General features: G+C 44.1%; 2 protein-coding genes across 2 annotated transcripts; one reads left to right on the top strand and one right to left on the bottom strand.

The window, feature by feature from the left end:
- The first annotated feature begins 23,089 nt into the window (after positions 1-23,089).
- Positions 23,090-141,747, top strand: FCHO2 (FCH and mu domain containing endocytic adaptor 2). The gene is made up of 26 exons (XM_052775405.1): positions 23,090-23,189; positions 32,099-32,190; positions 47,324-47,398; positions 49,232-49,373; positions 49,464-49,616; positions 56,489-56,593; positions 62,512-62,610; positions 64,055-64,151; positions 76,429-76,473; positions 78,890-78,962; positions 98,751-98,775; positions 104,885-104,939; positions 107,948-108,126; positions 108,713-108,724; positions 109,152-109,176; positions 110,015-110,057; positions 110,709-110,794; positions 117,678-117,781; positions 119,796-119,925; positions 123,303-123,414; positions 124,020-124,175; positions 126,432-126,564; positions 133,576-133,775; positions 136,584-136,648; positions 139,095-139,259; positions 139,496-141,747. The coding sequence occupies exons 1-26, from the start codon at positions 23,160-23,162 to the stop codon at positions 139,516-139,518; spliced, it is 2,424 nt and encodes an 807-aa protein (XP_052631365.1). The 5' UTR covers positions 23,090-23,159; the 3' UTR covers positions 139,519-141,747.
- Positions 141,748-272,208: 130,461 nt separating this feature from the next.
- Positions 272,209-273,366, bottom strand: LOC128136054 (forkhead box protein D1-like). The gene is given in 3 exon segments (XM_052775145.1): positions 272,209-272,360; positions 272,363-272,568; positions 272,570-273,366. Coding segments are annotated over 3 exon segments (1,155 nt in total).
- Between the last annotated feature and the right edge of the window lie 14,992 nt (positions 273,367-288,358).

A 288,358-nucleotide genomic window follows, 5' to 3' on the forward strand; every position in this document is an offset into this window, starting at 1 on the left:
TGCAAAACATCCTGCAGTTATTTCAGATAGATGCTGATGTAGTTTGCATACATATTTGTGATATATTATGTATTTCCAATAACCTCATCTTGAGTAAATAAAGCTTGATCAGTAGCTGTGTATTTCACTCACCTATGCATTCGCCAGAATTACTTGCATCCATCAGTCTACTAAGTATTTTTCTCCAATAGAAACTTTTTTTTGTCTGCCGCTGATGCTTGCTCTTTGCACTTAATGGTTGGAGCAAGCCAGTTTTAGATAGTTAAAATGGGAAACTCTGAGGTGAGTACTCTTGTTGCTTGCCTTGTAGAGTATGTTCTGCTAAAATAATGATACTTACTTGAATGTATTTATGTGAGGGTGTGGTGTTACAGTATACTTTTTAAGTAAGCCAAATCCACATCTCAAAGAATTCAGTGCTTATAGTATAGTATCCCTTCTCTATAGGCTGGCTCTATTGTGCTACTTTTGCCTTAGGTATCTAATTCCTTACTTTGAGTGAGCAACAAAACTGAGAAGGCCTGGGTGATTTTTGTGGGGACAGTGATTAGAAAAAAAGATGGGTATAAGCAGGTTTATTTGGCTGTTGAAATCTCCAGTGTAATACTATCTTTTTTCATGGGAAGAGATAGGTAGCTATGTATCTCTGACTTACTAATACTAAACACTTCTAAAATTTTTAATTGGATGCAGTATATAAAATAGTTTAAAAAGAAAGATGACTGATCTTTCTGCTGACAACTTAGGTTGTATGAGTTTTGTTTGAAAGCTTTGAAACTGATGTTTCTGTATCTGCCACAATGTTGGAATGTTTCCTTCAAACATATCCTCCTGCAACCTCTCAAACTGTACTAAATTGAGTGACATTTCTTGAAGTCTGCCTATTTGCTAACAGAACTTCATTTTAAATAGAATATGGTTTTAATTTTTTATAAGCTGCTGAATTTTAAAGAGTTTTTGGGGCCACCAAATATTTTGGATCATGCAGAGAATATATATTGTACTGTAGTAATTTTGTATTTACATTTGTACGATGTGACATAATAGATGTGAATGTTAATCACTGCTTGACTATGTTAATAAAGTTGTTTAAATATAAATGTTGCATTCCAATTTTTAATGAAAGATGAAAATTTCATGTTCAGTTTGTGTTTTGCCTGACAGTAGGGCACTCTTGGTTCACACATGTAAGTTCTGGAGTCTCTTGAATAAGGAGGATTTTAATTTTATCTGAACAAAAATTATCTTTGGATAAATTAAGGTCAGTTCAGTTTAGATGTTTTATGCTGGTTGGGGGCAGATAAATTTAGACATAGGAGGTTTACCTGAACTGAAATTAATGTTTGTTGGGTGATACTGGTAACTGCTCTACTACTGAGAAATGTTACATTGACTGTATTTTTGTTTGAAACAGCTGATGCTTGCTAAGTCTGACCAAACGGGGGGGGGGGGGGGGGGGGGGTGGCGTGGTAGGTGGTGGATCATTTTCATTACTTGTGTTTATCAATAATCTGAATAAAAATAGGAGTAAACTAAAAATAAATGAAAATTATTCAAGACCTTGAACCAAATCTTGCAGTGGTCTTAGTCTGATTTTATCTAGCTTTTATGGGTTGATAATACAAACTGTTTAAAAGTCTGTTCTTCAACTTATATAACTTCCTGATACAGGAGTCTCTAAAATGGAAGTATGAAACTAACAGTAGTAGCTCTCTGGACAAAATCCACCCATGTCAATTTGAATGTTTTATGTTCACTTCCAATATTTAACAGTTGGTCAATAACATATAGACAATCTAGACAATTACATATGTCTAGCACAGGTGGCTTCTGTATTGTAATGATTAAATTCAATAAAATGCGTTGTCATGATATAACTACTAAGTAAATTCATAATAAAATTTATAGTAAAATGAATTGCTGCATATTTGGCTGAAAGTCTGCTTAACGAAGGACTTACTTAAATTTCTGCCTCTGGAAAGAGGAGAAGGCCATGGAATAGCTGTTGACAGCAGTGTAGGTGTGTAGAGACCAAGTTGATTAGAAGAGAGATCAGTTCCTGTTGGCTCTAAGACATGAGTACACCAGTGACGGGGGGGGTAGTTTTGTTTTTGTCTTCTTTCAAATAGCCCTCCCCACTCCCATTCTGTTGTGGGGTACTTGTGATAGAGCATGCTGCTGTCAGTGGGAGACTTGAACGAAACATCTGATTCTATTGACTCAGAGCCTGATCTTAAGCTATGGCTTCTAATTTTGAGTCTGAGGTTAATTACTACTTATATATACAAACAAGATGAGTAGAGTAAGTACTAGCATCTTAAATAAGTGAAATGAATGTTATGACTAAGTTTGTGGTGGGATTGCAACAGTGCAAAGGATTGTCCTTTCAACATGTCATGCTATTACTTTTTCTTAAAAAAAACCAAACCACAAACTTTTGCATCTCATTTAAAGATGTACTTGAATGAAAAATAAAGCATTTCAATAGGAATATTGTGTGCATAAAATAATTTCTTATGTATGTTAAATGCTTACAGGATAGACGTTGGTAGCTTTTGTTATCGCGGAATGACTCATAATGAAACATACTGTTTATATAAAGTATTAATATGTAAAATGCACTACTTTCAGAGGCATTTGTCCTTGTTTTGCATAAAACGAGCAATATATACCATTGAAACCTCCCAAAAGACACCCAAATATTAATCTGATTAATGGCAGGCTTAAAATGAAGCATTTTTCCAATAATCAGTCCACTTTTTAAGGAAAACAAATGCAATTATGCTGCACATTTATTAACACATATATGTATAAGTGATGGCATATAAGGAATTACTTTTGAATCATAGTTTTTCAGGGGGGTTCGTGACACTAATTCTTTTTTGCCAGACTTTCATTTGAATCATAAAAGTAAAAATTGAGGTATTTATTTTGTAGCTTCAGGTATAAATCACTTTTGTCAAATCTTAACTTATATTTAAAATATGAAAATAAAACTCTCAAAGTGTTACACTGACAGTCTTACCCATTTTTCCTTTTCTTATTGCCTCTCAGCGAAATGGATAGTCATAAGTTTCCTCTATTAAACATACAGGGGAACTCAGTCTCCCCCTGGGTTTACAGCATACAGGTTAATTTGGATGCATAACTACTGCAGTATTACTATCACAGCAATATTTTTTAATTGTTCATTATTTCTCTCTGTTCCCCCAGTGCTTAATACAAATGCCAAATAGTATTTTGTTTCTCTGATAAAGTACTGTACACAATGAGAAGCAGTGTAATTTGCCAGTCCTTTTACCTTGAAATGTTTGTCAAGGAATGCCCTACATGTAGGACATATTTAATTTGCAGTTTTCTCAAGTTATCTTTCAGATTTATATTCACGTTGACTTCTTCAGGGGATTCTGTGGCTTGCAAATATAGAAACTGAAGGGTTCCTTAGTTTGAAAACTCAAACAGTAAATGAGACCATTCAAAAAACTGAAAAAGAGCGATTTGATTTAAAACCAACAACAACAACAAAAAAAAACCCAAACCAACAAAACTGTTTTACAACTAAATTCTGAAGTAGTATTTTTCTTCCCAGAACTGCATCTTGACACAAGGCATCTTTCAGTGCCTTCCTTTAACTTGATCATATCTCAAAAGGAAATTTTGAGTCATCTTGCATATCAGTATTTTTTTCTCCTTAGCACAATAATGGTCATGGTCTTGCATATACATTTTTCATTCTGAAATGTACTTGCTCAAATAAACATTTTGGAGCTGTGTCCAAAATAACCCCAGGCCTGTAAATGTGTGCACCTTTTCCTTCAAGCATTGGAAATACTTTGGAAGAACAGATGAATTGCATGACAAAGTAAGAATTCAAGTATCCATTTTCTTTAATTCTTTACATACCTTAGCATAAGGGAGTAAGATAGTTGTGTCACTTTCTCCAGTACTCTGCCATGAGATGATGTAGCTAATTTTAGTTTTGCTTACACACAAAAACTGTTGTCTTTGGGCCAAAACCAGATGGAAGCTAACTGGAACCTTGGACCACAGCTCTCACTTGTTGCAAGCGTTCACTCAGCTGTGTGACTGTTTCTCAGTCCATAAAACAGCAGCGTTTAACAGAGGGTTGTTAGTCAAATAATTGTCCAATGGAGCAACTCAGAGCTTGCTTTGTCTAATTAAAAATCATAGGCATCTTGACTACTTTTATTTCTTAAAAAAAACCAAAAAACCAAAAAAACCAAACTCATCTTAATTTCAAAATTGGCAGAAATAACAGGATGTTACTCAATGTGTATGGAGACAGGAGGTCCTCTAAATCATTACTAATACAAGTCTGCACATCTTAGGCTTTTAAGATTTTTATCAAGGTGATAAGGATACTATGAAGTTCATGTCTGTCTTCCAGCTGCTCAAGCTGGTGGCTGCCCTTGGTAAGCACTAGTATGTATACCTATGGATGTTGTGTAGAATCAAAGCTTAGAATTATTTTCACATAGCATGACTTCTGCCCAAATGTGACCCATTTACTGCCTATCCTGTCTGTACTGCCATTCTGATTTTTAATGTGCAATCCTACTTCAGTACCTGTAAAAGCAAATTGTTTTACGTCTTTTGCAGCATTTCAAATGGCAGCTTCTTAGCTAAAAATTCTGTCCAGGCTAATATCTTTTTTCATTATTTCATTTACTATCTTTCATAAAACTCACTCCTGAGCCTTTGCATTTCCTCTTTGTTAGTATAGTAATAATTAAAAGCTCTATTTGGTTCAATTAAAAACACAAGCACTGTTTATTCTACTATGCTGTACTAAGAATACCTTCCTGAGATATCATGTAATCTTACTAGTGTAGTTTCAGGCCTTTCTACCACAAATTACTTTTTCTGTTTCTGTTGTATATTATAACCAGACTGGAGAAGATCTTTGCAATCTGGACACCACATCTTGCTTATGTAGTACGTACTATGGAGCACTTTGGTACTAAGTGAAGTTATACAATCAGAGCTTGCTCTTCTAAATGCTTCAGGTTTGTTTGCTTTTCATTTAATTCAAATCCTTTAAACACTTAAGTCTTTTTTTTCATTTAGGTTTTTTTTTTTATTGGTTGACTGCAAATAAGCTGCTTCAAGTTCATTGATTGACATATTTGAAGGTAAGTGCCTAAAACATGTACACAATGTCAAATATTGATACATCAACAATATAAATTCAGCTAGCCATTGAATGGGTTGTCACAGTCTGTTTGGATCTCTCAAATTTACAGGACAACATACTCTGTAAATTAAACTTTATTTTATGCGCTCATTAAGAAATATAACAAACACAACAAGCAAGGGCTCAATTCCCTTTGCCCAGACTAGTCTATCACGTGAATTCACTTATTCACCACTCAAGTCATGAGGTTTCATAACTTATAACCCATAACTCTTAACTCGTGCACCTATGAGCAAAATTAGTTCCCTAGCTGATGGTGAGAGTGCTCATCCTTCCTCCTCTGTCATGGTGCAGGCATCCCCTGTATCACACAGGGAAGCATGAACACTTCAGCAGTCCAGCCGCTGTTGGATCTGCTTCAAAAGCTTTTTGGGTTAAGCTGATGTTTTATACCCTCCAGCTCAGAAGTTTGCTCTATGCCATTTCCATGAGCTAGCAGATTCTGAGGAAACTGCCAAACACTCAATATGCAAAGATGATGGCTGCAGGAGACAGCCAGCTGCAGGTGATCATGGCTGCATAATGGCCCTTTAGCTCTTTCTGGCCACCTGTCCTGCCTACCTGGTGCCCTTGCTTTGACCTAATGGTGCTGCTCCCAGCATACATAAGGCCTTAGCATGAGCTGTGTTAGCCAAAATCTGAGCAGGAGTTGAGTGAACAGTCACATGGGTACTTATTATTACAGCATAATAATTTATCATGTTATTTCCCCATCTTACATAGAATATAGATGAGAACTTAGTATGGTATATCTGTAGTAATGCATCTCCTGAATATATTAGAAATCACAAAGGATTTTTCATGCAGGGCTGAAGTGTGACTAGAAAGAGTCAAAATGGAATTTACAACCACTAAACTATTGCAGTTTGTAGTTACTAATGTTAACTAATGCTTTCTAATCCTTCAATTTGATTTAAGGTTGATTTGATGAAACATGCTTTTGGCAGCAACAGAGCAGAAGAGTAATAAAGGTGGAGTATTGGTACCAAGTGACTCACTGAAACAATGCTGTTGGGTTCATAATTTAAGTAACTGAAGTAGTAAATGGCTGTATTTGGTTTGTGTGGCAAGGGTTTGGTAGTGGGAGGACTACAGGGGTGGCTTCTGTGAGAAGCTGCTAGAAGCTTCCCTTATGTCTGATAGAGCCAATGCCAGCTGGCTCCAAAACGGACCTGCTGCTGGCCAAGGCCGAGCCCATCAGGAATGGTGGTAGCTTGTCTGTGATAACATATTTAAGAAGGGGGGGGGGGGGGGGTAAAACTGCATAACTGCAGCTGAAGAGAGGGAGGAGTGAGAATATGTGAGCATCATGGATGGAGTGACGCACTTCACTCATAAGAGAGAAGTAGCAATATGTTTATTGATATAAAACAGCAATTTAACAAAGTTTGATAGTAAATGCAACAGTGGTTTAACAAAATTCAATGGCAAGGTTCACTTGATATTTACTGCATAGAGGACAGGGTCAGACAAAACTGTCAGGGAGACCCTCCCGTTGAGTCACGAGGTTCAGAATAGACCCCCTTGTGTTCTAAACTCCTCAGAGAGGAGTCTAGGTGTGGCTGGATCCAATCCTAGTCCCAGACTTGGTCACTGGTTTATGTCTAAAGGATTATATGTGCACAATCAATCCTTTATATCACTTAGTTAGGATTTCAAGGTTTAGCATCCTATTAATCACCAAGAATCTGTTGCAGCAAGGAATCTCTCAACCTCCTGGAGTAACCTTGAGAGGTGTCCCTACTCAAGGAGAGATCCTGGCATGCAGCCCACTGCTGTGCAGGAGAGCTCAATGGGCCCTGGACTGTCCACTATTTATGGAGTAAGATAATTGACTCAGTCATATTTGCATAGCGACTACAGGTGTTAGTTTCTTCCAAATTTGGCTTGAGTCAGATGTTGACCAGCACTGTGGTTACATGGGCACATTGTTCAAATTAGTCCTTGGGTATTGTGTTATCCATCTTCCCCGAATCCACTTTGAACTGGTTGCAACCATCATGACCAGACGCATCCATTACAATCCCCACTGGTGGTTATCGCTTGATCAGGATTATGGGAAATACAGGTCAGGTCGGGGGAGGGGGGAGCACACTGTCACAGTGAGAGAAACAACCCTGCAGACCCCAAGGTCAGTGAAGAAGGAGGGGGAGGAAGTGCTCCAGGTGCCACAGCAGAGATTCCCCTGCAGCCTGTGGTGAAGACCATGGTGAGGCAGGCTGTCTCCCTGCAGCCCATGGAGGTCCACGGTGGAGCAGATGTCCACCTGCAGCCTGTGGAGGACCCCACGCCAGAGCAGGTGGATGCCTAAAGGAGGCTGTGGCCCCGTGGGAAGCCCACGCTGGAGCAGGCTCCTGGCAGGACCTGCGGATCTGTGGAGAGAGGAGCCCATGGAGCAGGTTTTGCTGGCAGGACTTGTGACCCCTGCGGGGGACCCATGCTGGAGCAGGGGAAGAGTGTGAGGAGGAAGGAGCGGCAGACACAACATGTGATGAACTGACTGCAACCCCCATTCCCTGTCCACCTGTGTGGCTCAGGGGAGGAGGTAAAGAAAATCAGGAGTGAAGTTGAGCCTGGGAAGAAGGGAGAGGTGGGGGAAAGGTGTTTTTAGATTTGGTTTTATTTCTCATTATCCTGTTCTGGTGTTAATTAGCAATAAATTAAGTTAATTTCCCCAAGTCAAGTCTGTTTTGCCCGTGACGGTAATGGGCGAGTGATCTCCCTGTCCTTGTCTCGACCCACAAGCCTTTTGTTATATTTTTCTCTCCTCTGTCCTGTTGAGGAGGGGGAGCAATAGAGTGGCTTGGTGGGCACCTGGCAGCCAGCCAAGGTCAACCTACCACAATGTAATGCAATCAAGCTTGGTGACTAGACCAGTAGAAGTGCGCACTGAAGTATACAGTGAGCCAGATGATGCAGGAATACATCGTTCCAGGGATGTTGAAAACAATGCAGTTAAAAGTTGCTAGTAAATGCTTCAATAAAACACAGAAATCATTAGTAGCTTTGAAAGAACTTTGATGAGGTATTACATAAAACTGAAAAAAATTCAGCTGACTTCTTACTGTAATAAATGTGTGTCATAGTTAACCCCAGCCAGCAACTAAGCCCCACACAGCCACTCGCTCACTCCCCCTCAGTGGGATGGGAGAAGAGAATCAGAAGGGTAAAAAGTGAGAAAACTCGTGGGTTGAGATAAAGACAGTTTAATAGGGAAAGCAAAAGCTGCACACACAAGCAAAGCAAAACAAGGAATTCATTCACTGCTTCCCATCAGCAGGCAGGTGTTCAGCCATCTCCAGGAAAGCAGGGCTCCATCATATGTAACAGTTACTTGGGAAGACAATACCAGCACTCCAAGTGTCCCCCCTTCCTTCTTCTTCCCCCAGCTTTATATGCTGAGCATGACATCATATAGTCTTGTTACGGATGCACGACTAACCAAATCCAACAGGTGTTAAAACTCAGATTTATTCTTCAGCAAAAGTTAGTTAGAAGTCCAATAACATTCTATAAAATCACAGGCTCAATGATGTAAAGAGAATTAATACTACACAGCTGACTTAAGAATTCCCAAGATTTAAAGTGATGGCTCAAAACACGAGTATCACTCACCTAAAAGCTGAGGGCTCTCTCCCTCAAGGAGTTACCTCGGGCGGTGCCCTGGCCCGAGGGGGAGTCCCCGACTGCAGACCCGCTGCTCCAAGAAGGACTGCCAACGTGTCCTCCGGTGGGACCCCGTTTATACCCCTGTCGAATCTGACCTGTGGTCATTTAATTCTATTGGCTAGGAGGGTCACCTCGGTGTACCTGGCGCATCTCAATTGGCCAGGTCAAATTTCAACCTGCAGCCTCCAGGGTTTCCTTCCCCTTCTCCCTGCTGGCAGGATGGGGGGGCGGGATGTACTGCCACAATCCACCCCGTGACCACAGTCATGATTCGACTGGTTTCTTTGGAGTGGTGGTACAGTCACCTCTTGCCTCCAAAGTTAAAAGGGGGTGCAGTTTGGCGAGTTTGGCGCTCATTGTGGGTCATCGTTCCCTTCTGGTCTAGAACTAAAGTGGAATATCAAACACAGGAATATCCAGTGTGTGGACAGTTTAAAGGAGTATACTTAACCGTTAGTACAGGCTTCACTACTAAGCATTTGATAGAACTTATTGCAATATAGATTACAGTAATCATAACTACAAGCATTATTAAAGATTAGAGAAGGCTGGTTGCCCACCCCGTGAAAGAAAATCTGAACATATCAAAACTTTTCCCAACCAGTTGGTCCCTGGTGCAGAAGCAATTGCCTCCGAGTCTCTTGCCGTATTCTCTTGTTGATTTAGTCTTGAAGCCACGTTGACACATTTGGAGTGAACACAGCAGTTGTCCATTGACATGTTCAAAACTTTACATATACCCTTCTCTTTCTTTGGCATCTAATCCAATACAGCCCAATTTTTGATAGTCATTTTACCAATATGTTATAACCGATTGTTTGAGAGTCCCCGAATTGTTAGATGTAGCGTTGGCTAAGGTTGATAGCTGTAAACTCAGTTCTAGGGTGCTCTATTGATGTTCCTCGAGTACCATACACAGTTGCCCCCATGGAATTTCAAGGCATAGCGTAGTACCATTCCAACTCCACCCCGTGATCCCATGGGTTAGTTGGAGGATATAGTCACATCTGGTGTTTCATACTGAACTAGTATTTACTGCACTTGGTGACCAACTATAATTGTTACATTGCTCTCATGCGAGGTCAAGGACTCGTGATATATTAATGTCCATCATTTTGCCACGACATTATCATCCAGATCTTCACCATCCATGCCTGTCACCGTCATCACTGTCAGCAAAAGGACTGGAATGACTCGTTCCTTCATGGTCCTGTAAAAAAGCACAAACTAGGCCTCGGTCTTAAAACCGCGTCACAGGGTTAGAAGTCCGGGATTATCCACCAGGCACTGATGTGGTGAGTCTTTCCACTCCCATGAGATGGTCTCAGAAGACCAATGTAATCAACCTGCCACGTGCTCCAAAGAGCCTTGCCTTGTCTGATATGCTGGGCTGGAGCTTGGTTTGGGTGATTAGCTTTAAGCCTTATTCGGCATTGTGGGCAAGCTGCAAGAATTGCTTCACAGGTTTTCATAGACACTGGCCAACCCCGAGATTGGCATTCATAATAGAGATCTGCTTTCCCTGAGTGGCTTCGTTTGATATGCAACCATTTTGCTAGTCTATCCCAATCTTCCTTCTCACTGGTGACCATCCTGATTTGGGCCAGGTGGTCCACCTGCTGATTCCATTTTGCAGCTGGGGTTCCATCCCAAGCATGTCCCTTCACCCATCCCACCTTTAAAGGTCAGGATCTCCCTATTGCCAGGAGACATTGCCAGTCCTCTGTCCTCCGCACTTTCGCATGACCTACTTCCCACTTACTAGATTCCCACTGACATATCCACTCTGTAGCACCCTTAAAGGTTGCATAAGAGTCAGTATAGACGATGGTAGCACCAGTCTCTACGGCCAGTAATAAAGCCTGTAGTTCTCCTATTTGTGCACTACCTTCACCTTCTTCTTTGACTGTCTTCCCAGTACCAATCTCCAACGCCACTGCTTTATATTGCCATTCTGATCCCACTCGACAGGCAGATGCATCTGTGAACCACACTCCCCGCACATCTGAGCCTGCCAGCACATCAAATCCCAGTATATTTCCCTCATAGGGGCTTAAAGCCACCTCCACAGCTGTCATTCTTTTTTCCCCTGGTACCCAAAGTTGGGTTCGAGCTATGGGGCATTTTTCTGTCACCCCTGTTACTCCCCTAATGTTTATAGCCTTTCTTGATGGCCTAATTCCCAGCTCACTAGCTTGTTGCTCATTTAAAACACTAATTTGGGCTCCTGTATCAATTAAGAATTCCAAACTTATCCGTTTGGGGCCTACAGGAATGTGTATATAAGGCTCCTTATCAGCAGACCATTGGCAGGTATTCACCATGCGGACTGGGCGGCCTGAACCCCAAACCGCAGCTCCTAGTTTTTAGCCCTTCCAGTTCCTCTCGCAGTGCCGCGAAAGGGTCCCGTTTCTCTTCCCGAGGGGGCGGGGTTGCTGGCGCTTCCCTCTGGTCTCCAGCTTTCCCCTCCAGCAATCCCACCCCCGGATGCCGCCGGCGGACTGCCCGTGCAGCACGGCTCGGGCTGCCCCCAGTGCCGGTGCCTTCCGCCAGAGATCGTCCCTTCCGGGATCGTAGTTCCGACCCGACGGCCCCCGAGTTCGAGACCGCTCGGGGCGGGGTTTACAACCGGCTGGGCGGACCTTTCTGCTGCCCTCCGTTAACTCCGACAGTCCCTTTACCCGGATAGTAACAGATTCTCCTCTCTCCTTGGGGTCCACACCCCCAGCCCAGTAAGCTACTCGGGACGTTATCGACTGATCACCTGCCGGTCCAGCCCTCAGAAACAATCCCGGACCCCAGTAACCTCTCGCTTCATCATCACGCAACAGTATCCAATCCTCCCCCGTTAGAGAAACTCTCCACAAATACTCAGGTTCGGTTTCGCCCGGCTTGCGCAAAAACTTAGCTTGCAACTCGCCGAGTTCGGGTCCCAACCAAGGGGCCGTACAAACAGCGCTCCGGGGGTTCCCACCGTGCGGCCCCGTGTGCCCTTCTGTTTCAATAAGGGGCTGCACATCCCTTTCCTCCAAGTCCACTTTCAGACAATCTATTTCCCCTTGCCTTTTAGCAGAATCACTCTTTCGGTTCTGTGCTTGAATCAAGCAGGCGCCCAGGAGGGCACACACACTGCCTTTGCCGTCTCGACAAGTTCCGCGGCATTGTTCTACTCTCTCCACGACCGCTCCCGGGTCGGACCACTTCTCCTTCGCCCAGTCCAGACCTGGGGGAGAAGGGCTGCAGCCGTGCCTCCGTAAGAATTCCTCCATTAACACCATCCTGCCGACTACGCCAAAATGTTACGGATGCACGACTAACCAAATCCAACAGGTGTTAAAACTCAGATTTATTTTTCAGCAAAAGTTAGTTAGAGGTCCGATAACATTCTATAAAATCACAGGCTCAATGATGTAAAGAGAATTAATACTACACGGCTAACTTAAGAATTCCCAAGATTTAAAGTGATGGCTCAAAACGCGCGTATCGCTCACCTAAAAGCTGAGGGCTCTCTCCCTCGAGGAGTTACCTCGGGCGGTGCCCCGACCCAAGGGGGAGTCCCCGACTGCAGACCCGCTGCTCCGAGAAGGACTGCCAACGTGTCCTCCGGCGGGACCCCGTTTATACCCCTGTCGAATCTGACCTGTGGTCATTTAATTCTATTGGCTAGGAGGGTCACCTTGGTGTACCTGGCGCATCTCGATTGGCCAGTTCAAATTTCAACCCTGCAGCCTCCAGGGTTTCCTTCCCCTTCTCCCTGCCTGGAGAAGTTTTGTTTCCTGCTGGCAGGATGGGGGGGCGGGATGTACTGCCACAGGTCTGTAATATCCCTTTAGTCAGTTGGGCTCAGCTGTCCCAGCTGTGTCCCCTCCCAACTTCTTGTGCACCCCCAGCCTACTTGCTGGTGGGGTGGTGTGAGAAACAGAAAAGGCCTTGACTCTGTGTAAGCACTGCTCAGCAGTAATGAAAACATCCCTGCGTTATCGTCAACAGTTTCCAGCACAAATCCAAAACATAGCCTCATGCAAGCTACTGTGAAGAAAATTAACTCTATCCCAGCCAAAACCAGCACAATGTGCTTATCTATAACTGTGTGCACAACTATTTTTGTTTATCTTAAATTCAGAAAAGATGTTGAAAACATTCATCCTACCCAGAAGTGTACTGTAGGCTATTATCTCACCAGTGATCTCTCATCAGACCACAATTTCAGTTTATGTATATATTACAGAAAATGGCATAGCCTGTCTTAAGATCGTGTTGGAGAATTCTCAATACCCTTTGAATAAATTATTTCAAATTAGTTGTATTCACTGCTAACTTTATAATTTCTTACTCTAACCAGATTTTTTTTTTCTAACCTTTTCTAGCTTTAACTTCTGTCTATGGGAGGTCATTACACTTTTTGTATGAAAAACAGGCTGCAATAAATCTCTAGTCATGAAGGTAGTGTGTAGGTCTGTCACGGTCCACTCGGTGGACTCGTGATGGTTCGTTTGCTGCAATCTCGAAAGTGCAAAATTAAGGTGACCAACACCAAAGGGGATAGCAATAATCACACAGTAAAACTTTATTGTATTGCCTGTGAAGAGGCACGCGATAGTTAGAGATAGGAGAAAAGAGTAAAGTTAAGTTTAGAGAGAGGAGAAAGAGAAGTTATAGCTGCCACCGCTGATCTCAAGACGTCCTAACGGTCCCGGGTCCAGCTAATGCTGCGTCGTCGATCGTCGTGGTCCTTGGTGGGGAAGCTTCAAATTTCCGTTGTTCAGAAGTCATCTTTTATGCTTAGTAACACACCTTGCTCCACCTCTGCCTCAGGAGTCTCCGCCCTTCTCGAGCGAGGCTATTACGCAGGTACAGGGTCAGTGTCCGAGGCGTGGTAAGTCTTGGAGGTGTGTTTTGGTATTATAATGAAGCAAAGTTCGTCTAAAGTTCATGATTTCTTCATCGATGTTATGGTAACAATTGCAATCCATCCTTTTTGGACAGTAGCTGTGCGGTTATCTTTAACAGAGCCTTGTACCGCGCGTTCTGTTCTTGGGATCGGCCACTGCACTCCCAAACAGGCCATTGTCAGATAACGTACTGTTCATGTTCCTGATGACGATGTTGAGACAATGCTGATTTTCTGACCGACTCCTACAAGGTCATAAGTAAGTGAATTATTAAACTTCTGGTTAATGCTTGCAGGTATTCAGGTACAATTCTCTGGTTAGAACATACTCCTGATGTTGTCTAAATCCTACAACATAACCTGATAGTACTTATCAAAGTTAAATGACTCTTGAAAGGGATTTACTTAACAATTCACTCTGTCATCTTCTTTCCCCGTCTTCTGTTCACCACCACAGTGGTAAACAGCTCTGGCATTTTATATCTTCTTCTGGTGCTCATAATCTTTTGAAACCTATCTCAACTGGCAGTATAAATTCCTGTTTGCCTATCAAGATTCTTTGTGTAGTTCTTTTAACAAGGACAATAAAGAAAATGCATTTTTCAAGGCATAGCCTCAATCTGATTGTTACAGATGCACGACTAACCAAATCCAACAGGTGTTAAAACTCAGACTTATTCTTCAGCAAAAGTTAGTTAGAAGTCCGGTAACATTTTATAAAACCACAGGCTCAATGATGTAAAGAGAATTAATACTACACGGCTGACTTAAGAATTCCCAAGATTTAAAGTGATGGCTCAAAACGCGCGTATCGCTCACCTAAAAGCTGAGGGCTCTCTCCCTCGAGGAGTTACCTCGGGCGGTGCCCCGACCCAAGGGGGAGTCCCCGACTGCAGACCCGCTGCTCCGAGAAGGACTGCCAACGTGTCCTCCGGCGGGACCCCGTTTATACCCCTGTCGAATCTGACCTGTGGTCATTTAATTCTATTGGCTAGGAGGGTCACCTTGGTGTACCTGGTGCATCTCAATTGGCCAGTTCAAATTTCAACCCTGCAGCCTCCAGGGTTTCCTTCCCCTTCTCCCTGCCTGGAGAAGTTTCATTTCCTGCTAACGGGATAGGGGGGTGGGTGGGTGTACTACCACACTGATATATAAGATGGCTCCACCTCCATCTGCTTCTTTAGGTTCTCTTTAAAAATAAAGTGCAGTGTTAGATTATGTATTTTACCTGAATTGGTTTCTTACTCATTTTTTAACTTTTAAAGAGCTTTATATATCGACTGGCTCTTTGGCAGTTCATTATGACATTAAATAATGTAACAATTGCCAAATATAATCTAGATTATTTGGATTCTTTATTCTGTTTTTATGTTAAAATATTATTGCATTCAGTTGTAAGTTCATGTATCAAGGGTTTTAGTAATAATTGTACGCAGTTATGTTGTCCCACATGTGGGGTCATTTACCCGGTGTGCGAAATGCCAATATACACACAGAGCAGAGATATTTTATTCCAATTCATGTTTGCACAAAGATGGGGGCTAGGTGGTAATCCACAAAACTAGCACACCTCATGCCTAAACAGGCAAGCAATTTATACAGTTCAGTTATACATATTCAATTTCCAAAGTTCTTCCCCAAAACTATTACTGGTAGTCGCTTATCTAGCACAGTTTATATTGGGTTAAAGTTTCCCCGCTTCAAATTAAAGGTAGTGTTCTTTTATTCTACAGCACATGCTCAAGGAGAGTGGGGGGGGTAAGTCTTTTGGTCTTGAATTGAGTTGGTGGTCATGATCTCCCCCTGCTGCCTTTTCCTTTCCACTGGTTATTAAAGATTTTTGCTGACTTCATGCCTATTAGCAATTTTTCAACTTCTCCGCGCCTCCTGGGGTAGGATGTTCCCTTCTTATCAGTCTTGTAGTTCTCCTTCAGGGGCATGGTCGTTAGCAAGGCATGCCTTGTGTATGCAAAGGGTATCTTATTTCACAAGACCTTTGTGGTCTTCTTAAGTACATCACTGCTTAAGTACATCAGTTATCTTACCTAGAGCTCATAATCCATTTTCAAAGGGCTTCGACATAGGGCAAATTAACTTAATTACTGTAGGTAAAAATGCAATATACTGTGGTGACTGAATTAAGCGCTCAAGCTATCTGTACAAGATTCCCTTTATTTCACTAAAAGATCAAACTTATATATGTTTCAACAAAGATCTAGAAAGAACTAACGGCATACAGCCAGTACTACTAACACAGGAGGGCATATCTGGCCCAGCTGGGATGTTTGCCAGTCCTCAGAGAACAGTTGAAGATAAAAACATTCCATAGACATACTCGTGACTGTCTTCAGCCACATCTTCCCAGGCCTACACAAGGCCATCCTCCAACCTGACCTTGTGAAACTAGTTCTTCAAGGCTTGGCAAACATGCAGCACAACAAATTCTAACGGTCACTCTTGAAAACAAATGCCAGGTGTTCTGAGCTGCTCCCACAATATACAATCTTTATTTTTCATTTATATTAATGTCTGTAGTCTAGATGCACTGTATCTTTAGTATCATATTTGACAAGTTCTTTCATGTAGCAACTTAGTGTCTATAATGCTACATCTCAGATGATCTACACCCTTTAAAAGAACTGATTGTTGAAAATAAGTTAGTATTAACACTTATAAAACCAGAAGCTGAAAATATGGGAGGATGGGTAAATGGAGATGCAGAGAGCAAACTGTGCAATCAGGGATGCTTTTCTGAGAGGGGAATGTGAGAGACTGAAAGAGTTAATGTCTCAAACATTGTGGTGGGGCAAGTTCTGCATAACAACGAACCCTGCATAGCAAGGAACCCCAGGTGAAAAGAAGCAGATCAGCACAGGACAGGGAGGGCGTGCCGGGGGGGTGCACAGCCCCGTGTTCTGATGTGCTGTTCGGATAGGCTGAGCAGGGCAGCTCACCGTGTAAGGCCAAAGATGGCGTTTGCAGAGCAGTGGAAGTTACTCTCCAAACAACCCCCAAGCCCAAAGGCTCAAACTGCTCATGACACCTAATTAGCCTAATGAGTTCGAGTGCCCGCCTGAAGGAGGGGCAAAGAAATGATAAAAGGACACGAACTGAAGCCCCAGGGGCATGTGCATCCAGTGGAACTGGACCCCCTGCCTGACTGGACCAACGCTGGACCCAGGACCGGGGAAATCTTTCTCTCTTCCTTTCTCTCCTCTTCCTTTCTCTCTTCCTCTTTCCTTTTCCATAATCCCTACACCTCATCCCTTTAGACATAAACCATTGACCAAGTCTGGGACTAGGAGTGGATCCAGCCGCCCCTAGGTCCTTCTCTGAGAAGGAGTCTAGAAAGCAAGGGGGTCCACTCTGAGCCTCGTGACTCAATGGGAGGGCTCTCCTTATTCCCTGAATTGATGTATATGGTTACCACGGGTTACACGGTTAACTGAGGTAGTTCCATGCCAATTCCTGTTGAGAGAAACCCCGCCACCTACTGTTAACGCCTTCCAAGTTCAGTTTGCTTCTGCCATGAATAAAATGTTTAACTGATCGTTTGGTGTCGTTTCACCTTAATTTAGCCCGAGGGAATTCCGAATTCACCACGACTCCCTGGTCTGTCCAGCCCGGGTCGTGACAGGAAACTCTGAGCTAAATACCTCCTTTCATATATATGCAACCCACATTAATGCCAAATGGCATCATTTTTTCAAAATGAGGATTGTATTCATTAAATATAACTATTAACTAGTATAGCCAAGAAGTCTCTTTAGTTCTTCATACCCTTACTGTGAGGTATATTGTTGTGGTTCTTTAACCTTATACTCATGTAGATGGCAAAAATGGGAAAGCAATTCTTTAACCCTACTAAAAAATTAGTAATCCAGAAAACTACTTGGATGTTCTATGAAAGCTGTTGATAATATGTAATGGAAATGTTTATTTTATTACACTATGAAAACAAAAGAACAATTGTACTGGGTCAAACAATAAGTATACTGTCCTTGGCAACCACTAAAAGCCAATACCTCGGGAAAAGGATAAGATTAAAGTACTATAAATAATACTTTTGCAAAGTATTCCCACAGACCTCACTACATTGCAAATCAGGGACTTTCACAATAAGATGTATTGTCTTTGTATTTAGCCATAGAATCATAGAATGGTTTGGGTTGGAAGGGACCTTAAACATCATCTAATTCCAACCCCCCCTGCCAGGGGCAGGGACACTTTCCTCTAGATCAGGTTGCTCAAAGCCCCATCCAACCTGGCCTTGAACACTTCCAGGGATGGGGCATCCACAACCTCTCTGGGCAACCTGTTGCACTGTCTCACCACCCTCACAGTAAAGAATTAGTTCCTTGTGTCCAATCTAAATCTACCCTCTTTCAGTTTAAAACCATTACCCCTTCTCCTGTCACTACAGACCCTGGAAAAAAGTCTCTCTCCCCCTTTAAGTATTGAAAGGCTGCTATAAGGTCTCCCCGGAGCCTTCTCTTCTCCAGGCTGAACAACCCCAACTCTCTCAGCCTGTCCTCAGAGGAGAGGTGCTCCAGCCATCTGATCATTTTTGTGGCCCTCCTCTGGACCCGCTCCAACAGGTCCGTGTCTTTCTTACGCTGGGGGGCCCTAGAGCTGAATGCAGTACTCCAGGTGGCATCAACATACTTCTCATACTGAATCCAAACCATAACACTATACCAGCTACTAGAAAGAAAATTAACTCTATCCCAGCCGAAACCAGGATATTGGTAGATGTTTGTTTCCACATTATGGTTTGTTTATTGTTGCTTTTATTTCAGTCTTCTAGGGGTTTTTTTTTGTTTTGTTTTGTGTTGGGTATCTTTTGTTGTTGTTTGTTTGTTTTTTAAGATAAGTGGTACTACTACTGTGCACAGCATTCACAGTGCAGTTGCCCACATGCAGGTTTTATACACTGACTGAATTAGGTTCTCTGTTCCTTTCCTAATACATCTAACAATTTGTTTTAAGTATGACTAAGCATCAATCTCTGCTTTTAAGTACTGTATTTAGCTGGTCTCATAACCTCAAGATCTTATATGAGTGTCAGCTCAAAGTCTGTTACTTTGTAGAATGACCTTAATAAACTGGCTGGATACTGACCCAGCGCATAAAATCCCCTCCCAACTATCCCTCTGTATGCTTTTTTACACTGAATTTTAAATTCAAATGCAAGATGCTGAGCACTGATATCTGCTAATACCTGCTGCTGGGTATTATGGAATCAACCGCCGCAGGGGTGGAAACACAGCCCCACTATTTGCCATGGACTGATCCAGACTGCACTGGAAAAGGGTGAAGCTCTGGAACACCTGCAATATATCGATGACATCATCGTATGGGGGAACACAGCAGAAGTTTTTGAGAAAGGGAAGAAAATAATCCAAATCCTTTTGAAGGCTGGTTATGCCATAAAAGAAAGTAAGGTCAAGGGACCTGCCCAGGAGATCCAGTTTTTAGGAATAAAATGGCAAGATGGACGTCGTCAGATCCCCAATGGACGTGATCAACAAAATAGCAGCTATGTCCCCACCAACTAATAAAAAAGAAACACAGGCTTTCTTAGGTGTCGTGGGGTTTTGGAGAATGCATATTCCAAATTACAGTCTGATTGTAAGCCCTCTCTATCAAGTGACCCGGAAGAAGAATGATTTTAAATGGGGCCCTGAGCAACAACAAGCCTTTGAACAAATTAAACGGGAGATTGTTCATGCAGTAGCCCTTGGACCAGTCCGGGCAGGACAAGATGTTAAGAATGTGCTCTATTATCCTGCAGCCGGAGAGAATGGCCCTACCTGGAGCCTCTGGCAGAAAGCACCAGCGGAGACCCGAGGCCGACCCCTGGGGTTTTGGAGTCGGGGATACAGAGGATCCGAGGCTCGCTACACTCCAACTGAAAAAGAGATATTGGCAGCATATGAAGGAGTTTGAGCTGCCTCAGAAGTGGCTGGTACTGAAACACAGCTCCTCTTAGCACCCCGACTGCCAGTGCTGGGCTGGATGTTCAAAGGGAAGGTCTCCTCTACACATCACGCGACTGATGCCATGTGGAGTAAGTGGGTTGCACTGATCACACAACGGGCTCGCATAGGAAACCCCAGTCACCCAGGAATTGTGGAAGTGATCATGGACTGGCCAGAAGGCAAAGATTTTGGAATGTCTCCAGAGGAGGAGGTGAGATGGGCTGAAGAGGCCCCGCTGTATAATAAACTGCCAGAAAATGAGAGGCAATATGCCCTGTTCACTGATAGGTCCTGTCGCATTGTGGGAAAGCATCGGAGGTGGAAAGCTGCTGTATGGAGTCCTGTACGACAAGTCGCAGAAACTGCTGAAGGAGAAGGTGAATCGAGTCAGTTTGCAGAAGTGAAAGCCATCCAGCTAGTGTTAGACATTGCTGAAAGAGAAAAGTGGCCAGTGCTCTATCTCTATACTGACTCATGGATGGTGGCAAATGCCCTGTGGGGGTGGTTACAGCAATGGAAGAAGAGCAACTGGCAGCGCAGAGGCAAACCCATCTGGGCTCCCACATTGTGGCAGGATATTGCGTCCCGGCTAGAGAATCTGGTTGTAAAAGTACGTCATGTAGATGCTCATGTAGCCAAGAGTCAGGCCACTGAAGAACATCAAAACAACCAGCAGGTGGATCAGGCTGCCAAGATTGAAGTGGCTCAGGTGGACCTGGACTGGCAACATAAGGGTGAGCTATTTATGGCTCAGTGGGCCCATGATACCTCAGGCCTTCAGGAAGAGATGCAACATATAGATGGGCTTGCAATCGAGGGGTGGACTTGACCATGGATACTATTGCACAGGTTATCCATGAATGTGAAATGTGCTGCAATTAAGAAAGCCAAGCAGTTAAAGCCCCTGTAGCATGGAGGGCAATGGCTGAAATATAAATATGGGGAAGCCTGGCAGATTGACTATATCACACTCCCACAAACTCACCAAGGCAAGCGCCATGTGCTTACAATGGTGGAAGCAACCACCGGATGCCTGGAAACATATCATTGCCCTATGCCACTGCCCAGAACACTATCCTGGGCCTTGAAAAGCAGGTCTTGTGGTGACACAGCACCCCAGAAAGAATTGAGTCAGACAACGGGACTCATTTCCGAAACAACCTCATAGACACCTGGGCCAAAGAGCATGGCATTGAGTGGGTGTATCACATCCCCTATCATGCACCAGCCTCTGGGAAAATCAAACGATACAATGGACTGTTAAAGACTACATTGAGAGCAATGGGGGGTGGGACCTTCAAGCATTGGGATACACATTTAGCAAAAGCCACCTGGTTAGTCAACACCAGAGGATATGCCAATCAGGGTGGCCCTGCCCAGTCAGAATTTTTACGTACTGTAGAAGGGGATAAAGTCCCTGTAGTGCACATTAAAAATATGTTAGGGAAGACAGTCTGGGTTACTCCTGCCTCAGGCAAAGGCAAACCCATTCATGGGATTGCTTTTGCTCAAGGGCCTGGGTGCACTTGGTGGGTGATGTGAAAAGATGGGGAAGTCCGATGTGTGCCTCAAGGGGATTTGATTTTAGGTGAGAATAGCCAATGAATTAAACTGTATGATATTAGTTGCTATATAACCCTGCACTGTATTTTATCATGACTATAATTGTTATATACTATATCAATGGTATTACAGTAAGAATCAGTTCAAGCAAGAATGAACTGTGATAAAACTGAGCAAAGCGCAGTAGTGATGGAACCAGAACTGACTCCAGCATGCGACAATCCAACGGTGCACACCATCCTCCAGCTGCGTCCAATGTCACCTGCTCGCCACACCGCACTGAAGCCTGATCCTGCTCTACCGACTGAGAGGACTTCACACCATCCCTCCTGCCCAGAAAGACTGGTATGACAGATGGAGCTCAAAGTTGGGGACTAAATGAACTCAAGGAACATTTTACAGAGATGGCCCATAGACTACAGGAATGATATCTGTGTGTGTATGTATATATATATATATATCTCTCTCTCAAAGGACAGGAAAGGTGATAGTGATTGATTAGGATGTATGGGACCTGAGCATGACGTCAATGGTATAGAATAAGGGGTGGATACTGTCCTGGTTTCAGCTGGGATAGAGTTAATTTTCTTCCTAGTAGCTGGTATAGTGTTATGTTTTGGATCCAGTATGAGAAGAATGTTGATCACACACTGATGTTTTCAGTTGTTGCTAAGTAGTGTTTAGTCTAAAGTCAAGGATTTTTTCAGCTTCTCATGCCCAGCCAGCAAGAAGGCTGGAGGGGCACAAGAAGTTGGGAGGGGACACAGCCAGGGCAGCTGACCCAAAGTGGCCAACAGGTCATTCCATACCATGTGATGTCATGCCTAGTATATAAACTGGGGAGAGTTGGCCTGCAGGGGGGATCGCTGCTTGGGAACTAACTGGGCACCGGGCGATGGGTGGTGAGCAATTGCATTGTGCATTACTTGTTGTGTATATTCCAATCCTTTTATTATTACTATTGTCATTTTATTAGTGTTATCATTATTAGTTTCTTCCTTTCTGTTCTATTAAACTGTTCTTATGTCAACCCACGAGTTTTACTTTTTTTTTTCCAATTCTCTCCCCCATCCCACTGGTTGGGGGGGAAGTGAGTGAGCAGCTTCATGGTGCTTAGTTGCTGGCTGGGGTTAAACCATGACAGAAGTGTATTGTTTTTAGGAGCCTGTCACTGAAACTGTAAAATCCTGTGAGAGGAGGTACTGGAGAGGCTAAGTTACACTTTGTTAATAAAGCACCTAGTAGTGATCAAATGCCTTGAATCATAGAATCATAGAATTGTTTAGTTCAGAAAAGACCTTTAAGATCATCGAGTCCAACCGTAACCCAACACCACCATGCCCACATGAAGGATCTTATCCTATGTGGATGGAAAGATGCTTGGTTATGATGCCACTTCAAACAGCATGAATCTATTCTCCTGGGTATCAAATAATTCGTGTGCATTCCAGCCTTCAGTGTAGTCACTCCTTAGTGGTTACTGCATATTTTAGAGGGGATTTTACTCAAGATTTCTGAGTGTGCCTTCTGCAAGTGTATTCATATTTCTGTAGAGATCAGGGTTTCTTTACTTCTGAGAGCACTTCTCCGCTGCAGTGGAGCCGACGCTCTGGGCATGCGCGCGCTGCTCCTCCGCCCGGGGGGGGTGTGGGACGCGCCTGCGCAGGAGCCGCGGCCCCCGGCGGCAGCTGGGCACATGCGCGGGGCTGGAAGGAGGCGGTTGCATCGTAACGGGAAGTGTGGCGTCCTGCGGAGGTGCTCATTTCCTTTGTTGGCGCTCATTTTCTTCGTTGGCGTTTCGGAGGTTGACGCCGGGCTTGCTGAGGGCCGGGGCGGTGTGATGATGGCCTACTTCGTGGAGAGCTTCTGGGTAGGGAAGTGCCGCGGGTGGGACGGGCAGGGCGCGGCGCAGTGCAGTGCAGTGCAGTACAGTACAGTACAGCCGGCGTAATTTCCGCAGGAGCAGCCTCGATTCTTACGCCACCCTGGGGACTGGGCTTGGGCCCTGCCGCGGGGAGCGCGGCGGAGGGATGGTGGCCGCCGTCTTTACCGCTGCACTCTGTGTCTCTTGCGGCGGCCTCCTGCGCCTGCCGCGGCTCGCTTCGCCTCGGCCGGGCTGGGCCGTGGGGGAAGCGCCCTGTCTCGTGCAGTGCTCGGTGGTCCGTTAGGGAGAAACGATTGGGGAGTGGGTTTGCTGGGCCAAGGGATGTGTATATACGAGCGGGAGACCCTTTGCTAGGGGGTCTTACTCTTGCAGCCACTGTGGTGTGTAGATGGGGCTTCTACTGCAGTCTGATCTCTCTTCGTTAAGCCTCCCATACAATGCAGTTGTTTGGGGGAATGGTACTAACTGTAACAACCTGCAGTTGTATCACGCAAAAGCAAAATTGAGTCTCAGAACTTAATGCTTTTGTACTGACAACTCGTTTTTGTCTGCATAATAGAAGGTACAGCCTGAACAGTAGCTAGCTAGAGAAACAACAGACTTTCCAGTCGGTTTTAGAAATGATTTGTCAGTCATTTCTGTGCAGATATTTATATTTTTAATTGGGTAGTTATACATGGAGAAAAACTTAAAATCTGGATTTGGATTATTGAGCGTTGCATGAAATGAAACTTGTTTTCATTGTGACTGTAGCTGGTCTGAAACATTAAAGTAAGTGTTCTTGTAAGTTATTTCCATTATACGCAGCTAGGTTTTGTCACTTTGAGTACACTCATACTGATACAGTAGAATAAAAAGTATTCGTTATCATTGACTTACTGTTTTCTTAGCACTACTTAGGAAGTGTTGCATAAGCTTTGACATAAGTTTGATTTTTAAACTGACTGGTGCAGGCAATACTCTTGTTAATTGTGAGTCTATTAAACTGTTTCAGGTCAACCAAAATAAGCCACTTCTAAGCCAGTCAGTATATATTTGTTAATTGTTTTAAATTAATTTGATTCAACTGTTGGAAGTTCTATATATAGCTGAAACTGGTCTCTGTGTAATGCTGTGCATGGTAAGTCTGGAAGTTCTGGGATATAAAAATGTGTGTTTAAATTGGTTTTGATGAATTCTTTTTATTTTATCTTTTTAATCGCTGGTGTTACCTGTAGATTTTTGAGAAAGGAATCTTCCTCACAACCATTCTTTTCAAGTTCTTTTTGTAACATGTAAGGGCTGGCTGTGTCCAGGGTTAATTATCTTAGCTTTGTGAAGAGGCTTGCTCTAATAAGTGCAAGACGTTCTCATACACATTTATGTGATATGAGTGATAATGAGACTTGTCATGCTTCTGCCTGGACTTCCATTCACATGTTTACACAGTGCTACTCTTCTGCTTGGCATACAGTTGGATGCTCAGTTTCAAGAGAGCTGTCGTGCAGTGTTTGCTCAGTCTCCTCCATCTGCATGTACATTTAGCATGAGTAGGCAACTTCTCATCTTTTTGTTCAAAAAAATATTTTTAATTATCTAGATCTAGATAAAAATATCTGTTCTCCTTCATATGCATAGAGCTTCTCTGGAGCTGATCTTTATTTAATTTATTGAAGCTGAAAGAAGAAAATTGAAATTGCCAGGTTGCTTTTGTGTTCAAACTCCTCAAAACTTTCAGAACTGAAGAAGATATGTTGCCAGTGTAAACATCAGGTGACTACTTTTTTTGATTTTTTTTTTATGCTCTCAATTTTACGTAGCTCTTCAGACACTTGTTAATTGAAAATTACTGTTAGCTAGCTTTCAAAAATATAACACCATAATATTAATCAGAGGAATATTTTCATGTATACAGGGTACATTAAATAATTGCCTAGGTGGAAAGTATGAAACACGTGTTACTTAGTTGAAACTGCAACAAGCAGCAACAGTTTAAACAAAATGACAGTGACGTTTATCAGAGCATCTAAAATGAGTTTAAATTTACCTGGAGTTAGGTGAATGAAAAAAAGTCGACAATACAAATGGACAAACCATAATGACTAGTACATGTTTTTCTAAGTTTGTGGGTAAAGAGAAGATTGTTTTTGGTTAATATTTGGAACTTTCATTTTAGAATTGCAGGAATGTACACCCAGTTTCTATTGTTCTGTTGCACTAAAATTTGTAAATTAATTATTAAATAGGGTATCTTTTAAGCAGCATAAATCAAATCTTGTAGTTGTTGAAAAGTTGTACCTAGATTAAGCAAATACTTTATTTCACCTATATGAGGGAGTTGTGCTTTCCCCCCTACCCCCCAATTAATGGATCGTCTATAGTTATTATTTGGTATGTTAGTGTAACTCTGGAACAACTCTGGAATTTTCTTGATACACACAAAATTTTTCTACCAAAAGGATTTCTATGCCATTATGATTTATCTGTATGAGGATTCTTGCATGCATAATCTGCTGTCTAGGGGTGTGGGTTTTTTTCATTCTCCTATCTGACAGAATAGTACGGGTAGTACTTTTAAGTGTAAAACTAGCTGTAGGACAGTTTTTCTGGAGCTGGCCAAAACAAGAGGCAAAGGATACAAATTTTTCAATTCTCACCCCAGAAATTGAAGCAAGTGACTCTATTTCCCACGTTCATTCTTTTCTAGACTTTTCCTATTTAGTGATTTTCTAACAAGAGGGGTGGTTTTTTTGGTCACATTTCATTGATATATCATGTTTGCCGTAGGCAGTTGTAAGGTTTAACTAGGGTTCAGAAACTTAATTTAGAGATTATCCAGTTTTTATTTTATGACAATTTAAAGTAAATTAGGGACCTGAACTTTTGATGGTTGAGTACCACTTCTGAATGTTGCAGTTTGAATATTTGTCTGCCTGTTTCCTGGAGAATAAGTTGTGGGCTTGGCAGGCTATTTTAAAAAGAGGATTAAGCAAGTTATGACTTTAATGTATAATCAAAAGTATAGAATATATGGCTGCAGTGACTGTGAAATGGTGGAGTTCAAGATCCTTAGGGCAGCGAGGAGGGTGCACAGCAAGCTCACTACCCTGGACTTCAGGAGAGCAGACTTTGGCCTCTTCAGGGATCTGCTTGGTGGAGTACCATGGGATACAGCCCTAGAGGGAAGAGGGGCCCAAGAAAGCTGGTTAATATTCAAGGATCACCTCCTCCAAGCTCAGGAGCGATGCATCCCAACAAAGAGGAAGTCAGGCAGAAACGCCAGGAGGCCTGCATGAATGAACTAGGAGCTCCTGGACAAACTCAAACACAAAAAGGAAGCCTGCAGGGGGTGGAAGCAAGGACAGGTAGCCTGGGAGGAATACAGAGAAATTGTCTGAGCAGCCAGGGATCAGGTTAGGAAAGCTAAAGCCCTGATAAAATTAAATCTGGCCAGGGTCGTCAAGGGCAACAAGAAAAGCTTCTATAGGTACGTCGGTGATAAAAGGGAGACTAGGGAAAATGTGGGCCCTCTCCAGAAGGCAAAGGGAGACCTGGTTACCTGGGACATGGAGAAGGCTGAGGTACTCAATGACTTTTTTGCCTCAGTCTTCATTGTCAACTGCTCCAGCCACACCACCTGAGACGCAGAAGGCAAAGGCAGGGACTGGGAGAATGAAGAACCGCCCACCATAGGAGAAGATCAGGTTTGAGACCATCTAAGGAACCTAAAGGTGCACAAGTCCATGGGACCTGATGAGATGCATCCACAGGTCCTGAGGGAACTGGCAGATGAAGTGGCTGAGCCACTATCCATCATATTTGGGAAGTCGTGGCAGTCCAGGGAAGTTCCCACTGACTAGAAAAGGGGAAACATAACCCCCATTTTTAAAAAGGGGAAAAAAGGAAGACCTGGGGAACTACAGGCCAGTCAGTCTCACCTCTGTGCCTAGCAACATCATGGAGCGGATCATCCTGGAAACTATGCTAGGGCACATGGAAAATAAGAAGGTGATTGGTGACAGCCAACGTGGCTTCTCTAAGGGCAAATCGTGCCTGACGCATTTGGTGGCCTTCTACAACGCGGTTACAGCGTTGGTGGACAAGGGAAGAGCGACAGACGTCATCTACCTGGACTTGTGCAAAGCATTTGACGCTGTCCCCACATGACATCCTTGTCTCTGAAATGGAGAGACATGGATTTGATGGATGGACCACTCGGTGGATAAGGAATTGGCTCGATGGCCGCACTCAAAGAGTTGCGGTCAACAGCTTGATGTCTGGGTGGAGACCAGTGATGAGTGGCATTCCTCAGGGTTTGGTATTGGGACCGGCGCTGTTTAACATCTTTGTTGGCGACATGGGCAGCGGGATTGAGTGCACCCTCAGCAAGTTTGCTGATGACACCAAGCCGTGTGGTGCAGTTGACGTGCTGGAGGGAAGGGATGCCATCCAGAGGGACCTTGACAGGCTTGAGAGGTGGGCCTGTGCCAACCTCATGAAGTTCAACAAGGCCAAGTGCAAGGTCCTGCGCATGGGTTGGGGCAATCCCAACCACAAATACAGGCTGGGCAATGAGTGGATTGAGAGCAGCTCGGAGGAGAAGGACTTGGGGGTGTTGGTTGATGAGAAGCTCAACATGACCCGGCAATGTGTGCTTGCAGCCTAGAAAGCCAACAGTATCCTGGGCTGCATCAAAAGCAGTGTGACCAGCAGGTCGAGGGAGGTGATTCTCCCCCTCTACTCCACTCTCATGAGACCCCACCTGGAGTACTGCATTCAGCTCTGGGGCCCCCAACATAAGAAGGCCATGGACCTGTTGGAGCAGGTTCGGAGGAGGGCCATGAAGATGATGAGAGGGATGGAGCACCTCTCCTCTGAGGACAGGCTGAGAGAGTTGGGGTTATTCAGCCTGGAGAAGAGAAGGCTCTGGGGAGACCTTATAGCAGCCTTCCAGTACCTAAAGGGGGCCTACAAGAAAGCTGGAGAGGGACTTCTTACAAGGGCATGCAGTGATAGGACAAGGGGTAATGGCTTTAAACTGAAAGAGGGTAGATTTAGATTAGATAGTAGGAAAAAATTCTTTACTGTGAGAGTGGTGAGACACTGGAACAGGTTGCCCAGAGAGGTTGTGGCTGCCCCCTCCCTGAAAGTGTTCAAGGCCAGGTTGGATGGGGCTTTGAGCAACCTGATCTAGTGCAAGGTGTCCCTGCCCATGGCAGGGGGGGTTGGAACTAGATGATGTTTAAGGTCCCTTCCAACCCAAACCATTCTATAGTTTTTCTCAATCTGTTCCATTTCTTAAGTGTAATGTAGTGATATGGTCATGTTTAAAGGGTTGAATAGGCGTGAAGGATGCTTGTGCATGCTATACCACTGCTAATGCACGTTATAAAAGCATAGGTTGAAATGATGGTAATTTACTTATTGTCAAATGTTTCTTTACTTGATGAACTGGGGGGTCGTGGGGGTGGAAATCAAACTTTGAACTTCTTTCATTAACCTTCTGAAATTTGATCAAAATCAAAATGTGTTTGAGAACTCCATGTGCCTTTTATTGTCTCATCTGCTTTGTTTTTCTGCAGAAACAGTATTTGCAGCTGTCCTCTTCTTGCTTCTCATGGTAGCTCAACAAGTATTATGTATCTGACCAGTCATGGGAACTTTAGAATCACTTTAATAGTTGAGAAACACTTGCTTACATTGGGTCAAAAGAGGGTGCTATTATAGAGAGTATTAGCTTTTTACACTAATAAATGTTAATGTTGAACGGTTTTGGTCCAAAGTAGACAGAGCTTCCACTTATACAATTTGGTTAGAAACATAGGAAATAAATACTGCTACAGATTGCCCAGAAATTTCTGGCTATTTTACCAAACATAAGTTTTAAATTAAGAATCATATTTTATATGCAACACAAACTTATTCTTAAAATTTTTCAAAGTCTATGAAGTAGTTTAGTAAAACAGAGTTCCTGTAACCTGTTTCCTGTTATTTACAAGTCATGGAAATGCTGAATTCTGACTTCACAATTGATGACAGGGTTACTTTCATTTCCAGGAGAAAATTGTTGCAGTTAGTTCTTGGTGAAGGGATATGGAAGGGCTGTCTGCCCTATTTTTACATATGTTGTGGTTTAACCCCAGCTGGCAACTAAGCATCATACAGCTGCTCACTCACTCCACCCTCACCGCCCCTCCCCCAGTGGGATGGGGGAGATCATCAGAAGAGTAAAAGTGAGAAAACTCATGGGTTGAGATAAAGACAGTTTAATAGGGAAAGCAAAAGACGCGCACACAAGCAAAGCAAAACAAGAAATTCATTCACTACTTTCCATCAGCAGGCAGGTGTTCAACCATTGCCAGGAAAGCAGGGCTCAATCATGCGTAATGGTTACTCGGGAAGACAAATGCCATCACTCCAAACGTCTCCCTTCTTTTTCCCCCAGCTTTATATGCTGAGCATGACATCATATGGTCTGGAATATCCCTTTGGTCATTTGGGGTCAGCTGTCCTAGCTGCGTCCCCTCCCAACTTCTTGTGCACCCCCAGCCTACTTGCTGGTGGGGTGGTGTGAGAAGCAGAAAAGGCCTTGACTCTGTGTAAGCACTGCTCAGCAGTAATGAAAACATCCCTGTGTTATCAACACTGTTTTCAGCACAAATTCAAAGCATAGCCCCATACTAGCTACTATGAATAAAATTAACTCTATTCCAGCCAAAGTCAGCACACCATGACTCTTAATTTATTTTGTATGCAAAGTTTGTCAGTAATGCCTCATTGTAGACTTATGTAAGTGAAGTGTTTACTTCTATTTGAAGCCGTTTCCTCTTATGACTTGCTGTCAGGAGACATCTATACGATATCCACAGAAGAGCTCTCTTATGGCAGTGTAAAATGGGAAACCTCAACAAGAACACTAGCTTCTGAAGAGAGTTTTGATAGCTCTAGGGGAAAAAGGAAAAAACTACTAATCAACTCCAAAGTAATTAAATGGAGCCTGTGTGGAGAGGGCCTGCTTACATTTTGCATTTTCATACACAGTTTTACAGTTGTTTTCTGTTGAGTAATGATGGGATCATCCACAACAGATGGTGTTTTACCCCTGAAATGACATTCAGAATGGTCTTTCAAACTGATGTGGAAGTCTGTTGCATATAACCTGATATTATAAATGATAAAAGAGATTCCTCTTTCTGCAAGATCCAACTTCTAGAAGAATCTGCATCTAACTTCACTGTCTGTCAGTCATAGCAGTGGATGGTAATTGCTTCTGTATGGGAGTGGAAGGTCTCATCTCATTTCTGCTATCTGCTGCGTTTATTGTTACAAAAATTTCACAACTGGGTTGTGCTGACTGAGGAGATAGGCTAGGACACAAAGTATAGAATTACAAGAGTAATTCTTTATTCATGTGCATGAGGTATCCCATTCAAATTGGGGCACCCCGAACGCAGTTTTACAGAGGGTTCTTATACCTTTCTGGCATTCAGGTACAGCATGATTTGACCAATCGCTACTTAACACACACTACTGTTTTGCAAAGCAACTATAATTCTATGGCGTCATCATCCATCTGCTTCTTTCCTGATCTAGATGTCCCTGGAGTCGGTCTTGCTACAGTTACTTATCTCTGATGCCAGATAACGGCAGGGTTTCACAGAGGTGTCAGAGGGGCTGGGATGCTGGTGTGATCTGGGTAGTCCAGGGGTACCCTTTATTCTTCAGGGTGAGGGCTGTCATCCTCCTCCTTGCAATGAGCTGGGGTCCTTTAGTCATGCTGACTGAACCATGACTGTGCAGTATACAATGTAAACTATATATAATCTTAAGAAAGTTCATACAATTTCATACTATAAAGACTGATTGATCCAGATCACTGATCTTTATTTTTATTTGCTAGCTTTATTTTTCAGCTGTATAATTTCCCTGATCAGGTGTGCCTTATGGCTGTACAAACAAATTTTTCCAGAACAAAAAGGACAGAAGTGATCGGAGTGGTGTCTGACCAAATCCTCAGGCTTCTTTCACTGGAGATGTAGAGCTGCTATTGTGAAAAGTCCAGGATTCTGCTTCCCATGAACATGCGTGCGGTTTTCCTGAGGGCATGCTTCTGTGTCTTTAGTAGCAGCAGTGTTATGGATCTCAAGCTTTTGAAAGGCAGGAGGGGAATGGATAGTTTGACAGGCAAACTCTTATAGTAGCAGTGGTGTTATGCAGTGCCTTGCCTCACCTTTCTTTCATTTATTGTTGCTTTCTCCTGTTTGGGGGAAGTTTACCATGGTGCCAGAGGTGATAAGCTGGCCGAGTTAATCAGTTTTTAGGGTAGTGTCTCAGTTTTAATGGTGAGATATACCTTACTGATTGGAAAATGTTTTAAGTTTTAAAACTAAACCTAAGAATAGACAAAGGGAAGTTACCTGTGAGAAGGAAGAAGTTAGTGATTTTTACCAGTTTTACAAAAAACAGAGAAATATCCATGAAGTATGAAGAACTGGGGAGGTGGGATGTCTAGTGATCCCAAAGTGTGAATTTTAGTTCATGGGAAATAATGAAAGATATGAGGGAATGAAGAGGGAATGCAATATTAAGTATGTGTTTAATAAGATGGGAAGTGAAAGAATACAAGACCCGTACAAATCTAGAAAATAAATGGCTTTAAATATAGTCTAGAAATATGTAATAGAAGAGTTGTCATTCTAAGGATAGTAGTGGCTGCTGAGGTGATTTTAGTTTGTTTTATATATAAGGGATTGAAGGGAACTAATGGCAGTTGGTAAAAAGCTGAAGCATTAGAAATCATTCACTCGATGAAACTTGATCAGTTATTAAAATGCATAGGTTCTATATTTTGTTCTGTAATTGTTTTAGCATGTTGTGTTTCATAGTTCTACTTTCTTTTTATTATTAATATTTAGGGGGAAAGGAACAATGGCTTTGATGTCCTCTATCACAACATGAAACACGGACATTTGTCAACAAAAGACTTAGCAGACTTTATAAGAGAAAGGTAAGTGTTTATCCTTGCTAATCCTGGCTCTCTAATATACTGTTTGTGGTTTTCATTTAAGTTTATCATTGTGTTACAGTAACATGCAAAATATATAAAAATCAACAAGCATTTTAAAATATCTCTCATATCCTACAAGAACATTTAGGTTTATTCCATTTGCTTAGAACTGAATAGTGACTCTTAAGCATCAATTAATAACAAGCTTCTAATTTTTAGGTTTGAATTAAAAAACAAGTAAAAAGCTAGAAATGTCACATTGGCTGTCCAGCAGTTTATTTAAATTAATCCCAGTTTTTCATCATGTTTGGTAGAAAAGCAATAATTTAAGTAGTAAAAATTACCAGTCTTTCAAAGTTTTTGACCATAGATGTAGAATTAGGGTATTAGCAAGTTCTAGTATGATCATAAAAAATTATAATTTTAGATTAAGGTGTTGAGAAATGTCGTGGTTTAACCCTAGCCAGCAACTAAGCACCACACAGCTGCTCACTCACTCCCCCCCCACCCAGTGGGATGGGGGAGAAAATTGGGAAAAGAAGTAAAACTTGTGGGTTGAGATAAGAACGGTTTAATAGAATATAAAAAGAAGAAACTAATAATGATAACACTAATAAAGTGACAGCAGTAATGATAAAAGGATTGGAATGTACAAATGATGCACAGTGCAATTGCTCACCACCCGCCAATCGATGCCCAGTTAGTCCCTGAGCAGCGATCCCCCGCCCCCACTCCCCCCAGTTTATATACTAGATGTGAGGTCACATGGTATGGAATACCCCGTTGGCCACTTTGGGTCAGCTGCCCTGGCTGTCCCCCCTCCCAACTTCTTATGCCCCTCCAGCTTTCTCGCTGGCTGGACATCAGAAGCTGAAAAATCCTTGACTTTAGACTAAACACTACTTAGCAACAACTGAAAACATCAGTGTTATCAACATTCTTCTCATACTGAACTCAAAACATAGCACTGCACCAGCTACTAGGAAGACAATTAACTCTATCCCAGCTGAATTCAGGACAGAAACTAGGTTGGTTAAAGAAAAGGGAGTGATATGTATGGACAAGAAAATAACCCAGGTTCTTCTTTATGGGATGGAAGGGATAGAACTGAAATCTGCAAATGTGACAACTTCCTAAATGGATGTTCTTTATAGAAGACGACTGTTGCTGCTACATTGAACATAATTTCCATTCTGGATGAAATTAATGATATGTCTGCTTCAGAATATTGTCTTATTCAGTTACTGACACCAGATGATGCATAGAAAAAACTTGCAAGAGGCTAATTGAGGACCTCTTTCAGTGAAGGTTTCTTGCAGTAAAAGCTCTCCAAAAAAACCAGCCTTTGTTTTCTGGATTTTTTCATCAAAAATTCAGTTTTGGCCTGAAATAGACCTCAACAAAGAATTTTTTAAAAAATTTCCACAAAATGTAACCATCATGGATCTGGCAGGTACTCAGTGACACTGACGTTTGCATAGTTTCAAAGTGAGATGAAGTGACAAAAAACTTTCCACTAAGTGAAATGGGTTGTCCTGGGTTCAGCTGGGATAGAGTTAATTTTCACAGGAAGCTGGGAGGGGGCACAGCCAGGACAGCTGACCTGAACTAGCCAAGGAGCTATTCCATACCATGCGACATCATGCTCAGTATGTAACTGGGGAGTATTGCTGGGGGGAGGCTCTCTCCCGGTTTCGGAAGTGGTGGAGTGTTGGGTTCCGGGTGGTGAGCAGTTGCACTGTGCATCACTCCTTTTGTGTATTCTTTTATTAGTACCGTTGTTGTTGTTGTAACTTCTCTTTTTGTGTTGTCCCAGTAAATTGTCCTTATCTCAACCCACAAGGTTCCGTTTTGGTTTTTTTTGTTTTTTTTTTTTTTTCTTTTCTTTTCTCCTTTCTGATTCTCCTCCCCATCCCACCGGAGGGGGTGGGGAGGAATGAGCAAGTGCCTGCGTGGTGGTCCTTTGTTACCGGCTGAGCTGAAACCACGACAGTCCTTTTTAGCGCCCAACGTGGGGCACGAAGGGTTGAGATAACAACAGATCTGGCCAGAGCGTGGTAAAACAAATTTGTTATATGCATTTCTTATATTAGATAAATAGTTGCTAGTCACAATGTTGGTTCATTTGTTCACATGGTGGCGTTGTGTAAGTTCTTATATGCTCTATGTATTCCCTGTGGTTACGTTTATCACCTCTGGGAGAGGGATCAGGATTATCATTTTGCTACACTGGGCAGTGTTGACTTATGAAATGATTACATCACTGGTCATGAGGTTAAGCTGGTATCTGTATGCAGCAGTGATATCATTTCCATACTTTGGGTGCCTTCTATCAGAATTTATTGGTAATTACACTCAATCCATGGGGAAGTTAGGGAGGGATACTTCCCCCCGTCCGTTCGCCTCCCTTCTCTCCTTCCGACTAATTACAACAGCTTTTGAGAATTTTGAATATCCTTGGGATGCGCAAGCCAGTGTGCTGTTAGTGCTATGCCTCCTGAATATGTTTCAGGTCTTGTTTAGGGCTACAAAAAGGTTTTTTAAGAGTACCACCCAGAGATCTGCCCCAAGGCTGGATATTCATGGGTGGCATGGCATGTGGGAGGATATGGAGAGAACTTCTCACCTCCAGTGGCTTGGAACTTCACTCCTGAACAACTACAGAACCCTCATGAAGTGGTAGAATATTTGAAAGAAAAATGCTGTGGCTATTCCAAAGACGTACAACTTGCTGCACTGTGCTGGGCCCTGGCCAGTATCTACCAAACACTGCTTGATATTAGGCAGCACCCTCAGGGGGAAGAGAGGGAAAACAGGGCTACAGGCACCGTGGCTACACCTACCCTGGCGACAGGCACTGCAGCTGAACCAGAGAACCAACCTATGCCAGTATCAGTTGCCCCTGTACAGAAGAAGAAACACACAAAGAAATCAGTTTGCTTAGTGAGGGATGAAAGTGAACCAGGGTCATCACGAGAACAGGAGGAAGAGGCAGAACCTGAAATAATCACCTGATCTCTATCCCTGAGTGAGTTGTGCGACATGGGAAAAGATTTTGGCCACCACCCAGGTGAGCACATTGTTACCTGGCTGCTCCGATGCTGGGATAATGAGGCCAGTAGTGTGGAATTAGAGGGTAGGGAAGCCAAGCAGTTGGGATCTCTGTGTAGGGAAGGGGGCATTGACAAGGCGATTGGGAGAAAAACACAAGTCCTCAGCCTCTGGAGGCGACTTCTGTTAGGTGTAAAGGAAAGATACCCCTTCAAGGATGAAGTTACATGTCACCAAGGCAAGTGGACCACCATGGAGAGTGGTATCCAGTACCTGAGGGAATTAGCTGTGCTGGAGGTGATTTATAATGATCCAGAAAATGCGCAGTCACCCACAGATCCAGATGAAGTCCAATGCACGCAACCGATGTGGCGGAAGTTTCTACGAAGTGCACCACCAACCTATGCTAACTCATTGGCAGTAATGTCCTGGAAAGAAGGCAATGGACAAACGGTGGATGAATTGGCTGTCCAACTCCGGCAATATGAAGGAAGTCTCTCTTCCTCCCTATGGGCCTGTGTCTCGGCTGTAGAGGAATTGTCCCGAGAGTTCCAGCAATTCAAAGTGGATATGTCCTCCTCCCCACCTGTACAGGCCCGCATCGCAGCTATTGGGAGTAAGCACTCCTCTGCCCAAGAGAGAGGAGAGAGAAAATACACACGACGGGCTAACCTGTTGTTTTACCTGCGTGACCATGGAGAGGACATGAGGAAGTGGGATGGAGAACCTACCTCAGTCCTGGATGCACGGGTACAGGAGTTGCGAGAAAAAGCAACCAGAAAAGAGGATTCTTCTTGGAAAGCTGCTGCTCCAGTTTCCCGTGAGCAGTCTCCCAGACGCAGTAGATGGGCTGATCTCATTTCTGATCCTCTTGAAGGGACTTCTGATTCATGTGTGCAAAAAGTGAGTAACGGATACTCTAACCATGATTAGAGGGGCCCTGCCTCCAGCCAGGTGGAGGAAAGGGACAACCGAGTCTACTGGACGGTGTGGATTCGATGTCCTGGCACATCAGACCCACAGGAATATAAGGCTCTAGTGGACACTGGTGCACAATGTACCCTAATGCCATCAAGTTATAAAGGGGCAGAACCCATCTGTATCTCTGGTGTGACAGGGGGATCCCAAGAGCTAACTGTATTGGAGGCTGAAGTAAGCCTGACTGGGAATGAATGGCAGAAACATGCCATTGTGACTGGCCCAGAGGCCCCGTGCATCCTTGACATAAACTATCTCAGGAGGGGGTATTTTAAGGACCCGAAGGGGTATCGATGGGCCTTTGGTATAGCTGCCTTGGAGGTGGAGGGCACTGAACAGCTGTCTACCCTGCCTGGTCTCTCTCAAGACCCTTCGATTGTGGGGTTGCTGAAGGTTGAAGAACAACACGTGCCAACTGCTACCACAACAGTGCACCGGCGGCAATATCGCACCAACCGAGACTCTCTGATTCCCATCCATAAGCTGATTTGCCGATTGGAGACCCAAGGAGTGATCAGCAAGACTCACTCACCCTTTAATAGTCCCATATGGCCCGTGCGGAAATCTAATGGGGAGTGGAGACTAACAGTAGACTGTCATGGGCTGAATGAAGTCACACCACTGCTGAGTGCTGCTGTGCCAGATATGTTAGAACTTCAATACAAACTGGAATCAAAGGCAGCCAAGTGGTATGCCACAATTGACATTGCTAATGCATTTTTCTCCATTCCTTTGGCAGCGGAGTGCAGGCCACAATTAGCTTTCACTTGGAGGGGCGTCCAGTACACCTGGAATCGATTGCCCCAGGGGTGGAAACACAGCCCCACCATTTGCCATGGACTGATCGAGACTGCACTGGAAAAAGGTGAAGCTCCAGAACACTTGCAGTATATCGATGACATCATCGTATGGGGGAACACAGCAGAAGTTTTTGAGAAAGGGAAGAAAATAATCCAAATCCTTTTGAAGGCTGGTTATGCCATAAAAGAAAGTAAGGTCAAGGGACCTGCCCAGGAGATCCAGTTTTTAGGAATAAAATGGCAAGATGGACGTCGTCAGATCCCCAATGGACGTGATCAACAAAATAGCAGCTATGTCCCCACCAACTAATAAAAAAGAAACACAGGCCTTCTTAGGTGTCGTGGGGTTTTGGAGAATGCATATTCCAAATTACAGTCAAATTATAAGCCCTCTCTATCAAGTGACCCGGAAGAAGAATGATTTTAAATGGGGCCCTGAGCAACAACAAGCCTTTGAACAAATTAAACGGGAGATTGTTCATGCAGTAGCCCTTGGACCAGTCCGGGCAGGACAAGATGTTAAAAATGTGCTCTATACTGCAGCTGGGGAGAATGGCCCTACCTGGAGCCTCTGGCAGAAAGCACCCGGGGAGACCCGAGGCCGACCCCTGGGGTTTTGGAGTCAGGGATACAGAGGATCCGAGGCTCGCTACACTCCAACTGAAAAAGAGATATTGGCAGCATATGAAGGAGTTTGAGCTGCCTCAGAAGTGGCTGGTACTGAAACACAGCTCCTCTTAGCACCCCGACTGCCAGTGCTGGGCTGGATGTTCAAAGGGAAGGTCTCCTCTACACATCACGCGACTGATGCCACGTGGAGTAAGTGGGTCGCGCTGATCGCACAGTGAGCTCGCATAGGAAACCCCAGTCACCCAGGAATTGTGGAAGTGATCATGGACTGGCCAGAAGGCAAAGATTTTGGAATGTCTCCAGAGGAGGAGGTGAGATGGGCTGAAGAGGCCCCGCTGTATAATAAACTGTCAGAAAATGAGAGGCAATATGCCCTGTTCACTGATGGGTCCTGTCGCATTGTGGGAAAGCATCGGAGGCGGAAGGCTTCTGTATGGAGACCTATACAACAAGTTGCAGAAACTGCTTAAGGAGAAGGGGAATCGAGTCAGTTTGCAGAAGTGAAAGCCATCCAGCTAGCGTTAGACATTGCTGAAAGAGAAAAGTGGCCAGTGCTGTATCTCTATACTGACTCATGGATGGTGGCAAATGCCCTGTGGGGGTGGCTACAGCAATGGAAGCAGAGCAACTGGCAGCGCAGAGGCAAACCCATCTGGGCTGCCACATTGTGGCAAGATATTGCTGTTCGGCTAGAGAATCTGCTTGTAAAAGTATGTCATGTAGATGCTCGTGTACCCAAGAATTGGGCCACTGAAAAACATCAAAAGAATCATCGGGCAGATCACGTTGCCAAGACTGAAGTGTCTCAGGTGGACCTGGACTGGCAACATAAGGGTGAGCTATTTATGGCTCGGTGGGCCCATGATACCTCAGGCCTTCAGGAAGAGATGCAACATATAGATGGGCTTGCGATCGAGGGGTGGACTTGACCATGGACACTGTCACACAGGTTATCCATGAATGTGAAACATGTGCTGCAATTAAGCAAGCCAAGCAGCTAAAAGCCCCTGTGGTATGGAGGGCGATGGCTGAAATATAAATATGGGGAAGCCTGGCAGATTGACTATATCACACTCCCACAAAGTCACCAAGGCAAGCGCTATGTGCTTACAATGGTGGAAACAACCACTGGATGGCTGGAAACATATCCTGTGTCCCATGCCACTGCCCAGAACACTATCCTGGTCCTTAAAGAGCAAGTTTTATGGTGACACGGCACCCCAGAAATAATTGAGTCAGACAATGGCACTCATTTCTGAAACAACCTCATAGATACCTGGGCCAAAGAGCATGGCATTGAGTGGGTATATCACATCCCCTATCATGCACCGGCCTCCGGAAAAATCGAACAATACAGTGGTCTATTAAAGACTACATTGAGAGCAATGGGGGGTGGAACCTTCAAGCATTGGGATACACATTTAGCAAAAGCCACCTGGTTGGTTAATACTAGATGATCTGCCAATTGGGGTGGCCCGCCCAACCAAGACTTCCACATACTGTAGAAGGGGATAAAGTCCCTGTAGTGTACATTAAGAGTATGCTAGGGAAGACAGTTTGGGTTACTCCTGCCTCTGGCAGAGACAAACCCATTCATGGCATTGCTTTTGCTCAAGGACCTGGGTACGTTTGGTGGGTGATGCAGAAGGATGGGGAAGTTCGATGTGTACCTCAGGGAGATTTGATTTTGGGAGAGAATAGCCAGTGAATTAGGCTGTATGCTATTTAACTGCTAAATAACCTGCCAATGTATGTCATTGTATCTATAGTGTCTATATGCCATATCAAGGGTATTACGGTAAGAATTACCCAAATGACTGAAGGATGGACTTTGAAACTGAGCCAAGTACAACAGTGATAGAACTTGAACTGGCGCCCAGCAATTTCCTCAAGATCAGCCTCTTCAACCTGTAGACCAAGGGTGTGGGTTGCACTAAATGTACCAGCTGCAAGCTCCAGAGGCAGCATGCAACAACCCAACACCTCAAACCATCTCTCTTATCCTGAAGGACTGTTACAACAGATGGAGCCCCAAAGTCGTGGACTAAATAAAATTGATGGACACATTAGAGGGATGGCCCATAGACTAAGGGAATGCTATTTGTGTGTTGGGGTGTCCATATATCTATCTCTCAAAGACAAGGAAAGTGATGGTGATTAATTGGGAAATGTAGGATCTGGGCATGATGTAGATGGTATAGAATAAGGGGTGGATAATGTCCTGGGTTCAGCTGGGATGGAGTTAATTTTCACAGGAAGCTGGGAGGGGGCACAGCCAGGACAGCTGACCTGAACTAGCCAAGGAGCTATTCCATACCATGTGACATCATGCTCAGTATGTAACTGGGGAGTAGAGCTGGGGGGAGGCTCTCTCCCGGTTTCGGAAGTGGCGGAGCGTCGGGTTCCGGGTGGTGAGCAGTTGCACTGTGCATCACTCTTTTTGTATATTCTTTCATTAGTACCGTTGTTGTTGTTGTAACTTCTCTTTTTGTGTTGTCCCAGTAAATTGTCCTTATCTCAACCCACGAGGTTCCGTTTTCTTTTTTTTCTTTTCTCCTTTCTGATTTTCCTCCCCATTTCACTGGAAGGGGGTGGGGAAGAGTGAGCAAGCAATCGGCTGCGTGGTCCTTTGTTACCGGCTGGGCTGAAACCACGACACGGGTTAATTCCAGAGTCCATGTGTGATGGGCAATCTCCTGTTAGAAGGACTGCATAAACCAAGGAATGTTGTGTTTCAAGAATCCCTGATTCCAGAGAACACATTATGAAGCCAGACAGGGTTCCGGATTTAGCGGAGGGATGTCATGCTATTGATGTTTAGTATAAAATGTTTAGGGTTTCACAAGCTGCTAAAAAATGATTATTTTTTTAAATTATTATTTTAAAACTGCTTAACTGCTTTTATTATTGACTGTTATAAAAGTTTGCCTTGTGCCTGGATATTTCCTTTGAAACCTGCTTTAGTTCTTGTAATCAGTCATTTTTTTTTATAGTAGTAAGTCATAGACCTAAGCTGTATGTCACCTGGCCACATATTTAATTTTATTAGTTTTACATCTATTGTGTTTTGATTTTTCTCCATATTTAGATCAGAAGCTCGCTCACTCTGCTTCTTATCTCCTTTATGTTGTATTCTTTGGGCATGCTCTATTTTATTCATACTGATTCTAAGGTGAAAGGTCTTGTGTAAATGGGTAAAAATAACTTGATGCTTTATCTGTCTTGGATTCTTTGCTTTATTATGGTGACATAAATAAAACTTTGACAGTTCATTCTACACAAAATTACCAGTAAAAAGAATGTGGTGTTCTAGTTTATTTTTCACTATCAGCTCCTTCAAATGAAATTTTAAATGAGATGTGCTTTTACAATCAATAAATAAAATATTTGGAACTTTGTCCTGGTTTCAGCTGGGATAGAGTTAACTGTCTTCCTAGTAGCTGGTACAGTGCTATGTTTTGAGTTCAGAGCGAAGAATGTTGATAACACTGATGTTTTCAGTTGTTGCTCAGTAGTGTTTAGACTAATGTCAAGGATTTTTCAGCTTCTCATGCCCAGCCAGTGAGAAAGCTGGAGGGGCACAAGAAGTTGGCACAGGACACAGCCAGGGCACCTGACCCAAACTGGCCAACGGTGTATTCCATACCATGTGACGTCCCATCCAGTACAGAAACGGGGAAGTGGGGGGCAGGGATTCGCCGCTCGGGGGACTGGCTGGGTGTCGGTCGGCAGGTGGTGAGCAATTGCACTGCGTATCATTTGTACATTCCAATCCTTTCATTATTGCTGTTGTCATTTTATTAGTGTTATCATTATCATTATTAGTTTCTTCTTTTCTGTTCTATTAAACCGTTCTTATCTCAACCCACGGGTTTTGCTTCTTCTCCCGATTTTCTCCCCCATCCCACTGGGTGGGGGGGAGTGAGTGAGCGGCTGCGTGGTGTTTAGTTGCTGGCTGGGGTTAAACCACGACAAACTTTCTTCACATATTAACAGTGTTTTAGCTGAAGTTTTTGCTAATTAATTCTAGTCATGTGGCAAGAAGGAGCCAATTTTTTTTTTCCCCAGTAAACAAGTTTAAATAACATTTAAGACTAAAGATTAATGACCATCTAGGAACACATGAGGATCCACATGGGCACTTTATCCTCAATGAGAGAGAAAGAAATGTAGTTTCTCTTCTTGTGACTAGATCAGGACATGCCAGAGATGTGCACCCATCTTACCTACAGCATTTTTGATAAAATATATGAAAAATTTCAGTTCTAGTTAACACAGAGATTCACTAGAATCTTAGCACTAGATTTTAATTTATTTGACAAGGCTTTAGTATATTTCCTTAAGAACAACTTGCCCTGGGATTGGGAAAATCTGTCAGTGATGCAGACCAGCAGCAATAAGTTCAGTTCTTTCCAGTTATCTTCTCCCTGTCAGATATTAAACCTGGTCTCCTATCTGTTCCATTGTGTTTTCTTCAGCTCTGCTTTATTGATCTGTCTTGGTATGCTAGGCTGCCATTAAAAAAAAAAAAAAAAGTTGAATGCCAAATAGATGGTTCTTTTCAAGTCAGGGGTGCATCACTGATTAATCTCAGTCTAAGCTAGTGGTAGTTTGTGGCATATAGTTTGTAGTTTCAAAGAAATAGATGGACTTTAAATATTTGGTGTCCTCACTTTCGTAGAAATGTTTGTGTGTCCATATCTAGGCAGTGAAGCCCTTCCACTACCATTATGAGGTTATTGCAGTATGTCAATCTATTTCCCAGGAAATAAATATGTTTCAGTAGCACACATTTATTCACATAGGTCAAATTCTTGATCTCAAAAGAAATTGTATTGGGCAGTACTTCAACAGTATTTTACAACAGTCTGATTGTCTTGGATGTATTGTTTTGCATCTTTGTTTATTGCAAAGAAATTAGGAGATTTTGCACACAATTATCTATTCCCCTCCTGTAGTCTGAATATTATTTTGCAGTACTCTCTTCTGCTAGAAATATGTAAGTGGATGAGCAAGATTCATTAGGAGCCTCCTAGATCTAGTGTTTTTATGCCCTACTTACACCTGATATTCTGAGCTGTTCCCTATGAAAACTAAACTTACATATATTTGCAATTTCTTCATGTTTGCCCTTTTATTCCTTCTGAACATATTGGCCAGTTTCATTCAGATGTGGAGATATAGGAGAGTGAAAACTGGAAATTGCTGGTTAGGTAAAGGAGACACATCTGAGTTGGTGATACTACTTACAAAAAGTTAGAGTACTTCACTGTCAAACATACAGTTGTCAGCTGGTCAGTCAGCATTGCTGGAGTCTCCATACTAGCCAGAATATTTGCTTTTTTTATGGGAGTGGTGTAAAAGAGAGAGAGGAAAGATGGTTGAGTGTATTTGGATGTACAGACTGCTTAGGGCACAAAGGACATGTCTGTATGAAGCTAGTCTCCATTAGTTGTGCTGTTCAGAATAGTGTTTTGGTTGTGTGCAGCCTAATCAGGTGTTGTGGTTTAAGCCCAGCCGGCAACAAAGCACAAGGAGGCTGCTTGCTCACTCCTCCCCCCCAGCCCTGGTGGGATGAAGAGGAGAAAATATAAGGAAAGGCTCCTGGGTCGAGACAAGGACTGGGAGGGATCATTCACCGCTTATGGTCATGGGCAAAAGACAGGCTCAACTTGGGGAAGAAAAAACAAAATCAATTTAATTTACTACCAGTCAAATCAAAACAAGGATAATGGGAAGTAAAACCAAACCTTAGAACACCTTCCCCCCACCCCTCTCCCCGGCTCAACTCCACTCCCGGTTTTCTCTACCTCCTCCACCCCCCTAGCGGCGCAGGGGAATGGGGGTTGGGGTCTGCCGCTCCTTCCTCCTCAGGGGGAGGACTCCTCACTCTTCCCCTGCTCTAGCATGGGGTCTCTCCCACGGAAGACAGTCCTTCACAAAGTTCTCCAACGTGGGTCCTTCTCACGGGCTGCAGTTCTTCACGAACTGCTCCAGCATGGGTCCCTTCCATGGCATGCAGTCCTTCAGGCACAGACTGCTCCAGTGCGGGCTTTCCCATGGAGTCATGGCCTTCTTTGGGGCCATCTGACTGCTCCGGCATGGCGTCCTCCATGGGCTGCAGGTGGGCATCTGCTCCACCATTCACCTCCATGGGCTGCAGGGGGACAGCCTGCTGTCTCACCAGGGGCTGCAGGGGCATCAACCTCCTCCAGCGCACCTCCTCCCCCTCCTTCTTCACTGACCTTGCTGTCTGCATAGGTGTTTCTCTCACATTCCAAATCTCCTCCCCCACTGCAGGTTCCCCTTCTTAAATATGTTATCCCAGAGGTGCTACCACTGTCGCTGTTGCTGATTGGGTTGGCCTTGGCCAGAGGCGGGTCCATCTTGGAGCTGGGGAAGCTTCTAGCAGCTTCTCACAGGAGCCACCCCTGTAGCCCCTCTCCTGCTACCAAAACCCCACCACGCAAACCCAATACATCAGGGAAGAGTATTGCTCCCTTTTCTCCAGCCTTAGAAATAGTAATAATTAAAAAAGAAAAATTGTCTAGGATGTGGAACAATTTTTTTATTATAGTCAGCTTAAGCATTTTAATGAAAATTTTTCTTTCAAAACTTCTGTAGGAACCTTCTGAAATTGCAAAGTTGTTTCCTCTGAAAAAATGAAACTGGATATCCCTAGGGCAGTGAGGAGATTGAAGTAGACAGACGCCTGTAAAGTTGAAAGCAGACGACCCTTTATTGCTAAAACACACACATATTTATAGTCACATATTCTGCAAAGTCACTGTACACGCGCACAAGCATAAAATATGATTGGTTATATCAACTCTGTACACGCGCATAAACATAAGATATAATTGGTTATACCAACTCTGTACACGTGCATAAGCATAAGATATAATTGGTTATATCAACTTAAACATGCGAAGCTTGTCTCAGTCTAATTGGTTGAGATAAACTGCCGAATTGAGGTTTTTTGTGCCAAGTTCCCTTTATCGTGGAATGCACACCTGTGTTCTTCTAATTGGCTTTATTATCATCTTTGTTTTTTTGTCGTCTTGTTTATTCTGTTCAAGGTCTTCTAAAGGCGTCTGCAATGCTCTTGCGACCGACGTTAGCTAAATATGTGTCCACAGGCAGAAGGTTTCTTTCCCCTTTGGCTGTGTTCAGTTAGTCAATACCAATTCAATTTTCCACTGTATTGTTTCACTTTTTCATTTTTGAGTATTTGTTAATGGTCAAGTACTAAAAGAACTGAGGGACAGTTGGATCAATGGTTCTTTACTGCCTTTTGTCCAGATATTCTGCTACTGTGAATGGGAAAGACTTGCTCAGTCAGTAGTTATTGCTTTCTAGGAGGTTCAGATGTGTCTCCTGAAAGAGTGAATTTTGTGGCAGGCAATCTGCTCAATGTTGGTAAATATTGGGTGGGGCAGGATATCTATCTGTCTGCTGAAAGATAGGTATCTTTGTTCTATTCTTGATAAAGCATGTAGAAATAATGTTTTTAAAGAAGTTAAAATATAAGAAGATTGGGCTGCCCGCACAGTGCTTTTGGTGTTCGTTGTTTTGTTTTGTTTTTCTTTAAATTTAAATGTTTGTGTGCATTTAACACCTAAAATGTTTACATGTAAGAAACTACTGTGCTCAGCTAGTAACTGAATAGGTATTGTTGGCTTTTCTCCAGAAGTCTTTCAAACATTTTTCTGCACCAGTTGTCTGTAAGCATCATAAAAAAGAAACTTCTTGATCAGAAGAAACTGGCAATGCACATACTCCTATTTCAGTTTAAATGTTTAACAGATTCCAATCAAAGACAGATTTTCAAATCAGTGAAAATTAATTTACTCAGATGCTCATAGTGTGTTACCAGTACATCAGAATGCTCTGGGAAGTCAGTTGATAAAACAAATGTAGATATACATGCCCAACTGGTCAGTAACAGCATATTTCGGTTGTTAGTGTTTGTAACTGTTGTATGTTGATAATGTGTAGTAAGTTGGGGAACTCCAGTTCCGTGGAAATTGCTCATGTAAGTATTTTTTAAATTGCTGCAGAGAGAGGTGTGGATTTTGGTCAAAATCTTGTGTTTAAAAAAAAAAAGCATTGAGCTCTCAAATCTAGAAAACTTTGATAGAAGCTACTGATAATTAATAAAAATATATTGTTCATCATGGTAATAAAAAAAAAAAAATCAGTGTCTCTTCTGGGTGTCTGTACATATGTGCTTGTTGCTATGCAGTGAGCAAGAATTCCAAACCTTGGAAACAAACTTTTTCAGATCATCAAGAATACTTACATATGGGGAAGGAGGAGAAAGTTTTGATTTTTTTTTTGTTTTGTTTTTAATGGTGAATAACTTTGTAGTTTTTTGTAGGTGAGATTTAAAATGTAATTGAATTACTGCATTTTACAACAAATTGATTGTCTAACTGACTGGATTGTTATTTTGGAAGTTCAGTAGGTTTAAATACATGCTCCTCAAAGTTTCAGGTGACCGCTACTACTTTGTTTCATATTTTCATAAGAAAATTCTTTTTGCTTGGAAAGCATTGCTGTGAAGGAGAAATAAAAACATCTGCCTCAGCAATAAATGGTTATAGTCATGGTAGCTTGCAAGAACGGTGAATTTGTCATCTCCCTTTTTTTCCCCCTCTTCCGCCTCTGAATAAAGGTATTGCAAAGCAGGAAAGAAATTGCTTCAGGCTTTTGGATTTTCAAGACAGAGAATTACAGTATTTGCTTAAATCCAGGATGCTTCTAAATCTAAGTTGGCACTACATATTGAGTATTGATTTATGGTAGAAAATTAAAATAGTGTGTATCTTAACCTTAATAATAGGAGGATGGGGAAGGATTTCCAGGGGAGTCACTGCCATGATATGTTGTGTGTGACTGCTGTTCCATGGCAATTGCCCCAGCATAGGCTCTAAGGAGGAAATCTAGGTGGACCCTTGGATTTTGAATCTCCAAAAGACAAGTAAAAATGTGGGTTTGAGTGCAGGAAAATATAATGAAACTTTATGTAGGGAGGAGTTTATCCAAAATAAATCAGAATGTATTAAGAGAAACTTCTTTAAAAATAATTATAAATGGTAGAACACAATATACTTAATTGGAAAACACAGTCAAATAATGTGCAAACTCAAGCATCACTATGCAAAGAACTTTAGTCTTTTTTTTTTTTTTTTTAGAGAAGACCCCACTTTATTTAATGTGAACAAATGCGATTGCTCAGTAAGCATTCAGTTTGGGTTTTTTAGTGTTTTCATTACAAATTATTTGATTTTGTTGCTCTGTAAATCTCTGGTGTTTAGACAGTGTTAGGTGGGTGATTGTTATGTCACTGTGTTCTGACTCTGACTAAAGAATGTCAAAGGCAGAGGGGAACAGCAGAGAGTATAGGAAGGAAGGAATCATTTTTTGCAAGTCTTGAGCCCTTAGGTTTTACTTGTTTCTGTTCCCTGCAACATTCTGTCACAGTGTTCTTAGATTTTTTTTTTTTAAATATACTTCTGTGTTTTTGCATATAGTTTTTGATGGGCCATTAAAATGGAGTCGTTTTCAGCTAAAGTAAAAAGTCCTATGCTTTGCACCTTTAGAATGCATATTCATTTGTCTTCAGATATCTTCAAAATTTCGATTATGCTTTTGATTGCTTTCTTTGACAGGGCTACGATAGAGGAGGCATATTCAAAGTCAATGACAAAACTAGCCAAATCAGCGAGCAATTACACACAACTTGGGTAAGTGTGTATAAGAGAGAAATAATTAACTGCATACATGTGTAGCAGTACATTCCCCCCCCCCATCCTGCCAGCAGGAAACAAAACTTCTCCAGGAAGGGAGAAGGGGAAGGAAACCCTGGAGGCTGCAGGTTGAAATTTGAACTGGCCAATCGAGATGCGCCAGGTACACCAAGGTGACCCTCCTAACCAATAGAATTAAATGACCACAGGTCAGATTCGACAGGGGTATAAACGGGGTCCCGCCTGAGGACACGTTGGCAGTCCTCCTCGGAGCAGCGGGTCTGCAGTCGGGGACTCCCCCTTGGGTCAGGGCACTGCCCGAGGTAATTCCTCGAGGGAGAGAGCCCTCAGCTTTTAGGTGAGTGATACGCGCGTTTTGATCCATCACTTTAAATCTTGGGGATTCTTAAGTCGGCCATGTAGTATTAATTCTCTTTACATCATTGAGCCTGTGATTTTATAAAATGTTACCGGACTTCTAACTAACTTTTGCTGAAGAATAAATCTGAGTTTTAGCACCTGTTGGATTTGGTTAGTCGTGCATCCGTAACAACATGTTAAGAATCAAGTTTGATTCTGAATATTTTATTGATGATGTTAAAGGTAGCATAGCTTTGCCACCTTTAAAAATGATTGTTAGTTCTTCAGTTACTATGCTGCTATGCAAGATATCATGCAGCTATGACAAAAACAAGACAGTACAGTTCTTTATCCACAGTTTAAAAAAAACCCCAAAAACAACCAACACCATGGAGGAATTGTCTGTTCCTCTGTGTTTAAGGTTGAGTTCTTTTCAGACATAATAAAGAATGTGACTTTCTATTCTGTGCTCCCAAGCCTATGGTAATTATTTTGAAGAGAGAACACATGGTCTGCAAATGTGGCAGTGAATGTATTTATTTTAATTATTTCTACTTTCTTAAGTGTTTTCTCTGTCCTCAGACATGTTAAGAATGAGACCTTTCAATAGATTTATTTCATAGTTTAATTAAAATTTTATACATGGGACGTTTTTTAAAAAATGGAATGATTAATGGATGTTGTTTTCATTAGAAAGATTATGCCAACAGCTCAGACTTCTTAGATGAGGCTAAAGATTATTTTTATTTGTAGTAATCACAGCTAGAAATGTGGAGAGCTTTCATCAGTGGATAATTAGATACCAGTTGTTGCTATTCTTCAAAGGTTCTGTATCTGCGTGTTAGTTTGAACATCAGTGCTTTAAAGGCTATACATGGTATTGATTTTTCAGCAGCATTGACCTGGAAACTGAGGTAGGAGCGTATCTTTAGAATAGCTGGAGAAGTCCATTCAGTATAGAAATCTGAATCTGAGGAATTACCTGTCCCCCACCTTCCTTTACCATATGGTTAATCTTGTGGCTGTAATGATGTAAGACAACTGGAAACTTAACTAGCCAAGTAACTTTTGGTTTCTTTTCACTATTCAAGTATGCACATAAAAATACTTGTACATGTTAATTTTTTTTGAGCTGCTCTTGCATCATCTTTAGGAATATCATTTGTCATTATTGTGTATTGATGATGGAGAAGAATAAGTTAATTCTGCTGCGTTTTACTCATTAGAGTCAATACAGGTAAAACACCGAAAAGTTAGGTAGGAGTCCAAATAAGTTTGAAACGTTTAATAAGAACATCATTTATAGCAGTTGTTAGGTTTTTTGTTTGCTTCAGTTTTAGGAACAGAGCTGAAATTCTGTAAACATATCAGTTATACTTTAGCACTATTTAAAAAAAAATTGTAGCCAACTGAAAGGAAAAAATCCAGATGAGCATTAAATTTATTTTTTTTTTTCCCCCTTCAATCTAGGACATTTGCACCAGTTTGGGATGTTTTCAAAACCTCAACAGAAAAACTAGCAAGCTGTCACTCGGACCTTGTGCGGAGATTACAAGAGCTAATAAAAGAAGTTCACAAGTATGGAGATGAACAAATCAAAACTTATAAAAAGGTTATTAATTTTTTTCTTATGCATGTCCAATGACTTGTTAATGTTAAAATTAAAACGGTTTGTTTTTGACAACTATGTGATATTTGGCAGACTAAAGAAGATGTTTCAGGAACATTGGAAGCAGTGCAAAACATTCAAAGTATCACTCAGGCCTTACAGAAATCAAAGGAAAACTACAGTGCAAAGTGTGTCGAACAAGAACGTTTGAAAAAGGAAGGAGCAACACAGAGAGAAGTTGATAAGGTAGTTCTGCAACATCTTACTTAAATTCATTGTGTTGTCAATCCGTAACACATTCACCTTGTATTAGTAAGTGAAATGCTCAAAAAGGGCTAAAAGTAGTTGTGGCTATTTCATAATGTGCATGATACTTTGAATGCCTAGTTATGTTTTGTTTACACTTCTTTATCTGCTCTAACTGCACTGCAGTTCTAATTCTTTATTTTGTAATTACCTGCATCATATGATAATTTTGTTCAGTGGCTTTTACAGAAATTGCATATAATTGTTTCAGCTTCTATTATGGTTTTGGATGCATTTTCTTAAGTAAATATGCAAACACTCAATGCCTTTGTTATTGAATTAAGGAGCAGGAAGTTTTGTGTTGTCCCCTCAAGTGAGACAAAGAAGCTAATTATAGGAGTATTTGAAGTCTATTCCATTGAGAAGAAAAACAAGTTAACATTACTTTCAACACTAAGAAGTTCCAATAACATAGACCAAAACCCCAAGGGATGAGTAACTTGATGTTGCATTGAGTACTGTCCTTGGGTCATGGGGGAGTTTGATCCATTTACAGAATCACAGCATGGTTAAGGTTGGAAGGGACTGTCCAACCCCCCTGCTCAAGCAGGGCCACCTACAGCCGGTTGCCCAGGACCATGTCCAGATGGCTTTTGAAGATCTCCAAGGAGGGAGACTCCACAAGCTCTCTGGACAACCTGTTCCAGTGCTCGGTCACCCTTACAGTCAAAAAGTGCTTCCTGATGTTCAGGCAGAACCTCCTGTGTTTCAGTTTGTGTCCATTGCCTCTAGTCCTGTCACCAGGCGCCATAGAAAAGAGCCTGGCTCTGTCTTCTTTGCACTCTCCCTTCAGGTATTTATACACATGGATGAGATCACCCCTGAGCCTTCTCTTCTCCAGGCTGAACAGTCCCAGCTCTCAGCCTTTCCTCATAGGAGAGATGCTCCAGTCCCTTCATCATCTTTGTGGCCCTTCGTTGGACACTCTCTAGTATGTCCATGTCTCTCTTTAAGTGCATTAATAGCAAGAGGAGCTCTAAAGAAAACATTGGACCAATACTTGTTGAAGATGGTCATCTGAGTAATAGGGATGAAGAAAAAGTGGAGGCATTTAATGCTTTTTTTTTTTGCCTCAGTCTTTAATAATACTGATAGGGGACCGGGCAACCCAAGGTCTGAGTCGGAGGATCATGAGTGGGAACAGTGACTTTCTATTTGTGGATACTGAAATTGTAAAGCATTGGCTGTATCAGCTGAATGTTTGTAAGGCCATGGGGCCTGATGGGATTCATCCCAGAGTACTGAAGGAGCTAGCGGATGTTATGGCAGGACCCCTCTCAATCCTCTACCAAAGGTCTTGGGAGTCTGGGGAGGTTCCTGCTGACTGGAAGCTAGCCAATGTTATTCCAATTTACAGGAAAGGAGAGAGGGAAGACCCAGGAAACTACAGACCTCTTAGTCTAACCTCTGTACCTGGAAAAATCGTGGAGATGATCATACTGGGTACTATTGAAAGGCATTTAAAGAACAATGCAATCATCAGGCACAGTCAACATGGGTTCACAAAGGGAAAGTCCTGTCTAACTGATTTGATATCCTTCTATGATAAGGTCACCCACCTAGTGGATGAAGGGAAGGTAGTAGATGTAGTTTTTCTGGATTTTAGTAAGGCTTTTGATACTGTCCCTCACAGCATCCTTCTGGACAAGTTGTCCAACTGTGAGATGAGCAGGTTTGTGATGTGCTGGGTGAAGAACTGGCTGAACAGCAGGGCTCAAAGGTTTGTAGTGAATGGGGCTACATCTGGCTGGCGACTGGTCATCAGCAGTGTTCCTCAGGGCTCAATTCTAGGGCCAGTTCTGTTCAATATATTTATCAGTGATCTGGATGCAGGAGTTGAATGCACCATTAGCAAGTTTGCTGATGGTACCAAATGGGGAGGTGCTGTTGACACTCTTGAGGGACGAGAGGCCTTGCAGAGGGATCTAGATAGATTGGAGCATTGGGCAATCATCAGTGGCATGAAATTTAACAAGTCCAAATGCCGGATTCTGCGCCTGGGATGGAGTAACGCCAGGCACAAGTATAAATTGGGAGAGGAGTGGCTGGAGAGCAGCCCTGTAGAAAGGGATCTGGGGGTGCCGGTTGACAGCAGGCTCAATATGAGTCAGCAGTGTTCCCTGGCAGCTAAGAGGGCAAACCGCATCGTGGGGTGCATCAAACACAGTATAACCAGCCCGTCAAGAGAGGTGATTATCCCTCTGTATTTAGTGTTGGTGCGGCCTCACCTTGAGTACTGTGTGCAGTTCTGGGCCCCACAATTTAAGGACGTTAAGGTCCTTGAATGTGTCCAGAGGAGGACGCAAAACTGCATCAGGGGAGGTTTGGACTGGACATTAGGAAACGTTTCTTTACCGGGAGGGTGGTCAAACACTTGAACAGGCTTCCTAGACAGGTGGTTGATGCCCCAAGCCTGTCAGTGTTCAAGAGGCCTTTGGACAATGCTCTTAATAACATGCTTTAACTTGGTCAGCCCTGAATTGGTCAGGCAGTCGGACTTAGAGGAGTGTTGTAGGTCCCTTCCCACTGACATTCTGTTCTATTATCTTGTATTGGGGAGCCCAGAACTGGACACAGCACTCCAGGTATGGCCTCACCAGTGCTGAGTAGAGGGGAAGGATCACCTTCCTCGACCTGGTGGCAACACTGTAACTTTTTCCAGTTTTCAGGAAACAAAGTAGAAGAGGAAAGAGGTTATGTTTTCCTGTCTCTAACGATGTCTTGTCTTTTTAAATCTTGATACCTCTGCCTATTTCCATTTCAATTATCTGATCTGTGTAGGGCTCTGTTCTTGTTAGAATGGTCTTAGTGCCTTTTGTACTGCTGTCTTGATGGAGCAGATAGAGCTGGTTATTGTCTTGTCACTGATGAAAAAAGCAATCCTGTTGACCATGTTCTGATTGTTTTATCTTTAATATAAATTTAGCTTTTTTCCTAGCTTCTGCTTGGACAGTCAGTGTTGGGTTCTAGACATGAATCAGAAATATGTGGGATGGCAGATGTTTTCCTGCCAGTTTATTCAAAATACATTTTTTCTGAATTCTTGTAAATTGAAATTTTTCAGTAGGAAAAGTTGACTTGATGGAAGGCTTGCTTTTAAGATGTAACTTTGCAGTCCCTTGTCCAGTTGGAAACAAAAAAAATGTTCAGTCTGACTAATGTCTACATGCAGAAGGGAGAAAGAGGAAGCACTGTAGGCTGAAGGCCATTTTTTACTTTTTTATGCATCTTCCCTAGATACTTTTGTTTGAACAATTAGGCCATAGTTGAATGCTCAGCTAATACTTCAAAAATATTTCCAGTGGGAGCTGGTAACTGTGACCGTCACATCTCTTCAGTCATGTCTTTATTCAGACACATGTAATTTCAGAAACATTGTGACAAAGATTGTATTAATTTATTTTTCCTTTGGCTGAGAACAGGTTTATTACTTTTAGCATAACATGAAAAATGTTATCAAAACCAGAATAGCTGCTTTATCAGAAAGCAGGGGACCTGCACCAATATGCTAAGAGCTTATCACAAAGCCAAATATCTGGAGAAATAGTTTATTGAAGAATCTGAGGAGGTATCTGAGAGCTTGCAGTTTTCATTGCAGCTGAAAGTGTGTTAAATTGTATAATAATTTTCTGTTGTTCTGTGATATGTTAACTTCTCTATTTATAGCGACTTGACAAAAAAATTCTTGACTGATACTTATTCTTTCCATTTCTGAAAATCTGCTAAAAAGAGTTCTAGCAATTGCTGCACCTGAGAATAGACACATAGTGTTTTCAGAAGAGATTACTAGTTAATCAATCATACAATGTTCATGTGCTTTATCATTTTGTCTTGCTGAGGAGTTTTTTGTAGATGCTTCAGCATGTAACACAATTCTGCTTGTGGTTAAACATGATTACAAGAGACAAAGAATGTTTTGTGTCAAAATCCCTGTGATGGGTTGACCCTGGCTGGACACCAGGTGCCCACCAAAGCTGCTCTATCACTCCCCCTCCTCAGCTGGACAAGGGAGAGAAAATATAACAAAGGGCTCATGAGTCGAGATAAGGACAGGGAGAGATCACTCAACCAATTAACCGTCATGGGCAAAACAGACTCGACTTGGGGAAAATTAACTTAATTTATTGCCAATCAAGCCAGAGTAGGGTAATGAGAAATAAAACCAAATCTTAAAACACCTTCCCCCCACCCCTCCCTCCTTCCCGGGCACAGCTTCACTCCCGAATACTCTACCTCCTCCCCCCAGTGGCACAGGGGGATGGGGAATGGGGGTTGCGATCAGTTCATCACACATTGTCTCTGCCACTCCTTCCTCTTCAGGGGCAGGACTCCTCACACTCTTCCCCTGCTCCAGCATGGGGTCCCTCCCATGGGAGACAGTCCTCCATGAACTTCTCCAACGTGGATCCTTCCCACAGGCTGCAGTTCTTCATTAATTGCTCCAGCATGGGTCCCTTCCATGGCATGCAGTCCTTCAGGAGCACACTGCTCCAGTGTGGGTCCCCCACGGGGTCACAAGTCCTGCCAGCAAACCTGCTCCAGCATGGGCTCCTCTCTCCACAGGTCCTGCCAGGAGCCTGCTCCAGCGTGGGCTTCCCACGGGGTCACAGCCTCCTTTGGGGGCATCCACCTGCTCTGGCATGGGGTCCTCCACGGGCTGCAGGTGGATATCTGCTCCACTGTGGACCTTCATGGGCTGCAGGGGGACAGCCTGCCTCACCATGGTCTTCACCACAGGCTGCAGGGGAATCTCTGCTGTGGCACCTGGAGCACCTCCTCCTCCCCGTCCTTCTTCACTGACCTTGGTGTCTGCAGGGTTGTTTCTCTCACATGTTCTCACTTCTCTCTCCAGCTGCAGTTTCTGTTCCACAGCAACTTTTTTTTCCCTTCTTAAATATGTTATTACAGAGACGCTACTATTGTCACTAATTGGCTTGGCCTTGGGCAGTAGCGGGTCCATCTTGGAGCCGGCTGGCATTGGCTCCATGGGACATAGGGGAAGCTTCTAGCACCTTCTCCCCCCCCGTAACCCCCCCCACTACCAAAACCTTGCCAGACAAACCCAATACAGTCCCATGCATATGGGGTTCAATAACATAATGCTTTACAAAAAAACCTTATTTTTTAAGTCTTAACTTGACATTTCCTTCCTTTTCAATGATTAAGTTTAGAATCATTTTATTGCAAAGCAGTCTTAATTCTTTTTAAAACCAGGTGTTCTTAGAGCACCTTTTACTTTTGGTATAGTAAATGGTGTTTGGGAGACAAGATAGGACTGTTTTCTTCTTGGGAATTCCCTTATGTGAATATGCAAGATTGAGAATCATGAAGTAAAATTCAGAGTGAGTAACTGATGGGTTTGATACATCCTGTCATGCCATCCTTAATGCCTGAAGGATCCATATTCTTCATACAGTGAAGTATTTTCAGGCTCTGTTATGCTGGGTTTAGAGGACTACATGAGCAAGATCTGCTTAAGCTTTCTCTGTATCTGGAAAAATGGAACCGTAGCTTTGATTTCTCTTCATTTGAAGTCCTGGTTGATGTTTCCCCAGGTGAACAAGTGCTAACACTATACTGTTACTTATGATTTTCAGTTATTTTTCTCTTGGAAATTGGAGAATATAACTGTATCTTTCTAGAGGGCATCTTTATATTAATTTGTTTGGAAGTTATAGATAGTGGTCAGCTTTACAAGTCATTGCAAGTGAGAAATAATTTCTTGTTTTTACTGTGGGACAGATGAAATTCATTTGAAAGAGGGGAGGAAAGCTATTCAGAACTAGAACAAATAGTAAATATACAACTGTCTACTGATGTCATTAACAATTCAGAAATACTTTTGAGTTGCAACTAATGGGAAATTTCAATGAGAGAAAATAGGCATGTTGAACACAAGCTAGAAAAAAGCTGATGTTCAAGGCAAATAATTTTTATTTTAATTGGCTTTTAACTTGGAAATAGCAAGAATATAAAAGTTTTGAAAAACTTCACCTCATGTTTGTCATGCTATAAACTTTGAAAATAACTTTTTCTCTACCACAACCAATCACTTCATTCAGTTTTGTTGTCTGTGTAATATTGGGATTCTCCTATACTTCTTTTTGTCTTTTAAGAATATTAAGCCCACAAAAAAGAACATTTTGGTTTATTAGCAACAAATAATGAAGCAAATCAATAAATTATAAAGCCAAAAAGGACTATTATAAACAACTCTGAGCTGCATAAATCTGGCCATCAGTATGTTCTGCATTAACTTCACATTCAAATATCTCTTAATCTTAAAATTTCCATTGACGTACCACCTGTGCTTTTGAATGTCTTTTCCCTTATATTTCTTCCTTCATTTCTGAGAACTGTGCCACCTTGCGTTTTTTACCATTAACTCTTTCAGAATTTCATTAATAACTGTTTGCTCTGTATTCCAGCCCTGCTTTCTTCCTGCTTTTCTGTTGCAGATCTAAATATTTGACATGAGCTAACTAGTTAACTTCAGCAATACAAATTTTAAAACATTTATTGCAAAACAAGTATAAGTTAGTCATTGCTGATAAGGGGAAGGGATTTAAATGAGGTAATTGCTTTGTTACCTTTTTATGTGGTTTAAGTATAGCTTTAAATAAAAATCTCTAATGGCTTGAATCAGAGTTATTTGGTGGTGAAATTTTGTTATGACACTTCACTGTTTTGATATGCCCCTGAATATTTTTATAGGTCATCCTAGGCTTTCTTTTAATAGTAACTTTAAAAGCCTTGGATCAGATTGGATGTGTGACATTTGACACTTTTTTTTTTTTTGTACTAATCTGTAGGCAGCAGTTAAATCAAAAAAAGCTACAGATACCTATAAACTATATGTGGAGAAATATGCTGCAGTTAAATCTGTTTTTGAACAGAAAATGACAGAAACTGCACAGGTAAGTGTTGTATTAAATGAGTTACCTTTAAAATAAATTAATATGTTCTATTTTATCTTTCTGAAGATATCTGAAATCAAAGCTTTTGAAAAATTGGTTCAAGATAGAATGAACTCCATTGGAAATTGATGTGAACAATAATGTCAGAAGTAATATGTTTGAAGGGCAAACATTGACCATGTATATTGTGATGGCAGTGTCCTTGAATGACATAGTTCAACACTAGCACTCTAGAAAGACTTTTTGAAGAAATTTTTAGGAAGAAAACAAAATGAACTTTTGGAAGTATTGTAGATGCATTGTGATCATGTGGGAAATCCTGTGAATTGCTGGAGAGCTAGAACTCATTCATAGGAGTTTTAAAACTGGGATCCATCGTGTTTTTTTCATTATCATTCTGTCAAAACACTTCAGTAACAGCTTGTTAAAGTGTCTTTCCAGGATTTATCTGAGGTGGTCAAAAGCCCCTACATCTATTCAAATTTCTGGTTTTTTTTTAAAGCTGTTTTAATCTGTATTTCAGAGGATATTAAGTTATCTGTATGATTGCACATGCTGCTGCTTGTTATGTTTTAAAGTTTCTTTTTCAAATCTGTTGGTAGCAGACTTTTTCCCACTGCCCCAGATTTCAAAAAGCAAACCTCACTGTTTCTGCTTTTAGTAGTAATATTTAGTTGAGGACTGGTTGGCATATTTATTTGTATATGTTTCTTGGTTTAGTAAAGCTTTTGCAAGATAGGAATTTTCTTTTCAGTTGAAGATTCTTTGCTTTCTTCCTTAGTTTAAAAGATTAATTTTTAGGCATAGATGGAATTATTAGGGAGATTCAGTCATACTTGTATTATTAACGTAGAAGTGGAAAAGCGTTAGGGTTTTCCTTAACTCCTTGGAAATTAAGATTTTACTGTATGGGGATTATGTAGGCTGACATATAAAAAGCTGCCCTGTCCTAAACTATAAACTGCTTTCCTACTTTGAAAACTTCATTAGAACTTGATCTAGTTCATCTTTGAATAGATACTCAACACAGCTGTTACAGAAAGGGTACTAAATATATCATATACCAGAACTCTTCCCTCCCACCCACCCCTCCAGTCCAGGCATTTGTGACAAAGAAGTGCTCAGGCATGCTACTGCAAAATTCTGCCTTTAATGTGACTGTCACATTAAGAGCCTTGACATACTTTTGTTGAAGAGTTCACAGTAGGCATCTTTTTGTGCAGCATCCTAACTAGGTTCTGGTTGGAGGAGCTGTACTCCCTATGCTTTTCTTTTCAGCTTGAGTTAAATTTGGTTAAGTACATCATTTTTCTCTCATTTAAAAAATATACGTGACTCTTAAATGTTTATTTTTTTATTGTGTAGTGTAAGACAGTGATGATTGCAGTTATTCAGTGGTATAAAAAGGCTTTATTTAAAAAAAAAAATTCACCAAGAAAATTAATGGGTACCATGGTCTGGGTTATAAGGCCTGTTGTACTCCTCTCTGGTGTATGAGGCTGTGTTTTCAATATATGTTTTAAATTAGTAGTGTTGTCAAAACCAGCAGTTGTCCTCTTTCCATGCTTCTTCCTTTGTCAAGTATTTGTGCAAGGAACTACCTTGTAGAACTAATCCAACTAAAACTAATGTATTAAGGAAGGTTGGCTTTAACCCAGAAGAGACCTGGGGTCTGGTTTATTGAGAAATCACACAAGCATTTGTGTTGGTGCAAAGGAAGAGGCAGTGTGGTACTAAGGGTAGAGACTTGCGTCTTTAAGTTGACTTAGTGTATGACACCTGGCCTGGACTAACTTGAATGTGTGTCCACCTTATGCATTTATATCTGTTACCTTAGCATTTTGTCTCTCTCACTGTAACTTAAAATATTTGTGTATCAGTTACCCCTAGGCAATTTGATTGGGTTTGTCATTGGCATGTGTGATTCCAATTGCTTGAGAGTTTTGGGACTAGGAAAAATTTTTGAACTTAAATTTATCTTAAAACAATTCTTAGAAACAAGTATAATATAATAGTAACAAAAGAATCTTTACCATTGAAGTGTAACATTCCTCCTGGAGAGTTTCCACAAATAAGCTGGAAGCAAACTGACATGTGAACACATTCTGCTGTTACCCAAAATGGTAACTTTTTTGTAGTGTTCCTGTTAATGTAACTATTGTAGTTGCTCAGTAAGTGTTCCAGTAACTCCATCGTTGTGCGGTATGGATAAATTGTAGTGCAGCCTGACTTTTGCTGTAGACCCCACCTTTTGATACAAAGAAATCAAGTAATACCAGAAAAACTACTGAACTGTTCTGTTGATTTGTTTCAACCCATATACAAGCGTGGCTCTTCTGGATCTATCTAGAATAATTGAAGAAGCTCCTGCACTGTTTGTTATTTACCTTGCTCTGGAAGTTACTGAACCCCCACTAAAATAGATCCTGTGAATGCTTCTGATCTACTTCAGGGCAAGTTCAGTCAGGTTGCTTTAAATCTTTATTTAGTCTCACAAAAGCTGTCTGCTATTTATTCCTTACCTTACAAGAAAGAGACTGTGTTTATAGCAGTTGACTTATTGCTCTCTGAAACACTAAGAAAAAATTTAACAAATATGACTTTAATAAACTGGCCTTGCTAAAATTGCACTGCAAACTTGTCTCCAAGGAGCAAGAAAGTTATGAGTAATGAAAAGGAGTTCTTGTTTAGAACTGACAGAAGATAAACATGAAGAGTATTTGAAATGGGTTTTATTGTTAGTGAATTAGTGAAGGAAAATGTGGGGGCTTTCAGCAAGCAAATTAGCTGGGCTTTTCATAATGGCTTAAAAAAATTCATTTGAACAATTCACTACAACAAAAGAATGAAAAAAGTAAGTTTATTTTGTACCTAGAAACAGAATATGAAGATGCTTTTTGTTCAGCTTTCTTTGTGTTATTAGGTAGGCATTAGGTATTTAAACCAGGCTGAGATGTAGAGAGAGAAAAAAAATTTTTTTACTGTACCAGATATTACAGCTGGGAAAATGTGACCATGCTTTTGGGCTATTTGTTTTGTTTTGCAATACAAAAATGATACAAATTTACCTCACTACAAACCACACTTGTATAAATAACCTTAGTTCCTTAACTGCAACAACCCTTTTACTCAAAATTTAAATTTTTACTTAATGTGATAATGAACACCTGGAAACTTTAATACCATCCACAGCTATCCATATTGGAAATGGAAATTGGAATTCTGCCAGTATAAGTCCTATCTGTGGAATTTGTTTTAAGTATAATGGTGTAGCTGCATCTACAGTTTGGTTGTGGGGGTGCTACTTTAAAGATTATGCAGTAGGAAAAATAACAACACTCGTGAATATGTGGAAGCCTGCTTCTGAATCAGTCACACCCTAGATTATCTTAATTTGGAGTACATTTGACTTGAAATATACTAATTCTGAAAACAAAATAAATGAGCAGTGTGAACATTCTCAGCTGTTTCAGTGCAAAAACAGTTGGCTTAACTTAAATCTGTCTTAGGCTGTTCAGATAAACTTTTTCTGAGGATGCAAACACCTTGAATTGCTGTGGCTTTATTCTAGGTAATCATGTAGTAATGTCCTCACTTAACTGTCCTCTTAGTTAAACCCCACCAATCCTGTTGCATAAATTTTACATATTTTTCCTTTTTTGTCATTTACTATCTTACCTGCAATTATCAAAGTGACGTGACTTGTGATACGTGATTTTGAGAGGTTGAATTTAGAAATGTGATCTTCATAATCTTAAATTGAAAGTTATGGGTTTTTTTCTGCAATAAACATGGAGGGCTTTTATTGCGATTAAAGACGTAGGAAAATATAATTCACTTTGTTGTTTAGATATTGGATTTGGCAGAAATTCTTCACGTTGAAAGATTTTCTGAGTAAAAGTATAGTTGTATTATACAACTGCTATGCACTTGTTAAGAAAACATGTCTCATTTGCTAGTTATTCCACCTTTTTAGAAGCTTTTTTTATAATCACATAGCACAGTCAGTTATTGGAACGGATCAAATAGCTGAAAGTGCTAAGTTATTCTTTGAAAGTCCGTCTTAACTAGAAATGAGTGCAGTTGACTGGATAACTTTGCTTTTGAGCAGTCTGCATATAAATAAAGTTCAAGAATGAGTAATAATTCTTCACATTTTAAAACTTACAGGAAAATGTACATGTTTATAAAAAGGAATAATGCTTACTTAAACTGTGTATGCTGAGTTGGATAGATAAAGATCCTGTTGATAATTTTTCGTTTTTATTGTAGCTTAAAATGCTAAGAATTCACTTGCATTTGTTGGGTCATTAACATTACAGATTCATTTCAGTACATCTTTTCAAAATGGACTGATTTTTCAAAAGTGTAAGTAAACAATTTGGTTAATGATTATATCTGTGATATGAAGATGTGGTTGTATTATAGTAACTAGATAGCTTTAGTCTTTGATCAGACCCCTTTGTGTTATGTACTGTACAAGGCCAAGATGGCTTCTACTTCAAAGAATTTAAATCTTTAGTATAAAACAATAAACAAGAAATAAGGAAACAATCAAGAGGGGGTTGCTGTCCACTGACATGAGACAAAAAAAAATCTCTGAATGGTCACCTGTTTTGATATGCATTATAGAGAAGAGTTTAAAGGAGAATGTTTTGCAGAGTTTTATGGGGGGCTCAAACCAAACACAAAGGAAGTGGCATTGGCATAATCTCAAAAGTTGACTTTGAGTTTAGGTAAAAATCAGGTACTGGAAACAGGCTGGAAGATCACATTGCGTACAGGTGTTGACACCCTGATAATGATTGAGAGCAGATATTATAGAGATGGACCATAGATAGCTTTGAAAGCAAAATAATATAGTTTATGTAATCAGGCAGTCAGTAAAAGAAGTAATGTCATAGAATAGGCTACAGAGGATGACCATATCCTCTGCAATTAAGAGGAAGGCTGCTTGAGGAAAAAAACTCATTTTAATCTGCTCACTTGATGGCTAGAGAGGCATATAATTATGGCAAAAGAAAGATTGAGAGTTTAGAAGTTAAGAGATATTTTTGACTTGTCTGTATGGAGTTGTACTTGTTTGTGAATCAGAGTACCAAGAGGTGTGAAATGTGGAGAGATGGTCTTCAGAGAACCCTGGAAAAATTGGAGAGAGGATTAAGTGGTGCTCCAAAGTTTAGACAGTTACAGAAGTAGGAAGAGAGCTAGGACAGAGCAGGAGTAAACACAGATTTCAAGATTATTATGGTTGACTGTTGGGAAAGATGAGGACATTTTTAGTTCTGATATTTGGCTAGGAAGGGGTCATTAGAGATGTTGGAAATGGTTTTAAAATGGGTGTCAGGTGGAAGCCTGGGTAAGATGGAACAGGAGGACAAATTCCAGACAAACTGCAAAGCTTTTATACAGTGAGTTTAAAGATCAAACAAATGAATCGCGTTTAAAGAAGCAAAGGATATAGATTTAACTAGAGAAAGAGGACGCATGTGTGTATTGTGAGCAGGAAGAGGGGGTGATAAGGAGGAGGTGCAAAACAGATCCAGAAATAGGATTTCTGGGGTTAGATGAAAAACTGAAACTCTTCAGTTATGGAAAATAGGTTTTTTTAAACACCCTCCAGCCCTATTTTCTTTTGGTAGAAATAGGTCAGACTTTTAAAAAAATCAAGATAGATGAAGGTTTAAAGAATAAGTAAAAAAGTTGGATAACAGTTCCAAAAGGATATTCTTCTAAAGTACATTATTTCATAACTCTGTGAATTCTGCACCTTCCTTTCTTAAACACTGTAATTACCATGATCAAGATCTGAAAAAAAAAGTGTTTTTCTGTTTAGTATATTTAATTATTAAAATTTAAGGTTCAAGAAATTTCAAGAATTATTTTCATTATGAATAATTGCTTGTATTGGTTTACAGAAATTTCAAGACATTGAAGAAATACACCTTCTTCATATGAAAGAGATTATAGAATCATTGTCAAATACCATAAAAGAAATTCATTTACAAATAGGAGAGGTAATTTTTTATATTATAGTTTGTTTGGATCATGATACATATTTTTCTTAACTATTAAATGAAACATTCTTACTGTGTTTGTGGTAATTACAAGATCACATCTTTCAAATGATGGTAACTTTTAAAACCAGTATGAGTAGAAGGGGATAAACAGAAATGATCCACAGAATTAAAAAGATTTTCAAGCAGATGTGGTTCTTTTTACCACAGATATCAAACATTATGCGAGTACTGAACTTGTTTATGAGATGTTTGAAGGAGATTTGAACATCTACTAAATTGCCATTTTGGTCTTTTGTGATGTTTCTATATGCATATTCTCTTTTGTTATTCAAGCCTCTCTGAAATTTTTTTATTAAATGGATCATCCTCTAATTTTGTACATTGTATTGGAAATCTTTTTAATATCTAAATTCAACATAAGCTGAATTTTTTACTGCTTCTTGGTGTATTTATAAGTTCAGTATCACAAATTTTACAGAATAAGTTTGAATAATTGTTACATTTTGTGTTAACAGAAAACAAAATATTTTGACAATTTGGAGAATTGGTAGTGTATTTCAAAGTTCTGTTCCATAGATATTAATTAGTACCCATTTCACACATTTCAGGATAATTGTGCTTTTCTTTAACTAAAACTTGAAATTATATCAGTCTGAAAAGCTTCCAGATTTTTGATACGCTTTGGTTTTTATGAGCAAAAGACCTTCAGTAACAGTGTTAAAAGAAGTTTTTATAGTATCTTTTATTTAGATGCAAGTTGGCTTAATTAATAATCCTTATGAGTAGTCCTTAATTTTTTGATGTTCTGAAATGTAGTTTTATTTGTATACACTTAATTTGAGTCACTGTTTTCTTCAGTTTTGAGGTTTTCTGCTAATGAATGATGGTCACAAGGGTCATGCTATTTATTTCTAAAGCATATACATACTGCCTTGTTGGAAAAACTTCTTATTAACAATGTGTGGTTGTTCCTTTATCAGACCAAAACCCATTACAACAGTAATGCTTTTACTCAAACAGGTGGGAACTGTGATAACACAGTGGTAACAGTTCACACCCTTAACTGGTGCTGGCTTAAGAGACTGCTTGTCTTCCTGACATTATAGTAGGACACGTTGCTGACAAATTCAGAGAATTATGGATTACAAAAGTGGTTTAGATGGAAGAAATGGAAGTAAATCCTAGCCCTGTCATCAAGCTGTATTCTTTCATTACTCATTTGTATCTGTATTGTACACACAGTTGCTAATACTAATGCAAAGAAGGGATTTCCTTGGTAAAATGCCTATTGATTTTAGGAAGCCCTGTAATATACTTCAGAGGCAAGCATTTTGAACCTTAACTCTAGAGAAAAACACTTTTTAAAGTTAATTACATTCTTTCAATTACTGGTTTTAAAATTCCTTTTGTGTGGTGTGTTTTTTTTGGTTTTTTTTTGAAGGTGCATGAAGAGTTTATTAATAACATGACAAATACTACAGTTGAGAGTTTAATACAGAAATTTGCTGAGTCAAAAGGAACTGGCAAGGAAAGACCTGGTAAGAGATTAAAAATAAAAGAGTAGGAAATGTTAATTTAAAAACTGTAGATTTCCACTCCTAATAAAAGGTCAAACCCTATTTGTTAATGTGTTATAGTGGTAATGTACTTACAATTTCAAATTCTCAGAATTCATTAGCTTTGATATTAAATGATTCATGAAATTTAGCAACACAATTTATTATTTAAGTGTAGTTTTTGTGTTCATAAAGCATAGCATTTTATAGCTCTGAGTCCCTCTACGTAGACCTTCGAGGAAGCTCTTAAACTATACTGCTCCTTGGTACATCACTGAAATTTGTCAAGAAACTGAACTTCCTTGTACAAACTTACCTCTGCTATGTTCTTCTGAGTAAATTATATTTCCAAACTTTATTTAATATGAATTTATGGATATATTCAGAACAGATGTCTATAAAGCTGCTGTCGTGGTTTAACCCAAGCCAGCAACTAAGCATCACGCAGCCGCTCACTCACTTCCCCCAAACCCAGTGGGATGGGGGAGAGAATCGGAAAAAAAAGTAAAACTTGTGGGTTGAGATAAGAAGAGTTTAATAGAACTGAAGGGAAGAAACTAATAATGATAATAACAACAATAATAAAATGAGAATAGTAATAATAAAAGGATTGGAATATACCAGTCATGCACAATGCAATTGCTCACCACCTGCTGACTAATGCCCAGTTAGTCCCCGAGCGGCGATCCCCCACCCCCACTCCCCCCAGTTTATACACTAGATGTGGCGTCACATGGTATGGAATACCCCGTTGGCCTCTTTGGGTCAGGTGCCCTGGCTGTGTCCTGTGCCAACTTCTTGTACCCCTCCAGCCTTCTTGCTGGCTGGGCAACAGAAGCTGAAAAATCCTTGACTTTAGACTAAACATTACTTAGCAACAACTGAAAACATCAGTGTGTTATCAACATTCTTCTCATACCTAGTTCAAAAACATAGCACTATACCAGCTACTAGGAAGGCAATTAACTCTATCCCAGCTGAAACCAGGACAGTATCTACCCCTTATTCTATACCATTGACGTCGTGCTCAGTTCCCATACCTTCAGTTACATCCTGGTCAATCATCATCACCTTTTACCATCCTTTGAGATATGTAGAGATATAGGTGTATAAATATATAGAATCATAGAATCATTTGGGTTGGAAAAGACCTTCAAGATCATCGAGTCCAAGCAACAACCATGCCCACTAAACCATGTCCTGAAGTGCCTTGTCTATGCGCTTTTTGAATACCTCCAGGGATGGTGACTCCACCACTTCCCTGGGCAGCCTGTTCCAATACCTGACAACCCTTTCAGTAAAGAAATTTTTCCTAATATCCAGCCTAAACCTCCCCTGCTGCAACTTGAGGCCATTTCCTCTCGTCCTATCTCCAGCCACCTGACAGAGAAGACCAGCACCCACCTCACTACAACCTCCTTTCAGGTAGTTGTAGAGAGCAATAAGGTCTCCCCTCAGCCTCCTCTTCTCCACACTAAACAGCCCCAGTTCCCTCAGCTGCTCCTCATAAGACTTATGCTCCAGGCCCTTCACCAACTTGGTTGCCCTTCTCTGGACATGCTCCAGCACCTCAATGTCTTTCCTGTAGTGAGGGGCCCAAAACTGAACACAGTACTCAAGGTGTGGCCTCACCAGTGCTGAATACAGGTGAACAATCACTTCCCTAGTCCTGCTGGCCCCACTATTTCTGATGCAGGCCAGGATGCTTTTTGCCTTCTTGGCCACCTGGGCACACTGCTGGCTCATATTCAGCTGGCTGTCAACCAGCACCCCCAGGTCCTTTTCTGCCAGGCAGTGTTCCAGCCACTCTTCCCCAAGCCTGTAGTGTTGCATGAGGTTGTTGTGACCCAAGTGCAGGACCTGGCACTTGGCCTTGTTGAACCTCATACAATTGGCCTCAGCCCATCGATCCATCCTGTCCAGATCCCCCTGTAGAGCCTTTCTACCCTCGAGCAGATCAACCCTCCCTCCCAACTTGGTGTCATCTGCAAACTTGCTGAGGGTGCACTCAATAAATGTTCATAAGATGTTCGTTGAGTTCATTTAGTTCCCAACTTTGGGCTCCATCTGTCATACCAGTCTTTCTGGGCAGGAGGGATGGTGCAAAGTCCTCTCAGTCGGTAGAGCAGAATGGGGCTTCAGTGCAGTATGGTGAGCGGATGACATTGGATGCAGCAGGAGGATGGTGTGCGCTGTTGGATTGTTGCATGCTGGAGTCAGTTCTGGTTCCATCACTACTGCACTTCGCTCAGTTTTATCACAGTTCATTCTGGCTTGATCTAAGTGATTCTTACTGTAATACCATTGATATAGCATATAACAGTTATAGTAATGATAACATACAGTGGCAGGGTTATATAGCAACTAATATCATACAGTTTAATTCATTGGCTATTCTCACCTAAAATCAAATCCCCTTGAGGCACACATCGGACTTCCCCATCTTTTCGCATCACCCACCAAGTGCACCCAGGCCCTTGAGCAAAAGCAATCCCATGAATGGGTTTGCCTTTGCCTGAGGCAGGAGTAACCCAGACTGTCTTCCCTAAAATATTTTTTATGTGCACTACAGGGACTTTATCCCCTTCTACAGTATGTAACAGTTCTGACTGGGCAGGGCCACCCTGATTGGCAGATCCTCTGGTGTTGACTAACCAGGTGGCTTTTGCTAAATGTGTATCCCAATGCTTGAAGGTCCCACCCCCCATTGCTCTCAATGTAGTCTTTAACAGTCCATTGTATCGTTCGATTTTCCCAGAGGCCTGTGCGTGATAGGGGATATGATACACCCACTCAATGCCATGCTCTTTGGCCCAGGTGTCTATGAGGTTGTTTCGGAAGTGAGTCCCGTTGTCTGACTCAATTCTTTCTGGGGTGCTGTGTCACCACAAGACCTGCTTTTCAAGGCCCAGGATAGTATTCCAGGCGGTGGCATGGGGCACAGGATATGTTTCCAGCCCTCCAGTGGTTGTTTCCACCATTGTAAGCACATGGCGCTTGCCTTGGCGAATTTGTGGGAGTGTGATATAGTCAATCTGCCAGGCTTCCCCATATTTATATTTCAGCCATCGCCCTCCATACCACAGGGGCTTTAACTGCTTGGCTTTCTTAATTGCAGCACATTTCACATTCATGGATAACCTGTGCGATAGTATCCATGGTCATGTTCACCCCTCGATTGCAAGCCCATCTATATGTTGCATCTCTTCCTAAAGGCCTGAGGTATCATGGGCCCACTGAGCCATAAATAGATCACACTTATGTTGCCAGTCCAGGTCCACCTGAGCCACTTCAATCTTGGCAGCCTGATCCACCTGCTGGTTGTTTTGATGTTCTTCAGTGGCCCGACTCTTGGCTACATGAGCATCTACATGACGTACTTTTACAACCAGATTCTCTAGCCGGGACGCAATATCCTGCCACAGTGTGGGAGCCCAGATGGGTTTACCTCTGCGCTGCCAGTTGCTCTGCTTCCATTGCTGTAGCCACCCCCACAGGGCATTTGCCACCATCCATGAGTCAGTATAGAGATAGAGCACTGGCCACTTTTTCAGCAATGTCTAACGCTAGCTGGATGGCTTTCACCTCTGCAAATTAACTTGATTCCCCTTCTCCTTCAGCAGTTTCTGCGACTTGTCATGTAGGATTCCATACAGCAGCTTTCCACCTCCGACCCTTTCCCACGATGCAACAGGATCCATCAGTGAACAGGGCATATTGCCTCTCATTTTCTGACAGTTTATTATACAGTGGGGCTTCTTCAGCCCGTGCCACCTCCTCTGGAGACATTCCAAAATCTTTGCCTTCTGGCCAGTCCATGACCACTTCCACAATTCCTGGGCGACTGGGGTTTCCTACGTGAGCTCGTTCTGTGATCAGTGCAATCCACTTACTCCACGTGGCATCAGTTGCATGATGTGTAGAGGAGACCTTCCCTTTGAACATCCAGCCCAGCACTGGCAGTCGGGGTGCTAAGAGGAGCTGTGTTTCAGTACCAGCCACTTCTGAGGCAGCTCAAACTCCTTCATATGCTGCCAATATCTCTTTTTCAGTTGGAGTATAGCGAGCCTCGGATCCTCTGTATCCCCGACTCCAAAACCCCAGGGGTCGGCCTCGGGTCTCCGCTGGTGCTTTCTGCCAGAGGCTCCAGGTAGGGCCATTCTCTCCGGCTGCAGGATAATAGAGTACATTCTTAACATCTTGTCCTGCCCGGACTGGTCCAAGGGCTACTGCATGAACAATCTCCCTCTTAATTTGTTCAAAGGCTTGTTGTTGCTCAGGGCCCCATTTAAAATCATTCTTCTTCCGGGTCACTTGATAGAGAGGGCTTACAATCAGACTGTAATTTGGAATATGCATTCTCCAAAACCCCACGACACCTAAGAAAGCCTGTGTTTCCTTTTTATTAGTCGGTGGGGACATAGCTGCTATTTTGTTGATCACGTCCATTGGGATCTGACGACGTCCATCTTGCCATTTTATTCCTAAAAACTGGATCTCCTGGGCAGGTCTCTTGACCTTACTTTCTTTTATGGCAAAAGCGGCTTTCAGAAGGATTTGGATTATTTTCTTCCCCTTCTCAAAAACTTCTTCTGCCGTGTTGCCCCATACGATGATGTCATCGATATACTGCAAGTGTTCTGGAGCTTCACCTTTCTCCAGTGCAGTCTGGATCAGTCCATGGCAAATGGTGGGGCTGTGTTTCCACCCCTGGGGCAATCGATTCCAGGTGTACTGGATGCCCCTCCAAGTAAAAGCAAATTGTGGACGACACTCTGCTGCCATATGCATTGAGAAAAACGCATTAGCAATGTCAATTGTGGCATACCACTTGGCTGCCTTTGATTCCAGTTTGTATTGAAGTTCTAGCATATCTGGCACAGCAGCACTCAGCAGTGGCGTAACTTCATTCAGGCCACGATAGTCAACTGTTAGTCTCCATTCTCCATTAGACTTTTGTACTGGCCATATGGGACTATTAAGGGGCGAGCGAGTTTTGCTGATCACTCCTTGGCTCTCCAGTTGGCGAATCAACTTGTGGATGGGAATCAGAGAGTCTCGGTTGGTGCGATATTGCCGCTGGTGCACCGTCGTGGTAGCAATTGGCACTTGTTGTTCTTCAACCCTCAGCAACCCCACAACCGAAGGGTCTTGAGAGAGACCAGGCAGGGTAGACAGCTGTTCAGTGCCCTCCGTCTCCAAGGCAGCTATACCAAAAGCCCATCGATACCCCTTCAGGTCCTTAAAATACCCTCTCCTGAGATAGTCTATGCCAAGGATGCACGGAGCCTCTGGGCCAGTCACAATGTGGAGTTTCTGCCATTCATTCCCAGTCAGGCTTACTTCAGCCTCCAATACATTTAACTCTTGGGATCCCCCTGTCACACCAGAAATACAAATGGGTTCTGCCCCTTTATAGCTTGATGGCATTAGAGTACACTGTGCACCGGTGTCTACTAGAGCCTTATACTCTTGTGGGTCTAACGTGCCGGGCCATTGAATCCACACAGTCCAATAGACCCGGTTATCCCTTTCCTCCACCTGGCTGGAGGCAGGGCCCCTCTAATTCTGGTCAGAGTATCCATTACTCACTTCTCATAAAATTGGCTCAGGAGTCCCTTCAAGAGGATCAGAAATAAGATCAGCCCTTCTACTCTGTTTGGAAACTGGAGCGGCATTTTTCCTGGTAGAATCCCCTTTTGTGGTGGTTTTTCCTCGCAACTCACGTACCCGTGCATCTAGGACCGAGGTAGGTTTTCCATCCCATTTCCTCATGTCCTCTCCGTGGTCAGATAGGTAGAACCACAGGGCAGTTTGTGGTGTGTACCTTCTATATTCTCTCTCTTGGGCAGAGGAGCGCTCACTCCTAATAGCTGAGACATTGGTCCTTACAGGTGGGGAGTAGGACATATCCTCTTTGAATTGCTGGAAATCCTCGGACAGCTTCTCCACAGCTGAAATGCAGGCTTATAGGGAGGAGGACAGATTTTCTTTGTATTGCTGGAGTTGGCAAGCCATTTCATCCACCGTTGGTGCCTCTTTGTCTTTCCAGGTCAGTATTGCCAGTGGGTTGGCATACGATGATGGTGCACTCCGTACAACTTATTGCCACATGGGTCGTGTGCATTGGGCTTCGTCTGGATCTTTGGGTAATTGTGGGTTGTCTGGGTCACAATAAATCATCTCTAGCACGGCTAATTCCCTCAGATATTGGATACCTCTTTCCATGGTGGTCCACTTGCCTGATTGATGTATAACATCTTCCTTGAAGGGGTACCTTTCCTTCACGCTTGACAGGAGTTGCCTCCAGAGGCTGATGTCTTGTGTCCCTTTTCCAATTGCCTTGTCAATGCCACCTTCCCTGGCAAGCAATCCCAGCTGCTTGGCTTCCCTACCTTCTAATTCCAGGCTACTAGCCCCATTGTCCCAGCATTGGAGCAGCCGGGTGATAATGTGCTCACCTATATGGCGGCTGAAATCTTTTTGCACATCCCGCAGCTCACTCAAGGATAGGGATCGGGTGATTATCTCTGGTTCTGCCTCTTCTTCCTGTTCCCGTGATGACCCTGGTTCATCTTCATCCTTCGCTAAGCGAACTGATTTTTTTGTGTATTTCTTCTTCTGTATGGGGGCAACTGATACTGGTGAAGGTTGGTTCGCTGGTTTAGTTGCAGTAGCAGTCGCCGGTGTTTGGGTAGCCACACTGCCTGTCGCCTTTTTAGATCCAGAGACCTTCTCTTCCCCTTGAGGGTACTGAGTGGTGTTGAACAGGGCTCGATAGGCATGGGCCAGGCCCCAGCACGTTGCAGTGATTTGTGTCTCTCTGGAGTTGCCAGGGTGACAGCATACTTTTCCCAAACATTTTACTAATTCTTCTGGATTCTGCACTTGTTTAGGGGTGAATTTCCCAAACATTGGAGGTGCCCACTGTTCTAGGTACTTGCCCATACTACCCCACACAGCCTGCCATTTATAATTATCCAGCCTCAGGGCAGATCTCTGGGTGATCTTCTTAAATAGTTGTTTAACCTTAAACAAGCCTGAACCACATTCAGGAACATGCTAGTTCCTAGCAATAGGACCATGCTGGTTTCAACATTCCAAGGGTATTCAAATTTTTCAAAATTCTCAAATGCCATTGTAACTAGACTAGTGTGGCAGAAAAAGACTTAACTGCAAGGTTCAAGCAAACGACTTGAACTTCACTCACAGACTTAACTGCAAGGTTCAAGCAAATGTTTTATTTGAACTTCACTTACAGACTTAACACACCACTATTGCAGGTTTTACAGATACAATGGAGCAATGCACTGTTGCAATTTTAAAAGCAAGAGTAGTACACTATTACAACCACAAGCGATTCACAGACAACCACAGGCACACACGTGTTTACAAACTTAAAGCATAAACAATATTCACTTACCCCTCCAGGTAAGGGCTTTCAATCCCAGGGAAGCTACCTTGACCAGCATCTCCATCAAATGGGGGGAAGGGTCTCCTTCACAAGCCAACTGTATAGTTGGAGACGTGACTCCCCCATTTCCAACCTGAATCTTAGAGTTTTTATCCCCTGACTTGTGGAATGGTGTGTATGACTATGTCTGAGTGGATTATGATATATGCCTAAATGGATTATGTGTATCTGAGTGGAGTTTCCCCTTATCTTTCCTTTGTTGGTCTGTGATTGTTTGAATACACAAGGTTGTCATTTGAAACTGAAGCTGAAACCCTCCAGGTTTTGGGTTTTTTACCTTGCTTCCTCAGGCAACTGAATAGTGGTTGGATTGAGACTCAGGGCATGCTATTTGTTAAGGGATTTCAAGGCTCAGTTCAGGTTTTGGTTCTTTGAATGGCACAGCCACCGCCCTGTTTACTTTAGGGTTTATCAGACAACCCAGGGCTAAGCTGTCTACACAGCTCCCCGTGAGTCGTCTCTGCAGAGAGACAGGGCCTCAAGGTAATCCAAGGCTGGGTCCCTTTTTTAACCCCCCATGAGTTGCCTGTGTGCACTAGACATGGTGAAACTCGTTTGTGAACTATGAGCGGGACAATCCACACAACTAGAGGAGAAGGGAAAGGTGAAGATAGGTGTCTCGCCCATAGATTGGCTCTCTGAGGAGGCAAAGTAAAGGGTGTAATTATTAATAGTTTCCCACAGATGGCTCCCGAGTGTAGAGGTGACAAGAATGCTGAGTGCAAATACCGGATTAGTCCCACGACTGATAATTTTATCATACCATAAGCTAGTATTACACAATATATTAAAGCGAAAACCTTAATCCACCTCCCATGGATGATAAGCAGCAGCACAGGGAGTACATACAGCAAGTGAGGTCATACATAACAGAACTCTAAAAAGGAGTGCCACAACTCTAAATGCTCATAAATCAACATTGTGACTAGCGACTATTAAGCCAATGTAATGAATGTTTGTAACAAATTCATTTTAACACGCTCTGGTCAGGTCTGTTGTTATCTCAACCCTTTGTGCCCCATGTTGGGCGCCAAAATGGACCGTTGTGGTTTAACCCCAGCCGGTAACTAAGCACTACGCAGCCGCTCACTCACTCCCCCCCACCCAGTGGGATGGGGGAGGGAATCGGGAAAAGAAGTAAAACTCGTGGGTTGACATAAGAAGAGTTTAATAGAACTGAAGGGAAGAAACTAATAATGATAATAACAACAATAATAAAATGAGAATAGTAATAATAAAAGGATTGGAATATACCAGTCATGCACAATGCAATTGCTCACCACTTGCTGACCGATGCCCAGTTAGTCCCCGAGCGGCGATCCCCCCAACCCTACTCCCCCCAGTTTATATACTAGACGTGACGTCACATGGTATGGAATACCCCGTTGGCCACTTTGGGTCAGCTGCCCTGGCTGTGTCCCCTCCCAACTTCTTGTGCCCCTCCAGCCTTCTTGCTGGCTGGGCATCAGAAGCTGAAAAATCCTTGACTTTAGACTAAACATTACTTAGCAACAACTGAAAACATCAGTGTGTTATCAACATTCTTCTCATACCTAGCTCAAAAACATAGCAGTATACCAGCTACTAGGAAGGCAATTAACTCTATCCCAGCCAAAACCAGGAGACGTGTATATATAAACTTGCGTATACTATATCAAAATGATTATAGAAAGATAAGTAATAACCCTTGTGTCACAGTGCTAACTTGCTAAACTTTGTTTTTACTTTTGTTGCTTCAGTTGCAAGTTACGGTTTCAAATACAGGCCAAGGGGCTAATTCTTAGTAGGGGCTGAAAGTAATGGTGCCTGTTTGCATGTGTCTTCTGCTTTCTTTGCATTTGCACAAGTGCTGGTGTGATTCTGCCTTTTTAAGTCCCTCAATAAGGTCTTATGGAAAATCACTGTTTTTCTGCAACTTTGCTCCCTAAAATGGTTCATAGCAGGGTTAAATAAATTCTAGGCTTAGCCAGATTGAAAAAATGAGGGTTAAGACTGCCCTTTGCAATGACAACTGACTTACCTTGTGTCATCTTATTGCGAATCCTGATTTAGGATCCTGGTGACTACGCCAATTTGTTGCAAATGGGTGATTTAGATCGCTTAAAGAACCACTGTCAAAGGTATCAGCAAAAGTGGTTTTATTGAAATATGATGTTGTAAAAGTGTGACTTAACAAAGTTCGATGGCAAGGTTCGCTCTATTACTGTACTGCACAAAGGATATAACAATGATTCAAAGTTGCCAAGACAAAATCTTAGTGCACTGTAATACAAGGTTATGCGCGATATCAGTCGTTTACCAAAGATCTGCAGTTGGTAAGAGGTCTCTGCCTCGAGGAGCAACTTTGAGAGGCGTCCCAGCTCAAGGGGAGATCACCGCTGTGCAACCAGCTGCTTAGCAGGGAGAGCTCAAAGAAGGCTCACTTAGGCTGTCATATTTATGGGATAAAGTGGTTGGCTCGTAGTCAAATTGCATACAATGGGAGAGGTATGCACAAAACTCCTTGTACCCACAATTTTCTTTGTTCCTTGATAAATGAGTCTTGGAAGAACCACCTGCTATTCATGTGTTAATCGCATGATTGGTGTTCCAAGCTCATAGGCATCGATGCTCACTGTGCCACTCTGCTCCTTTGTGGGTTTTCAGAGAACAGATTGGAACTAGAGAACCTCTTGGCCTGGTTACGGCTTGGGCCTTTACCTGCTTTGGAGCCTGTACCAAACTACCGCTAGTTTGGTTAAGGAATCGAGTGCATCTGTCACACAACTATAATGGGAAGCCATAATAATGAATTTATTTAGATATGGCACTTAACCAGTTTAACCTCTGCTTTTTTGTCCCTTGTCACGTGTCCCGTCCCACTCGGTGGGGGCGATCTTTTAGATAGTCTGTTGCTGCACACAGGAGTTGCAACAATGACTCAGGAGGGACAGGGAAAATTTCAACACCCCGTTTTGCTTGGTGACTCCCAGGGCAGGAGTCATGACAATGGCTCTTAGATGCTCGAAATATGTTCTATTTAACATTGACTTATAACAGAAGTGTGGCTAAATTTGGCATAGCAGATATTTCGAATAAAAAAACTTGACACCTAACAGTTGTAGCAAAATATTCCTAACAACAAGGTAGGAGGAAGAGAAGAGATGAGAGAAAAGAAAGAGAAAAAAGGCAAGGTAAGTATCACCACCCTTGGATCCAGTGAGGAAAGAGTCTCTGTAGTAACTGTCCGGATTCCTCAGGCAGCAGGGCACGTGCCTGGGGGTTGGTCTCCCCCCTTTTTATACCCTTGTCCAAGAGCCCTTCGTGCAAGCGTTGTGGGGTTTTCTCGAAAGTTCTTGAGGAGGGAGTGGGGGGGGTCGCTGATGCCCCCTTATCCCATTTAACTTGTTTACACAACCACTGTGTTAAGGGTCTGTGGCAAAACTCCGAACCTGTGACAAAACATCCAAAGCACAACCGCTAGAAAACTTCCCAGAAAGACCATTGCCAGAAAGCCTCTTTGAGGCACAACCGCTAGAAAGCCTCCCAGAAACAGTTCACTACCCCACCTCCGCAGGGCACATCCTGTTTTGGCTGCTTGCGGCGACTTGCTTGGTTGTTTGAGACAAAATGATTGCCAGTCTCTCGGTCCCTCACATCGTGGTTTAACCCCAGCCAGCAACTAAGCACCACGCAGCCGCTCACTCACTCCCCCACACCCAGTGGGATGGGGGAGAGAAACGGGGAAAAAAAACCTAATAAAGCTCATGAGTTGAGATAAGAACAGTTTAATAGAATTGAAAAGAAGAAACTAATAATTATAATAATAACAAAAGGATTGGAATATACAAGTGATGCACAATGCAATTGCTCACCACCCACCAACCAATGCCTAGTTAGTTCCTGAGCAGCAATCCACCCAGACCAACTCCCCCCAGTTTATATACTAGGCATGACGTCATATGGTATGGAATACCCTGTTGGCCAGTTTGGGTCAGCTGCCCTGGCTGTGTCCCCTCCCAACTTCTTGTGCCCCTCCAGCCTTCTTGCTGGCTGGGCATGAGAAGCTGAAAAATCCTTGACTTAGTCTAAACGCTACTTAGCAACAACTGAAAACATCAGTGTGTAATCAACATTCTTCTCATACCTAGCTCAAAAACATAGCAGTATACCAGCTACTAGAAAGAAAATTAACTCTATCCCAGCCGAAAACAGAACAGTCCTGTTTAGTCTTAATGATTTTTTTAGAAGCTTTTTATCTTCTTTATTACTATGTTTAAGATTCTGCATATCACTTTTAACTGTCCAGGTAATTGGCTATGAAGAGGAAACAGAGGAACTAACAATACAGAGTTAGAAAAAGTGTAAATCTCAAAATTAGGACTATAGCTATGCTTTTTTCCTTTTTGATTTTTCTTTACATAGCTCTTGTTCATTAAAAGAAGATAAAATGAAAGCCTTACACTATATTATAGATGCAATTTTGAGTGAAAAGAGGAAACAAATTAGAAATGTTTTATGTGGTTGTAATAACATAGGCAATTAAATTGTATTTAGACAATGTGCACTAGTATTTTAATTTTTTAGTATGAAAGAGTGAAAATATTTAATGATTTGCTGTACATGTATGATTTTGCAATCTGACCATTGGCAAAGTAATTGTGGTTTTCAGTTACCACCTAAATTTTTAATTAGATTATTTAGTATTTTCAGGAAATATTAATAGTTGTTAAAATATCTTAGGGTTTGACCTTCATTTGAGATTAAATTTAACCTAATGTTTATCTTCATTGTCATTTCTTTAAGGCCCTATTGAATTTGAAGAATGTAACAAATCCAGTGCAGTTGAAGGTGAGTAGTTGTAGCATAAGTATTTACCTAACAATCCTGTGGATAGGACTTGAAACTGAGAAGGATATTCACATGTGAATTTGTATAACTTTAAAGTATTCCAATAGACCAAAAAGCTGTTTTTCTTTTGAGAAACAAACTTCTATGAAAATGAGACCTACAATACTTTATAAGCCTAATGCATGATGGTCAGAGACTTTTAATGTTACAAATATACTTTGGCTAAGACCCTGTCTTTGCAGAGGTTTGGATTTGGTTCGCTTATGACTGTGTAACTTAATTTGCAAGTGTCAAAACATGGCCCAGGCTCTTTCCATTGTTGCCATGTTAGTTATACCAATTCTAATGCAGTGTTATGGTTGCAAAGCCTTCCTTTGTTGGTGTTGCTTATTTTGCTTAGGGGATTGTTTTAAGTGGTTAAGAACTGTTTTATCTGCATAAGCTATATATTTACTTTTAGGACGGAGTTGACAGTATAGCTATAGCAGCCGACAACTTTTAAGTTGCCAAGATTGCAGCTGAGACTTAAAATCTTTTTTGACTGAAGCAGAGAAGATCCATGTTCAGAAACTACTCTCATATTCCATTTGTCATTTTTGGGGGCTGGATAAAGCACAGAAAGGAAATAAATTCCAGACTAGCATTTAAAAATAATTTTGGAGCAATTTCTGTCTCTATTAAGATATGGTTGAGTTGATAGCTACCTAATTTGTGAGAAGTTTTGAGTTATTTCACCCTGAAAATTTCTAAAAGTGAAGAGATTCCTTATGTGCTGTGTAATGTATTTCTGTAAAGGGGAATATAGTGTTTTTTTTAATGATGTGCTCAAATTGTCAGTTGTTAAATTTTGGAAACCAAATTATTTCCACCATTTTGCTCAAAAGCTTGCTGTAGGTAGTATCTTACATCAAAACAAAACTGTAGACTAATTGGAACAGTTGCTTGCACTCGGTCATTTTGTTTAAAGTTTGGCAGTCTATTTTGATTCAGTAAAAATTGGGGAGAGAAGCAGACATGACAGTAAGTCTGATGGAATATTTAAATGTATTTTAATTTTAGTACATTAAATGGGTATGAAAGCAAACTTTTTTTCTGTACTAAAGCTATATATATCCAGTGCTAAAAACAGGGAAGAAAAGACAGAGAGGAGACATGGTTCCAGACTCAGTGGGAGCCAGCATTAGAGCTGGCTACAGCACTGGGAAATCATGAACTCAGCATCAGCTGGGAAGCCAAGAGACATTCTCATTTTTACAGGACGAAGATCCTACTTTTTAGGAGAGACAGGGGCTTGCAGCTACTGGGAACATGCAGGGAAATAAGAACAGGGTGTTGAACTGCAGTAGCTGAGAGAGGCAGGGTTCAGTTTCTGATCCAAGTGCGTTGGCTATTCAGGATTGGCAGGAGCAATAGCTCCTGTTGAGTTTCTGTGAGCAGAGTCCCTTTCCTCAAAACTGGCAGTGCACCCATCTTCTATAAAATAAGTGACAGTCTAGCATACCCAGCTTGGAGAGTTGGATGTACAATGCAGATCGGTTTTATAAAGACTTATGTTATTAATGTGTTGCTTAAACCATATTTTAATTTTTTTTTTGTATGAAGCTGATGTGGTTTAACCTTGGTAGGCAGCTCAGCCCCATACAGCCGCTTGCTCACTCCCCTCACAGTGGGATGGAGAAAGAGAATCAGCAGGGTAAAAGTGAGAAAACTCATGGGCTGAGATAAAGACCGTTTAATAGGTAAAGCAAAAACCACACACACAAGCAAAGCAAAACAAGGAATTCAATCACTGCTTCCCACCAGCAGGCAGGTGTTCAGCCATCTCCAGGAAAGCAGGGCTCCATCATGTGTAACAGTTACTTGGGAAGACAAACACCAGCACTCCAAATGTCCCCCCTTCCTTCTTCTTCCCCCAGCTTTATATGCTGAGCATGATGTCATATGGTCTGGAATACCCCTTTGGTCAGTTGGGGTCAACTGTCCCAACTGTGTCCCCTCCCAACTTCTTGTGCACCCCCAGCCTACTTGCTGGTGGGGTGGTGTGAGAAGCAGAAAAGGCCTTGACTCTGTGTAAGCACTGCTCAGCAGTAACTAAAACATCCCTGTGTTATCAACACTGTTTCCAGCACAAATCCAAAATATAGCCCCATACATACTGGCTACTGTGAAGAAAATTAACTCTATCCCAGCCAAAACCAGCACATTGTGTTACTGAACAACATATTGGAATAATGTTCCCTTAGTTTGTTCTCGTGTTCCCTTAGTTTGGCTCCATACCTACCTCCACTGTTAGATTTTTGTATCACTCATCATGGCAGCATTTAAAAGGTATTGGCATTGGTATGCACCAGTGTTTGACATTGCTAAATATATACTCATCTCTTTGATCTTTAAATGATAAGTGTTTGTTTCATAGGGATAAAACCACGGAAGAGGAAGCCTTTTGGTTTATCAGGAATAATGAAAAAAGAAAAAGATACTGAGTCTGTGTAAGTATATTTCCAGCTTGAAGCCTTGTCTTGTATGAAAACTAGTGAATGTCTGGAGATAAACATTAGCTGATGTTTAACAAAAAAATGGTTTTATAACAGAAGTTTAGAGGAATGCTATGAATATGAAAACATCACAGCTATTTAAGTTTTTTGTAACTAAGGATTTAAAGGAAATAATATAAATGTATTCATAGTAGTCTACTCATGTTTCATTCTTTCCTCTGCATAGGTAAGTAGTTCTCCCTTGTTCTACATTTGAACAATGTAGATAATGTGATTCTCGTGTACTCCTAACGAAATAGTAGCTCTGTATGTGGAAAAAGTACTGTATGTTTGTGTTTGCAGAACTGAAGCTTCATTTATTCTTTTCTTGGAAAAACTTTTGTGTACTGTATAGGACAAAAATTTTTGAATTTTTTTTTTCAATAAATCGTGTGCACATTCATTTCTGAAAGACCACCATTCTAACTCATGATTGATGTCCCAGTGTGGTGGGTTGACCCTGGCTGGATGCCAGGTGCCCACCAAAGCTGCTCTATCACTCCCCCTCCTCAGCTGGACAAGGGAGAGAAAATATAACAAAGGGCTCATGAGTCGAGATAAGGACAGGGAGAGATCACTCAACCAATTAACCGTCATGGGCAAAACAGACTCGACTTGGGGAAAATTAACTTAATTTATTGCCAATCAAGCCAGAGTAGGGTAATGAGAAATAAAACCAAATCTTAAAACACCTTCCCCCCACCCCTCCCTCCTTCCCGGGCACAGCTTCACTCCCGAATACTCTACCTCCTCCCCCCAGTAGCGCAGGGGGATGGGGAATGGGGGTTGCGATCAGTTCATCACACGTTGTCTCTGCCACTCCTTCCTCTTCAGGGGCAGGACTCCTCACACTCTTCCCCTGCTCCAGCATGGGGTCCCTCCCATGGGAGACAGTCCTCCACAAACTTCAGGCTGCCCAGGGAAGTGGTTGAGTCACCATCCCTGGAGGTATTCAAAAAGCACGTAGACAAGGCACTTCAGGACATGGTTTAGGGGGCATGGTTGATGGTTGGACTTGATGATCTTAAAGGTCTTTTCCAACCTAAATGATTCTATGATTCTCCATCGTGGGTCCTTCCCACAGGCTGCAGTTCTTCACGAACTGCTCCAGCATGGGTCCCTTCCATGGGCTGCAGTCCTTCAGGAGCACACTACTCCAGCGTGGGTCCCCCGCGGGGTCACAAGTCCTGCCAGAAAACCTGCTCCAACGTGGGCTCCTCTCTCCATGGGTCCGCAGGTCCTGCCAGGAGCCTGCTCCAGCATGGGCTTCCCACGGGGTCACAGCCTCCTTCAGGCATCCACCTGCTCCAGTGTGGGGTCCTCCATGGGCTGCAGGTGGATATCTGCTCCACCATGGACCTCTATGGGCTGCAGGGGGACAGCCTGCCTCACCATGGTCTTCACCACAGGCTGCAGGGGAATCTCTGCTGTGGCACCTGGAGCATCTCCTCCCCTTCCTTCTTCACTGACCTTGGTGTCTGCAGGATTGTTTCTCTCACATGTTCTCACTTCTCTCTCCAGCTGCAGTTGCTGTTGCACAGGTTTTTTTTCCCCTTCTTAAATATGTTATCACAGAAGTGCTACTACTATTGCTGATTGGCTTGGCCTTGGCCAGCAGTGGGTCTGTCTTGCAGCCGGCTGGAACTGGCTCTGTTGGACATAGGGGAAGCTGAGGAAGCCACCCCTGTAGCCCCCCTGCTACCAAAACCTTGCCATGCAAACCCAATACACCCAGCTGTACCCTTTGTCATATTGATTGCATGCTCTCTTAGATGGATTGGTAGCATTCTATGTATTAGGAATTATGGTTACTATATTTCAATGTATTTTCTTCATAATTTCTAGATGTGTTTTCTCAGTAGAAGTATTTGATTTCACAGAAAATAGCTTTCGATTTAACAGAAACTTAGCAATATAGAAATATTATCAGTGGCAATATCTGTACACATTCTTTTTTAAATTAATTTTTTTTTTAACCAGCCTTGGTTTTTTAATACAGTGCTGAAAAATTATTGACCTAAGAACTGCAGATGCTAATTATTTGCACATGCAAAGTGCCTTATAGCTATTTTTCTTTTGGTGTTTTAATAGTGATATGCTTCTAAACAATGCTTTTTCTTCTCTCTGTCATGATGCCATTAGGGCTCCAAGGTGTTATTTTTTGAAGTCATTCCTCTCTATTTCTGTTCTTTCTGTGATTTAATCTTTCTGCCACCTTCTCTTCTGTACTTTATTATGCTGAAGTAAATGGTGAGAGAAATTTTGTATATAGTGTGATATTGGTGAGCAGTAATCTTGAGAATACTATTCTGTTACAAAGAATTATTTTTTCTGATGATGATTTAGTTTAAAATATTTAAATTAAAATGTTATAAATATTTGATGATGTTAGTATTTTAAATAGTTTTAGTACCCTTTTAAAAAGTAATCCATTCTCTTTGGAAAGTTATTTACTACACTTTTTTTTGTGATGCAAAACTTGTATCAAATAGCTGCAAAACAGTATGTTCAATCATTTGCCTTTTGTGTCTTGCCTTTACTTAATTGCAAAGTAGTGATATTGATAGTATTGAGTACTGTTGTATGATTGAGTTCTGTAGCTGTCAGCTTTTCTTGTCCAACAAAAAAATTATTTTGCCACCACATGGGCTATTACTCAAGCTAATCTCATGTCATGTTATTAGCCTGCTTGCAAACCAGACATCTCCTTCCATCCATTCTTTGGCAGATGATGAAATGTAATCTGGCCACAGCAAAGATTCAGGGCTCTTAATAGTAGTTTTCTGGAGACAGTAAAGGCCAGGAAGTTCCAAATTAACTCCTTCCCAGGTGTATCACTCAATGTATCCCTACTGAGAGATCATGTTTTTCCTTGACCTGTAACAGAGAAAATTTTCTCAGGCACTGAGGGCTGAAAACCGGCTTCTATACTATGTGAATCACTTTGTACCTTTGTATGCTTGTCCATTGGATCTGAATACTTTTCTAAATGCTGTCTTTTCCGAAAGACATTTTTTTTTAATGTTGAAAGATAATATGGATGTCTCTTTCTAGAAGAAATTTTGTTTTTCATGGCACAATGTCATCATCAGAAAATATAAATCAGTGTAGCCACTCTGAAATGGGAAAATAATTTTACTTGCTTTCAACAAGTTGGACTGAAACTTGATTTATATTATATTATTTGTTTCTATATTTATACACAATGCAAAAATGAATAGATGCTGAGGTCAGAAAGAATGAAGTATGACTGCATGATATTGACCTCCTATGTAACACATGCCATAGGCTTTTACAGAGATTCTTGCATTAATCCATTACTTCTAAATTAACTAGAACATCACATTTTAATGTAGGGCTTTCAAATAATAGAGGATCCATTATGTGCTGTTATGGGTTTGTGTAGCACGGGTTTTTTTTGGTAGCGGGGGAGGGGGCCGCAGGGGTGGCTCCTGTGAGAAGCTGCTAGAAGCTCCCCCGGCTCCAAGTCAGACCCGCCTCTGGCCCAGGCCGACCCAATCAGTGACGGCGGTAGCGCCTCTGGGAGAACAGATTTAAGAAGGGGAGCCTGCCGTCGGTAGAGGGATTGGAATGTGAGAGGAACACCTATGCAGATACCAAGGTTAGTGAAGAAGGAGGGGGAGGAGGGGTGCCGGAGGAGGTTGATACCCCTGCAGCCTGTGGTGAGATGGCAGGCTGTTCCCCTGCAGCCCATGGAGGGTGAACAGTGGAGCAGATACCTCCGAAGATGGTCGTGACTCCATGGGAAAGCCCGTGCTAGAGCAGTTTGTGACTGAAGATCGGCCCGCGGAAAGGACCCACGCCAGGGAAGTTCGGGAAGAACTGGAGCCCGCAGAAAGGGCCCATGCCAGGGAATTTTGTGAGGAACTGCAGCCCGCAGAAAGGACTCACGTTGGAGGCATTTGTGAAGGACTGTCTCCTGTGAGAAGGACCCCACGGTGGAGCAGGGAAAGAGTGAGGAGTCCTCCCCCCGGAGAGGAAGGAGCGGCAGAGACAATGTGTGGCGAGCTGACCCCAACCCTCATCCCCTGTTCCCCTGCGCCGCCGGGGGGAGGAGGTAGAGAGAACCGGGAGTGGAGTTGAGCCGGGAAGGAGGGAGGGGTGGGGGGGAGGTGTTCTAAGGTTTGATTTTACTTCCTAATATCCTTGTTTTGATTTGATTTGTAGTAAATTAAATTGATTTTGTTTCTTCCCCAAGTTGAGCCTGTCTTTTGCCCATGACCATAAGTGGGGAGTGATCCTTCCCAGTCCTCGTCTCGACCCACGAGCCTGCCTTTATATTTTCTCCTCATCCCACCGTGGCCGGGGTGTGGGGGGAGAGTGAGTGAGCGAGCGAGCAAGCAAGCGGCTGCGTGGTGCTTTGTTACCGGCTGGGCTGAAACCACGACATGTGCTTAAGTTAAATATTATAATAGTTATTTATGACCTCTTTAAAAAATTTTATTGCTAGTGTGAAATGTGTTCACCTGATTCGTGTTAATATAAAACAATGCTAGAGTCGCATAGTAAAATGTGACCCTCGCTGAATTTATAATCTTTAACCACTTTGTTGGTCTTTGTATAACCGCAGACCAAGGGGAAACAGATAGCATGTATATAGTTCTTTTTCTGCTAGCTCAAAACTGGTTTTGAGCTGATTAACTACACAGTGTTAAGCAAGAGATCTTAAGGGAGATCTGAGGCACTTGTCATGATGTTGAACAATGTTGTGAATGGGGTGACCCTTGGTATGTGTGAGCATGGGGTGTATTGAGATAACTGTGTATAAGCAATTTGTTATATGCATTTGTTAAAAGAGAAGTGTCTGTTATGTCTTGCTGTTGAACTTGTTTGGGTTTTGGTAGCCACAGCTGGTGTTGTGCAGGGTGTCGGCTGTTACACAAGATGTCTGCTGTTGTGTCTGGGCAGTGGGGAGCCTAGTCGGAGATGCATAGGCTGGAGGGCCCCTCGGTTGCTGGGGAGAGTTCGAAAAGATACAAAAAGAACTACTGCACCTATGCAGCCAGGAGGTGGAAAGTTTTTTAGGGAGAACACGCCTATTATATGTAACTAATGCTAGACTATAAAAGAAGCTGTGTTGTTTTTCACAGTGCACGTCTTGGTAGAGCAGAGGCTCCCGGCGTGCCCAGCGCTGTTTGCTTGCCTTTATTCATTTAATAAATTGTAAACTTTAATTAAAATCCTGTTTGGGACTAAATCATTTATCACAATTGGGGGCTCGTCCGGGATGGTCTTGGTTCCTGCATTCTGACTTGATCAAGGAGGGGCGCCCCACCATTATTTGGTGGCTCCTGATCCAGTCAGGTCGGGACTAACGCCATCCTGAACCTGAATAAAGGCAAGCAAAGAATTTGATTTTTTTGAGCTCCCTTGTCAGCCGCAGCAGTTTATTTTGCCCGTAATTCTGCGCGCGAAGATCCGAACGAAGACGATGCAGTCGTAAGTATTTAAAGGAGTATACCATTCGGTTGGGTGGGATTCGGTTGCCTGTGTGTGTAAGAGTGTGACTGAGACGGAACTTAGTTCCGAAGCGATTGTGGAGGTCTTCTAACTGCGGTTCCAATCTCCCGCGAGGGACTTGGCCGGTGAAGGACCGAAGCGATTCCTATAGGATTCATGGGTGGGTGATAGGTCCTAAACCCCCTGCAAGACACTCTTACCGGTGACCAAGGGCTGTAGGAATTGCCACAGTAAAATTCCTAGATGGGTCAAAAAAAGTCGAAGACCCAGGACCAGAAGAAAGGGAGCAAATTACCAGACATACCACCAGAAAGTCCATTAGGAATAATGATTAAAAATTGGAATGAAAGGGGCCCCAGAAAAGGAAAAAGTAAATTAAAATTAGTTCAATATTGCATGGTTGAATGGCCAAAGGAGCCTTTAAGACCACATGTCTTTTGGCCTGTTTTTGGATCTTTTGAAGACTGGATTTGCCAGGCCTTAAATATATATGTTAACTCAAAGGAACCTTTTAGTCAGGAAGAAAGTGATTATGCAGGATTATGGATCAGGACTTCACGTCCTTTTCCAGCCTCAATATTTACTTTGAAAACAGATGAGAAGTTTGAGGAGGAAGAAGATAAAAACAAAAAGGGGAAAGAAAAAGAGGATAAATGGGAGCCATTAGATAACTTACCGCCTCCATATCTTAATAATCCACCTCCTACGGTGGCTCCCCCTCTGGTGGCCGTAGTACCTCCACCAGTGCCACCGTTGTCCCTGCCTCCACCACCAGCAACACCGGAATTAGAAAAACCCCCAGCTGCATGTGCAAGAAGTAGGACTGCCGCATCTGAGGGAGTCTTTTTATATCCCTTACGAGAGGTACCCCTCGGAGGTAATCAGGGAGGCATCGGGTTTGTGGCAGTCCCGTTAAATACCACAGATGTAAGAAATTTTAAGAAAGAAATGGGGACCCTATTAGATGATCCCCTCGGAGTAGCTGAAAAACTAGATCAATTCTTAGGTCCCAATACTTACACCTGGGAAGAAATACAGTCTATTTTAGGGATCTTATTTACTGCTGAGGAAAAAGGGATGATTAGACAAGCTGGAATGAGAATTTGGGAAAGACAAAATCAGGCAGGACCCCCGGGAGATCAGAAATGGCCAAATGTGGATCCCCACTGGGATCATCAACAACCCCAGGGAAGACAGAATATGAGGGATTTGAGAACGCTAATCATACAGGGAATAAGGGAAGCGGCTCCCCGAGGACAAAACATTAATAAAGCATTTAACGAACAACAAGGGAAAGATGAATCTCCAACCAAATGGTTGGAGAGGTTAAGAAAAAGCCTACAAATGTATTCTGGAATTGATCCGAATACAGTGGCTGGGACCGCACTCCTTAGAACACAATTCGTAGCTAAATCCTGGGGGGATATAAGAAGGAAATTAGAAAAGCTAGAAGACTGGCAGGAAAGAGGATTAGAGGAGTTACTTAGAGAAGCCCAGAGAGTTTATGTTAGAAGAGATGAAGAAAAGCAGAAAACGAAAGCAAAAATCTTTGTAGCAGCAGTACGAGAAAGTCAGAAAAATAAGACTCCATCTGGGGAAAAAAGGGGAAGAAGAATAGAGCAGACACCCCGGGGACAGTCTCCTCGAGAAAGGTTCACAATTCCTGTGTGTTACTACTGTAATAAGAGGGGACATGTTCAGAAGAACTGCCGTAAGTGGGAACAAGATGAGAAAATATTTAAAGAAGAATAGGGGTGTCAGGGGCTCTATCTTTTGGGGACTTCAACATCAACAGAGCCCTTGATAAAAATATTAATAGGTCCCCATAAAGAGGAAGTTTTATTTTTAGTGGATACAGGGGCCGAAAAATCCACCATTCAAAAACTTCCAAAAGGAATAGAGAAAGGGAAGAGTTATATGTCAGTAGTGGGAGCAAAAGGAGAACCTTTTAAAGTACCTATCTTGAAAGATGTAGAAGTAGAAACAGAAAAGAAAATTTGTCTTAATGATTTGCTTTTGCTCCCTGAAGTGGAATATAATTTATTAGGAAGGGACTTGATTTTGAAATTAAACCTAAACATTCAGAGTCAAGGAGACAAATTGCAGATTAAATTATATACTTTAACACAGGAGGATGAAGAAGCCATTAACCCTTCGGTATGGTATAAAGAAGGGGAAACTGGAAAGATAGAAATGGACCCCATAAGCATTCAAATAGTAGATCCGCATCGCCCGATTAGAATCAAGCAATACCCTATACCCATGGAGGGTCGAAAAGGATTAAAACCAGTAGTTGAAAGACTTTTAGAAAAAGGAACTTTAGAACCATGTATGTCACCTCATAATACACCCATCCTCCCCGTAAAAAAAACGGATGGGTCATATAGAATGGTACAAGACCTGAGAGCTGTAAATCAGCGAACAATCACTAAATTCCCTGTGGTGGCAAATCCTTATACTTTACTAAGTCATATATCCCCTAAATATATTTGGTATAGTGTAATAGATTTGAAGGATGCTTTTTGGGCCTGCCCTCTGGATGAGGGATCTAGAGATTATTTTGCTTTTGAGTGGGAGGACCCCGAAACGGGACGAAAACAACAATCAAGATGGACTGTATTACCACAAGGGTTTACAGAGTCACCCAATCTATTTGGACAATCCTTAAAGAAAATTTTACAAGATTTCACATTACCCAAGGGGGTAATGTTATTGCAATATGTGGATGATTTATTAATAGCAGGAGAAACTGAGGAGGGGACCCGAGAAGCCACCATTAAATTGTTAAACTTCTTGGGAGAAAAGGGATTAAAGGTGTCCCGATCAAAATTACAGTTTGCAGAACAGGAAGTGAAATACTTAGGACATTGGCTGAGTAAAGGAAGAAAAAAATTAGATCCTGACAGGATATCTGGAATTTTATCCTTGAGACCCCCACAAACTAAAAAGGAAATTTGGCAAATATTGGGATTATTAGGATATTGTAGACCATGGATTGAAAGCTACAGTGAGAAGGTAAAATTCTTATATGAGAAATTAACTAATAACCAACTTAAGTGGTTTACAGAAGATGATCAAAAATTTGAGGAAATAAAAAGGACATTAATACAAGCACCTGTATTGAGCCTCCCAGATCTAGAAAAACCTTTTTATCTTTTTGTGAATACGTCAAACCAAACAGCATATGGAGTCCTTACTCAAGACTGGGCAGGAATCAAAAAACCCGTGGGGTATTGTTCTAAGTTACTTGACCCAGTAAGTAGAGGATGGCCTGCTTGTCTCCAAGCTTTGGTTGCTACAGCATTATTAATAGAGGAAGTTAGGAAGATTACCTTTAGTGCTCCTTTAAAGGTGTATACCCCACACAATGTTAGAAGTGTTTTACAACAGAAAGCGGAAAAATGGTTAACGGATAGCCGGATCCTAAAATATGAAGCAATACTAATTGACTCCCCTGATTTAGAACTGAGAGTGACCTCTGCTCAGAGCCCAGCACAATTTTTGTTTGGGGAACCATCTGAAACATTACAACATAAGTGATTCCCAGGTATGGAAGGCAACGCGAAAGGGTAATAGGGAACAGCAATGGATACTCCAAACGAGTATAATTGGAAGGAGTTGTTGGCAAAATCTAAAGGATGAAGGAAGACAAGTAGGTAACCTGGAATGTGAGGGAGGTTACCTATGGAATGAAACTCGGAATAACTGGGATAGGTGGGAAAGCCCACTAGAAATGAATAATCAATTTAAGAATTGGACCAATGGAATAAATATACCAAATGGTTGGCCAACTCCTGAAGGACATTATTGGATTTGTGGTAAATTAGCCTATGCATACTTACCCAAGAAGTGGGCAGGATCCTGTGTATTAGGAACTATAAGACCCAGTTTTTTCCTGTTACCCATAAATCGGGGAGAGCGGCTAGGAGTTCAAGTATACGCAGAAGCAAATGAGTCAAGAGAAAGACACCATAAATGGAGCTTACAAATTGGGAATTGGAAAGATAACGAATGGCCTCCTGAGAGAATCATTGCTTATTATGATCCGGCTACATGGGCAGAAGACGGATCTTGGGGCTACAGGACTCCAATATATATGCTTAATAGAATAATAAGGCTACAAGCTGTAGTGGAAATAGTTGTAAATAAAACCGGAGATGCACTTGGATTAGTTGCAAAACAAAACACCAAAATGAGAACTGCTTTGTATCAAAATCGCTTAGCTTTAGATTATTTACTAGCACAAGAAGGGGGTGTTTGTGGGAAATTTAATCTTAGTAATTGTTGTTTAGAAATTGATGACGAAGGAAAAGCTGTAAATGAGCTTATAAAAGAAATGAAGAAAATTGCCCAGGTCCCAGTTCAAACTTGGAATGGAATCAATCTAGGAGGATTATGGGAGAACTTTATGGACGGTGACTGGCTTACTAAAATTGGAATAGTTGTATTGGGGATATTTGGGGGATTGTTAATAATTCCATGTTTAATACCTTGTTTCACCAGACTAATACATTCGGTTATACAAGGAATGCAGATATCTGCAGTACCTACTGATCCAGAATCAGGGAGAGAAACAACTCATTCCCTGATGATAATAAAAACAAAGGAAGATCCGAAATTGAAACCAATTCGGCAGGTATTGACACAATTGGAAACGAAAACACAAATCAATACCAACAAAAAAGAAAATGCGGGACTGTGAAATGTGTTCACCTGATTCGTGTTAATATAAAACAATGCTAGAGTCGCATAGTAAAATGTGACCCTCGCTGAATTTATAATCTTTAACCACTTTGTTGGTCTTTGTATAACCGCAGACCAAGGGGAAACAGATAGCATGTATATAGTTCTTTTTCTGCTAGCTCAAAACTGGTTTTGAGCTGATTAACTACACAGTGTTAAGCAAGAGATCTTAAGGGAGATCTGAGGCACTTGTCATGATGTTGAACAATGTTGTGAATGGGGTGACCCTTGGTATGTGTGAGCATGGGGTGTATTGAGATAACTGTGTATAAGCAATTTGTTATATGCATTTGTTAAAAGAGAAGTGTCTGTTATGTCTTGCTGTTGAACTTGTTTGGGTTTTGGTAGCCACAGCTGGTGTTGTGCAGGGTGTCGGCTGTTACACAAGATGTCTGCTGTTGTGTCTGGGCAGTGGGGAGCCTAGTCAGAGATGCATAGGCTGGAGGGCCCCTCGGTTGCTGGGGAGAGTTCGAAAAGATACAAAAAGAACTACTGCACCTATGCAGCCAGGAGGTGGAAAGTTTTTTAGGGAGAACACGCCTATTATATGTAACTAATGCTAGACTATAAAAGAAGCTGTGTTGTTTTTCACAGTGCACGTCTTGGTAGAGCAGAGGCTCCCGGCGTGCCCAGCGCTGTTTGCTTGCCTTTATTCATTTAATAAATTGTAAACTTTAATTAAAATCCTGTTTGGGACTAAATCATTTATCACACTAGTCTAAATTTTGTCTGATGTCATCCTCAGCTGATGATCTTGTTATAGGCTGTACATGATAGAACTCTCTATCATCAGAAACTTCTCTGCACATAAAGGTCAAGTCCTTTCTTAATCTCCTGTTAAATTAAACTGTAAGTTTGTGTAGGGCAGGCTTTCCACACCTAGAAAAACTCATGTTTTGTAGGCTTTTCAGTTTATCATTACAGGTTTTTAAGGTGTTGACATCTAAACTGGATATTGTGTCTAGTAATGGTTTTACACTGGGAAATACCATACACAATGTATTCTATTACATATTGCTCTACAGGTTCAGTCAAGGATTTTGCTTCTTTTTCTAATCACTGCTTTGCATGATTTGGTTGTCTTAGTTTTTAGCTACAATCCTTAAATTCCCTTACAGAGTCCCTATTTATTGAAATATGTTACCTTATAGTAGAAGCATGACCTAATTCTTTAATCTTAAAAGAAAGATTATGCATCTAGCAATGTAAAAGCACATCCATCGAAAACCTGATGTCTTTTTCCACTTCACCAGCATTGCAGACTATTGAGTTTTGCTTTGTATCTTGAGAATGGATCCTGTGAGGTGCTGTCAATCCTCTGAATGATACTAGATCTGCCATTACTTTTTGAGATCTATTAGCTTGCTGATTTTGAAAATCTTCATTATGAGCCGAATTGCTTTCATTGTAGTTTGTCTCGCATCTTTCACATTTCTTAACTTTTATGGACTTCAGGCTATCTTGTTTGAGTACAGATGCTTTTTAAAAGCATATGTCATAACATCTGTTTGTTATACCTTTTGAGAGAGATCTAATACATTGTCTCTTTGTTCTGTAAAATATCTTTTAAAATAGCTGTTTCTATTGCTGTGAATTCAGCTTAGCCAGCAGATGGAGATAAAACATAAGTCAATTAGAAACTTGGTCACACATGTTTTCTTGTGTGAGGCCTTTCAGAGGAGATGGGATCCTTCATCTCACTGTCAATTTCTTAACAGCCTGTACTGAATTCTGTATTAATGCTTCCATGTTAGCAAGTTTTCATATTTGTTTTTAAAGACACTGTAGTCTTTACATTTAACCTATTTAGCCTTTCAGAAAAGATGATTTAGTTTGCTACAAATTTGATTTTTTTTCCTCTTTAATAAGTACAGATGTTGATTTGACTATATAAAAAAAACACTGTTGTTCAGTTACACTGGCACTTATGGCTTTATCTGTCAGGGTGCAGATTAGAGAGGACCCGTATGCTACTCAAGTATTTCCACATACTGTAAATGTAATTGCTTCAGCTTTTTGCATACATCAGTGAGAGAGATTGAGCGTCATTAATTTTTTAAAATATTACTGCTTAAATTCAAGTTATAGCAGAAAAATATAACACTTGTGAATAATGTGCTTGTAATCACTGCCTTTCTGCTGACAACTTTTTTTTTTAAAAAAGGTGTTTCTTAAGAGGGTATTCTATTATTTTTTCCAGCATCTTCTGGTGCTTGACTGCAACTGTGCTTGACAAACTCAAACTAAGAATGAAATTCTGAAAGAGAGAAGCTCTTAATTCCTTTAAGAATAGTCTTAATTGCTTTAAGAACTGGTTATTGTCCAAGATGTTTTGCAATTGCATGTGGACTATTTCATTAGGATTGGTGACTCTTATTTATTATGCACATCATCCATAGAGACCTGACTCTTAAAGTATATTCATCCAAAATACAGTGTGATACTCTGGACTTCCCTTGATTTCCTCCCCCCCCCCCCCCCCCCCGTGAGTTTGGTATTTCAGCATTTACTATGAATTTTTCTTCTGCAGTGTGTCGTGGTTTCAGCCCAGCCGGTAACAAAGGACCACGCAGCCCCTCGCTCACTCCTCCCACCCCCCTCCGGTGGGATAGGGAGGAGACGGAGGAGAGAAAAGAAAAAAAAACTGGAACCTCGAGGGTAGACATAAGGGCAGTTTACTAGGACAACACAAAAAAAAAAGGTTACAACAACAACAACGGTACTAATGAAAGAATATACAAAAGGAGTGATGCACAGTGCAACTGCTCACCACCCGGAACCCGACGCTCCGCCACCGAAAGTCCCGAGCCCTCCCCCCAGCCCGCTCCCCATTTATATACTGAGCATGATGTCACATGGTATGGAATAGCTCCTTGGCTAGTTCAGGTCGGCTGCCCCGGCTATGCCCCCCCCACCTCCCAGGTTCCTGTAAAAATTAACTCTATCCCAGCTGAACCCAGGACATTATCCACCCCTTATTCTATACCATCTACATCATGCCCAGATCTTACATTTTCCAATCAACTACTATCACTTTCCTTGTCTTATATATATATATATGTATATGGACACCCCCCCCCCCCACACACACACAAATAGTATTCCCTTAGTCGATGGGCTATCCCTCCAATGTGTCCATCAATTTTATTTAGTCCATGACTTTGGGGCTCCATCTGTTGTAACAGTTCTTCAGGATAAGAGAGATGGTGTGAGGTGTTAGGTTGTTGTATGCTGCCTCTGGAACTTGTGGCCGGTACATTTGGTGCAACCCACACCCTTGGCCTGCAGGTCGAAGAGGCTGATCTTGAGGAAATTGCTGGGCACCAGTTCAAGTTCTATCACTGTTGTACTTGGCTCAGTTTCAAAGTCCATCCTTCAGTCATTTGGGTAATTCTTACAGTAATACCCTTGATATGGCATATAGACACTATAGATACAATGACATACATTGGCAGGTTATTTAGCAGTTAAATAGCATACAGCCTAATTCACTGGCTATTCTCTCCCAAAATCAAATCTCCCTGAGGTACACATCGAACTTCCCCATCCTTCTGCATCACCCACCAAACGTACCCAGGTCCTTAAGCAAAAGCAATGCCATGAATGGGTTTGTCTCTGCCAGAGGCAGGAGTAACCCAAACTGTCTTCCCTAGCATACTCTTAATGTACACTACAGGGACTTTATCCCCTTCTACAGTATGTGGAAGTCTTGGTTGGGCAGGGCCAGCCCGATTGGCGGATCCTCTAATATTAACTAACCAGGTGGCTTTTGTTAAATGTGTATCCCAATGTTTGAAAGTTCCACCCCCCATTGCTCTCAATGTAGTTTTCAGCAGTCCATTGTATCGTTCGATTTTTCCGGAGGCTGGTGCGTGATAAGGGATGTGATATACCCACTCAATGCCATGCTCTTTGGCCCAGGCGTCTATGAGGTTGTTTCGGAAGTGAGTCCCGTTGTCCGACTCGATTCTTTCTGGGGTGCCGTGTCGCCATAAAACTTTCTCTTCAAGGCCCAGGATAGTGTTCTGGGCAGTGGCGTAGGACACAGGATATGTTTCCAGCCATCCAGTAGTTGCTTCCACCATTGTAAGCACATGGCACTTGCCTTGGCGGGTTCGTGGGAGTGTGATATAGTCAATCTGCCAGGCCTCCCACTGTTTATATTTCAGCCATTGCCCTCCACACGACAGGGGTTTTAACCGCTTGGCTTGCTTAATTGCAGCACATGTTTCACATTCATGGATAACCTGCGCGATAGTGTCCATGGTCAAGTCCACCCCTCGATCACGAGCCCATCTATATGTTGCATCTCTTCCCTGATGGCCCGAGGTATCATGGGCCCACTGAGCCATAAATAGCTCACCCCTATGTTGCCAGTCCAGGTCCACCTGAGCCACTTCAATCTTGGCAGCCAGATCCGCCTGCTGGTTGTTTTCATGTTCTTCAGTGGCCCGACTCTTGGGTATATGAGCATCTACGTGACGTACTTTTCCCACTAGCTTCTCTAGCCGCACAGCAATATCTTGCCACAGTGCGGCCGCCCAGATGGGTTTACCTCTGCGCTGCCAGTTGCTCTTCTTCCATTGCTGTAGCCACCCCCACAGGGCATTTGCCACCATCCATGAGTCAGTATAGAGATAGAGCACTGGCCACTTCTCTCTTTCAGCAATGTCTAACGCTAGCTGGATGGCTTTCACTTCTGCAAACTGACTCGATTCCCCTTCTCCTTCAGCAGTTTCTGCGACTAGTCGTGTAGGACTCCATACAGCAGACTTCCACCTCCGATGTTTTCCCACAATGCGACAGGACCCATCAGTGAACAGGGCATATTGCCTCTCATTTTCTGGCAGTTTATTATACAGCGGGGCCTCTTCAGCACATGTCACCTCCTCCTCTGGCGACATTCCAAAATCTTTGCCTTCTGGCCAGTCCATGATCACTTCCACAATTCCTGGGCGACTGGGGTTTCCTATGCGAGCTCGTTCTGTGATCAGTGTGGCCCACTTACTCCACGTGGCATCAGTTGCATGATGGGTAGAGGAGACTTTCCCTTTGAACATCCAGCCCAGCACTGGCAGTCGGGGTGCTAAGAGGAGCTGTGCTTCAGTACCAACCACTTCTGAGGCGGCTCGAACTCCTTCATATGCTGCCAATATCTCTTTTTCAGTTGGAGTATAGCGACCCTCGGATCCTCTGTATCCCCGACTCCAAAACCCCAGGGGTCGGCCTCGGGTCTCCGCTGGTGCTTTCTGCCAGAGGCTCCAGGTAGGGCCATTCTCCCCAGCTGCACTATAGAGCACATTTTTAACATCTTGTCCTGCCCGGACTGGCCCAAGAGCTACTGCATGAACAATCTCCTGCTTAATTTGTTCAAAGGCTTGTTGTTGCTCAGGCCCCCATTTAAAATCATTCTTCTTCCGGGTAACTTGGTAGAGAGGACTTACAATTTGACTGTAATTTGGAATATGCATTCTCCAAAAACCCACAACACCTAAGAAAGCCTGTGTTTCCTTTTTATTAGTTGGTGGGGACATAGCTGCTATTTTGTTGATCACATCCATAGGGATGTGACGACGCCCGTCTTGCCATTTTACTCCTAAGAACTGGATCTCCTGTGCAGGTCCCTTGACCTTACTTTCTTTTATGGCAAAACCAGCCTTCAAAAGGATTTGGATTATTTTCTTCCCTTTCTCAAAAACTTCTTCTGCCATGTTGCCCCATACAATGATGTCATCAATGTATTGCAGGTGTTCTGGAGCTTCACCTTTTTCCAGTGCAGCCTGGATCAGTCCATGGCAAATAGTGGGGCTGTGTTTCCACCCCTGGGGCAGTCGATTCCAGGTGTACTGGACGCCCCTCCAAGTGAAAGCAAACTGTGGCCTGCACTCCGCTGCCAAAGGAATGGAGAAAAATGCATTAGCAATGTCAATTGTGGCATACCACTTAGCTGCCTTTGATTCCAGTTCATATTGAAGCTCTAACATATCTGGCACAGCAGCGCTCAGCGGTGGCGTGACTTCATTCAGCCCACGATAATCTACTGTTAGTCTCCATTCCCCATTAGATTTCCGCACGGGCCATATGGGACTATAAAAGGGTGAGTGAGTCTTGCTGATCACTCCTTGGCTTTCCAATTGGCAAATCAGCTTATGGATGGGAATCAGAGAGTCTCGGTTGGTGCGATATTGCCGCTGGTGCACCGTCGTGGTAGCAATTGGCACGTGTTGTTCTTCGACCTTCAGCAACCCCACAACCGAAGGGTCTTGAGAGAGACCAGGCAGGGTAGACAGCTGTTCAGTCTCCTGCATCTCCAATGCAGCTATACCAAAGGCCCAACGGTACCCTTTTGGGTACTTGAAATACCCCCTCCTGAGATAATCTATACCAAGGATGCACGGGGCCTCTGGGCCAGTTGCAATGGGGTGTTTATGCCACTCATTCCCGGTTAGACTCATTTCAGCTTCCAATACGGTTAGCTCTTGGGATCCCCCTGTCACACCAGAGATACAGATGGGTTCTGCCCCTTTATAACTTGATGGCATTAGGGTGCATTGTGCACCAGTGTCTACTAGAGCCTTATATTCCTGTGGGTCTGATGTGCCAGGCCATCGAATCCACACTGTCCAGTAGACTCGGTTGTCCCTCTCCTCCACCTGGCTGGAGGCAGGGCCCCTCTAATCCTGGTTAGAATATCCGTTACTCACTTTTCGCACACATGAATCAGAAGTCCCTTCAAGAGGATCAGAAATGGCATCATCCCATCTACTGCATCTGGGGGACTGCTCACGGGAAACTGGAGCAGCAGCTTTCCAAGAAGAATCTTCTTTTCTGGTTGCTTTTTCTCGCAACTCCTGTACCCGTGCATCCAGGACTGAGGTAGGTTCTCCATCCTACTTCCTCATGTCCTCTCCATGGTCACGCAGGTAAAACCACAGGTTAGCCCGTCGTGTGTATTTTCTCTCTCCTCTCTCTTGGGCAGAGGAGTGCTTACTCCCAATAGCTGCGATGCGGGCCTGTACAGGTGGGGAGGAGGACATATCCACTTTGAATTGCTGGAACTCTCGGGACAATTCCTCTACAGCTGAGACACAGGCCCATAGGGAAGAAGAGAGACTTCCTTCGTATTGCCGGAGTTGGACAGCCAATTCATCCACCGTTTGTCCATTGCCTTCTTTCCAGGACATTACTGCCAATGAGTTGGCATAGGTTGGTGGTGCACTTCGTAGAAACTTCCGCCACATGGGCTGTGTGCATTGGACTTCATCTGGATCTGTGGGTGACTGCGCATTTTCTGGATCATTATAAATCACCTCCAGCACGGCTAATTCCCTCAGGTACTGGATACCTCTCTCCATGGTGGTCCACTTGCCTTGGTGACATGTAACTTCATCCTTGAAGGGGTATCTTTCCTTTACACCTAACAGAAGTCGCCTCCAGAGGCTGAGGACTTGTGTTTTTCTCCCAATCGCCTTGTCGATGCCCCCTTCCCTAGACAGAGATCCCAACTGCTTGGCTTCCTTACCCTCTAATTCCACACTACTAGCCCCATTATCCCAGCATCGGAGCAGCCAGGTAACAATGTGCTCACCTGGGTGGCGGCTAAAATCTTTTCCCATGTCACGCAGCTCACTCAGGGATAGAGATCGGGTAATTATTTCAGGTTCTGCCTCTTCCTCCTGTTCTTGCGATGACCCTGGTTCATCTTCATCTCTCACTAAGCGAACTGATTTCTTTGTGTGTTTCTTTTTCTGTACAGGGGCGACTGATACTGGCACAGGTTGGTTCTCTGGTTTAGCTGCAGTATCTGTCACCGGGGTTGGGGTAGCCACACTGCCTGTTGCCGGGGTAGGGGTAGCCACACTGCCTGTTGCCGGGGTAGGGGTAGCCACACTGCCTGTTGCCAGGGTAGGGGTAGCCACACTGCCTGTTGCCAGGGTAGGGGTAGCCACACTGCCTGTTGCCAGGGTAGGGGTAGCCACACTGCCTGTTGCCAGGGTAGGGGTAGCCACACTGCCTGTTGTCCTGTTTTTCATCTTTTCCCCTTTTTCCCCCTGAGGGTGCTGCCTAATATCAAGCAGTGTTTGGTAGATACTGGCCAGGGCCCAGCACAGTGCAGCAAGTTGTACGTCTTTGGAATAGCCACAGCATTTTTCTTTCAAATATTCTACCACTTCATGAGGGTTCTGTAGTTGTTCGGGAGTGAACTTCCAAGCCACTGGAGGTGAGAAGTTCTCTAGATACCTGCCCATATCCTCCCACATGCCGTGCCACCCATGAATATCCAGCTTTGGGGCAGATCTCTGGGTGGTACTCTTAAAGAGCCCTTTTGTAGCCCTAAACAAGACCTGAAACATATTCAGGAGGCATAGCACTAACAGCACACTGGCTTGCGCATCCCAAGGATATTCAAAATTCTCAAAAGCTGTTGTAATTAGTCGGAAGGAGAGAAGGGAGGCGAACGTATGGGGGGAAGTATCCCCCCCCAACTTCCCCATGGATTGAGTGTAATTACCAATAAAATCCGATAGAAGGTGCCCGAGGTATGGAAATGATATCACTGCCTCATACAGATACCAGCTTAACCTCATGACCAGTGATGTAATCATTTCACAAGTCGACATTGCCCAGTACAGCAAAATGATAATCCCAATCACTCTCCCAGAGGTGAGAAACGCGACTACAGGCAATACATAGAGCACATAAGAACTTACAAAACGCCACCATGTAAACAAATGAATCAACATTGTGACCAACATCTATTTATCTAATATAAGAAATGCGTATGACAAATTTGTTTCAACACGCTCTGGCCAGATCTGTCGTTATCTCAACCCTTCCTGCCCCACGTTGGGCGCCAAAAAGGACTGTCGTGGTTTCAGCCCAGCCGGTAACAAAGGACCACGCAGCCCCTCGCTCACTCCTCCCGCCCCCCTCCGGTGGGATAGGGAGGAGACTGAGGAGAGAAAAGAAAAAAAACTGGAACCTCGAGGGTTGAGATAAGGGCAGTTTACTGGGACAACACAAAAAAAAAAGGTTACAACAACAACAACGGTACTAATGAAAGAATATACAAAAAGAGTGATGCACAGTGCAACTGCTCACCACCCGGAACCCGACGCTCCGCCACCGAAAGTCGAGAGCCCTCCCCCCGGCCCGCTCCCCATTTATATACTGAGCATGATGTCACATGGTATGGAATAGCTCCTTGGCTAGTTCAGGTCGGCTGCCCCGGCTATGCCCCCCCCCCACCTCCCAGGTTCCTGTAAAAATTAACTCTATCCCAGCTGAACCCAGGACACAGTGTTTTTAGCATAAACTTTCAGCTTCTTTTATTTAAATCTCATTCATTTGAATGTGGATTATTTATAACAAATTTTAAGAGTTTGAAAAGCAAATGGGTCAAATGCAGTGTTTCAAATTAATTGAAAATATTAAAGGAAGTACCAATAAAAGTATGAATAAAATCATTTGTGCGTTTTATAATTGTATATTTTCTTTCTTTCTTTTTTTTTTTTATAGGGAGTGTCCAGATACAGACTCAGTTGTAAGTAGACTTATTTCCAACACAAATGCATATGCTAACATTGTCAAACACTACAATCTGATTAAACTTGACTTATATACAGTACCTGCAATGTATTATTTATGTGATAGAGGATTTAATGTTTTGGTAACATAGTTGAAGTGTTAATTTTGCTCAGAACATAATTTTTAGCAGTATATACAAATATGCGTCAGTAATACATTTATATTTCCTAACAATCTTAGGTTTTAAACAAGGTGTGTTTTACTGCAATTATTTGCTACTTTGTTTTGCAAGTTAATAGTTTAAATTGCTTGACTAATAGATTCTAAGTAAGAAAAAGGTTCAGAGGACCCAACTTTGCATCATTGTGTTTCTCTGCTTACTACTGTCTCTTTGGAGAACCCTTTTAATAATAATGGGGTTCTGCATGATCGCTGGCAACAGTGTGTAGGAATATACTTTTTTAAATATGGCTTTAAATGCAGTATCTCAACGCACGTTATTCGTGGTCTATTTTTCATTGCTCTCAGTTTGATCTGTGATACGTCTTACAATTTTATTTATTAAATTCAAATAAGTGACAGTTGCAAATGAAATTGGTATGTTAATGCTTTTTTTTATTTCCTTAATTGAGCATTTTCTTTTTATTTAAACATGTATGTTGTCTTGAATTATATGTAACAGAGATTGCAGCTCCCTATAGCTATAGTAGGAATAATTTACAGAATTATTTAAGTGATTTTTCTGTAGACTGATTTGTTTTTCAGTTCATTTATTTAGATGGCAATTATATTAAACAATTTAAGTTTCTAAGCTCACCTGTTTTGTGGATTTTCTTCTTTGCATTAAATATCTGGGAGTTTTTGTACCTAATATTAAAACTTATTTTGAGAAACTTGGTTTAAAAAAATCTAGTAGAACCATTCTTCTAAATAAGGAAAACTAAGTTTTGCCACATAATAGAACCATATGTGCATGAACAGCCTTATAAGCATCATTTGAGACAGTTATTTTATCCTGTACAAAGTCATCTTGATTTAGAGCATATTTCTTGGGTATGTTTAAAGTAAAGTACCTTTAGAATCATCCCTATAACTCTCAGGTTTTTCATGGAAATAATGTCTTTTGACTGTTCAGGTTGAGTCATTGGAGTGAAACACAACTGGGTTTGAGGTTTGATGCACAGTGTTTATTTTCTTCCTTGCTTATTTTGGTCTCTTCATTTAAAAAAAAACAACAAACAAAAAAAAAACCAAAAAAACCCCTAATTCAATAAGTTCAACTGTAAATGTGTCTGACATTCTTTCTGGCTGCATGAGGCACACCATATGATCATTTAATTGTTCTGTCTCGATGTAATTTATATATGGGTAAAAACAACAGACCTAACTTTCATAGTGTCTAACAACAAAACTGATACTTTTTTTGCATTCTTTTTTTTTTATGCCCGACATTTTATGAATGCATTTGGAATTTAAAATGTGGTCTATCATTTCTTTCTGCTTTTCACAAGCAACAGTATTATTCCAAATGGTAGAATGCTTTAATAGCAGAAGCTATTACTGCCCTTCTCATGAAAAATGATGCAGCATACCATAGATGGGATTAATTTCATCCCTTATAAACAAGCACCCCAGAGTGCTTTTACATTTTAAGGGTGGCATCCTCTTCTAGAAGGTCCCACTTCAAATGTTTTTCATTTTTCTTGTCTTTTACTTTAAGATTTCCTTTCTTTTTAATTTTTCAAACTTGATCTAAATAGTTATAACCATCTATATTGTTATCTCTATGAGAATTTGTTTTGTATGCATCTTTGCAATAAACTACACGTTTCAAGAAATTGAACTCTGAAAAGTATTATTGCAAAAAGAAAATAAAATTTAAAGCAAATGTCATTTTTGTTTGATTGCTAGAAAATACAGAGGACCAGCCCTCAGAAAATTCAACTTATTTAAGGTGTCCCAATTATGATTTTGGTCAGCTTTGGTCACTCACAGAAAATCTCTGTGTCTGGCTTTTATATTACTAAATTGATCTTTTTTTAAAATGTGCCTTTTGTTTATTTGTCAAGAATTTTAATTGTTGTTCTCTTGTGTGAAAGGAATGTAAGAGAAAACTACTCTACAATTATTTATAGCTATAAGCACTGAGGTAAATATATTGAAATTTTAGAAATTAAGGATTTGGTAAGAACTGAATTCAATACTTTATCTACCCAGTTCTATGTGATATTGTGGATCTTTCAACATACAGTATGTAGCCGATACCATTAGGGCCTTCTCACTAGTCCAAAATGTATAATGCAGTGTGTTCTAACTTGTATTCTCTGTTTTCAGAAAACAAAGCAGTGAGATGGTCCTAAGAAATGTCTTTTGTACCAAAATGGAAGTTCTCAAATTTATCTTTGGCAAGCTATCTGCTTATGCTCATCCTTTTTTGTAGCCACTAGATCATATATATTGGGAAATATAGTTTTAATGCTTATGAATAAATTGCTATTCTGTCAAGAATTTTTTGGAACTGCTATAAGGGATTTTTATGTGATCATGAGTAGGAAGGCAGCTGTGAACTGAGAACTGGTATTTGTTAAAAAGGTTGACTGCTTCAATAAGCAGTCTCTGTTTAAATATAGGTTTCAGTATGTCATGAGATTCAAAATTTCTGTGCTGTTATATGTCTGTCTACACATGTAACTTCCACTAAGTTAAGCCTTGATAATTAAGAAAAATAAAGTTAACTGTGTGTACACTACTAGAAAGAGATAGCAACTGAAGTTTGGCTCTGTGTGCGTTTATTACCTAGAAAGTTGCTCTATGGGCAGAACTAATTGTCTTGTTTCCCGTGGGTTTGCCATGTCTCTAGGAATGGTCTATAGGAAGATATAAGCTCTAGTAGAAACTTTTCTTCTGGGGAAGCATTTACAAGGTTCCACTTGTGTCCAGTAAGATCTGAGTTTAGATTGCAGCCCTTCCCTTGGCTGGGATACTTGCTGATCTCTCTTCTACTTGACTGCCTATTTTCATGAAGACTGCAGTAATGTTATTATCTTTAAGTCCTCTGTTCTGTCTGTCAAATTCATTTGAAATTGTCCAGAAAGTTCAAAAGTAATGAAGAAGGGAGCCACAGATGCACAGAAAATAATGCTGAACTTTTTTTCATGGAAAACTGGAATGCAAACAAATATATTGAGGCATCCAAAACTTTTCATTAACCTCTTTACATACAAGTGTAGCATAATTAAGGTTATATAGAATTATACACCATTTTTATTGCTAGGGACTTGATTGAATTTGGAACTTTCAAACTCTGATTTGTGGAACACAAGTGTAACGTTTAGTGAAATTAAAGAATTTTTTTTATTTGCATTTTGTAATGTTTGGTTCTGACATATTTTGAATAGCTGCCGTTGATACAGGGTATGGGGCTTTGTAGTCACAATACACAACAGGAGCACTTTGAATACCTGATTTCCTTTCTGCATCTCTGGCAATGGAAGAAAGTGACTGGCTGCTCTTTGTTTTTGTCTTTTGGGTTAATAGGCACCCTAAGGAGAGGAAACTGAGAATATGTTATACCTCTGTCTTAACCTAAGGATATACTTCAGTCAAATTTACATCTCAAATATGTTGAAAGCAGAGAGGCTTTTTTTTTTTCTCCTGTTCAGGTTATGAGTTTCAACTGCGTACTTTGAGTTTGCTTTGGTCCTTGTCTGGACATACAGGAAGTCAGTCCAGTTCAGTAAAATGGTAGAAAGTTCATCTGGCAAAAAAAGAAACAATGAGCTGTTCAGCACAGCGATATCTTGAAGCATACTCTGAGGAAAACTTGATAAGGAGCTCTCATAACCACTGTAGATATCCCAGGAGAAGAGAAAATGGGCAGAAATCAAACTGAAGTGCAGTTAAGGTTCTTTGCTTCTTGACCTGTTGACCAACCCGTGAGCAGTGCTAACGTTGCTGAGGAAGGGCCAAATGAAGTAGCTAGACTGCAGTATGCTCCACATGTTCCTCTCTTGTCCTTTGTACGTACCTCAGAGGAACCAATGACATGGTTATGGTGTGGCTTCTTCCATTGCTTTTTGGATGCCAGATGGGACAGAGCAAGGAAACTGAGTCAAAGTATTGACTGAAACTCTAAAAATAAGTTTTAGGAATAGAATGCTCAGTCCTCATGCTTTTTGTATAGGCAGTTTTACTTTGTTATTTATTATGTCCTTATGTTTTATTTCTTTAAAAAAATATTCACCCCAGAAAATTTGTAGAACATACTAATGCAAAGCAGAATTATAAACCCTACATTTTTAATGTATATTTGAAAATATATAATACCTTAATCAATAATGTGTTGTATTACATCTGCAAGCACAGGGAAAACTGTGGGTTTTTTATCATTATATGTTTAATTGCTTGATAGAACCTCTGAGAATGTGAAACCTTCTTCCAAGGAAGTCTACCTTTCCAGTGACTTCCAGAGAGTTCAAGTCGCATCCATATTGAGCTCATTTTTACTGCAAATACTACAAATAACATGTTTGGGTAGGGGGCTAGACCTTCATCCCCCATCATATTAATAACTACTTCTTATAGAAACCCAAAATTTGCAAAGATCATCTTCTGTGTTGAAGTTCAAAAATGACATGTGTATACAGGAAGGTTGTGGGTTTTTCCTCTGTTCAGTGTGGTAGGCAAATCAGGTCTTGTCTGCATTGTGTGCCTGGTACTTAAAAGATGCACTGTGATCCACCACATAACATATAGTTCTGTCTTTGTAGGAGCGTGGAGAAGGGAGTAAGAATTAGTCAAGTAAATGTAAATGCCTTCATTAACATAAGATTTATGATTATGTATCTCACCTGAAGGGCTGTGTCTTCTACTGCTGTTACAAAATGTAGATTAGTAAATAAAATTCTGATGTTTCAGAAAGCAGAACTGTCCAACTGTTCAAAATATTTAAAACAATATTTTGAAATTACTACTAAACTTGTAAGTAAGATTTTGAGGTACTGTTTTGCTTGTATGTGACGCGATTTGTCTTTGTCAATACAAAGGTACATTAAGTATCTCTTCTACTCTTTGTCATTTTTATAAGAAATTTATAACTGGTGAAATTTAGAAGACATCTGGGTTGTGTTTTTTTGTAATAAACTTACTGTAGCATCTCAGCAGTTCACATAGACTAACTATGCATGCAATGTCATGAGCGGGCTTTTCTTTTTCTGCTTTGAATGGGGAAAGTATCTGTATCTAAGTCTATCCTTTTATATATAATATAAATGTGTGGGGTTTTTTGCACATTTAAAAAATTTAGATGATCATATTAGAGACTTGTTTCTCTCTGTTCCAAAGCACTTTTATGAAGCTAAGCACTTAGCTAAGAGTTCTAAATTATTTTAAACATAATTCTGTTCAATTAATATTTAATTGCCTGCAAGAACTGAAAAACTGAACTAGTTGAAGTTCCCAGATGCTTATTAGCTTTAAAAATCCAGGACAGTGCTGGAGATTCATAAATGAAAACTTTGGAACCTGATTTTGAGCACTTGTATTTTAAGTTTCATCCATGTGTTTTAATTAACGGGGATATTATTTGCTAAAGCAATAGTACAGGCTTGCTGTCTTTTCAAGGGGGAGAGAGGAAGTTGCAACCTGTATAACCTGGAATGCTTTTACTCGCATATTAAAGTACTGACTAGTATTTAGGAAAGGTTATGCTCCTGCACCATCAGAGCCTCCAGTGGCTTAGCTGAAAGAATTAGAAATTGGGAAAATATTTGGGGCTGAGAGGATTGTAGGCTTATTTAACACTCAGTAGCAAAGTTAAAATGCTTCTGTTGGTTTCTGACCTTTTTGATAGAATACCAGTAAAAGCAGATGCATTAAAACTTGCCAGTTTTCATATGAAATTTGGAGGTTGTTTTGTTGCATTGTGTTCCTGAGGTATCTTATCTGTCATGCTACTTCTGAACTATAGAGCATAACTTAACTGTAATAATTAATAATGAATAACAATGACTTTCATGAGGTGTTGTAATCAAATTTTAATTTGTCAATGATATAAAATTCAGTCTCATGTAAGAACATATTTTTTAGTTATTTGTCAATACCATAATTTTTGTTGTTTTTCTTAGAACTTTCCTGATGTAGATGATGAAGGATACAGCATTAAACCAGAAACATCACAGGATATCCTTTTTGCTATTATTGTGCCAAGTTATTTCCTGTTATTGCAGTTATTTGGGGAGGGGAAGTACTCATTAAAGTCTTAAGTCAAGGAAGATGAATGACATCATGCTTATGTTGCAACCTTGTAGTCTTATGTTCATAGTTTCTGCAAAATGCACAAAAATTTGTCTAGTGTAGATTTTGTGTGTATGTAAATGTTAAAGGTTAGATCAGATGTCTTAGGAACTTTAAGAGGATGGCTTTTTGTCTGACAGTAAAAAAAAAAAGTATCATGCTGTTTCTAATTGGTTCTTCTAGCTTTTATTCTATTTTTAATGATGGTTTAGATATGCAGAATAGACTTTTGTTATTAGTCATTTTTATGGATTTCATTATTTTCTCTGCTCTTCCTTTTTCTTCCAAGATTCTTGTCCTCTTTTTTTCTTCCATCAGAAAAAGAGAGGGAAGCTCTACTTAAGAGTTGGGAATAATTGCTGTAGATCTAAGCAAACCTAATATGTTAGCAAGATAGGTAATTTTTGGAAATGTATTCATTGATTTTTTTCAGGGGACTGCAGATAAAATAAAAGGTAAACTTACACTTTGCAATTACTTTAAATTGTGAAAACTTTTAACCAGTTGAGAGCACCTTAAAGTGGGCCAGTCTGTCATCATAGCTTCTCTGTTCTCATCAACTTGGCTGAATATGCCTCTGTTGCCCCCAGTGAAGGTTCCTGTACTGATAAAAATAGTTCATGTTCTCTCTTATTTACATAATTGGTATAAAAGCAAAAGACTATTATCCAGTTCTGGGGGTGTGTGTATGTGTGTGTGTGCATTATTTCATGTTTTGCATATTTTTATGAAATGGAGGCAGGAGTGAATAACATTCATGCTTTGTAAATGATTCACCTGGGTGTCCTTTTCTCCATTATCCTTTTTGTTGTGAAGCAATGGAAAAGGCCTGTCCTGGTTTCAGCTGGGATAGAGTTAATTGTCTTCCTAGTAGCTGGTATAGTGCTATGTCTTGCATTCAGTATGAGAAGAATGTTGATAACACACTGATGTTTTCAGTTGTTACTAAGTAATATTTAGTCTAAAGTCAAGGATTTCTCAGCTTCTCATGCCCAGCCAGCAAGAAGGCTGGAGGGGTGCAAGAAGTTGGGAGGTGACACAGCCAGGGCAGCTGACCCAAACTGGCCAAAGGGGTATTCCATGCCATGTGACATCATGTCTAGTATATAAACTGGGGGGAGTTGGCCTGGGAGGGATTGCTGCTCAGGGACTAACTGGGCGTCGGTTGGCAGGTGGTGAGCCATTGCATTGTGCATCACTTGTATATTCCAATCCTTTTATTATTATTGTAATTTTATTATTATTATTACTGTCATTATTAGTTTCTTCTTTTCTGTTCTATTAAACTGTTCTTATCTCAACCCATGAGCTTTACTTTTTCCTTCTGATTCCCTCCCCCATCCCACTGGGTGTGGGGGAGTGAGTGAGCGCCTGTGTGGTGCTTAGTTGCTGGCTTGGGTTAAACCATGATAAGGCCATACATCCAGTGAAAAAGCTCAATGGTTTGCAATTCCGGTCAGCCAGGTAGTACTTAAGCTTCTGAAAACCTTGAACAGGTTCACAGTCATCAGTTCCCTTCCTCTTTTCCTCCCTTAGCCTCCAAGAGTGGATATTTATTTTGTTGATGGGAACTCTTGAGATGATTTGTTGGAGGGCATTATTTTACCATAACGGCAGTCAGCCTTAATAAGGCCAGTCTTAAGTGTTGGAAAAACATTCATCCTAAAAATTACTGACTGACCTTTCAGTTCATAGCATTCAGGTCTAAACTGATCTTTGTCAGTAACCATTTAATACACCTAATACCTTAGTGGCTGACTCATGCCACTTTACAAGAGCCACCTGATTCTTAGGAAATGAATCTTGAAACTTGGTGATAACTTTCAAGGCAAGAAATCTTGGTGAAATGAAAAATTACTTCTCTTTTAAAATTTTCTTTTCTGGATGTGATCCATTTTGGGGGACAGATAGCCTGTAAGATGAAGATGTTTGTCTTTTTCCTCACCATGTCTCAGGGTTTCTTTCAGTTGATTTGCATTTGCAATGTCTTTAGGGTTTAGGGTTTTAATCTTTGTCAGGGAATAGTTTGAAGAGATTTCATTCAAATGGCTGGCATATTTTCAAGTTAAAATAACAGAAGTGAGGTATAGAATATGTATGCTCCCCCTAGGTGGCCAGATGCTTTTATGTTTCAGCAGAGGAAAATTTTCAACTTTTTTCTTGTCAAAACAACTGCATCTTTTAAGACTTAGCATAGGCTTTTTAGAGCTTTTTTTGAGTGCAGTTCTTGTGCATATAAAGAACCACAGCTAAATTCATCTGTATATTTTGCTTATTTTGAAGGCTGAATTGTCATTGTGATTTCTTTTTAGCCAAGGATGACAGTGCTTTAAGTGGCTGATGGTGTTTGGTTTACTGTGCAGCCTTCTGTGTAACTGGTGTTGCAAAGTTTTCAGTGCCTCTGCAAAAAGGGCAAGTCATGGTGGCTGCTGCTCCCTCTGCTGTTATGCTTGGTACAGGTACCATGGGTATTTCATTGCTAATTAAAAAGGCTAGGCCTCACTTGGTTTAAAAGGATTTCTACATTTCATATGTGCATTAGAATCCTTCGTGGAGTCTTACAAATCATAAATTTAACATACAGAAGTGTTGCTACTGTAGAATCTTTCATTTATCCTGATGCTTTCAAATATGTAGTTGTTCAGTTATATGACATCATGCCTTTGACAACAGAATACCATTATGAAGATGAATGGAATATAAAAACTAAATTTTAACTCGGAGTTGTGAATTTTGGACAGCGGATATAATTGAAGTGGCTGTATAAGCGCACAAAGAGCTTAGGCAGCATTGTTTCTGTGGTGTTTACTTAATCTGTTTCATAATTACTCTCTACAAAATGCTCATATTAAATGGATGAATTTTGAAGTATTTCCACCTTAACTGAGAAAAACATACCAAAGAGAACCATTTCTATTCATTCAGTGATTCTGACTCCGAAGATGATGAACCCAGGAGGTTCCATGTAGAAATAAAGCCTGTCCAGTCAAATAATAGCTCTCAATATACCATGCCTTCCTTGGATGAATTAAAAGTATCTATAGGGAACATTGTTCTTTCTCCAGCAATATCTGTAAGTAATTTTGTTCCTTGTATTTTTAATGAGTAGAGAAGAAAAGTGTTAAGGAATCTTTAGTGTTAACGTATATTTTACTGTTCAGAATTTATTCTAGGTTCGAGTTTGATGATTCTTTTTTTCTTGTGCACTAGGTCATCTTTGATACACTTTATTGCAATGTAATGTAAAGTAATTCTCCCTTCTCAGATTTTTATCTTTTCTTTGAGTCTTGGGAGTGCTTAGTCCTTGTCTTTCTGCTGTTGCCACCACAAGACATTTTAATACATATGGAGTTAGCTGAGCATGGCTTTTAACATAGTTTACTAATTCATGTTCAATAATATACAAACCTTTAAAACATCATATAATGTGGATGTGTATAACTTTTACAGTGCAGCTTTATTGTATGTATTCTGCCAAACCACAGAATGATCCTTTATACTGTGGGATGATATTACAAATTAATAGTATTAAAGTACGCTAGTTACAGTATTCAGATCAGAATATAGATGGCTCTGATTTTAAGGAAATTATTATGCATATTAAAATCTTAATGATAATTTTTCTCTTCCCCCACCCCACCCCCACGTTTTGAAAGCAGAAACACAGTTCTGTAAGTACAGAATGGCTTTTTATTCATGTTTTTAGATTAAAACCAAGTAAGTGTAGTATGTGAGAAAGTTATTGGGAAAACCTTAGGAATGTTTCTGTTCTTATTTGTCAGGTATGCCATGTGATATAAAAGCTGTTTTAATTTTACTGGCCCAGCCTGTCAAGGAATTTAGTCATACTGTTGCCTTTGTCAGTTCTGCAGTCTTCATTCCTGCCTCTTCTTACTGGTGTGGTGGGCATGCACTAGTTGCTCTGTCCTGGCTCATGTTCTGGTCTTCTGCAAGCTCCAGAATGTTCTGCCTGGCATTGAAAGCAAAATATTGCATGGAAAGTTGAGTGGAAATAAGAACCCTGGGACTATTAAGTGTTTTATTTGACAGTTGGTAAAAGAATTTATTCTTATGGGTTTGGGTTTTTTTCTGTTTCAGGCACAAATGAATCGAAATTCATCCAGTAAGTGTGAATATTTAACATTTAGTCTATTTATGTTAGGTTTTTAACATAGCATGAAAATATTTTTTTTTATTGTTGAAGAAATAAACTTATTAAGTATTTGTATTTTAAGTAGAAAAAAAATATTTCTCTTGTCAGTTCTAGGTACCTTTATGATATTTGCCTTTGAACTACTCACAGTAAATTCAAAGGGCAAAATTAAGTTATTTGGTCAAAATTTCAAAGCAGCTAGTAGAAGCCACCCAGACCTCTTCTTTTTCTGTATACTTAGCTGTTCCCTGTTCTGGGAAACAGATGAGGCTGGCTGTGACAGTGATGAGGAACAAGTCCAAGAGCCAAAGGTGGGGGGAGGGGGGGAGGGAAATCCCATGGAAATGACTCTTGTGTAAGTTCTTAAAAACCCTTCCACCTGCTCAAGTTGAGTATCATCCACAAAACAGCAAAGCACTCTCTCTGTTTTATAGTCAAAAACAAAACGTGGCCATGGAGACAGAGGATTGAGCATTAGTCTCTATCCTTTAGGGTTTTTCTCAGTGGGAAACCAAGCCAGGTTTCCTGAAGAATAATATTGATGTAAACAGTATAATTTAAGGAAGAAATTTCAGGTGACCAACACTTTCTCCTGAAACGCATTGCTCTGTTTAGTCCTCTCCTTCTAGAAGGTATTTCAGGAGTATCTGAATTTAGATTATCAGAAATAATGCATTTTCTCTTTTCTGTCTTAATAATTCATAATTAGTTTTGAACTGCAACTATTAACATTTACTATCTTTTTATAATGAAGCTGAAAGGTTTTTTTTTTTTTTAGAGTGGTGATAATACTGTGTCTTTTGCTTAGGTGAAGAGTTAACAAAATCAAAGCTTTCTACTCCAGCTAATGAGTAAGTTCAACTTTTAAAATTATATCAAGTGTAGTTTTGGGGGAATTTGGTCTTATTTTGACCAATAAGACTCCAAGACTCATTGGAAATATCAGTTGACTGCTATTTTAAGTCAGGCATCTATTGCATCGTAAGAGTTAAGGAGTAATTATGTAACAATGGAGACTTCTATTCACTTGTTTTCCCCTTCTAATGCATTTGCTTCATTGTGATCTGTCTCAATTGATATTTATAATTACATGATTTTAATAAAAAACAATATTTTGTAATTTCAGGTTTTAAATAAGATGGATTTAGTTTCTATCATATAGTGTTCCATTGTAAAGTGTTTAAGATTACAAGCACCAAATTTGGACAGGTCTATATACATTGCTCATATATGCATATACTGAAACAAATTGATTTGTAGATGTATGTCTTGTTGAAAATGAAAATAATTTACTGACATTATGAAACATGTCCACACACAAACTTGCACCAAGGTATCAGTTCAGATAGTTTCCTTATGTGTAAATCAGTTCTTTGACCTGCAATTTGTAAGTACTTTTAATTTTTAGATACAAAGACTAATACAGAAGATGAATTACCAAAGTTGTAATTTTATTTTTATAGTATATACATCTTTCATTAATATTCCAATTGTTACTGTAGAAAGGGGAACAGTGACCTTCTGGCATGGGATCCACTCTTTAGCAGTTCTCTTGAATCTTCTTCAGCCTCCTTGGCATCCTCATCAGGTAAAATATTTGATAGCAGAAAATGTTTTTTGCATACTCTTCAGGATGTTCTGTTGTTGCTTTTTTTTTAGTCATTGCAAGGGAATGTGCTTTGACTACTGAAATGAAAGAATTTTGTGAAGCAGTATCCTATGTTATGAGTAATATACAACTCTGTGCAGTATGTCAGGCTTTCAAGCTAGGGAGCAAGGGGGAAGAGGAAGCACTAAAAACCTTAGGAAAATTCTATCTTGCTTTTGTCTTTTTTTCTCTCCTTCTCTCCCTTTACAAAAAATGATCATCATCTATGCTGGAGGAAGAATATAATCCTATTTTTTCAGTTGGTAAAGTTGGGAAATTAAATGGAGGTTGTCACAGCACCTGAGAGATGCTGAGCTTGCACTGTGAATAGGGATGAGTTTCTTCTTTCCAGGAAAGCCTGTTGAGCTATGTAGTACAAAGCCACTGTGGAGCTTTACTGTGAGGAACTTGTTTCTTGTAGGAAACCATGAATCTGTTAGGAGATGTGTGGGCATAATCCAAGGGGAGCAGGAGAAAAACAGCAGGACTGAGACTGGAATCAAGGGGGAGTTCCTGGCACCGCCTGAGAGTAGGTGTATTGGGAGGAAGAGGGTGGGCTGAGGAGTATGGGAGGTGGAAGGGAGGGGGCAAATACTGCGTGGGAATTTTGGGTGCAGGATTTTGGAGGATATTAGTGTGGGCAGGATACTGGCAGGCTTTCCTGAAACTTGTTCTTTGGTGGGGGGGAAGTTTACAGAAATAGGCAATATTGATTTTTACATTCAGAAGGCAGTGAGGGAGAGGGAGGCAAAATAGCATGTGAGTGGGTATGTGTGTTGAAGAGGCTGAGAGCAGATGTTGAGAAACTAGTTCAGAAAGAGACTGAAACAAAACCAGATATTACGGCTATGTTAGGACCTGCTTACTAAAAGTATTTACTTAAATAATTTACATTGATTATCTCAGGAGATTTAGGGCGGAATCTACTATTTACTAACAGTAGCAGATATGCTATTTCACAGTTCTCTTCAGTCTACCTACTGCATGTCTATTTTCCAGCCCCTACTGTCTTAATGTAGAGACTCTTCTCTTCCCATATGCTCAAGAAAGGAAGTGTTCACTCTTTAGGTATTCCTATTCCAAAAATTATTATGGACCTTACTTCTTTGTTTGCAATCATGGCTTTCTAACTGTTTTCATCTGTACTTGATCATACAGATTGAAGAACAGTAAGAAAGAGTACATATATCAATAGGAGAATTCTGTACAACTAGTGCTAATTCTTCTTGGCCTTAATAATGTCCTTTTGGCAGCAACCAGCATTGTTACGTAACCCTTAGGGTTTTAAGTGGAACTTATTCCTACACTACAAATTCATGTTCCTTAAAAGTTATGTTGTATAACAAATCTAGCTTAGAGAAATCATTAGATTGTCTCTTCCTCACTTAGGTATCCAGTCAAGATTATTGGTTAGTGGATTCACGTTTGTAACATATTTAAGGATAAATTTTATATATATTATATATATATGTAAGAACAATTGTTCTCAGGGTACCCAGCCCCCTGAGCTGGAAGGCAAGGATGAAGAGCAGAATGAAGCCCCTATAATCCAAGGGGAAATGGTTAGTGACCTGCTACACCACTTAGACACACACAAGTCTATGGGGCTGGATGGGATCTATCCAAGGGTGCTGAGGGAGCTGGTAGAAGTGCTCACCAAGCCACATTCCATCATTTATCAGCACTCCTGGCTAACCGGGGAGGTCCCAGTTGACTGGAGGTTAGCAAATGTGACGCCCATCTACAAGAAGGGCCAGAAGGAGGATCTGGGGAACTACAGGCCTGTCAGCCTGACCTCGGTGCCGGGGAAGATTATGGAGCAGATCATCTTGAGCACCATCATGTGACACGCACAGGACAACCAGGGGATCAGGCCCAGCCAGCATGGGTTTATGAAAGGCAGGTCCTGCTTGACCAACCTGATCTCCTTCTATGACAAGGTGACCCACTTAGTGGATGAGGGAAAGGCTGTGGATATTGTTTACCTGGACTTTAGTAAAGCCTTTGACACCGTTTCCCACAGCATTCTCCTAGAGAAACTGGCTGCTCATGGCTTGGATGGGCATACTCTTTGCTGGGTGAAAAAACTGTGGGGATGGCTGGGCCCAAAGAGTTGTGGTGAATGGAGTTAAATCCAGTTGGCAGCGGGTCACAAGAGGTGTTCCCCAGGGCTCAGTATTGGGGCCAGTTCTCTTTATCAGTGATCTGGACGAGGGGATTGAGTGCACCCTCAGCAAGTTTGCAGATGACACCAAGTTGGGAGGGAGGGTTGATCTGCTTGAGGGTAGAAAGGCTCTACAGAGGGATCTGGATCAATGGGCTGAGGCCAACTGTATGAGGTTCAACAAGGCCAAGTGCCAGGTCCTGCACTTGGGTCACAACAACCCCATGCAGTGCTACAGGCTTGGGGAAGAGTGGCTGGAAAGCTGCCTGGCAGAAAAGGACCTGGGGGTGCTGGTTGACAGCCAGCTGAATATGAGCCAGCAGCGTGCCCAGGTGGCCAAGGCAGCCAGTAGTATCCTGGCCTGTATCAGAAATAGTGTGGCCAGCAGGACTAGGGAAGTGATTGTTCCCCTGTATTCAGCACTGGTGAGGCCACACCTTGAGTACTGTGTTCAGTTTTGGGCCCCTCACTACAGGAAAGACACTGAGGTGCTGGAGCATGTCCAGAGAAGGGCAACCAAGTTGGTGAGGGGCCTGGAGCACAAGTCTTATGAGGAGCAGCTGAGGGAGCTGGGGCTGTTTAGTGTGGAGAAGAGGAGGCTGAGGGGAGACCTTATTGCTCTCTACAACTACCTGAAAGGAGGTTGTAGTGAGGTGGGTGCTGGTCTTCTCTGTCAGGTGGCTGGAGATAGGACGAGAGGAAATGGCCTCAAGTTGCGCCGGGGAGGTTTAGATTGGATATTAGAAAAAATTTCTTTGCTGAAAGGGTTGTCAGGTATTGGAACAGGTTGCCCAGGGAAGTGGTGGAGTCACCATCCCTGGAGGTATGTGAAAGACATGTAGATGTGGTGCTTAGGGACATGGTTTAGTGGTGGACTTGGTAGTGTTAGGTTAATGGTTGGACTCGATGATCTTAAGGGACTTTTCCAACCTGAATGATTCCATGATTCTATGAATATGCTGAAAAGAAGTTGTGCTTTCTCAAAATAATCTGTTTTGCTAGCTGCATCATTGCTTTGATCTGGTGTTGGAGTCTGTAGAGGAAGGCAAAGGATACTTAATTTGTTTTACTGTTTCTTTTTATTTATCTTCCTCATTTTCATCCATGTGTATTTTTAAAATAGTCTTGCACATATCCACATTGCTTTCGTATAGGATTTGTAGTAGTATTTCAAAACCTTTGAATGATATTTAAAATATCTGTTAGAAAGGGAAAGCTGTGTTAAATCTCTGTTTATTTGGGCTTGGAGAATTGTCCTGGTTTTGGCTGTGCTAGAGTTAATTTTCTTCTTGGTAGCTGGTACAGTGTGTTTTGGATTTAGTGTGAGAATAATGTTGATAACACATGGATAATTTAGTTGTTGCTAAGTAGTGCTTATCCTAAGTTAAGGATTTTTCAGTTTCCCATGCTCTGCTAGCAGGCAGGTGCACAAGAAGCTGGGAGGGAGCATGGCCAGGACAGCTGACCTGAACTAGGCAAAGGGATATTCCATACCATAGAATGTCATGCTCAGTATATAAACTGGGGGGAGTTGGCTGGGAGGGGTGGATTGCTGCTCAGGCATTGGTCAGCGGGTGGTGAACAATTGCATTGTGCATCACTTGTCTTTTCTTGGGTTTTATTTCTCTCTTCCCCCCCTCATTCTCCTCCCTATGCCACTGGGAGGGAGGAAGGGAGTGAGCAGCTGCGTGGTTCCTAGTTGCTGGCTGGGCTTAAACCATGACAAGAATATACTTGTTCATGACAGAAGGACAACTATAGAGAGGACACCTATACTTTTGATTTGAACTTTAAAACTTGTTGCTCTCTTTAATTCTGTATGCCACTCTGCTGTTGTTCCTAGCTTTGCCAATCTACAAGATGTTGAGAATTGACTAACCTTGCATTTACTGCTTTTGTTGTCATCTACTGCAACAGGCAACAGCCAGGTGCAGGGAGTACTTGTGGAAAACTCCTGTTTTCCAGCAGCCTGAAGACTCTAGGATGAGAGAGGAAATAAACTGGGGCAGATGATGCCTCATACATACAGTTACTCACTAGATACGGATTGATACAGACAGAAGAATATCATACAGGATCTCATGATTTCATTGTCTTCATTCATTTACCGGACAGCAATTTATGTTGGGCCTTCGCATTACAGATGTTAAGGGTAAGAGGATAAAAATGTTTGGAAGTAACAGAGAAGGGTAGGTTTGATTAAGTAACTTTGAAAGAAATGAAAAGCAGGAAGCTGTGGAGAGGAAACAAACATGGAGTAGGATACAAGAAGGAAAAGACAAAGATGAGAGGAAGTGAAACCATGACAGGGAAGAAGTTAGAGGAATAAGGAAAGTCATGAGAAGTAGGGCCTTAAGGGGAGAGAAACACAATAAATTGCTTGTCAGCTTACTTAAAAAATGGAAAATGACATGGTTGACAGTATGAATGAAGTACATGTGATATGTGGCTGGTTTTTTTTTTCTTTTAAGTGGTGTGATTTTTAGCCTAGTAGAGCAGTTATTTTTTGTGGTGGTGGCTAGTAATCCTCATGCAGTGGATATTGAATATGCTTTTGAAGCCTAGATTTATATTGAATTTTTTATCATGTCAGTGTTGCTCCTAGTTTCAATTCTTCCCTTTTCCTTCAGCTATACTGAAAGAGCATAATAGGAGCTCCTCCTCATCTACCACTGATTTGCCTGGGTGTAGAGTATCTCAGTCTTTGCTTGGACATCAGACAGATTCTAGGTCTCGAAACCCATCTTCACCAGATTTTACCATTAGCACTTTGTGCAAATCTGGTGTTACGGCAGCACCATCAGGGAGTACCAGTACTTTATACTCTGTTTCATGGTCTCAGAGTCAGTGCATTTCCTTTTCTGATGAACTTCTTGCAATTAGACCCACAAGCGCAGACAAGAAGGAGCCCCAAAGATTGCATTTTAAAACTGAAAATGCCTGCCTTGCCTCTTCTGCTTTGCTTGGGAATTCTTCTAACAGCTGTGCTTCTGAGGATCAAAGTGACCTTTTCAATAACACTCTATGCCACAAACAATTATTCATTGAAGAAACTGGCATTACTGCTGAAATTTCTTCCGCATCATCTTCAGCACTACTGGACTATAGTTTAGTGTCGTCTTGTGCTTATACAAATAAGGGTATGGCAAGCATGCATTGTGTACTGCTCTTTGCTAATTGACTCCAAAAAGCAAGCTTTGGACTGATTTTTCTTTTGTTATTATTGCTCACCTGATGTTAAAATTAACTCATCTTCTTACTTAGAATGTACTAAACTGCTCGTTAGCACCAACTTCCTTCTAAGTTAGGACAATGAAATAAATATTCAGCTTGAAGTAAGAAGAAAAATTCAAATTATTTAAAGGCATGGCTTTTTCTTACCTGTGCAGAGCTTTGCTTTTCTAGAAATAGGAATATATAGATGTTTTCAGATTAAATAACATTAAATAAATTGGGTTTAAAACTTCCTTTTTAACACCCAGTATTTTGAAGCATGGATGGTATCATGCTAATGCTACATACTAAGAGGGCAAAGGAAAAGTGCATTTGGGCAAGTGGGCCATGACTCACTGAATACCTGTGATACTGCAGCAGAATACTCAATGTTTTGCATGTACTGCCTTCCTGGGGCATAACAAGAATTTTAAAGGAATGACTGATATTTCAGAAGTGAATTTTGAGTTTGCAACTCTTAAGGTGGATGTGGTCAGTATTAGCCTAACTTCTTTCTTCCCAAGTCAGTGATGAAACTCCCATACTTCAATGACGGCAGTTATGCTGAATGCCTGAGAAAATTCCATACTTAAAAATTACATTTTTCAATAACATTAACTGATTTAATTAAAATCAGTACCATCCAGAATAATTTGAGGGAGATGATAGAATGTGCTGCAACGACATAGTCATATGTTAGGGTTTCAGTCTATTTTGAAGTTAATTTTAGATCTGGCATACTCATTGGATGGCATCTAACATTTATTTTGAAGTACAACTCTATTTGGAAAAGTGACTATCTAAAAGTGGCATCTTTGTACTGCTGCCACTATCTGTTAGTTGTGTCTGTTAAGTTTAGAAGGACATGAGGGCAGGTTTGGTTTGGTTTTTTTTTAACTGCTTTTTACTTCTGATAGCTCAGCTAAGAGATAATATGGAATTACTGTGTTCTTGCAATGAACAGAGTAATTTATCTGTTATACTGTTATATACTTATTGAAGTCAGTGGGACTTCAGAGGTCATAATTTGATGTAAACAGAGTTATGCCATTGTCAGCCAGGACCAAATATGAATTTCCACTGAATTTTCCATTTGTGGTGAGACATGAAAGACTGTCCTATATTCTGAATCCATATAGACTATACACAAAAGGGATCTTGGGTAAAACCATCTTCTTACATACAAACCTCTGGGAATAGTTAGTATAAAATCATTTGAGAGCAATGAGAAAGCCCATGATGCCATTTTTAGAGTCACTTTTCAGGGTATTACATAGCCCTATTTTAAAAACATTTATGATTAGTGGTAAATCTTACAAAATGGAGCTTGTAAAATAGGAACTTTTAATAGAAGCATAACTTACAGTTATTCTATTCAAGTGAATACATATTTATGTTCAGTGTGACCTTTCTAATATTGATTTCCTTAAATTTGCTTTCTTTCAGCAAGGCCCACAACTCCTCTTTCTGTAGGCACCATTGTACCCCCTCCAAGGCCTGCTTCAAGACCAAAGTTGTCTACAGGGAAACTTAGTGGAATTAATGAAATAGTATGTATTGATTGTTGGGGTTTTTTTAATTCTCCATTGTAACTCAATTTCAGATATGTCATTTACACTGTTACAGTGGAGTTACTTTCCAGCCAATGTTCAAGGAATCACATACTCAGATTTTCACCATTGCCGGATAGGCATGGCAGTTGTTCATGATAAACATGTTTACTATAACAAAATAGTTCTTAACTGAACTAAAAAGGTCCAAAACATAAATTTTGCATCAGCTGAATGCTTTTAATTGAACAAATCAATAACTTGAAAATTAAAGGATAGCATATGTGTGGGATTAAAGTTTTCAAAATGTGAAATACTAGCGAAGTAATTAACAAAACTCCATTGATTTAGGGATATCACCAAAGCTTTGGGGAATGAGTGGTATTAAGTAGATCTTTATCAGTCATGTGTTGACACAAGTAGCCCTGCTGTGACTTTGCCCTGCCTTTGGTGCTGGTTGGTGGAGGTGGCAGATTGCAGCAGCTGCCCATCAGGATAGCGAGAGGTTGCACGCTGCCTGCATCTCTGCTCACTGCTTGCAGTGCAGGTCCACCTGCTGATAAGGAATGTGGCAAAGATGACAGCATATCAGACCAAGCCATGCTTAATCTCTTCTATGAATATTGTGATTCTTTGCGTTTCGTTTGACTTACTGACTTGGAAAAATTTTACTGTGGTAAGATCCTCTTACTGTCTTTCAAAGTAGCAAGATACTTTCACCATATTCTCATTATGAAAAAAATTCTGGTCTTATGCTGAAACACTGTTTAATTCTTTTGCTTTTCTGTAATGTTATAAGGTCAGAATAAGGTTCATTTTGAGATTCTTTTCTTATTCCAGTATAAAATTGTAGTAATTGCTCTTAGACCAAGAAATCTGTTCTTCATATCATCAGAATTAGAGAAGAATTTAGCTGGTACTGTTCTGCTATAAAGTATGATTCTGCACAAAGTTACATTTTTTAGAAATTGGCTATTATCTGGATACAAGTAGAAGATTGTGAGTTGTCTTCACTATATGCCACCTCCTTTTACAATTCCCACAGTCTCTATAAAAGTCATATACTCAGTGACAAGCGTGATAGAACCAAAATAAAAAAAACAATTACCCAACCAAAGATGCTTCAGGAGTTCCAGTACCTTTTAGATAGGTTAATCCCAAAATGATCATTAGTTATTTTAAACTAATACCTTAACAGTTAAATGGATCATAAAACTATCCAAAGATTTAGGGTGGAAGGGACTTTTGAAGATCTCCTCTAGGCCAATGTCCTGCTCAAGGAAGGGCTAACTTCAAAACTGCATCAGGTTGCTCAGGGACATGCTGAGTTTTGAAAATCTCTGGGGAGGGAGGTCTCACAACCTCTTTGGGCAACCTGTCCCAGGGCTTAACCACAAGGTTACAAGAAGGAATTTTTTTCCCCGATGTTCAGCTGAAATTTCCTTTGTTATAGCTCTTGCACCTCTGAATAGAGCCTGACTCCATCTTCTTTGTAGCTAGTGAAAATCTGCTAGTAGATCCCTCCTTAGGCTTCTCTTCTCCAGGCTGAACAAACCCAGGTCCTTCAGCCTCTTCCTCTCTCTCATGTCCTCCAGTCCTCAACTATTTTAGTTGCCCTCTGTTGGACTTGCTTCCAGTTTGTTAGTAGCTCTCCTTTAGCTCTGAAAATCCACATTTGCTGCACATATACACAGGGCTATAGGCTTAGGTTCTGCTACTGTGTTATAGCACAATTATTGACAGGCTGTTACATAATCAAATACATTAGACTTAACTACCCAGGAAAAAAATTAATAAGCTATGAAATAATGGAATTGATTCCCATAGAAAATGTGGGGTCTCTGTTTTATGCTAAAAACTAGGCTAGATAAAGTATTAAAAGAAATATGTTGAGAAACACTATGAAATTTATTGGGGAATGAAATTAAGAACTCTTCTATTTACAGTCTTTTTTTCATCTTTTTTTAAAACCACTTTCTGTCTCTCTAATACTCTTGTGATCTCTTGTGTTTAGCCTAGGCCGTTCAGCCCTCCATTGACCTCTAACTCAAGTCCACCACCTGCAGCTCCCTTGGCACATGCAGAGAGCATTTCCTCAATATCCTCTTCTGCTTCCCTCAGTGCAGCAAGCACACCTATAGTTGGTAAGTTAAATTAACCATTTTAACTCATTTTAGAAATGGTATAATTCTGCCACTGAGTTCCACCTGTTAGGAAAACCACTCCTTGGAGTTAGTTGTTCCATATGTGAGTCCAGTCTAGGTACTTCAAGTATCCTTTGCAATACCTGCTTCTAAATGACACTGAGAGACAGGACAGTGGATTTGACTAGATCGGATCATAGATGCAATTATGGCATGTTCTTTAGTGAAATATTTTTCAAAATTAAAATATTCCATTAATTTGTATTTGGTGTGCTTGTATACCTATTCATCAAGCACAAAGCACAACATTATCATGTATTTGTTCAGAAGATGTTATTGTAGATGTACGGAAATATTTTGGGATACTGATAAATTTGAATTAATATAAATGCTCACAAAGTTGAGTTCTTTTTATGTTATTTTTATTTTGTTTGTTATCCTGTAATTGCAGTTTCCAAAAAAATGAAACTAATGCATCTTTTTCTTCAAGTTACTGAAGTATATAAGCTAAACAGAGGTGTTTAGTAAAAGCAAAACAACCAACCAAACAATAAAGCTGAAGACGAAAAGCAAATCAGTCTTCCTGTGCTGCCACTAATTTCAGAAGGTTTTCTCATGTTTTTAAAGTTCTTCAGTTATGATACTTGATTATAACAAATAACAAGGAGACTTGGGGGGGTATTTGTGGGGGTTTTTTAAAAGACATTTTAACTTGTTTCTGTAGCAGAATTGAAGTATTTCATTCCTGAACACTATTACCACTTTAGTCCCAAGTTAAATCAGAGTCTTGAGTTAACACTCAGTTATCTATGAATGTTACTGATGCCAAGGATTCCTCACCCAGGCTCAGAACCTCAGAAGAGCATCTGCACAGCTTCTAGTGGGAGTTCTGCATTGAAAGCAATGCAGCTGTTTCCACCCTGTGAAGGACCAAAGCTAGTAAGGTCTGCCTAGCCTTAGCTGCTACAGTGCTGGCACAGTTCAGTGTCCACCAGTTTCCCAAATGCTGAGAAGCATCATAGAAAGATAACTGATATTTTGGTTGCCAGAGTCCATCCAGGCTCACTTCCTCAGGCCTCAGCACTGGTGCCAAGGAACCAGAAGTTGGTGGCAGCAGCATCAATAGCCCCAGCTCTGTGTGTGTTATTGGAGACAGTGACAGTGAAATCGTGAGGTGAGGGAGGAGGTAAGGAGGTGTGTGCTGACACCAAGGTTTGACATGGTTATTAACCTGGCCTAGCAAAAATAAATTAGTCCAGTTCTATCTGCACTGATTGTATGAATTAAATAGTCCTGGAGAGCTGGGAAGGGCAGTGCAGACAGCTGAATGGTTTTGGGGCATGAGGATACACTCTGCACTACTGTCTGTATTTTTTTGGCTTTTGTACAATCCAGTGTTTCCATCACCCCATTTGTTCTGAATAATGGAGAATTGACTATAATTATCTTGTTCCAAGTGAACTTGTAGGCATGCATAATTGAATTTTTTATGCTTTAGCCTTGTTTTCATTTGTAAAGTATTTTTTTATATATTAAATTGTTTAACATCTATAACATCTATTTTTGCTTGAAATATTTTGTTTTCTTGCAATGTTTTGTTTCATTTAAACATAATAGAGGATGATCTTTTGATTGGAACACTTCCTACAATTGAAAAGCTTTGTGAGACACCACCAGGTATTGTACTAGAAGCAGATTTACATGTTAACTTATCATCCTAATGCACTACAGCTAATAACATTGTATTTCTTTTGAAACATTTCTCCAGCTATTTCTGGTGTCTGGTAGATACAAGTAACTTGAAAGCTCAACTACTTAACAAGTTATATGTTGCTGAAGTCACCAAAACTTGTTATAACCACTTTTATACAACATAATCTTCTATCTATTCCCCCCCCCAAAACAAGCTGAAAATTGGTCTTGTTTCTTCAGTTTGTCATTACTACTTTCTTGGAAGAAAAGGGAATATATTTTTACTGTGACAATCCTTATTCTCATAAGACAAGTAGATAAAACCATTTCTATATTTCTAAGTAACACAAAGCTTTGAAGATATAGAAAATAAAGATAATATTTTTATACGGTTTATTTTTATGATAGCAATTTAGCCAATATTAAAATTACCTGAATCATTGTTCCTAAACTGAACTAAAACCATCTGATCAGACTTATTTGCCCCTTTTTATGGCCAATGATGCAGTCTTTTATTCTGCAGTTTGGCAACCTCCTCGAGTGTGTCAGTGCAACTGTTTGCATGGTTGTGTCAATAGCTCTTGAGTCAGCACAGCTGAAGGGCTGTTAACAGTGGTTGGAGCTGAGGCAGGTGGCAGGGCATCAAAGCCAGATTTGCTGGTGCTGCTGAAGGTCCTAGAACTGGACTTGTGAGCTGGACTGCAGCCAGAGATACAGTGAGTCTGCCTTGGCACAGCTCTGTGACATCCCATACCTCTGAGAGCTTGCAGCAGGCATGTGATACAGGCTGTTTCAGCAGTGGTACAAAAAAATTAGTAAGATGCTCTCCACTACACTACCACACTAATAAAAAACTTCCAGTATTGTCTTTTATATTCAGTACACATATAAAACACTACTGAAAAGTAAAATCCCATGACAACCGGTTTTGTCAATTATACACACACACTTCAAAAAGCCTTAGTTGAGGTCTGAGTTGATTTTTATAGCAATGCATTGGAACTTTGTTGTGTAGGCACAGGCATCTGTGAAGGCTGATGCAGGCCTGGTAATTATTTTTCTTGTAAACTGCTGTGTATTTCTAGGTACCTCCAAGGTACTCCTAGAATCTTTACTATGTAAACATTAGAAAACTTTGCAAAATACTTCTCCAACAGTTTCTGCTTGGGAATTGTAATCTTTGTTGGCTGAAATAGTTAAAAGAATGTTCAACAGTTCACTTATGTGGGGTAACATTAATGTATGTGCATTTATGTTCATATATACCATAACTGAATTCTTTGCATTTCTGTGACTAATTTATCATAATTTTTCCATGCTATAAGCATACAATAGGGACTTTTTTAAAGTATTGTAGTTAACATCTAATTTCCTTTGGATCTGTTGACTTCAGTTTCATCAGTAGCCATTAGTGTTCTTCTGTCTCATGTATTTCCTTGTGTCTGTCCATTTACAAAATGTCATACTCGTAGTCCTGTTTTTTTAGGCTGCTAAACAGTGTTTTGATGGTGTGATTGTACTGTACTATGTTTATATTTTTCCACATCCTTTTCAAGTAATACTTCAGACTCTGCTGTGACCTTGATGGTAGTAATCTCTTGTAAAAATGACAGGTGTAGTCAACCATTCTGAAATCTATTGCTAAGCTTTTTGAAAATTAAACCTATACGCTGTATGTATTCTAGGTGTTTCACGTGGTTCCAGCCCTGTCAGACTTGGAAACCAGGACACCTTGCCTGTTGCAGTAGCCCTTACTGAATCTGTTAACGCCTACTTTAAAGGAGCAGATCCCACAAAGTTAGTTAAATAGTGAATTGTTTTGAATGTAATAAATTACAATAAGAAAACACACTAGTTCTGGTTTTAATATTTTTGGGGAAAATGTATATACATTAGAAGGGGGATTCACGGGGTTTTTTCCCCCGATTATAAGTGACAGCAGTGGCTTATCACTCTCTATTGGCCTAGGAGTTCATATATCCCTACTTTACAAAAATGTGTTCAATGAGAACACTGAAAATGAGAAGGGTTTTTATTATAGTCAGGTAGGTGCTACATGTAAATTTGGGCAGCTTAAAAGCACTTCATTCCCTCTGTCACATTGCTTGCTATGCTACTTAGGCCTTGCCTAAGCATAGTCGTGCCATGTTTTCAAAGCCTGAAAAATATCCACCTTTACTACTGTATGCTTAACCAGCTAAACTTTTTTCTTATTTCATCTGACTTCCAAGTTGAAAGTGATAGTACATTGTCATAGTGCCACATTATCCTCATTTGAAATTGATTTTCTGTGTTGAATTCAGCTCATCAGATTGTAAAAGTACAATGATTGCTTTAAAATTAGTATTAAAATTAGGCAGTTAATGAGTTGCAATAAAACTGATGTTTTCCTTTTCGTCTAGATGTATTGTGAAGATCACTGGTGATATGACAGTATCATTCCCAAGTGGGATTATTAAAGTCTTCACCAGCAACCCATCTCCAGCTGTGCTCTGCTTCAGGGTAAAAAACACAAGTAAACTAGAGCAGATTCTTCCAAATGCACAACTTGTATACAGGTTTTGTATATTTTTTTTTTAATATAAAAGTAAACTACATGATTTGTAAAATGTGAATTGTTATATATATAAATCAGAATTCTCTACAGTCTTGTTAATTTGCTTATACATAATTTAATTTCCTGAACTAATCTTGTTTAGCTCAGTTTCTTTCCACTGCCACCATTAAAAATTTCAGTGATTACTGGACTTGAAACTTATGCTGAATATAACAGGAGCCATAAAAAATAGTTTGCAAATGTAGCTGTGGGTTTTTTTACACATAAATAAAATGGTTTAATAACATTTTAAAAAATTAAAAAAAAAACCCAAACCACAAACAAACCTTTTTTCTAATCAAACTACATGAACAATATAACTAATTACAAATATAGAGAAAAATTAGATGTCAAAAATAGGACACATGGATTTCCTTATACAGTAGTAACTATGGTAAGAGTAAATTATGAAACAGTAGCCTTAAATAGAAAACAAGTAGTAGGAGCTACACCTAATCTCATTTGTCAGTTATTAGTGTATCTTTTAAGCTGTATCATTTCTACAGTAGATCAGATCCATTACATAACTATATCTCTCAAGTGTATAGCAGCATGCTTAGGAGAATTCTTAAGAATTTAAAAAAAAAAAGAAAACAAGTGTAAAAGCAGATATCTGTTTCAGCTGAGCAGTTTCGCTTTCATTTATTGGAGAAATTATTTGAAAACCAGTTAAACACTTCTAGATGCTACATTTGTTAAATTACTGAAATAACTTGAAACAATCAAACCATATGCATCCATTCTTTTGTATTTAATTTCATTTTGATCATTCATACTTAATGTAATGAACGTTTCATACAAAATTAATTTATTGTTCTTTGACAATATAACTGAAATGTTAGCAGAGCCATATCTGACAGTGAATTATACTGAAAAATTATATTTTGGAAAAAAGTGAAAATGTCTAGTATTCTTGTCTGAGTGCTGTAACACTTCACCTCTAATTAGAAAGGATGTATGTACTGGATATTTATGAAGTTAAACCCGTATGGTGGTAATTTGACTTTTCATCATATACTGCAATGACTGTTGTTTGCTTAGTATTTATAGAGATGGAACTTTTTAATGTGAGTGATATTTGTGGAGACATCAGAATTTCTGTTTTGAATTACACTTGGTTGTGGAGCAGCAGAAGGATTTTGCTACTGGTTTCATTTGTTTAAATTTTGGAAGGCCTCTGTGATAAGTGTTTATCTATATATTTTATGGGAAATGGAAATTGCATGAATGACAATACTGTATTGACAACCAAATTCTAAGTAAATTGGACAGGCTACTGGTATGTAAGTCACTGTTCTAGGCCATTCAATCTATTGCAGTCATATTTACTGTGTTCCAGGTGCTCGTTTTCAGCTTTCACTCTGTGCACACGCGCTCTGCATGCCTCCTTAGGGATGGATGCAGTTCCTCTATGTATCCACAGATGATCCGTGGAGCTCTTGAATTCTTAAGTGATTTGAATTTTCTTTCTGAATTGCTTTTCTTAAAAGTTTTATCCTTATTAAAAAATAAACCTGATGCAACCAAAGCTGAAAATATTCTTGATCTGCAAAACATTTTCATGCTCCAATAGCTCCCAACCAGGATTTTGCATCTGCAGTCGTGTGCAGTCTTACCTACATATAGATATTATATAATAAATTGTTACTAAGATTGAATGTAACTATAAGTATCTGGGGAACAATTGTTTATAATTTGAAAATCACTTTTATTGAAAAAAATTTTGAAAGCTTACACTCTCTATAAATATGTGAAAGTGTGGTAATACATACAGCACAAATCTTAATTCAGTGCATTAGTGAAGCTATGTCATAACAAAAACTAATTATGATTTTAGGATTTATTCCAAATTGGATAACATTCCTTTTCAAAGACCACTTTCATCCCTACCTCCCACACATTCTCACAGCACCTGATTGTATTAAAATTGTGTTTTATTAAATGTAAAATCTAAATTCAGCATTAACTCCATCTTGTGATGCAGATCATCAGTGGAGGAAACTCACTGCTCCACAACCTGGAAGGAGAATTTTTACCAGATAAAACAAGCAGTTAATTTGTCTTAATATTTAGGAAGGTACAATTATGTGTTAAAAAGCATTAGAACAAATTCTTGCTTGAAATAGTGAAGGGGAAAGATCTAGTCTTAATTTTTAGACATCTGAAATAATAAAACTCAGTGTCGCCTTCTGATTCCTACCTTTCTTTTTCTTTGTAGTGATCAGTCACAAAGTGACTCCAGTACTAAGGATTTTTGGATGAACATGCAAGCTATAACTGTCTACCTCAAGAAATTATCAGAGCAGAATCCATCTGCCTCCTATTATAATGTGGATGTTTTAAAGTATCAGGTAAACACTTTTTTCCCTTTGGAATTTTTTAAGGAACTCTGGCAGATTTCATATCTATACAGACACTATAAGAATTGTTCTTTGCCTGCTTGCATGCAGATGAACTGTCATCCCTCATCTAGGCCAATTCTGTTTATGTCACTGTTTCCAATGCATAGGCTCTGCCCAGGCTCAGTGCATTCATGTTATGCCTTCATGTCATTCCCTGTTCATTCATGACCTGTTTCAGCTTGCTCACACTTCAGTCCAATTCACATGTGCAAGCTTCAAACACTGCTTCTTTAGGTATTTGTTAACAAAGCTAAGTTTTCCTTGAATTTAGGGGGTTTGGTGGGAGTTTGAGTTTGTAATTATATTGTATTTTGATTTTGTCATTGCATAATTTTTGGATGCTATAGCTAATCAGCTGTAATATATGAGAATGCATGATGTTCTCACCTCTCATAATATAATAGAACAACTCATCCTGGAAACCATTTACAAGCACATGGAGGACAAGAAAGTCATCAGGAGTAGTCAGCATGGATTCACCAAGGGGAAGTCATGCTTGACCAACTTGATAAACTTCTATGATGAAACGACTAGCCTGGTAGATGAGGGGAGAGCAGTGGATATTGTCTACCTAGACTTCAGGAAGGCTTTCAACACTGTCTCCCATAGCATCCTCATAGAGAAGCTATTGAAGTATGGGCTGGATGAGCAGATATTGAGGTGGATTGAAAACTGGCTGAACAGCCAGGCCCAGAGGGTGATGGTCAGTGGCATGAGGTCTAGTTGGAGGCCAGTAACTAGCCAGTGTACCCCAGGGTCAATACTGTGGCCAATCCTGTTTAACATCTTCATTAAAGATCTGGATGAGGGGGCAGAGTGTACGTACCCTCATCATGTTTGCTGATGATGCCAAACTGGGAGGAGTGGCTGATAGGCCAGAGGGTTGTGCTGCCATCCAGGGGGACCTCAACAGGCTGGGGAAATGGGCTGACAGGAACCTCATGAAGTTCAACAAGGGGAAGTGCACAGTCCTGCACCTGGGGAGGAACAACCCCAGGCACCAGTATATGCTGGGGGCCACCCAGCTGGAAAGCAGCTTGGCAGAAAAGGACCTGGAGCTCCTGGTGGACACAAAGTTGAACATGAGCCAGCAATGTGCCCTTGCAGCAAAAAAGGCTAATGGTATCCTGAGCTGTATTAGGCAAAATATTGCCAGCAGGTTGAGGGAGGTGTGATCCTTCCCCTCTGCTCAGCACTAGTGAGGCCACACCTGGAGTCCTGTGTTCAGTTCTGGGATTCTCAGTACGAGAGAGACATGGAGCTACTGGAGACAGTCCAGTGAAGGGCCACAAAGATGATGAAGGGACTGGAGCATCTCTCCTATGAGGAAAGGCTGAGAGCTGGGACTGTTCAGCCTGGAGAAGAGAAGGCTCAGGGGTGATCTCATCCATGTGTATAAATACCTGAAGGGAGAGTGCAAAGAAGACAGAGCCAGGCTCTTTTCTATGGTGCCTGGTGACAGGACTAGAGGCAATGGGCACAAACTGAAACACAGGAGGTTCTGCCTGAATATCAGGAAGCACTTTTTGACTGTAAGGGTGACCGAGCACTGGAACAGGTTGTCCAGAGAGCTTGTGGAGTCTCCCTCCTTGGAGATCTTCAAAAGCCATCTGGACATGGTCCTGGGCAACTGGCTCTAGGTGGCCCTCATTGAGCCAGGGGGGTTGGACAAGAAGACCTCCAGAGGTCCCTTCCAACCTCAACCATTCTGTGTGATTCTGTGAGAAGAGGTTCTGGCTGTCAACAAAAAATCTTCATGAAAATTCAAGACACAGTGACTCTCCTCAAAAGGGAGAACAGGGCTTTGCTAGGCCTGCACTGAGATGGTTGAACATCTGAGCCAATTGCCTCTACATCAAAAAACAAAAGGAACCTAGCAGTGCAGCTATTAATATCATTGTAGCTTTCCACATCCTCTCAATATAGTTTAAAATCTTGGCATACTGAATCTATAAAAAACATGTTAGGTACACAGAGAATTCCTGAGAAAGATGGAAGGAACAGAACATATCTTTGGATTGCAGAAATGAGTACTGTGGAAGAATGAGATCTATTTAAGATCTTTACTGTTTGGGGGAAAAATGAGGCAGTAGCATAAAATCATAGACCTTTAAGATCAAGTCCAACTGTCAACCATGCCCACTAAACCATGTCGTGAAGTGCCTTGTCTACATGTCTTTCACATACCTCCAGGGATGGTGACTCCACCACTTCCCTGGGCAGCCTGTTCCAATGCCTGACAACCCTTTCAGCAAAGAAATTTTTTCTAATATCCAATCTAAACCTCCCCGGCGCAACTTGAGGCCATTTCCTCTCGTCCTATCTCCAGCCACCTGACAGAAAAGACCAGCACCCACCTCACTACAACCTCCTTTCAGGTAGTTGTAGAGAGCAGTAAGGTCTCCCCTCAGCCTCTTCTTCTCCACACTAAACAACCCCAGTTCCCTCAGCTGCTCCTCATAAGACTTGTGCTCCAGGCCCCTCACCAACTTGGTTGCCCTTCTCTGGACATGCTCCAGCACCTCAGTGTCTTTCCTGTAGTGAGGGGCCCAAAACTGAACACAGTACTCAAGGTGTGGCCTCACCAGTGCCGAGTACAGGGGAACAATCACTTCCCTAGTCCTGCTGGCCACACTATTTATGATGCAGGCCAGGATGCTGTTGGCCGCCTTGGCCACGCTGCTGGCTCATATTCAGCTGGCTGTCAACCAGCACCCCCAGGTCCTTTTCTGCCAGGCAGTGTTCCAGCCACTCTTCCCCAAGCCTGTAGCACTGCATGGGGTTGTTGTGATCCAAGTGCAGGACCTGGCACTTGGCCTTGTTGAACCTCATACAATTGGCCTCGACCCATCAATCCAGCCTGTCCAGATCCCTCTGTAGAGCCTTTCTACCCTCAAGCAGATCAACCCTCCCTCCCAACTTGGTGTCATCTGCAAACTTGCTGAGGGTGCACTCGATCCCCTTGTCCAGATCATTGATAAAGATATTAAACAGAACTAGCCCCAATACTGAGCCCTGGGGAACACCTCTTGTGACCCGCTGCCAACTGGATTTAACTCCATTCACCACAACTCTTTGGGCCCAGCCATCCCCACAGTTTTTTCACCCAGCAAAGAGTATGCCCATCCAAGCCATGAGCAGCCAGTTTCTCTAGGAGAATGCTGTGGGAAACGGTGTCAAAGGCTTGTCCACAGCCTTTCCCTCATCCACTAGGCGGGTCACCTTGTCATAGAAGGAGATGAGGTTGGTCAAGCAGGACCTGCCTTTCATAAACCCATGCTGGCTGGGCCTGATCCCCTGGTTGTCCTGCACATGCCATGTGAGTGCACTCAAGATGAACTGTTCCATAATCTTCCCCGGCACCGAGGTCAGGCTGACAGGCCTGTAGTTCCCCAGATCCTCCCTCCGACCCTTCTTGTAAATGGGCATCACTTTGGCAAGCCTCCAGTCATCTGGGACCTCCCCTGTTGACCAGGACTGCTGATAAATGATGGAGAGTGGCTTGGCAAGCACCTCTGCCAGCTCCCTCAGTACTCTTGGATGGATTCCATCTGGTCCCATAGATTTGTGAGTGTCCAGGAGGTGTAGCAGGTCACTAACTATTTCCTCCCGGATTATGGGGGGTATATTCTGCTCTCCGTCCCTGTCTTCCAGCTCAGGGGGCTGAGTACCCTGAGGAAAACTGGTCTCCCTATTAAAGACTGAGGCAAAGAAGGCATTAAGTACCTCAGCCTTTTCCTCGTCTTTGGTGGCAATGTTCCCGTCTGTATCCAATAAAGGATAGATATTCTCCTTGGCTCTCTTTTTGTTGTTAACATATTTGTAAAAACGTTTTTTGTTGTCCCTTACGATAGTGGCCAGATTGAGTTCTAGCTGAGTTTTTGCCTTTCTAATTTTCTCTCTGCATGACCTAACAAGATCCCTGTACTCCTCCAGAGTTGCCTGCCCTTTCTTCCAAAGATGATAAACTCTCCTTTTTTTCCTGAGTCCCAGCAAAAGCTCCCTGTTCAGCCAGGCCAGTCGTCTTCCCCGACGGTTCGTCTTGCGGTGCATGGGAATAGCCTGGTCCTGAGCCTTTAAGACTTCCTTCTTGAAGAATGTCCAGCCTTCCTGGACCCCTTTGCCCTTCAGGATTGTCTCCTAAGGGACTCTCTCAACCAGTGTCCTGAACAGGCCAAAGTTTGCCCTCTGGCAGTCCATAGTGGTGGATTTGCTGACCCCCTTCCTTAACTCACCAAGAATCGAGAATTCTATCGTTTCATGGTTGCTAAGCCCAAGACAGCCTCCGACAACCACATCTCCCACCAGTCCTTCTCTGTTTGTAAACAGTAGGTCTAGCAAGGCTCCTCCTCTGGTAGGCTCACCTACCAGCTGTGTCAGGAAGTTATCTTCCACACACTCCAGGAACCTCCTAGACTGCTTACTCTCTGCCATGCTGTATTTCCAGCAGACGTCTGGAAAGTTGAAGTCCCCCACGAGAACAAGGGCACACGATTGTGAGACTACTGCCAGCTGCTTGTAGAATGATTCATCCATCTCTTCAACCTGGTTGGGTGGTCTGTAACAGACTCCCAGCACAATATCTGCCTTGTTGGCCTTCCCTCTCATCCTCACCCATAAGCACTCAACCTTATCATCACAGTCGTGGAGCTCTGTACAATCAAAACACTCCCTAACATAGAGAGCCACCCCTCCACCTCTCCTTCCTTGCCTATCCCTTCTGAAGAGCTGATAGCCATCTATTGCAGCACTCCAGTCATGGGAGTCATCCCACCATGTTTCTGTGATGGCGACTAAGTCATATCTATCCTGCTGCACAATGGCTTCCAGCTCCTCCTGTTTATTGCCCATGCTGCGTGCATTGGCATAGATGCGCTTGAGCTGGGCTATGGATTCCACCCCCAACATTAGCATGCCGTCCCCAGGCTCATCTCTGGTGAGCCTAGTTTTATCCCCTTCCCCCTTCAAACCTAGTTTAAAGCCCTCTCTGAGCCCCACCGACTCATGAGTGAGAATCCTTTTCCCCCTTTGAGATAGCTGGACTCCATCTGTCGCCAGCAAGCCCGGTGCCGTGTAAACATCCCCATGATCAAAAAACCCAAAATTCCACCGATGGCACCAGCCTCTGAGTCACCTATTAATCAGGTGTGTTTTCCTGTTCCTTTCAGTATATTTCCCTGCCACTGAAGGGATTGAGGAAAACACTACCTGTGCTCCTGATCCTTCCACTAATCGCCCCAGTGCCCTGAAGTCCCTTTTGATTGCTTTTGGAATTCTCTCCGCAATCTCATCACTGCCAACCTGCACAACCAATAGCGGGTAATAATCAGAGGGCCAAACCAGACCAGGGAGTTTCCTAGTAATGTCTTTTACCTGGGCCCCAGGGAGGCAGCAGGCTTCCCTGTGGGATGGGTCAGGTCTGCATATTGGGCCCTCTCTTCCCCTCAGAAGGGAATTGCCCACAACAATTACCCTCCTTTTTCTCTTAACAGAGGCTGTCAGAATGCGTGGGGCTGACTGACTCAACCTAGGCAGCCCCCTGGATAGGCCTTCATCTACATTCTGATCTTCATTGGCCTGGCCCTCAAGTTCCAGAGCCCCATACCTGTTGTGTAGGGGCAACTGGGAAGGTGAGGGAGACCGGGAGGGGATTTGCCTGTCTCCCCAAGCAGGGACCTGTATCCATTCCCCTCCATCTCTTAGGTCCCCTCCTGCCTGGTGGCAAGAGGGCAGGGGAACCTCCGCTTCTTGTGGAGCCTCCATCTGCTGCCTCTGCCTCAGGGATGGTAGGGTGTGGGTCCACCAATCTATCTCCCTCTCACACTCCCTGATACTCCTTAACTTTTCCACTTCCTCCTTCATCTCTACCACCAGGCTGAGCAGATCATCCAGCTGGTCACGCCGCACACAGGAGTTGTCCCTGCTGCCCTCTGGTACCAGTGATAGGCTCAGGCACTCCCTGCAGCCGGAGACTTGGACAGCTGCATGTTTGCTTGGCAGCTCTGTCTCGGTCGCCACATTTTTCCTAGCAATGGCTTTCACCCAAGTGGCAACCATAGCTGAGTCCCCTTCTGAGGACGATGCCCACTGCATGAGTAGCCTTCTCATGCTGGGAAGGGGGCTACGCCCTGTTCGCTGGCGCTCCTCAGGGTAGTTTAAATCTCCCGCGGTTGCCCCTGGTAACGCCCACGCCGTGTCAGCCCCTCTCGCGAGAGCTGCCGGCTCTGGATGGGTCTCTGCTCTTCCTCTGGGTTCCCGGCTCTAGGAACCTCCTTGTCCGCCTCAATCTAGTGCTTAACCACTGAACTTACCGTTGCCGCTGCTGGTCTCGTCACTGGCATGCGGAAGCCCTGGCAGATTGAAAGCATTCTGGGCTGCCAAGGAAAGGCAAGAGGGGACATTGGGGCATAGAAGGTTCCTCAAGTAGACTAGGAAAGTGGTAGAGGTGCAACAGGGCAGTAGCACAAGCTCAGCTACAGAAGCAACAGCATCCAACTCTCCTGCAGCAGGAAAATAATGCATTTAATCGGTAAGAACTGTTTTGCTGGCTGCCCATCCAATGATGGGTATTGCCTTCTGCTGCTGGCTGGGCAGCTGAATTGGTATGGCACATAACTGTTAAGGATTAAGTCATTTTGCCGCAAGCATGTTTCTTGTGTGAGGCAGAACACAAGACTAGAACAAAACTGTTTTGACTTATGAAAGCCAGAACAGGAAGGAGCCTCGTGGGCCAGAGCGAGTTTAAACATTTTTTAAATTATTTTAATTTAAAATTAAAAGAACAGGAGTTACTTTAGGCTACAACAGTCTTCAGAATTCTGAGGTTAAGGGCTCAGAGGTCAATTGTTCTTTTGGTCATTTGTCAGGATTTAGAGTTATACTCATTACCATCATTCCCTAATTCTGCCCAAAAGGGGAATATTTTAATTAAGCTGCTTTCAATGGTTTGTTCTTTTACAGGTATCTTCAAATAGCATCCAGTCCACTCCCTTGAATCTTGCAACTTACTGGAAATGTAATGCTAGCACTACTGATGTGAGAGTGGATTATAAATACAATCCAGAGTCTATGAATGTGCCTAGTATGCTGTCTAATGTCCAGGTTGTGGTACCAGTAGATGGAGGAGTAACAAACATGCAATCACTTCCACCTGCAAAATGGTAATATTAATACTTTTCTTTTTATTATTTTAAATTCATTTCAGTTTATTCATTAGTGTCAGCCTGAAAAATGTCACTGGAAGAAACAGCTAATATTTTTTCCTCTTGATAAAATGCGTGGTATCAGATGTTTAGGACATTTTTCTGGTCCAAAACAGATCATGTACAGCCAAGTCACATAAACTCAAATGAGACTATATACACCCATTCCAACTGTAATAATACAAGCCTTTCTGAAATTTCCAATGTTTGCTTTCTTTTGGCTAATAGACAGGATAGATATTTTTAATAACATGATTTGAAACCAAAATATCTTAATGGTTAAAAAACATTATATATATGTGTGTGTGTATAAATATATCCATATATATAGATTATATAGAGACAGTAGAAGGCATGCAGTTCTTAAAAAGATTTCTTGGTTGTTCTAGCTTAAAAATTAACTTCTAATTGAAATGGTTTTAAAACAAACTTCAGTAACTGAGGAGTTCTTCATAAGCCTGGTAGCATTGTCTCTCAATTCAAGCATCGTGCTGATTATCTGACTCGCAGCTACCTGCCGCCACCTTCTAAGCCTGCAGACCATTTACAGCAGCACTTGAAAGCGAGACACGTGTCTCGGATAATTATGTTTGTGAAAACAAGCAGAGGGTAGCGGGGCTAGGCAGAGCGGGACATCCCTGGAGCAAAAGGTGAGCAGAATTCAATCACTGTGCCTGTGGTTTGGCAGCACATAGGTACCTGCCCAACTGTAACGTAATTCCTGGACTGTTTATTTCCAAGAGGGACAAGAAGGTCTTTTTAACATGAAGGTTAAGAGGGCAAAGAATACGAAGTTGAGGGAAGTCAGGCTTTGTTAACCTTATTACTTATAGATCAGTTTACCTTATAAAGCAAGGTTCAGAAATAGAATAAACCTGGTGTATTTTACAGAAAGGTTCTGATGTTTCTGGAGGCAATACATTTAAATGTGTTAATTGGACAAAGTGATAATACAGTATCATTTTAAGTGGAAAAAATCCTGGCAAGACTGAATCTTTCTTGACTTGGTATTTCAAGGGAGCAATACTTTTAACCAAATCACCTTAAATTTATTCTGAGCAAGGGCAGGTTTGGTATCCTGCCTGTACAACTTGACTAGACTTTTGGTGAAGCCAGTCTCCCCCCTCTCTGCTCAGGCTTCTTCCACAAACCCCTCTAATGAAACCTGAGTGAGAGCAGGAATGCCCACCCAGAACACCTAGTGTTAGCTAGGAAGACTCAAAACTTAGTGACAGTTTCATTGCAGATTCATCGGAGTGAGGGACTTGAGCCTCAGGTATTCTCTCTTTCACCTAGGTAACTACCCAAGGCCAGAATTTTGAGCCTTGAAAGCTGACAAAAAAAATACAGTCATGTTCCAGGCAGCTCTAGTATGTGTCTCCTGCTATATGTTTGGTCTAGTGGGTTGGGTGATGGGGTTTTGGTTTTTTTAAGAATAAATGTTTTATAATTCGACCTCCTGCAAGTAACCACTACCATCTATGCTACTTGTGTGAGCATTTCACTCCTGCTACACTAATGCCAAAGACAGTTTCAACCCTATCAGCACTTCATGCTGCTCACAGCTTTAAGTTGTTGACTTTTCTTTGATGGAACAGCTGCAAAGTGCTTGAAGAGTTAAAATGCCCTGTCAGCTTACGGACTATGGTGCTTGGTGCCCTTTGCTTTTCTGCCCCTTTACAGCATCAGAAGTTAGCTTAAACCCTGAGTCACTTCTGCCAACTAGTTTTACTAGAATGGAAATGGAATTCACACAGCCAGGAGTCTCACATAAGGGAGAACAATCAGCATTGCTCCCCCTCATACCATCGTCATGAAGCATAAAGACCCAGCTTTCAAACTTCTTCCAGCATGTTTGGCCTTTCCTTACCCTTTGAGACCGCAGAGGGTTTTGAATTGTGAAGTGGAGCCATAACCTGGGCATAGGACAGTGTTAACTGTGTAAAAAGGTGGTATGTGCATCTGAGCTCTGCTGCAAGCTCAGGGGCATGCAGACACACCCTTCTGTTTTCCTGTTTGCTTTGTATAGTTTTCCACAAACTCACCTTAAAATGATCAAATATTTTTATAAACCTCCATTGAGAGATGTAGGTTATACACACATGGTCTGTAAGGTACCAGTGTAAATCTAGGGTGACGTGCGGAAAACAGACTCCACAATCAGTGAGATTGTAAAGTAGGTATGTTCATTCAGCGCTGGGCAGCACGGGGGGTAATCCCACCAAAGTCGTGCGCGCCCGACTCGGCAGTTTGTCTCAAGTTTATACAGTCAAGTGTTACATATTCACAATACGCCTATACATATGCATGACCTATCCCTGCTTCATATTAAAATTAGCTCCGAGAGGTCATTTCCATAGTCTCCTCTCAACTGCGCTTGCGCAGTGCCTCTTTATGGTGGTCGTCTGGTGGTCGCAGAGATGAAGATAGATGACTCCTCTTCGTCACCGCTAGTAACCTTTTTTCTTGCGCAGGCTCAGTGATTTCTTGGTATTCACCCAAGCTGCAAAACCAGTCTTAGCTGGCTCTTGGGGCCTGCTCCTGCTTCTTATCAGGAGCTGTCTTTACCTCATTGGCTGGTCCTTGGGACTAGCTCTTCTTATCAAAGACTGTCTTTGCCTCAGCTAATTTCAACAATGTAAGCGCTAAACATCATCCTTCGTCCCCCCTTATTATGTCTACTGAGATTCTTTTGACTCCCCTTGTCTCAAGGGAAATAATATTCTAAAAATTGGTGCTTATAACTAACCTACCATTCTCTTATAGGAATACAGACCAGACGAAAGCTTATTGGAAAATATCTAGCATTTCAGAGAAGTCCGAGAATGGAGGCAAGTTGAACTCTTGTTTTGTTTTCTTGTACAGTAACAAGGTAATCATTTTAGCCTCTATGTCCTCGTGCCTGTTTACACTTGCTGTATCCTGTTTATCAGTTCACCTTCTTCTCAATGAAATTCCTCCTGAGAGATTCCATTAACAGTGAGATGTAATAATATTAACTAATTATAAAAAGAAAAATAGCGAAGCCCCTTGAAAGCAGCTAGTACCGCTATTTTAGTTTAGACTGGGCAAGGAAATTATTACATCAGTGCTATTTGGAAATGAGCAGTTATTCAAAGGAAAATACATTTAATATTTGTGTTCTCGTTTTCCACACACTGACAATTGAGATAAAGTAGAAAGAGGTAAGTGGAAGAACTGGGGGAAAGAAAAAAAAAATCCAAAAGTCCTGTGCTGAGATAGGCTCAACTATAGATGATTCTTGACCACCATTTTGAGGGTTTTCATTTTGACCATATACGATTCCAGGAAAAAAATAAATCTATGCACATCTGCTCAGAGTGGTAATTTATATAGCATTTTGTAAGGTACCAATAGTTGTACTCTGCCCAGCTGCCTTTCCCTGAGGTCTAGCTGATGTCATAGCCCTTGCAGCCTTTGCAGATGCAATGTCTTTCTGAAGCAGAAAAACAGAAAAAGGGAGGCATCTCATCCACAAAGCCTCTGTGGAGAAATGGACTTGCAGTGTAATGGAAAGGCCTTTGGCCCTGTTAAGAATTTAGTGAAGGGAATTATGAAAGCACAGATTTGCTTGTAAATATGACTGGTTTCATATAGGAACCACAAGCCTGGGAAGGGAAAACCTCTTGTATTGCTGCAAAGGCTGCAAAGCTGTGGTAGTCATTCAAACAAAATCAGAGAGAATTTGATCTGATAGAGGTTATTGCTGTAGTCTGGTGTATTTTATCATTCACTGACCTCACAGTTCTTTGCCATCTGTCTTCCATTATGATTATGTAGGGATATCCTTCTCTTTTTTCCTTTACCAAACTGCAAAGCTTCTTTTAAAAGAAAAAATCATACTAAAACATGAATGCAGCCAGATAAAGAGCTACCGCACACCTGCAGAGCAGCATAAAATGGGATGCCAGTGATGCAGATCATGTCTTGTGTGTGTTCAGTAGACTTGCACATATCCCACTGCTTCTGCTATGTTCCCTTTTCTTCCCATCATCTTTCTTCCCCTTTTCTTTGAGTATAAACACTTAGTACTCACAATTCAGTGTATAAGAGGAAGTAACAATATGCTAGTCTTTCTTACACTTATGGAAACAAAGGGAGAAGTTGCAGAAACACTCTTAATATTAGGGCAAATGTCTTGAAGTCATCCTTAATCTGGTGTACAGGGTAGTAAAATGTTTTGGTTTTTTATGTTCCAGTACATTATGTGAGCTGTCAGTTGCAGACAGAGATAAAACACAGAATAAACTTTCAAAGCACTTGAATATATGAGTTTCCATACTTACAGTGGAAAGAAGTTCCGATTTACCCAAACTGTGACAGACCTACTGAAGAAATGAAATGGACTTTTAGCTAAATTTATCAAGAACAAGCCATTGCATAAAACAATTTCATGCATCAATTCCTGCTTTTACCCTAGTAACATTTCAGTTACTAACTTTCCTCCTCATTTAGCAGTTCCTACTGACTAGTTGTTTTAAAGTAAAAATACTTGACTTTCACTATTCCATTAATTAATTATTTAAATATTTTTTCCCCAGCATATTTTGCAAGAACAAGAAAAGACTTGTTTAAGAACTAGGAAGAGACCAGCAATAATGTTGGGGTTTTTTTAAATTTCTTGCATTGACTACAAAGATGTACTTAAAGTAATTTTGAACTATTACTACTTTATAATGGCACTGAAGTGAACTTCACCACTGTCTATGAAAAATCAACTGAAGTTTTTGGGGAAATGTATTTAATCAGACCTTGTCTTTATTAGAAAAAATCAGAATTTCTTTCATCTGGGTACATTACTGTTCAGCTGCATTTCTTCCAATGGTTTTGTTCATGTACATTCATCCAGGCAGATTGTGACAACATTTAAATATTCTGATGTACTTTCAAATCTGCTAATGAAAAGTACTACATACAAGATAGACCAGCAAGCATAAATGATTATTATAGGGAACAATCAGGTATTTAATGTAATAAGAGATTACCAGGCTGTCTGATATACACATTCTTCTATGAGTGTAATCTTGTAGAAATGTGTATTGCTTCTCTCTGAATCATTCACTAGTCACTGTCTTAAACAGAGTATTGGAAAAAAGAGAGTTGTACTCTCATCTCTTCTGAAAATTTATATAGGACTGCCACTAGGAATAGGTCTTAAAGATCACCATGTTAGTTCTACTTCTTACTACTAAAAATTTGGGGAGATCATCTTGGTCTTGCAAAACAACCAGCCTTTCAGTTTTGTTATTTTTATAGGTTCTGGATCCCTCAGGGCAAAATTTGAACTTTCAGAAGGACCCAGTAAACCAGCAACACTTGCAGTGCAATTCATTAGTGAAGGAAGCACCCTTTCAGGAGTAGATGTAGAGCTAGTAGGCACTGGCTATCGACTTTCTCTCCTTAAGAAGAGATTTGCCACTGGTAAGATGCTGACATACTTATATATTCAAAGTAATATGATATATTCTATAGTGCTAAATTATAAATTATGAAACTGTTAAATAAGTGATGCATAAATAATTATTTTTCCTCAAAAACATGACTGAAAACTGTTTCACTTTTTTTGTTCTTCCATAGTTAGTCAAACTGCTCCCAGGAAAATACTGACACAATCTGTTTTATCTACTGACTGCAAAAAACCTACCTTTATTTTTCAGGACGGTATATGGCAGACTGCTGATGAACCTGTGGAAGTCATTGGATCAAAGGAGTGCAAGAAGCTCACTCTGCCTTTTCTACTTTTCAAACACTATTTTAACATGCATTAATTTTTTAAAAATGTTGACCTATTTTTGAGGATGAACTACAAAACAGAAAATGCACTTTTAAAAGTCATTTTGCAAACTTTTTATTACTTTATAATAGCACTGAAGTTAATTTCAACACTGTCTGTAAATTATCATCTGCAATATTTGGAAAAATTTGTTCAAATTTTAGTAAATTTATATAGATGAAGTCAAAATAATAATCAGTATTTGTAATGAAAGTATGAAATTGTATGTTATACTGCAAACATTAAACCTAAACATGTAGGAAAGCAAGTAAGAAATATTTGACCTTTCCATAAGTAATAATAATTTTTCAGATTCTTTAATTGCCAGTTTTTAAAGAAAACAGAGGCAAATTCTCACGTAGTTCTTCCATCCACTCATGCCATAAAACCAGCTGAGTTAGAGATGTATAAAAAAAAAATGTAACTTGATGCCTGTGTATCATATATTATTAACATGTAAGTTGTTTTATATAGGGTTTTTTCCTAAGTGCAATGTGTTACAAAATTGCAAAAGACAGAAGAGATTTACTTCTGCAGTTAGTAAATTTTATAAGTGTTGTGATTGTTTGAATCAATGCTGTAGATTTAATTTATTTTTATATGAATTGCATAACATTTGTGCCTTTAAAAAAACAAACCTGTGCCTATCCACTTTGTTATTCACATGCCTCAATTCCTTTTTCAAAGTTTGGCTCTTCATCAAGAAAGCACGGTGTTTGTATAATACATACAACTTTATAAAAATTCCTTTGACTGGGATTTAGAAGGCAGATTTGCAAAACTGGAGGTTGTTTTAAAAGAGGTTTAAAATGCTGGTTTACTTCCTCATGGGGTAATTGCAATAAATGCGGCTGTAGTAAAGGGAGATGCATCATGCAGGACTTTGAAACTTTGATAGTAACTTTAATGTCACCAAAGATGAAAATCCTGAAAAATCACAGATGATGGTAAAAGCAAACAGCATTTCCTTTCACTTTGACTGCAAGTCTTTGGAATTTATGTGCTTTGAGGGTTGTGTGATATGAATGTAAATATATTACTTTGGAAGGAATAGCATTTTAGAAGGGTATTTTATAGCAGCAGGATGACAAGTACTGCCATTTCTATTATTTTAAATTTTATCTAAACCCACCAATTTTAATATTTGTATTGTCATCTAATCTGCTTGCCACAGCCTTAGCACAGGGAAGTGACACATTAGTAACATCTTTTAAAGCAGGTCACTAATTTAGAAAATATTTTATGTATTTGTATTATCAAGTGTTTTTTCAATGCTGAAATCAAAAGTATTAGGGCAAAATAATTCAATAACCTACAAGTGGGAATTTTATATGACCATTTTGAATACCAGTATCTATTTCAAATTCTCTATTAAAACAATAAAACTTGCTTGAACCAGTAATTAATTGACTGCTGAAGCTTTACAATAAATTAAGCTTTGTAGAGGCTACATAAATTCTAATGTATACTACACACTTTTGCAGATAAGAGTTCCATTATTAGCACTAAGCACATACTGTACTGTAGATTTGATTGGAAGAGTATTTGGCTCTTAACTTGCTAATCTTATTGAATGGTAAATTTCTAACTCATATAAAATGGTACAGTCTTTTTACTGGAATCTTAATTGTAATCTGCTTTGCAATCAAACTGCGTTTAACATGACAATATTTTATTAATGAAAACCCAAAACTGCATTGCTTTTTTTAATCAAGCATTACTTTCATTTCTTAGTTAAGTAGGTCTGTTTCAGCACTTTTAAACTAGGTGATTATACATACATTTGCATTGGGTGCAGGTTGCAACTTTGAAGCCATACAAGTTTATATAGACTTTTTGTAAAGAAATTAAAAACAATGTAAAAAGTACATGTGTCTGTCTGATAAGAAAACCATATGTAGCAAGCTGGTTCTTGCTTGTGTATACAGCACTATCCTTTGTAGCTGCCTCCTAAGAAAATTAATTTGTAAACACAACTCTAAAGGATCTGAATTTTTATGGATTGTTACTACATCGGACTGTAAATTAGAGCATACAAGTTTATCTTACAAAAATTGTAAATATTTCTGATTTTTCATAAAATATAAATTTTAAAAAATTTTGCATTCATAATAAACATGTAATATATAATTTAAATACTGATTTATATTGCTTATACTTTCGAAGTTAGTCCCACAGAGCTTCTAAGCAATAATAGAACAAAACTATGCCTGTATTGAACATTTTTAAAGTGTTAATTGATTTGTAAGTGATAAGTAGTAGAGATAATCAGTACAGGAAAGACATGGACCTGTTGGAGTGGGTCTGGGGGGGGGGGCACAAAAATGGTCAGAGGGCTGGAACACCTCTCCTATGAAGACAGTCTGAGAGAGTTGGAGTTGTTCAGCCTGGAGAAGAGAAAGCTCCGGGGAGACCTTATAGCAGCCTTTCAATACCTAAAGGGGGCCTACAGGAAAGATGGGGACAAACTTTTTAGTAGGGCCTGTAGCAATAGGACAAGGGGTAATGGTTTTAAACTAAAGGAGAGTAGATTCAGACTAGATAAAAGGAAGAAATGTTTTTACAATGAGGGTGGTGAGACACTGGCACAGGTTGCCCAGAGAGGTGGTAGATGCCCCATCCCTGGAAACATTCAAGGGCAGGTTGGACGGGGCTCTGAGCAACCTGATCTAGTTGAAGATGTCCCTGCTCATTGCAGGGTGGTTGGACTAGATGACCTTTAAAGGTCCCTTCCAACCCAAACTATTCTGTGATTCTATGATAATATATGAACTCTTTTATATATTTAAAAACCACCACAGAGATGATTGATAGGTGGAAAGATGACTTCTGCAGAGTTGCATCTTTACTAAACTGAAATGCCTGAGATGTGCACAACGACTTGTGCCTTTACTAAATTGGTATGCTTAACTAATAACTTAGATTAGGCCTAACTGTAGATATACTTATCAGAAAAATCTCGACTTTGTAGACATGACCCATTTTCTCTGAATAGTGCTATCAAATGCTGTACATTCCCTAACTTCCTTAATAGCCATATATTTTGTTCAGTGCACAGGAAAAAAATCAGTGGCAAGATTAAAGTAATCCTTTCTGATTTCTTATGTTCCACCAGTCCAAAACAGTAGGTGATTTAAGTACTACTTTGGCAGTCTGAGAATAGTCCTTCCAAGCTGCGAGCACAGAAACAAAAGTTGAAACTGAACAAATGCATGTTTGACTCTGTTTCTTTCCTACTTAATCCCACAGCCTGTATAGTTTAATAAGTAATGACTTAGTGTGATGGTCTGACAAATTATAGTCAATGTCTCAAACATTTGTTAAAGAACTTTGGTGGAGAAAACGGCCTCTGTAAAAATGCTGGAGTTTTGTGAACAGGACAGTGTGGCTGGAGGAGAGGGCCCCACGGAGGGTGGGACCGCACTTCTCCAAAGCCGCAATTCCTTATCTTAAGTGACCAGGAGAAGGAGCACAGCATATGTGCCTGGAGGAGGAGGCCCCACGGAAGATGGGACTGTGCTTCTATCTTAAGCGGTCATGCCAGCAGGGAAAGAAAGGCAACTCCGCAATGAACCCCCCCCCCCCAAAGCTCACCGACCGATTCCAGAGAACCCCGGGAATGGGACTGCACATGTCAAGACCATCGACTAACACACTATAAAAGAAGGGAGAACGAGTTCTCAGTGCGCGCCCTCTGGAACTGGATCTCTACGCTGGCTGGACCAATGCTGGACCCAGGACTGGTGAAACCCTTCTCTTCTCTCTTTCTTTCTTTCTTTCTCTTTCTTTCTCTCTCTCCCTCTTTTTCTTCTCTCTTTTCCACAGTCCCTACACCTCATCCTTTTAAACATTAAACCGTTGACCAAGTCTGAGACTAGGAGTGGATCTAGCCGCCCCTGGGCTCCTCTTTGAGAAGGAGTCCAGAAAGCAAGGGGGTCTGCTCTGAACCTCGTGACTCAACGGGAGGGCTCTCCTTCTGATACATTTCATGTTCCTTTTTCCATTTCTTTTTCTACACCTTCCTTCTCTTCTCAAACAGTGGCTTAATGACATGTTGCAAGGTTCATATTGATAAGTTCACGTGTACTTGGGCAAGGTTAGCTAGGTTGAATAAATGTTGATTGTTGTTTGAACTCCCCTGGTGTCGTTTCACCTTAATTCTGACAAAGGAAATCCACGAACCTGAGTCGCTCCAACTTTGGGACGCGACACTTCTTAGTAAATTGACTTTTTCAGCTGGCTGGATATCATTTCAATAAGTACCATTCTTGTCATGCTGGAAAGTAGTAGTCCAAGGGTTTGATTCTTATCTTTTGTTGGAAGGCAGGACTGAAGAACGCAAGTGCCCTATGGTCAGACCAAACGGTACATCTAACCTAGGACTCTGTCTTCAACAATGGCAGAACAGACTATGGCAAGGATAGCTCACAAGCCATTTCCTTTCTACTTCCCCAGCATCCTCAGTTATTGGTTAGGGATGTAAAAGGGTACAACAGTGCTCAGTCCTTCTAGTATTCATTTAACTTAAAGCATCAGAGATCACTGCTCTGGCACTTCTGTTAACATTTGACTTTTGTTATTGTAAGCCAGTGCCCACATACTAGTCACAACTACTATAAACTGGATTTATACTGCTCAAGCAGGTTTTTGATTATCTAAGTACATGATCAGGTATTTTTTCAGGCATAATCAACTATCTCTACCACTGCCAAATATTTATGTAGGGTGTTTGAAGGAGCTAAGATATTTGATTATCAACTGGAACAGCGTGGGAGTTACAAGAGGGATGGGTTTTGCCATCTAACTAGAAAGGAAGGTCTTGCATCGTGCCAAAAAGCATTACATTTCAAGTCTTGCATGTTTGAGAAGCTTAAGATAGGCATCTTTGTGTACCTTTTGTTTTCTTGGAATTGCTACATAATTGGTTTCCATTTCAGTTGTCATGAAAAGGCAATTTTACTTTAGAGCATGCAAGAAAAAACTCAGGAATTCCTCCGAGGATAGAGTAAGCTAAAAACAGTTCAAGGTACTAAAGCAGCAAATAGCATATTTACTGTGCAGTGCCCTTGATTGGACTGTTTACCAGGCCTCTTAATTGAAAACTTGATGTTTATCTTCAACTGTGCATATTATTGCACTACTGAGCATTCCTTCTCAATTCAGTTTGACCTCCATGTTTACTGACATGTTGATTTTTAAGTTCTCACTTAATTCAATACCAATAGAAAGCATACAGTCTTTAAAAAGTAAAATAATCTTAGAAACACAAGAAGCCTTTTCTGGATTAATTATTAAACATTTAATACTCAAATTCCGCATTTTCTATAGCTGCTTTCACTTCATTTGGAATCCATTCATTGTTTTTAAATCTGGGATGGCTATTTTAATTATTATAACCTTAAGTATGATTTTGTTTGCCATTGTCCCAGTTGTATTTCTTGTAAAAAGCCTTGTTCTGTGACTTAGCATTTTTTTCATTCCTAAAACTCAATGTTTATTGAAAAAATAAACAGGTTAATAATCACAATAATTCGATTGTAAATCATGCCAACTTCACCATCCTGATTATGATTCAACTTTAACTCTTAGCATCACCCAATCTCTCTTCTTGAAGTTCTCATTTCCTAAGTCATGTTTTCTACTCCAGAAAGTTAACAGTGGTAATGTGTTCAGCAATGACTCAGTTGTCTCTTCAACATGGTTAAATGAAGCAGCCCATTTTTACAATTGCTGATTCTCCCCTCCAGATGTTCCCTCCTGCTTTGTAATTAAAGTCCTTATGTAATCTCCACAGCCTTCCCTTTCACTCCCCACTACTGTCATTACTAGGTTATATGAATAGTCATCACTAATACAGAGTTATTAAAGCTGTCCCAGTGTTAGTACTGACAAAACATTTTATCCAGGCAAGATGCACTAATACAACTTGAAAAGAAAAAAAGAAACCCAAACCCAAAAACCTGATTGTTACATTCTGTTTGTGTTGCACTTATTTCTCTGCAGCCTTAAAGGACTGTGGATTTTGAGAGAGAACCAAAGTCCAAACGAATAGCTGCAACTTTCAGCCCCTGACTAAGCACCTAGCCTCATTCTTGAATGCAAGTTTCTCCTCTGCATATCAGACTCTCTCAGCCTCTATGTACGAGTCCCCTCTTGCTTCTGAGCAGTTCCTAGATTGAGAACACACAGTAAGTACTTGAGTATGTGAGCACAGGAGGACTGTCACAGTCCATGATCTGCCATATCTGCAGCTGACATCTCTCTGAAGTCTCACCACAGTCTATTCCCATGTATGGGTCGAATGCTGCTGCAGCTTTTTTCCTGCTGAACTCACATTTCCATGTTCTGAGTCACTTGATAACAAACAGTAGGCTGGATGTCCACTTCTATTGAGAAGACAGAATTTGATAACTCAAGTGACAGAATAAATTTAGTTTTATTTAAGGTCTAAAACACAGAAGATGATTGCTCTATTTAAGAATTGTATCTGGTACACCTAGGACAAGAAACTGCTTCAGAAGAACACACTGTTACTCTGGCATAACTTCTCTAAGTAATATAGAGCAAACACTACACTCACAGGAGACAGAATAAGGAAATTGCATGGAAAAACAAATGCTCCCTTTAGCTGGGGGGCGGGATGGTGTGTGTGTGTGTGGGGTGATAAATATGTAATTAACAACTTTCTCATAAAGGAGTTGAAAATTTTAAAAAAACCCACAAGGTGATGGGCCGCTACAGCTATTCTCTTGCCTTTTGCAAAATATTTAAGGAGACCCTCAACCTTCTCTATAGCTGAAGTTGATATTGTCAATAAACTGGGAGAGCCTGCAGGATGTCTTCCCTTGCAAGAATTGCTGCTCTGTCCATGTAGCTATGAGCTAGGGCTTAGCATTACTGCACTTGGTGCTGACTGAGCGTGGGGAGCACAGTTCACCTAAGCATCCTCCTTTGCTTCCAGGCAACCAGTTTCCTAGAGGGAGAAGTGGGGAACCTGTACCTGTTTCCCTGAGCTATAACCTTTCCGGATCGCTCAAGGTGGCAACTCTTTTGCCAGCTGAACCCCAAGTGATTCCACAAAAACACACATTAGAATTCAGAGGGTTTTTTTGGCAAACGGCCCCTTCTAGCCTTTCCTCCAAGGGATCATCCAACATAAACAGTCCTACAATAACCTGGTTTTGGTAAAAAAAACCATTATTTGTGTTTCAGGAAGCAGTTCATCCACTGTGTAAGGCAGCAACAGTGCAGTCTCCTACTTTTCATGATACCGATAGTTAAGAAAAGCCAACAGTTGTCACAAGTTGAAAAGAAGCTTTCCAAAAATACATCTTTCTTAAACTGGTGACTGTTACCTTGACACCAGTTTTTAAGCAAAAACCATGCTGAGTTCTACCCTTAACGAGTCATTCCCAGCCCAGGGGAACACAGATTCAGCTATACTCCTATTCAAGTCATTGTATTGGCTTTGTGTGGCAAGGTTTTGGTAGCTGGGGTGGGGGGGTTACAGGGGTGGCTTCTGTAGAGAAGCTGCTGGAAGCTTCCCCTGTGTCCGACAGAGCCAATACCAATACCAACATCAAAAGAGACTGTCCCCCTTGGAATGATGTTAAAGGGATCAGGAGCACAGGTGGTGTTCTCCTCTATCCAGGAAACTACTGGAGTGCATTAAGGACAACTTCTTAGTACAGATGATGGAGAGCCCAACCAGAGGAGAGGCACTGCTGGACCTGTTGCTCACTAGTGCAGAAGAACTTATCGGAGAGGTCAAGACTGGAGGTAGCCTGGGCTGCAGCGATCATGCCCTGGTAGAATTCTCAATCTTGAGGAGTACTGGATGGGTAAAAAGTAGAGTCAGGACCCTAAACCTCAGAAAGGCAAACTTTTGGCTGTTTAGGGCCACTATTGTGTGGGATCCCTTGGGAAACTGCCCTCAGAGATAAAGCAGCAAACGAGAGCTGGGAGATATTTAAAGACATTTTTCTTAGGGCGCAAGAGTTCTCAGTCCCAATGTGCAAGAAGTCGGGCAGGGGAGGCAGGAGGCCAGCTTGGCTAAGTCAAGACCTCTTAGCTAAACAAAAACACAAAAACAAAATGAATAGGCAATGGAGTCAGGGATACACATCCTGGGGAGAATATAGGGATATGGCCTGGGAGTGCAGGGAGGAAAGCCAAGGCGCAGCTGGAGGTAAACTTGGCTAGGGATGTGAAAAATAACAAAAAGGGTTTCTTCAGGTACATAGGACAACAAAGGAAGATGAAGGAAACTGTAACCCCCATAATGAGCGAAACAGGAAACCTGGCTACAGCCGACATGGAGAAGGCTGAGGTAACAACTTTTTTGCCTCGGTCTTCACCAGCAAGTGCTCCAGCCACACCGCCCAAGTCGCAGAAGGCAAAGGCAGGGACTGGGAGAATGAAGAACCACCCATGGTAGGAGAAGATCAGGTTTGAGACCATCTAAGGAACCTAAAGGTGCACAAGTCCATGGGACCTGATGAGATGCATCCGCAGGTCCTGAGGGAACTGGCAGATGAAGTGGCTAAGCCACTATCCATCATATTTGGGAAGTCGTGGCAGTCCAGGGAAGTTCCCACTGACTAGAAAGGGGGAAACATTACCCCCATTTTTGAAAAGGGAAAAAAAGGAAGACCTGGGGAACTACAGGCCAGTCAGTCTCACCTCTGTGCCCAGCAACATCATGGAGCAGATCATCCTGGAAACTGCTAGGGCACATGGAAAATAAGGAGGTGATTGGTGACAGCCAACATGGCTTCACTAAGGGCAAAGCATCCCTGAAAATTTGGTGGCCTTCTACAACGGGGTTACAGCATTGGTGGACAAGGGAAGAGCAATGGACATCATCTACCTGGAGTCGTGCAAAGCATTTGATACTGTCCCACACAACATCCTTGTCTCTAAAATGGAGAGACATGGATTTGACGGATGGACCACTCGGTGGATAAGGAATTGGCTCGATGGTCGCACTCAAAGAGTTGCAGTCAACAGCTCGATGTTTAAGTGGAGACCAGTGATGAGTGGTGTCCCTCAGGGGTCCGTATTGCGACCAGTATAATTTAACATCTTTGTCAGAGACATGGACAGTGGGATTGAGTGCACACTCAGCAAGTGTGCGGATGACACCAAGCTGTGTGGTGCAGTTGACATGCTGGAGGGAAGGGATGCCATCCAGAGGGACCTCGACAGGCTAGAGAGATGGGCCCATGCAAATCTCATGAAGTTCAACAAGGCTAAGTGCAAGGTCCTGCATATGGGTTGGGGCAATCCCAAGCACATATACAGGCTGGGCGACGAGTGGATTGAGAGCAGCCCTGCGGAGAAGGACTTGGGGGTATTGGTGGATGAAACACTAAGTATGAGCCGGCAATGTGCGCTAGCAGCCCAGAAAGCCAATCACATCCTGGGCTGCATCAAAAGAAGTATGGCCAGCAGGTCAAGGGAGGTGATTCTGCCCCTCTACTCTGCTCTCACGAGACCCCACCTGGAGTACTGTGTTCAGCTCTGGGGCCCCCAACATAAGAAGGCCATGGACCTGTTGGAGCAGGTCCAGAGGAGGGCCATGAAGATGATGAGAGGGATGGAGCACTTCTCCTCTGAGGACAGGCTGAGAGAGTTGGGGTTGTTCAGCCTGGAGAAGAGAAGGCTCCAGGGAGACCTTATAGCAGCCTTCCAGTACTTAAAGGGGGCCTACAGGAAAGATGGGGAGGGACTCTTTATCAGGGAGTGTAGTGATAAGACAAGGGGTAATGGCTTTAAACTGAAAGGGTAGATTTAGATTAGATATTAGGAAGAAATTGTTTACTGTGAGAGTGGTGAGGCACTGGAAGAGGTTGCCCAGAGAGGTTGTGGATGCCCCATCCCTGGAAGTGTTCAAGGCCAGGTTGGATGGGGCTTTGAGCAACCTGGTCTAGTGGAAGGTGTCCCTGCCCATGGCAGGGGGGGTTGGAACTAGATGATCTTTAAGGTCCCTTCCAACTCAAACCATTCTATGATTCTGTGAAATAAATAAGGACAAAATAAACTGTCACTTTGAGATAACCAAGGACTTTTCTAAACTGTTCTTAAAAGTCAACCAAGGCCAGAACTGCTGACAATGAATCTGCAGATCTTCACAAGATCACAGAAGGCTGGAAGGGAACTCTGGAGATCATTTAGGCATTTCTCCTGCTCAAAGCAGGGGCAAATACCTGAAGTCTTACCTAACTAATGAACTCTTTGGAGATTAAAATATGTCTCAACAACAAAAAGGTCCAAAAAAAGAGTGATTTCTGTGGAACCGATCATTCTCCCGTTTACCCGTACAACCTCCTGCAGGCTATATTGGCTTTCTGGACTTTCCATTAGTTCAGTGAACATATATTTAGCTATCACTCATTTTTTTCTTCCTTTTATTCTGTATGCTAATGGATCAGTATTTGTATTTTTTCTTAACAATAAAGTATAAGAGGGCACAGAGAAATCCCAGCTGTGTCAAAATTAGTACAAATCTAACCAACCTGATTACAAAAGGAATTTGGTGATTTTTTCATTCGCTAGATGAGGATTCAGTGTCATCTCTTTGAGCAGAGTTGTGAGAAAGAAAAATAATTCTATAATTTGGGCAGAACACTGCAATATGTATTTTTATCACAACATTTTGGGGCACATACAGGTGTGTCCTTGGGTCTCCCTTGTATTCAGACCCTTGAAACTATTCCGGATCCCTTTTTAAAGGATTTGGTAATCACTCTAGACCCCACAGACAGTGCATTCTTTGTGTGCAGGACCTCCAGCTATCACACAAACCAATACTAACCTCTGAAAATTAGTGGTATCCCACAGATCATGGTGTTCAGCCTCCCAGACCTGTCACCACCTCTCCCTTGCCCTGCCAGCTGTGCTGCTGATGCTGGCAGGACTCTCACCCAACCAGGCTCACTAGGCAGGCAGGACCCTGTGTCAGCATTGCAGCCAGCTCTACCCTGGCTCCCAGGCATGCCAGTCGCAGGAGCACTGCGCAGTGACACTGTCATGGTTTAACCCCAGCCAGCAACTAAGCACCATGCAGCCGCTCTATCACTCACCTCCTCAACTGGACAGGGGAGAGAAAATATAACAAAAGGCTCATTGATCAAGATAAGGACAGGGAGAGATCACTCAACCAATTACCATCACGGGCAAAACAGACTCGGGGAAAATTAACTTAATTTATTACCAATGGACCAGAGTAGGGTAATGAGAAATAAAACCAAATCTCAAAACACCTTCCCCCCACCCCTCCCTTCTTTCCAGGCACAGCTTCTGGTGCCAAAGTGCTCACCCATGATGATATAAAAATAGAGAAATTGATTACTTACATTCCAGCAAGTCATATTTGTAAATAACTTCATACTAAAAGCTGAAATGATGACATGACAAATGTAAATTGCACAAAGTATAAGAACTATATTATGAAACATCTCAGTGTTACAAACGAGATTAGGTTGCTTTTCTCCTCTGTTTTTAATCTTTTTGTTATGCTTACAGATTTAAAGAAGAAGTTGTATGTGTTTTACAATTACAGCTTAAAATATATTACAATATTCAAGTTATATCCAGGTCTAGATAGCCAGGAAAGATGTATAGTAAATATAAAATTATGACATCATCCATAACTAACTCTGGCATCATCAAAAGCATTGGCAACATTCCCACATTTTATATGGTGCTAGGATTTTACTCATTGCCCAGTGGAGCCCAAAAAGGCACCAATTTATTTAATATGGGAATATCCCCTTAGATATAATCATGAGCTCAAATATTTAGTAAAATGCTTATGTTTAACTTCAACAAATTATTCCAAAGGAACTCTGGGTGATTACAGTACTGCTGTGACAGCCACCTTTGAAAAAAATCTAATAGCTCCTCTTGAGCAAGGCATCATCAGTATAATTTAAAAAGCATCACTCTTCTTTTCTCCCCAATAAAAACGGCTGTTGAACACAGCGAATTTGAAGCTGATTTCAAAACAGAAGATAGAATGATGAACATGTTAGGCATGAGAGAAAAAATTATTGTCTCTCTCTCCCCAAAAAAGAAAGAATGAGGAATTGGACTTGTGTTTACTTAGATATTGGCAATTTGTCAAAGGACAAACATCCCTGGAAAGCATTCCGGTACAAACCGTAAACATTCTTGGTAAGGAAACATGTTTAGAAAGACATTAACTGACCTTTCCTGGACAAAATATCCCCCCTGAACTTCTTTAAGAAGTGTAAGTAGAGATAAGCCTGAAAAAATCCTCACAGTTCGAAACAGTCATTAACTGAGCTAAGTTAATTTACAGCATTTGAGGCACTGAGTTTGGCTGAATTGCAGCAGAGCTCTTGCTTTGGCACATATTTCTTCATGATGCCCAGAGACATTCTGACTGCTGGCCAGAATCATCCTGGAGATTACTAAAGGCATTCATTGCACAACCTTTCTTACGCTCTCTGTTGCAGTTTGAAAGCAATAATAATTTCACTGCTTGGGACCAAATTGTGTCTGATCTTATTGCAGATGTAAAAGGACAAGTGGAGACTATGCGATGTCTTCTTATTCCTTTTGCGTATCTTTGGGCATGGAAGATTGTTAGTTCTCACCTCCGTCTCAAAGGTGGAGGAGTGGGGAGGACGTGGTAGCTGTGGTCCTCGCCCTTCTATCTCTGCAAGCCTGGGCATTGGGAAGGATACTTCCAGAAAGGCACACAGAGGCTCTCAGAGGTACTTTGTACTGCACCAGGCACACTTCCCTCGGAGATGTGGGAGCTGAGAAAAGGAATGTGCCCTGTAAGGGATGGAAATCAGTCATTTATATCTTTCAAATTTAGCAGCACTTTCTTATTAGATAATGTTTTCATTCACAAAGAGAAAGTCTACACTCTTGTAGTGGGTTGACCCTGGCTGGATGCCAGGTGCCCACCAAAGCCGCTCTATCCCTCCCCCTTCTCAGCTGGACAGGGGGGAGAAAATATAACAAAAGGCTCGTGGGTCAAGATAAGGAGTGTTCAATAAAGTGAAAGCCAAGGTCGCGCGCGAAAGCAAAGAAAAACAAATTATATTATTCTCTACTTCCCATCAGCAGGCGATGTCTAGCCACTTCCTGGGAAGCAGGGCTTCAGTATGCGTAGTGGTTGCTCCGGAAGACAAAAATGCCCCCCTTCCATCTCCCTTTACTTAGCTTTTATATCTGAGCTGACGTCATATGGTATGGAATATCTGTTTGGTTAGTTTAGGTCAGCTGTCCTGGCTATGTCCCCTCCCAAGATCTTGCCCTGCCCCAGCCTGCCATTGAGGGGGGGGCAAAAATGTTGGAGAGACAGCCTTGATGCTGTGCCAGCACTGCTCAGCAGTAGCCAAAACACTGGTGTGTTATCAATCAATGCCTTTATGGCTACTGATGCAGAGCACAGCACTACGAGGGCTGCTATGGGGAGAATTAACTCCATCTCAGCCAGACCCAATACAATCTCCACCCCTTATTCCATACCATTTGCGTCATGCTCGGGTCCCACATAATTTAATACAGATATCTTCTAACCATGTCATTGTATTTAATTCTCATTACTGAAATCCCTTCTTACCAACACTTACAACTGAAACTACATACCTAAACCACTTTTATACCCAACATACAGATTTATACATTCTTATTAATTACTATCCCCTGTCCTTTAACAGATAGATATTCCATGGGCTTCTTCCACTCCTCCAGATGTTCACACACAGGTTATGACTTGGGCCCCATCCGTCAAGATGAGTGGTCAGGACAGGAGAAGCAGTATGTTTGATCGTTGGGCACCAACACCGGCTTGGTTTGGGTCACTGATGCACTTGTCTGGTTCCTTGCGAAGTTCACTCCTCTGCAGTTCAGGTCATTCCTGCTACATTACTTCCTACAACATACAACTCACATCACAGATTATTTTTCCCTCAAGGTTAAATGTCCTTGAGGCACACACTGGGTCTCCCCATCCTTCCGCATTACCCACCAAGTACACCGAGGTCCCTGAGCAAAGACAATCCCACGAATGGGTTTGCCTTTTCCCATGGGAGGAGAAATCCACACTGCCTTCCCCAGCCACTTCCCCATGTGCACTACGGGGACCTTATCTCCTCCCACAGTATGTAGGAGTTTTGTTTGGGCAGGACCAGGACGGTTAGCAGATCCTCTGCTGTTAACTAGCCAAGTGGCTTCTGCTAAATTTGTATCCCAAGGCTTCCATGTCCCACTGCCTAGTGCTCTCAACATAGTCTTCAACAGTCCATTATATCTCTCAATTTTTCCAGATGCTTGCGGGTGATAGGGTATGGGGTACACCCACTCGATGCCGTGTTTCTTTGCCCAGGAGCTTATGAGGTTATTTCAGAAATGAGTCCCATTGTCTGATTCAATTCTTTCTGGGGTACCATGTCGCCATAAAATTTGCCTTTGAGGCCTAAGATGGTGTTTCGGGCAGTGGCATGGTTTACAGGATATGTTTCTAGCCAACCAGTAGTTGCTTCCACCATCGTGAGTATGTAGCGCTTGCCTTGGCGTGTTCGTGGCAGTGGTCCAATGTAGTCAATTTGCCAGGCCTCGCCATATCGAAAGCCCAGCCACCACCCTCTGTTCCAGGGAGACTTTACTCTGGTGGCTCGCTTGATTGCAGCACATGTTTCACATTCATGAGTGACCTGTGTGATGGTCTCCATGGTCAGGTCCACCCCTCGATCACGAGCCCACCTATATGTTGCATCTCTCCCTAGATGTCCCGATGTCTCATGGGCCCAGCGAGCTACAAATAGCTCACCCTTACGCTCCCAGTCCAGGTCCACCTGAGCTACTTCTATTTTGGCAGCCTTGTCTACCTGTTCATTATTTCGATGTTCTTCAGTGGCACGGCTTTTGGGCATGTGAGCATCTACATGACGTACCTTTAAAGTCAAGTGTTCTACACGGGCAGCAATGTCCTGCCACAGTGCTGCTGCCCAGATGGGTTTACCCCTGCGTTGCCAATTGGTCTTCTTCCACTGCTGTATCCACCCCCATAGGGCATTAGCCACCATCCAGGAGTCGGTATAGAGGTAGAGTACTGGCCACTTTTCTCGTTCAGCAATGTCTAGGGCTAGTTGGATGGCTTTCACTTCTGCAAACTGGCTTGACTCGCCTTCTCCTTCAGTGGCCTCAACGACTTGTCGTGTGGGACTCCACACAGCAGCTTTCTGCTTCCAATGGTTCCCTACCACACGACAGGATCCATCAGTAAACAAAGCATAACGCCTTTCATCTTCTGATAACTCATTATATGGTGGTGCCTCTTGGGCACGAGCCACCTCCTCAGGCGATGCTCCAAAATCTCTGCCTTCTGGCCAGTCCATGATCTCTTCCAGAATTCCCGGGCGGTTGGATTTCCCCAGTCGAGCCCGTTGCGTGATCAATGCTATCCACTTATTCCATGTAGCGCTGGTTGCATGATGTGTAGAGGGGATGTTTCCTTTGAACATCCAGTGTAGCACGGGCAATCGTGGTGCCAAGAGAAGATATGCTTCTGTACCAACAACTTCTGAAGCGGCTCGAACCCCCTCATATGCTGCTAGTATCTCTTTTTCAGTCGGGGTGTAGTGGGCTTCTGATCCTCGGTAACCCCTGGCTCCAAAACCCTAATGGTCGACCTCGGGTTTCTCCTGGTGTTTTCTGCCAGAGGCTCCAGGTGAGACCATGCTCCCCAGCTGCAGTGTAGAGTACATTTTGTACATCTGGTCCTGTCCAGACAGGCCCAAGAGCTACTGCACGAGCTATTTCCTGTCTGATATGCTCAAAGGCTTCTTGTTGCTCAGGGCCCCATTCAAAATAGTTCTTTTTCCGGGTTACTCGATAGAGAGGGCTCACAAGCTGACTATAACCTGGAATATGCATTCTCCAGAACCCCACAAGGCCTAGGAAAGCTTGTGTTTCTTTCTTGTTAGCTGGTGGAGACATAGTTGCTATCTTGTTAACCACATCCATAGGGATGTGATGGCATCCATCCTGCCATTTTATTCCCAAGAACTGAATCTCCTGCGCAGGTCCCTTGACCTTGCTTTTCTTTATGGCAAAACCAGCTTTCAGAAGAATCTGAATTATTCTTTTTCCCTTCTCAAACACTTCTTCTGCCTCGTTGCCCCACACGATGATGTCATCTATGTATTGTAAATGTTCAGGGGCATCACCCCGTTCCAGTGCCGTTTGGATTAGTCCATGACAGATGGTAGGGCTGTGCTTCCACCCCTGGGGCAGTCGATTCCAGGTGTATTGGACACGTCTCCATGTGAAAGCAAACTGTAGCCTGCACTCTGCTGCCAAAGGAATGGAGAAAAATGCATTGGCAATATCAATTGTAGCATACCACGTGGCTGCCTTTGATTCCAGTTCATATTGGAGCTCTAACATGTCTGGTACAGCAGCACTCAGTGGCAGTGTCACTTCATTCAGGCCGTGATAATCTACTGTTAACCTCCACCCTCCATCAGACTTTTGCACTGGCCATATGGGACTATTAAAAGGTGAATGAGTCTTGCTGATGACTCCTTGGCTCTCTAGTTGATGAATCAGCTCATGGATGGGAGCCAGGGAGTCTCGGTTTGTCCGATATTGCCAGCGGTGCACCGTCCTGGTAGCGATTGGCACCTGCTGTTCTTCAACTTGCAGCAATCCCACAATGAAGGGATCTTCTGAGAGGCCAGGCAGGGTAGATAGCTGTTTGATCTTCTCTGTGTTTACAGTGGCTACACCAAAAGCCCATCGGTACCCCTTTGGGTCCTTGAAGTACCCTCTCTTGAGGTAGTCTATGCCAAGGATACAAGGGGCCTCTGGGCCAGTCACAATGGGGTGCTTTTCCCACTTGTCCCCTGTCAAGCTCACTTCAGCCTCCAATATAGTCAATTCTTGTCATCCCCCTGTCACTCCAGAGATCCAGATGGGTTCTGTGTCCCTGTAGCCTGATGGCACCAGTGTACACTGTGCACCAGTGTCTACCAAAGTCTTATACTTCTGTGGGTCTGATGTGCCAGGCCATCAAATCCACACAGTCCAGTATATCCGGTCATCCCTTTCCTCCTCCTGGCCGAAGGCAGGGACCCTCTATTGCTGTTCCTCATCAGAGTATTCACTGTCTGACCCTTGCGGTGCCAGACCAGAAGTCCCCTCACCAGAATCAAGGGAGGTCGTTTCAGTTCTTCTATGCCTGGAGGATCGCTGATTGCTTTCTTGGGCCTCTACAGCAACGACACTGACAGCCTTCTTCTTGGGTGACCCCTTCTTAACAGCTGTCTTCCCTCTCAGTTCACGTACACGGGCTTCCAGCTTAAAGGTGGGTTCACCATCCCACTTCCTCATGTCCTCCCCTTGGTCACGCAGGAAGAACCAGAGTGTACCACGTGGCATACGCCTTGGGCTCCCTTTCCCTCTGACCGGGGCAGGAGAGGACTGATTTCTTGGAGCGTCCCTAACAGCCAAGGCACTGTCCTGTAGGGATGAGGAGACACAGAGATTTTCTTCAAAGTTTTGGAGCCAAGACGACACTTTCTCCACAGTTGGTGTTTCCATATCTGGGCAATACATTGATGCCAAGCTGTTAGAATATGATGCTGGGGCACCTTGAATCACCTTTCTCCACATGGCCCGTGTGCACAGGACATCCTCTGGATCTTTTGAGACTTCCTCATCATCTAGATCACTGTAGATGACTTCCACCACTGCTAACTCTCTCAGGTACTGGATGCCTTCATCTGCAGTAGGCCACTTTTCTGAGGAGTTCACAAGATCTTCCTTGAATGGATATCTTGCCCTCACACTTGAGAGGAGCTGGCTCCAAAGACTGCAAATTGCTGCCTCTTTTCCAATTCCTCTTTCAATTCCCCGGTTTCTAGCGAGGGATCCCAGCTGTTGGGCTTCCTTGCCTTCCAGTTTCTGACTGTCGGCCCCGTTATCCCAGCATCAGAGCAGCCAGGCAGCAATCCGCTCACCTGGCTGGCGGCTGTAGTCTTTCCGCAAGTCCCGAAGTTCTGAGGACGTCAGGGATTGGGTAGTTTCCACTTCCTGTTTAAGTTCTCTCACTCCTTCCTCCAATTTCTTTATCGAAGGACCAGCTTCTAGATTAAGCCTTTCCTCTTCTTCTTCTTCCTTTACTAATCGATGGTATGGACCTGTTGATCTCCTTGTCCACTGTTTCTTTTTCTACTATTGGGGCAATTACTGTAGTTGTTGTTGTTGTTTGGGTCCCTATCTTGAGCATGGTGTCCTCAGATGCAGTCTGGGTCCCTGCCTCAACCGTGGTCCTCTGAGAGTGTTGAACTATGGCTCGGTAGGCATAGGCCAGGCCCCAGTACAGTGCGAGAAGCTGCTGGTTTTCATTGGGATAGGCAAGGCACCCTTCTATCAGGTGGCGCGCCAGTTTGCCAGGGTTGCTTGCCTGTTCAGGTGTAAAGTCCCAGATTATGGGAGGTGATAACCGTCCTAGGAATCTGCCCAAATCCTTCCATATACCCTGCCACCCAGGGACCAGTCGCTTGAGGGCACATTTCAGTATTGCCTCACCTGAAACTTGTCTTCTCTGATACCAGGACAAGACCAGATTCCACAATACCCATAATATACCACCAGTATTAATTATTAGTACTGAACAACTCACATAAGGGTGAACAAGGACCTCGGGAGCCTGCATAATAAAACCATTCACATCAATGCCCGGTAGGGAGAGGGAGATGTGTTCCCTCATCTCCTCTACAAGATAGCTCCCACAACACAGCAAAGCCATCAGTGCCAGGACAAAGCACATAGATATTATTTGTTAGTATGTTCCCGAGTTCCTTCATTCTCCCCACAAGATAGCTCCCACAGCACAGTAAAGCCATCAGTGCCAGGGCAAAGCACATAGCCATTATTTGCATTACCATGTTCCCAAACTCAGAAAGGTAGAGATAAGCAAGCAGCCAACAAGCTCCGTGACCTGCACAGGAGCTTGCCACTTAATAACTAGCTATGGCACGTTTAATGCAAAACTGCCATTGTCTTGCCCCACGTTGGGCGCCAAAAAGGACTGTAGTGGGTTGACCCTGGCTGGATGCCAGGTGCACACCAAAGCCGCTCTATCACTCCCCCTTCTCAGCTGGACAGGGGGGAGAAAATATAACAAAAGGCTCGTGGGTCAATATAAGGAGTGTTTAATAAAGTGAAAGCCAAGGTCGCACGTGAAAGCAAAGAAAAACAAATGCTGTTATTCTCTACTTTCCATCAGCAGGCGATGTCTAGCCACTTCCTGGGAAGCAGGGCTTCAGTATGCGTAGTGGTTGCTCCGGAAGACAAAAATGCCCCCTTTCCTCTTGTCCTATCTCCAGACACCTGACAGAAGAGACCAACACCCACCTCACTACAACCCCCTTTCAGGTAGCTGTAGAGAGCGATAAGATCTCCCCTCAGCCTCCTCTTTTCTAGATTGAACAACCCCAGATCCCTCAGCCGCTCCTCATAAGACTTGTGCTCATGGCCCCTCACCAACTTGGTTGCTCTCCTCTGGACACGCTCCAGCACCTCAATGTCTTTCTTGTAGTGAGGGGCCCAAAACTGAACACAGTACTCGAGGTGCGGCCTCACCAGTGCCGAGTACAGGGGAACAACAACCTCCCTGTTCCTGCTGGCCACACTGTTCCTGATACAGGCCAGGATGCGATTGGCCTTCTTGGCCACCTGGGCACACTGCTGGCTCATATTCAGCCAGCTGTCAACCAGCACCCCCAGGTCTTTCTCTGCCAGGCAGCTTTCCAGCCACTCTTCCCCAAGCCTGCAGCGCTGCATGGGGTTGCCGTGACCGAAGTGCAGGACCCGGCACTTGGCCTTGTAAATGATGTTATTCTCTACTTCCCATCAGCAGATGATGTCTAGCCACTTCCTGGGAAGCAGGGCTTCAGTACATGTAGTGGTTGCTCCAGAAGACAAAAATGCCCCCTTTCCATCAACCTTTAATTAGCTTTTATATCTGAGCTGACATCATATGGTATGGAATATCTGTTTGGTTAGTTTAGGTCAGCTGTCCTGGTTATGTCCCCTCCCAAGATCTTGCCCAGCCCCAGCCTGCCGTTGAGGGGGGCAAAAATGTTGGAGAGACAGCCTTGATGCTGTGCCAGCACTGCTCAGCAGTAGCCAAAACACTGGTGTGTTATCAATCAATGCCTTTATGGCTACTGATGCAGAGCACAGCACTACGAGGGCTGCTATGGGGAGAATTAACTCCATCTCAGCCAGACCCAATACACTAACATATAAATCTTCCGCAAATCAGTTCAGCTAACAAAGCCTGTTCTCTTTCTGCCACTGAAAACACTTTCTAAAGCTATTTCTATTAGATGATATCACTAGATGTGATCAGAGAAGCAGCACAAGGCACTACAGGGAGAAGGGTCTCAACCTGCTTTTTTATGTCTTTCATTGGGATACCGCTGTAAAAGTGAATGCTCTATGGTGTAGTGGCTTTATTTTTAGAACTGTGATCAAATGCTAGAAGGTCTTCATGTTGTCATCTGTATCAGTAAGGATGAAGTAATTTTTCCCTAGGGGAATCTGTGAGGAAGCATTAGCTAGGAAGGCATCCATGTATGAAACTGTAATCTGTTAAATCTGCAAAACAGTGTCATTTAGCAATAGCTTATATTTATAATTTGTAAAGATAGGCCTATATGGCAATGGGGGACGGGGATCTACAAAAAATGCAAGGATTTCCACAAGCACAACCCCCTTCCAGAGTCTGTATTTGGTGGAAATCCTGGATATGTAGTGGAGCTCACAGGTAACCAGCCAGCCTCTGTGGGCACATAAAGATATACCCAATCATATCTGGGGGAATTTTATCCCTGACACAGTAAAGCACAAGTGTTTGGGCAGGAGAAGAAAGGGCAGGTGAAGATTCCATCAGAAGCCACAGGTGGCCCTGTGCTCCAAAAAAAACCCCTTCTTTATCAGCTTTGGTGGAAAAACCTGCTCTGTGGGACAACTAGAGCAGATTAGGGAGAACACTGATAAGACAAGCAAAATAAACAGCATTGGTTGTCTTTTGGCTGCTTAAAACCAGGACAGCTGTCTCTGGCTGTTAGACCTGGGGCTGTTCCTTACCAGATTCCTGCATGCCAGCTGCCCTTGGCACAATGCTGCTGAGAGTCGGGGCCAAGGAAGGCAGGATACTTGGGGACGGGAAGGCACACAGCATGGGACACTGAGCGCTCATGTAGCTCTTTCATTTTGTTGAGAGCGCAAAACCAGAAAGGGTGCATTGGCAAACTGTGCGGAAATCCTCAGTGCTTGCGGTGTTGCCCCATTGTGTGTTTTGCTCTGCATGCAATAAAACAGTTGTTGGCATCTCTTGATTTCAAATGTTGCCTTCTACAGCTTGCTTACACCCTCAGCCCATAGTCTTAGCAGTGCTGGCCACTGTCCCCTGCAGCCTATACCCTCAGGCCTTCACTCTCCTAGAGATGCTAATGAAAACTAATCAGCTGAATGAAGGAAAAGTGCCTTTACCAAAACTGAAAAGGTGACCACCCCCCTTAAACAAAAGCCCTCTTGTTTACAGAGAACCCATATGTAAACCTATTAACAGATGTGTGCAACCTGCAGAGGTTTAAAATGAAGGAGCCTGTGGTTAGAGAATCATGGAATCATTTAGGTTGGAAAAGACCCTTAAGATCATCAAGTCCAACCATTAACCTAACACTGCCAAGTCCATCACTAAACCATGTCCCTAAGCACCACATCTACACAGCTTTTAAATACCTCCAGGGATGGTGACTCAACCACTTCCCTGGGCAACCTGTTCCAGTGCTTGACAACCCTTTTGGTGAAGAAATTTTTCCTAATATCCAATCTAAACCTCCCCTGGCACAACTTGAGGCCATTTCCTCTTGTCCTATCACTTGCTACTTGGGAGAAGAGACCAGCACCCACCTTGCTACAACCTCCTTTCAGGTAGTTGTAGAGAGCGATAAGGTCTCCCCTCAGCCTCCTTTTCTCCAGACTAAACAACCCCAGTTCCCTCGGCTGCTCTTCATAAGACTTGTTCTCTAGACCCTTCACCAGCTTCATTGCCCTTCTTTGGACACACTCCAGCACCTCAATGTCTTTCTTGTAGTGAGGGGCTGAAAACTGAACGCAGTATTCAGGGTGCGGCGTCGCCAGTGCTGAGTACAGGGGAACAATCACTTCCCTGCTCCTGCTGGCCACACCATTTCTGATACAGTCCAGGATGCTTTTGGCCTTCTTGGCTGAGATCACTGTGAATCACAGCAGGACCTCTATGCCATGCCATAAAGCACTTCATGCACTCCACCACTGGCATGTCAGAGGGAATTTTCAAGGGTCTAAGGGATGTACAGAGAGCTCTTTTGTAAGACAGGTGAAGAGAGCGTGTGTATTTATTTTTAAAAATTGTTAGTGTGACTAGATGCACAAATTTCAAGGATGTGGGCATGCAGAACTGACTACAGGTACAGTTCACCACTGCTTCTCCTCTCCCCCTAGATTCAAGATTTCATCAGGATCGTGGACATTCGTTGAGCTTGCTTGCTCTCTGCATCCTATGACTGTGAGCATTTACTGTCTCTCCCCTGCTGTTGCTGCCCCTCTTTCCCACCCTTCTGTATTTGCCAGCAGATGTTCACCTTCCTCTATGCTCCAGAGCATGGCTGCATCCTTGGGTGGTCCAGCTTCACCCAGGGAAACCAAAACTCCTTGAACAAGAAAATGGGAGCTTCAGGAAGGCAGATAAAGTATCTTTCCCTCCCCTTACTTAGAGTATAGCAGCACCAGCATATTTTCCCTGCTTTAAACAATCTGGGGCTGGTGGTCCAGTCTGTCTGCTCCAGCAGCTGAGCCTTTCTCCATGATGCTGGTCTGGGTAACCATGCCTGGAAAGTACAGGCCAGCAATATTTCAGGAGCAGTGGATAAAGCTGCAGGAGGGGAGTCTGTGTACTGGTGATGGCATGCCATGTCTGTGTGTTCCTGGGGACATCAGGCATTTAAGTGAGGGGAGAGGGGAATTAAGTGCAGGTCAATGGGAGAAGAACCCATGTCCAGGGAGAAGATGGAGCTGAGTGATGGATGGTCCATCCTGCTGGGGACCACTCTGATGGTGAGCAGGTAACAGTCACACTGGATGACTTGACAGTGAGTCATGCCACTCCAGACCAACAAAAGTGTTGTCTTCATCCAAGCTCAGGGGAAACCAGTGAAGTACACAAGTCCCTAACCCCAGGACAGGAGCAGTGATCTGTGCAGGGTCAGTGGAGAACCTGCTATCCTGGGGAATGAACTTGCTGTCCTGGGAATTGGGGGATGCTGCTCTGCTCTCCTGAGCTAAAATTCAGTTTGGTAACCCTTGATGCATTAGCTGAAGCTTAACACGACTGGTGATTACATGCAGGGCAGGGACACAAGCCCTTGCTGTACCAATGGCATTCCTTCTGGGAAATGAAATGTCTGGGTCAGTGGCTGTGCCTGCATTTGCTTTCTCAGGATTGCTGCTACATGGCCTGAGCGTGGCAAGCTCAGGAGCCAGGCATGGGGGGATGGAAGGGGACGTCATGCTAGGGGTATGGTGGTGGTAGAGCTGGGACATTTCTCCACTTCAGGGCCAGGCTTGGTTGTAGGGTGTGGTAAAGTGCTCAGGAACTGGTGCCATGCCCAGAACAAAACAGAAACAAAACCTAAACTGGAAGCAACAAGGGGCCTGAGAAACACGTGGGGTAGGGACCAGGCCAGGATTGCAGGATCTCTTCTGCACCTTCCCAGTGGCCCATTGTTACAGTGCCCTGAGCATCCTCCTGTTCTTGCTTAGAAGTAGCCAATGATTTTCAGATCTCCAGTATTTGGAAAGCCAAAATCCCCTCGAGGGTCCAAGCTGTATGGTTAGTATTCATGTCCTGTTTGAAATGCAGTCAAGATCCCCGCAGGAGGTTTTTGTCACTCCAGTGCCTCGGTACTGTCTCTTGTCTACTGCAGCTCCACTTCAGATGCTCAGTTTTAGTCTGGTGCCATTCTTGGCCTCTACTGTGTCTGTGGTGAGGCATTTGCAGGGGGATGACACTGGGGGTGGCCCTTGCCTGCAGTCCCCAGGGACAGCTGCCTGCATGGGGTGGTAGTCCAAGGAGGCCCCTGTGCCTCTGCTGGGGATTGTGGTGGCAGTGCCCAGGACCATGACTGCCAAGGTCATGGGCTCATTCATGGTGTCTCTCATGGCTCATTTGTGTGCAGGGTGAGCCTAGTCTCTGGGGGTAATAGTCTGATGCTGTCTTTAGTGGCTGGCTGTTGATGTGACTGGAGGTCACATGAAGTGCTTCAAAGCAGGTAAAGAGAAGTCCACATCTGGTGAGCGTCAAAGTAAAGGAAAAAGTATGTGAGCTTAAGCCACTTCATAGCAGGGAGCAGAGGCTTCTGGGGGACATCCAGGAACAATGACTTTCAAGTACTAGGGCAGGCCAGGAGTGAAAGCATCCAATGTAGAGAGCCACAGACCACTTGGGGAAGGTGGAGGAGTGGTGAGGACACACAAAACCCAGCAATTCTGCCAAAGTATTTCCCATTCAAAATATTCTGAGCAACACAATGGGCAAAACTCACTGAAGCAAGTGGGAGCAAGACCTCCAAGTCCTGTCAAATCTCTAGTGTTAAGGCTCCCATCCTCCTCACAATCTCCCACAGCTAAGATTGTCTTTCTCACATTAGTGTGGTGCAGTCCCACCATCTCCCTCTCTGTCTCCCACACCAGCTGTGGCTGCCATCCAGCTGTGCCCATCCAGCTGTGCCTGGCAGTGCAGTCCTGGGGCAGGGGGAGGCTGCAGCACTGTACCACTGCTGCAGGTAAGCTGCTGAGTCAGGTGCTGCTCTCCACACTGCCCTGCTGAGCAGAGCATCCACCAGCTGCAGAGTGTGCCATGACCTCTTCTCCACAATTTATTGTGATGTGGTAGATAGATAGAGCTCTGGGCTACAACATCATCTCATGCTCTTGGAAGGAGGGTAGCATTGGAGAGGTCTGCTTTGGGGACCTGGGCTATAGTGTTTCCCAACAACTAGCTCTGCAGAGGTAAAAGGGGAGTACGTTGTCACTAAAGCAGGGATAAATCCTCTGTGGCAGGTTTTTGTAGATCAGCATACAAAACAACTGTGCTGTGCCTGTTTGATATATGGATGTGTTATAAGTACAACCTGGGGTGTTCAGTGCTGCTGTGCTTGTGGAATTTGCTGTGGCATCCACCTCTTGTGCAAGAAATGTGCTCCAGAATCTAGAGTTTTGTTTCTATGTATAACACACATTTTTAACCATGATGATGGGTATGAAAACAAAATATTAAAAGCAGGAACCAAGTATAAATCTTTGTCATGCTGAGTTTGCAGGCAGCCTGGGAAAGAGCTCTGAAGTGGGTGAACTGTCTCATTCATCTCAACAGGTTATTAACTTTGAAACTTTAAGTCTAAAAGCATAAAAGCCAGTGATATTAATGACTTGCTCCCTGCTCATGTTAGCAGGAGGCTGTAGTGAACATAGCCTGAAACCATCCTTTACATTGCTCAGAGAGCAGTCATGGTGTTAGGCCCATCTCCATAGCTGAGCTTTCACCTTAATTTGTGGGCCATCCAATCAGTTAATGCACTGTTTTTTATTCTGGCATCCGCTGAGCATGGCCAGATGCCTTCTGAGAGCAGACCACCAGAGGAGAGCCCACTTTCCTCTGAGAAGTTGTGTTGCCTCTGTTATGTGGGCTGGGTGGTTAGCTGTACAGAAACTCCAGCAGCCAGCCGCTGAGGGGCAGTGAAAAGCACCCGGGACTAAGGGGCTTTGGCTTTATGCTGGGACAGAAAAGGAGCGCTCACACCTTCAGGAACAATGAAGAGGCAAATGGAGATGCTTTTCCTCACTGCCTGTTCATGCCTAACTAACCTGAGCACAACAGCAGGGGAGCAGGCATGCCAAGACACAGCCCTGACTCCAACCTGTAACATGGAGGTTTCTCTAGAAATGCTGCACTGACTCCCAAGCAGCTGCCATATCTTCCCTGACAACATTTTTGATGCTGCAATGCAGTTCCTATATTCAGACCTCCAGCACTTTGATCTTCAGATGGAGACCAATACAGGAATTGAATATTAGCTCATTGTCAGGGATGCTACTGTTTATGTTCCTAATATAATTCACCCCTCCCCACTCCCCCTATTTTGAGCTGCAAAGCTGCCATGGCATTTCTGATCTGTCTGATCACAGTGCCACAAACTCCTGGGTCTGTCTGGCAACACTTTAATGCCTCCTTTGGCAACAGGGAGAGAGTGGTTGGCAAAGGATAGCAGAGCAGCAGGGCACAGAGCGAGGCTGCACTCTGGAGGGGTGCTAAGAGGAAAATGGAGACTATTAAAGAACAAGCTAGGACATCTTGAGGAGAGTCCATAGGGTACAGGAGAGCAGCAGAGGGAAAGGAGGAGAGACAGAAGGGCATACATAGCTTGGGTTTGCTTAATACTTTACTTTCCATCACAACCACAGGTATGAAAAGCACACTTTAGTCCTGGCTTCCTTTTGCTCATTTTCTTTTTCTAGACCTGTTACACAAGTTACACATGCAAAGCATTTGAAATAACAAGGCAAGAGAGCATCAAAGAGGCTCATGCATATGAGGGGTTGCACAGACTTTCAGCCAAGCCTTTCCCTGCAGCAGGGAAGCCCTGCGTTAAGGATTGGCCTGTACTGTATGTGAGATCCCGAGCAAAGAGTGGCTTTTGCAGATATCTGGGGACTGGAATCAAGCTGCAATTGGCCTCCCCCTGTGCTTGCACTGCTGGAGATAGGAACAGCCTGTGAGGAGCAGGTTTTTCACAGGATGCTAGACCCCGAGGAGCTGCTGTTTTAGGGCCTCTCTGTTTGTCATTTATGTTGCAGGATGAGACTACAGTGGATAACCATCACAAAAAAAAAAAAAAAAGGTAGTCATGCTGTGACTTATTAAACACACATGCAAGAACAAGCGTGAAGCACTCCAGGCTTGGCAGCAGAGTGGATGCTCTTTGCAATGTAGGTGCCTGGATAATGAAGCACACGAGCACAGAAGGAGCAATACTGACTGCTGTCTAATTCCAGTGCAAGATCCACATGCAGGCAGGGGACAAGTCAGCAGGGCTGCTTGGAGGCTGAGGCAATGATTGGCTTCCCCTGTTTATGAATCTACAGAGGCTGCATATGTCATTTGAGTGATGGTGACAGAGACCAAAGGAAAGCTACAGAGATTCTTGCTGCACGAGAAGCTGTTGGTGATAATAGCACAAGTGAAACTGAGAATGGTAACCTTAGAGTTCCTATACAGCTCACCATCCTTCCTTCAGTGCTCCCAACTAGCAGCGAAGACACTGACTAAAAATCACAGAAAGGAGCGGGTGAGGAAATAACATGCCCTGTTGCCAAAATCTGAAAAAATTGCAATTTTCTGTTTTTCTTCTGCAGCTGGCAATGACTTGATTTCTCATGAGAGGATTAAAGTGTTTTGTTCCTCTTTCAAATAAATATGAAGCCATTCCTAGCAACTTGTATCAGCTGAGCTTAGGGCTGGTCAAATCATTTGCTCATGAGGCATCCACTTTTCTGCTTATTGAGCATATCCCTGTTACAGACAGCATTAAGGCAGACTGTCACTGGATCCTAGCATCCAGGAACTTGAGAGCAAACAGTTTTTTGTTTGTTTGTTTGTTACAAAAAAAGATCTGTGTCAGGATTTATCATGTTGGGACTTCCTTTCATTTTTTATGTGTTTTACTCTAAGGAATGTTCATGATGAGAGTAAAATTCAGATCTTCTTGATGTCAGGAACAGCTCTACTGAGGACTGCGTTGGAAAGGGGGGGCAGCAGTAGTGTTTCACTCATTTGGCTATTTACAGACACTGTGCAGTCTGGTTCTGTGCTGAGCTGCAGGTTGGGAAGTATCTCATGGGCACCACAGGTCAGGACAAGGCTGTTCAACAGAAAGCAGAATCCACTCAAAAGAAACAAATCTTGTGTAAAAGCTGATGTGTTCTCACTTCCTTGCCCACTCCCTCTCCCTCAGTTTATTAAAATTGCAGCAATAGGGAGACTGGATGATTTAGCAGATTGGTAATGGGATATACAGCCTTTCACCTCTAGGTTCGATTGTGGCCCAAGTTGGTAGTGACCAAAAGGTATTAGCATCAAATGGCTGCTCGGTGACCTCTGTGAGATGTGTGGGTGATTTCAGTGCTGTTCCTAGCGGGAACCACTTGCACAACTGGCACTAATTGGCACCCTTGTCAGCAGCCCCAGCAGCAGCCGGGGATGGCCTGGGCACAGAAGTGGCAGCAGCCCTCTTCCTGGTGGTCCCCTCCCCCAGGCTGCCATGGAGCTGCTCACCCTGCTCATGCCTTGCTCTGTGGCTAGAGACAGTGCCACTACCCAGGCTGCCTGGGGATTACCTCTGCCCGGTGGCACAGTGAGTGTGAGCTGAACCAACGTGATGTTTGAATCAAGCAGATTTTGGGACATGGTTGGCATTTGCTACTAAATTTTTACTAAGGGCAAGCAATTTTGGGCAGTATGCTTACTTTCTTACACAGCAGAAAAGGCAGCTGTGTTAGCGACAGACGGAAGATATGATAGCCTAGGTGACATGAATGGCAGGTAAAAACAAGCCAGCTGCAAGGCAGCAGGACCTGCCAGCATCCAAACCAGCTAGCATGATGCATCATTTGCTTTGGGGAGGGCTCAGGCACAAGGCTCTGCAAAGGCAGAAGAAAGGGCTGGCCTGGGCAGCCCATGTTAAAGAAGAGCAGGTCTGAAGATTTACAAGTTATTGCCATTCAGAGCTCCACAGCCCCTGGGGAGGAACGGAGAGCAGAGCTGGAGTGGTCACCCATGCCAAATTCAGCTCTCAGTTTTCTGACCAAATTGCTATTATCTAATTAATGTCTCATTTAAAATATTGGTATGGCTAAGTCTTCGGTGGGTGTGAGTCAGCAGAGCTGCTTCAGGCCAGTTTATCAAGTTGGCAATTTTCCTCTCAATATAATTGACTCTTGCAGTAGTCAGGAAAAATGCCATCCATGTTTCTATTTGCCATAGTTGTGGCATGAGAGTTGAGGGAGGGAGAAGAGCAGTGTTTTCTCCAGCTTCCCTCAACACAGTATTTGAATTCCTCACTCTCTGGCACGTTTCGATCCCCACAACTCACTTGCAAAAGACTCCTTTCACAGACAGGGTTCCCTACATGACATGCAAGGTCACATGGGAAATACAGGGTGGGATGAGTCTATGTCTTCTGAGTCCCTTCCTGCCCCTCATTTCTCCAAGAAAGGCCTTTTCCAGTGACATCAGGAGTCCCAGTGAAATGGCAATATGGCAACCACAAACTTTTAGTAGTTTAGTTGTAGTAGTGTCAGCAGAACCATTTCTGGTCCTGGACACGTGCCAAGAGGTGACCTTGCCAAGCAGTTTACTGAGAAGGCAAAACTTTCAGCTTTCTGTGTCCAGGAGAAACTGCCAAAGCTCTGCCAATGCAACAAATTTGCTTAGGAATTTGGCTCCTGCTCTCCTAGCACACATTACTTGTGAGCAAGTGAAAACGTTTCCTTTTAATGTTCTTGTTCAGCTCCTTGGGGTCATGCAGAGTCTGAGTCTGCCCCCTTTCTTCCCTACAGTTTTTAGGGCCTCAGCTCAGACTGCTAGCTCTTTGATTCTACAAATAATGCCACCTGTTGTCACATTTTATAGTTCTTTGGCTGGTCTTTTTTCCCCTCAAAAGATGAGCCAACACTGTGGGTTGTCTGACAAATGCTGTTTCCTCCCACCACCTCACCAGTGAGTCTGTGTCCCAAAGCAATCCCTCTCCCGTGAGCATGCCAGACAACTGGTGACCACCAGTGTGGTTGCTGTGTCTGACAGCAGTGAGAGCTGCCATGTTCCCGCACGCTCTTGTTCCAGCTGATGACTGTTCCCCAATTTGTGTTTCTGTAAGGCTGGGACTTGTTCCTCACCAGGTATGCACACTCTCACCTCAAAACTTTAAGTTCAATGCCTCACTGGCATCTTTGCATTCCAGATGTTTAGTTGTTAACTTCACTTGCATCCCCGAGTGTCATTCGCATGCTGTGTGTAGACAAGCTCGAAGAATTTTTTATCAGTCTTCATTTTGCACGTGTAGCTTCCCCCCCCCCCTTTTTTTTTTGTGTGTGTGTGCTTTTATGAACAACTTTCCTCCTTCATTTGAGGAGTCCCCGAACTCTGATTGCAACCCATGCATTTCCTTTGCTGGCATATTTCAGTGGAAGATTTGCAAATCAATGGACATTTTCTGTTCCTACGCCAGCTGCCACATCAGTGGCATTGTTCCTTGTTTGGCATGAGCTTTCTTTTCCCTTTTCATTTTCTGCAAACTGTTTTCTTCCTTGTTTATCTGTGGGGTTGATGGTCATATGTTGCATTTCAGCTTTTTCTGCTTCTTGGCATGAAATCATTGCCTTTTTGAACCTTGGGTCTACGTCTCTGAAAAGTCTTTCGAGACCTCTCTATTGCTGAACTCCAGAACTATTTGTTCTTTCACAAAGGGCCATCTCATATTCCAGATTTGCAAGAGGAGCCTTTTGATTTGAGGCCAAGGAAACACTGATTCCATTTCTTTTCCTTCTTGAGACTTTGTCTGAAAAGCATATATTCCACAGGCAACAGCCCCAATACCTTCATTACAGGTCTTTTCCCCTTGGTCTATCTGGCTTTCAGTGCAGTCCCAGAGCTCTTACAAGGTTTTCTTTTCTTTGCTATGGGATCTCAGACTTTGCTTGTAATGATTACAGGGCTGAAGAATCTTAAAACACTTAAAATACACACACGCACACACACTGGTGAAGGAGGAAAATATTCTCTGTTTAGAGAAATCCCAAATTTGTATTATTATATGTCTGTATAGAAAAGTCCAGAGCTTCACCTTTCCACCAAGACTGCCTAGAGGTACATAGAAGACTGCATACAATTTTCTCTATAGCCGGCATGTTAGTGCTCTAGTTACCACGCAGCCAAGATTATCAAGTCACGATCCCTTTTTTTTTTCAGAGATCTGTCGCATGTTACTAAGCTCCAATTTTATTATTAGTGCTTCAGCCTACATATAATGTATATTGCTTAAGAACTATGGAGTGAATTGCCAAAATTAGGCAGAGTCCACAAATTAGTAGAGTAAGAAATCATTTTTCATGTGGAAAACCTTTTGAAAATGAAAACCAAAATGTTCCAAAAGGTGGCTGTAGTCATCTTCATTATTAGTGGGCTGAAAAAACAACAAACAATGGAAAACCGTAAAGGTTTCCAAACTTTTTAGGCCAACAGACTGTTATAACTCTTCAATGATAAGGGACCACTCTCTTGTCATCAAACTTTTACTTGAATATTTTTTTCTCTAAACCACTGCAGAATACTGTATTTCCATAGACAACTTCCCATGTCCTCACAGTTCCCCAGTGATCCATAAATCTCAGTGTGGGAATCACTTCTGCAGACACAAAATTAGACCAACAATTATAAAGCTGTAGGAAACTACAAGAATCCTCTTGTGTCCCCCCTAGAATTCTGGCAAACAGAGATGTAGCTCAGATGTAATTAGCCACTTTTCTCTCAATTTGTTTAAAAATATCTTGCTTTCTGCTTACTTTATCTAACCTCCAGGTTCTATTACAAGCTCTTCAGTCAAGCCCTATTCTGGCACTGTACAACACCACCAAAAACAATGTGATGTTGATTGATGAGCACATCGGTAACAGGGAATGCTGACAAACTTCTGCTGTCAGTGTCAGAGCTCTATGAGACTGTTATATTTATGTCAAACAAAGATTTGTGTTTGCTTGAACCCAGCATTTTTGCCTCCATGCTTAACACTTCTCAGAGTTGGATTCCCTACTGAAAATTGTGGAAGGTACCTTCTTAACATGGCCAGACCAGTGGCATTTCACCAGTTCTTCTAAGCACTCCCACAGAAGCCAAGGGAGGGCTTCTGTACTCCTTTTTCACAAATTTTAAGTACATTATTGGAGTTTTTCCTATTATATGCAAGTGTTAATGAGAGGTCAGTCAATGTAACTGTACAAAAAAAGAAGGAAAAAAATGAAAAGAAATAAATTATTTGGTTTCATGATAATTAAGAACATCATGCCACTAAGCCATTCCGGACGTCTGCTGGAAATACAACACGGCAGAGAGTAAGCAGTCTAGGAGGTTCCTGGAGTGTGTGGAAGATAACTTCCTGACACAGCTGGTAGGTGAGCCTACCAGAGGAGGAGCCTTGCTAGACCTACTGTTTACAAACAGAGAAGGACTGGTGGGAGATGTGGTTGTCGGAGGCTGTCTTGGGCTTAGCAACCATGAAACGATAGAATTCTCGATTCTTGGTGAGTTAAGGAAGGGGGTCAGCAAATCCACCACTATGGACTGCCAGAGGGCAAACTTTGGCCTGTTCAGGACACTGGTTGAGAGAGTCCCTTAGGAGACAATCCTGAAGGGCAAAGGGGTCCAGGAAGGCTGGACATTCTTCAGGAAGGAAGTCTTAAAGGCTCAGGACCAGGCTATTCCCATGCACCACAAGACAAACTGTCGGGGAAGATGACCAGCCTGGCTGAACAGGGAGCTTTTGCTGGGACTCAGGAAAAAAAGGAGAGTTTATCATCTTTGGAAGAAAGGGCAGGCAACTCTGGAGGATTACAGGGATCTTGTTAGGTCATGCAGAGAGGAAATTAGAAAGGCAAAAACTCAGCTAGAACTCAATTGGGCCACTATTGTAAGAGACAACAAAAAACGTTTTTACAAATATGTTAACAACAAAAAGAGAGCCAAGGAGAATATCTATCCTTTATTGGATACAGACAGGAACATTGCCACCAAAGATGAGGAAAAGGCTGAGGTACTTAATGCCTTCTTTGCCTCAGTCTTTAATAGGGAGACCAGTTTTCCTCAGGGTACTCCGCCCCCTGAGCTGGAAGACAGGGACGGAGAGCAGAATATACCCCCCATAATCCGGGAGGAAATAGTTAGTGACCTGCTACACCTCCTGGACACTCACAAATCTATGGGACCAGATGGAATCCATCCAAGAGTACTGAGGGAGCTGGCAGAGGTGCTTGCCAAGCCACTCTCCATCATTTATCAGCAGTCCTGGTCAACAGGGGAGGTCCCAGACGACTGGAGGCTTGCCAAAGTGACGCCCATTTACAAGAAGGGTCGGAGGGAGGATCCGGGGAACTACAGGCCTGTCAGCCTGACCTCGGTGCCGGGGAAGATTATGGAACAGTTCATCTTGAGTGCAATCACACGGCATGTGCAGGACAACCAGGGGATCAGGCCTGGCCAGCATGGGTTCATGAAAGGCAGGTCCTGCTTAACCAACCTGATCTCCTTCTATGACCAGGTGACCCGCCTAGTGGATGAGGGAAAGGCTGTGGATGTTGTCTACCTGGACTTCAGTAAGGCCTTTGACACTGTCTCTCATGGCATACTCCTTGAGAAGCTGGCGTCTCATGGCTTAGACAAGTATACTCTTCGCTGGGTAAAAAACTGGCTGGCTGGATGAGCCCAGAGAGTTGTGGTGAATGGAGTTAAATCCAGTTGGCAGTGGGTCACAAGTGGTGTTCCCCAGGGCTCAGTATTGGGGCCAGTTCTGTTCAATATCTTTATCAATGATTTGGATGAGGGGATCGAGTGCACCCTCAGTAAGTTTGCAGACGACACCAAGTTGGGAGGGAGGGTTGATCTGCTCGAGGGTAGGAAGGCTCTACAGGGGGATCTGGACAGGCTGGACCGATGGGCTGAGGCCAATTGTATGAGGTTCAACAAGGCCAAGTGCCAGGTCCTGCACTTGGGTCACAACAACCCCATGCAGTGCTGCAGGCTTGGGGAAGAGTGGCTGGAAAGCTGCCTGGCAGAGAAAGACCTGGGGGTGCTGGTTGACAGCTGGCTGAATATGAGCCAGCAGTGTGCCCAGGTGGCCAAGAAGGCCAAAAGCATCCTGGCCTGTATCAGAAATAGTGTGGCCAGCAGGAGCAGGGAGGTGATTGTTCCCCTGTACTCAGCACTGGTGAGGCTGCACCTTGAGTACTGCGTTCAGTTTTGATCCCCTCACTACAGGAAAGACATTGAGGTGCTGGAGCATGTCCAGAGAAGGGCAATGAAGCTGGTGAGGGGCCTGGAGCACAAGTCTTATGAGGAGTGGCTGAGGGAACTGGGGCTGTTTAGTGTGGAGAAGAGGAGGCTGAGGGGAGACCTTATCACTCTCTACAACTACCTGAAAGGAGGTTGTAGTGAGGTGGGTACTGGTCTCTTCTATCAAGTAACTAGTGATAGGACAAGAGGAAATGGGAGGTTTAGATTGGATATTAGGAAAAATTTTTTTACTGAGAGGGTTGTCAGGCATTGGAACAGGCTGCCCAGGGAAGTGGTGGAGTCACCATCCCTGGAGGTATTCAAAAAACACGTAGACAAGGCACTTCAGGACATGGTTTAGTGGGCATGGTGGTGTTGGGTTGACGGTTGGACTCGATGATCTTAAGGGTCTTTTCCAACCTAAACGATTCTATGATTCTATGATAATCTAGGTATTTCTACCTGTCCAGTCTTATTTAGAGAGTACAAACTTTTTTAACAAGACAGAATCCTTCAAAAATAGGCAAATTGAAGTATTTTTTATTTTTGTAATCTGTAAGAGATGATTTTTAGCATGTATTTTGAAGAAAAGTTATCTTGTTAATGATTCATACAGAACCCCAAACTCAGCATACATCACCAAGAAGTTACATAATGGACATAGGGAGTATCAAACTTGATATTACTGGTACTGCAAAGGTAATGAATGCTCAGAAAGAATATTTCTAAGAGTCTTCTCAGGGTTTTTTAATGTGTCATAAAGAAATAAAACAGGATTGGACCATTTTTAAAATACATACTTTAAAATTGCCTTCGCATAAGGACTTTCATAGTTTGGAAGTAGCCTAACTAGTCCAAATTCATTTAGATCCAGAAGTATGAGATTTCCTGGCCCTGGTTCTGTCTCACTGTGACATGCTTGAAACTGGTTTATTCTCCCTCTATACTGCATAATGAGATGGTGAGCAGGCAGAAGTTCTACTTTTGCAAAGATGGAGGAAAATAAAAAGCAAATATTTTCTAAATCCAAATTTATTTCAAGTAGTTTGTACAAGTGGAAATCCTGGTAACATCACTAATAATCAGAAGGAAAAGGATCAGCTAACATCAAATATAGGCAGTATACAATTAAACTAATGTTTCTGCAAAGAAAAACATTATTTTAAGGGTGGTGTTTGCCAACTGGTGGTCACACACAACAGAGTTGGTCACTTAGACGAGTCTCCTGTCCTGCCTGAGCTGCCCCTCTGTGTCTCTGACCCACTTACTGTTTCATCCAAGGCTTGAAACAAAAATTAGATGCAAGGAATTTCTGTCTGTAAGGGACATCCAGCAAAACATTTTGTTATTCCCTACAGGCTGCTCTTTGCATCCCTGTGGGAAAACTGGAAAAATCCTCTTGCACCCATAGTTGCATTGATGTTAACCAAAGGATAACCCATGGCAAAGTTGGAGCCCATAAGGTAGCTCATTGCCTGCTCCCTGTTACAGCGCCCCTTCTCAGTAGCACCTATGCAGCTCTGCTAATGAGTAAGAACATACCTTTCTCCTTTCACTGCACAGAGACTCTTGGTGTCAAAATACACTCTCGTGTATCCTAGACTTCCAGTAACTCCAAGAAATTGCACTGCAGAAAACAATAGCAAAGTCTGGCCACTGGCTGAGATCTCATATTAGGGTAGACAACAGCTGCGGGGTTTGGAGCATCAGGTTACTCAGAGGCCAAGCTGAAAGCTGAGACAAAATACTGATTACGATTTTTAAATTTTAGTTTTTCATAATAAACATAGACACCTGCAACACAACACGCAGTCTACACATACTGCTAATAACCTCAGGAAGTTACATCACTAAGATTTTAGACATGTCTTAAGAGGAAAGATGCAATAATAATAATAATAATCTTATGCTGGAAACTGAGCATATAATGTGATGGATACGTTACTCCCCAAAAGAGATGTCATTCATCTTTTTTCGCTCCTTTTTTCCAAATTGGAAGCAAACTGGATAGCAAAAGCCCTTAGATCAAACAACATAATTTCTACCCCAAAAGTAAAAAAAAGTCTCTGTGTATGCATTGCTCCTCAAGCTGCTGAATGGTACTTGTGATACTTGGGAGAAACAAATAATGCTGAGTTCACTACAGGATTTGAATCTGGCTGCCTGAAATCAGGCAGCAATTATGGACATTTGATATTTTTCCTTTATTTCTTTAAATATTGACTTAAGTATGCTAAACTCAAATACTAAGCCAGCATTTGCAAAGAAATATTTGGGAGTGTAAAATCACCACTGCTAATAAAAAAATAAATACTGTAATATAAGCATTAGAAACACTTGCAGCTTACTGTTTTTCAAAACATTGTTTGATGAGTAGCTGTTAAAAATGGAAGGAGAAAGAAAAGTTGGTCCTTCTTGAGAAGAAGACTTAGCTTGCAAGATATAGTTCTTAGTAATTCATGAAGTGTGCTGGTTTGGGCTGGGATAGAGTTAATTGTCTTCATAGTAGCTGATATGGCGCTATGTTTTGGATTTGTGCTGGAAACAGTGTTGATAATACAGGGAAATTTTAGTTATTGCTGAGCAGTGCTTACACAGATTCAAGGCCTTTTCTGCTTCTCACCCCGCCCCACCAGCAAGTAGGCTGGGGGTGCACAAGAATTTGGGAGGGGACACAGCTGGGACAGCTGACCCCAACTGACCAAAGGGATATTCCAGACCATATGACGTCATGCTCAGCAATAAAAGCTGGGGGAAGAAGGAGGAAGGGGGGGGACGTTCGGAGTAATGGCATTTGTCTTCCCAAGTCACCGTTATGTGTGATGGAGCCCTGCTTTCCTGGAGATGGCTGAACACCTGCCTGCTGATGGGAAGCAGTGAATGAATTCCTTGTTTTGCTTTGTTTGCGTGCGCGGCTTTTGCTTTCCCTATTAAACTGTCTTTATCTCAACCCATGAGTTTTCGCACTTTTACTCTTCCAATTCTTTCCCCCATCCCAATGCAGGGGGAGCGAGCGAGTGGCTGTGTGGGGCTTAGCTGCTGGCTGGGGTTAAACCACGACATGAAGTCAATCTCTTTTGCAGCTTATATTACTTATGATGCCCTGAAAGTAAATAAATTTTACATTTTAAGACAGTTGAGTTAGAAGAATTGAGTCCAGATCACCTGGATTTTCAGCAATTTAAAATCCACAATGAGATGGCAATTTAATTCTTATAATTCAGTCCTTCCTAAATTCAAACACAGATTAGAATACCTCAGGCTTTCTAGTAATATCTATTGCCATATTGTGGGCCTAGTAGACACCTCTAATTTTAAGGTGCAGTTGTCCCACACTCGTATCATATTCCCAAACCCTTTTTCCACATGAGTAATTTTTATCTCATAAATTGTTTTTTGGGTCTGAGTGGTAACATGTGGTTGCAAAATTACGTTTTTTTTATGTTGTCACTTAGTAACAGCACAGTTAAGATCTCAGGTAAATACACCTGTCTCAACCTGCTTGGGCCTACTTGTTTATTTGCCATTTCTTTTTTTCAATTATTCTTTCAGTTTGCATCTATTTTTATGCAAGTCCCTTTATGGAAGGTTAGCTATCATCATCAGTTTTGTGTTTTCAAAATGTGAACAGGCTGTCTCACAAATGTTTTCGTCTTTTTTTATGATGGGTGCTTGTGAGCCTAGTGGGAGTGTTTCAGAAGGGACAAGTGAGGATCTGAGTTATCTTCCCTGTCCAACCAACTACTATACAGCAATCAAATATGGGGGTGGGAGACAGGCAGAATAACAAGACAAAGCAGCTCATCTTAACCACAGATGATGGATAGTAACGTGTAGAGAAATTCCATGCGGGGACGGATGACAGCACACCAATATGATGATCAAAGTCGCCAGTTTATTGAGCATAGCAGATCATTCTTATACAATTCTCTAAGTTCCTTAAAAGCTCTGATTGGTTGCCGCATGCAAGCATATAGTGTCCACGCGCATAAACATAAGACATAATTGGTTATACTAACTCTGTACACGCGCATAAACATAGGACATAATTGGTTATATCAACTAAAACATGCGAAACTTGTCTCAGTCTAATTGGTCAAGATAAACTGCCGAATTGAGGTTCTTTGTGCCAAGTTCCCTTTATCGTGGAATGCGCACCTGTGTTCTTCTAATTGGTATCTTTCTTTTTTTGTCTTCTTGTTTATTCTGTTCAAGGCCTTCTAAAGGCATCTGGAACGCTCTTGCGACTGTTAGCTAAATATGTGTCCACAACAGTAACGCAGTGTTGTGGTTTAACCCCAGCCAGCAACTAAGCACTACGCAGCCACTCACTCACTCCCTGCCACCCAGTTGGATAGGGGAGAGATTCAGAAAAAAAAAAGTAAAACTCATGGGTTGAGATAAGAACAGTTTAATAGAACAGAAAGGAAGAAACTAATAATGATAATAATAACAATAATAAAATGACAATAATAATAAAAGGATTGGAATATACAAAACAAGTGATGCACAATGCAATTGCTCACCACTCGCTGACTGATGCCCAGTCAGTTCCTGAGCAGCGATCCGCCCAGGCCAACTCCCCCCAGTTTATATACTGGGCATGACATCCCATGGTATGGAATACCCCGTTGGCCACTTTGGGTCAGCTGCCCTGGCTGTGTCCCCTCCCAACTTCTTGTGCTCCTCCAGCCTTCTTGCTGGTTGGGCAGGAGAAGCTGAAAAATCCTTGACTTTAGTCTAAACATTACTTAGTAACAACTGAAAACATCAGTGTGTGATCAACATTCTTCTCATACCTAATTCAAAAACATAGCACTGTACCAGCTACTAGGAAGACAATTAACTCTATCCCAGCTGAAACCAGGACATCTAGTCATACATACCTATACTTTGATTGGTATAAAGTTCTCTCGTTTTGCTTTTAAAGGTATATGCTAGAAAAAATTCAGAGCGCATGCTCAGTGGGGGGGTGGTCGCATCTTGGAGGTGGGTAACTTTTGGGATGGAGGTGTGTTTTGGTATTATAATGATATTATAATGAGCAAAATTCACCCAAAGGACATGGTGTTTCATGTCAGTACCCCAGAACTGGGCACGTGTGATATAAATCAGAAGTAGGGCATTAGGTCGACAGAACCCCCATTATTTTACCTCCTTGCTTCAGTGGATTCAATGCAGGGACCAACCATTCTCATTCTTATCATTCCATTTCCCTATCCCTGCAATCACAGAGCCTGGCTGCGGCATCTCCACTCCGCTCCACCCTCAATGTTACTTTTCAGAGTCAGCATACCAAGCTCGCCTGATGTTGCTAACATCTGAAGTTGCAGGTTATGTTGTTTAGGGAACTACCATGGAACCGATTCTTTACGTGTCCAATGCATTCGACCCTGGAGGTTCACCTTCCTTTGAAGGGGGAGATGTCATATCAATAAGTTGCCTCCAGCAATCATTCCACAAAGGGCTACAGGGCGGAATCGTGGATTGGCCTGATCCCATTTTTGCCAAATATCCAGATTATTAATTATTTGCCGGCTCTGACCCCCCCGATCAGTAATTCCTTCCGCGGTTTTGACCCCCTTGGTCAGTAAAAGCAACCTTTTCCCCTGTTGCCAAGCATCTACGTGCGACTTTATAACCTTCCATGGAAGTGTTGCAAATATTTTGATAAAGAAATTAAAATTTGATTATATAATATATTTGATTTGAAGGATGCTTTCTTTTGTATACCCCTGGAGAAAGGAAGTCGAAAATTATTTGCTTTCGAGTGGGAAAATCCAAAAACAGGATGAAAACCACAATTGACATGGACAAGATTGCCGCAAGGATTCAAGAATAGTCCAACAATTTTTGGGAGCCAATTAGCAAAAGAACTTGAGATGTGGAAACGAGATGGTCCCAAACCTGGACATTTGCTCCTACAGTATGTAGACGACATATTGATAGCAACAGAAGAAAGACCAGCGTGTATAAAGGTAACAATTGATCTTTTAAACTTTTTGGGGCTAAGCGGATACAAAGTCTCTAGAACTAAGGCCCAGATAGCAAAACAGACTGTGATATATCTGGGTTTTGAAATCTCACAAGGGCAAAGACAGTTGGGAACAGACCACAAAGAAGCAATTTGCAGTATCCCGGAGCTGAGAAATACCCATGAATTGAGAACCTTTTTTGGAATGACTGGGTGGTGTCGGCTATGGATAATGAACTATGGTCTGTTGGCTAAACCATTATATGAAGCTCTTAAAGGTCTACCATTTGAATGGGGTCCAGATCAGCAGAGAGCTTTCAAGAGTTTAAAACAGGCCCTGATGACAGCACCAGCCCTGGGACTTCCGGATCTGACTAAAGACTTCCAGTTATTTGTACATGAGAAACAACATATTGCACTGGGAGTGCTGACTCAGAAGATGGGAAGTTGGAAGCGACCGGTTGGATATTTTTCCAAACAATTGGACTTTGTAAGTAAGGGCTGGCCTGCTTGTCTGAGAGCGGTAGCAGCCACTGTGATGATAATACAGGAGGCCCGAAAATTGACTTTGGGAAGAATGATGGTGGTATATGTGCCACACATGGTGATATCAGCGCTGGAGCAAAAGGGGGGCCATTGGCTATCCCCGAGCAGAATGATGAAATATCAGGTAATTTTAATGGAGCAAGATGATGTGATTTTGAAAACCACTAACTTAACTAATCCTGCAGTCTTTTTGAGTTCTGTACAGGAAGAAGGACAACTGGAACATGATTGCCTGACTACCATTGAATATGTATATTCCAGTCGAGAGGATCTGAAGGATGTACCTATGGACAATCCGGACTGGGAATTGTACATAGATGGTAGCAGTTTCGTCGAAAATGGAATCCACTATGCAGGATATGCAGTAACAACTGAAAAATCAGTTATAGAAGCCAATGCTTTGCCGAGCACAACTTCAGCTCAGAAGGCAGAATTAGTGGCTTTAACAAGGGCTCTAGAATTGAGTGAAGAAAAGAAAGTAAACATCTGGACTGATTCGAAATATGCATTTGGTGTGGTGCATGTCCATGGGATTTTATGGAAAGAAAGAGGATTATTATCCTCTCAGGGGTCCAACATTAAATATAAAGAGGAAATTTTGCATTTATTACAAGCAGTTCAGAAACCAACTGCAGTAGCAATCATGCACTGTAAAGCACATCAATCAGGGAATACAAAAGAGATTGTAGGGAACAGATTAGCAGATAAAGCAGCTAGGGAAGCAGCCAAAAGGAATGCCTTACAAATGGCATTAATTCCTACAAAAACTATTGCATTACCAAAGGAAAAACCTAAATATTCAGAGGAAGATGAGAAATTGGGGAGACTATTAAATGCAAGGAAAAATCTGGAAGGATGGTGGGTGACATCAAAAGGTCAAGTAGTAGTCCCACCATTTGTAATGAGGGAAATAATACAGACAAAACATAAGGGATGTCATTGGGGAGCGGAAGCATTAGTAACTCTTTTGAGAAGGCAAGTGGTATCAGTAAAAATGCTAGAAATAGCTAAAATGACAACTGCGAAATGTGAGATATGTTTGAAAAACAATCCAGTTGTAAAGAAAAAGGTCCAAATGGGAATAATGAAATCAGGAATGGAACCAGGGGATTATTGGCAAATAGATTTTTCAGAGTTACCTCGACAAAATGGGTATCGATACATTCTGGTGGGGGTTGATACTTTTACAGGATGGCCGGAAGCCTTTCCCTGTCGGACCAATCAAGCAAAGGAGGTCATTAAATGGTTATTACAAGAAATTATCCCGAGAGTTGGAGTACCTATTGGAATCTCTTCTGATAGAGGTTCCCATTTTGTTGCAGAAGTGGTCCAGGGCGTTAGTAGAATTTTGGGAATTACGTGGGACTTACACACACCTTGGAGACCACAATCTAGTGGAAGGGTGGAAAGAATGAATCAAACACTGAAAAGGCAAGTTAGTAAAATATGTCAAGAAACTAATTTAAAATGGCCTCAGGCACTCCCACTGTCCCTTTTACAAATTCAGGTCCAACCAAAGAGTGGGACATTAATTAGTCCTTATGAGTTATTATATGGAAAACCTTATGAATCTCCTGAACCAAATTTGAGCATACATTTAAAAGGAAAACAAGATGTATATAACTATTTGCTTTCTTTAGGAAAAACTTTAACTGTGCTTCGGAGTGCAGTTGTTTGGAACAGGCCTCTGTCTTTGGAAAATCCAGTACATGATTTCCAACCAGGTGATTATGTCTATGTGAAGACATGGACTTCTGAACCTCTTCAGGAATGCTGGAAAGGACCCTTTCAAATATTGCTGACTACTTACACCGCTGTCAAGATTGCTGAATCAGATGCATAGATCCACTATACTCGGGTGAAGAAAGCTCCATCATCTTGGAAAGTTGTATATAGAGACCCTAGAACTTCAAAACTGACTTTGAAGCATGTCTAATTTTGCATATTGTTTTGGAATCTGGGGGAAATGGATTTTGATTTGGAAAATAATATTGGTGGGAGCCTGGTCTGAGATTGTGGCTAAACAACAGGTAACAGTGAACTATGGAGGTACTTTGGGATTGGGATGTAATTTTACTCAGATTCCAGAACTCGATCCTGACAAATTAGAAATTAGTTGGATGAGAGATAAGGAAAAAAGCAAGTATCTACCAGGGCAAATTGAGCTGAAGAAAAAGACAAGAAATAAGAGACAAGTTGAACAATTAATTTATCTCCCAAAGAAAACTCAGGAAGAAAATCTGATGGTAGGATTGATTAAGGGATTTGCTAATTTCCAGAATGTGACACAAATTACTGCCTGTTTACTAATACCAAGGGCAGTTGGTAAATCCATTCCATGGGGAATTTTGACAATGAATTTGACTAATTTAGAACATAGAAATGTGACTACCCACTGTGAACAAAGGCCAGTAGTTGGGTGGCAAGAACAAGTGACAACTATTAAGAAGCAATGGAAGTCTCCAGGGAGCAGGGCAGATGGTGAAAAATTATTAAATTCTGTTTTTATTAAAATTGGGAGATTTCATAATGTAGGATATTGTACTTATGATGAACAAGTTAAGAAAAATGTAACTAGAATGATCATGGAATGGAAATGTGATAAGGCTAATCAGACTATATCAGAAAGGACAGTTGGGATTCAGTATGGTCTATGATTATACTGTCTCAATTCCAATATATGGCTAAAGCTCCTTGGTGTTTTACTTGGGATGGAACAATTTTTACAACTTGGCCATCAATAAATGACAGAAGAAGTACATTGCGAGAAAAGGAAAATTTAGTATCTTGGTGGAAATGTGAGAAAATATACAATTGCAGTACTAAAGACATGGCAATTCAAAGAATTCCCCCTTTAGCAGCAGCCGTGAAGTATGGCTGCTTGTGTAGAGGACTTAAAAATGATCTCCAATTGACTGAAAACTTTAAACCTAAAAGAGGAACAATATTTAGTTGCAGGAAAACTACCATTCAGAGTCCAGGACACTTAGTTTGGGCAATGAGTGATGGAACCTGGACAACCCATCTGCCTCTTGATGGGAAGGTAAAACAAATCACTTTGGGAATGCCAACGTTATGCCCAATTTGGAAAAAGTCTCCTTTTAAAGGATCATTAGAAAATTTGAAATTGGAATGGGCGAAAAGGTCAGAAATAGATGATGAATGGAATGAACCCTCCACTGGAGTTAGAATTAGTTGGGCCCTAGAATGTCTACTAACCCCTTTGGCAATATACAGGAATTGAGACTGGCTGTACCAACTAACAGGACAGGTAGAGAAACTGGCCAATGTGACCAGAAAAGGATTTAGAGATCTAAATATACAGTTACAGGCCACTTCCAAAATGACTCTGCAAAATAGAATGGCTTTAGATATGCTTTTACTCAAAGAACACGGAGTGTGTGGATATTTAAAAGACAGAATGGACAATTGTTGTATACACATTCCGAATGTAACTCAGGATGTAGAACATGATTTGGAATTATTGGGAAAAATTGAGAAAGACACACAAGAGTTGCAACAAGATATGCAAGAGAGTTGGATAGACAAGATCTTTAAGGGATTAGGCTGGAATCTAAATTCTTGGATTAAATCATTTATTAGCACAGCATTAACTTTGTTGATAATCTCTTTAATGATCATCTTGATTTATTATTTTTTGAAGAAGCAAATCAATCGTAAAACTTCTTTTAATTGTATGATTATCCAAGCTGTGGCAAGACAGCAAGATGGACAATCAATCCCAGAGTTTCCTCCAGCATATAGTGAATGATTAGTAAAATTATAGTGAAAGTATTGAAATGATTTTCAAAACTTTCAAAGGGGGGAAATGTTGCAAATATTTTGATAAAGAAATTAAAATTTGGTTATATAAAAGAGTTTGGTTTGATTAAGAAGTAGAAAATTGTGAAGCATAGGTATGGGAGTGTTAAGTTTGAAATGTAGTCATAGGAACTTTAGAAAATGTACTATGTGTAACCATAAGAATTCAAGTATTGTCTAAAATCAGTTAACCACAGAAACTTTGACAAAGATTTGTTGATTTGTAGTGTTTTGTTTTAAGAAACTAAGGAAACCGTTATGGACACCAGTTTGCTGCTTGGAAACCCCTTACCCTTCCCACCTCGATCTAATTATCGAGGATTCTAATCAGTAGAGTTAAGTGAGATTAACCAATGATTGTTTTAACATAAGAATATTAATAAGATGGTGTGACTGAAGGACCAATTATTAGAAAGGTTACATTTAAGAATAGACATAGTATGCATTTTTATGTAAACTAATATAGATGATGGTGAGAATCGTACTGCGCAGAATCACCTAAGAGAGGTCAAGAAGCGGACAAGTGAGGAAGACTATGGAAGACCACCAGAGGGCTCCTGAAGACCACCAGAGACCTTCACTGCGCCTGCGTGAAGAGACATTTACATATGCTAATGATTTATCGGAAAGTTAATGATTATGTATAACATTTTCTAGAAATTTAGTGAATATGTATAACAGGTGTGTATTTAACCTGCACAGTTAGACTAGACAGGTGCACACGATAGGTGGAGCGATCCCCCGTGTGCCCAGTGCTGCAATAAAGGAGTGTCTGCTTCTTAACTTCTCATTGCTGTTAAGGAGTTTTATTCTGGATTTTGGTAACAGAAGCAATTAAATTAAATTGAATACTCACCAATCCAGGAATTCACCCCCCTTTCACCCTTGTACAAATATGTCTGTTCAGCATTGCACCTTTGAGTCATTTGTCGCCCCGACTTTGGAAAGAATCCGGAGGAGTCCCCGATCAATAGGTCGGTGTGCACTGGAGCTTTGTCCGGTCTGGTCCACGGTCGGGGACAGCAAGACGATCCAGGCAAGGCCTTATGGCTGTCCCATCTGGGTTGCCAAAATGTTGTCCCAACATGGGGTTCTTCACCCAGTGTGCAAAGACCCAATAACACACAGAGTTGAGATATTTGTTTATTTCATGTCTGCACAGAGATGGGTGCTAGGTGGTAACTCCACAAAGCTAGCACACCCTTGAAACGCAAACAAGGTCTTATATACACATCAGGATCAAGAAAAAAACGGTAACAAAATATGTGATTGGTTACAAACAATTTATATGACAAAAGCACTTCTAAATAATTACCCAACTCATTATATTAAGGTGGTCTTACATTTACATACTCATTATGCACAAGTGGGTGTCATTTTTAATATTATAATCAACGTAAGTTAGCTAAGGACACACTTTTTTCTTGACACTACTCCAGAACTGGGCACTTCTGATATAAATCAGAAGTAAGGCAATAGCATTGACAGAACCTCATTGTTTCACCTCCTTGCTTCAATGGATTCAATGCGGGGACCTTCCATTCTTGTTCCTATGGTTTCAATAACATTGTCCTTCCAATATCATTGTAGCCTCTCAGGCTGAGGACGTTGAACCCAGGTCTCTCACTTCTATCTCAGTGTTATATATACAATGGGCTCCATCATTTATTCCTGTCTTTCAAGGTGGCAGCTGGCAGTATATCCAAAATATATTTGGTCCAAAGTCAGATCTTCCTGGTGTTTCCTAGGTGAGCTTAAAAGTCACCTTCACCATGTCTAGTGCACACAGGCGACTCATGGGGGGGTTACAAAAGGGACCCAGCCTTGGATTGCCTTGAGGCCCTGTCTCTCTGCAGAGACGACTCATGGGGAGCTGTGTAGATAGCTTAGCCCTGGGTTGTCCGATAAGCCCTAAACTAAATAGGGCAGTGGCTGCACCATTCAAAGAACCAAAACCTGAACTGAGCCTTGAAATCCCTTAACAAATAGTATGCCCTGAGTCTCAATCCAACCACTATTCAAGTTGCCTGAGGAAGCAAGGTAAAAAAACCCCAAAACCTGGAGGGTTTCAGCTTGTTTCAAATGACAACCTTGTGTACTCAAACAATCACAGACCAGCAAAAGAAAGAAAGATAAGGGGAAACTCCACTCAGATATACATAACCCACTCAGGCATAGTCATACACACTGTTCCACAAGTCAGGGGATAAAAACCCTAAGATTCAGGTTGGAAATCAGGGAGTCACTTCTCCAACTATACAGTTGGCTTGTGAAGGAGACCCTTCCCCCCACTTGATCGGGATGCCGGTCAAGGTAGCTTCCCTGGGATTGAAAGCCCTTACCTGGAGGGGTAAGTGAATATTGTTTATGCTTTAAGTTTGTAAACACGTGTGTGCCTGTGGTTGGTTGTGAATCGCTTGTGGTTGTAATAGTGTACTACTCTTGCTTTTAAAATTGCAATAGTGCATTGCTCCATTGTATCTGTAAAACCTGCAATAGTGGTGTGTTAAGTCTGTAAGTGAAGTTCAAATAAATTGTTTGCTTGAACCTTGCAGTTAAATCTGCAAGTGACGTTCAAGTCATTTGCTTGAACCTTGCAGTTAAGTCTCTTTCTGCCATAGCCACATAGGGAAGGGCTGGTTAGGGACAAAACTGGCAAAAATTTAAATTAATATTTCAGGCTGAAACTGGAGTCTCAGGATCCACATTGTACTCATCAACCCTTGGGGAGGGAAGGAAGAAAGAGAGAAAGACTGGGCAGTAATCTCTAGCAAAATTGTACGATGGTGCCCATAAAGACTGCAAGGCCTCCTACCAGGCCAGCTAAGACTGTTGTCCCACAAACAGGGTTCGTTTACCCAGTGTGCAAGCCAATAACACACAGAGTCGAGGCATTTTCAAATTAATTTCATTGATGCACATGAATGGGTGCCTGTCTCAAGACAGCACACCCTCGTCTGAAAAATTCCCACATTTATATACTTAAATACATATTCATTATTATTTTCCTTAATGATTGGTTCTTTCTTCTTTGCCTCTCATGTAAATTAGTGTGCAGATTCTGTCGTCTTCCTTCATTGTCTTCTTTTGAGTAGGTGGTATCATTTGAGTAGGTGGTCAATGACTCTGTGGTCACGATCTCCCCCTGTAGGAATTACCTTTTACCTACTTCTTCCCTAATCTTGGCAGTTCCAAGCAGTTCTTCAAGGTTTATTGACCAGACCACAATCCATTACCTTTTCTGACATAAACATAAAGCCCCATTGTCTAGTAGTTAGTTCCTAAACCCTAAATCATGTCTAGTTATTGTTTCCCTATTTTAAATATTAACTAATGGGGGCTGTACACAGGACTTCAGCAGCTCCCTGGTTATTTCAATCATATTATACATATTAATTGATAGTAAGGCCACCATTGACTGGGACACCTTGATTTCTGAATTTTAAACAGACTTAAATAAGAGTGATGGTCTTAGGGTTCAGAGTAAAATCAATCAGGGTAGGGACTGTAAATATAAACATCTCAAGAGTTACACAGCAGCCAAGTTTGGGATTTTGTGGGACCCAGCGAGCATCCAGTTTTTTTCTCAGCCCTATGTATTTCATTGTATCCTACTCCAAGAGATTGCATAAATTGTCCAGTGTTACACAACAGGACAGTGATGACAAGACAGCTCTAAGCATTAGACTGCATTGCTTCTGCTTCCAAAAAGGTGAAGTCTAGTTACAGTTTTGTATGTACTATTCTGTGAGCTGAAAGACAATCTTTGCTAAACAGTCTTCTTATAAAGGTCCAAGACACAATCCTCATGAAATTTTTTTTCAAGGTAAGACAACAAGATCAAGTCTTAAAGTATTGTTGTTAAACTAGTTAATAGATTATTGTCCAAAGTAAACATATTTCAGTAAGTGCAAGACTGGTTTTTTTCCTCCCTCTTTCTGTCTTTTGTTCAACTTCAGCTCAGCTATTTATGATTCATTTCATAACACTAGGTTTTCTCTGAAGGCACTAAAAAGGGCCAGAGCTATCAAACAGTTTAGTGACCAGCACCAACAAGGAACTGTTTTCCTCCATGCTATAAAACAGGCACTATCAATAGACTACAACTGGCAATAAACTATTAAAAAAGGAACTTATGATGGCTACTTATTATCCTCCTGAAATAATGTTGTTACAAGGCTGCCCTTTTCAGTCCTCTGTGGGGATCACATGACAGATGTCTAACAAAGGGAAAGTCCCAGATCCACAGGAATCAGCTGCAAACATCCCAGGAAGGAATTGCTCCACATTACACGGGCACACATCACACCAGTGTTTCAAAGCAGCAGAGCAATTGTCCCACATTAGACTTATGCTTGCTATACATGGGCACTTGATTTAAGACGGGATCTTAATTAAATTATGTATAGAACATGTTGAATCATTTTAATGGCTAAATATAAAAATCTGTAGGAATGTCTATTATTGTTTAGCAAGGTGTCCTGGGTTCAGCTGGGATAGAGTTAATTTTTACAGGAACCTGGGAGGTGGGGGGGCATAGCCGGGGCAGCCGACCTGAACTAGCCAAGGAGCTATTCCATACTGACGTGCGGAAAACAGACTCCACAATCAGTGAGATTGTAAAGTAGGTATGTTCATTCAGCGCTGGGCAGCACAGGGGGTAGTCTCACCAAAGTCGTGTGCGCCTGATTTTGGCAGTTCACTTTAAATTTATACAGTCAAGTGTTACATATACATAGAGTTTCGCAATACGCCTATACATAGGCATTACCTATCCCCGCTTCATATTATAATTAGCTCTAGGAAGTCATTTCCATAGTTTCCTTTCAACTGCGCTTGCGCAGTGCCTCCTTATGGTGGTCGTCTGGTGGTCGTGAAGATGAAGGCTGTATGTCTTCTTCACAGTGAACTCTTAACCTTCTGTCCCTGCGCAGACTCAGTTGTCCCTTGGCATTTGTCCAAATCACAAGGTCGGTCTTGGCTGGTTCTTGGAGTCACTGCTGATTCTTATCAGGGACTATCTCCTGTCTCAGTCAGCCTCAACAATGGAAACGTTAAACATCACTTCTCATCCCCTTGGGCCATGTCTACCTCTATTGAAACTTCTTTAATTTCATTATAAGCTAGATAATTATTAAACAATTCCTATCTACATTCATATATCTACTATATCTACTAAGGTTCCTTTGGTTCCCCGTCTCAATACCATGTGACATCATGCTCAGTATATAAATGGGGAGCGGGCCGGGGGGAGGGCTTTCAACTTTCGGTGGCGGAGCGTCGGGTTCCGGGTGGTGAGCAGTTGCACTGTGCATCACTCTTTTTGTATATTCTTTCATTAGTACCGTTGTTGTTGTTGTAACCTTTTTTTTGTGTTGTCCCAGTAAACTGCCCTTATCTCAACCCTCGAGGTTCCGGTTTTTTTTTTCCTTTTCTCTCCTCTGTCCCCTCCCTATCCCACCGGAGGGGGGCGGGAGGAGTGAGCGAGTGGCTGCGTGGTCCTTTGTTACCGGCTGGGCTGAAACCACGACAGTCCTTTTTGGCGCCCAACGTGGGGCAGGAAGGGTTGAGATAACGACAGATCTGGCCAGAGCGTGTTGAAACAAATTTGTCATACGCATTTCTTATATTAGATAAATAGATGTTGGTCACAATGTTGATTCATTTGTTTACATGGTGGCGTTGTGTAAGTTCTTATATGCTCTATGTATTGCCTGTAGTTACGTTTCTCACCTCTGGGAGAGTGATTGGGATTATCATTTTGCTGTACTGGGCAATGTCGACTTGTGAAATGATTACATCACTGGTCATGAGGTTAAGCTGGTATCTGTATGAGGCAGTGATATAATTTCCATACCTCGGGCGCCTTCTATCGGATTTTATTGGTAATTACACTCAATCCATGGGGAAGTTGGGGGGGGATACTTCCCCCCGTCCGTGCGCCTCCCTTCTCTCCTTCCGACTAATTACAACTGTGGGAGAATTGTGGGAGAACTTGTGGGAGAACGAGGGAAACTGCGTAAGGCGCAACTGTTATTCTCTGTTTGCTAGCACAAGACATTACTGTTCTTTGTTATAAGTTTGTTGAAGTAAGCACAAAAGTAGAACAAGGTCAGGCGTACGTGACTGATAACAGGAGGGCAACGTGACCGAAGACAGGGTGCAAGACAGCATGCAGGTGGAGGAACTATTTGCGTGATCAGAAGACTTTATCCAATTAGACTATTGTTTAAGCGCGTGAACGGCACGTGTTAACCAATCAACAAATGGCTTATGTGTGAGTAGATACTAGAAACATATATAACCGAGTGTTGCGCAGTTAATAAACGGAGAAACCGTTTGATCCACAGTATCTGTGTTGGTCCGTTTTCTCCCCAGGGTGAGTCCCTGGCGATGCGTTGTTTTCCCTAGATTGTCGCAGCGGAGAAAGTGCGGCAAGTGGTGACCCCGACGCAGACGCGGACGCGGAGTGTGCGAGTGTTTTGCCTGGCCAGGCGATTGGAAGATGGCCCTCGGGGCGATCCTGCCGGTGACGATGGCATCCATCGGAATAATTATTAAGGTACTAAAGGCGGTAGGCAGGGACGTGGACTGTGGAGTGCATACAGCTCCAGTCACGAGTCTCATCCAGTGGATGATACAACGGGGCTTCATAGTAAAGCCGGGAGAGATATTTGATGCGTCGCGGCTGCAGGCTGCGCGCGAGGAGTTGGTGGAGGAGTGTTTGAGTGGGATGAAAGGAGCTGCAGATAAGCTCGCAGCCCTTGGTTCAGTGTTGACCGTATTGAGGAAGGGGAGAGAGGCAAAGGCGGTTTGGATGGCAGCTACAGTGGTGTTGCGCGGAGAGGCGAGTAGAGAGGTGGTTGATTTGTTAGAGGTACAGGCTGACAAAGAGAGTAAAGACACTACAGGAGTCGGAGGCGAGGAGATGTTGGGAAAACAAGTAGAGAGAGTGGAAGGAGCGGGGGATGCTCCGGACGCCTTGGTGTTTCCAGTCTCTCGCGGGCAATTAGAGGATTCTTTTTTTGGGTATCCACCCCTTCCCCCGCCAGGATTGTTTTCACATGAGTCAGAGGAGCCCTCTAAGTATGTCCTGCCAGTGAGTAGTACGACCACGGGTCCTAGTGCACCCCCGGTGTCTATGATAGAGGTACATTCGGATGAAAAAGACCGTTGCATTAGAAAGAAATTGCAAGCAGAAGCAGTTCCATTGCCGGACTCGGATGAGGAGAGTCCACTGAATGCAAAACAGAATCAGATCACTGAGGTAACTGAGGTAACGTCGTTTTCCCTAGATTGTTGCAGCGGAGAAAGTGCGGCAACAACAGCTTTTGAGAATTTTGAATATCCTTGGGATGCGCAAGCCAGTGTGCTGTTAGTGCTATGCCTCCTGAATATGTTTCAGGTCTTGTTTAGGGCTACAAAAAGGCTCTTTAAGAGTACCACCCAGAGATCTGCCCCAAAGCTGGATATTCATGGGTGGCACGGCATGTGGGAGGATATGGGCAGGTATCTAGAGAACTTCTCACCTCCAGTGGCTTGGAAGTTCACTCCCGAACAACTACAGAACCCTCATGAAGTGGTAGAATATTTGAAAGAAAAATGCTGTGGCTATTCCAAAGACGTACAACTCGCTGCACTGTGCTGGGCCCTGGCCAGTATCTACCAAACACTGCTTGATATTAGGCAGCACCCTCAGGGGGAAAAAGGGGAAAAGATGGAAAACAGGACAACAGGCACCGTGGCTACCCCAACCCCGACAACAGGCACCGTGGCTACCCCTACCCCGGCAACAGGCAGTGTGGCTACCCCAACCCCGGTGATAGATACTGCAGCTAAACCAGAGAACCAACCTGTGCCAGTATCAGTCGCTCCTGTACAGAAAAAGAAACACACAAAGAAATCAGTTCGCTTAGTGAGAGATGAAGATGAACCAGGGTCATCACGAGAACAGGAGGAAGAGGCAGAACCTGAAATAATTACCCGATCTCTATCCCTGAGTGAGCTGCGTGACATGCGAAAAGATTTTAGCCGCCACCCAGGTGAGCACATTGTTACCTGGCTGCTCCGATGCTGGGATAATGGGGCTAGTAGTGTGGAATTAGAGGGTAAGGAAGCCAAGCAGTTGGGATCTCTGTCTAGGGAAGGGGGCATCGACAAGGCGATTGGGAGAAAAACACAAGTCCTCAGCCTCTGGAGGCGACTTCTGTTAGGTGTAAAGGAAAGATACCCCTTCAAGGATGAAGTTACACGTCACCAAGGCAAGTGGACCACCATGGAGAGAGGTATCCAGTACCTGAGGGAATTAGCCGTGCTGGAGGTGATTTATAATGATCCAGAAAATGCGCAGTCACCCACAGATCCAGATGAAGTCCACTGCACACAACCGATGTGGCAGAAGTTTCTACGAAGTGCGCCACCAACCTATGCCAACTCATTGGCAGTAATGTCCTGGAAAGAAGGCAATGGACAAATGGTGGATGAATTGGCTGTCCAACTCCGGCAATACGAAGGAAGTCTCTCTTCCTCCCTATGGGCCTGTGTCTCGGCTGTAGAGGAATTGTCCCGAGAGTTCCAGCAATTCAAAGTGGATATGTCCTCCTCCCCACCTGTACAGGCCCGCATCACAGCTATTGGGAGTAAGCACTCCTCTGCCCAAGAGAGAGGAGAGAGAAAGTACACACGACGGGCTAACCTGTGGTTTTACCTGCGTGACCATGGAGAGGACATGAGGAAGTGGGATGGAAAACCTACCTCAGTCCTGGATGCACGGGTACAGGAGTTGCGAGAAAAAGCAACCAGAAAAGAGGATTCTTCTTGGAAAGCTGCTGCTCCAGTTTCCCATGAGCAGTCTCCCAGACGCAGTAGATGGGCTGATGCCATTTCTGATCCTCTTGAAGGGACTTCTGATTCATGTGTGCGAAAAGTGAGTAACGGATATTCTAACCAGGATTAGAGGGGCCCTGCCTCCAGCCAGGTGGAGGAGAGGGACAACCGAGTCTACTGGACAGTGTGGATTCGATGGCCTGGCACATCAGACCCACAGGAATATAAGGCTCTAGTAGACACTGGTGCACAATGCACCCTAATGCCATCAAGTTATAAAGGGGCAGAACCCATCTGTATCTCTGGTGTGACAGGGGGATCCCAAGAGCTAACCGTATTGGAAGCTGAAATGAGTCTAACCGGGAATGAGTGGCATAAACACCCCATTGCAACTGGCCCAGAGGCCCCGTGCATCCTTGGTATAGATTATCTCAGGAGGGGGTATTTCAAGGACCCAAAAGGGTACCGTTGGGCCTTTGGTATAGCTGCATTGGAGATGCAGGAGACTGAACAGCTGTCTACCCTGCCTGGTCTCTCTCAAGACCCTTCGATTGTGGGGTTGCTGAAGGTTGAAGAACAACAGGTGCCAATTGCTACCACGACGGTGCACCGGCGGCAATATCGCACCAACCGAGACTCCCTGATCCCCATCCATAAGCTGATTTGCCAATTAGAGAGCCAAGGAGTGATCAGCAAGACTCACTCACCCTTTAATAGTCCCATATGGCCCGTGCGGAAATCTAATGGGGAGTGGAGACTAACAGTAGATTATCGTGGGCTGAATGAAGTCACGCCACCGCTGAGTGCTGCTGTGCCAGATATGTTAGAGCTTCAATATGAACTGGAATCAAAGGCAGCTAAGTGGTATGCCACAATTGACATTGCTAATGCATTTTTCTCCATTCCTTTGGCAGCGGAGTGCAGGCCACAGTTTGCTTTCACTTGGAGGGGCGTCCAGTACACCTGGAATCGACTGCCCCAGGGGTGGAAACACAGCCCCACTATTTGCCATGGACTGATCCAGGCTGCACTGGAAAAAGGTGAAGCTCCAGAGCACCTGCAATACATTGATGACATCATCGTATGGGGCAACATGGCAGAAGAAGTTTTTGAGAAAGGGAAGAAAATAATCCAAATCCTTTTGAAGGCTGGTTTTGCCATCAAAGAAAGTAAGGTCAAGGGACCTGCACAGGAGATCCAGTTCTTAGGAGTAAAATGGCAAGACGGGTGTCGTCAGATCCCTATGGATGTGATCAACAAAATAGCAGCTATGTCCCCACCAACTAATAAAAAGGAAACACAGGCTTTCTTAGGTGTTGTGGGCTTTTGGAGAATGCATATTCCAAATTACAGTCAAATTGTATGTCCTCTCTACCAAGTTACCCGGAAGAAGAATGATTTTAAATGGGGGCCTGAGCAATGACAAGCCTTTGAACAAATTAAGCGGGAGATTGTTCATGCAGTAGCTCTTGGGCCAGTCCGGGCAGGACAAGATGTTAAAAATGTGCTCTACACTGCAGCTGGGGAGAATGGCCCTACCTGGAGCCTCTGGCAGAAAGCACCTGGGGAGACCCGAGGCCGACCCCTGTGGTTTTGGAGTCGGGGATACAGAGGATCCGAGGGTCGCTATACTCCAACTGAAAAAGAGATATTGGCAGCATATGAAGGAGTTCGAGCCGCCTCAGAAGTGGTTGGTACTGAAACACAGCTCCTCTTAGCACCCCGACTGCCAGTGCTGGGCTGGATGTTCAAAGGGAAAGTCTCCTCTACACAACATGCAACTGATGCCACGTGGAGTAAGTGGGTTGCACTGATCACACAACGAGCTCGCATAGGAAACCCCAGTCGCCCAGGAATTGTGGAAGTGATCATGGACTGGCCAGAAGGCAAAGATTTTGGAATGTCGCCAGAGGAGGAGGTGACATGTGCTGAAGAGGCCCCGCTGTATAATAAACTGCCAGAAAATGAGAGGCAATATGCCCTGTTCACTGATGGGTCCTGTCGCATTGTGGGAAAACATCAGAGGTGGAAGGCTGCTGTATGGAGTCCTACACGACTAGTCGCAGAAACTGCTGAAGGAGAAGGTGAATCGAGTCAGTTTGCAGAAGTGAAAGCCATCCAGCTAGCGTTAGACATTGCTGAAAGGGAGAAGTGGCCAGTGCTGTATCTCTATACTGACTCATGGATGGTGGCAAATGCCCTGTGGGGGTGGCTACAGCAATGGAAGAAGAGCAACTGGCAGCGCAGAGGCAAACCCATCTGGGCGGCCGCACTGTGGCAAGATATTGCTGTTCGGCTAGAGAAGCTAGCGGTAAAAGTACGTCACGTAGATGCTCATGTACCCAAGAGTCGGGCCACTGAAGAACATCAAAACAACCAGCAGGCAGATCAGGCTGCCAAGATTGAAGTGTCTCAGGTGGACCTGGACTGGCAACATAGGGGTGAGCTATTTATGGCTCAGTGGGCCCATGATACCTCGGGCCATCAGGGAAGAGATGCAACATATAGATGGGCTCGCGATCGAGGGGTGGACTTGACCATGGACACTGTCACACAGGTTATCCATGAATGTGAAACATGTGCTGCAATTAAGCAAGCCAAGCAGCTAAAACCCCTGTCGCATGGAGGGCGATGGCTGAAATATAAACAGTGGGAGGCCTGGCAGATTGACTATATCACACTCCCACGAACCCGCCAAGGCAAGGGCCATGTGCTTACAATGGTGGAAGCAACCACTGGATGGCTGGAAACATATCCTGTGTCCCACGCCACTGCCCAGAACACTATCCTGGGCCTTGAAGAGAAAGTTTTATGGCGACACGGCACCCCAGAAAGAATCGAGTCGGACAACGGGACTCACTTCCGAAACAACCTCATAGACACCTGGGCCAAAGAACATGGCATTGAGTGGGTATATCACATCCCTTATCACGCACCAGCCTCTGGAAAAATCGAACGATACAATGGACTGCTGAAAACTACATTGAGAGCAATGGGGGGTGGAACTTTCAAACATAGGGATACACATTTAACAAAAGCCACCTGGTTAGTCAACACCAGAGGATCTGCAAATCGGGGTGGCCCCGCCCAACCAAGACTTCCACATACTGTAGAAGGGGATAAAGTCCCTGTAGTGCGCATGAGGAGTATGTTAGGAAAGACAGTCTGGGTTAGTCCCCCCTCAAGCAGAGACAAACCCATCCAAGGGGTTGTTTTTGCTCAGGGACCTGGGTACACCTGGTGGGTGATGCAGAAGGATGGGGAAGTTCGATGTGTACCTCAGGGAGATTTGATTTTGGGAGAGAATAGCCAGTGAATTAGGCTGTATGATATTTAACTGCTAAATAACCTGCCAATGTATGTCATTGTATCTATAGTGTCTATATGCCATATCAAGGGTATTACTGTAAGAATTACCCAAATGACTGAAGGATGGACTTTGAAACTGAGCCAAGTACAACAGTGATAGAACTTGAACTGGTGCCCAGCAATTTCCTCAAGATCAGCCTCTTCGACCTGCAGGCCAAGGGTGTGGGTTGCACCAAATGTACCAGCCGCAAGTTCCAGAGGCAGCATACAACAACCTAACACCTCACACCATCTCTCTTATCCTGAAGGACTGTTACAACAGATGGAGCCCCAAAGTCATGGACTAAATAAAATTGATGGACACATTGGAGGGATAGCCCATCGACTAAGGGAGTACTATTTGTGTGTGTGTGTGTGTGGGGTGTCTATATACATATATATATATATATAAGACAAGGAAAGTGGTAGTGGTTGATTGGAAAAATGTAAGATCTGGGCATGATGTAGATGGTATAGAATAAGGGGTGGATAATGTCCTGGGTTCAGCTGGGATAGAGTTAATTTTTGCAGGAACCTGGGAGGTGGGGGGGCATAGCCGGGGCAGCTGACCTGAACTAGCCAAGGAGCTATTCCATACCATGTGACATCATGCTCAGTATATAAATGGTGAGCGGGCTGGGAGGGCTTTCGACTTTCGGTGGGGGAAGTGGCGGAGCGTCGGGTTCCGGGTGGTGAGCAGTTGCACTGTGCATCACTCTTTTTGTATATTCTTTCATTAGTACCGTTGTTGTTGTTGTAACCTTTTTTTTGTGTTGTCCCAGTAAACTGCCCTTATCTCAACCCTCGAGGTTCCGGTTTTTTTTTTCCTTTTCTCTCCTCTGTCTCCTCCCTATCCCACCGGAGGGGGGCGGGAGGAGTGAGCGAGCGGCTGCGTGGTCCTTTGTTACCGGCTGGGCTGAAACCACGACACAAGGAATTGGTGATATCCACAAAGATAAAATATGAAATGGCATAAACTTCAAATGGAATCAGATTTGCCTCCTTTTTTAGATTTTGAAAAAGTTCCAGTTCTTGTCCCTTCCTCTCCAATCCCATAACGGGCTTTCTTCTTTACTTAATTGTCTGCCTCTGTTAGGTTGACATTTGACTGTGATACAGTGTTGTAATTGCTATAAATTGTGGTATACCACTGTGTCCTGGTTTCAGCTGGGATAGAGTTAATTGTCTTCCTAGTAGCTGGTATAGTGCTATGTTTTTGAATTAGGTATGAGAAGAATGTTGATCACACACTGATGTTTTCAGTTGTTACTAAGTAATGTTTAGTCTAAAGTCAAGGATTTTTCAGCTTCTCCTGCCCAACCAGCAAGAAGGCTGGAGGGGCACAAGAAGTTGGGAGGGGACACAGCCAGGGCAGCTGACCCAAAGTGGCCAACGGGGTATTCCATACCATGTGATATCATGTCTAGTATATAAACTGGGTGGAGTGGGGGTGGGGGGGATCGCCGCTCGGGGACTAACTGGGCATCGATCGGCAGGTAGTGAGCAACTGCTTTGTGCATCATTTGTATATTCCAATCCTTTTATTATTACTGTTGTCATTTTATTAGTGTTATCATTATCATTATTAGTTTCTTCCCTCCTGTTCTATTAAACTGATCTTATCTCAACCCACCAGTTTTACTTTTTCCCGATTCTCTCCCCCATCCCACTGGGTCGGGGGGGGGAAGTGAGTGAGCGGCTGCGTGATGCTTAGTTGCTGGCTGGGGCTAAACCACGACACACTGGCGTCAATAGAGCTATACTAACTTACTCCAACTAATGAACTGCTGTCTTCACTAAATATTCTAGAAAGAAGGGGGAAACAATACAGCTCAAACTTCAGCATTGTTTGGATTGTCTGCTTTGTGATCTGGACCTTCATCCAGTGTGCCTCTTGACTGAAGAGCTTCCCAGTATGTCAGACTGGAGACACACAGGCTGCAGTCAATGCACTGCCCTGGGGGAATGTCTCCTAATACTGAGCATGTTTAAGGAATGATGGAGATGGTCCTAAAGGTGTGTAGGGAAAAGAGGGGGGCGATTTGAAGAGCTTAAGGGAAAAGAAACTTTTGGGTCTAGAGAAAGGAAAACTAGGCTGGGCTGAGAAAAAGAGCAAAAAATGAGGTGTGGAGAAATGGGATCGGAAGGGGACAGTCACTGAGATTCAGATAAAAAATGAAACACAATTGCATCATCAAGCTTTCTGAATGTCCTCATCACTCACAGTAGTGTTATCAAGGGGGATTCTTCTCTCCCCCATGTTGCTACAAAGAGTAGTTGCCTGATATCCTGTTCCCTAGACAGTTCATCTGGGGAAAAGAAGAACAATATTTTGTAATAGCAGGTATTAGCCTGAGAACACAATACTAATATATTAATATCCAGTTTTGTTAATTTTATGAACTCCTGTATTGGCTTTGTGTGGCAAGGTTTTGGTAGCGGGGGGGGTGGGGTGTGTATTGGGTCTGGCTGAGATGGAGTTAATACTCCCCATAGCAGCCCTCATAGCACTGTGCTCTGCATCAGTAGCTAGAAAGGTGTTGATAACACACCAGTGTTTTGGCTACTGCTGAGCAGTGCTGGCACAGCATCAAGGCTGTCTCTCCAACATTTTTGCCCCCCCCCTCAACGGCAGGCTGGGGCAGGGCGAGATCTCGGGAGGGGACATAACCAGGACAGCTGACCTAAACTAACCAAACAGATATTCCATACCATATGACGTCAGCTCAGATATAAAAACTAAGTAAAGGGAGACGGAAGGGGGGCATTTTTGTCTTCCGGAGCAACCACTACGCGTTCTGAAGCCCTGCTTCCCAGGAAGTGGCTAGACATCGCCTGCTGATGGGAAGTAGAGAATAATATAATTTGTTTTTCTTTGCTTTCGCGCGCGACCTTGGCTTTCAGTTTAATAAAACTGTCCTTATCTTGACCCACGAGCCTTTTGTTATATTTTCTCCCCCCTGTCCAGCTGAGAAGGGGGAGTGATAGAGCGGCTTTGGTGGGCACCTGGCATCCAGCCAGGGTCAACCCACTACAGGGTGTTACAGGGGTGGCTTCTGGGAGAAGATGCTGGAAGCTTCCCCTATGTCCGACAGAGCCAATACCAGCTCGCTCTAATACGGACCTGCCACTGGCCAAGGCCAAGCCAATCAGCAATAGTGGTAACGCCTCTGTGACAACATATTTAAGAAGGGAAAAAAAGTTGCTGGGACAGACAGAAACAGCAGCTGGAGAGAGGAGTGAGAACATGTAAGAGAAACAACCCTGCAGACACCAAGGTCAGTGAAGAAGGTGGGGGAGGAGGTGCTCCAGGTGCCGGAGCAGAGATTCCCCTGCAGCCCGTGGTGAAGACCATAGTGAGGCAGGCTGTCCCTCTGCAGCCCATGGAGGTCCATGGTGGAGCAGATATCCACCTGCAGCCCGTGGAGGACCCCACGCCGGAGCAGGTGGGTTCCCGAAGGAGGCTGTGACCCTGTCGGAAGCCCGTGCTGGAGTAGGCTCCTGGCAGAACCTGCGGACCAGTGGAGAGAGGAGCCCACAGAGCAGGTTTTCTGTCAGGACTTGTGACCCCGTGGGGGACCCATGCTGGAGCAGTGTGCTCCTGAAGGACTGCACGCCATGGAAGGGACCCATGCTGGAGCAGTTTGTGAAGAACTGCAGCCCGTGGGAATGACCCCACGCTGGAGCAGGGGAAGAGTGTGATGAGTCCTGCCCCTGAGGAGGATGAAGTGGCAGAAATAACGTGTGATGAACTGACCGTAAACCCCATTCCCCGTCCCCCTGCGCCGCTGGGGGGGGGGTAGGTAGAGAATCCAGGAGTGAAGTTGTGCCTGGGAAGAAGGGAGGGGTGGAGGGAAGGTGTTCTGAGATTTGGTTTTATTTCTCATTACCCTACTCTGGTTGATTGGTGATAAATTGAGTTAATTTTCCCCAAGTTGAGTCTGTTTTGCCTATGATGGTAATTGGTGAGTGATCTCTCCTGTCCTTATCTCAACCCATGAGCCCTTTGTTATATTTTCTCTCCCCTGTCCAGCTGAGGAGTGGGGAGTGATAGAAAGGCTTTGGTGGGCACCTGGCATTCAGCCAGGGTCAACCCGCCACAACTCCAAACAAAGAACATACACCACAGAAAATTGTGAAATGGCACGCATGGAGAACTCAAATGAAAACAAACCATTTCACTAGGGAGAAATTTTTACAAATAGGGCCTCTATGCTAAGAGCACTGGTGAACATGAGTTAAACTGCTGCTGAGATTATAATGGTGGGTTTACAATGTGTACAGTTATTATTTCTCAGTGAAGGAGACAGCCCTGTCTGTGACTGTCTCTTGCTGGCTTCTTGACTTAACTCAGCTATGTCAAGACCACATCTCTACAGCGAGAGGAGCAACAATTAAAATACCAAGACCATATGAGAAGCTATATATCCTGCAAAACTACTGAAACTAGACGTTGCTCAATTCCATCTCGGAGCGTCTGTTTACATTATTGCTTCTCAGTAAGTTTAATAATAAAGCCACCTTTTATGTCCGCAGCACCTTCCTCCCCTGCGACGCTCCCATGGTCTGCAAGCACCCATCCAGCAGGCCAGGGTGGGGTGGGCGGGGGTGTGTGTGTGGTGTGTCTAGACCCGGCCACCACATGGAGCCCAGCCTGCAGCCAGCCGCACAGCAAAACCTCCCCTTTCCTGAGACCCCCTTCAGTGAAATACGCTAGTTAATCATTATTTGACTCTTCTTGCCAGCGTTTGAATGGTCTAAAGTGAAACCATCACCTTTCATTTAGCCCAGAGAGGACTGCAGGAAAAAAAAAAAAAAAATCTTTAAAACCTATGGTATGGCAGTATTTTTTTTAAACAAGAGGCTTTGGAAGCAAGTAAAAAAGAAAAATGTTTAAGTGTGCACAAACAGAACTATTTAAATAAAAGCATGAAAGAGGACGAGAGACCACACTTGTTCCTGCTTTTTGGTAACATATACCTATTGTTTAATTGCTTGTAAATAGCTGCGGCGACTGAATTAAGCGCTCAAGCTCCCTGTGCAAGATTCCATTTATTTCACAAAAGAATCCAACTTATATATGTTTCAACAAAGATCCAGAAAGTACTAACGGCACACAGCCAATACTACTAACACAGGAGGGCATATCTGGCCCAGCTGGGATGTTTGCCAGTCCTCAGAACAGTTAAAGATAAAAACATTCCATAGACATACTTGTGACTGTCTTCAGCCACATCTTCCCAGGCCTACACAAGGCCATCCTCCAACCTGACCTTGTGAAACTAGTTCTTCAAGGCTTGGCAAACATGCAGCACAACAAATTCTAACGGTCACTCTTGAAAACAAATGCCAGGTGTTCCGAGCTGCTCCCATATCTCCCCCTTTTTTGTTTAGGAACATCAGATTCACGAGGAAGGCAGCGAGGACTCTAGCTTCGAACCGACGCAATCCTCGTACTGCTCCTCAGATGATTCTGATTGCTGCAAGCACACAAATGATTAATAACCCTCCAATAGCAATACAAATTCAGATACACAGATTTAAACCTTCAAACCATGTTTTTGGATTTAAGCATTTAACACTATTAGACAATTCTTTGAAAAACACCTTATTCTGCTGATTTTGTATGTTTCCCATTTGATCTTGTAATATCTGTGCAAGGTCTTAGATGTCTCCTGCAATATTAGTAGCAAATGCACCTTGCAAATGTGCCTTCACCTAATTCCAATCACATACGCTTTCATTCCTTTGTAAAGGAGTTACACAGAGCCCTTGTTTTTGAAATTCCCAATTGCAATATAATTTCATTCTATTTTGTAATGCACTTTGTCTATCTCTATGTGATGGGTTGATCCTGGCTGGACACCAGGCACCCACCATAGCTATTCTATCACTCTCTCCTCCTCAGGTGGACAGGGGAATGGGAAATGAGATTTGCGGTCAGTTCATCACACATTATCTCTGTCGTTTCATCCTCCTCAGCGGCAGCACTCATCACACTCTTCCCCTGCTCCAGCGTGGGATCTCTCCCACGAGAGACAGTCCTCCACGAACTTCTCCAGCATGGGTCTGTCGTGGTCGAGACGGACAAATGACAAGTACGCATTCTTATAGTACAAGCAAATAAGGTTTTCTTATTACTACAAGCCAGCAAATTTATACCCATTATACTTGTTACCTTGTACATATGTCTGTCCCTTATTGGTCAAAAAGTTGTCAGAAGTTGTTTTTCTCACCCCTCATTGGGTGACTTTTTCAGGTTCCTTATCACAACTGCAAATGGTCAACACATTCCTTAAACTTAGTTTCCCAGGCATGCTTCTCATCGTTTCTTGTTCTCTCACGGGAACACTGCAATCTTGTCAAGGTCAATATCCTCCCCAGGCCCCTCGGTCCAGCCGAGGTCCTCTACAATTCCCCCTTTTTGTTTTTGCGCCAAATATGCCATGTGAATTGTCCACTGCAGGGCCCTTTGCAGCAAGGACAGCACACATGGGAGGATGATCAATGCAATGATAATAATTGTCAATATTAATAATCCTTTTTTCAATACTCCTTTTAACCACCCTCCAATCCCCCATTGAGAGAACAAGCCATCCAACCCAAAAAACCGAACATCTTCTGTCAGCTTCTGCACCTCCTTTCGCAGCTGTTGGATACCCTGGGACACTGACACCGGATGACCTGACAGGTTCATACAACACATACCATTAAGGTTTTCACAACTGTGGCCATGGGCCAACAATAGAAGATCAATAGCTGCTCTGTTTTATAGCATAGCATAGCATATAGAATCTATATCTAGCAATAATCCAGAAAGAGCTTGTGATGTAGCATTGCTTTGCGTGCTTAGCCAGCATCCCTCTTGGCCCGTAGCATTTGCAGGCGTTACCCATACGTTCATCTTGGGCTGCAATGGTACCCTGTTGTGGTTTAACCCCAGCCAGCAACTAAACACCATGCAGCCGCTCACTCACTCCCCGCCACCCCGTGGGATGGGGGGAGAAAATCGGGAAGAGAAGTAAAACCTCTACAATATTGAGCGCCTAGTTACACCTAATGATTGGTTATAACAACACTGTACACGCGCATAAACATAAGGCATAATTGGTTGTATTAACTAAAACATGTGAAACTTGTCTCAGGCTAATTGGTCAAGATAAGCTGTGGAATTGAGGTTCTTTGCCAAGTTCCCTTTATTGTGGAATGCGCACCTGTGTTCTTCTAATTGGCATCTTTCTTTTTTTGTCTTCTTGTTTATTCTGTTCAAGGCCTTCTAAAGGCATCTGGAATGCTCTTACTACCGTTAGCTAAATATGTGTCCACAAGCAAAGCATCCTTGAAGCCTGCTGCCTACAAAACATCCTTGGCTCACAAATTGATCAATTCTATCGAGTCTGGATTGTTCACTATGTGCCCATTACTTTCCAAGTATCCCACAAATCCCTCTTTTTGTTTTTGAACAATCCAGACTTTAGCCATTGCATTCTGTACCATCCTTCCTAAACAACTGAGTATACAAGGGATAATTAATAACAAGACTACCAATACTAACAAAACAATTCCCAACATTTTTAACAGATCTCTTATCCATCCCATAATTCCCCAATGGGTAAACAGCCTGTCTAACCATCCCAAACCATCACTAACCTGCCGTTTTTGAACTTGGTCCTTCATTATTTGTATAGCTTTATGGATCTATTCAGAGTGATCAGATAAATTCATACAACACATTCCATCTAAATCTTCACAACCATGACCATGTGCTAGCAATAGAAAATCAATAGCAGCTCGATTCTGCAACATTGCATGCCGTCTTGCACCGCAAACTCAGCCCAGCAATCGATAGGTGCCAGCTTTACATGGGCGTCCCCATGGAGGCAACGATGGCCTTGCCGTACACCAGCCCGATGCTCTTCGGAAAATCCCGGTATTTATACATTTGCAGAGGATCGGATTTAAGCACACGTGGCCAGCGGGTGCCAAAATCCGCCTCGGTTGCAATATGGGGAGCCTATGATGCATGCGCTTGCTGGCCAGGCGTGCTGCACGAGTCATAGCCATCCTGTCTACTGGTTCATGGGTTTTGTGATGCGGTTGCAATGCACAGAGAATCTTGAACCTGTTATGTTGGCCAAGGTAACCTACAAGATCTATGAGCACAATTAATTAAACACAGTAAAAGCAACATTATACCTAATAAAATATACAAGAATAAAAGAAACCCCGATTTTTAACAAAGATACAAACCAACTCCTAAGTCCCCATCCTGCAGCTAAATGCTGTAAGCCGAAATGACAGCTTTCTTAATTGCGTTAAAGCTCTTGCAGCTCCTTCTTGCCTCTGCAGTTCTGTTATCTTGTTTATTAATTGCTCCACTGTCCAAGTTCCTCATGTCCATTGTTTTTCTGGTGGTTCAAAGTCCGTTTATACTGCAGCTGTCACGTACTCCGGCCCACTCATGCTAACTGCGGCCTACTTATGCTAACTCTAAATAATCAGGCTCAAAGAAATGTCCCCCATTTTCCATGAAATCTCCCACAATTCCCCCCCTTTTTTTTTTTTTTGTGCAAGCCAAGTTACATGAAATGCTTTTGCAATCATATGTTCAACTATTTTTATGATACGTGGTACAATCATTACAACTGCTAATATTACAATTAAAATAACTAAGCCATGTATAAGCAAATCTTTCAACCATCTCGTAATTCTTAAACTTGTTAGTCATCCACTTAACCCTGTGTTAGTTATCGTGAGTCTTTTACTGGGAATCATATTGATATCAGGTGTTAGTAACGTAAGTTGTCCGAGGCTACATGGCCTCCCGTTAAGTTTCGATGGAATTCCCTCACGCTCTATCCCCACAAATTAAAAACATCCCTGCAGGTAAAGCAGCTGGAATAGAAAAAAAAAAGCAGCGTGATATTCTGGAATAGATATAGTTATACCAAGCTGTAGCATTTCTATATACAGGCAAAATAGCATTTACATTCTGACCCTTTCGAGTGGTGTTATAGGTATAATTAAACATCACACAGGCATTCATGATGACTGATCCTGACAACTCTAACTCTTGAGGTTCTTGCATTACTTGAGGCAGGTGTGCATACACACCCTCCCAATTATCGACACAGGATTGTGGGTTAGTACAAAGGGAAAATTCAGGCATTGGATCTGGCCAGGTGTCTAGAGGTAACCCCACCAAAGAGGTAGAAAAAGGGTTTTCAGGGGTAGCGACAGAAAGAAATATAGCTTCTTGATGCGTTATGTTCGCCAAGATTACCCATACATTCTGTTTTGGTTGTTGGATCATCCATTCTTCACTTATGTGTGTCACCCATAACAGGCCAAATGCAGTGAGGAGGAGGAAAGTGGGGGGGGGGGGGGAAAGGGGTGCATCAAAGGATACGGTTGGCGGTTTTTCTTGTTTCACAGCAGCCTCCTGATTCTGTAGGGTTTCCTTTAAGCATACGGTTAGGGAGGCTTGGGAACTGTCAGATGGCTGATTAATATCGGCAGTCCCAGTGAGTGGAGCAGAAGTCAAGGGCACAGGAGCAGGCAGACAAGCTCCAAAAGTCTCTCTCGCTGCATTATGTTTTTCTCCCCGCGTTTTTCCTTCGCTTGTGGTGGGAGAGAGAGCAGCAAAAGCAGATGCAGACGCTTTACGATCTGCTTTCATTAATTTCCATAAAGTTGTAAGACCTTTAACTTCTTTAGACCCATCACTAATTTCATCCCATAGGGAGGTTCCGATAGCTTCCCAGGTACTAAGCTCAAAAGCTGTACCCACACTAATTAAAAGGTTTCTGTTCAACGTTTTAAAAGCTAAATCTTGACTGAGTTGTAAAACTTCTATGGCAAATTGTGCCTGCCATCCTGATCTGGCATAAGGACCTGCCCCCAGTAACATTTGAGCTTGCACTCCAAACAAAGGATCCCCGTTCTGTCGTGGGATAGCAGCTGTATTTTCACAGGTCGCTTGCCAGTTTTGATAAAATTGGATCTGCTGGGATGGAAGCAGTAACATTTGCACAATCATTTTAACATCGTATGGTGTCAATAAATGTGCAGAAAATACATGTTGAATAACAGATTGACTGTATGGTGATTTTAACCCATATTGAGTGACTGCTGCCTTAGCTTCTTTTAAAATTTTCCAATCTAACGTTTCCCAAACAGAACCCCCATGCACCCCTGCCACAACTGGGAATGCAGATGGAATAATTTCACCTTCAATCAAAGCATCTCTGATTACCCCCTTCCATCTTTTTGCCGGATCTCCCACCCCACTCCCTGTTAATAAGGTCGCTGGAGGTGGCTGTGGCAAAGGAACCACAGCACCGATCTCACCCGATACATCCTGGGAAACACAAGGATTCATTGGAGGTGGTTGCGGGGAACGACGAAAATCCTGCGTTGAAGGGTGGTGGAGGTGCAGGAAAAGTTGAAGATGCCGGCTCGGACTTCACCGACGGCTCCAGGCGGGCTTCAAGAGCCTCTAGCCTTTGTAACAGTTCCTTTAGTTGTGGATCACCCAAACCTATTGCCCGTTCCTCCTTTCCCTCGAGCGGGGATGGGGGAGTGGATGGTGGCAGTGGTGGATACAGGGATGAGGCAACTGGTTTAGGTGATGAAGGACGAGAATTAGAGACTAAGTTGTTTTCTGTCTCTTCTGCTGGTGGTGGTGGAAATTCTGCCAGGCTGTCGGCTTTTTCCAAGGGCTGATCTCTGGGCTCTGGATCTGCTACCGCAGATTTCCTGACTGCACTAGCCCCTGCGCCGGATACACGGGCTGGAACAACGGCTGGAATTTGTGGTGGCACAAAGGTGAAGCTCGCTTGGGATGGCATCCCTTGTGGCCCTTCGGGCTGCAGTGCAGCAAAAGCAGAAGCTACTGCCGAACGTTCAGCTTTCATATCTTTTAAAGTTTCTATAATTAACTTCCACATGGTGGAATATCTGCTCGCCTCTTTTGAACCCGAACTTATGTTATGCCATAATTCTTGCCATATCTTTTCCCAAGTAGGAATGGCAAAAGCATCTCCGAAAGTAGGGAGTAAGCTTTTTTCTCTTGCCCATAGTAGCAGGGCTTTCAGGGTAGACGAGTCATAACTTAATCCTCTCGTAGAGAGCATATGTTGGAGGAGCTTAACCACTGCTGCCTCTTCCTTGGACATAGTGGACCCCATCTCCTCCCCGGCCGCTCGCCTGATCAGGACGAGATTCCCACGACGGTACCGGTACCGTTTTTTTTTTTCCTGAGTGCCGGGGCAGCACTCGCCTACGGCCGGCTTCCACACCCTCTCTCCGTCGGTTCCTGTCGTAGAATTCAACACCGATCCGAGGGTCCCTGTTCGGGTGCCACTTGTTGACGCGGAAGTCACGGACACTGCACACAATCAATATGATCAAGCAGATGCCACTTTATTGCCAAGATAGCTCGGTTTAGATGTTCATTCTAGTTACTGTTCACGCATAAGCAAATTAGAGATTGGTTAGCATGAGCTGTCCACGCGCCTAGTTACACCTAATGATTGGTTATAACAACACTGTACACGCGCATAAACATAAGGCATAATTGGTTGTATTAACTAAAACATGCAAAACTTGTCTCAGGCTAATTGGTCAAGATAAGCTGTGGAATTGAGGTTCTTTGCCAAGTTCCCTTTATCGTGGAATGCGCACCTGTGTTCTTCTAATTGGCATCTTTCTTTTTTTGTCTTCTTGTTTATTCTGTTCAAGGCCTTCTAAAGGCATCTGGAATGCTCTTACTACCGTTAGCTAAATATGTGTCCACGAGCAAAGCATCCTTGAAGCCTGCTGCCTACAAAACATCCTTGGCTCACAAATTGATCAATTCTATCGAGTCTGGATTGTTCACTATGTGCCCATTACTTTCCAAGTATCCCACAAATTTCCAAAACATTGGAGGTGCCCACTTTTCTATGTACTTGCCCATACTACCCCACACACCCTGCCACTCATAATTATCCAGCCTTGGGGCAGATCTCTGGGTGATTTTCTTAAATAGTTGTTTAACCTTAAACGAGAGCTGAACCACATTCAGAAGCATGCTAATTCCTAGCAGTAGGGCTAGGACCGTGCTGGTCCCAACATCCCAAGAGTATTCAAATTTTTCAAAATTCTCAAACACCATTGTAACTGGGCTGAAGGAGAAAGGAGAGGGGAAGAAAGGTACCCCACCCATAGACTGGTTTTCCAAGGAGGAAAGGTAAATGGTATAATTATTAATAGTTTCCCACACATGGCTCCCGGAGTATAAAGGTGACAATGCTGAGTGCAAGTACTGGATTAATCCCACAGCCGACGACTTTATGATACCATAAACCAGTGTTATACAATACATCAAGGCGAAAACCTTAATCCACCTCCCATGGATGATAAGCAGCAGAACAGGGACTACATACAGCAAGTGAGGTGATACATAACAGAACTTTAAAAACCAGAGCAACAACTCTAAGAACACATAAATCAACATAATGACCAGCGACTATTAGACCAATATAATGAATGCTTATAACAGATTTGTTTTCACAAGCTCTGGTCAGGTTTGTCGTTATCTCAACCCTTCGTGCCCCACGCTGGGCGCCAAAAAGGACTGTCGTGGTTTAACCCCAGCCAGCAACTAAGCACCACGCAGACGCTCACTCACTCCCCCCCCACCCAGTGGGATGGGGGAGAAAATCGGGAAAAGAAGCAAAACCCGTGGGTTGAGATAAGAACGGTTTAATAGAACAGAAAAGAAGAAACTAATAATGATAATGATAACACTAATAAAATGACAACAGTAATAATGAAAGGATTGGAATGCACAAATGATGCGCAGTGCAATTGCTCACCACCCGCCGATCGACACCCAACTAGTCCCCGAGTGGTGATTCCCCGCCCCCACTTCCCAGTTCCTATACTAGACGTGACATCACATGGTATGGAATACCCTGTTGGCCACTTTGGGTCAGGTGCCCTGGCTGTGTCCTGTGCCAACTTCTTGTGCCCCTCCAGCTTTCTCGCTGGCTGGGCATGAGAAGCTGAAAAATCCTTGACTTTAGTCTAAACACTACTGAGCAACAACTGAAAACATCACTGTTATCAACATTCTTCACATACTGAACTCAAAACATAGCACTATACCAGCTACTAGGAAGACAGTTAACTCTATCCCAGCTGAAACCAGGACATTAGCGAAGGATGAAGGTGAACCAGGGTCATCACAGGAACAGGAGGAAGAGGCAGAACCAGAGGTAATAACCTGATCCCTATCCTTGAGTGAGCTGCAGGATAAGCGAAAAGATTTCAGCTGTTGTATAGGTGAGCACATTATCACCTGGCTGCTCCAATGCTGGGACAATGGGGCTAATAGCTTGGAATTAGAAGGTAGGGAAGCCAAGCAGCTGGGATCGCTTGCCAGGGAAGGTGGCATTGACAAGGCAATTGGAAAAGGGACACAAGCCATCAGCCTCTGGAGGCGACTCCTGTCACGTGTGAAGGAAAGGTACCCCTTTAAGGAAGATGTTATATGTCAATCAAGCAAGTGGACCACTATGGAAAGGGGTATCCAATATCTGAGGGAATTAGCTGTGCTAGAGACGATTCATTATGACCCAGACAACCCACAACTACCCAAAGATCCAGACGAAGTCCAATGCACATGACCCATGCGGCAGAAGTTTGTACGGAGCGCACCATCGTCCTATGCCAAACTCACTGGTGATAATGACCTGGAAAGACGAAGAGGCACCGACAGTGGATGAAGTGGCTCGCCAACTCCGTCAATACGAAGAAAATCTCTCCTCCTCCCTACAAGCCTGCATTTCGGCTGTGGAGATGCTGTCTGAGGATTTCCAGCAATTCAAAGAGGATATGTCCTATTCCCCACCTGTAAGGACCAATGTCTCAGCTATTAGGAGTAAGCGCTCCTCTGCCCAAGAGAGAGAATATAGAAGGTACACACCGCGAGGTGCCCTGTGGTTTTACCTATGTAATCATGGGCAGGACATGAGGAAATGGGATGGAAAACCTACCTCGGTCCTAAATGCACAGGTACGTGAGTTGTGAGGAAAAACCACCACAAAAGGGGATTCTACCAGGAAAAATGCTGCTCCAGTTTCCAAACAGAGTAGAAGGGCTAATCTTATTTCTGATCCTCTTGAAGGGACTCCTGAGCCAATTTTACGAGGAGTACTGGATACTCTGACCAGAATTAGAGGGGCCCTGCCTCCAGCCAGGTGGAGGAAAGGGATAACCGGGTCTATTGGACTGTGTGGATTCGATGGCCTGGCACATTAGACCCACAGGAGTATAAAGCTCTAGTAGACACCGGCGCACAGTGTACTCTAATGCCATCAAGTTATAAAGGGGCAGAACCCATCTGTATTTCTGGTGTGACAGGGGGATCCCAAGAGTTAACTGTATTGGAAGCTGAAGTAAGCCTAACTGGGAATGAATGGCAGAAACACCCCATTGTGACTGGTCCAGAGGCTCCGTGCATCCTTGGCATAGACTATCTCAGGAGAGGGTATTTTAAGGACCCAAAGGGGTATCGATGGGGTTTTGGTATAGCTGCCTTGGAGATGGAGAGCACAGAACAGCTGTCTACCCTGCCTGGTCTCTCTCAAGACCCTTCGATTGTGGGGTTGCTGAGGGTTGAAGAACAACAAGTGCCAATTGCTACCACGACAGTGCTCCGGCGCCAATATCGCACCAACCGAGACTCTCTGATTCCCATCCACAAGTTGATTCGCCAACTGGAGACCCAAGGAGTGATCAGCCAAACTTGCTCACCCTTTAATAGTCCCATATGGCCAGTGCAAAAGTCTAATGGGGAGTGGAGACTAACAGTTGACTATCGCGGCCTGAATGAAGTTATGCCACCACTGAGTGCTGGTGTTCCAGATATGCTAGAACTTCAATACGAACTAGAGTCAAAGGCAGCCAAGTGGTACACCACAATTGACATTGCTAATGCGTTTTTCTCAATCCCTCTGGCAGCAGAGTGTCGTCCACAATTTGCCTTTACTTGGAGGGGTGTCCAGTACACCTGGAATCGATTGCCCCAGGGGTGGAAACACAGCCCCACCATTTGCCATGGACTGATCCAGACAGCACTGGAAAAAGGTGAAGCTCCGGAACACCTGCAATACATTGATGACATCATCGTATGGGGCAACACGGCAGAAGAAGTTTTTGAGAAAGGGAAGAAAATAAGCCAAATCCTTCTGACAGCCGGTTTTGCCATCAAAGAAAGTAAGGTCAAGGGACCTGCACAGGAGATCCAGTTTTTAGGAATAAAATGGCAAGATGGACGTCGTCAGATCCCAATGGACGTGATTAACAAAATAGCAGCTATGTCTCCACCGACTAATAAAAAGGAAACACAGGCCTTCTTAGGTGTTGCAGGTTTTTGGAGAATGCATATTCCAAATTACAGTCTGATTGTAAGCCCGCTCTATCAAGTTACCCGAAAGAAGAATGATTTTAAATGGGACCCTGAGCAACAACAAGCCTTTGAACAAATTAAGCTGGAGGTTGTTCGTGCAGTAGCCCTTGGACCAGTCCGGGCAGGACAAGATGTTAAAAATGTGCTCTATAGTGCAGCCGGAGAGAATGGCCGTACGTGGAGTCTCTGGCAGAAAGCACCTGGGGAGACCTGAGGCCGACCCCTGGGGTTTTGGAGTGGAGGATATCGAGGATCCGAGGCTCGCAATACTCCAACTGAAAAAGAGATATTGGCAGCATATGAAGGAGTTCGGGCTGCCTCAGAAGTGGTTGGTACTGAAACACAGCTCCTCTTAGCACCCCAACTGCCAGTGCTGGGCTGGATGTTCAAAGGGAAAGTCTCCTCTACCCATCATGCAACTGATGCCACGTGGAGTAAGTGGGCCGCACTGATCACACAACGAGCTCGCATAGGAAAATCCAGTCGCCCAGGAATTGTGGAAGTGATCACGGACTGGCCAGAAGGCAAAGATTTTGGAATGTCTCCAGAGGAGGAGGTGACACGGGCTGAAGAGGCCCCACTGTATAATAAACTGCCAGAAAATGAGAGGCAATATGCCCTGTTCACTGATGGGTCTTGTCTCATTGTGGGAAAACATCAGAGGTGGAAGTCTGCTGTATGGAGTCCTACATGACTAGTCGCAGAAACTGCTGAAGGAGAAGGGGAATCGAGTCAGTTTGCAGAAGTGAAAGCCATCCAGCTAGCGTTAGACATTGCTGAAAGGGAGAAGTGGCCAGTGCTGTATCTCTATACTGACTCATGGATGGTGGCAAATGCCCTGTGGGGGTGGCTACAGCAATGGAAGAAGAGCAACTGGCAGTGCAGAGGCAAACCCATTTGGGCTGCCGCACTGTGGCAAGATATTGCATCCTGGCTAGAGAATCTGGTTGTAAAAGTACGTCACGTAGATGCTCATGTACCCAAGAGTCAGGCCACTGAAGAACATCAAAATAACCAACAGGTGGACCAGGCTGCCAAGATTGAAGTGGCTCAGGTGGACCTGGACTGGCAACATAAGGGTGAGCTATTTATGGCTCAGTGAGCCCATGATACTTCAGGCCATCAGGGAAGAGATGCAACATATAGATGGGCTCGTGATCGAGGGGTGGACTTGACCATGGACACTATCGCACAGGTTATCCATGAATGTGAAACATGTGCTGCAATTAAGCAAGCCAAGCAGCTAAAACCCCTGTCGCATGGAGGGCGATGGCTGAAATATAAACAGTGGGAGGCCTGGCAGATTGACTATATCACACTCCCACGAACCCGCCATGGCAAGGGCCATGTGCTTACAATGGTGGAAGCAACCACTGGATGGCTGGAAACATATCCTGTGTCCCACGCCACTGCCCAGAACACTATCCTGGGCCTTGAAGAGAAAGTTTTATGGCGACACGGCACCCCAGAAAGAATCGAGTCAGACAACGGGACTCACTTCTGAAACAACCTCATAGACACCTGGGCCAAAGAACATGGCATTGAGTGGGTGTATCCTATCCCCTATCATGCACCAGCCTCTGGGATAATTGAGAGATACAATGGACTGCTGAAAACTACATTGAGAGCAATGGGGGGTGGAACCTTCAAGCATTGGGATACACATTTAACAAAAGCCACCTGGTTAGTCAACACCAGAGGATCTGCAAATCGGGGTGGCCCCGCACAACCAAGACTTCCACATACTGTAGAAGGGGATAAAGTCCCTGTAGTGCGCATGAGGAGTATATTAGGAAAGGCAGTCTGGGTTAGTCTCCCCTCAAGCAGAGACAAACCCATCCAAGGGGTTGTTTTTGCTCAGGGACCTGGGTACACCTGGTGGGTGATGCAGAAGGATGGGGAAGTTCGATGTGTACCTCAGGGAGATTTGATTTTGGGAGAGAATAGCCAGTGAATTAGGCTGTATGCTATTTAACTGCTAAATAACCTGCCAATGTATGTCATTGTATCTATAGTGTCTATATGCCATATCAAGGGTATTACTGTAAGAATTACCCAAATGACTGAAGGATGGACTTTGAAACTGAGCCAAGTACAACAGTGATAGAACTTGAACTGGTGCCCAGCAATTTCCTCAAGATCAACATGTTCGACCTGCAGGCCAAGGGCGTGGGTTGCACCAAATGTACCAGCCACAAGTTCCAGAGGCAGCATACAACAACCTAACACCTCACACCATCTCTCTTATCCTGAAGGACTGTTACAACAGATGGAGCCCCAAAGTCATGGACTAAATAAAATTGATGGACACATTGGAGGGATAGCCCATCGACTAAGGGAGTACTATTTGTGTGTGTGTGTGTGGGGGGGGGTGTCCATATACATATATATATATAAGACAAGGAAAGTGGTAGTAGTTGATTGGAAAATGTAAGATCTGGGCATGATGTAGATGGTATAGAATAAGGGGTGGATAATGTCCTGGGTTCAGCTGGGATAGAGTTAATTTTTACAGGAACCTGGGAGGTGGGGGGGGCATAGCCGGGGCAGCCGACCTGAACTAGCCAAGGAGCTATTCCATACCATGTGACATCATGCTCAGTATATAAATGGGGAGCGGGCCGGGGGGAGGGCTCTCGACTTTCGGTGGCGGAGCGTCGGGTTCCGGGTGGTGAGCAGTTGCACTGTGCATCACTCTTTTTGTATATTCTTTCATTAGTACCGTTGTTGTTGTTGTAACTTCTCTTTTTTTTTTGTGTTGTCCCAGTAAACTGCCCTTATCTCAACCCTCGAGGTTCCGGTTTTTTTTTTTTTCCTTTTCTCTCCTCCGATTCTCCTCCCTATCCCACCGGAGGGGGGCGGGAGGAGTGAGCGAGTGGCTGCGTGGTCCTTTGTTACCGGCTGGGCTGAAACCACGACACCCTGCTACTGTATGTTATCATTACTATAATTGTTATATGCTATATCCATAGTACTATAGTAAGAATCACTTAGATCAAGCAAGAATGAACTGTGATAAATCTGAGCGAAGCGCAGTAGTGATGGAACCAGAACTGACTCCAGCATGCAACAATCCAACAGCGCACACCATCCTCCTGCTGAGCCCAATGTCACCTGCTCATCACACTGCACTGAAGCCCAATCCTGCTCTGCCAACTAAGAGGACTTTGCACCATCCCTCCTGCCCAGAAAGGCTGGTATGACAGATGGAGCCCAGAGTTGGGAACTAAATGAACTCAATGAACATTTTATGAACATGACCCATAAACTTAAGGAATGATATCTCTGTGTGTGTATACATATATACATATATATATATCTCATTGTTCATATGTCTCAAAGGGACGGAAAAGGTGATGATGATTGACCAGGATGTAACTGAAGGTATGGGAACTGAGCATGACGTCAATGGTATAGAATAAGGGGTGGATACTGTCCTGGTTTCAGCTGGGATAGAGTTAATTGTCTTCCTAGTAGCTGGTACAGTGCTATGTTTTGAGTTCAGTATGCGAAGAATGTTGATAACGCTGATGTTTTCAGTTGTTGCTCAGTAGTGTTTAGTCTCAAGTCAAGGATTTTTCAGCTTCTCATGCCCAGCCAGCGAGAAAGCTGGAGGGGCACAAGAAGTTGGCACAGGACACAGCCAGGGCAGCTGACCCAAACTGGCCAACAGGGTATTCCATACCATGTGACATCACATCTAGTGTATAAACTGGGGGGAGTGGGGGCAGGGAATCGCCGCTCGGGGGACTAGCTGGGTGTCGATCGGCGGGTGGTGAGCAATTGCACTGCGCATCATTTGTGCATTCCAATCCTTTCATTATTACTGTTGTCATTTTATTAGTGTTATCATTATCATTATTAGTTTCTTCTTTTCTGTTCTATTAAACCGTTCTTATCTCAACCCACGAGTTTTACTTCTTTTCCCGATTTTCTCCCCCATTTCACTGGGTGGGGGGGAGTGAGTGAGCGGCTGCGTGGTGCTTAGTTGCTGGCTGGGGTTAAACCATGACACCAGGGTATACAATTACTCCCTGTGTCGTAGCACTAGTTTGTCCAATTATTAATCGTAACATGCCATCAGGCAAAGGTCCAAATGTCACAGTTCCCACAATATAAATTCTCTGTTCTTTCATTGAGAGGTCGCCTGCTGTTGCCAAATCCAGCCCAGCACTCCCTGTAGTTGCGGGCGGAGGTCATAGACGGTTCTTGCAAGCTGCCTGTTTGTGTAGCAGTCCAATTGGTTAGTGGTGCCTCCACTGAATTCCAGACCCTGTTGGTTTTCGGGGCACTGGGTCTCGTGCCCCTCCTGTAGTTTCCCTGTAAGAGATTACATTCTTTGTCAAATTTTGATTTGTGTTGATTTGCCCGATGATATCCTTTACTACAATGAGGGCTGTGGTGGGTTGACCCTGGCTGAACGCCAGGTGCCCACCAAAGCCGTTCTATCACTCCCCCTCCTGAGCTGGACAGGGGAGAGAAAATATAACAAAGAGCTTGTGGGTCAAGATAAGGACAGGAGAGATCACTCACCAATTACCGTCATGGGAAAAACAGACTCAGCTTGGGGAAAATTAACTCAATTTATTACAAATCAACCAGAGTAGGGTAATGAGAAATAAAACCAAATCTCAGAACACCTTCCCTCCACCCCTCCCTTCTTCCCAGGCACAACTTCACTCCCGGATTCTCTACCAACCCCCCCCAGCGGCACAGGGGGACGGGGATGGGGTTTACGGTCAGTTCATCACACGTTATTTTCTGCCGCTTCATCCTCCTCAGGGGGAGGACTCATCACACTCTTCCCCTGCTCCAGCGTGGGGTCCCTCCCACAGGAGACAGTCTTCCATTAACTTCTCCAACGTGGGTCCTTCCCATGGGCTGCAGTTCTTCACGAACTGCTCCAGCATGGGTCCTTTCCACGGCATGCAGTCCTTCAGGAGCATACTGCTCCAGCGTGGGTCCCCTGTGGGGTCACAAGTCCTGCCAGAAAACCTGCTCGAACGTGGGCTTCTCTCTCCACAGATCCGCAGGTCCTGCCAGGAGCCTGCTCCAGCGTGGGCTTCCCACGGGGTCACAGCCTCCTTTGGGCACCCACCTGCTCCGGCGTGGGGTCCTCCACGGGCTGCAGGTGGATATCTGCTCCACCGTGGACCTCCATGGGCTGCAGAGGGACAGCCTGCCTCACCATGGTCTTCACCACGGGCTGCAGGGGAATCTCTGCTCCGGCACCTGGAGCACCTCCTCCCCCTCCTTCTTCACTGACCTTGGTGTCTGCAAGGTTGTTTCTCTTACATGATCTCACTCCTCTCTCTGGCTGCAGTTGCACAGGTTTGGTTTTTTTCACTCTTCTTAAATATGTTATCACAGAGGTGCTACCATTGTCGCCGATGGGCTCAGCCTTGGCCAGCAGCGGGTCTGTCTTGGAGCCAGCTGGCATTGGCTCTGTCAGACATTGGGGCAGCTTCTGGCATCTTCTCACAGAAGCCACCCCTGTAGCCCCCCTGCTACCAAAACCTTGCCACACAAACCTAATACACCCAGCCAAACCAGTACAGCATGGATAGGGAGACAGATGGAGTTATGATATTTTACAAGATGAAAAAACAATTTTAGAAAACATTTTCTACTGGTGCTTATACCATCATAACTCTGAGAAACAATAATTAATTGACTGCATGGGAGCTATACAGGTTTGTGCCTTGCTAGTCAGCACAGTGCAGTGAATGGTTGGTTTTGATTAATTTGCTCATGTGTTTTTGCCATCGAACTACAAGTTAAGAATTGCATTTTGAAATTACTGATATCTCTTAAACCTATCAAATATGTGCCACCTGAAAACTGAGAAGAAATATATCTGTAATTAGATGACTCCCAATGGCATTGTATTATTTTGCTTTTGGCACAGCTAGGAACTGAAAATGTATTTATTGGCAGAAGCATCTTGAGTCTCAGATGTGAAAGGGTTTTATTACCAATTAGTATTTTTCAGTTCCTAATTAACTAATGACTCTCCAAAAATAATCAGAGAGAGTAAGACAAATGCTATCCCGTTATTACAAAATCAACAGAGGTAGAAGAACAAGGATTGTACTTGACATACTTGTTCTTTATTCCTGTGGTCTGATGACTAGACCATGACACCATGCAACAAGTCAACAATTTCCAAGCATGTGACTCCTAGCCACTTGCTAGGAGTTGGTGTGGGATTTGTGGAACATGCAGTTCTTGCTGTCTTTTGTGGTTTTGGCTGCTATCCTTGCAGAGAGCTACAGAACCCAGCTTTGCAGCCTCTTGGGGATTGTTACTAAGTAGGAGTGGAGCCAGCTTTTGGGAGTGGAGCCACCAGTGAATGCAGGGTGGCTAAATACCACAAAGTAAGGCCTGGCATAGGGAAAATGGGAAATTCAACGACAGGCATGAGAGAGATGCAGAGGAACCAAATTAGCCAATACTAAATCAGCAAATTAAAAAACAAAGATAAATAAATTGCAAGAAAACATAGAGAAGTATCAAACACATACTGCATTAGAAACAGCTACAAATACATACTCTCCTAAAACAACTTTTATTTGCAAATTATTGCTCTAGTTACCACAGAAATGTTACTTAGCTATGATAAGGAGGGAAAATGTCCACAACGTTATTCTGTTTAGATACATGAATATGAGAACTGCAATATTGCATGAGCCCACAGGTCTGTATGGCTGAGGAGTCTGTCTCTACTTTTGGCTAAAGGAAAATAGTGAGGAAAGGAGTATAAAAAGCAGGGCAAGGACAAAATGATCCTCCTCTGGCATCCTTTACCTTCTGGCAACCAGCATCCTGGGGATCTCCTGAGCCAGAAGTTGCATCTGAGTAATCAGGAACAATCATCTCTACAACTTGCTGGGTCTTTGGAGCCACTTACTGGAGCTTTGTTCCTGCCACAGATTTGCCACTGAATTATGCCTTCTATGAAACAGTCCTCAGTCTAGCTAGTTTTCATCCTATTACCTAAGTGTCATTATACTTTGCTCTGGAAATTTAAAAATCCCTGTGACCAGATGATCTCTACATAAATTGGTGGAAAGCCCAGCTTCTTTATTTAAAGAATTATTCAACTAAAGGAAGTCTCACAGAAGTTTTTAACTTTCTCTGAAACATCAGATTCTCAGTTCTCCAAAGAAAAAGATACAATTATGACACACCTTAGCAGATCCTCTGTTAATAAGTTCAGATTCCTGAAGATGGGCCAAAGCATTTCAGGAGATTTTAAGCCAAAAGAGATTATATTTCTTCCAGTTACAAGAGACTTAAAAAAAAAAAAAACCAAACCCAATGTGTTTTAGTTTCCTTTTTATGTCTGTGTAACAAATCTGGACTGGGTAGGCTGTTTTCATTACAGCCTCCTAGAGAATGATTATTTCATGTTGTAGATGATTAGTCAAGTATAAAGTACTTATAAAGATATTAGCCAGTTCAATATGAATTATTATTGTTCATGTACAAAGAGAACTAAAGACATTTTAGTAAATGAATTTACTGAGAGTTGGATGTGGTTTAATGCGCAACAGATGTGATTTATAGAGTTTGGATGAGGAAATCATATAAATCATGTTCTGTGCACAAGTACTATATTCAGCAAGTTCACACAGTAAAACATTTTAATGTTTCTGTCACTAAACTTAACTCTAAGCTTAAGCTGCAGAAATGGTGTGGGATTATCAACATAAAGTATGTTTAAGGAAATTCATCATCTAATGTAAAGTTTAGAAAGGAAGAAAATGTACAGTTGAAGACAAAACCTCTACCACTTTGTACTGTGGACAACATTTGTAACTTCATGACTTCTTCCTTCTTGCACCTAGAATATTGGAATATTTCTGAAGCCATTTTATTCACTTAATGCATAGGAATTGTATTTTTTTTTACTAGCGATACCATATGAGATGAAAGCAATTTCAATATAAAGCATCCCTTCTCCTCTCCTTTCTTGGTCTGCTCAGAATTCCAACAAAATACTTTCTTCAGTCTGTAGCTGCATACATCTGGCTGTAGTCTGAATGATTTGTGGGCATGCATGTGTATGTGTGTGTATAAAAATGCCCATGCACACAAAAGCTGGTAGGAAGAATGCCTCTGTAAAAAATAAACAAAATAATGCCATCAGGTAATGTTAATATTCACTTCTGCATATAAATAACTTAAAACCAACCATTTGTGACAAAAGCTGAAAGGTCCTTTATGTTTAATGTAGCCCTAACTAAACATATATTAGACATTAAATATGAAATAACTTGTGTAGATGCCTAAATCTGTATGTAGGTGTTCATAGATAGCCTAATCAATGGCAACTACTGCTATTAGCAACCTGTTCTGATGCCCAATATATCTTGTCTTTTGTGTCTAATTTCTGGACACCACCTTTGCAAAGCCTCTGCATACAAAATGGGTGGAGATGCTTAATAATGATGACTAGACTCTTCTGTGGGGCTAAAAGCAATCTATATATAACCCTCTATTGAATCCTCACAAAATCAGGTTATTTTCACAAACAAGAGGTGCTATATTGTGAAAACTATTAACATCTCTGTTTCACAGTTAACAGAAGAAAATACAGGGTGTGTGCTGAAATTATAATGCATATTGTCAGTTGTTGTTTGGTGCTGGCATGGTTAAGTAGTGGAAAAATTATGACCAAGCAGTCAGGATCCTTCACTGAGATCTGTTTGGCTGTTGCCATCTGCCCTGTGGGGAAGCAGAAAGGGTGAGATTTCAAAATTGAGTCAATAACAAACAAAATGGTACAGGAGACTCCTTGGGGACTCCATCTTATGACTAGCTAAAACAAGGCAAGCCTGAAACAAAGATGACCCCCTCCCCCCCTGACTGGGAAGGTCATTCAGACACCGGGACACCTCAGGGTGACCTTCAGAAAAATGGGAACATGGGGCAGAAAACGGACAGCAGAAAGAGCACCCATGGAAAGGCTGGGATATTACCCTGTGCAAGGGATGCTCTTGGCACTCGGGACCCTGAAAGCCCCTTTGGTGATCCAGTTTCCATCACCTCCCATCTCCAGATATTTTCCAAATTGTCACATATTTCTGTTGCTCTACAACTCAAAATGTAAGATAGCTAACTCACCGGCAGTGGCTCCAGAGAGAATAAATTATAGCACTAGTAGCACTAATATTGTTTAGACTTCTGATCTCAATAAATTAACAGTTGGGCTCCATTTAATATCTCCTGTTGTCTGGAAAACGACCCACCACAATTCCAACTTTATAAATGTTATTTCCAAGAGATTCTAGTAAAAATATATGCATACACACATGCACATATTTATATATACATACAGATAGATAGATACTATGCTTAGAAAACACTTAAAGTTGGTGCAAACATTATATAGAGAATACCCAAATGACAATATACTCTGTAACAATTGGCCATAGGTGTTTATAAAAACCAGTACTGTCTGAACTAGTCTCCCTGTCTATATTGATCTGTTGCTCTGTCTGTGGGGCTAGAGCCCATCTGAAGGAATTATGGAAGACGCCCTGCAAGACATAAATAATTATCAAAGCAATCTTACTGGGTGTCCTGGTTTAACCCCAGCCAGCAACTAAGCACCACGCAGCCGCTCACTCACTTCCCCCCCACTCAGTGGGATGGGGGAGAAAATCGGGGAAAAAAAAGTAAAACTCGTGGGTTGAGATAAGAACAGTTTAATAGAACAGAAAAGAAGAAACTAATAATGATAATGATAACACTAATAAAATGACAACAGCAATAATAAAAGGATTGGAATATACAAATGATGCACAGTGCAATTGTTCACCACCCACCGACTGATGCCTGGTTAGTCCTCGAATGGCGATCCCCCCCACCCCCACTCCCCCCAGTTTATATACTAGACATGATATCACATGGTATGGAATACCCCGTTGGCCACTTTGGGTCAGCTGCCCTGGCTGTGTCCCCTCCCAACTTCTTGTGCCCCTCCAGCCTTCTTGCTGGCTGGGCATGAGAAGCTGAGAAATCCTTGACTTTAGACTAAACATTACTTAGCAACAGCTGAAAACATCAGTGTTATCAACATTCTTCTCATACTGAATCCAAGACATAACAGCTACTAGGAAGACAATTAACTCTATCCCAGCCGAAACCAGGACACTGGGCAAAACTGTTTAACTGATGGCAAGCTGCTTCACACTGTGCTACATTATGTTTTACCAATCAAATTCCTCAGTGGTTAAAATTAATTCATTGACCTCCACATGGATTAAACAGGCTAGAGTGCACTCATCCTCTCCTTATGCAAAAGGAGAAGATTTGGTTCAAATGCTGATTTGCAACATGTCAGGAAAAGTTTTCTTCAATTAAGTAATCTCATTTTAAAATTAGCTCTGTGCCAGAAAAATAAACAGTACAACTTTCTTACACATGCTTAATAGTTATATGCAGGATACAATCTTATGATTTCTGGGAAGCTGCTCTTGAAAGCCAAGGAATTTATATTTATAATGGAATTCAAGCTACAGAAGTATTAGGCAAATTCTATTTTCATTACATCCCTATACATCTATTGTAGTTAGTGCATTTCCAGTGGATGTACACAGATTTAGTGATCATAATAGAAAAGCTCTAATGCGTACCCACGTATTTCCTATTGGAGCTCTTTAGTAAAGATGTATCAGTCCATAGACTTTTATTTGTACAACCTTCATTATTTATACTCCTTATATACAACTTAATTCCTCGCAGAATTTTTTTTCATCAGCTCAGAAACTAATTGACTGGAATAAAGATAATCAGATAATTATTACTAAAAATAATAATAAACATACCTGTCCTGGTCTTTACTAAGGAGATCAGAGATACAAGATACTCACACTCCATAAATGGAGCAAAACAAAACAAGAACAGCCCCACTATCAGACAAAAGGAAGCTGCAGAAAATTAGGTGTGCTATCTGGTTTTATCTCAGCTTCAGGCCCAATGACTGGGAGTTGACCACACTCATCCCAAAGTTAATGTAGTTACATCAAAGCTGATTTTTGGCCTTATGACCGGGAGTTTGGTACAGCTAAACTAGACCCAATTAAAATATTTTCACAGGACTTTGTGATGGCACAGATGATCAAGAATTACTTTATGAATTATTACTGCTATTACCCCATCTGAGAGCATGAGCAGCACACTGTTATGCTGCATGCTGGGTGTCCTGGAAACACCGAGGGAAGGGCAGCTTTGCTCCCCTCCAGCACTAGCCCAGCTGCAGTAGCTGGCATGCAAAGGAAGCAGGCTGGGCTCATCACTCTGCTGTGGTGTGCACAGCAGTGGAAACAACACCCCAGGAGCATGACCCTGAAGGTGGGGGGACCTAGGGAAGTGGGGAAGCCTGCACAGACATATGGTCCAGGTCATCACTTGGCCCCTTGATCAAGTTTTAGAGAGCACAAGCTAGTATTTTTTTTTTTAAACATATATGAAGTAGCGAGTCAGTGGTTTGTCTCATATTTTCTCCAATAAAAACATCTATGATTTTCTGTTACTTATAATGAAAAGAACAAAATAAACAATTAAAAAAAAATAGACACTCAAAGTATCTATTGATTTGCCCTTGCTGTCACTCAGGGGGAAAAATGTCAGAGAAACTGATAGTCTACCAGATGCTAGATACCCCACCAACCAAATCTAATAAGCTCTGTTGGAAGCTTTAGAAGCTGGTGATCTGATTCATCCCCTACTGCTCTGAGCAGGAACTCAAACAACATGCTGCAATGCCCTTTGCAGAGTTAATGCAGAGGAAGGCTTATGATACACTGTGATTCCCCGCTGCTGGTCTTACACCACCCTGTCCTTGGTGTGATCCTACTGAGGCCAAATATCCCAACAAAACATTATGCATCTGCTGATGCTCTGGTTCAAGGGTTTCATCTGTACCCATTCCACAAACACAGTGCAGGAAACAGGCTTAAACATGGTCCCTGACCCATGCATGTGTTGATGCCAGTCTCACAGTGTGTTGTGGCACACAATGTCCAGTACCTCTAGGAAAAAGCCTGATGGTGATACCCACATGGAGGAAGAGATATGGTGGCCAGCACTGATGGGCTGCGGAAGTTCAGGGTTTCCTCCCATCTTTCCCAGTCCTGGAATTTGCACAGATGCTTTAATGTGGACAGGTATTGATCCATTTTGGACAGGAGGCAAATTTGAATTCAAGTGCAGGAGGAGGCTTGCACTCATATGACAAGCTAGATGTAGTGAAGTAGCCAAGCCATCCTCCAAGTATTAATGACAGTATCTAATCAATCTAGTTATGACCTTATGTACAATTACATAATCACAAAATTATAATGGATTTTTTAATGAAGGTTAAAAAATAGTTATGAAAAAAAGTTTTAGATTTTCCAGATACTATGGGATCTTTGAATTTTAAAGCAAGGTAATAGCTTCTTCATGAGAAAAAGAACTAGTCCCTGCTGGCTACTCCAGTGAGATCTAGATTCAAGTTAGTACCACTGCCCTGCATAGGTAATCTGGCTAAAGTAACACGTCTCCTTGATTCTGCTTTGCCTCCTATCAGAGGAGGCTGAGCGAAGTCAGTAACTTTTCTTCCTACCTGTGACTGGCTGTTTGGCTGGGGATAAAGCCTCATTTTCCCTTCTGTGCATAGGGTTTAATTTATTCTAACTTTTGCCACAGAGATGCTGCAAAAGCTAAGTGTTGTTTTGTGCAGCATCACACGAGATCTAAGTAGGATCCAATTAAGCAGCTGGCAGTGAACAGCATGGGTAGTGCAAATAAGGCAAGGTTGGCTGCCCCCTAGCAACCTCTTTCCCCATCAAATTCCTATGTTTTGTTCCAGACAAGTTGGATGCAGAAGGTACAGCCTTGTGAAGTTCACTACATACACACACACACTTTCCATTGTTTTTGCAACACTGACGCTCTATTCCTACAGTTTGCAGACTGGGTTTTGTTTCAATGGTTTTAACTGGGCCACTGCTTTTTCTTGGTTTCCTGTTCCTTTGATCACGGGTTTCCAGCTGTCCCCAAGTAAGTTGTATCCTCCAAGGTGGATTAGATGATCGTTGTAGGTCCCTTCCAACTAAAATTATTCTATTCTATTCTAAAGGTGGATTTTCCCCTTTCCTGTGGTGGGCCAAAGCATCAAAGTAACCTTTGATTTATTTTTTTTCCCTCCTTCTCTCTCCTTTTTTTCCATTTGTTTTTTTGTTTTTGTTTTGTTTCTGACTCACAATATGTGAGATAATTGTGCTCACAGGAATTCCTTTCAGAGTGCCTAAGCACAAAAGAAAAACACCTAGGCAGCTATTTTTCTAGAGCAGTACAAACATTTCCTTAAACCTAAGTGTCTCAGGAGGGGCATTGACAGGAGGCTCCTTTCACGCAGAAAGCCTGCTCTGTGCTGAGCTTCTGGTGAATCCTCAACCACCTCCTGCATTTTGATGTCACTGATGGAGTGAAAGTTTTGCCAATAAAAGCAGTCACATTCTTTGATTCCATCTTTATGACAATGGAAAGGAGGCCAGAGCCAATCACTCCGTGGTGGGTTTTATTAATGGAAAAGGGCAGTGAGAGCCACTAACTCTTTTTGCAACTTTGCTCCTTCGATTGCTGTCCCTCTGCATTGCACTTGGATTGAGAGCTGCAGGGTCTCTTGTGCAGTGATAGCTTTTCCCATGGTAATAAGCTCTGCTGTAAGAAGCCCTAGACTAACATCAGGAACTCGCACAGCTTGGGGAGGGCAAAGTGGATCTTAAAATGATCCATGTGATTTGATGGCTGCAGGGAACCATGCTAAGAAAATATCCTTGTACTCTGAATTCACCTTATTAAGGGAATACATTTGATTTCTTCTTTGAGCTCTCCTCCCCTGGGGACTGAACTATTAATCCCTTGGTTTTAATAGATGAGTTATGTCCCTGGACAATGAAACACAAATTTTAGTCCTGTCTTCAGAAGTTTCCAAGAAAATGAATTGTGCTTTCTTCTCAGCATAGCTGTGCTTCAGGCTGCTTCTGCCCTTCACTGCACTAACAAGAGGTGGGGTTGCCAGGTAGCTTATCGGGAGGTCATTTTCTCAGATTCAACATGGTTGTGTAGTGAGGAAAAGGGCTTTTGAGCCTGAATCCCACTTTGTGGAAGAAGCAGCTAGGTGTTGCCCTTTCTTCCTTCCCTGCTCTGTTACTGTCACTGCCAGCAAATGCCTGGAACTTGTGCTCCAAAGCAGGAATGATCCCCATTCCACAGACCACTACATAACGATAGTGATGGGGGACACCTTCTGCTTCAGTGGCGAAGCCAGCTTTAGGGAGGAACAAAATCAAAGTAAGGAACGAGAGAGCCCAGAGCTTGGCTGTCAGGTGAGAAAGAAGGGGAAAATGCCAGCTCATTGGGAAAGAAGCTGATAGAGGGGCTAAGTGGCTCCTTCTTGCTCCACCAAGCAAGTTGCAAAACAGGCTACAGCGCAGAAGCCCTGGGAGCTCCTTCCCTCTCCACTTTGGGATGTGAGGCTCAGCACCAGGCACTCTCAGTGCAGTCAGTAGTCACCCAAGTTGGCCAGTTGCTCACGGACCATTGGTAAGCACCAACGAGGAGGCAAGCACATAAACCATGTCCTGAGCAGTACACTCCCAAAAGCACCTCCCAAGGAGGCTGTAGCCATTGAGGATAGAGCAAGGTCCCTGTTATTCTTTGACACTAAACCAAGTTAATTAAGTGACTGTAGGATTAGCAACCAGTATATTTAATTTGACAAGATCTTTGTCAAATTGCCTAATCAAAATTAGATCCAGGACTTTTCTGCTCTCGAACTTCATCTAGACTGTATAAGAGGCCTTCCTGCCTGGCATGGTTCAGAAAATTCATAACTTGATCTACAGTAAGTTGGTGAGCTTTTGTATTGCTTCATCTGGAGTATTTTTTCATTTCAACAACTACCCTCACACACACACACACTTCTATTAATTACCTATCTCTTGGATTTTTACCTATTGCAGAGCAAAAAAACCCCATGCTTTAGGACACACTTTTGGTGTGATGTTTTTATCCCTGTTTGTACAAAAAAGGAAAGATTTCATTTGAGCTAAACATCGCCAATATTTGCAGTTGTAGAAAACAGATTTCAGAAGAATCCTTGCAAGAGAGCCGGCAGCTCTCGCGAGAGAGGCTGACGCGGCGTGGGCGTTGAAAGGGGCAACCGCGGGAAATTTAAACGCGGCGTAACCATCAGCAGACTTCAGTCAGCGGCGAGCTCAGCAGAGGCTACGGTAAGTCGGAGGCTAAGCGCTAGATTGAGGCGGACTGGGAGGTTCCCGAGGCCCAGGAGTCCCGGGGAAGAGCGGAGGGACCCGTCCAGAGCCGGCAGCTCTCGTGAAAAAGGCTGACGCGGCGTGGGCGTTGCCGGGGCAACCGCGGGAGATTTAAACGGCCTTGAGAATCGCGGCGACCAGGGCGCGGTGCGGCAGTTTGCGCAGGTAGGGCGCAGCCTCCCCTCTTCCCAGCTCGAGAAGGCTACTCAAGCAGTGGGCATCAGCCCAGAGGGAGACCCAGGTATGGTTGCCACGTGGATGAAAGCCATTATTAGGAAAAATGTGGTGACACAGACAGAGCTCCCATGTAAAAGTGCAGCTGTCCAGGTCTCTGGCTGCAGGGAGTGCCTATCACTGATGATGGAGGGCAGCAGGAACATCTCCTGTGCAAAGTGTGACCAGGTGGATGATCTGCTCAGCCTGGTGGTAGAGCCGAAGGAGGAAGTGGAAAGGTTGAGGAGTATCAGGGACTGTGAGAGGGAGATAGATTGGTGGGCCCACACCCTACCATCCCTGAGGCAGAGGCAGCAGATGGAGGCTCCACAAGAAGCGGAGGTTCCCCTGCCCTCTTGCCACCAGGCAGGAGGGGACCTAAGAGATGGAGGGGAATGGATACAGGTCCCTGCTCAGGGAGGCAGGTGAATCCCCTCCTGGTTTCCCTCACCTTCCCAGTTGCCCCTACACAACAGGTATGGGGCTCTGGAACTTGAGGGCCAGGCCAATGAAGATCAGAATGTAGATGAAGGCCTATCCAGGGGGCTGCCTAGGTGAGTCAGTCAGCCCCATGCATTCTGACAGCCTCTGTTAAGAGAAAAAGGAGGGTAATTGTTGTGGGCAATTCCCTTCTGAGGGGAAGAGAGGGCCCAATATGCAGACCTGACCCATCCCACAGGGAAGTCTGCTGCCTCCCTGGGGCCTGGGTAAAAGACATTACCAGGGAACTCCCTGGTCTGGTTCGGACCTCTGATTATTACCCATTGCTGGTTGTGCAGGTTGGCAGTGATGACATTGCAGAGAGAAATCCAAAGTCAATCAAAAGGGACTTCAGGGCACTGGGGCGATTAGTGGAAGGATTGGGAGCACAGGTAGTGTTTTCCTCAATCCCTTCAGTGACAGGGAAATATACTGAAAGGAACAGGAAAACACACCTGATTAATAGGTGACTCAGAGGCTGGTGCCATAGGTGGAATTTTGGGTTTTTTGATAATGGGGAGGTTTACACGCCACCGGGCTTGCTAGCGACAGATGGTATCCAGCATCTCAAAGGGGTAAAAGAATCCTCGCTCATGAGATGGCAGGGCTCATAGAGATGGCTTTAAACTAGGTTTGAAGGGGGAAGGTGATAAAACTAGGTGCAACAGAGATGAGCCTGGGGGCAGCATGCCAATGTTAGGGGTGGATTCGATAGGCCAGCTCAAATGTATCTATGCCAATGCACGCAGCATGGGCAATAAACAGGAGGAGCTGGAAGCCATCGTGCAGCAGGATAGATATGACTTAGTCGCCATCACGGAAACATGGTGGGACGACTCCCATGACTGGAGTGCTGCAATGGATGGCTATCAGCTCTTCAGAAGGGATAGGCAAGGAAGGAGAGGTGGAGGGGTGGCTCTCTATGTTAGGGAGTGTTTTGACTGTTCAGAGCTACACGATTGTGATGACAAGGTGGAGTGCTTATGGGTGAGGATGAGAGGGAAGGCCAATAAGACAGATATTGTGCTGGGAGTCTGTTACAGACCACCCAACCAGGTTGAAGAGATGGATGAATCATTCTACAAGCGGCTGGCAGTAGTCTCACAATCGTGTGCCCTTGTTCTCGTGGGGGACTTCAACTTTCCAGACATCTGCTGGAAATACAACATGGCAGAGAGTAAGCAGTCTAGGAGGTTCCTGGAGTGTGTGGAAGATAACTTCCTGACACAGCTGGTAGGTGAGCCAACCAGGGGAGGAGCCTCGCTAGATCTACTGTTTACAAACAGGGAAGGACTGGTGGGAGGTGTGGTGGTCGGAGGCTGTCTTGGGCTTAGCGACCAAGAAATGATAGAATTTTCAATTATTGGTGAGTTAAGGAAGGTGGTCAGCAAAACCACCACTATGGACTTCTGGAGGGCAAACTTTGGCCTTTTTGAGGCACTGGTTGAGAGAGTTCCTTGGGAGACAGTCCTGAAGGGCAAAGGGGTCCAGGAGGGATGGACATTCTTTAAGAAGGAAATCTTAATGGCTCAGGACCAGGCTATTCCCATGTGCTGCAAGTCGAACTGCCGAGGAAAATGACCGGCCTGGCTGAAAGGGGAGCTTTTGCTAGGAGTCAAGAAAAAAAGGAGAGTTTATCATCTCTGGAAGAAAGGGCAGGCAACTTGGGAGGAGTACAGGGATCTTGTTAGATCATACAGAGAGAAAATTAGAAAGGCAAAAGCTCAGCTAGAACTCAATCTGGCCACTGTCGTAAGGGACAACAAAAAATGTTTTTACAAATATGTTAACAGTAAAAAGAGAGCCAAGGAGAATATCTATCCTTTAATGGATACAGAAGGGAACGTTGCCACCAGAGATGAGGAAAAGGCTGAGGTACTTAATGCCTTCTTTGCCTCAGTCTTTAATAGGGAGACCAGTCATCCTCGGGGTACTCAGCCCCCTGAGCTGGAAGGCGAGGATGAAGAGCAGAATATACCCCCCTTAATCCAGGAGGAAATAGTTAGTGACCTGCTATGCCATCTGGACACTCACAAATCTATGGGACCTGATGGGATCCATCCAAGAGTACTGAGGGAGCTGGCAGAGGAGCTTGCCAAGCCACTCTCCATCATCTATCAGCAATCCTGGTCAACAGGGGAGGTCCCAGAGGACTGGAGGCTTGCCAATGTGACGCCCATTTACAAGAAGGGTCGGAGGGAGGATCCAGGGAACTACAGGCCTGTCAGCCTGACCTCGGTAGTGGGGAAGATTATGGAGCGGCTCATCTTGAGTGCGCTCACATGGCATGTGCAGGACAACCAGGGGATCAGGCCCAGTCAGCATGGGTTTACAAAAGGCAGGTCCTGCTTGACCAACCTGATCTCCTTCTATGACCAGGTGACCCGCCTAGTGGATGAGGGAAAGGCTGTGGATGTTGTCTACCTGGACTTCAGTAAGGCCTTTGACACTGTCTCTCATGGCATACTCCTTGAGAAGCTGGTGTCTCATGGCTCGGACAAGTGTACTCTTCACTGGGTAAAAAACTGGATGGATGGACGAGCCCAGAGGGTAGTGGTGAATGGGGTGAAATCCAGTTGGTGGCTGGTCACAAGTGGTGTTCCCCAGGGCTCGGTGTTGGGCCCCGTTCTGTTTAATATCTTTATCAATTATTTGGACAAGGGGATTGAGTGCACCATCAGCAAGTTTGCAGATGACACCAAGTTGGGAGGCAGGGTCGATCTACTTGAGGGTAGGAAGGCTCTACAGAGGGATCTGGACAGGTTGGATCAATGGGCTGAGGCCAATTGTATGAGGTTCAACAAGGCCAAGTGCTGGGTCCTGCACTTGGGTCACAACAACCCCATGCAGTGCTACAGGCTTGGGGAAGAGTGGCTGCAAAGCTGCCTGGCAGAGAAAGACCTGGGGGTGCTGGTTGACAGCCGGCTGAATATGAGCCAGCAGTGTGCCCAGGTGGCCAGGAAGGCCAACAGCATCCTGGCCTGTATCAGAAATAGTATGGCCAGCAGGAGCAGGGAGGTGATTTTTCCCCTGTATTCGGCACTGGTGAGGCTGCACCTCGAGTACTGTGTTCGGTTTTGGGCCCCTCACTACAGGAAAGACACTGAGGTGCTGGAACGTGTCCAGAGAAGGACAACCAGGTTGGTGAGGGGCCTGGAGCACAAGTCTTATGAGGAGCGGCTGAGGGAGCTGGGGTTGTTTAGTGTGGAGAAGAGGAGGCTGAGGGGAGACCTTATCACTCTCTACAACTACCTGAAAGGCGGTTGTAGTGAGGTGGGTGCTGGTCTCTTCTGTCAGGTGGCTGGAGATAGGACAAGAGGAAATGGCCTCAAGTTGCGGCAAGGGAGATTTAGGTTAGATATTAGGAAAAAATTCTTTACTGAGAGGGTTGTCAGACATTGGAATGGGCTGCCCAGGGAAGTGGTTGAGTCACCATCCCTGGAGGTATTCAAAAAACACGTAGACAAGGTACTCCAGAACATGGTTTAGTGGGCATGGATGATGGTTGGACTCGATTATCTTGAAGGTGTTTTCCAACCTAAATGATTCTATGATTCTATGAAAGAGACTTTTCAGATAAGAAAACAATTTATTCCTCTCTTTGTCTGAGAAGGAATAAAACATCTCTCTTCTGGAAGGGTAGCACTTCAGATAACTAAATCTTTTTAAAAGTACATAGAAAACCAACTGCATTGAAATATGATTTGTAAATTGTCATTTGGGGGGGGGGTGTAAATGTCCAGGGATTTGGAATTTTTATGACATGGAGCCAGATTCGTACAGATAAGTTTGATATATGTAGTTTTTATATTGGGGGGGGGGGTGTTAAATGCTAATGTTCCCTATTCGAGTTAGTTATTGCAACTGAAGACCAGAATTTAGAGAGGGCTATTAAAATGTCTTGGTTGTGTTGGATCTTGATTGCAGCTGGATTCATCTTTATTTTTTTTTTAATAGGACGAGGAAGAATGTGTCTGTGCATCCCAGCATGTGAGCAAATTTATCAAATACAAGGCAGCAGCCCAAACAACAGGAAATCGCATTAGAGTCCAACTTGTGGTTGGCAGAAGCACATTAACCTCTCATTCATGTCACTGGGTTTAATACTCCAGCTTTGTAGTAAAAGCATCTTCCCCGGGCCCGGGTTCATAAAAGTGTTAGTGGTCCTTGATGTTCCCAGCAGAGGATAGTAAGGAAAACAGCCCTGAATAGCTCACATCATTGATTGCAGCAAATACAGAGCAGGAGGTTCAGCACCACTTCCCAGCCCAGAGCCAGTGATGTAGAACTGAGCTGCTATTCATAGCTACTGGACCCTCTCCAAGTCGTGAGTGTAAATTTACTTGTATCATCTTTGCAGAGAGGAACTGTAGTCCCCAGTGCCTCTCACTTGATTCGGATAGACTCTTTATTTGTTTAGTCCTGTAATGATATTATGCACAGGGCTAGAACCACACAGGGAGGATTAGGAATTCCTGGAGGAGAAGCTGTGTGTTTATTACTGTGACAGCCCTGTGTGAGACAAGCCAACAGTTCCTTGTATTTGTTCTTACCCTCTCTGAAAACATGGAGCTTGCAGCCGAGGGGCCAAGGTGTGGGATCGATCTCGCAAAGGCACAAGGAGAAGCAGCTGTTACAGGGAAAGTGGTGGGATTAGTATATTGGAAACTCCTTCCCCAGCTATCTGCTAACAGCTCTATCTCAGGGTGCTTTCAAATGGGGGGGGGGGGGCGCGCGCGACACACCAGCGACTGAAGTCTTTCCAACAGTTCTAACACTCCCAAACCTGTGCGTTTAACCTGCCCTTCAAGAACATTTAACAAGTCATGTAACTGAGATTTTAGCCTTTTCTAAAAGCCCTGTGTTTCTAAATTAAAACAGAGGCACAAAAAGCTCTTGCAGGTATGTGCATCAAGCCCAGCAAAAGGGGAAGAGGGGGCAAGGAGGCGGAAGATTTTTTTTCCTTTTGTTTTCCTGTTACTGAAAAAGCCAGTTGAAGAAACTCTCTAAGACTCAGTTTTGGAGTTTTAGAAAGCAGGCATTCTTTATTGCAGCGCTGGATGCACAGGGGATAGTTCCTCCTAGCGTGCATACCGTTACCTACAGCAAGCAAAGCTTATATTGTTCTAATATCTACATATTCATTACATTTCCCGGAACTGTCGTACATATTCATGTTATTTCCCAGAAATTATTTACAGAGTGTCCGCCCTTTTGGGCATGAGCTATTAAATGGGTCGGTGGTCTTCAAAACCCTCTGGTGGTCGTTTTCTTGGTGTCTGCTAATTGAACTCTCCTTTAAGGCATGTGCAGTGCAGGTCATCCCCAGTGTTTATCTCTTCTTCCTAGTTAGCTGGCCCTGGCAGGTTTTAATCACAAAGCTCAGCAGAACTTAAGGCTTCTTATCTATTTGTGCATACTGTTAACAAAGCTCAAGGTTTTCTTACATACCAAAAGTTTCAAAGTCGCTCAAGCAAGCATAAATTAAGCGCTACAAAAATACAATGGAGTCTTTCAACTCCAGCCTTTATTCAAGGCATCAACTCACCCCTTTTATTGAGACTTTAGACCTACAACTCCAAAGCCTCAATATTTAAACTTAATTTTCATACATAATTGACTACAACAACTACAGCGTTGAATCATTATACAGGCTAAGATGCACACACAAATTATAACTATTATAATAACAAATTCTTTAGCCATGTCCAATGTGGTAGCTGTGAGGTAAGTTTATGCCATAACTCTTCAAATCCCCAGGACATATTGTCCTTTGTAACCTGATATAAGATCTTTGTTTGTTCCCAAATTTCTGCTAAATCAGTAGAAATTCTGCCACCTTGGTCTACATACGTACAGCAGCTCGTATTAATAATTGTGCAAACACCTCCCTGTGAAGCCAGTAATAAGTCAAGAGCCATTCGGTTTTGCATCACTACCTGGGATAAACTAGATATTTCAATTTGTAATGTCTGTATAGCATCAATGGTTCTGTTTTCAATGTCTTCTATTGCAGCTGATATATTTACAATTGCCTTTTCCAATTCACTAACTCCAAGCCAAGGGAGAAACCATCTGTGAAAACTATGGAATCCTGAGGAACGATCTGCAATGGGATTATGAACCCTCCTGGTTTGTTTAAGAAAGGTCCTCACCCATCCACTCTGTTTATGTAGTTTGTCAATTACTGTTATATTAGGGACAAGAGCTCCCAAGGTACATGATTGTCGTGGTTTCAGCCCAGCCGGTAACAAAGGACCACGCAGCCACTCGCTCACTCCTCCCGCCCCCCTCCGGTGGGATAGGGAGGAGAATCGGAGGAGAGAAAAGGAAAAAAAAAAAAAACCGGAACCTCGAGGGTTGAGATAAGGGCAGTTTACTGGGACAACACAAAAAAAAAAGAGAAGTTACAACAACAACAACGGTACTAATGAAAGAATATACAAAAAGAGTGATGCACAGTGCAACTGCTCACCACCCGGAACCCGACGCTCCGCCACCGAAAGTCGAGAGCCCTCCCCCCGGCCCGCTCCCCATTTATATACTGAGCATGATGTCACATGGTATGGAATAGCTCCTTGGCTAGTTCAGGTCGGCTGCCCCGGCTATGCCCCCCCCACCTCCCAGGTTCCTGTAAAAATTAACTCTATCCCAGCTGAACCCAGGACATTATCCACCCCTTATTCTATACCATCTACATCATGCCCAGATCTTACATTTTCCAATCAACTACTACCACTTTCCTTGTCTTATATATATATATGTATATGGACACCCCCCCCCCACACACACACACAAATAGTACTCCCTTAGTCGATGGGCTATCCCTCCAATGTGTCCATCAATTTTATTTAGTCCATGACTTTGGGGCTCCATCTGTTGTAACAGTCCTTCAGGATAAGAGAGATGGTGTGAGGTGTTAGGTTGTTGTATGCTGCCTCTGGAACTTGTGGCTGGTACATTTGGTGCAACCCACACCCTTGGCCTGCAGGTCGAAGAGGCTGATCTTGAGGAAATTGCTGGGCACCAGTTCAAGTTCTATCACTGTTGTACTTGGCTCAGTTTCAAAGTCCATCCTTCAGTCATTTGGGTAATTCTTACAGTAATACCCTTGATATGGCATATAGACACTATAGATACAATGACATACATTGGCAGGTTATTTAGCAGTTAAATATCATACAGCCTAATTCACTGGCTATTCTCTCCCAAAATCAAATCTCCCTGAGGTACACATCGAACTTCCCCATCCTTCTGCATCACCCACCAGGTGTACCCAGGTCCCTGAGCAAAAACAACCCCTTGGATGGGTTTGTCTCTGCTTGAGGGGGGACTAACCCAGACTGCCTTTCCTAACATACTTCTCATGCGCACTACAGGGACTTTATCCCCTTCTACAGTATGTGGAAGTCTTGGATGGCAGGGCCAGCCCGATTGGCAGATCCTCTAGTATTAACTAACCAGGTGGCTTTTGTTAAATGTGTATCCCAATGTTTGAAAGTTCCACCCCCCCATTGCTCTCAATGTAGTTTTCAGCAGTCCATTGTATCGTTCGATTTTTCCGGAGGCTGGTGCGTGATAAGGGATGTGATATACCCACACAATGCCATGCTCTTTGGCCCAGGTGTCTATGAGGTTGTTTCGGAAGTGAGTCCCGTTGTCCGACTCGATTCTTTCTGGGGTGCCGTGTCGCCATAAAACTTTCTCTTCAAGGCCCAGGATAGTGTTCTGGGCAGTGGTGTGGGACACAGGATATGTTTCCAGCCATCCAGTGGTGGCTTCCACCATTGTAAGCACATGGCCCTTGCCTTGGCGGGTTCGTGGGAGTGTGATATAGTCAATCTGCCAGGCCTCCCACTGTTTATATTTCAGCCATCGCCCTCCATGCGACAGGGGTTTTAGCTGCTTGGCTTGCTTAATTGCAGCACATGTTTCACATTCATGGATAACCTGTGCGATAGTGTCCATGGTCAAGTCCACCCCTCGATCACGAGCCCATCTATATGTTGCATCTCTTCCCTGATGGCCCGAGGTATCATGGGCCCACTGAGCCATAAATAGCTCACCCCTATGTTGCCAGTCCAGGTCCACCTGAGACACTTCAATCTTGGCAGCCTGATCTGCCTGCTGGTTGTTTTGATGTTCTTCAGTGGCCAGACTCTTGGGTACATGAGCATCTACGTGACGTACTTTTACAACCAGATTCTCTAGCCGGGATGCAATATCTTGCCACAGTGCGGCCGCCCAGATGGGTTTACCTCTGCGCTGCCAGTTGCTCTGCTTCCATTGCTGTAGCCACCCCCATAGGGCATTTGCCACCATCCATGAGTCAGTATAGAGATACAGCACTGGCCACTTCTCTCTTTCAGCAATGTCTAACGCTAGCTGGATGGCTTTCACTTCTGCAAACTGACTCGATTCACCTTCTCCTTCAGCAGTTTCTGCGACTAGTCGTGTAGGACTCCATACAGCAGACTTCCACCTCCGATGTTTTCCCACAATGAGACAAGACCCATCAGTGAACAGGGCATATTGCCTCTCATTTTCTGGCAGTTTATTATACAGTGGGGCCTCTTCAGCCCGTGTCACCTCCTCCTCTGGAGACATTCCAAAATCTTTGCCTTCTGGCCAGTCCATGATCACTTCCACAATTCCTGGGCGACTGGGGTTTCCTATGCGAGCTCGTTGTGTGATCAGTGCGGCCCACTTACTCCACGTGGCATCAGTTGCATGATGTGTAGAGGAGACTTTCCCTTTGAACATCCAGCCCAGCACTGGCAGTCGGGGTGCTAAGAGGAGCTGTGTTTCAGTACCAGCCACTTCTGAGGCAGCTCGAACTCCTTCATATGCTGCCAATATCTGTTTTTCAGTTGGAGTGTAGCGAGCCTCAGATCCTCTGTATCCCCGACTCCAAAACCCCAGGGGTCGGCCTTGGGTCTCCCCAGGTGCTTTCTGCCAGAGGCTCCAGGTAGGACCATTCTCCCCAGCTGCAGTGTAGAGCACATTTTTAACATCTTGTCCTGTCCGGACTGGCCCAAGAGCTACTGCATGAACAATCTCCTGCTTAATTTGTTCAAAGGCTTGTCGTTGCTCAGGCCCCCATTTAAAATCATTCTTCTTCCGGGTAACTTGGTAGAGAGGACTTACAATTTGACTGTAATTTGGAATATGCATTCTCCAAAAGCCCACAACACCTAAGAAAGCCTGTGTTTCCTTTTTATTAGTTGGTGGGGACATAGCTGCTATTTTGTTGATCACATCCATAGGGATGTGACGACGCCCGTCTTGCCATTTTACTCCGAAGAACTGGATCTCCTGTGCAGGTCCCTTGACCTTACTTTCTTTGATGGCAAAACCAGCCTTCAAAAGGATTTGGATTATTTTCTTCCCTTTCTCAAAAACTTCTTCTGCCATGTTGCCCCATACGATGATGTCATCAATGTATTGCAGGTGCTCTGGAGCTTCACCTTTTTCCAGTGCTGTCTGGATCAGTCCATGGCAAATAGTGGGGCTGTGTTTCCACCCCTGGGGCAGTCGATTCCAGGTGTACTGGACGCCCCTCCAAGTGAAAGCAAAATGTGGCCTGCACTCCGCTGCCAAAGGAATGGAGAAAAATGCATTAGCAATGTCAATTGTGGCATACCACTTAGCTGCCTTTGATTCCAGTTCATAATGAAGCTCTAACATATCTGGCACAGCAGCGCTCAGCGGTGGCGTGACTTCATTCAGCCCACGATAATCTACTGTTAGTCTCCATTCCCCATTAGATTTCCGCACGGGCCATATGGGACTATTAAAAGGTGAGTGAGTCTTGCTGATCACTCCTTGGCTCTCCAATTGGCAAATCAGCTTATGGATGGGGATCAGGGAGTCTCGGTTGGTGCGATATTGCCGCCGGTGCACCGTCGTGGTAGCAATTGGCACCTGTTGTTCTTCGACCTTCAGCAACCCCACAACCGAAGGGTCTTGAGAGAGACCAGGCAGGGTAGACAGCTGTTCAGTCTCCTCCATCTCCAAGGCAGCTATACCAAAGGCCCACCGGTACCCTTTTGGGTCCTTGAAATACCCCCTCCTGAGATAATCTATACCAAGGATGCACGGGGCCTCTGGGCCAGTTGCAATGGGGTGTTTATGCCACTCATTCCCGGTTAGACTCATTTCAGCTTCCAATACGGTTAGCTCTTGGGATCCCCCTGTCACACCAGAGATACAGATGGGTTCTGCCCCTTTATAACTTGATGGCATTAGGGTGCATTGTGCACCAGTGTCTACTAGAGCCTTATATTCCTGTGGGTCAGACGTGCCAGGCCATCGAATCCACACTGTCCAGTAGACTCGGTTGTCCCTCTCCTCCACCTGGCTGGAGGCAGGGCCCCTCTAATCCTGGTTAGAATATCCGTTACTCACTTTTCGCACACATGAATCAGAAGTCCCTTCAAGAGGATCAGAAATGGCATCAGCCCATCTACTGCATCTGGGGGACTGCTCACGGGAAACTGGAGCAGCAGCTTTCCAAGAAGAATCCTCTTTTCTGGTTGCTTTTTCTCGCAACTCCTGTACCCGTGCATCCAGGACTGAGGTAGGTTTTCCATCCCACTTCCTCATGTCCTCTCCATGGTCACGCAGGTAAAACCACAGGTTAGCCCGTCGTGTGTATTTTCTCTCTCCTCTCTCTTGGGCAGAGGAGTGCTTACTCCCAATAGCTGCAATGCGGGCCTGTACAGGTGGGGAGGAGGACATATCCACTTTGAATTGCTGGAACTCTCGGGACAATTCCTCTACAGCTGAGACACAGGCCCATAGGGAAGAAGAGAGACTTCCTTCGTATTGCCGGAGTTGGACAGCCAATTCATCCACCATTTGTCCATTGCCTTCTTTCCAGGACATTACTGCCAATGAGTTGGCATAGGTTGGTGGTGCACTTCGTAGAAACTTCCGCCACATGGGCTGTGTGCATTGGACTTCATCTGGATCTGTGGGTGACTGCGCATTTTCTGGATCATTATAAATCACCTCCAGCACGGCTAATTCCCTCAGGTACTGGATACCTCTCTCCATGGTGGTCCACTTGCCTTGGTGACATGTAACTTCATCCTTGAAGGGGTATCTTTCCTTTACACCTAACAGAAGTCGCCTCCAGAGGCTGAGGACTTGTGTTTTTCTCCCAATCGCCTTGTCGATGCCCCCTTCCCTAGACAGAGATCCCAACTGCTTGGCTTCCTTACCCTCTAATTCCACACTACTAGCCCCATTATCCCAGCATCGGAGCAGCCAGGTAACAATGTGCTCACCTGGGTGGCGGCTAAAATCTTTTCGCATGTCACGCAGCTCACTCAGGGATAGAGATCGGGTAATTATTTCAGGTTCTGCCTCTTCCTCCTGTTCTCGTGATGACCCTGGTTCATCTTCATCTCTCACTAAGCGAACTGATTTCTTTGTGTGTTTCTTTTTCTGTACAGGGGCGACTGATACTGGCACAGGTTGGTTCTCTGGTTTAGCTGCAGTATCTGTCACCGGGGTTGGGGTAGCCACACTGCCTGTTGCCGGGGTAGGGGTAGCCACGGTGCCTGTTGTCGGGGTAGGGGTAGCCATGGTGCCTGTTGTCCTGTTTTTCATCTTTTCCCTTTTTTCCCCCTGAGGGTGCTGCCTAATATCAAGCAGTGTTTGGTAGATACTGGCCAGGGCCCAGCACAGTGCAGCGAGTTGTACGTCTTTGGAATAGCCACAGCATTTTTCTTTCAAATATTCTACCACTTCATGAGGGTTCTGTAGTTGTTCGGGAGTGAACTTCCAAGCCACTGGAGGTGAGAAGTTCTCTAGATACCTGCCCATATCCTCCCACATGCCGTGCCACCCATGAATATCCAGCTTTGGGGCAGATCTCTGGGTGGTACTCTTAAAGAGCCTTTTTGTAGCCCTAAACAAGACCTGAAACATATTCAGGAGGCATAGCACTAACAGCACACTGGCTTGCGCATCCCAAGGATATTCAAAATTCTCAAAAGCTGTTGTAATTAGTCGGAAGGAGAGAAGGGAGGCGAATGGACGGGGGGAAGTATCCCCCCCTAACTTCCCCATGGATTGAGTGTAATTACCAATAAAATCCGATAGAAGGTGCCCGAAGTATGGAAATGATATCACTACCTCATACAGATACCAGCTTAACCTCATGACCAGTGATGTAATCATTTCACAAGTTGACATTGCCCAGTACAGCAAAATGATAATCCCAATCACTCTCCCAGAGGTGAGAAACGCGACTACAGGCAATACATAGAGCACATAAGAACTTACAAAACGCCACCATGTAAACAAATGAATCAACATTGTGACTAACATCTATTTATCTAATATAAGAAATGCGTATGACAAATTTGTTTCAACACGCTCTGGCCAGATCTGTCGTTATCTCAACCCTTCCTGCCCCACGTTGGGCGCCAAAAAGGACTGTCGTGGTTTCAGCCCAGCCGGTAACAAAGGACCACGCAGCCACTCGCTCACTCCTCCCGCCCCCCTCCGGTGGGATAGGGAGGAGACGGAGGAGAGAAAAGAAAAAAAACTGGAACCTCGAGGGTTGAGATAAGGGCAGTTTACTGGGACAACACAAAAAAAAGTTACAACAACAACAACGGTACTAATGAAAGAATATACAAAAAGAGTGATGCACAGTGCAACTGCTCACCACCCGGAACCCGATGCTCCGCCACCGAAAGTCGAGAGCCCTCCCCCCGGCCCGCTCCCCATTTATATACTGAGCATGATGTCACATGGTATGGAATAGCTCCTTGGCTAGTTCAGGTCGGCTGCCCCGGCTATGCCCCCCCCCCCCACCTCCCAGGTTCCTGTAAAAATTAACTCTATCCCAGCTGAACCCAGGACAATGATCCTTTCCAACCTAACGGTAACACTTTCCGGGCTCGGTTTCCACACAACCAGTACCATCCTGTCCCATTAGGGACTGGTAAACCAGTGTAATTCATTTCTGTAAAGGTTTTTACTATTGAAGTAAGATTAAGACTAGTGGTTTCATTACATTTTGGGTACATGAAAGCACCCCCATGAAAGCACCTCTATTTTCATCTTGTACACACAGGAAGGACATATTGGGTATTATTAATGTGGTTACATTTAACTCTGGAAATTTACCTGGTGATTCTTTTTTCCAAATACCGGGTTTGGTCCAATTAATCCGGGAAGGAAGGGGAACACCACCTAAAGGTATTCCACTTTCTGAATGTCCCAGCATTTGAGTACAAACCCAGAAATCATTCTTATGTAGTATCTGAGTAATATTTTGTGCTAGAATCAGGTGTAGATTTTGGTTCTAATTTGGTATTTCCCAAACTTGGCTCATCGCTACCGTAATTGTTACAAACAAAACATAAAATTCAGTCATAACTTTCTCAATTTCAGTTTAAGGGGAGACTTTTGTTCAACTGTCCATGAGGTTGGAGTCCTTTTAATCCTGGAGTTAATGAATCCACGGCCCTTTCCCTTGGACCTTGACAGCTGTGTAAGTTGTCAAGAGTACTTGGAATGGTCCTTTCCACTTTTCAGTCAGCAGCTCTGAATTCCACGACTTGATGTAGACCCAGTCTCCAGGTTGAAATGAATGGGCTGGTGTATCTAGTTCCAAGGGCCTGCTTGTTATCATGTATATTTGCAATTCCTGTAAAGTCTTTCCCAAAGACATTAAGTAATTATTTAAATCCATTTCCCCTTTAATGTGGATTGTCCCTGGTATATGAGGGGCCTGGTAAAGCCTTCCATAAAGTAACTCGTAAGGGCTCAAACTGTTTTTACCATGAGGTTGTATTCTAATTCTTAACAGCGCTAAAGGTAGTTGTTATGGGTTTGTGTGGTGCAGGTTTTTTTGGTAGTGGGGGAGGGGGCTGCAGGGGTGGCTCCTGTGAGAAGCTACTAGAAGCTCCCCCAGCTCCAAGTCGGACCTGCCTCTGGCCCAGGCTGACCCAATCAGTGATGGTGGTAGCGCCTCTGGGAGAACATATTTAAGAAGGGGAACCTGCAGTGAGTGGGGGATTGGAATGTGAGAGGAACATCTATGCAGATACCGAGGTCAGTGAAGAAGGAGGGGGAGGAGGGGCGCCTGAGGAGGTGGATGCCCCTGCAGCCCGTGGTGAGACGGTAGGCTGTCCCCCTGCAGCCCATGGAGGTGAACGGTGGAGCAGATACCCCCGAAGATGGCCGTGACTCCGTGGGAAAGCCCACGCTGGAGCAGTGTGTGACTGAAGATTGGCCCACGGAAAGGACCCACACCAGGGTAGTTTGTGAGGAACTGCAGCCCGTGGAAAGGACTCATGTTGGAGAAGTTCGTGAAGGACTGTCTCCTGTGGGAGGGACCCCATGCTGGAGCAGGAAAAGAGTGAGGAGTCCTCCCCCTGAGGAGGAAGGAGCAGCAGAGACAACGCGTGGCGAGCTGACCCCCAAACCCCATCCCCTGTTCCCCTGCGCCACCGGGGGGAGGAGGTAGAGAGAACCAGGAATGGAGTTGAGCTGGGAAGGAGGGAGGGGTGGGGGGAAGGTGTTCTAAGGTTTGGTTTTACTTCCTAATATCCTTGTTTTGATTTGATTTGTAGTAAATTAAATTGATTTTGTTTCTTCCCCAAGTTGAGCCTGTCTTTTGCCTGTGTCCATAAGTGGTGAGTGACCCCTCCCAGTCCTTGTCTCGACCCATGAGCCTGCCTTTATATTTCTCCTTATCCCACTGTGGCCGGGGCAGGGGGAGTGAGCGAGCAGCTGCGTGGTGCTTTGTTACCAGCTGGGCTTAAACCACGACAATTTGCTATTATCTCATTTAGTGGCTCACACAATGCTCCAAGCCTCCAGTTGGGTTTGAGGCTCTGCATCAGGAAGTGCACGGATTAAAACAAAGGTCCCAAAAACATCTCAGGCTACCCAAGGCGGTGAAGATCCCCTTGTGTGCAGGGCCACATGGGATTTGAGGTGTCCCCAGAGTGGGAGGAGGGGGAGGGCTCGGCTGGTGCCACTTCCCCCTGCCCCCGAGAAGAAGCACTCAGGCTGTTCCCCCTTGCACCCCGGCCAAGCAGACTGCAGCACCGGTGCTCTCCCTTCCAGGGCTGCTATAAACAACCCAGAGACTTCTCAGCTTTTTGGTCTGCAGGGCTGGAAGCCTTAAATGTCCAAAGCTGACATGGTGCACAAACTGAAACCTTTATAAACTTATTTCCCTTAAAGTCTTTATTAACTACCCCCAAGGACCATGGCTGCTGCTCTTGCACGGTGGTGGTCTGGCACCTCCACGAAGCACACATGCTAAACAGATTAACATGCTTCAGCTGACCCATACTTCACAAACCGGGGATAGTTTCTCCAGCTCCATGTGGAAATTAACCTACATGTAGCAATGGGCAGCTGCAAAGAGAGAGTTCTCAAGCAATCTAAACAACCTACAGTTCTTTGTTACTTTTGTCCATTTTCTCCCTTTCCATGACTAAATATTTATTAAAATAGAAAATAAAAGAAAAAAATAGGAATGATGCCTTGAGTAAAGGCTGGAGTTAGACGACTCCATTGTATTTTAATTTGTGCTTGCTTAAGCAACTTTGAAACTTGTGACATATAAGAAAACCTTGAGCTTTGTTAACAGTATGCACAAATAGATAAGAAGCCTTAAGTTCTGCTGAGCTTTGTGATTAAAACCTGCCAGGGCCAGCTAACTAGGAAGAAGAGATAAACACTGGGGATGACCTGCACTGCACATGCCTTAAAGGAGAGTTCAATTAGCAGACACCAAGAAAACGACCACCAGAGGGTTTTGAAGACCACCGACCCATTTAATAGCTCATGCCCAAAAGGGCGGACACTCTGTAAATAATTTCTGGGAAATAACATGAATATGTACGACAGTTCCGGGAAATGTAATGAATATGTAGATATTAGAACAATATAAGCTTTGCTTGCTGTAGGTAACGGTATGCACGCTAGGAGGAACTATCCCCCGTGCATCCAGCGCTGCAATAAAGAATGCCTGCTTTCTAAAACTCCAAAACTGAGTCTTAGAGAGTTTCTTCAACCGGCTTTTTCGGTAACAGTTTTGGTGACCCAGATGGGACACTGCTTCTAGACCTTGACGGATTCGTGGGATTATGGGACCTCCAGCCGGCACTGAGGGATTCTTGGGGAGAACCTCTAATCCCTGGACCGAAGAGCTCGAAGTAAGACCCCTGGTAAGTTTAAAGGCATTCTCTTTTTTTTGTTTTTGGTCACCTGCCCATTAGACACAAGCGAAAGCTGTGCAGGGTTGGGCTTGAAAGGTACCTATTGGATTTGTTTTGATAAGCCCGGGTTCTGGTTTAGTTAAAGTCCCCTATTTGGTTAAAGGGGGGTTAAAAGTCCCCAATTTGGTTAACTGTCTTGATTTGGTCTCTGAATTTTGGTTTGGTTATCAGAACTTGGCTATTGGAATTATGGATTTGTTTCTGTTTACTTGGATCATATAGTCGTCTTGCTACTCATATTTAATATGAGTGGGGGATTGTCTAAGGGAGACATCCTGAAAAAGTTACCTTTGGGGTGTATCTTGAAACATTGCAAACAGATTGCCGGACCCCCGGGTGGGGTCTCGACAAGGGAAAATTTGATTAAGTGTTGTAATCAGTGGTGGCCACTGTATAAATTGGATGATGGGGAAAAGTGGCCTATGAATGGTATGTTAAATTATAACACCTTATTACAATTAATGTTATTCTTGAGGAGAGAAGGAAAGTGGGATGAAGTGTTGTATGCGGATATATTCTTTATTTTGAGGGGACATCCGGAGTGGCAAAAGGAATGCAGTATAAATCTTGCACCTAGTGATCCCCTCATTTTAGCTTTGGAAAAGGAGAAGGGCGAGTGTTAAATTTCCCTGTGCAGAACTAGCACAACAGGCTGGAAAAAACCCAAAAGATCAGAACTGGGACTATAACAATGTAGGAGACTGAGCCGTTTGTCAGACAGGGCTCTGAAATTTAATAGAAGCCATTAGGGCATGTGGGAACTAGGGGTAAATTGGTAAATTGGACTAAAAGTGCAAGAATGCAGGCAGAGACCTGACGAGCGTCCCAGTGATTTTTGGGGACGACTCATGATAGCATATTTCCATACATTCTGTATGGTATGTCTAAATATTTTGATGGTTTTAATATTTTGTACCAGCCATGGAAACTGGTTTGCTGCTAGGTGACTGTAAAAGTGAGATTTGGTAAATAATTATTAGAAATCTTACACTAACACTATGATTGAAACAATAGACAAAAGTATAGCCAAGCAATTAACTAGTAGAGGTAGTTACTCATAAGTTTTGCAGTTCTTTGCTCTTATGACTGCGGCGACTGAATCAAGCGCTCAAGCTCTCTGTACAAGATTCCCTTTATTTCACTAAAAGATCAAACTTATATATGTTTCAACAAAGGTCTAGAAAGAACTAATGGCATACAGCCAATACTACTAACACAGGAGGGCATATCTGGCCCAGCTGGGATGTTTGCCAGTCCTCAGAACAGTTAAAGATAAAAACATTCCATAGACATACTTGTGACTGTCTTCAGCCACATCTTCCCAGGCCTACACAAGGCCATCCTCCAACCTGACCTTGTGAAACTAGTTCTTCAAGGCTTGGCAAACATGCAGCACAACAAATTCTAACGGTCACTCTTGAAAACAAATGCCAGGTGTTCCGAGCTGCTCCCATATCTCCCCCTTTTTTGTTTAGGAACATCAGATTCACGAGGAAGGCAGCGAGGACTCTAGCTTCGAACCGACGCAATCCTCGTACTGCTCCTCAGATGATTCTGATTGCTGCAAGCACACAAATGATTAATAACCCTCCAATAGCAATACAAATTCAGATACACAGATTTAAACCTTCAAACCATGTTTTTGGATTTAAGCATTTAACACTATTAGACAATTCTTTGAAAAACACCTTATTCTGCTGATTTTGTATGTTTCCCATTTGATCTTGTAATATCTGTGCAAGGTCTTAGATGTCTCCTGCAATATTAGTAGCAAATGCACCTTGCAAATGTGCCTTCACCTAATTCCAAGTTCATACACTTTCATTCCTTTGTAAAGGAGTTACACAAAGCCCTTGTTTTTGAAATTCCCAATCACAATGTAATTTCATTCTATTTTGTAATGCACTTTGTCTATCTCTATGTGATGGGTTGATCCTGGCTGGACACCAGGCACCCACCATAGCTATTCTATCACTCCTCCACAGCTGGACAGGGGAACGGGAAATGAGGTTTGCGGTCAGTTCATCACATGTTATCTCTGTCGTTTCATCCTCCTCAGCGGCAGCACTCATCACACTCTTTCCCTGTTCCAGCGTGGGATCTCTCCCACGGGAGACAGTCCTCCATGAAGATCTTCAGCATGGGTCCTTTCTGTGGCGTGCAGTCCTTCAGGAGCATACCGCTCCAGTGTGGGTTCCCCACGGGGTCATAGGTCCTGCCAGAAAACCTGCTCCGTGGGCTTCTCTCTCCACAGTTCTGCAGGTCCTGCCAGGATCCTGCTCCAGCGCGGGCTTCCTACGGGGTCACAGCCTCCTTCGGGCTGCAGTTGGATATCTGCTCCACCGTGGACCTCCATGGACTGCAGGGGAACAACCTGTCTCACCATGGTCTTCACCACGGGCTGCAAGGGAATCTCTGCTCCAGTGCCTGGAGCATTTCCTCCCCCTCCTTCTTCACTGACCTTGGTGTCTGCAGGGTTGTTTCTCTTACATGTTCTCACTCTTCTCTTCAGCTGCCATTTCTGTGTGTTCTGCAACTGCATTTCTCTTCCCCCTCTCCAGCTGGTTTTTTTTTCTGTCTCTCCCTCTCTTGCTCCTTATTTATTTTTTTTTTTTTCTGTGCACAGAGTTGCTACCACTATCACTGATCGGCTTGGCTTTGGCCGGCAGCAGGTCCATCTTAGAGCCAGCCGGCATTGGCTCTGTCAGACACAGGGGAAAACCTCCAGCAGCCCCCACAGAAGCCACCCCTGTAACCCCCCACTACCAAAACCTTGCCACACAAACCCAATACACTCCAAGCCAAATTACCACTGATTTTAAAGCGTCCAATCATGCTAGTATTGTTGATCAATTTGTACCTGGGTATTCGTTTCAGCCGTAACATTTTCTAATACATTAGCTACTGTGTGAGCAGTCTGAATGGATTTCACAAGAGCTGTGGTAGCAACGGCGGCAGTAGCTGCAATAATGATAGCTGATATTATAAAGGCAATGAGCAATCCTATAAATTGTTTTGGGTGACTAATTCTCCACTTTAAAAGCCTTGATAATTGACTTAATCCTGATTCCCCTTCCCACGATTTGGTCATATTTACAGGGATCCACAATTCAGCACAATGTCACATTGGCATGATTACTGTAAGACTTAGTTTGGATATATTCTTATGAGTAAAACAGCTAAAATACCAAGGTTAACTCAGATTAGTTTCAGTAGCATTGTTACATAAAGCAATATCTAGAAATTGAGCTGCTACAAAAACATAAGGATGCGAAGTACATATCATCACCGAATCTTTGTGATTCTGTGTCAGGTTCAAACTATACAAGGAATTGTTCTTTATATAGTCACCGTGGCTTAGGCGCAACACCTCCACTGGGCCCAATAAAAATGCTGCACCTGAGCCACAGTGACCCTGCAAAGAAAAAGGATCAGAATTCTTACAATACTGTTGCTGGCTACTATTGCCAGGTATGCTAAAAAAGGTATTCTTTGGAGTAGGATACACGTTGCATCATCTCGCTAGCTTGTTGTTGCATTCTCTTCAAATGTCCCTATGTGATAGCTTTCTCATTCTCGATGTGCTGCTTCCTCCTCATTCGTCTCTCCTCCTTCAAATTCAGAGTCTTCATCTGCGGGATTGGGTTGTCCGAGTGGTTTCGCCAGCTCATGATATGGCTTCACGTGTTTAGCTGGAATCCACTTGGTTCCTGTGGGAAGAAGAACACAAGCATATCCTCGCCCCCAAGTGATTAGTTCCACAGGTCCATTCCAACCAGGTCCACTAAAAGGATCTTTATACAGTACTTTAGGTCTGTGTGAAATAGAATCAGGAGTCTTAAAATGCCGATCTATCGCTGTGCTGGTCATTAAGTCTGGTGAGCAATTTAAAAATTTCAAAGTAAACATAGCATTATCTAGCTGTTCTTGTGGTGGCATATTTTGATCTATACGTATCCCTGATGACAAGTTGTCCATAATTTGTTCCACTGACAAATCATTGTATTCTAATTGCCATACAGAATACTGAGCAGAAGTCAACACTGTTTTCATATGCAATTTCCAGTCCCAAGGAGTCATAGTATAAGTGCCTCCGATTGTTTCCACTAGTCCCATTGTAAATGAATTGTGTAACCCATTTTCACGAATTGATTTCCGTAATTCTTTTATCATTTCATAAGGTAAACCCTCATGCTGTGGTGGATTATGGGGTTTGTATATAACAGGAAAAGTAAACATGGTATCTCCTTGCTGTAGAGCTTTTTCTCGACAGCGTTGCATCAAGCTATGTGTATTTTTTCCCAAATCATTAAGTGAATTGTCACATTTAGCATCAAAGTCTGTTAGAGGCGGAGCTGAAGGCACTATAGTTTTTTCTCCACACCGCTGTAAAGCAGGAGCCACAGGATTAGGCAGAGGCACAGAGTTAGAGGGATTAGCAGGAGAAGGAGATACAGGCAGTGCAGCAAAGCCAGGTTCTAAGTTCTGCAAACCCTGGAGCGGGAGTACCAGGCGATTGGGGGGGTTGGGTGGGGGACGGCGGCGGCTTGGCAGCCGCGGTGGCCATGGCGGCCGTGGCGGGCGCAGAGGCCACGGGAGGCAGTGGTGGGGCGGGCGCGGTGGCTGCGGAAGGCGGCGGTGAAGTGGATGCAAAAGCAGCCGGAGGCAGCGTCGAGGCAGCGGGGACCTGTATGTGGTGGTGAGGGTCGGCAACCCCGTGGAGCCTGTGCTGCCCGCCCGCTGCCTGCCTGTCTGCCTGCCGGCGGCATGTGTACGTTAACGGTGTTAGTGCGGGTGGTGGTGGAGGTAATGAGGGATATAAATCCGGCTCTTTTTCAGAGTCCACCTTGCCTGATTCAAAAGAATTATCAGAATCAGAATCCTGCTCATTAGCGGCCTGCTTACAAACTGTCTCCTCAAAAGCAGTATCAGGTTGCATTGATATGATTTTCTCTGCTGGCTGTAAATGCACCAGCGCAGTATAAATAAATTTCCATGTCACAATTCAATTTTCTGATACACCAAATGCCAAAGTTTTTCGTGTTTGTAAATGCTCCCTGACTCTTTCCCAAACCTTGCTGTCAAAAGTTCCCTCTGTGGGAAACCATTTACAATTATCCTTTACCCATATTAAAAGTGAAGCAATTTGTCCCTCTGTTACTTTATACCCAGAGGCCCGTAAAGTCTGCTGCAAAACGTTTAAGTAGAGCTTATGCTCCTGAGAAACTGATTGCCCCATGCTACCACAATCTCACAACTCACCCGTTCCACAGGGGTTGCTGTTACCTATTTTCTCGGAGTCGTGGCCACTTCTTCAGAACTCTCCCTGTTAGATTGCGTGGTCTCCGCAGTGAAGGGGAATCACCTCTTTTCTTCTTCTCTTGATCATGTCGTTTTCTTCTCTAAATTGCGCTGGCTTCTTCTCTCCATCATGTCGTCGTCTTCTCTTGATCACGTCGGGCTCACCATCTGCGGCGACTGAATCAAGCGCTCAAGCTCTCTGTACAAGATTCCCTTTATTTCACTAAAAGATCAAACTTATATATGTTTCAACAAAGGTCTAGAAAGAACTAACGGCATACAGCCAATACTACTAACACAGGAGGGCATATCTGGCCCAGCTGGGATGTTTGCCAGTCCTCAGAACAGTTAAAGATAAAAACATTCCATAGACATACTTGTGACTGTCTTCAGCCACATCTTCCCAGGCCTACACAAGGCCATCCTCCAACCTGACCTTGTGAAACTAGTTCTTCAAGGCTTGGCAAACATGCAGCACAACAAATTCTAACGGTCACTCTTGAAAACAAATGCCAGGTGTTCTGAGCTGCTCCCACATTTGATCACACCGGCTCACCGTCAGGCTGCGGTCAGGCTTCCTTCAGCGATGCCAGCTCCCTTCTGAGCAAAAGAGCTCAACAACAAAAGAGGTCAAATCCATGACTGCTTAGGCCTCCTTTTAGGTTTCCTTGCCTTTCATGACATCTGTATTAGGTTACTTTCCCCTGCAAATTTTTTTCTATAACATTTTGGCTATCTTTTGTTTTGTTGGGAGGGTGGTGTTTGAGTTGTTTGTTTCTTTTAGAACCTTGCACATATTTTTCTCAGGGTGCTTTTATATTACATGATGAAAGAATTATCCGGGATCTAAACCAGGCACTAGCTTATATCTTATATCTTAGCACTCCTTGCCGCTCACTCTCACCTGTCCTGGAAGACATTTTCCATCATCTTGAAAGAGGTGATGACTCATGCCTTTAAGCTCAAGGTTGAAAGCAGTCTAAGACACAAATAAAACACACTGACACTGATCATCAAGTGGCCTGGGAGGGGGAAGATGTCAACTATTCCAGAGCAGGATTTCCCTCCCAGTTTACTCTTGCAGGGCCAACACGCGCACACTGCCAAATATTTAAAGATTTTACTGGAAAATGAAATGTGTGTATAAGGCTGTCGCAGTTTAACCCCAGCCAGCAACTAAGCACCGTGCAGCCGCTCACTCACTTCCCCCTGCACCCAGTGGGATGGAGGAGAGAATCGGGAAAAAAAAGTAACACTCATGGGTTGAGATAAGAACAGTTTCATAGAACAGAAAGGAAGAAACTAATAACTATAATAATAACAATAATTAAATGACAATAATAATAATAAAAGGACTGGAATATACAAGTGATGCACAGTGCAATTGCTCACCACCCGCTGATCGACGCCCAGTTAGTCCCCGAGCGGCAATCCCCCCACCCCCACTCCCCCCAGTTTATATACTAGATGTGACGTGTCCTGGTTTCAGCTGGGATAGAGTTGTCTTCCTAGTAGCTGGTACAGTGCTATGTTTTGAGTTCAGTATGCGAAGAATGTTGATAACGCTCATGTTTTCAGTTGTTGCTAAGTAGTGTTTAGACTAAAGTCAAGGATTTTTCAGCTTCTCAAGCCCAGTCAGTGAGAAAGCTGGAGGGGCACAAGAAGTTGGGAGGGGACACAGCCAGGGCAGCTGACCCAAAGTGGCCAAAGGGGTATTCCATACCATGTGACATCACATCTAGTGTATAAACTGGGGGGAGTGGGGGTGGGGGGATTGCCGCTCGGGGACTAACTGGGTGTCAATTGGCGGGTGGTGAGCAATTGCACTGCGCATCATTTGTACATTCCAATCCTTTCATTATTACTGCTGTCATTTTATTAGTGTTATCATTATTAGTTTCTTCTTTTCTGTTCTATGAAACTGTTCTTATCTCAACCCACGAGTTTTACTTCTTTTCCCGATTTTCTCCCCCATCCCACTGGGTGGGGGGGAGTGAGTGAGCGGCTGCATGGTGCTTAGTTGCTGGCTGGGGTTAAACCATGACAGACGTCACATGGTATGGAATACTCCGTTGGCCAGTTTGGGTCAGCTGCCCTGGCTGTGTCCCCTCCCAACTTCTTGTGCCCCTCCAGCCTTCTTGCTGGGTGGGCATGAGAAGCTGAAAAATCCTTGACTTTAGACTAAACATTACTTAGCAACAACTGAAAACATCAGTGTGTTATCAACATTCTTCGCATACTGAACCCAAAACATAGCACTATATCAGCTACTAGGAAGACAATTAACTCTATCCCAGCCGATACCAGGACAGAGGCCCAAAGTTTCTGGTACCGAACTGCACCTCACTCTACTTTCCCCATTAAAACATTATACAAAGTGTTATTTTCTTGGGGAGCATCGGGGGGGACTGTATCCCTGGATTAGCATCGTCCCCTAGCGTAAGAAACCCTTTTCCATCTAGGGTGTTTAATGCTCTGAAGTACCCATAGAAAGCAGTCCAGTCCCCCTCAAAGTGGTGTTTCCTAAGCCCACAGGCCCACTCTGTCCCTCCCAGCCAGGCACGGCACACCAGCTGGGGCGACACCCTGTTAGTTCAAGCCATCAAAACCCTCTTTATTGCTTTAATGATCTACAGCTTATTTTCTTTTCCTGAAGGATCCAGTCAGAGCTATTTCATTTGAAACAGTCACTGTATAGCCTGACCGCATGCCAAGTGAGATTCATGTGAAAGGAAGGTTAACAATGAGTTTTGGTAAAATGTGTATTTTTTGCTCTAAATGTGCTCCTGGTCAGAAACCAGGGCATCCCTTACCCAGCAGCTCTGCTCCTCGACATTTCTGCTTCCTTTGGAGCAAGGCACTATCACGTTCACTTCGGTCAGCAATCCCAAATCAGGAAAATGAGGTGGTGCCTGTTCTGGCTCATGCATAATCGTGAAAGTTTAATGATGTCTGACTAGCAGACTCGTTATTTCAGACAGCCTGGTCTTTTCGGAGACCAGAAGCGTGGCAGGGTTGCATGAGGATACCAGGCTGAATTTCCAGTGTTGGCCGTTAAGGAAGCTCAGTTGCCTTAAAGCAGTGGGCGAGGGCTCCGGCGTGCTCGGTGCGTGCCTGCTGTGGGCACTGCCGCCCGCATTGTGGAAAGGGGAAGCAGCGCAAAGCTGCTTAGCATTAAGAAAAATAATTCTGCGGTGATAATGGGATTTACATAAGGTTCCTTGCGAAGTCTGCGGGAAGCGCTGATGTCTGACCCACCGTATTTCAGAAGGGAGCCAGATCACCGGTGCATGGACTGGAGCCGCCCTGCCGGCGCGGTGTGCGCTGCACGGGCAGGGGAGCGACTGGGTCTTGCTGGGCTGTTCATCGCCGTCAGTGCTGAGGGGAGAGGAGAGAAGCCTGGCTCCCGGAGAGAGGAGGTGGTAGAAGGGCTATCAGCACACTTGGGCTTTCAATACAGCCCTGCAATACACGGTTTCCAAGCAAATTTCGAGTCGGAACACTCGAGCAGTGACCGTCCCGCCAGTACTCCCCGTTCCCTGGTGAACAAAGGTGTTTGGAAACCGGTGCGAAAAAAAAACCCAGACCACAAAATCAGGAAGTGAAATTAGTATTTCGTTGCAGGTAAAAGGCAGGGCTGCATACAGAGGCTGCACTAGCCGGGGGCCGCTGCAACCCTCCCGGTCCTGCCAGCATCCATCCCCGCGGGGCTCCTACCTGCCGATCAGCTCCGCGGGGCACTGCCCGCGCTGCAGGCGGCTTCCGCAGTCCTCAGCTCTGCCCGCCGTGGTCAGAGGGCTTCCGTGGTGGGGAGCCTGGGGCGACCCAGCGGAGCGCCGTCGGTCCCGCTGCCTGGGCTGCTGTGAGGCAGCCCCCTAGGGCACGCGTGGGGCAGGGCGGGCACGCGTGGGAACGGGTGCACACCCGCCACGCTGTTGTGGTTCCACGCTGTGTGGAAGCACTTGCTGTGGTTTCTTCAAGGATCGGAGGGCAAACAGCATTAGAAAATAAAATACCCTGGGCCAATAAATTACCCCAGCGCAACGCAGAGTAGGCTTCCTACTTTAGAAGCTCTCCCCGTGTAAAGAGGTATTTGGGTTGTCTCCGAAACAATAAATAAATAAACATAATCCCTGGCACACTGGAACACATGGTTTGCTTCAAACGTTTCATTTTTTCATGGCATTGAGTGTACAGTATTTCTCTTTGTGAGACAGTGATTGATATCTGGAAGAATTGTTTGTAAGAACATGAAAGTTACCAAAGCAAAAACGTTGGAGGGAAGTGTGCAGAAGGGGGACCAGAAGTATTTGGAGTAGATCTGGGTTCCGGGAGTTCGCACAGAGTTGAGACAGCTAGAAACAGAACAAATAAAAACATTCTGCACACTTCATCTAAATAAATTATACACAAAAAAATGCCCTTTTGTAGATGGAATCAGCACAGTTACCATGCTTCCCTCATGCCCCTATAGAATGTGGGCTGGAAGTCAACTTTCTTCAGCTAATGATTCGTAACTTTTGCTCCACTGGAATGAATCTATTAATATTTAGATCTCTCCAATTCTGCTCCATAAGAGCAGTCAGCATTGTTAAACAAAATATTTACCTTCTGTTGTATGTGTCCAGCAGTGGCTTGCGTCTCTTGATAATGTATGTTAATAGTTTTTTCTTACACTCCACTGCATCTGCCAAAGGAAAAACACATATTTTGATCTTTCTTTTTTAAAAATAATGCTTGACAAAACTCATTAGATGGCTCAAACTTTGGGGTGTTAATTTAATAACTTCTATTCCTGAAGGACAAATATTTATTTTAATTCCTCTTTTATCTCTTTCTGTCATCAACATCTGGGGAAAGTCATTGCTCTTGCTGTTTGAGATAGCCAGACCACAAGGGTACTTTCGCAGAAGATCGCGAGGGGTGTTGTATTTTCAGACGTACAGAACAGAAGCTGTACGTGCTGAAGGCGTGCAGGCAGGGGCAGGAGCAAGGCACAAGCCCGCTGCTTGTGACAGGGCCTCCCTCGTTACACCCTCAGCATACAGGGCAGCCCGCTGGGGGGGGGCAGAGTCGCCTGCTCGTCCTCCATGGCCTACACTGCCTCCCTGGTGGAGGGGACTCCCTTCTCGCTCCCCGAGGTGAGACCTGGCAGGCCCCACGCAGTACCGGTGGAAGAGCGAGCCCAGGGGCCCAGGTCACAGGGGGACCCTCTACTCTGCTCCACTCCGTGCATGGTTTGTGACCCTCGCCCTGCGGACCTGCAGAGAAGCGGGGGTGAGGTCTTCCAGGAGCATTTAATGGAGACATCCACTCTGCAGCCGAGCAGATCTGTTCTATGAGCTGGGCTCGCTTTTGAAGGGAAGAAAAAAATGAAAGGTAGGATCTATGTTCCCAAGGGAAATATTTGATCGGTTTTATCCTTCAGACTCGTCCTGTTGAGTTCACAGGGATTAGATGTTATACAACGGGAGCAGCTACCGATCTGGCTGAGGGCAAGGGACAGCGTGGCTGGAAGAGCAAGGCAGACCCGGGACACCTCGGGGGCTGCCCCTCTTCCCATATGCCTGCTCATCCGGGGCTCAGAGCCAGTCCTTCCCTGCCAACTATGCCATCTGTTTGCAGGGGCAAAGAGGAGCACACGGACCCAACCCTCCCAACTCTCTCCCATTCCCCTCTGTAGCAGAGGGGGTCTGGAGAAAGGGGCTCTGGAGGCTTGGAAGAAAAGGGAAGATGCCACTTGTTTTTCCATGCTTGCCAGTCCCGGGGACATCTCTGGTCTTCCTCCGATGAGATCCCACTCGTCAGAGGCTCAGCAGGGCTCAAAGCGGCCTCTCCTGAGAGAAGGCAGGGAGAACGGTACACAAATACTTTTCCCTGGCAGATACAACTATTTATCCAGAGGCGTCCATCGGATAGTTCTTAAAAAGTCAGTCCACCATACAAAAAAATCATCCCATCCCAACTTTACCCCACCCTGCTGACACGTGGTGCACTGCAACCACCAAATACCCATGGGGAAACCTCTACGTATCCCCGTCCTTGCCTCGCCCCCTCAGGCCTCCGTTCGGCGCCGGCGGGGCCAATGCAGGAACCCCGGGAGGGATCCGGCCTCGGGATCGGGCCCCGCCGGCGTTGGGTTGAAAACCACACCACCAGCCCCAGCCGCCCCCTCAGCCATGCCATCGACGGGGCTGCAAACGCCTCCGTGCCATCGCTTACGGGCACAATGGGAGTGTGGCCGCCCCGGGTGAGTGCCGGCTTAGGCACTGGCTTTTGGGAGCTCGTCGCCTGCCAAGTCATGAGTATGAGCTCTTTTCAGGCACTTTGGTCATATCTAGCCTGTAAACTAAAACATATGGGTGTAGCACATGGGTGTTTCCTCCTCCCTTCCCATGTCAGCACCAATCTTCTATTTGCGTTTATGAGGACAAAATCCCTATATTGTACAGGGAAGAAGCGGTACCGCAGATTTATGAGGTGTGCAGACACCCCAGTGCTCTGCCGGAGCTGGGCATCCCCAGGTGTGGGGCGCCCCGAGGGTTGCCCACGCCCCCGCGCATCTCCCATGGGCCGTGCAGCAGGAAACCTGGGCGTGAGCTGCTCCGGAGGATCCCGGCCATGCTGGCGTGGAGGCTCGGCAGAAGGCTGGAATATCTCCATGGGGCTATGAAGGAAGAGGAGCAAAGCATGTGTCCATGTTTGGGTGTGCGGGGATGTTTCCAGCTCCGAGCTGGAGGCACAGGTAACCCCCAGGGAGAGCTTTCCTGCAGGAGCATAATAATGGACTCAACGACAGATCAATATGATCATAGTTGAAGACCCTTTACTAGAGCATCAGACATCATTTTATACATTGGTTACATCTGTACATGCGTTTAGCTATTTTACTATTGGTTACACACATTATTCACGCGTTGTCCACGCGCCTGTACACGTGCATAAACATAAGACATAATTGGTTATACTAACTAAAACATGCGAAACTTGTCTCAGTCTAATTGGTCAAGATAAACTGCCGAGTTGAGGTTCTTCGTGCCAAGTTCCCTTTATCGTGGAATGCGCACCTGTGTTCTTCTAATTGGCATCTTTCTTTTTTTGTCTTCTTGTTTATTCTGTTCAAGGCCTTCTAAAGGCATCTGGAACGCTCTTGCGACCGTTAGCTAAATATGTGTCCACAATTCCCCCTTTTTTGTTTTTCGTCAATTAACACAGCCTTACTTGATCGATCAATTAATTTTTAAACACATTGCAACACACAAGGCACACAAATTAAAATACAAAAAAACACTACGAGATAAATCAAAACTATCTTAATTAATGATTTAAGAGCAGCTCTATTTTGTAAGGTTGTGTGTCTAATACTATCTACATCTAACAGTAAATCAGATAATACTACACCAATCTCTATTCAGGAACCCCAGAATTTGTGATTCCTGGGGTGGCAATGAGGGTGAATGCCCGATCCGTGGAAACCAGGCATTCCCATCCATTGAGTCCATGACCTGCTGCACAGGGGTCTCCATTAATAAGTTCTTAAACTTCATTGATGCCAGTGGAACCCCCTATTAAACCTGTGAAAAAGGGATTGCTTGGTGTTGCTGTACGGAGGCATAAGCAATCTTGTCCAGTCACGTCAGCCAGGGTCATCCAGATGTTTTCTTTGGCTTGCGGCGGTATCCGTGACTACGTCCATCCGAGGACTGTGAGGAAGATGGACCATCCGTACATTCTTGTGCCATCTTGCTCCACGAACTCAGCCCAGCAATCGGTAGGTGCCAGCTTTACGTGGGCGTCCCCACGGAGGCAACGATGGCCTTGCCGTACACCAGCCCGATGCTCTTCGGAAAATCCCGGTATTTATACATTTGCAGAGGAACGGATTTCAGCACACATGGCCAGCGGGTGCCAAAATCTGCCTCGGTTGCAACATGGGGAGCCTATGACGCATGCGCTTGCTGGCCGGGCGCGCTGCACAAGTCATAGCCATCTTGTCTATTGGTTCATGGGCTTTGTGATGTGGTTGCAATGCACAGAGAATCTTGACCTGTTATGTTGGCCAAGGTGACCTACAAGATAACCAATTATATACAAACTGCAGTGACGACAAATGGGACAAAGTTGACCACTAGCTCTCGTTGTCTCCCTTATCCCCTGGGTCGTCTGTTGTGGTGTTCCTCCCATTCACAGTGGCAGAAGCTTTCCACGGTTTTACCCAGCCAGCCGGTACCCACATTGGTCCAGAATCTGTAATGACACACATATATCCTCTACCGGTTACTTGTACTTCTGCTGGGCCCATCCACTGTCCTGTGTCCAAATCCTTATACATTACTTTAATTCGTGTTGGTTTTACTGTGGATAAATCATTGCTCAAGGCACTGCTATGAATTACCATGGGAGGGTTATCGGCGTTGCCTGCCAACCGCAAAAAATTGAGTACATATAAAACTTTCCAAATTCTTTCTTGTGGGGAGAGACCTATTTCCCCCGTTTTTTGTTTAGCTAACAGTCCTTTAATTACCTGATGTGCCCTTTCGATAATAGCTTGACCTGTTGGAGAGTATGAAATGCCTGTGTGGTGTCGAACCCCCCACTGCTGACAAAACTCTGCCGAGGTATGAGAAGTGTACGCGGCTCCATTATCTGTTTTTATGGCTTGAGGAACACCCATAATCGCAAAACATCCTCTTAGGTGTTTTCTCACATGTTTTGCTGATTCACCTGTCAATGGCGTGGCCCAAATAACCGAAGAAAAAGTATCTATGGATACGTGTAAATACTTTAGCCTGCCAAACTCAGGAATATGAGTGACATCCATTTGCCATAATTGAAGAGGCCACAAGCCTCGAGGATTTACTCCTAAGCCAATGCCAAAACCAATCTGTTGGCAATCAGGACAAGATTGTACTATGCCTTGTGCATCTGCTAATGAAATAGCAAACTGATGAGAAAGCACCTTTGCACTTTGGTGGAAAAAGGCATGTGATAGTCGGGCTTGTTCAAAACTATTCACCGGTGGTCCTGTCCACATTGGGGCTGCTAGCATGTTGGCTCGTTCGTTTCCTTGCGCTAGGCCTCCTTGTAGTCCAGAATGACTGCGAATGTGTGTAATAAAATATGCTACATTGCGTTGATTCAACAACGACAAAAGTTCATGGAAAAGACCCGACAGGACAACATTATTTAATTCTTTTAGAACTGCATGTTCCAACCTTTGAACTACTCCCACAACATAAAGAGCCAACAAAGTTACTTCTACTGCTGTTGCCACGTCTACTCCGGCACTTCCTGCTGTGGCGGAGGGGACGCTGTCCAGACACCCTGTATTTGTGTCGTAGCGCGCGGGGATCTCGTGCTCAGTTGGGAGTTTCCCAAAACTCTGCCACTAACATGATACTTCGATTTACATTCTTTAGTCATGTGGCCTCTTTTCCCACATCAATCGCATGGTGTTTCACCAGAGACTTTACCATAAACTTTACATTGCGCCTTAAAATGCCCTGGCTTTCCACAATTAAAACATTTCTTTCCTCCTGGCCTTCCCCTGCTTTTTGTTTGTAGCAGAGGTCGCACTGCTGCAGCAAATGCAGAAGCAAGAGCAGCTTTCCCTTGTTCACCCATATGGTCGCAAGCTTCTAACATCTCACTAACAGTAACTCGAGGTAACGTGCACAATACTCGCTTTGTTTTCGCATTTGCATTTTCAAACACCAACTGATCAAGCAACTTAACCTTCATGTTACTATCAAGATCTGCGTGAGATTCCAATGCAGTATGCAGTCTGTCTATAAACTGAGCAAATGGTTCAGATTCTCCCTGCTGAATATTAATGTAGGAAGGTGTAGCAGGGAACCATCTGGAGACGTGAGCCGAGTAACAACAGGACACCGATACGGTTAAAGTTGTTCTCCCCTTATTGCCCAAATAGCGTGCTTATATACCTTGTCAAGCTAAACATCAGCTGTCCACGCGCCATAAGCTAAAATATAATTGGTTATACTAACTCTGTACACGCGCATAAACATAGGACACAATTGGTTATACTAACTAAAACATGCGAAACTTGTCTCAGTCTAATTGGTCAAGATAAACTGCCGAATTGAGGTTCTTCGTGCCAAGTTCCCTTTATCGTGGAATGCGCACCTGTGTTCTTCTAATTGGCATCTTTCTTTTTTTGTCTTCTTGTTTATTCTGTTCAAGGCCTTCTAAAGGTGTCTGGAATGCTCTTGCGACCGTTAGCTAAATATGTGTCCACACTTTTCAGCCGCCCTTCCCTCACCTCGCTCGGTGGCAGGTTGGAAACTGCTGCTCCTCCTGGGCTTCCCGCAGGGAGCGTTTTGTAGGCAGGAGCATCCGCCCTGGCGGGTGACCTTTTCCCACCTGCCCTCTGCCCCTTTTTTTGCCCTGCTGGTGCTTTCAGACCCAGGCTGGCGTGGCACAGAGGGGAGAGCAGCACAGCAAGGAGGAGAGCTGGGCGCCGGGCTCCGCACTTGTGCAGGCACCTGGGCGGGGCACGGGACTGCAGACCCTGGCCGCAGGGGTGCTGGGCAAGGGGAGGAGGGTGACGGCGACAGCCTTTTCCCCTTCTTTGAGCTCCCTCCTCGCTGGCAGCAGCCAACGGAGTAGGATTGGGGGGCCAGGCCAGACTCCCTCCCCTATCGCACTCTGCCGGAGTTGGGTGCAGTCCAGCTGCTGCCACCTCCCCGCTGCCCTGGGGGGGTACCCAGCATGCCGGCAGCCACATCGGGTCCCTGCACCGGGTGTGCAGCCCCTGCTGCACCTGCACTCGCCGGGCACCTGCAGCCCTTGCTCTTGGCTCCCAGTGCCCTGGCTCCTTCTCACCACTGAGAAATCAGGCATAAACCCCAAAGACGGAGAGCCTGGGGCCTGTGAGCAGGAAAGCCAGAACCAAACATAACTCTTAGGAAGGAAGACTTCAGCCTAACACCATTTTTTCTCCTCTGTTTTTATAGCTGTGTTATCTCTTTCTCTCCCTTTTTTCTCCTTCTCTTTTCAAGGTGGGGGTGGGGTGGTGATGGAGAGAAGTTATTCTGCTGAAAAGAAAAGCCAGGCCCTGAAAGGAGTTTCTTTTGACCGATCCGGGTGATCTATCCAGGCTCTCTAATTAGAGGGGGATTCAGGGTGACATTACTTTCCAAATATTTTAACTGAGCTTTAAGCAGAACTCTTTTCAGTGGCAGGAGATAAATGCAGCAACTGTTGCCACCCTCCTGAATGGCCACCTCCCATGGCAGGCATTCAGCTTTCCTTTCACAAGCCCTAAGCAGTTTAGTCTATGAGCCCAGCAACGCTCCACATATCTTCTAATTAGTGTAATTAGAAAGGTGGATTGATAGATGCAAGGAAGACAGTTAAGTTAGGAAGATGCTCAATGCTGCCAATCTGTGCTGGGGAGCGGCTTATTCCCTGTGGGAGGAAAAAGAAATAAAGGAAAAGAAAAAAGAGAAAAGAAGAAAGAGGGAAAGAAAGACAATGCCGGAGACTGACAAGAAGGACAAGTCCCGAGGAATCCGAGGGGCAGAAGCTGATTTCTCTTAATTGAGTAGGATACAAAACTCGGAGGGGGGATTGCCTTTCTGGTCAACTTTTCCCCTAGTGGGTTTGGCACTTTGCCATCCCCAGACCGGAAATGCGCCGCGCAGCACATCCCCGTGCTGGGTCGTGCTGTCAGGGACACCACTCCGGCCCCCACCAGCTCGCCGCTCGGACGCGAAGACCCAAAATAGAATCATAGAATCATTTCGGTTGGAAAAGACCTTCAAGATCATTGAGTCCAACCATTAACCATGCCCCCTAAACCATGTCCTGGAGTACCCTGTCCAATCGCTTTTTGAACACCTCCAGGGATGGTGACTCAACCACTTCCCTGGGCAGCCCATTCCAATGTTTGACAATCCTCTCAGTAAAAAAATTTTTCCTAATATCTAACCTAAATCTCCCTTGCCTCAACTTGAGGCCATTTCCTCTTGTCCTATCTCCAGCCACCTGACAGAAGAGACCAGCACCCACCTCACTACAACCGCCTTTCAGGTAGTTGTAGAGAGCGATAAGGTCTCCCCTCAGCCTCCTCTTTTCTAGACTGAACAGCCCCAGATCCCTCAGCCGCTCCTCATAAGACTTGTGCTCCAGGCCCCTCACCAACCTGGTTGCTCTCTTCTGGACACGCGCTAGCAGCTCTATGTCTTTCCTGTAGTGAGGGGCCCAAAACCGAATACAGTACTCAAGGTGCGGCCTCACCAGTGCTGAACACAGGGGAACAATTACCTCCCTGTTCCTCCTGGCCACACTGTTTCTGATACAGGCTAGGATGCCATTGGCCTTCTTGGCCACCTGGGCACACTGCTGGCTCATATTCAGCCGGCTGTCAACCAGCACCCCCAGGTCTTTTTCTGCCGGGCAGCTTTCCAGCCACTCTTCCCCAGGCCTGTAGCGCTGCATGGGGTTGCCGTGACCAAAGTGCAGGACCCGGCACTTGGCCTTGTTGAACTTCATACGATTGGCCTCAGCCCATCGATCCAGCCTGTCCAGATCTCTCTGTAAAGCCTCCCTACCCTCAAGCAGATCGACCCTGCCTCCCAACTTGGTGTCATCTGCAAACTTGCTGAGGGTGCACTCAATCCCCTCATCCAAATCATCAATAAAGATATTAAACAGAACAGGGCCCAACACCGAGCCCTGGGGAACACCACTCGTGACCCGCCGCCAACTGGATTTCACCCCATTCACCACTACCCTCTGGGCTCGGCCATCCAGCCAGTTTTTCACCCAGTGAATAGTGCACTTATCCAGGCCACGAGACGCCAGCTTCTCAAGGAGTATGCCATGAGAGACAGTGTCAAAGGCTTTGCTGAAGTCTAGGAAAATAACATCCACAGCCTTTCCCTCATCCACTAGGCAGGTCACCTGGTCATAGAAGGAGATCAGGTTGGTCAAGCAGGACCTGCCTTTCGTAAACCCATGCTGACTGGGCCTGATCCCCCTCTTATCCTGGAGTTGCCAAGTGAGTGCTTTCAAGACAAACCATTCCATAATCTTCCCCGGTACCGAGGTCAGGCTGACAGGCCTGTAGGTCCCCGGATCCTCCCTCCGACCCTTCTTATAAATGGGAGTCACATTGGCAAGCCTCCAGTCCTCTGGGACCTCCCCTGTTGACCAGGAACACTGATAGATGATGGAGAGTGGCTTGGCAAGGACCTCTGCTAGTTCCCTCAGTACTCTTGGATGGATCCCATCAGGTCCCATAGATTTGTGAGTGTCCAGATGGCATAGCAGGTCCCTAACTATTTCCTCCTGGATTAAGGGGGGTATGTTATGCTCTTCATCCTCGCCTTCCAGCTCAGGGGGCTGAGTACCCCGAGGATGACTGGTCTCCCTATTAAAGACTGAGGCAAAGAAGGCATTAAGTACCTCGGCCTTTTCCTCATCACTGGTTGCTACGTTCCCTTCTGTATCCATTAAAGGAAAGATATTCTCCTTGGGATTCTTTTTACCGTTAACATATTTGTAAAAACATTTTTTGTTGTCCCTTACAACAGTGGCCAGATTTAGTTCTAGCTGAGCTTTCGCCTTTCTAATTTTCTCTCTGTATGATCTAACAAGATCCCTGTACTCCTCCCAAGTTGCCCGCCCTTTCCTCCAGAGATGATAAACTCTCCTTTTCTTCTTAAGTCCTAGCAAAAGCTCCCCATTCAGCCAGGCCGGTCGTTTTCCTCGGCAGTTCGACTTGCAGCACATGGGAATAGCCTGGTCCTGAGCCATTAAGATTTCCTTCTTAAAGAATGTCCATCCCTCCTGGACCCCTTTGCCCTTCAGGACTGTCTCCCAAGGAACTCTCTCAACCAGTGCCTCAAAAAGGCCAAAGTTAGCCCTCCGGAAGTCCATAGTGGTGGTTTTGCTGACCACCTTCTTTGCCTCACCAAGAATTGAAAATTCTATCATTTCATGGTCACTAAGCCCAAGACGGCCTCCAACCATCACACCTCCCACCAATCCTTCCCTGTTCGTAAACAACAGATCTAGCAAGGCTCGTCCCCTGGTTGGCTCACCCACCAGCTGTGTCAAGAAGTTATCTTCCACACACTCCAGGAACCTCCTAGATTGTTTACTCTCTGCCATGTTGTATTTCCAGCAGATGTCTGGAAAGTTGAAGTCCCCCACGAGAACAAGGGCACACGATTGTGAGACTACTGCCAGCCGCTTGTAGAATGATTCATCCGTCTCTTCAACCTGGTCAGGCGGTCTATAACAGACTCCCAGTACAATATCTGTCTTATTGGCTTTCCCTCTCATCCTCACCCATAAGCACTCCACCTTGTCATCGGAATCATCTAGCTCTGAACAGTCAAAACATTCCCTAACATAGAGAGCCACCCCACCACCTCTTCTACCTTGCCTATCCCTTCTGAAGAGCTGATAGCCATCCATTGCAGCACTCCAGTCACGGGAGTCGTCCCACCATGTTTCCGTGATGGCGACTAAGTCATATCTATCCTGCTGCACAATGGCTTCCAACTCCTCCTGTTTATTGCCCATGCTGCGTGCATTGGCATAGATACATTTGAGCTGGCCTATCGAATCCACCCCTAACATTGGCATGCTGCCCCCAGGCTCATCTCTGGTGCACCTAGTTTTATCCCTTACCCCCTTCAAACCTAGTTTAAAGCCCTTTCTATGAGCCCTGCCATCTCATGAGCAAGGATTCTCTTATCCCTTTGAGATAGGTGGACACCATCTGTCACTAGCAAGCCCGGTGCTGTGTAAGCCTCCCCATGATCAAAAACCCCAAAATTCCACCGATGGCACCAGCCTCTGAGCCACGTATTAACCAGGTGTGTTTTCCTGTTCCTTTCAGTATATTTCCCTGTCACTGAAGGGATTGAGGAAAACATTACCTGTGCTCCCGATCTTTCTACTAATCGTCCCAGTGCCCTGAAATCCCTTTTGATTGCCTTTGGATTCCTCTCTGCAATCTCATCACTGCCAACCTGCACAACCAGCAATGGGTAATAATCAGAGGTCCGAACCAGACCTAGTAATGTCTTTTACCCGGGCCCCAGGGAGGCAGCAGACTTCCCTGTGGGATGGGTCAGGTCTGCATATTGGGCCCTCTGTCCCCCTTAAGAGGGAGTCGCCTACGACAATTACCCTCCTTTTTCTTTTTTCAGAGGATGTGAGAATGCATGGGGTTGCCCGACTGGGCTTAGGCACATCCCTAGATAGGGCTTCATCTACACCCTGATCTTCACTGGCCTGGTCCTCAATAAATCAGGGAGACAAGCATGGGGCACTGTGTGCAGGTATCAAAACAGAGGAAAAGTCTGTTGGCCAACACGGCAGGGCAGGGCCTCCTCGCCCCTTCCCCCGGGGAGGGGAGGAGGGGGCAAGGCAGGGCGAGCGGATTGCACGTCCCTCTGGGCACAGGCTTGGCTCTGCCCCGCGGCAGCGCCCCGGGCCACTGCGAGAGGGGCCAGACCGCGCGTGGGGTCCTCTTCCCATCATGTCCCGGGTGACCGTGTCCAGCAATGGGGCCTTCTCTCTCTTCCGTCAGATGGGCACAAAAACCAGCAGAAGCATGGCAGAGGCAAAGGCCCCGATCTCTCATTTCAGCATGCTGTGGCAATTGAGCCCCCACTCCTATTCCTGCCCACTCTCCTTGCTCTTCCCCCCCCACACCTGCCTTTTCCCCCACTTGCTCGCTCTCTGGCAGATTGGGATACAATGAGCATATTGTGAGCGATTTCAAATTCAATATTTCACTCGGCAATGGGGTGTGTGTGTTAAGACCCAGCGTGTCAAAGTCCCTAATCAAACTACTGGCAAAAGTGGATTCGCAGACAAAAGGAAACAATGGAAGACTCGTTAGATCATTTTTCTGGACATTGTTTATGGTCTGGAAGGGATCAATTGTTTCAAAATGTTACGAGTAAAAATGAGCCTGTCTGGAATGCAGCTAATCCTTTTAGGTTCCTGTCAACTGTTTCCACTCAAGGAATCCAATTTTTCAAATCAAAGGTGCAGAACTCAATTGCCGAGGGATCTGTAGCTCCGGGACCAGGCTCCCCGCCCCTCCAGCACTGCACAATGTCTCCAAATGCCCTGTGTGGGTGCTGAAGGGCCGGTGCAGACATGGCGGCCACAGCTTGTTTATCCGTGGAAGGGCAGGCTCTGGGCCACGGGTTGTCCCAGGAAGTGGAGCACCCCCACACACTGTCCCAGTCCCCTGGGGCTCGCCTAATGCCCTCCGTGGCAAGGGAGAGAAGTGGCAGTCTCGGCCTCTGCCATGGGGCCGAGGGCTGACCTGTCCCCCGCTGCCTGCGAAGGATCCGGGGCAAGGCTTCGGGCATTTAAGCTGCTAAGCAGGTCTGCCCCAGGGAGCCATGCCCGCTGGCTTCAGCCATTTTTTCGCTCACAGGGTCGTGGCAACAGCCCTTTCCCCTCTGTCCCTTGACAGCCCAAGCAGTACGCCCACCGAGAGGAAAGGCCGCGGCCCGCACTTGCTCCGCTCCCGGAGGCACAAACAAGCCATTTCACAGATTGCTTCGATGGTGCTCCAACCGTGTCCCGGGTCTCGCCCCGCTGGCAGTGCAGCACAGGGTGGCCCGGGTCAGCCTGCAACTCACCTGCAGCCCGCTCCCCTTGCAGTCTGTGTCCGGGCGGGTTATCAACCCAGACACGCTCCATTGACGGCAGCTGAGGTCTGCTCTCCCGGCATGCAGCCGGATACCAGCTCATCCAAGGTGGGCACGGCAGTGTACCTGGGGCTGGGAGGAGGCACGGAGCATCCGGCCTCCTCCAGCTGGAGCTTGCATGCTCCTCCAGCTCCCTGGCTCCATCCCGCCTGCTGTCCCAACAGGGCCGCAGAGATCTGTGCCACTCCCCAGGCGAACCGTGCTGTCTCGCACTCGCAAGCACAGCAGCAGCTCCGGGGCTGGGTTCAGAAGCTCTTGTAGGTACGCTGGGTTTGGCCACCCATGACTTAGCAAGTGTTTGCAGGCTTCTTCAGGTTGGGGAGGAAAGGAGTCGGTTTAAAAACAGACATATCTATGTCGCTTGTAAGTAGCTCCGCTCTGTTGCGCAGGCCGGGGGATCTGCCTCCTGGGTGGCTGAGAGGAACGCCTGGAAGTCGTGCGGGACCAGGGGCTCCCCTGCAAAACGTGTCCAGGGCGCGGAAAGACAGATGTCTTAAAACCTAGGGAAGACCCATCGCGAGCAGAGTCGTGGTTAAAGTGATCTGAAGAAGTTAATTTCCAGAGTAGGGCTGCCCTTTAACTTCTCATACAGAAGTGGGAAGTAGAGGGGAGGAGGTCTGTGGTTTGGTGTTACTGGGGCTGCCGGCTGCCAAGCGCTTGCAGGACAGTAAAGGGAGACACACTCGTGTGCGCTGTTTCTCCGTCTGCATGGAGAAAGAGAAGTTAAGGGATTCTAGGAAGGAGGGGGGGTGGGGATGTTTGACAGAACCCACCAAACTGCCCCAGACGAGATTTCATGAAATCAGAGGCAGGTTGGAATTAATATTATAAAATATTTTCCACGATCCGTAATTTCCAACCTCATCCAGTTTTGGGCAAGCCAGTCACCTGGAAGACCTGCCTGCCGCCGCCCCCCCCCCCTGCTCTGTGCTGGACAATTTTTTTCAACAGTGGTTCCTTTAATCGTGAACTATTGATCCAAAGACACTGCCTTTCTTTACCCCTCCCTTCGTGCAGCCGACAGGTGGAATTTCACTGTATACACGTATATTAGAAAACTATCAGTTTCATCTAGTGGTTGCTGAATAAGGAGACTTGACAGTGTTTATTTTACGAAAGGAAAACCTGAGGAAGATGCCTCATTTATCTTGATTGTGTGTATTATTTAATGTATACAGGTGTGCACGTGTTCTCCCATAATGAAAGTAAGAGAAGCAGAGCTACATCCACTGCGGTAGGAAGAGCCATATGCCCGGGTATTACAAGTACTTTCCAAAGCGTGGGCATTTGCCAGAGTGACTACCACAGGTGCTACAGATGTATGGGCACAAGTCGGTAACTGCACCGAGTTCCAGGCACACACGCCTGAACATAGACACATGTTTCGATGTACACAGATGATTTTCTGTTGCACGGAGGGGAGAGAAATACCTTCAGATTAACCGTGGATAAGGCTTTCCCAGGCTCAAACAACAAATTAATGCAACAATTGAAATCTCTATTTATCCTTTTGCTTCCAACATAAATTGTATAATTTCTCATCTAAATATGGGGCCCCACAGTCTTCTGCATGCCGTTTTGCTCCATCAACGAAAGGGAAACTTAGAATCAATTCAACAGGTCTTGTGGTTTGGAGAAAGGGCAAGTTTAATTATTTTGATTAAAAAAAAAACAAACAACTTTGCCTCTAAATTCAATTCAGCAATAGCATTTCTGAAATTGGCTACACACTGCATTCAAAAGAAAAGAAAAAAAAGCCTTTCGTACAGTCCAGTCCATAACTGTTTCTACTTTCTTGGCACTCCAAGACCTAGCTGGTACGTCTCTCTTCTCCGAGGCGCAGACAGCGGGGGCTGCGGCCCTGCCAGGCAGCCGGCAGGCGCCCGGTCCAGGGCGTGCAGGGACAGCCGCCCAGAGCCAGCAGCGCGGCCGGCTGCGAGTCCCTCTGGCCCTCTCCGCGGCAGTTCGCAGAGCCGGAGCCCTGCACTGAAGGCCCGGTCGTACAAGGCACATCTTCTGCAGGGGTCCCTGCGGTGATTCCGCCGAGCCGCCGCCGGGTGCCTCCCTGCTCCTATGGGCGGGCTCGGTGCGGAGCACCGTTGCGGCCGCGATGGATCTGCCCCGCAGCCTTTGCCTCTCTTTTGGGTCGAGCCCGGAGCTGCGGGGGATCCAGACCAGGTGGCAGGGAGAGGGCCGCCTGGGCTGTGGGGCAGGCAGCGCGCAGCACCCCTCCGGGAGGGGACCGGCAGAGGGGCACGACGCTCTTCTGCAAGAGAAAAACAGGAACAAGCGGTTTACCTATCTGGGGCTCGCTTACAGGTCTCCGCCTCAGCCCAAATCGATGGACACCCATCTATGCAGGGAGACAACGAACGCGTTTGGTGCCGTAGCATGGATCCAAAAGCAACTAGTTAGTGTTGGGAGTGCCATTTTCCTGCACACACGTACATACATCTCAGTCTTGCTTTGCAGCGCAGGAAGGCGCAGCAAGCGGAGAGCGCGATGCGGCTGCTCGACGTCCCTTTCACGGTGGGGTTGCGGAGAGGAAAGGACTTACAGAGAAGGGCACAGAAGCACTGCAGTAACCTGTGGCAGGTCACCAGGGACGTGCGGGTGAGCGGAGAGGTGAGTGCGGGTGAGTGAGGGCAAGCGGACGCCTACCTGCTCGGGAGGTGCCTGGCTGTGGGCACACGGTGCCTGGTCCCTGCCGGGCACTGGGGGCCCACCAGTGTGTACGGCCCAGCTCCGCGCTGAAGGAGAAGCCGACGAAACTTCACTGCGGATAGGGGAGCCACTGGTAACAAGCTGAAAAACCGATCTGCTTTGGTTAGCAAGTTCCAGCACAGGGAGCGTTTGACCATGATGATAATTTCCATGATTTCTGTCAAATACAAAATTATCAAAGACTGCTGAAGTACTTACTGTAAGTAAGGGAAATTATTACATACAGAGCAGAGTCTGTGCCAAGGGGCCATCAGACCAGACTCGCTTTCCAACAGATCTCCCGCACAGGACTCAGTTTCGGCGGGGGTGACAATGCATGCTGCCCTTGCCAGCAACACTGCAAGAAGGGGAGCAGGTGAGGCCCTCGCCTCCCCTTCCGCCGTCTGGACTCGGGGATGGGGCTGGCTCTGTATACTTGAAACCAGCCTGCAAGGCCGGGGCGTGCACCAGCCGACACCACGCTGCCCGGGGGTGTCTCTTGCTACACCAGAAAAATGACCAGGAGCGAATGTATGGCCCAAAGGAGCTGCGGCTGGGGAAGGTTTGGGAGGAGACCAGCTTCAGGGCCGGGGAACTGCGCACACAGGTCCCGCGGCTAGGCCCGGCCCCTGGGCTGCACTGCCCGCCTGCAGCTTACGCCAGTGCCGGCAGAGCCTGCGCAATATCGGCCCCGTCTGCACAAGGAGGGAAGAGCACAGTGTGTGGACGTGCAAACTAATCAGCTTTGAAACAGGGTAGGGAAGGGGAAAATTCTTTTATAGGGGATGTGGGACGGGACCTAACACAGTCCTGCTTGAGAGAAATGTTATAGAAGATGCTTGAGAAGAAATAATTTTTTTAAAACTAATTAAAATATATAAATCACACAACAGAAACAAAGAAATGTGTGGAAGGAAACGTTTCTGGATAGAGACACTGTGTGTGGCATAAAAAGCGACTGAATACATAAGGGCTTCATTACATTCCCAATGGATAACATTTGGCTAAATCTATCCCTAGATTAAAACTCTGCATAATAGCACCATAAACTAAAAAGTTTCTTTTTGTGTGGTCCTTCTGGAGGAACTGTTTGAAACATTAGCCCCCATATAGAGCAATCCCCTCCCAATTTAGTTCCAGTAATTGTCTCTCAGCCCTACAGGGATATGATGAGAAAAGGAGATGGGTTAATGAATCCACACTTTGAAGTTGGGAGGAGGAGGAGGAGGAGGCGACACCATCCTGTTTGTCCCACCAGCTTGTTTATTAGGGCCCAGCCTATTTTGGAGGGATTGTTCAACTAGGCTCCATCCCTGAGAGGACTACACGTCCCCTCTGTTCACCTTGAAAGCCGGGGGGGGGGGGCATCGCGGGCCATTTGCATGCGAATGGGGAGCTGCGGGCCGGCGGTGCTGCGAGGCCATCAAAGGGCTGTGGGACTGGCGCCTTTTGTGGTGGCACCTGTTCCGGCGCCGCGGCCGCGCTGTACCGTGTAGCGCAGGGGCGCGGGGTCCCGGGCCCGCCGGGCCCTGGGGCCGAGACCAGGCGGCTTCCCGCAGGACTCGGAGAAAATAAGTGAAGAGGTATGTATGTGGGACTGTATGCAGTTGTCCTCTAAGGGACCCGGGACACCCAAAGAGGCCCTCCAGATGCATACTGCGAATAGAGCCCAACAAAGTTCATACGTCCAGTCTTTCCACTTATTGAAAACCATTATTTTAACCCTGCATTGCTACAAACAAAACAGAAAAGCATCACTTTTCTATCCACGAGAATACTTAAAACCAAGGCGACGAGGTACTTTGATATGTAAAAGCATGTAACCACACAACCTTTCCCTCCCCATTCCAAAGAACACTAAAAGACATCCCTCTTTTTTTTTCTTTTAGGAAAATTCACACGATTTATCCTTGAATCTACTAAATTGTTATAAATACAGTCGTATTTGAAAAATGCCTTTCTGATTTGAAAAACGCCTTTCTGATTTGAAAAGCAAGTGTTCCTACTCCATAACAAGCAACCACTCTTAAAATGTACGATTCTCTTTTCATGTCTAAGCTCCAAATGTTTGAGGCGAACTTTTTGGTTAAAAAAGGATTTTAGACTATGAAATAAATATCTATCGATCTTATGCATGTTAAGATGTGAGTTCAAAATCAAAAAAGCTTCTTTCATGGTTTGATTCGTACACTTATCCTTACTTCAATATCTTGTGCATTTAATCAGCTCATCACACAAGGATATTTCAATGCTCATTTTATATTATATGTATTGAAAAGTAGAAACACATGTCCGTATTATCGCCATAGAAACATAAGAGGCTAGGGCAAATCTCTCTGAAGTTCAGTACATGCCCCTTATTATTTTCCTTTGGGCCTCTTGGAAACTAAACTGTGATGCGGTTGTGATTTAGAACTCACCCAAAAGTATAAAAATAGTTTAAAAACGTCTTTTTAATCCCTGATTGGATCCTTACAGAACTGGGCTTTACTCCCGCGAGAGAGACCTATTTCTCTTTATTCTCTCTTTTATCCTTCCTTTTTCTTTTTTTTTTTTGTCTTCACTCTCTGCTAGGGCTAACAATGGTTTGACTGTGAAGATCATATTCTGATATTCTTCGCGGTCAAATGCATTCATAATAAATTTCAACCTGTAAAATTCCTTGTCTATTGTGCTATTAATACCGAAAAAAACCCCATCAATGTTGCAAAGAAGGGAGAAGTATTAAGGAAGGAATGGTCCGAAGCCAATTGTTTGGCTGGGCTCCTTTGGTCTTTTGGTTTGGTTGCTTTGTTTTTTTTTTTAAAATAAAAAAAATTATTTTTGAAAATGTGTAAAAATTTTACATTAAAAAGGTACAATAATACTTGCCAGTAATTTTTAACTATTCTTTGTAAAGAATACGCTTAAAGTACAAAATAAAAGCTCCGTAAGTCTATTATATATACAAAACAAAGGTTAAAATAAGAAATTATAATCTTGACTTTCTTCTGTGTAAACATGTTACTTTTCTTTTATAAAAGTACATGAGACAAGTGTACTGAAATGAAGAAGTATCACTTTGCTGTGCTCCCTCAAGCTTTTTTTTTCCTGTACATTACTATTTTTAAGCTCCTAGACCTGAGAATCTCAGAACTTTAATGGTTTAGAGACGTGGGGGTTTTGTTTGGTTTTGTTTGTTTGTTTTGCTTTGTTTGTTTTTTAAGGAGTAATGAGTAACTTGCCAGTAGCATGACCGTCTGCCCATGCAGCATCTAGACCTGGCTTTGCATAAATATAGGATTCGAGCGGCCCGCCGGCCGCGGAGGACGGCCCCCGAGCCCCACCGCGCAAACCCCGCAGCTCCACTGCTCGTGGCGTCTGTCGGGCATCCGAGAGGTGAAGAAAGGAGATAGCCCAGATCCTACCTTCAGAAAGACACCGAAATCCTTAACTATTAAAGATCTGAGCCACGAAGCCGGGGACGGCGGGCAGGGCAGTGGGAAAGCCGCTGCCGGCGCTCCCCAGCGAGCGGTCCAGGCCTGGCGCCGCGGCCAACTGCGAGGCACAGCTGCTGCCCACGCTGGGGCCGGCCCCCCCTTGATGATGCTCTCGACGGAGAAGAGTGAGGGGGCCAGCGCCGCGCCGCTGCCGGGCTTGGCGGCGTGCAGTGAGGCCGCCAGCGCCGGGCCCAGCGGATGCGTGTAGCCGAAGGGCATCCGTGCCAGCTCCACCGGCGGCGCAGCGGCGGGGGGCAGCGCCGATTCAGGGACGCTGCCTGGGGCGGCAGGGGGCTGGTGGGCTGGCGGAGTGGTGGAAGGTGAAGAGGGTGGAGTGGGGATGGTAGGGCTGGAGCTGGAGGCCGTAGCCGCAGCCGTAGGGTCCGTAGGCGCAGGGCGGCTTCTGTGGGGGCTGGGGCGGGGGCTGCGGGAGGAAAGCGATGGGGTCCATGGCGTGCAGCAGCAACTCGGGCGACGGGAGCTGCTGCCGCTTGAAGCGCTTTCGGCGGTGCAGGAAACTCCCGTTGTCGAACATGTCAGCGGACTCGGGGTCCAGCGTCCGGTAGTTGCCCTTGCCCGGGTTGCCAGGCTCCCGGGGGATCTTGACGAAGCAGTCATTGAGGGAGAGGTTGTGGCGGATGCTGTTCTGCCAGGCGGGGAACTTCTCCTGGTAGTAGGGGAAGCGCCCGCTGATGAACTCGCAGAGCTCGCTCAGCATCAGCCGCTTCTTGGGGCTCTGCAGGATGGCCATGGTGATCAGGGCGATGTAAGAGTAGGGTGGCTTCACCAGGCTGTTCTTGCCACCGCTGCATGCCCCGCCGCCACCCGCTGCCGCCGCCTTCTGCAGGCCGCCTCGCAAGGGGGGCCGCAAGCCGCCAGGCCCGTCCCCGCCACCCGCCCCGCTGCGCACGGGCGACCGCAGTAGCAGAGTGTTGTCGTGGAGGTCGCCCACATCCTCCTCGCCTTCTTCCTCCTCGTCCTCGGCGTAGGAGGAGCGGCAGGGCTGCGGCTCCTTGTCGTCCTCCTCGTCATCCTCCTCGCCTGCCACATCGATGTCCGTCTCCTCAGCCAGCATCGACGCCTCGGACATCTCAGAGCTTAGGGTCATGGCGCGGCGGCGGGGCAGCGCATCGGTGGCGGCTGGCGCGGTGTGGCAGGCGGGCTCCCAGCCGCCGCCAGGCCCCTGCGCCGCTCCACGGAGAGCCGCCCCGTCGCCGCTGCTGCGGGCAGGCGGGCCGCTCAGAGCAGCGCCGGCCCCCAGCGCTGCCGCACCGCGAAAGCGCTCCTGCCACCCGCTCGGACGCGACGGCTGGTTTGGGTTTTGTTTCGGGGTATTTTTTCTGCTTTTTAAAATTTCTCTCCCCCCCCCTTTTTTTTTTTGTCTTTTTTTTTTTTTGGTTGGGGTTGAGGGGGGCGGAGGGGCTGTGCCACCACGCCTAGAAGTCAGTTCCCCCTTCTTTCTCCTCACCTCGGCCCCAGACATTAATGGATGAAGGGCAGGAGGGAGCGCACCTAGTCCTGGGAGGAGGAGAGGGGAGAAGAAGGAGGAGGCTGGTGAGGAGGGAGGGCGGAGGTGGGCAGCTTGCCGGGCCTTAGGAAAGACTGTGGCAGAGTCCCAGAGAGGGCATCCTTCCTCCCCGCCTTATACCGAGGGGGTCCATCACAGGGGTCCCAGCATCAGAGCGCGGCGGGGCGAGCGGCGGTCCCGGGTTGCGCCGTGCCCCCTCTTCCTGCAGGGAGCCTCGTCACCCACCTCGGACCTCTGCCCTCGCCCCACCAGGATGGGCTGTGCTGGGCCGCGGAGTGACCGGGGCCGTCTTTAGTGGAAAAGGGGGGAAATAAAAACACTCCCCCCCCCCCCCCCGAAAAAAAAGTGTAGGTCTGTCCCAAAGTGCCGGGAGCTCTGCGTCTTCCTGGGCTGCCCCCGGGGACTGGGTCCTGCTTCCCGTGGGAAGGAAGAAAAGCGCCTTATGGCCGAGATTTCAGCACCTCGTCGCTGTTTCCTCACCCGGCCCTCCTCGGAGGGAGGCGGCATGGGGCCGGCATGAAGCGGAGGCTGTGGGAAAGCCCTGCTGCCGGAGTGCCGGCGGGGTCGGCCGGGAGGTGGCTTGGCGAGAAAGAGTATTTGGCGGGACATGTCTCAAAGCCCTCTAAAAGAAAGTTTTTTCCCCCAAAAAATCCGGCCGGAGAGGGAGGTGGTGAGTTAATAAACTTCAGATGAAGACATCTGTCCGCAGGATAGTATAGAAACATCTCTCCCTTCTCCTTCCTCTTCCCCCTCCAGAGTTTAATTCATTTAAGAATGAAATAAAATATCTCTAGATGTCGACCTCGCAAGCTCTCAAAGAACCGCCTCCAAAACACACCACTAATATCACAGTTTATTTGTACGCTATTGTTTTTAACGGGGGAGAAGCAGCTCCCTCCATTATGGGAAACACTAACATAGAATTAGCGTTACTTCTTTCTTATGCAAAGGAAAACAATCCACCGGCCTTTAAAATGCCAATTCTGCTTTGAGCACAGGAGCAACAACCCAAAGAAAGCGACACAAAGGGTTACTTCCTAATTATGCCTCCCCTGTTCCTAGTTTCAGGTGATACATACGAGGACAGCAGAAGACCAGGGACCCCCTTTATGCGAGAGCTCGCAGAGGAAAGAAGTACCTTGGACATAAATATAATCACCATGGTCTTAAAAAGAAACGCCTTGAAAATTCCCATCGCTCCTAGTTCTGGCAGAATAACCCACAATCAGAATCCGATTAGAATTGGAGCAGTAGAAGAGCATTTCGTGCTCTGACAGAAATCGTCGCGAGAAGGGCAGAGTGATGCCTAACGTCCTTACTTCTTAAATCTCGCTTCTCAAACAACTAAAACACACCATTTTCTTGAAATGCCTTTTTCCATATATCGTCCTAATTGAAAGCTTCAAGCCACCCTGTTTCAAATCCACTTTCATGGATTTACAACATAATCCTTTCTACTATTTCCAAATAATCCTATTTACATTTTGTTCACTACTAAGGTGCCTGCAGGAGAATATCACCAAAAGTTACAAAAAAAAAAAAAAAGAACCCCCAACCCCAGTAACTCGCTACTACTTTTTCCTGTGGAAAGATTGATAACATCACTAGAGAATTACAGCTCATAGGAAGTAAAATGATCTTTTGAATTAGTTTTGGGATCTAGGGCAAGTTACTAAAAGGATGGCAGAAAGAGAACTTTTCCTGAGAGGTTTTTCCTCTTTACAAAGAGCTAGTATCTTTCCTTTTTATGCTCTTTCTGTTCTTTTTTTCTTGCTCTTCTCCTGGTACTTGCTGATGTGTCCTGACATTTAAGACCTTCTTAAAAACAAAAACCCAAGGTCTAAATAGGAAGAACGGTGGAGTTTAAAATTTTATAGGGAAGAACTGCTGTACCAACAAAGCAGAACCAGCAGAGTCGAATATGCCTGTGATGTCCTGCTAAAACCCCCACAGGACGCACCGGTGTTTCACTGAGCGTGTGACACCGGCGGCTCTTTCGCAGCACTGGGTCCCCGGGAGCACCGCGGCCCCGGTGTGCCGGGAGGGCCCTGGCTGGAGCGCGGGTCCTGGACGTAGCCAGCAGGGGTGGCGGGACACTCGCTGGGGATGGGGAACCCCCTTGCAGACTTGGGCAGTACTGGAAGCCCTAGCCCGTCGCCGCGGGGGAGGCCGGGGGGCTTGCTTTCTAGAGGGCAGTTGAGCCAGCCCCCAGTGCGGACAATTAAGACCTGGTGTTATCGCAACCTCTACGTGTCCCTGGAGATCGCGACTTGTCTTTGTGCTGCCAGCATAGCATCTTCCGCTTGTTCCCTTCCCAACCTGGCAGGTGCCTTCTTAAAAGGGAAAGAAAGAAAAGAAGAAAGGCGAGCAGCGGCGGCACAGCCATGAGTGGCGGCAGACGCGTTTCCCGATGTAGGATACCGGCGCCCACCGCCCGCTGACGCCGGGGCCGCGGGGTTTGTCCTGTCCCCAGGCCGCGGGGCAGCGCGGCATCCCCCGCCCCGCCCCGCGGCCGGCCCCACTCTGCTCCGTTCCGGGAGATGCTCTCCGTGGACGGGGGATGCCACCTACCGGCAAGGAGGGCCAGGCGGAGGCGGGTTGGCCGGCTCCGGGCCGCCGTGTGCCGGGGGAGGGTGCCCAGCGTGCCCCCCCGACAAAAGAAGCCCCAGGGAAGGACAGGACCACCCCGCCCGGAGACTGAGCGGGACCCCGAGACCCTAAGGAACAGCAGCATTTTGGAGGGACCTGAGAACCCCCCATCAGAGAAGTGGCCATGGGGCCGCTTTCTGAGCGCAAAAGCTGAAACTGCCCCGACCACCTCTCCCCGCACCCCCCCCCCCCGGGGCTCCACCGCCCCGCAGTCCTCCCCGGGGGAGCGGGAAATGGGGCTTCCCCGCTCTTGGGCCACACACCCACCCGCGAAACGGGCCTGGGACCTCGGGGGCTGTCTTCTGTGATTTCCTGTCTGTTGTGAATGATGTAACATAACATGCTGTCGTGGTTTAACCCCAGCCAGCAACTAAGCACCACGCAGCCACTCACTCACTTCCCCCCACCAAGTGGGATGGGGGAGAGAATCGGAAAAAAAAAAAGTAACACTCGTGGGTTGAGATAAAGACAATTTAATAGGACAGAAAAGGAAGGGAAAATAATAATAATAATAATAATAATAATAATAGAATATACAAAACAAGTGATGCACAATGCAATTGCTCACCACCCGCCGACCGACGCCCAGTTAGTCCCCGAGCAGCGATCCCCCTGCCCCCACTCCCCCCAGTTTATATACTAGATGTGATGTCACATGGTATGGAATACCCCGTTGGCCACTTTGGGTCAGGTGCCCTGGCTGTGTCCCCTCCCAACTTCTTGTGCCCCTCCAGCCTTCTTGCTGGCTGGGCATGAGAAGCTGAAAAATCCTTGACTTTAGTGTAAACATTACTTAGCAACAACTGAAAACATCAGTGTTATCAACATTCTTCTCATACCTAATTCAAAAACATAGCACTATACCAGCTACTAGAAAGAAAATTCACTTTATTCCAGCCAAAACCAGGACACATGCACCTAAAACCACAATAACAGAGAAGTGAGATGTGAAATACAGGTATGCAGGTAGGGTTTATTTTTTATTACTTGGATTTATTAATATTAATTATAAACTTTAATTTTATAATATACACACAATTCCTGCATGCATATACAGAACATCCCACATTTTATCAGCATGGTGCATGCATGGGATCAAACCACTCTCGTAATCCATACAAGCAGTCCTGGTGGCTCCTGCCCTTTACCCAAGCATGTGCCCCTCCCTGGCACCAAGGCTGGGCCCCTGGTGGCCACAGCTCCTGCAGGGTAGTGAGGACAGGAGCTTCCCCCCAAGCCTAGTCTCCCAGATCCAAACCTGAGAAGGGGTTGGGTATTTTGGCAGCTCTCCGCTGCTGGAGGTGCCCAGAGACCCCAGCAAGCCAGGGCATCCTGGCTCAGATGGTGCCTCCAGGGACTGTGGGCAGGAGCCAGCCTGGGTGGACCCACCATCATCTCCCTGTGATGGGCTCTGGGGGACATTGCCCCTCAGGACCCCTGCAGCACCCTGGGGCACACACCCTTCCTACAGCTGGGGTGCCTGTGCTTGAGCAGAGCACCCAGGAGCCCATGTTGGGACAAGGGATAGATGACCCTACAGAACCCCCCCAGCCCTTTATTCAAAATCAAAGACCACCCTGGGCACAGTTTAGGGCACTTTCATGCAGCCACGCTGGCACACTGGCTGAGGTCCTGTGGGTTTTTCGGGGCTGTCCCTGACCGTGCAGCAGGATGCCAGAGCCTTCTCCAGCACTACACAGCTCAGGTGCCTGGTGGTGGTGTGCATCCCTGGGTGATTTGTTGAATGTTTGGCTAGGTGCAGCCTGTGGAAAATGAGGTAGAGCCTAGCCACCAGCTATACGTGCTGAAGCTGAAGAGCCCACTTTAGGCCTGCCACACCTTGCAAAACTCCAACCTCAAAGGCCGCGCTTTTTTTTTTGCACAGCTTCATACATCTCCACACCCAGATCCGAGTCTTACCTGCAGAACCAGACTTTCCATTACTGAAATAAAACCATTTCCTGAATAATTTTCATTTTCTATCAATGTAGTTCCTTGGGCCAAAGATTGGACTGGATTCTGCACTGCTGGCTTCATGGAAAGAAAAAATCCTCCAGCAATGGCTCCATAATAGGATGGTGGTGTCCATGACAGGGACCATTGCAGCCATAGCTGTGGCCTCCATTGTCCAGTATCACAGTGACCACCAGTTTAGCCCCACATTTTTGCACGTTTATCCCCCCCACTCTTCCCTTGATGTGTAGTTCAGGGGGAAGGTAACACTTCCCTTAAGCCTACTGGAGAGGCTTATAATATGTTATGAAAACTATACCCGAGATCACTTGCTGTAAGGGCTACTTAAAATCTTAAGTACCTTCTGATATAGAATACAAGAATATCGGCTACAAGTCAGCTATAAAATAACAAACACAAACAGAAAAGGCCAGAGGTTCAGCTCCTACATTCTGCTTCTACTGAACTGACTAGAGGGCCTTGTCTTGCATTGCCTTGCCTTTTGCCTTGCCTATGCCTTGGCTTGCCTTTCCTTTGCCTTGCCTTGCCTTGCTTTTTGACTTGCCTTGCTTTTTGCCTTGCCTTTGCCTTGCATTTGCTGAGCCTTGCCTTGCCTTTGCCTTGCCTTGCCTTTGCCTTTGCCTTGCCTTTTGTCTTGGCTTTTGCCTTGCCTTGGCTTTTGTCTTGCCTTCCCTTGCATTTTGCCTTGCCTCGCCATGCCTTACTTTTTGCCTTTCGCCTTGTCTTTTGCCTTGCCTTGCCTTGCGATCTGCCTTGACTTGCCTTTTGCCTTGCCTTTGCCTTGCCTTGCCTTTTGCTTGCCTTTTGCCTTGCCGTGCCTTTTGCCTTGCCTTTTGCCTTGCATTGCCTTTTGCCCTGCCTTTTGCCTTCTCTTTTGCCTTGCCTTACCTTGTCTTTTGCCTTCTTTTGCCTTGCCTTGCCTTTTGCCTTGTCTTTTGCCTTGCCGTGCCGTGCCTTTTGACTTGCTTTGCCTTTTCCTTTGTCTTGCCTTTTACCTTGCCTTACCTTGCCTTTTGCCTTGACATTCCTTTTGCCTTGCCTATGCCTTGGCTTGCCATTCCTTTGCCTTGTCTTGACCTTGCCTTCCCATGCCTTTGCCTTGCCTTGCTTTTTGCCTTCCCTTGCCTTGCCATTGCCTTGCATTTGCTGAGCCTTGCCTTTCCTTTGCCTTGCCTTTCCTTTGCCTTGCCTTGCCTTGTCTTTTGTCTTGTCTTGCCTTGGCTTTTGCATTGCCATGCCTTTTGCCTTTGCCTTTGCCTTTCCTTTGCCTTGCCTTGCCTTTGCCTTTGCCTTTGCCTTGCCTTGCCTTGTCTTTTGTCTTGTCTTGCCATGTCTTTTGCCTTGCCTTGTCTTTTGCCTTGCCTCTTGCCTTGCCTTGGCTTTTGCATTGCCATGCCTTTTGCCTTTGCCTTTGCCTTGCCTTTGCATTGCCTTGACCTTTGCCTTGTCATTTTCCTTTCCTTGCATTTTCTTTTGCCTTGTCTTGTCTTTTGCCTTGCCTTGACTTTTGCCTAGCCTTCCCTTGCCTTTTGCCTTTACCTCGCTTTTTACCTTGCCTTGCCTTTTGCCTTGCATTGTCTTGCATCCTGCCTTGACTTGCCTTTTGCCTTGTCTTTTGCCTTGCCTTACCTTTTGCCTTGCCTTACCTTTTGCCTTGCATTGCGTTGCATCGTGTTATGCCTTGACTTGTCTTTTGCGTTGACTCGCCGTTCCTTTCCTTCTGCCTTGAATTTTGCCTTGCCTTTGCCTTGCGTTGGCCTTGCCTTTGCCTTGCCATTTGCCTTGCCTTACCTTGCGTTTTGCCTTATCTTTTGCCTTGCGCCCTTCCTTGCCTTGCCTTTTGCCTTGCCTTATCTTTTGCCTTGCGCCCTTCCTTGCCTTGCCTTTTGCCTTGCCTTGCCTTTTGCCTTGCGGTGCCTTTTGCCTTGCCTTGCCTTGCCTTTTGCTTTGCCTTACCTTACCTTTTGCCTTGCCTCACCTTGCCTCTAGCCTTGACTTTTACTTTGCCTTGCATTTTGCCTTGCATTGCATTTTTCCTTGCCTTGCCTTTCCCTTGCTTTTTTCCTTGCCTTGCTCTGCCTTGCCTTGCCTTTGCCTTTGCCTTGCCTTTTTCCTTGCCTTGCCTTTTGCCTTGCCTTGCCTTGCTTTTGACTTGTCTTGCCTTGCCGTGCCTTTATCCTTGCTTTGTATTTCGCTTTGCCTTTTCCCTTGCCTTGCCTTTTGCCTTGCCTTTTGCCTTGCCTTGCCTTGCCTTGCTGTATTGGCTTTGTGTGGCAAGGTTTTGGTGGGGGGGGGGGTTACAGGGGTGGCTTCTGTAAGAAGCTGCTGGAAGCTTCCCCGTCTTCGAGAGAGCCCATACCAGCCGGCTCTAAGACGGACCCGCCGCCGGCCAAGGCCGAGCCAATCAGCGGTAGTGGTAACGCCTCTGTGATAACATTTTTAAGAAGGAAAAAAGTTGGGACAGACAGTATTCGGCAGCCGGAGAGAGGAGTGAGAACATGTAAGAGAAACAACCCTGCAGACACCAAGGTCAGTGAAGAAGGAGGGGGAGGAGATGCTCCAGGCACCGGAGCAGAGATTCCCCTGCAGCCCGTGGCGAAGACCATGGTGAGACAGGCTGCCCCCCTGCAGTCCATGGAGGTCCATGGTGGAGCAGATACCCACCTGCAGCCCGTGGAGGACCCCACGCCGGAGCAGGTGGGTTCCTGAAGGAAGCTGTGACCCCGTGGGAACCCCGCGCTGGAGCAGGCTCCTGGCAGGACCTGCGGATCTGTGGAGAGAGGAGCCCACAGAGCAGGTTTTCTGGCAGGACTTGTGACCCCGTGGGGGGCCCACGCTGGAGCAGTCTGTGCCTGAAGGACTGCACACCATGGAAAGGACCCATGCTGGAGCAGTTCGTGAAGAACTGCAGCCCATGGGAAGGACCCACGTTGGAGAAGTTCGTGGAGGACTGTCTCCCGTGGGTGGGACCCCATGCTGGAGCAGGGGAAGAGTGTGATGAGTCCTCCTCCTGAGGAGGATGAAGCGGCAGAAAATAACGTGTGATGAACTGACCGTAAACCCCATCCCGGTCCCCCTGTGCCGCTGGGGGGTTGGTAGAGAATCCAGGAGTGAAGTTGTGCCCGGGAAGAAGGGAGGGGTGGAGGGAAGGTGTTCTGAGATTTGGTTTTATTTCTCATTACCCTACTCTGGTTGATTTGTAATAAATTGAGTTAATTTTCCCCAAGCTGAGTCTGTTTTTCCCATGACGGTAATTGGTGAGTGATCTCTCCTGTCCTTATCTTGACCCACAAGCTCTCTGTTATATTTTCTCTCCCCTGTCCAGCTGAGGAGGGGGAGTGATAGAGTGGCTTTGGTGGGCACCTGGCGTCCAGCCAGGGTTAACCCATCACACTTGCCTTACCTTTTGCCTTGCCTTGCCTTGCCTTTGCCTTTCACCTTGCCTGTTGCCTTGCCTTTTGCCTTGCATTGCCTTGCATCCCGTCATGCCTTGACTTGTCTTTTGCGTTGACTCGCCGTTCCTTTCCTTTTGTGTTGCATTTTGCCTTGTCTTTGCCTTGCCCTTGCCTTGCCTTTGCCTTGCCATTTGCCTTGCCTTACATTGCCTTTTGCCTTATCTTTTATCCTGCGCCCTTCCTTGACTTGTCTTTTGCCTTGCCTTGTCTTTTGTTTTGCCTTGCCTTTTGTTTTGCCTTGCCTTGCCTTTTGCTTTGCCTTTTGTCTTGCCTTTTGCCTTTGCCTTCCCTTTTGCCTCGCTTTTGCAGTTGCCTTATCTTTTGCATTGCCTTGCCTTTCCTTGCATCCTATGTTGACTTGACTTTTGCCTTGCCTTGCCTTGCCTTTTGCATTGGCATTTGCCTCGCCTTTTTCCTTGCCTTGCCTCCTGCCTTGCCATGCCTTGCCTTTTGCCTTGCCTTGCCTTTCTCCTTGCCTTTCTCCTTGCCTTTTGCCTTGCCTTGCCTCTTGCCTTGCCTTTTGCCTTGCCTTTAGCATTTCATATTGCCTTGCCTTTTGCCTACCCTTAGGCCTTGCCTTGCCTATTGCCTTGCCTTGCCTTCCTTTCCCTTGCCTTTTGCCGTTCCTTCCCTTGCCTTGCATCCTGTCTGGAATTGTCTTTTGCCTTGCCGTGCCTTGCCTTGCCTTTCGCGTTGTCATTCCCCTTGCCTTGCCTTGCCTTGCCTTGCTTCCTGCCTCGACCTCTCTTTTGCCTTGCCTTTCCTTTCCTTTTGCCTTGCCTTGCCTTTTGCTTTTTCTTTTGCCTTGCCTTGCGTTTTCCCTTGCCTTCCGTTGCCTTTTCCATTGCCGTTTGCATTGCCTTTTGCCTTGCCTTGTGTTTGCCTTGCTTTTTGCCTTGCCTTGCCTTGCGTCTTGCCTTGCCTTTTGCCTTGAGTTTTTCCTTGCCGTGTCTTTTGCCTTGCCCTGAGATTTTGCCTTGCCTTTGAATGTGTCTTGCCTCTGCCTTGCCTTTGCGTTACCTTGCATTTTGCCTTGCCTTGCTTTGCCTTTGCGTTGCCTTGCCTTGCCTTTGCCTTGCCTTTGCCTTGCCATTGGACTTTTGCCTTGCCTTGCCTTTTGCCTTGCCTTGCCGTTCCCTTGCCTTTGCTATACCTTGTGCCTCGCCTTGTCTTTTGCCTTTTCTTTTGCCTCGCCTTGGCTTTTGCCTTGCCTTTTGCCTTGACTTTTGCCTTGCCGTGACTTTTGCCTTGCCTTACCTTTTTCCTTGCCCTGAGTTTTTGCCTTGCCTTTGCATTTGCTTTCCCTTGCCTTACCTTTTGTCTTGCCTTGCCTTTGCCTTTCCTTGCCTTGCCTTTTGCCTTTTGCCTTGCCTAGCCTTGCCTTTTGCCTTGCCTTGCCTTGCCTCTTGCCTTCACTTTAGCCTTGACTTTTACTTTGCCTTGCCGTTTACCTTGCATTGCTTTTTTCCTTGCCTTGCCTTTTCCTTGCCTCTCCTTGCCTTTTGCCTCGCCTTGCCTTTTGCCTTGCATTTGCCTTGCCTTACCTTGCCTTTTGCCTTCACATTTTCCTTGCGTTTTGCCTTGCCATGCCTTTGCCTTGCCTTGCCTTTGCCTTGCCTTGCCTTTGGCTTGCCTTGCCTTTTCCCTTGCAGTGCTTTGCCTTACCTTTTGCCTTGCCTTTATGTTCCCTTGCCTTTGCCTTTGCCTTGCCTTGTGTTTGCCTTGCCATGCCTTGTGCCTCGCCTTACCTTTTGCCTTTTCTTCTGCCTCGCCTTGCCTTTTACCTTGCCTTTGCCTTGCCATTTGCCTTGCCTTTTGCCTTTGCCTTCACATTTGCATAGCATTTTGCCTTGCATTTAGCATAGCCTTCTTCTTGCCCTGCCTTTGCCTTTTCTTGCCTTGCCTTGCCTTACCTTTTGCCTTGCCTTGCCTTTGCCTTGCCTTGCCTTTTGCCTTGCCTTGCCTTTTGCCTTGCATTGCATTACATCATGCCTTGACTTGTCTTTTGCATTGACTCGCCTTTCCTTTCCTTCTGCATTGCATTTTGCCTTGCCTTTGCCTTTCCTTTGGCCTTAGCTTTGTGTTGCCTTTGCCTTTTGCCTTGCCTTTTGCCTTGCCTTACCTTTTTCTTTGCCCTGAGTTTTTGCCTTTCCTTTGCATTCGTCTTGCCTTGCCTTACCTTGCCTTTCCTTTGCCTTTCGCCTTGCCTTTCCTTTTGCCTTGCCTTGCCTTTTGCATTGCCTTTTCCCTTGCTTTTTGCCTTGCCTTGCCTTGCGTCTTGCCTTGCCTTTTGCCTTGAGTTTTTCCTTGCCGTGCCTTTTGCCTAGCCTTGCCTTACCTTTTGCCTTGCATCGTACGTTGACTTATCTTTTGCCTTGCCTTGCCTTGCCTTTCCTTTGGCCCTGCCTTGTCTTTTGAATTGCCTTAACTTTTGCCTTGCCTTTTGCCTTACCTTGCCTTGCCTTTTACCTTGCTTTTGCCATGCCTTGCCTTTCGCCTTGTCTTTTGCCTTGCCTTTTTCCTTCCATTGCCTTGTTTTTGCTTTGCCTTGCCTTGCATCCTGCCTTGCCTTTTCTTTTGCCTTGCCATGCCTTGCCTTACCTTTTGCCTTGCCTTCGCTTTTGCCTTTTCTTGCTTTTGCCTTCGCCTTCCTTTTGTCATGTCTTTTGCCTTGCCTTGCCTTTTGCTATGTCTTTTGCCTTGCCTTGCCTTTTCCCTCCCCTTGCCTTTTCCCTTGCCTTGCATTTTAGCTTGCCCTGCCCTTGCCTTTGTCTTTTTTCTTGCCTCCCCTTACCTCTTGCCTCTTCCTTGCCTTTTCCTCTTCCTTGCCATGCCTTTGCCTTGCGTTTTGCATTTCCATTTGCCTTGCCTTGCCTTTTGGCTTGCCATGCCTTTTGCCTTGCCTTTTGCCTTGCCTATGCCTTGGCTTGCCTTGCCTTCCCTTTGCCTTGCCCTGCCTTGCCTTCCCTTTGCCTTGCCCTGCCTTGCCTTTTGCCTTGCCTTGCATTTTGCCTTGCCTTGCCTTGCCTTTTGCCTTACCCTTGCCTCTTGCCTTGCCTTGCCTTGCCTTGCCTTTGCGTCGTCATCGGGGACTCCTGTGTAGACTCCAATATTCGATCATACATCATCTGCAGACAAGCTGCCTTTTGCACACTCTCCACTAATTGATCAACAGTCCCCCTAATCGCGAGGGGATCCCCCCTCTCCAAGGGGTTCAAACCCCCCGCCCAATAGGCTGCCCCTTGGGTTAAAGACCAGGGGGCATGGTAACCCCCAGTAGTTAAAAACACTCCCGGTTCCCAATACCCTTCTGCCTCCTTTTCACTTAACAGAATCTGGTTCCCCCCCCGACAATGATACTCTCCACACATACTCCGTTTCTGACTGCTTAGGGGTTCGGCCAAATTCTTTTTTTTAGTTTTGCCAACTCAGTGGCAGTATAGGGGACCTCTTTAGTTGTAACTTGGGGGAACTGGTCCTGCTCATCATCATAAATATATTCAGTTTTGACTAAGGGTCGCAATGAAGGCAGCTCCAACTTCTCTGCTTTCTCTTTTGCTGCCTGCAGGTCCTTAAAGGGGTAGCCAATTTTTGATCTTGGTGGAATTTCCTCACGGACAGTATCCACAAGGAGCTGCTCCTTAAGAGCAATTTGCATATGTTTCACTTGGTTCTTTTCTGCTTCAAGTTGTGCTTTTAATCCTGCCACTTGTCCCAGAAGGGACTGAACAAGATTTTGGAGGGATTCAATAATTTGAGATTCTGCAGTGAGGTGGCAATCCCTATCCTCCACTGCTGTGGCCAGACTGGCACCGAGAACGGCACAGACAATTGCTTTTCCTTTCCCTGACCGCACTCTAGCGTCTTCCTGTAAAGTGACCATCCGATCAACAACGCTCTGCAGATTATACCAATTTCCCTGAGCCTAGTCTACCCCAGGCACAGAGGGTCGCGCTTTATGTTTTTCTAAAAAATCAAACAAAACTTCTTTCCCTAAAGGGGCAATTTTACTATCACTCATCTTATACAAAGAAGTGGGGAAGCAGTCGCCTTAGGAAGGCAGCACGTAAAGTTTCAAACACAACACAACACAAACCTGCACCCCTTACGTTCCTGAGAGGTCTCACGTATTTGGGAAACAGGACAGCACTCTCATCTCAAGGGATCCTGTCCGTGACGCCAATTTAAATGTCCCGATCCAATGTCGGGGAAGGTTTCGATATGATCCCATATCGATATGATCCCGTATATGATCGGTATGTGCGAGATTAAGACACAAACGAGGTCAAATGCCGTATACCCAAAAGAGTTTTTATTATCAAAACTATCAAAAGTGGAAAATAGTAGCGATAGGATAGAATGGAAGAAAAGGCAGAAAGCAAGCAAGCAGTCGGGATAGAGTTGCAAGGATAGTCGCCACCATGGATCCAGCGGCGTCCCGTTGGTCCTCAGTCTTCAATTCTTCGGTGGTGGGTGCACACCACGGCTTGTCTCCACGGTTTCTTATAGGGCATAGTTCGATGATGCATGCACATACGTATTGTTCACGCGCTGCAGGTTTTGTCTGTCCCATGACCTTCGCGTGGTCAACACCAGAAACCAGTATCTTATCTCAAAGACTACAGTTTCCATGAGAATGGTAGCCTCCACATTCTTGCATGCTTGTCGGCTTCAGCCCGTTTCCTCTCCTGGATGCCTCAGTGGCCTAGTAATCGTCCTTATGGACGGAGGAATGTCCTGCTTAGACAGGCCATCTCCGAGACAAAGGGCTCGAGATAAACAGTTCACAGTTCAGTCCAACAATCCTAGAGATGAATGGCTTCAGGTGACAGTCCAGTCTCTCACACCTAACAATCTTTGAGACAAACAGATCAAGGTAACAATTCAGTGTCTCACACCTTCCCGTTGGCCTTGCCTTACCTTTTGCCTTGCCTTTACTTGCTTTGCCTGTTGCCTTGCCTTGACTTTCCTTTTGCCTTGCCTTTCCTTGCATTTTGCCTTGCTTTGCTTTGCGTTTTGCCTTGCTTTGCCTTGCCTTGCCTTGCTTTTGCCTTGCATTGGCTTTTGCCATGCCTTGCCTTACTTTGCCTTGCCTTGCCTTGCCTTGCCTGTTGCCTTGCCTTGCCTGTTGCCTTGCCTTGCGTTTTGCCTGGGCTTGCCTTGCCTTTGCTTTGCCTTGCCTTTGCATTTGCCTTGCTTTGCCTTGCCTTGTCTTTTGCCTTGCCTTCCCTTCTACCTTGCCTTTTGCCTTGGTTTGCCATGCCTTGCCTTGCCTTGATGTTTGGCTTGTCATGCATTTTGCCTTCCTTGCCTTTTTTTCCTTGCTTGTTGCCTTGCCTTTTTCCTTGCCTTGCCTTGCCTTTTGCCTTGCCTTGCCTTGCATTGCGTCCTGCCTTGACTTGTCTTTTTCCTTGCATTGCCTTGCCTTTTTCCATGCCTTTCCTTGCCTGGCCTTGTCTTTTGCCTTCACTGATGTTGACTTTTGCCTTGCTTTTTGCATTGACTTTTGCCTTGCCTTGCCTTACCTTTTGCCTTGCCATGCGTTGTCTTGCCTTTTGCCTTTCCTTGACTTTTGCCTTGCCTTTGCATTTACCTTGCTTTTGCCTTTGCTTTGCCTTGCCTTGCCTTTCACCATGCCTTTTTCCTTGTCTCGCCTTTAGCCTTGCCTTTGCATTGGCCTTGCCTTGCCTTTGCCTTGTCCTTCCCTTGCCTTTGCCTTGCCTTGCCTTTTGCCTAGTCTTTGCATTTGCCTTGCATTTTACCTTGCCTTTTTTCTTCACTTTGACCTTGTCTTACCTGTTGCCTTGCCTTGCCTCGCCTCTTGCATTGCCTTGCCCTTCCTTTTGCATTGCCTTGCCTTACCTTGCATCCTGTCTTTGATTGTCTTTTTTGCCTTATCTTGCCTTGCCTTTCCTTGCCTTTTGCCTTGCCTTGCTTTACCTCTCTTTACCTTTTGCCTTGCCTTGCCTTGCACCTTGCACCTTGCCTTGCCTTTTGCATTGCCTTGCCTTGCATTTTGCCTTCCCTTGGCGTTTGCCTTCCCTTGCCTTTTGCCTTGACATTTGCCTTGCCTTTTGCTTTGCCTTTTGCTTTGCCTTTTGCCTTGCCTTTTGCCTTGCCTTGCCTATTGCCTTGCCTTCCCTTGTCTTGCCTTTTGCCTTGCCTTGACTTTTGCCTTGCCTTTGCATTTGCCTTGCCTTGCCTTTGCATTTGCCTTGCCTTTCCATTTGCTTGCCTTGCCTTACCTTTTGTCTTGCCTTGCCTTTTGCCTTGCCTTCTGCCTCACCTTTGCCTTGCCTTGCCTTTGCCTTGCCTTTTGTCCTGCCTTGCCATTCACCTTATCTTTTGCCTTGCCTTGCCTTTGCCTTGCACCTTGCCTTGCCTTTTGCATTGCCTTGACTTTTGCCTTGCCTTGCCTCTCCTTGCCTTTGCCTTGCTTTTGTTTTTCCATGACTTTTGCCTTGCCTTTTGCCTTGCCTTTTGCGTTGACTTTG

This window comes from Harpia harpyja, chromosome W (assembly GCF_026419915.1).
Source record: "Harpia harpyja isolate bHarHar1 chromosome W, bHarHar1 primary haplotype, whole genome shotgun sequence".
In the NCBI taxonomy this organism is placed as follows: Eukaryota; Metazoa; Chordata; class Aves; order Accipitriformes; family Accipitridae; genus Harpia; species Harpia harpyja.

Coding starts and splice junctions, on each gene's coding strand:
- FCHO2 (XM_052775405.1), top strand. CDS start 23,160: ATGATGGCCTACTTCGTGGAGAGCTTCTGG. Junction 119,926..123,302: donor AGCAAGCACACCTATAGTTG/GTAAGTTAAATT, acceptor TATGTATTCTAG/GTGTTTCACGTGGTTCCAGC. Junction 124,176..126,431: donor AATGCACAACTTGTATACAG/GTTTTGTATATT, acceptor TTTTCTTTGTAG/TGATCAGTCACAAAGTGACT.